General features: G+C 52.1%; 5 protein-coding genes across 23 annotated transcripts; 2 read left to right on the top strand and 3 right to left on the bottom strand.

Annotated features, from left to right (window-relative positions):
- The first annotated feature begins 55,851 nt into the window (after nt 1–55,851).
- MGLL (monoglyceride lipase) lies at nt 55,852–185,772 on the top strand. 3 transcript variants are annotated; one of them, XM_032649615.1, is made up of 8 exons: nt 55,852–55,918; nt 82,757–82,901; nt 117,531–117,637; nt 159,345–159,481; nt 160,683–160,793; nt 168,946–169,035; nt 180,882–181,097; nt 183,090–185,772. In XM_032649615.1, exons 2-8 carry the CDS (start codon nt 82,777–82,779, stop codon nt 183,213–183,215), a joined length of 912 nt encoding a protein of 303 aa, XP_032505506.1. In that variant the 5' UTR covers nt 55,852–55,918; nt 82,757–82,776; the 3' UTR covers nt 183,216–185,772. The 3 variants fall into 3 exon arrangements, with proteins under 3 accessions (XP_032505506.1, XP_032505507.1, XP_032505505.1); XM_032649616.1 differs by lacking the exon at nt 55,852–55,918 and adding an exon at nt 81,404–81,604; XM_032649614.1 differs by lacking the exon at nt 55,852–55,918 and adding an exon at nt 82,140–82,295.
- Nucleotides 185,773–192,239: 6,467 nt separating this feature from the next.
- ABTB1 (ankyrin repeat and BTB domain containing 1) lies at nt 192,240–198,706 on the bottom strand. Of its 13 annotated transcripts, none has more exons than XM_032648959.1 (13): nt 198,557–198,706; nt 197,251–197,313; nt 197,106–197,161; nt 196,089–196,233; nt 195,802–195,961; nt 195,658–195,703; nt 195,300–195,518; nt 195,088–195,206; nt 194,725–194,820; nt 194,456–194,623; nt 193,502–193,702; nt 193,215–193,436; nt 192,240–192,582 (listed from the first exon to the last, which is right to left on the bottom strand). In XM_032648959.1, the coding sequence occupies exons 1-12, from the start codon at nt 198,610–198,612 to the stop codon at nt 193,230–193,232; spliced, it is 1,536 nt and encodes a 511-aa protein (XP_032504850.1). In that variant the 5' UTR covers nt 198,613–198,706; the 3' UTR covers nt 192,240–192,582; nt 193,215–193,229. The 13 variants fall into 13 exon arrangements, with proteins under 13 accessions (XP_032504850.1, XP_032504854.1, XP_032504856.1 ...); XM_032648963.1 differs by adding an exon at nt 196,501–196,513 and having other exon boundaries at nt 192,240–193,436; nt 197,251–197,370; nt 198,557–198,687; XM_032648965.1 differs by adding an exon at nt 196,501–196,513 and having other exon boundaries at nt 192,240–193,436; nt 197,286–197,370; nt 198,557–198,687.
- Nucleotides 198,707–198,867: 161 nt separating this feature from the next.
- Nucleotides 198,868–231,090, bottom strand: PODXL2 (podocalyxin like 2). 2 transcript variants are annotated; one of them, XM_032648956.1, is made up of 8 exons: nt 230,941–231,090; nt 225,099–225,374; nt 208,527–209,248; nt 207,814–207,888; nt 203,044–203,200; nt 202,679–202,740; nt 199,871–200,050; nt 198,868–199,232 (listed from the first exon to the last, which is right to left on the bottom strand). In XM_032648956.1, exons 1-8 carry the CDS (start codon nt 231,038–231,040, stop codon nt 199,020–199,022), a joined length of 1,785 nt encoding a protein of 594 aa, XP_032504847.1. In that variant the 5' UTR covers nt 231,041–231,090; the 3' UTR covers nt 198,868–199,019. The 2 variants fall into 2 exon arrangements, with proteins under 2 accessions (XP_032504847.1, XP_032504848.1); XM_032648957.1 differs by having other exon boundaries at nt 198,875–199,232; nt 199,874–200,050; nt 230,941–231,081.
- Nucleotides 231,091–240,239: 9,149 nt separating this feature from the next.
- MCM2 (minichromosome maintenance complex component 2) lies at nt 240,240–258,230 on the bottom strand. Of its 3 annotated transcripts, none has more exons than XM_032648477.1 (16): nt 258,101–258,230; nt 257,246–257,478; nt 254,075–254,250; nt 253,736–253,999; nt 252,527–252,746; nt 252,176–252,383; nt 250,475–250,609; nt 249,810–250,001; nt 245,433–245,526; nt 244,414–244,664; nt 244,176–244,302; nt 243,560–243,672; nt 242,561–242,806; nt 241,608–241,790; nt 241,340–241,495; nt 240,240–241,090 (listed from the first exon to the last, which is right to left on the bottom strand). In XM_032648477.1, the coding sequence occupies exons 1-16, from the start codon at nt 258,104–258,106 to the stop codon at nt 240,980–240,982; spliced, it is 2,715 nt and encodes a 904-aa protein (XP_032504368.1). In that variant the 5' UTR covers nt 258,107–258,230; the 3' UTR covers nt 240,240–240,979. The 3 variants fall into 3 exon arrangements, with proteins under 3 accessions (XP_032504368.1, XP_032504367.1, XP_032504369.1); XM_032648476.1 differs by having other exon boundaries at nt 258,083–258,139; XM_032648478.1 differs by lacking the exon at nt 245,433–245,526 and having other exon boundaries at nt 249,806–250,001.
- A 3,171-nt stretch (nt 258,231–261,401) lies between these two features.
- Nucleotides 261,402–271,725, top strand: TPRA1 (transmembrane protein adipocyte associated 1). 2 transcript variants are annotated; one of them, XM_032648479.1, is made up of 12 exons: nt 261,402–261,605; nt 261,959–262,191; nt 266,604–266,733; nt 266,896–267,028; nt 268,190–268,276; nt 268,364–268,436; nt 268,546–268,625; nt 269,068–269,178; nt 269,281–269,341; nt 269,486–269,588; nt 269,687–269,767; nt 271,063–271,725. In XM_032648479.1, the coding sequence occupies exons 1-12, from the start codon at nt 261,523–261,525 to the stop codon at nt 271,304–271,306; spliced, it is 1,419 nt and encodes a 472-aa protein (XP_032504370.1). In that variant the 5' UTR covers nt 261,402–261,522; the 3' UTR covers nt 271,307–271,725. The 2 variants fall into 2 exon arrangements, with proteins under 2 accessions (XP_032504370.1, XP_032504372.1); XM_032648481.1 differs by lacking the exons at nt 261,402–261,605; nt 261,959–262,191 and adding an exon at nt 264,309–265,992.
- Nucleotides 271,726–281,912: the final 10,187 nt, after the last annotated feature.

Here is a 281,912-nt window from a genome sequence, read left to right as displayed (position 1 = left end):
GGCTCTAGGCGTGTGGGCTTCAGTAGTTGTGGCACGTGGGCTCAGTAGTTGCTCCGCGGCTTGTGGAATCTTCCCAGACCGGAGTTCAAACCCGTGTCCCCTGCATTGGCAGGCGGATTCTTAACCACTGCGCCACCAGGGAAGTCCCTGCTTTCCATTTTATAGATTCTCTGTGATAAACCTTCAATCCCAATCTGCTGCCAGCTACAGCAGGTGCCCAGAATATTCCTGGAAACTTTTTGATGCCTTCTTGGAGCAGAACTTTTTACTGGTGGTTTTAACTTCAGCTGGAGATTGGGAATACATTACACACACACACACACACACACACACACACACACACACACACACACTCTCAATCGCAGGCTGAAGTATATATATATTTTTTGTTTTCTGTTTGTTTTGTTTGTTTGTTGTGAGTTGCATAGTTGCTTTGAATTTTGAATTGTCATTGACATTCCTCCATTAGGGCATATTGTCCAGAGGATTTTCTGCCTTGTTAAAATGCAATGCAAGCCAGCAGCTATTCTGGGGTTTCTAATTTCTCATGTTGAATTAGGCCTTCAATAGAATATGTTCCTATGTTTAGAAGCCATTGTCCTGTTGTTGTTGTCGTTATATAATCTTTGTATTTTGAGACATGTTGGAGGCTTTTTGTTGAATGTCACCTTCCTCCAAATAATGGCCATGTTGTAATTCCTGTGTCTTAGGAAGGGCTCAGAATGAAAGGAGTAGGGGCATTGGATAGGGTGTCAGCCTGAATGGGACTGACTATAACTGCCTGATGCGAAAGAGGAGGGGGCTGGGACCTGTGCTGAGGGCACCAACTCAGCTGTAGGGTAGGCCCAGAGGGAAGTGGGCAGCAATGTAGTTTTTAGCCATGATCCTTGAGCCAAGGGAAGCACTCAGGATGACCTCCATATTTAACCTGGTTTCTTGCTGGGGGGTGATGTGCAAACCACAGTACAGTAAAATTTAGTCCAGTGAAGAGCATCAGTTTCCTGGGCAGAGGAAACAGCAGAGATTGGGGCTGCTAAGACGGCTGCAATTCGTGTGTTGGTACCAGATGGGAGAGAGCAGCTGAGAAGGAATCCCTTAATGTTGTCGAACAGTGGTCCCCAACATTTTTGGCACCAGGGACTGGTTTTGTGGAAGACAATTTTTCTACAGACTGGGGACGGGTGGGGGGACAGTTCAGGTGGTAACGCGAGCAATGGTGAGCAGCAGATGAAGCTTCGCTCGCTAGCCTGCCACTCACCTCCTGCTGTGCGGCTGGCTTCCTAACCAGGCTGAGACCTGGGGGGTGGGGACCCCTGCTGTGGGAGGTTCCCCTTCAGGTGCTTGGCTAAATCCTCAACTGAGCAAAATCTAGGTCAAGATGCCACGGGGCTTAGTAGGGAAGAGCTCCCAGGGAACAGAGAGTTGAACAGAGATTTCAGAGGTCACATAGCACTGAAGAATTTCAGCCAACCAAGCCAGAGACCTTGGTGAACCTCCCTTGTGGGCATTCAGTTAAAACCCAGAAAGGCCTACTCACATATCCTGAATATCCTCATTACAAGTAAGAGTCATGCCACAGGAATAAGGGCTGTGCCCTGTGACTGAGAGAAAACTGACTGGAGATCAAGCCTCAACAAAATTGAGGTGATCCAACAGTGTCTTTGAACACAACTCAGCACCCTATAGAGGAAGATCACAAAATCCAGAGTGTCTAGTAGGATTCACAGAATGCCCAGCATTCAGTTAAAAAAAAAATCACTTTTATATGTGAAAAAGGATGAAAATGGATTCATAATCAAGAAGGAGAAAAAGTAGTCAAAAGAAGCAGACTTACTAATAAGCCAAATGTTGGAAGTAGCAGACAAGAGCTTTACAATACTGTTATATGTGAAAGAATTTATTGGAAAAAATTGACAAAATGGATGAACAGATGAAAAATTTTAGCAGAGAAATGGAAACTGTAAAAAAGAACCAAATTCTAGAACTGAAAAATATCTGAAATGAAGAACTCATTAGAAGTGTTTAAGAGCAGACTAGACACAACAGATGAAAGGGTAAGTAAACACAAAAACAGATTATAGAAATTACCCACGTGACGTACAGAAAGGCAAAAGAATAATATTTTTTTTTAAAAACAGAGGACTGAAGATCTATAGGACAATATCAAATTAATATATGTACATCTGAAGTTCTAGAAGGAGAAAAGAGAAACAGTAGAGCAGAGAAACATGAAGAAATAATGGCCAAATATTTCCTAAAATAGATGAAGGACATGAGCCCACAGATCCAAAGAGCCCAGTTCACTCTGAGAAAAGTCACAAAAACCAAGGCACATCTAAGCACACCATAGCCAAAGTAGTGAAAACCAAAAATGGAGAGAGAAATCTTAAAAGCAGGCAGAAAATTTAAGAAATTACATTGAGAAGAACCATAAAAAGACATTAACATAGGGGAACAATAAAAAGAATGATGGCTGACCACCAGAAATAATGGAGGACACATGACAAAGGAATGACATCTGAAAGGTGTTAAAAAAAAAAAAGTGTCAGTGTAGAATTCTAAACCCAGTAAAATGTCTTTCAAAAATGAATGTGAAATAAAGACATTTTCAAAAAATAAAAGCTAAAATACATTCTTGTTAGAAGGGCTGCACTCTAAGAACTACTAAAGGAAGTTCTTCAGGATGAAGAGAAAAGGGCCCAGTTAGAAGTCCATATATTCAAGAAGGAATGAGGACCACTAGAAATGTAAATGGGTAGGTAAATATAAAAGACTAGTTTAAAAAACACATTTGAAAATTACTGACCATTTAAAGCAAAATAGTAAGTATGTGGAGGGATATATATCGTATGTAGAAATAAAATATATCAATCTGAGGTAGAGTATGCTTAATTAAGGAGGCTTATTATAATCTGAAGAGTTAAAAGTCAATTCCAGTAGAGGAGGTAAAAAGGAATACTTAAAAAAAGCTTGAAGCCTGGAAAAGAGGAATAAAGGATCAGAAAGGGCAAATGGAAAATAAATAGCAAGATGGTAAACTTAAACTGAAGCATGAGTGACTTAAATGTAAATGGACTAAACCTACCACTGAAAAGTCAGAGATTGTTAGATTTGATAGGAAAAAAAAAGACTCTTTGTTTACAAAACACTTGTTAAATATAGACACAAATATAAATACAAATGTAGGGAGGTTAAAAGAATGGAGAAAGAAATTGTATCATTTAAAGAAAGCTGATTCAGCCCAATTGATTCAGCCATCAATATAGCTGATGTGACTTGTCAACTCTAACAATATAATTGGCAGTCGTTTCACCAGCAAAAGCAAGTTTACCTGGGAATAGCAGAGAAATTGCTATTCAGGATATGTGAAGTAGGGTGGACCGTAGGCTAATCCAGAGAACAAGGAAGGGGAGCTTGGTTTTATAGGGAAAAGGGGGAAGTTGGGAGGGGCTGGAATGACCAACAAGTCCATTGGAGGGGCTGGGATCTGGAGGCTTTCCATTGGCTGGGCCGCTGCAGTCTCCGATTGGCTGGGCTGCTGTTGGCCTGAGGGCCGGTTTCTTCCTGCTGGACAGTAGGTGGAGGACCCTTCCTGTGAGAGATGTAGGTGGAAGCCTCTTCCTGTTTGGGGTAATTGACGTGCATGGTGGGGCGTGAGATCGACCCCTACAGGCCTGACTCCAACTTTAGCTGAGTTTCTGTAATTAATTCCACTTTTCCCCCCTTTGGATCAAGATCTTTCCTCTAAAGCATTGCTGATCAAGAGTCAGGATCTCTGCACAGTAGTGGTTTGTCTCTCGATGCCAGGAAGGACCTTCCCTGATTGTCAGCTCCCTCCAGGGAAGGAAAGTACATAAATCAGAAACTTCACGAGGCCTCATTTGAGTAACAAGGAAAGGCAGTAAGGGGAACTCTCAGGTGTTTCTTATTAAAAGTCCATTTTTTTTTTTTTTTTTTTTTTTTTTGTTTTTTTTTAGTCATGGTTGTAAGCACTAGAAATGATCTCAGAGTGCTGAACTAGCGTCACCTCACTAGGCATGTCATTTTTACCAAAGTCTGACAGTAAGTGCAGAAGTTAACAGTAAGTGTACAAGGCAGAATTAAAAGCCTAACAAACCCAGTTTTCAAGGTGGTTCAAAACCAGGAGCCAAGACCTGAATGTAGCCAGCTGAATAATTCAAAAAAGAGTGGTTGTCAGGTGATATTTGCTGTAACCAATGTGCCTGCTCTTTAATTTGATGTAATTGGGTCTCTACTTCCCCAGAGGCATTTCTCCACCTGCAGCTATTGAAAAAATGCCTCCTTGCTTAGCAAGTAAGTAATCAAGGGCTATGCAGTTATACAAAACCACTGTGGCTGGTGAGTTAAGTGACTGTTGCTGAGCTGAAGCTGCAGTGGCTACAGAGTCAGCTAACACTCCTAGTATCGGGGGAGATTCCTGATCAGTTGTGCATTGGTGTTCACGCCAGTCTGTGGGAAGAAAGCTATCCCTATGGAGGCAAAACCAGAATCTCATATCCCTCCTGGAAGTTCTTGCTGAAGCGGTTATAGAGGCTTAATAGGATAGACCAATGAGAGGCTCTCTTTGGTGATGCAGGGAGAAGGGGACAGTGAATACAGCAGGGCACAGTCTGCTGTGTTCTCCAGCTATCAAGGCAATGAGTTGCCCAAGCATAAGGGCATGCCCAAACTTCCACATATGAAGGTGTAACTAGAGGGTGTACACTGGCCCTTGCACAAGTGATAGTATCTGTGGATACCTTTATTGGCACAGAGGCTTAGCATTACTTAGCCAGACATTAGGTTGTACACACTGAGAGGTTACCTAGACCTACAGGTATGTCAGCAAGTTTACAAATGACCTGATTTGTATTGTCAACTCCACAGAGCCTTTCATACAAATAGTCAAGATCTTGTTTTCCTATCTCACGGCAGGGTCAAATTGAAGCAAGGAATAAGTTTAGGTGGGCTTAGCACCCTGACTCTATTAAATGGACGTGTGGAACAATCTGGACAGACAACAGCATCTCGAGCCCCAGTGAAATTACTTATAGGGTGAACCAAAGGGCCATCGCTATCCTGGAGGGACTGAGGTTTCTGACGGTAAATCCAGCAATCAGAGAGGTTTTGCAAGGGATTGGGAAATGTGGATGGTGCCATTGTCCTTTCATGGAAGGGAAGGAGGACACAGGTGAAAGGCAATGTTGAAAGAAAGGTATTCAGATCTGGTCCGGACGTCTTCGGGAATCTGTCGGCTTCACGTGCCCTCTGGTTCAGGTCTAATGGGCTTTATCTTCAGGTTTCTGGATAGTGTGCAGGTCCAGTTGGGGTTCAGTGCCTTCTTTAGGTGCAACATGTGGATCCAGGAGTCCTCTCCCTGGTGTTCTGTGGCACAAAAGTTAGTCAGCAGGACCTGATGGGCTCCTTTCAGCGAGACTGGAGAGAGTCCTTTTGGATCCAGGTTGTAGGGCATAGTATTAGTTTTCATTTCCTAGGAGTGTACTGTGAAGAGTGTTCTACCAGGGCGTGGTTATTTTTAGTTAGTTATTTATTTTCACATCTTTATTTGAGTATAAGTGCTTTACAATGTTGTGTTAATTCCTGCTGTATAACAAAGTGAATCAGCTGTATGTATACATATATCCCTATATCCCCTCCCTCTTGCGTCTCCCTCCCACCCTCCTTATCCCACCCCTCCAGGTGGTCACAAAGCACCGAGCTGATCTCCCTGTGCTATGCGGCTGCTTCCCACTAGCTATCTGTTTTACATTTGGTAGTATATATATGTCAGTGCCACTCTCTCACTTCACCCCAGCTTCCCCTTTCCCCAACCCCACGCCCTCAAGTCTGTTCTCTACATCTCCGTCTTTATTCTTGCCCTGCCACTAGGTTCATCAGTACCGCTTTTTAAAATTCCATATATATGCGTTAGCATACGGTATTTGTTTTTCTCTTTCTGACTTACTTCAGAAGCCATGAGGCCTTTGCAACACAGAAGCATGTCTCCATTTCTCAGTTGTGGATAAAAAGAAGCAGGAGGCAAGTACATTGGGTGTCCTATGATATTTCAAAAGGTGAGAGTTTATGATTCTCAAGAGGGTAGAGCCAGGATTCAGAAGGAGTAGCAGCAGTGCTTTCAGCCAGGGCATCTGCAGACTTCACCAGTCTGGTCTTAGTGACGCCGTTCGTGCGTTCCACCAGCCCAGAGGATCGAGGATGATAAGCACAGTGAAAACACTGCACAGCCAGCCCGGCAACGCAGACCTGCTGCAAGGATTTGGTCCGTAAAGTGAGTTCCCTGGCCACTGTGAATTGCAAGAGGGGTTCCCTGGGTGGAAATGGTCTGCTCCACCAGGACTTGAGCCACAGCAGAGGCAGTGGCTTGTCCACAAGGGAAGCCTTCATTCCAGTGAGAAAACATACACACCATGACCAGAACATATTTATATCCACGAGATGAGGGAGGCTGGATAAAATCCAGTTGCCAAGGCTCCAAATGTCCAGGAGCGATACGAACAGGTTTCCGTGAATTGTATGTTGGACATGTAGGGCAAGCAAAATAAGTGCTTTTTGGAGCCTTTTCGACATTTCCCCACCAGTATTGATGCATAAAGATTATCATATAATTGGTGGACCAATGGTTCAGGGCACGTACAGTGGTCAATAATAGGAGTTAAAAGTCTCCGGTAGGACTGGGTTGTTATTTGGTCCGAACCAGAACTCACTCTCTCTCTCACACCTTCTCTCTCTCTCTCTCTCTCTCTCTCTCTCTCTCTCTCTCTCTCTCTCTCTCTCTCTCTCCCTCCCCCCTCCCCCTCCCTCCCTCCCTCCCTCCCTCCTTCTCTTTCTATATATATATATATATATATATATATATATACATATATATATATATATATATATAAAAGAAACCACTGACTATTGAATTCCTAATCTGGCAAATCGTTGGGCTTCTCGAGTTAGTTTTTCTAAGCTCTCGTTTGGGGAAACGCTCCTCTGGCCCAGGACAGAGGTTGGCTGCTGTTTGCTCCTTTAAGAGCAGTACTTTTTTGTTTGTTCTTTTCTCTGAACTGTCAGCAAGGTGGCTTCCCCTCGTCTCCAGGAAGTCAAGGTTAGGATGTCCTGGGATCTTACTAATGGCCAGAACAGCACCTAATAGTTCCTAAGCATAAGGACCATTTTTAATTTTGTCCCTGCTGGAGTGAGGAAACTGTGTTGCTTCCGTAGCGTCTCACAGTCATGGGCTACTCTGAAAGCACACCTGCCATCGGTATAAACGTTGCCAGTCTTGCCTCTGGCTAGTGTACAGGCTTGAGTAAGTGCGTATAATTCGGCCTGTTGGGCTGAAGTAGCCAAAGGCAAGGGTGTGGTTTCAGATACATCAAAAGGCATTGATAGTGAATATTCAGTGCAATATTTTCCTTAAATAAGAACCATGAGTAAACCATGAGATGCCAGCATTACTTTCGACTTTCTTGTAGGTCATGGGGGTGGGTGTCAGGAGGCGATCTGTCAGTGTTAAATGGTTGTGGGGTTTTTTGTCAGTAACAGAGGGGAGAAGAGTAGCCGGGTTGAGGTTATTAAAATGAGAGAGTGAGTTATACAAGGAGAGAATTTCATAAGAGGTAAGATGGCTAGCAGACAGATGTGTGTGGTGAGAATTTAGAGGGGCTTCCACTGCATGAGACATGAAAATGGCCACAGGAGATCCTACAGCTGTTTCCTTGGTGGCCTTAGCCAAAAGGGCAGTGAGGGGGATGGCCTTAAGGGAGGGAGGGTACCCTTGTGCTACAGGGTCTGCTTGTTGGGTGTAGTACCCTGTGGGCTGATGGTAAGCCCCTTGCTTTCCAGTGAGAACCCCAAGAGCATTCCCTTCTTTCTCATACACAAAAAGGGAAAAGAGAAGTTGATAATTGGGATGCCCCAGGGCAGAAGTGTTCATTAAACTTCCTTTAAGGCTTTAAAGGCTGTGTCATCCTGTTCTCCCCATAGAATCGAGTTGGGATGGTCATTTTTTAGTGAAACGCTAAACCCCACAGGGGTTTGGCCAAAAGAGAAAAATGCGGAATTCAATTCCAACAACAGCCAGCCCAAGAAAACATCATAACTGCCATTTAGTTTGGAGTTTGGGGAAGCTCAGCATGCCACAGAGCCTTCCTGATCTGGGTATAGCCCTTGTTCTGCTGTCAGGTGACCCAAATACTGAACCTGGCTTTCCGCAAACTGAAGTTTCTCCTTGGTGACGCTGTATTATTTTAGGGCTAAAGTCTTTTAGTAAATGGATGCTGCCTTCCTGTGAGGAGGCCTGGGAGAGGGAACAAAGAAGTAAGATATCCAAGTATTGCAACAACGTATCAATAGAACCTCTAGGAAACCTTTTATCTTCCACATCATCCTTCAGGACTTGGGAAAAGTCAGATGGGCTTTCAGTACAGTCCTGAGGTATCACTGTCCAGGTGAACTGTTTTCCCTCCTAAGTGAAAGCAAAGGGCACAGGCCAGCCTCCTCAGCTGGAACACAAAAGAAGGCGCTGCATAAATCAGTGACTCTAAAGAATTTGCTTCCAGCTGGGATGGGCACCAATAAAGTATGAGGGTTAGGGACAACCAGGTGCTGAGGGAGGACAGCGTTATTTATTGCTTGGAGGTTCTGGACAAATCTCCAGTCTCTGCCATTGGGTTTCTTTACAGGTAACATAGGGGTGTTACAGGGACTCGTGCAGGGGACAATAAAGGCTTGGGCCTTATAGTCCTCTTATCAGAGTAATGGCTCTGGAGGGCTGCTTATTTATAGGATAATCATAGTTAAATATGATTAATGTGGGGAAGAGGCTTTTTCAGGGTCTCTGGAATTTAGCAGGAGCTGCCCTGTGGATTCTGCCAATGTCAGCTGCAACCTTTGCCACAGGAAAGGTGACAGCCAGTCTAACAGGGGTGAGTGGCTGGTGTTCGAGTTCGTTTGACACCATCAGATACAGAACAGAGACCGCATGTTCTAGAGTCACTTAATTTGCCCAGTTGACAATTTTGGTTGTTGCCGTCACTGCTGCTATCAAACTCAATAATTGTCATCTCCTTTGGGGAGAAAGAAATACCAGCCTGGGATTTTCCAGGAAATCTCGACCCAACAACTGAACAGGGGGGACTAAGGAGAAAAGGGTATGTATCTCTCAAAGAGCCTAAACAAAAAGGAACAGGTGTAGAGGCAGGGACTTGCTGAGGTGAGACCCCTCTCTCTGAACTATTTAGCTCTGAGGCAGGGGCTGTTTAGTGGCAGAGGGGTGGGTCACAGAGAGTGTAGGACCCGTGCCTACAAGGACAGGTGAAGATTCATTCCTGACCTGGAGAGGGGCTTCCCCGAGGTGTTGTAGGTCATGGGGGTGAGCCCCTGTGGCTCCTTGGGGACCAGATCAGCTAGAGGGCTGAAGGTGCCTGGAGCACTTAGCTTATAACAGTCCTTCCGCAAATGTCCCGGTGTCTTGCAATAATGGCAGAGACCAAGAATGTTTTGCTTTTGGTGAAGTTGAAAACGGAGGGTTTTTATGACTCCTTTTTGTCGTTGCTGAATCATCTAAGGTGCAAGAGAGCTGATTTGCCAAATTGAACAGATCTGGGGTGGACACGGTCTCCCGTTCCATCCTGTTTTTTTCCACTAGGAGGAAAAACTCCCTGTTCATCCATTAACACAGAATTAAAGGCTACCCGAGTGGATTTAGCCTCTGTAGGGAGACTGGAGTCTTCTTTAAAGGTTTGAACCCTATTATGGTAGCCATGGACTGATTCAACACACTTCTGCACGCACGCCTGAATTTTGTCCCAGGCAGCAGGCTCAGAAAAGGCTGTGGTGACTGCTGGGTGGAGCTCTCTCTCTCAAGGTCTCCAGCGTCCCCCCAAGACTGTAGAGACTGGCTTCTCTGAATCCCTTTCGGGGAGTCCCCACTGAGCCACCTCGATCCAGAGCTGAGCCTGACTTTCACCCACAGGCATGTGCACCAACTGATACAAATCTGAAAACCCCAGGGAGCACGTCTGAACGACCATGCTGAATTCATCTTCAACTCGATGGGGGAGTTCGGCTGCTTTTGGAAAATCCTTAACAGGGGCTTGCGCTTTTGGCCGCCGTGTACGACTCGGCTCGGTCCAGTTCAAGATGCTGACAAGCTTCAGGGCTGGTGCTTGAAAGACAGAATCCTGGTGCTTGAAAGAAGCTTTTCGAGGAGATAAGGTGTATTGGAACAGGTGACGCCTGATACATACGGAATAGAGGTTTTTGCTTGCTTTGTCCCTTGCACTGTGGTAGCAGGGGTGAACTTTTGAGAAGGTGCCACTTATCAGAGGAGTGGGTTAGAGTTGGGGAGGGGAGGGTACAGAAGAGGGGGCAGAGCAGAGGGGAAGAGGGAGTTGGTGTCAGGGGTGGTGGTGGCTGCCTGGTGGAGTCTGGGACAAAGGGGTCGGGAAGACACGCAAGATGGTGCCCCAGACAAAGAAGATGGCGGAGGGGAACACGAGGAGCATGTGGATTCGAAACCCGTTTTACTCTTTTCCGGTTTTTTTAGTTGTTTTGGCCAGTTTAGAAACAGTATCTTGCAAAGAGGCAATTTTATGGTTTTGTTGGAAGCTTTCAGATACCAGTGAAAACAAATACATCATTCATTTTACTTAATTTTTGAGCCATGGTCCTCCAGTTTAATCCTAAGAAAAACAAGGTTGGGGAGATCAAAAGTCCCCCATAATGGCCGTTGTAACTCTGGATTACTTTTAGTTTGCTTGGCCTGCTTAGTTAAAAATGAGCCTGTGGGGAGTACATAGTTTTTAAGCATAAAACTGGCCAGATTCCCTGGAGGAGGGCTGCCCTCAGAGCATTTAGATGACTGGGATCCCATTTTTCTAAGTTCTCCTGAAAACCCAAGTTGCTAGAGTCCTAGCCTGTCTTCCAAAAGGAATCTAAAAACACAAAACAAATGATTGGATCCCAGTTAGCTCAATCCCCAAAAGAGGACCTCACTAAGGTGCACTTTGTTTTTTATTTTATTTATTAATTTTTTTGCTTATAATTGTCTTAGTTTTTAATTTAATTTTTTATTTTATATTGGGGTGTAGTTGATTTATAATGTTGTGTTAGTTTCAGGTGTACATCCAAGTGGATCAGTTATGCATATACCTGTATCCATTCTTTTTCAGATTATTTTCCCATATAGGTTATTACAGAGTATTGAGTAGAGTTCCCTGTGCTGTACAGCAGGTCCTTGTTGATTATCTGTTTTATATATAGTCGTGTGTGTATGTTCATCCCAACCTCCTAATTTATCCCTCCACCACCACCATTCCCCACCCCACTGGAACCTTAAGTTCATTCTTTAAGTTTGTGAGTCTGTTTCGGTTCCGTAAACAAGTTCATTTGTATCATTAAAAAAAAAATTATTTATTTTTGGCTGCGTTGGGTCTTCGTTGCTGTGCACGGGCTTTCTCTAGTCGCGGCGAGCGGGGGCTACTCTTTGTTGCGGTGCGCGGGCTTCTCATTGCAGTGGCTTCTCTTGTTGCAGAGCAGGGGCTCTAGGCATGCGGGCTTCAGTAGTTGTGGCGCGTGGGCAGAGTTCATTTCCTGGTGCCCATGCTCCTCTCTCATAGCAATAATGCTGTCAAATTCTCATCCTCACTTCCCTTTCTGAGGGATTTCTTTTTTTCTCTGGCTTGTGCTGTAACTCCCTACATGGCCCTGTCTTGCATTTGGTCACGTTTAAAGCCTAGCACTCCTTGAGTGTCTAATGTGGGCAAGTGCTTTTGATATGTCACCATGTTATCCTGATGAATCCTCAGCCCGCCCGTGATGTGAGCATCATCATTTTCCAAGTGAGCAAAGCGAGTGTCCGAGCAGTTTAGTGACACAGTGATGTTCACACGGGAGTGGCAGAGCTGAGGTGGAGATCAGGTCTGGCTGGCTATAAGCCTCTGTTCCTTCCACCACTTCATTCTGTGCTGTTGACTCCACACTGGTCCTCCATCTCTCCCACCTCCTCCAAATTGCAGAACACCTCTTAAGAGGGGCACTTCTACATGCAGCTGACCTCTTGTATTGACTGCTCATTTCCACTGGCTTCCATCAGAAAGGGTAAATTTATTTCCAAATTGTAGGAAACACTTACTTTAAGTGCTGTTTATGGTAACAATGCAGTGCGTAGTTGGAGTGTGACTTTGGAGTCTGAGATTGGAGTTTGACTCCTCCTCGCTCTTCCATAACTAGCTGTGTGACCTTGGGCAAGTCACTCAAGTTCTCTGAGAGTTAGTTGTTTCATCTGTAAAATGGACTCTCACAGTCCCTAACCATGCTGTATTACAGTCGTGTGTTTATTTGACTGTACCAGGCTGTGGGATTTTTGAAGGCTAAGGAATGTGCTATCTTTATCTTCGTTTCCTTAGCCTCTGGCAAAAGGCAGGGGCCTTGCTGTGTCCCGTTCACCCTTTCAACATGCACGGTGTTGCCTGGTGCGCTGGGGGTGCTCAGTCAGTGCTAGTGGAGTAGCTGCAAAGTCCAGGACACTGTCTTCAGTTTTGACTGAAGGGGAATTTGAATTGTTTGCATTATGTGGCCAGACTGGAAAGTCCCCTAACTGGTGAGGGGATCCAGGTGCCTGTCTACCACCCACATTGTTACTGCAGCTTTGTTCCCTGGGCCTTGTCCCCAGTCCATCAAATGTGGTGAGTTACTAAGGTTAAATGTTAGTGATGTCAACAGTTCTCTTGGGAATGTTGGAGCAAAACTTCTCTCTTTTCCTTCTGGACCAGCAGGAGGAAGGCCACGAGGCATGTGGGATCTTAGCTCCCCTACCAGGGATCGGACCCACACCCTGGGGAAGTCCCAGGCCATTTAGCATTGGGGAGCTTTTGGCAGTCGCCTTGGGATTGTGGAGGGAGTCTGCCTTAGGGTATAGTTAATACCACAGAAGACAGAGCAGAGAGATGGAAAGAGCTGTAGAGCAGATGAAGAAGTCCAAGAAACGGATACTTAACGGCCGGAGGAAAGCTTTAGATAACATTTTCTTTACAAATGATTTTAGTTTCAGTTTGATGAAATTCAATGATTTTTTACATTCACAGCAGTTCCACTCCTGAGACATTCTTGCCTCTGTGCGACAGGAACCTTGTATAAGAAAGTATATTGTGACGGTGTGTACAATAGCAAAAAACCAGGAGCGGCAGTGTCCATCAGCGGGAAAATGCATAGTAAATTGTGTTCTAGTCAGGATGGAGTATTACGTAGCAATGGAAATTAGGGGACCATTGCCAAATGCAGCAACAGGGATGCACCTTAGAATCATAACATTGAATTGAAAAGACGAGTCACAGTATGATAACTTTTACAAAGATAGGAAAATTGGATGACGTACCGTTTAGGGAGATATACATAAGTGATAAAACAATTTTTTTTTAAAAGCAAGGAAATGAATAGTGGATCTGGATAAGGTGGAGTAGTTAAACTTTTCCCTATTCCTCCTGCTAAGTACAGCTAAAAACCCTGGACATTATTTATAAAACAAAGATGAAAAGACTCTGAAAGGTGGAAAGGAAAAGGCAGACCATCAGGGATCTTGGGATCTGATGAATGACACAGCAGTGAGTTCTCTGGGTTTTCCTTTTGCCTCGTGTGCCCTGGAATGAATGGTTGCTGCAGAAGATCACAACCTGGAAACACCAATGAGAACAGACCCAAAATACCTTGATAAAATTCTCTTTAGCCAGAGAACCAGGAAAAGGATAGCTTAGCTAGACAGAAAACTTAAAAAAAAAAATTAATTTATTAATTTATTTTTGTCTGCATTGGGTCTTCATTGCTATATGCGGGCTTTCTCTAGTTGCAGCTAGAGGGGGCTACTTTTCGTTGCGGTGCGTGGGCTTCTCGTTGTGGTGGGGCTTCTCTTGTTGCGGGGCACAGGCTCTGGGCACACAGGCTTCAGTAGTTGTGGCACCTGGGCTCAGTAGTTGTGGCTTGCAGGCTCGGTAGTTGTGGCACATGGGCTTAGTTGCTCTGCGGCATGTGGGATCTTCCCGGACCAGGGCTCGAACCCAGGTCCCTTGAATTGGCAGGCGGATTCTTAAGCACTGCACCACCAGGGAAGTCCTAGACAGAAAACTTCTAGACAATAATCGTTCTACTCCTGCCAAACACCCCAGAGAAAACTGTGGCCCCAGTTCTTCCCCATAGCAAAGGCTAAATGAGGAGCCTGGACTTTCCCTCTCACCCAGTTGTTATGAGATGACCCCCTTCCCAACTGGCGGGTATCAGAGAAGGCCAGGCGGGAACCAGGACTTATACCCAATGGTAACAAGCCCCTCTCCCTGCAGCATTAACAGAGGCCACTTGAGAATCAGTAATAAGGTGTCCTTCTCTCCTTGGCCAGGCAGGTATCCATGGAGGTCTAGTCGAGAGCCTAAACTCCCAGCCCTGCTCAGCAGTGATGAGGTCTGTGCTGGAGGCTGAGTGGTGCACTTGCTGTGACAGGCAGCACCCTCCTTCCCTCACTGGCAGCAGGGGAGGCTTATTGCTAAAAGAGAAGTGTTAGATGAGATCCAGAGGCTCATAACATAACACACAAAATGTCCAGGGTATGATAAAAAATCACGAGTCATGCCAAGAGCCAGGAAAATGTCAACTCGAATGACAAAAGACAGTCAACAGACAGCAATACCAAAATAACACAAATGTTGGAATCATCTGAAGTGGATTTAAGGCAGCCATCATAAAAAATGTTGCAACAAGCAATTGAAAATGTGCTTGAAACAAGTGGGAACATAGAACGTCTCAGCAAAAAATACAAGGCAAAAAGAACCAAATGAAAAGTTTAGAACTGAAAAATACAGTGATAATAAAATCAGTGGATGGGCTAATTAAGGAATGGAGAAGACAAGAAGAAAGAAACTGAACTTGGAGCTAGAACAATAGAAATTGCTCAATCTGGAAAACAAAGAGAACGGACTGAAAAAAATGAACAGAGCTCTGGGACACCTGGAGGACAGTAATAAAAGGTCTAACAGTTGTGTCATTGAAGTTCCAGAAGGAGAGGAGAGAAATGTTGGGGCTGAAAACGTACTCAAAGAATAATGGCTCAAAATTTTGCAACTTTGGCAAAATACATAAACCTAAAGATTCAAGGAGCGGAGGAAACCCCAATCACAACAACCCAGAGGAATCCATGCCAAGATTGGTTTGTGTGTGTCTGAAATAAAACCCTGAAAACTAAAGACAAATTAAAAATCTTGAAAGCATTGAGAGAGAAATGACACCTTATCTATGTGGGAAAAACAATTAGAATGCAAGTGGATTTCTCATAAAAAACCATGAAGTTCAACAAAAACTATCAATACTGAATTCTATATCCAGCAAACATCTTTTAGGGAAATTAAGACATTTTCAGATAATGGAAAACATGTTGCCAGCTGAAAAAATAACCAGAGAAACTTCTTGAAACAGAAAGGAAATGATAAAAGAAGGAAATTTGGGATATCAGGGAAGAAGAAAAAACATAGTAAGGGTAAAAATAAGGGTAAATACCATAAATTTTCCTTCTCCTTTTTAGTTTTCTAAATTATGTTTGATGACTGAAGGAAAAATTAAAACCATGTTTGATGTGATTCTCAAAATATGTAGGGTATATAAAGTATATAAAACAGTCATAGGGCTTCCCTGGTGGCGCAGTGGTTGGGAGTCCGCCTGCCGATGCAGAGGACGTGGGTTCGTGCCCCGGTCTGGGAAGATCCCACATGCCACGGAGCGGCTGGGCCCGTGAGCCATGGCCGCTGGGCCTGCGCGTCGGGAGCCTGTGCTCCGCAACGGGAGAGGCCACGGCAGTGAGAGGCCCGCGTAACACAAAAAAAAAAAAAAAAAAAACAGTCATAAATGGGGGACAGTTGAGGGATATAAGTAAGCTTAGGTTTCTACACTTGAACAAGTGAAATGTCAACGCCATAGACTGTGATAACTTATGTATATAATATACAACTACTAAAAAATCAATGTAAAGTGATACACTTAAAAGAGTATTGATACACTTAAATGGAATTTTGAAAAATATCAGTAAGTCAGGAAAAAGAAAACAGAAATGAAAAAGAGAGGAAATCAACAGAAAACATTCCCCTCCCCCAAATTCCAGAGTTAGTCCATAGCGTATCAAAATTACATCAGATGGAAATAGTCTAAATATACAAATTAAAAGACAGAGATTGACACAGTAGATAAAAATGACCCAACTGTATACTGTGTGTAAGAAACTCATTTCAAATATAAAGATGTAGGTAGGTTAAAAGTATAAGGATGGAAAAACATACCATGCAAATATTAATCAAAAAAAAGCAGGAGTGGCTATACTAACATCAGATGAAGCAGACTTCAGAAGAAGAAGAAGAAGAACAACAACAAATTACCAGAGACGGAAGAGGACATTACATAATTCACCAAGAAGAAATAGCAGTCCTAAATGTGCGTACACCAGAAGGTGGAGTTGAAAAACACATGAGGTAAAAACAGTGATGGAACTGAAAATGGTGAGGCTGGTTCTTCTGTATGTGGGGGGTGGCTAAGGATACCCAAGGTTCCGAAGGACGTTTCATGCTAAAATCTCAGAGCCAGACCTGGGAGGCAACTCTAGTTCACATGTGAAAAGTCACCCCTGACCCTGGATTCCATGTGTACTAATTTGGGGGAAGCTTTGTTCTACAGTGATTAACATTTACGTGAGAAGACAAAATTTGTGCTGCTGTGATGAAAAGTCTCCCACAATCCCATGTTTTTTTCAGTCATTTTTTTCTGTGTAAACTCAGAACCCTATCTTTATTCCAATTGAATTCTATCTTCTTCTATTTGACTAGCCTACCAACCTCCTGAGGTCTTTCTTAGAATGTGTTTGGGTAAAATATAAATTATTTTTCATAGTTCAGTGTCATATGGAAATTTGATTATCATGCTATCAGTTTTCTTATCCATATGTTTTATTAATCTAATTAGGTATTTTTATGAGTGTCATAACTGAGAGTCGCGTCCAGACCTTTGAGGACCTCACTGTAGTTTGGAATCAGCTGCCAAAACCTTGTTCTGAATTCAGCCAGATGTAAATCATTCAAGTGATTGCCATTTAGTCTGTGTTTCTGTAATTTGTCCACAAATACATTGTAAGTAATCGATTACTTTAAATTATAATTTGTGAGTGTGATATATCTTCCTTAAATAACCTTTATATAATCTCATCTTAAATGTGTAAAAAAGGGACAGGAAAGATCCAACTTGATATCAGAAAGGAGGCCACCACCTTCCCTACTAATCAGCCCTCACCGTTGTCATAGAGATTATAGGGGACCTGACACTCAAGCTTGAATTTTCATCGGAAGTATTTTTTCCAGTCATTCAGAAACATTTATTTACTCATTATTATAAAAATAAAAATTCAAACTGTGCAGAAGGCTGAAAAGTAGAAAGCAAAGCCCCCTGAGTCCCCACCACTTCCATACCTGAAGGATAACAAGGAACGTGTAACAGTTTCTTCTGCATCCGTCCAAACCTTCCCTGCTGCCTGAGCGGCATCAGTGCAGGCAGTTCAGGTGAGCTCCTCCTTGAACCAGAAAGGCAGGGCATTGGCTCAGGTAGTTGGAAAGCCTGGAGGTGGGGCTTGTTTTGCGTGAGGCCTGATCTGGGAGCTCAAGACTCTCGTGATACCTGCTTTCTCTCCCTCCTCCTGCCCCAAAGCGGGTTCTCATCCCCTCTTGTTTGGCTGCTCCTGGGGGCCCATGGCTCTTTATTCACAGCCAGTAGGAAAGCGAGAGCACTTCTTTTGTTGCACATTTCCAGCAGAAGCCCTGAGATCGCTTGGAATGGACTGGCTAAGGTGGCAGTCCCCACACCATCTATATGAGTGGACTTGTGCTCTGCATGTACTCCGTCACTTGCGTTTTAATTTAATGTACCTTGCACATCTTTAGCCCGTGTAGCTTCCAGCAGCGAGCTCTGGAACATGAAGATACGAGGAGGAGATGTGTTAGGTTAGATGGAATGGGCCAGTGGGCAGTTTACCGGGCTGGGAGCTATGGCTTCTCATTTTGAGTTTGCTTATGAACTGGGCAGCCCTTTTGTATCTTGGTTTCCCCGCTGCAAAATGAAGGGGTTGCTGGACCCCATGATTCCAGCTCAAAGGTACCACAAACAAGCTCATTGTTAGTGAACACTAATAATGTCGCTTAGAGGAGATGAATTATTTGGGTCATGGGCTAGAGAGTTCATGTGTAATCATAAATCATAATAAATATGTCACACTAGACAGTGGGACTCATCTCTGAGTTATTTTACTAAAATACACAATTTCCGATGGTCCACGTGGCCTCTTGTTAAGAAAGGGATTCAGTAGCTTTCCGTTTCAAGGAGTGAGATGTTGTTAGAACAGCTCACTTGATAATTTGGCTCCTCTTGGGTTTCATTTCTTTCCCGAGCTAAGTGTTTCTCCTTCAGGAGGTCTGGACTCTTATCACAAAGTAGTTGGTTTATTTATAATTCAGGATTTAAAGCCATTGACCTGAGGCTCACACAGTCTAGTAGATGGTTCTGTTCCAACTTGTTGGGAAACAAAGCTCTTGCAATCCCTGAGGACCTTTCCTCTTTGGTCTCTCCTTCTCTCTCCATTTCAGGATCATAGGGCCTGATTGCAAAAGATCTGTGCAAAGGGCTCCTTCACCTGAGGAGGAAGAGAAGCAGTCTGATGGGTTCTAGGAGGAGAAGGGCAGTTCCAGACAGGTGATAAGGGGACACAAAGGAGGCAGGAGGAGGATGCGCCCGAGGGCACATTCCTCAAAGATCCTGGCCCACAGAGCTGGGAATTGGTTTTAAAGGAACTCGGTGCTCATTAAGGATGAATGAGGAGAAAACCAGGAAGCTGGGGATCAGCGCACAAGCAGCAAGTGGCCGAGATTGTTTAGCAGAGCTTTGATTTGTCACACGGGTCCACTTCATTACCGGTTCTGTAGGGCACTCCCTTAAATGTAAGTGTGGGTTAGTGGAAAGAGCATGGCCCTTGGAGCCAGAAGGCAATATAGGTTCTCATCCTGTTTTTGCAATTTGATAATTTTATTACCTTCTGCAGATAATTTAACCTAATTTAACTGAGGCTCAGAGAGGTTAAGCAAGTCACCTCAGGTCACACAGCCAGAGAGAAAACTGCAGAGGTGTGGCTGGGACTCTGGTTTGTTTCACCGTCGAGCCCGAGGTCTTCACGTAAGTGCTTGGCTACACCTGCCTGGGGAATTATATTACTATTCTATGTCTGTAATAGCACCATAATAACTGGAGCTTATTTGGTGACAACTCTAATAAATAGTTCTGGTCTCAAGTGTTTGTATTCACTTTCTGTTAATTTACTTGACACACTATATGTAAAACCACCAAGCCTGAATTTGTGTATACTTAGGGTGACATATCAAGAAGAAACTTCATTTAGTGCGTAAAGTTTTGAGTGTGTGTCTGTGTGTGTGTGTGTGTATGTATCAGTTATAATACACATAAATCAGTTAGACACACTTGGCTGTAGTTAACAGAATCCCTAATTTGGATTTGTTTAAACAAGAAAGAGATGGGAGAGTGTTTAAGTCACTGGTGGCCCAGGTTTACGGCCGAGTGGGTAAGCTGGAGCTGCAGCTGCAGCAGGGTTACCCGGAGGCTCCAGCTTCGTGTCTCTATTGGTCCCCAGCTGCCCCGTTTCATATGTTGGTTTCAGTCAACATCCAGAGGAGGAGAGAACGTCTCTTCTAGAATGTATTTCCCACAGGTCCACAGGAAATCTCTGCTTGTGCCCACGGGTCTGGCTCTGTCCCTGCACCCCAGTGGGGTGGGGTATGGGCAGGAGACTGAGCAGTCAAATGGCCCTTCCTGTCCCACTGCTGCAGCCAGGGAATGCCAGGCCCTGACTGGCTCCGGCACAGGGACCTCCTGGGGTCAGCAGCCCCTCTGGTACTCGGGCTGAGTCTGGAGGGGAGGCTTCTGAAAGAGGATCAGGTCTGCAAGGCGGGGCAGGGGGAGGGTGTGCTTGGAGCCCACTGTGTCCTCCCAGGAGAAGTTAGATGCCTGCATAGAGCACTTAGAGAGCCTTTCTGTTTCAAGCCACTTGGCAGTTGGACAGTGTGTCTTTTTTTTTTTAATTGTAACAAAAAATAAAAAATAACAAAACTTGAGGAGGTTTTCGAACCTGTTTCCAGTTGAGTCTCATCATTCCGTCATGTAATCTGTTCATTATACTGAGCCTGCACTCGAGTCGGCAGGACCCCTGCTTCTGTGGGGCACCAGCTTCCTTCATGGGCAGCTCCTCTGTCTGTCCCCTCGTTTGTGGGGGGCTCTGAGCCACAGTGGCTCCCACCCAGGGCCAGCTGCTGGGTACTAAGTTACTTACCCCTTACCGGCTCTGTGACTCTTGGCAAGTTACTTAAGCTCTCTGTTGCTTGTTTCTCTTGTGTGTGTGTATATATGTACACACACACAACTAAAAATAAGAACGTTCTTCATAAGGTTACCGTTGTGACTAAATGCGTTAATAAATGTGTTTGGAACAGTGAGTGACATCAGTAAGTGCTCAGGAAATGTGTGTGGTTTTTGTCACTATTATTATGTTATCATAATTAGTGAAGGGATTCTTTAGTCAATGAAACAAAGACCTCTGGTTTTAGCAGTGGCTGCGGAATTATATGTAGAGAGGGGTGACTGGACCAAGTGGCCCTGGTTCTGTCCCCCATAAAGTTCATCTTGTTGGGTGGGGATGTGTACCCCTCTCTCTCTGTTTTTACTGTGGAAGCATACATAACATAGAATTTACCCTTTTAAGCATTTTTAAGTATGCAGTTCAGTGGCATTAAGTACATTCATGATGTTGGGCAACCATCACCTCCATTATCTCCAGAAAAGTTTCATCTTCCCAAACTGCATCTCTCTCGCCCTCCCCCTCCCCCAGCGCTCATAGCCTCTGATCTAATTTCTGTCTTTATGAATTTGCCTATTCTGGGTACTCCGTGTCAGTGGAATCGTACAGAGTTGGTCCTTTTGCTTCTGGCTCATTTCACTGAGCACAGTGTCCTCGGGGTTCATCTGTGCTGTCGCAGGTGTCAGAGTTCTGTTCCATTTTAAGGCTGGGGTGGGTACACACATATTCATTGCACAGACTACATTTTGTTTCCATTCATCTGTTGATGCACACTTGTGTTGTTCCTCCATTTTGGCTGTTGTGAATAGTGCTGCAGTGAACATGGGGGAAGGTACCTGTCTCTTCGAGACGTAGTACTCCCCTTTTAAAGCCGAGGCCATGCATGATTTCTTGTAGCGTATCCAAAAGTAGGACGGAGTTTTCAGTAAGACCTTATTAAATATCAAGGGGAACAAAAGCGAAAACCATGAACCTACGAAAAGCGTCAAAAGTGTTCAGCTCATACAAGATCTTAGTTTGGAAACCTTGATGGGGACAGGGGCCCTGTGCTGTTCACTGCTTCCCTCCTGAGTCCCCAGGGGCTGGTACAACTAGACAGGCTCTTGCCATGGGTTCTTATTTCCCGCTCCTGGCTGCTGTCCCCAAGGAAGGCGCCACCCATGGCCCACGACTTGGCCCCTCATACACGTTGTGTTGCCTGTTGCTTGGCCAAGAAAGTGATCCTCCTTTATCTGCCTCTCAGGCCCTTCCCCTTGGTTGTCTTGTTTTGGGGACAGACTTTTCTCAGTCCCCGGGTGACAGGTAAAACTTCAATAAATGACCCATGGATTATCTCAGTCCTCAAGTAAGACCCAGTCTGAGGGATGCAAGTCCGACAGGTAATGATACCTATGCATGTGCTACCACAGCATGTCCACCCGAAGATGCTGTAAGCTCATCACAATGGTGGGTCCTTCGGCAAAAGGAAAAAAAAAGTCTGGTGACGACGTGAGCTCACTAGGATATTATCCTGGCTGTTCTCTGATGACGTTTCACGTGGTGTTCAGTTATCCGTGGCTGCGTGACACACAGTCCCAAAGCAGCAGTCTAAAAAGTAGCCACCATTTGTTTTGCCTGTGAGTCTGGGGCTTGACTGGGTCAGCTGGGCAGTCCTTGCTTGGGGTCTCTTGTGAGGTTATAGGTGGTTGGTGATGGGCCGGGTTATCTGGAAGCCTCACTTGTCACATGTCTGGCACCTGGAAGGTTGAACAGCTGGGGCTCCCCAGGCATCTGTGTCTGTCTGTCTCTCATCTTTCCCCAGGTCTCTGTCAGTGCAGCAGTCGCAGTGCAGCCAGACTTCTTATGTGGCCGCTGAGCCTCCGTCCACTGGTGGCTTGCAAATCTCTGTATTTCCTACTCAACTTCATCCCTTGGGGATGAAAGAAAACAGGTAGTACTGAGATAAATAGTGTGTGATCAAGACCATAGCATTTTACTGAAAAACAGTCTTGATAACCAGCTGCAGATTTCCGCCAGGTATCTGATTAGGGTGATCACATTATGTAGATAGGGCACACGCCATGGACTGCAGGGTAACTGGGAGGCAGCCCATGGAGCTGGACAGTACATATCCCGTGTAGCCTGACACTGAGGTCCTGTCTATAATAGGTCCAGATCACTCATTTAAGCAATTTTTGGGCCTTATAACCCTTCACTGATTGTCACTGTCCATACCATAAATTCCAGAGAATCAGAGAAAAACCTGGGATTCATCATCATTATAATCTAGGTGTGACCTGCCTTCCCAACCCTATGTCCCACTATTGAAATAAATAAATAAAGACCATAGGAGTTTAAAATGTATATAATGAGGAGGAGAAATTTCAACAAGGCACTCAGTGTGTAAGATGCAACCAGTTCTGACTGTCTCTCAGGTTTCTAATATCCATTGTATACTTTCTGAGGAAGGAGCCTAGGACTCCTGGCAGGGTAGAAGGAGGGCTCTGGGCCTCCTGAGTACTGGGAACTGGGGATGACCACAGTGAGAGGCAGGTGGGCAAGGCAGAGAGAACTGGGCTCCAGCAGCCTGAAGTTGACACCAGCTCCACCCTGTTTGCGGTGGGCTCCCAAGCAGCTTTCTCAAACCCCTCTCAGCCTCCTTGTCCTCTGAAAAGTGAGGATACTAGTGGCACCCTCATGACTTGCATGGAAACTAGATTAGGCATTTCACCAAAAGCACTGAGAAAGGTGTCTGTCACAGAATAATGCAAAAAAAAAAATGTTGACTAGTATTACCATTCACATAAAATCTTAGATTTTTTGCCATGAAGGATAGGATTTTTATTGACAAGATTTTGGCCTGATGTCCCCAACCCTCAGCAAAAACTTTGATGCACGTATACGTGAGTAGACATAAATAGAAGGAAGAATAAAAATGTTCAGATGGGCTTGACACAAAGACAGTCCTCCTTTAGCAATTCTGAAGCTATAAAAAGAATGAAAGCAGCACGTCCTCTCGACACATTTCCAGAATGACTTGGCTTGGGGATAAATTACAGTACAGGCAAGTTCTCAGTACCCTGGGAGCTCCTTTGCTCAGCCCTATGAAAGTTTCAGGGCTGAATGCATTTTTTGGCAGCAAGAAAATTTGTCAAGCAGGAGTGTGAAAATTGGAACTGCCAAGACTGAAACAAAAAGCAAACACATTTCATCATTTTGAGGAGGCATCAAGGTTGGGGTTTGCAGCTGTTGTCCTGAATGAGAGAAAATAGAAGGCCCTGGCTAGAAAAAATGGAATGTAATTATGTTATGATGAGCTGGGAGAAAGTGGCAAAGAAAAATTGTAATGCAGAGCATGATGGATGCTGTTCTGTCCGTCGGAACTGCTGGAATGTGCAGGACGGCAAAGCAGCATAATGACTTGCTTTCTTCCCTTCCAGTTTGGCAAGCAGACATGCAGTAGCGCACCACGTCTTCTGTTTTGGATTTTTTTCTTGGCGTAATTATGTCAGGTTTGTAGAATGGATTGAAAGTGAAGTGTATGTTCCACTTTGAGGCACAAAGCTGTAATTCTGTTGAGTAGAAATTTCCTTTTGCTTGTTTATATTTTGAAAATCACATCAGAGTCTTCTCTTAGGGTCATTTACATGTTGGCAAACTATCCATACATTTGAATACAGGGCTTCCAGGTAGTATGGATTTTATTTACATCATTGCTAATCACATTTTTAAAAAAATTTATTTATTTTATTTTTGGCTGTGTTGGGTCTTTGTTGCTGCGTGCGGGCTTTCTCCAATTGCGGCGAGCGGGGGCTACTCTTCGTTGTGGTGCACGGGCTTCTCATTACCGTGGCTTCTCTTGTTGTGGAGCACGGGCTCTGGGTGCGCAGGCTTCAGTAGTTATGGCGCACGGGCTTAGTTGATCTGCGACATGTGGGATCCTCCCTGACCACGGCTCGAACCCGTGTCCCCTGCATTGGCAAGCGGCTTCTTAACCACTGTGCCACTAGGGAGGTCCCGCTAATCACATTTTAAATCATGATTTATGTCACAGTCAGGAAGACTCAAATCATTAATCGACTCAATTTGCTGCTTGCTTCTTCTGCAGTCTAGAGGTTTGGTTTGGTGGGAAGTTAATTTCTTCACAGAGGTAGGAGGTATATTCTGTTTTACTGCAGTATTTTAATTTCATGTTTTCAGATTTAATAATTTTATAATTAAATAAGAAAAATAGTGATGATTCAGGCATCTTAATCAAATTATTCAAAGCATATTCTTTTATTTACTGGGAAATTAGTCATTTCTAATTTAACAGAATTACCATGGATATCTGGAGAATATATTTGCCATACCATATTGAAGAAAAACAAGCAATGTATCTGAAACATTTTGTTTAAGAGAGATAACAAATACATATTACACATGCAGGTGTATGTTTTAAAAAGTAACTTTGGAGTCCAGCACATGGGATGAGTTGGCAGCTGAAAAGCTGGGGATACAGAGACCAGTTAGGACGTAATTTCAATGGTCCAGGGAGGAGGTGAGGAGGACCTGACCCCAGGAAGTGGTGGTCAGCTGGAAGCAAGAGGACAGCTTTCATGGACAGATAGGAGAGACCTCTGAGTGATGAGCGTTGGAACAAGTGATGAGACATGAGGCTGGTCAGGATGTTTTACACAAAACATCAGTCAGACTAAAATCTTGTTTCCAATATCATTTTTCTTCACTACCAGTTACTACTGTGCTTAAAAATCAAATCACCGGGCTTCCCTGGTGGCGCAGTGGTTGAGAGTCCACCTGCCGACGTAGGGGACACGGGTTCGTGCCCCGGTCCGGGAAGATCCCACATGCCGCGGAGCGGCTGGGCCCGTGAGCCATGGCCGCTGAGCCTGCGCGTCCAGAGTCTGTGCTCCACAACGGGAGAGGCCACAACAGTGAGAGGCCCGTGTACCGCAAAAAATAAAATAAAATAAAATAAGATCACCATTATTATAGTACTTAAAGATCCTGAGTGTCCAGTGGCCCTTATCCATATAGTATTTACTGTGTACTTTCCCCACTCTGTCTTTTATCAGTTCATTTAGAACTCCATAATTTAAAAAAAATTACATAATCATAGTTCCATTGACTATTTGTATATAAGTCATTCACATTTTATATGGATATAAAATGCATTTGTATATAAAACGTTGCTAGGAGAAATTAAAGATCCAAATAAATGGAGAAGTTTGCCATGCTTATAGACTGGAAGACTTGATTTAGCTAAAATGGAAAATCTCCCCCAGTTGATCTATAGATTTAATCTGATTCTAATCAAAAGCCCAGAAGACCATTGGCAAAAATTGATAAATAAATTCTTAAGCTTTTACGAAGGGCGAAGAACATAGAGGAGCCAAAACAATCTCGAAAAAGTTCAGCAAAGCTGAAGGACTTACACAGGATGATTTCAGGGCTTACTATACAGCTAAAGAAATCAAAAGACAGCATCGTACTAGAGTAAGAAAGGACAAGTGGATCACGGGAATAGAACAGAGAACCCAGAAATAGACAAACACAGTCAGTTGACTTTTCAGCAAATGACACTGGAACCCAGTTTTTAAAAATGGACAAGAGACTTAAGCAGATACTTCAAAAAGAAGAATACAAATAGCCAATAAGCACATGAAGAGATGCTCACATCTTAGTCATCAGAGAAATGCAATTTGAAACCAAAATGCGGGCCCATTACATACCCAACAGAATGGCTAATGTTAAAAAGACAGACAGTATCAAGTGTTGGCAGGGATGAGGAACGACTCGAATGCTCCTATATTACTTGTGGGAGTATAAATGGTATGGCCACTTTGGAAGACTGGTGTTTTCCTATAAAGCATACACCTGCCCAGAAATTCCATTTTTAAAAAAATTTTATTTATTTTTATTTTTGGCTGTGTTGGGTCTTTGTTGCTGCATGCGGGCTAAGTGGTGAGCGGGGGCTACTCTTCGTTGTGGTACCCGGGCTTCTCGTTGGGTGGCTTCTCTTGCTGCAGAGCACAGGCTGTAGGCGCGCGGGCTTCAGTAGTTGTGGCACACGGGCTCAGTAGTTGTGGCTTGCGAGCTCTAGAGCGCAGGCTCAGTAGTTGTGGCGCACGGGCTTAGTTTCTCCACAGCATGTGGGATCTTCCTGGAGCAGGGCTTGAACCCGTGTCCCCTGCATGAGCAGGTAGATTCTTAACCACTGTGCCACCAGGGAAGCCCCAGAAATTCCACTTCTAAGTTTTACCTAAGTGAAACCAAAATATTTGTTCAGAAGAAGACACACAGAAAAAAAAGAAAAACTGGAAAGAAAAATGTCTATCAGTATGAGAGTAAACAATTTGCAACATATCCATACAATGGAATACTAATCGGTAATGAAAAGGAACCAACTACTGATGCATACAACAGCATAAAAAAAAAATCTCAAAGATATTACAGTGAGCAAAAGAAGCCAGACACAGAAGAGTCCACGCTGTATGATTCCTTTTAGAGGAAGTTCGAAAATAGGCAAAATAATCTGCAACACAATTCAGAGCGGTAGTTGCTTGGAGTGGGAGAGTTCAGTAGAAGTGGGAACAAGGGAGTTTTCTGGGGTGATAGAGGGGTTCTGTATCTTGATTATTGGTTACACGGGTGTAGGTATTTTTCGAAATGTATTGAATTGCATACCAAGATCTGTGCATTTCAATGTATGTAAATTTTACTTCAATTTAAAACTGCAAAAATCTCCAATGAATTGTAGTCTTATATTTATGTACGAATGGTCTTTAGAAGTCTTCTGATGTAGATTCCACATTAATGATTTAGGAGGCACTAATAATAATTCCACATAGCAAAACTAAGGAACCATGGATGGGACGAAAACTGTTCCAAGGAAAATTTGCAACTTTTGTTATTAAACATTTGTAACTGTACGTCAGTATCTTGAATGCCACCCCATCCTCCCGTTGGCTGGTAAGGATACATAAAAACCTGCTTTCCCCAGCCAGTATTTTCAGGGCTTAATAAGGGGAAGGAGTTACAATTCTCTCGATCAGTCCTGCCTTTAAGACTCTGCTTCCAGTGATTTTTGATCTGTGTTCTGGATTTTACTTCCTTTTTTCACACTGTTTCTTTCTTTTCTTGGGCACTCTCCATAAAACCAGCACAATATTTTCACTCTTGCAAGTACCACTGATTCAAGGTTGTGTGTCGAGCCTATTTGACTGAAATTTTGAAGCCTTAGGGTAGTTCAGTCTCACAACACAGCACATCAAATGATAAATATGCCCCATTGGATGTTTCGTTGGTCATTTTTTACATTTTATAACCGGTATCTGGCCATATAGCTGGGCTCTCTCCTTTCCACTTTTAATGTTCTCTTATCTCCTCCTTAGCTTGCTGCAATCCCCAGCTCCTCATTTTGGAGTTTTTCTTCTCATCAATCTACACTAGACTCTGAGGTCCAACTTTTGACATGTAAAATAGTCCAGTAAAGTGTTTTACTGAACTTCCCCCAGAGGGATTTTAAAGTACTGAATCTCCTCTCCTTCACCTACTCCCACAAAAAGAAATACAGAAAATTTTACGAACATCCTCCAGTGGGAAGAAAAGTGGACAGAGCAGTAACTAGGGAGTTGCAGATGGGAGAGAGGAAACCCTGAGAGTGGGAAAGCTTACGTTATCACCACCAGGCTACAGAGGAGGCCAGAGGGGCATCGTCTCAGAGTCTTTGCCACATTGGGAAGTGACTCAAAGCCCGCAGGAGTGAGGGAGGGTGTCCCAGTACAAGACCCCGAATGAACGCTCCGAAGAGAGAGCCAGTGTCCAGCACATTGGTGAGGGCTTCTAACAACTCCTGCTGGCTCAACACTGCCCCTGGCCACACCACATGCCCTCAAGTCACACAAAACTTAATATAAAATACCTCTTAAGAAGGATATCCAGGGCTTCCCTGGTGGCGCAGTGGTTGAGAGTCTGCCTGCCCATGCAGGGGACACGGGTTCGAGCCCTGGTCTTGGGGGGTCCCACATGCCGCGGAGCGACTGGCCCCGTGAGCCACGGCTACTGAGCCTGCGCGTCTGGAGCCCGTGCTCCGTAACGGCAGAGGCCGCGACATTGAGAGGCCCGTGCACCACGATGAGGAGTGGCCCCCACTTGCTGCAACTAGAGAAAGCCCATGCACAGAAACGAAGACCCAACACAGCCATAAATAAATAAATAAAAAAAAAAAATTAAAAAAAAAAAAAAAAGGATATCCAGGAGAAGTATCCACACAATAGTGGGGCAAATAGAAAATCTGGGCACATGGGTACCATCCTAAGAATGTGCAAAATGAAAGAAATGACATGCAGCTATGAAAATTCATAACCAAAATGCATAAAATACTGCATAGAAGTAACAAAGAATGCAGTCTGGAGGAAATCATAGTCTAAGAAACAGAAGAAAACTTCCAGGTGTGTTTCATGATATGGAAGATCTAAAAAAGGATATCAACTCCATAAAACGTAGCTCAGTGCTAAGGTAATAACAGAGATGAAAAGTAAGGAGATACGGAAAAATGAGATTCCAGCACTACTACAGATTGAATAAATAATTTGGAAGGAGTAAGACATCAGATTCCTACTATAGAACAAAGGGTTTGAGATAACACAGTAATTTCAGAGGAGAAATACAAAGAGACTAAAGCAATTAAGGTGACGATTTGAAGGAATGACAATGAACCAACACAAGGGTAACTGGAGTAAGTCAAAAACAGAACCCAGGACGTGGAACAGAGAGAATGTTCATGAATATAATAAAGGTAAACCCTGTAATGGAGAAACTGTTAAATCTTTTGCTCATAGGGGCACACAGTGTTTAGGGGGAAATTTATACAGAACAGTCAATAACTTAGACCTTGTTAAATTGTTGAACTTTAAGACTGAAGACATAATTCTTCAGGCATCCAGGTGGATAAACAAGTCATTTATCAGAGAGGAGGTCAGCAGCATTCATGACCAGTAAACATTGCGGGGCGGGGTGGGGGTGAAGTATTAGTAATGTTCTGAGGGAAGGAAGTGGGACCCAAGATAATTGTCACCAGCCAAAGAAAGGAAACAGGAAGTCACACGCAAACATGGAAGAATTCAAGAAATATTGCCTATGGCACTTCTTGTCATTTTTCTTTTTTACAATAAATAGAACTGATGATGAGATTAAAAAATGTTATAAAAAATTTATGTAGTAAAAAAAGGGTTAGTGTTAAATTCATATAAACACAGACTAAAACTAAGCAACTGGAGAAGTGTTTGTTCAACTAAATGTGTTATAACACTTGACAAAATAAAAATGAAAATATAAGTAACAAAATGCTAGTGGAGAAAGAAGTGTAAGAATACAGGTCTCCTATTTCATAGCAGGGAATCAACAGTTTTCATCCAAAATTGAGACATGTAGATACAAACATATAATAAATCCAACTTTCTAATTGTTTTACAACCTTAGAGAAATCTTTTAGGGACATCCTATGAAAAAAAAACCCTTTTTCTCCTGAAGTTCAGCAATTTTTTGAATTTCACACAAGTTTTCATCCTTCTGTTAAGGTCAAATATTCAACAGAACCCTTCAATTTATATATAGCTTTAGACGTATGTCTGAAATGACATTCAGCCCATATTTAACACTTTTCTTTCCTGCTTCGTAGGATTTTGGGCGGTGTTTTTTTTTAACTTCCTTTTAAAATATTTTCTGTATTTCTTAAATTAATTAATTTTTGTTTTTAATTTAATGAAGACTAATAATTTTTCGAAAGAAATACGGAAATGGCAAGTGCAACTTAGAAAAGGCAATGGTGAAGAGAGGTGACTTGGCCTATCAAATATTGAAACATTATAAGTAGAGAAATTAAAGCAATATAGTACTGAAGGAAAAATAGGTAGTTATTTCGCTGGAACCGAATACAGTCCATAAACCGAGTCGTGTTTTTATGGGAATTTGGTGTTTACGAAAAATGATGTCTAATGAAAAACTCTCTATGTATTGATATGTGAAGATCTCCAGGGTCATATGACTAAGTGAAAAAAGAGCAGAACAGTATTATAGTGGTATGGGTTCAATTTTGTCCCCCCAAATTTGCATGTTGAAGTTCTAACCCCTAGTACCTCAGATTATGACCTTAGTTGGAGATAGGATCTTTAAAGAGGTAGCCAAGAGAAAATGAGGTCATTTATGGTGGGCCCTAATCCAGTATGACTGGCATCCTAGTAAATAGGGGACATTTGGACACAGCCATGCATACAGGGAGGATGGCCTGTGAACATGAAAATGGCCATCTACCAGCCAAGGAGAGCGCCCTGAGCAGATTCCCTCTGGGCCTCAGAAGGTACCAACTCTGCTGGTACCTTGATTTTGGACTTCCAGCCTCCAGAAACTGAGACGATAGATTCTGTTGTTTAAGCCACCCCGTTTGTAGTGCTTTGTTACAGCAGCCCTAGCAAACTACTAATACATGTACTATGCCATATTTTGTGTAAGCCAGGAAGGAAAATAAGTATATTTTTTCATATTTGCAGTTGCACAAGAAACGAATATAAATGATTACCTGTGGGGTGGGGAGGAATGAGGCTGAGGGACAAAGTGAGAGTGAGACTTCTCAATATACTCTCTTTATTTTCCTTTGATTTTTGAATTATGCAAGTGTAGTACAGATTTTTTTTTTTTTTTTTTTTTTTTTTGCGATACGCAGGCCTCTCACTGTTGCGGCCTCTCCCGCCGCGGAGCACAGGCTCCGGACGCGCAGGCTCAGTGGCCGTGGCTCAAGGGCCCAGCCGCTCTGCGGCATGTGGGATCCTCCCGGACCGGGGCACGAACCCGTGTCTCCTGCATCGGCAGGCGAACTCTCAACCACTGCGCCACCAGGGAAGCCCTCTAATGCTTTTTACAGCTCATAAATTTAAAAATATATTTTTTCCCATCATTACAAAGATCCTGGGGAGCAGGGCTGGCAGGTGCTCGTGCTCTTTAAACAGGTCCCAAGGATCTCACTGTTATAGCATCATGACTGTCTTTGCTCGTCAAGTCAAGGTTACACTCGTTTATTAAATTCATTTGAGAAGACAGGGAAATGTTATATATTTAAGTGAGATGTCAGAATCAATCAGCATTCAAGAAAAAAATTGACCTGTGTATTTCAGGAGAGGGACTGCATGGAGGAAACTGGTTTTCAACTAAGGAAGGGCTGGAGGTGTGTTAAGGGGTGAGCTGTTGGTGCCCAGAGAGCAGGGGGTAAATGGAGCTGCTGCCCCCCCATCAGTCCAGCTTGCAGTCACTATGGAGTCTGGGGGTATGTGGGTCCATGAACGCATCCCACTGGAAAAACCCAGCTGGAATCCTGCTGTCTGGGACGTCTGCTTCCATCCCCTATAGTATAAGGGAGAATAAAGGATAAAGCTGAAAGACCAATAAGGACGGACTCCCCTGAAGGAACTAAGTTCCCCGCAGAATTGATAACAAGACATCCCTGAGTGGATTGCTTTGTGGGTTCAATGAATAGCCTGGGAGCCAGACTGCTGGGTTCAGACTTTGCCTCTTGGAAGTGCAGGGTTTTCTGTGCCTGAGGGTCCCACTGGAGCAGCAGTAAGAGTAGCACCTCCAGGGGTGGTTGTAAGGGGACATGAGTTAATGCAGGCTCACCCTTCGGAGCAAAGGCTGGAATGCCAACCCTTCGGTGCTTTGTCAATGACAGGGCATTCAGAGAGGCCATGCATTTTAAAGACTTTCTTTTCTCATTTGGTGGAACTTGCTTTCACGGAAGGATATTTCCATACCCTTTAGTGAAGTAGGTTGTGTTTTCAAACTCCATAAACTCTTAGGGTGCTTCTCTCTGCACAGAGAGTCACGTGATGTGGAATGTATATGATGGGATCATGCCGTAGACCTTGGGCTTTCGCCCAAGTAATTGTTTTCCCCCAAACATTTTTTTCTTACAAAAACTTTTAAAATACTAGAAATGTTTCAAATTTTAAAATTTATTTTTATTTATACCTTTCTCTCAAGAAATGTAAAATACTGTGGATTAAGAAAAAAATAGAGACAAGTGGTGAAGGGTTTATGACAGCTGAGTGTATGGTGTAGAATGAACACTGAACTTGGAATAACATTGGATCTGAGTCTCAGCCTTGCCTTTTACTAGCTGTGTAGCTCCAAGTCACTTAACATAGTCTGGTTTTATCAGCTTTCACTAGGAAATGAGGGGGGGTTTGGACCAGGTGATTCCTACCCCTCTCTCAGCCCTGTTAGGTTGTGGTTCTGTGTTAAACTATTATATCAATATATTGAGATCTAATTGATTTAACTAAGAGTTAACAACCCCATACATATGTGTAATCAAGTTGCTCACTGATGAAATAAAGACCATTTGAGGGTGAGGAGTCTTGATTTGACTCTCAAACTCACTAACGGTACAGATGTTACCCCCAGTGTCTCCTGGGATATGGACCACATCATCTTCTGACCTAAGACCCTTAGATGCGGGGAACTGTCTGTGAACAGAGTTGGTTTCGTAATTAGTATGCTTCTCTTTAAGAAGGCAAAGTATAGCATATATTTTCAAATTTGAAATGGAAAAAAAAAGGTAAAAATGAATGATTTTCAATGTAGAATAACTCTTCATCTCCAAAAAGATCTCCCATATAGTTTTTTAAATTTCACAATCTCCTGGGCATTTTGGTAAAATGTTTGAAACGTGGTATGATTTACACCCAGCTTTTCAGGAGGGCTTAGAGGGCTCTGCTACTTTGAGAATAGAGTTCAAACCTCTTAGCAGCTGTAAAAGGTAAGATTGTGATCTGGCCTCTGTTCATCCACCCCTCCCCCACCTCCAAAACATCCCATTCTGACCATTAAGGCAACTCTAAGGACCATTTCTTAATGTCCTCTGCACCCCACTGCGTAGCACCTAGTAAACACTCAATGATGTTTGTTAACGGGTGTCTCAGTTATGCTTTGACCTGAAGTCAAAGATAAATAGATATTCCCGAGAGAGGAGAGTTCACAGAATGGAGGGCTTGGCTAGACTATAGCTATCACCAAGCTCTGCCAGGTAACTTTACCTGGAAGATTACTTCAGGGGGAGATGCTCCAGGCTGGGCATAGTGGTCCAGGGGGTGGGGGGAAGCAGGTCGGACTGGGGACAGGTGGGATTGCCCAAGTATTTAACACCTGGCCAAGAACCGGGACAGCAGGGACACGTGGGCAGGTTCCTGCAAACTCCTGCCCACACCTCTGTGGGTTTTATCTGTAGATTTTTCCTCAGCATTTTATTATGAGGATGTTTACAGAAAAGATGAATATTGCAGCCAACTCCCCTATACCTATCACATGGACTCTGGAACATTTACTGTATAGTTGCTTCTCACCCGTCTGTCCATCTATCCATGCGTCTAAACAAATCTAGCTTATAAGGATGCCTTTAAAAGTGGCTCACAGACGTCAGTACTTCATCCCTAAACACTTTTTTCTTTGGAGGAAACATTTCTTAAAATTAATTTTTATTGGAGTAGAGTTGCTTTACAATGTTGTGTTAGTTTCTGCTGTACAGCAAAGTGAATCAGCTATACGTATACATATGTCCCCTTTTTTTGGATTTTCTTCCCATTTAGGTCACCACAGAGCATTGAGTAGAGTTCCCTGTTCTGTACAGTAGGTTCTCATTAGTTATCTATTTTATACATACTATCGATAGTGTATGTATGTCAATCCCAATCTCCCAATTCATCCCACCCCCCTCCTTTCCCCCTTGGTATCCATACGTTTGTTCTCTACGCCTGTATTTACTTAGAATGAAAAGTCCCAATTTCAAGCTTATGACTTGTCATTTCTGACAAATATGCAGACCTGTGTAACCCAGATCCTTATCAAAATACCATCACCCAGAAGGTCAAAGGGAACAACCTTTCAGTTATAAAATAAATAAGTCCTGGGGATGGAAGGTACAGAATGGTGACAATTGTTAATAATTCTGTGCTGTATATTTGAAAGTTTTGTTAAGAGAGTAGGTCTTAAAGTTTTCATCACAAGCAAAAAAATTCTGTAATTGTAGGATGACAAATAGTAACTAGACTTATTGTGGCGATCATTTCACAATACGTACAGGTGCACGGAATCATTATGTTGTGCACCTGAAACTAAGATCATGTTTTATGTCAATTATACCTCCGTAAGAAAAAGATACCGTCACCCCAGAAATTCCTTCCCCCACCACACCGTCCAGTGGCAAGCACTGTTCCGATTTCTCCACCAAAGTGTCGTTTTGACTGTCTTAGAGCGTCTTGTAGATGGAATCGCAGCGCTTTTTAATCTCAGGCTTGTTTCCCTCACCATAATGCACGTGAGATTCACCCACGCTGTCGCATGTGTCAGGAGTCTGCTCCTTGTTATTGTCGGGGCAGTATTCCATTGCATGGTGGGGGGGCGGGTAGCCCAGGTGTGTATCCAGTCACCAGTTCAAAGACACATGGCTTGTTGCCAGTTTGGGGTGATTAAGAATAGAGCTGCTGTGAACATACTTGCACAAGTCTTTGTGTGGACATGTTTTCATTTCTCTTCAGCAAGGACTCGGGCATGAGATTTCCAGGTCGTAGGTGAAGTGTATGTTTTGTTCTCTACGAAACTGTCAGATATTTTTCCAGAGTAGTTGTACCATTTTACCCTCTGCCCTCTTCCCTGACTGGCATTGGGTGCTGGCAGTCTTTCAAATTTCAGCCATTCTGGTGGACAGGCCTGTAGGTTTTGGACCGTGACAGTGTCTGGAAGGTTCTAGAGGAGGAGACAGGGCAGCTGGGATGGAAGTGGGCCCTCAGAGGGCTCAGGGGAACAGCTGTCTCTTGACTGATGCAGAAGGACGGACTCTTCTGACAACCTCGGGGCGGCCATGCCGGTGGGTCTGCCCCAGCTACAGATCAGCTCTGTCTGGAGTTGAGGGACCCGGGGTGCCACGTTGAGACTTTCTTCTGACATGTGAGGAGATTGAAATAGATGATTTCCAAGGTTACTCTCTGCTTTTAACTTTCACAAATACAGCACAACCAGATGAAGTCAGAGGTTGTGGGGTGCAGACTTCCTGCTGAGCAGGGAGTCCTGGGGAGGGTGCACTCCCAGGTGCCTGGCCCAACCTTCACAGACACTGTGAGCACCCGGGATGGATCAGGTCTTCCTCTGACCTAATGTTGACTAAATACTACTGAATGTAAATCTTTGGTACCAGTATTTCTTATATCGTTGCAGTCGCAAACCTGAACTCCTAAAATTTTGCAAGGAGCAAAGACTAACAAGTATATCGTTGGACTTCGTGGGAGAAAGGACCTGATTTAAAATTTTTGCCAGGTAGCATGGAGTTGACTTACTATAAGACAACCTAAATATTAGGCAATCCTCTATTTTCCCAGCGAAAGGACAAAAATAGGAAGCTTCATTTTTGCTAATTTGAATATACAAACTTTCAGGCAGGGATATAGATTAAATAGTCAGTGGCCTGATTATATTATTTATTATTTCAGTTACACACACATTTAAAATTATATATTGTACAGTATATTAATTTCAAATGCTTCTATTTTTCTACTCTCTCATCTTATGAATATAATTTTTTCAAACTTTTCGCATGTCCCATTGACTTCAGCATCTTTGCTCTAAAGTTGCATATAAAGTCACCCAAAGCAGATTTCCAAAAACATGCCATCTTTCATAGGTGGTTTGAGTAGCTCCTCCTGAATCCACGCAGGGCTATGACTAGAAAACCTTCAAATGTTTTAGAAACTTATTTTGGGATTTTTTGGAGCATATATAAAAGAAAAGAGAATAAACAATTACTAGCTTCATGAGTTATTAATTAATGGTCTATTTGTTTTACCTGTACCTCCCCCATCTTGCAATAATTATTTTAATTTTATTTTATTTTTATCGAAATGTAGTTGATTTCCAATGTTGTGCCAATCTCTGCTGTACAGTAAAGTGACTCAGTTACACACAGATAGACATTCTTTTTTTTTAATCTTTATTGAAGTGTAATTGCTTTATACTATGTTAGTTTCTGTTGCACACAAAGTGAATCAGCCATACGCATACACATGTCCCCATATCTCCTCCCTCTTGCGTCTCCCTCCCACCCTCCCTATCCCACCCCTCTAGGTCATCGTAAAGCACCAAACTGATCTCCCTGTGCTATGCGGCTGCTTCCCACTAGCTATTTTACATTCAGTAGTGTATATATGTCGATGCTACTCTCACTTTGCCCCAGCTACCCCTTCCACCCTGTGTCCTCAAGTCCATTCTCTGTCTACATCTTTATCCCTACCCTGTAACTAGGTTCATCAGTACCACTTTTTTTTTTTTAGATTCCATATATATGCGTTAACATTGGTATTTGTTTTTTTCTTTCTGACTTACTTTACTCTGTATGACAGACTAGGTCCATCCACCTCACTACAAATAACTCAATTTTGTTTCTTTTTATGGCTGAGTAATATTCCATTATATATATATATATATATATATATATATATATATATATATATATATGCCACATCTTCTTTATCCATTCATCTGTTGATGAACATTTAGGTTGGTTCCATGTCCTGGCTATTGTAAATAGTGCTGCAGTGAACATTGTGGTACATGTATCTTTTTTCTTTTTTCAAAAAATTAATTAATTAATTAATTATTTTTGGCTGTGTTGGGTCTTTGTTGCTGCATGCAGACTTTCTCTAGTTGTGGCGAGTGGGGGGCTACTCTTCCTTGCCATGCAGAGACTTCTCATTGCAGTGGCTTCTCTTGTGGAGCACGGGCTCTAGGCATGTGGGCTTCAGTAGTTGCAGCACATGGGCTCAGTAGTTGTGGCTCGTGGGCTCTAGAGCACAGGCTTAGTAGTTGTGGCGCACAGGCTTAGTTGCTCCGTGGCATCCTCCAGGACCAGGGCTCAAACCCGTGTCCCCTGCATTGGCAGGCAGATTCTTAACCACTGCGCCACCAGGGAATTCCCATGTACATTTCTTCATTATAGTTTTCTCAGGGTATATGCCCAGTAGTAGGATTGCTGGATTATATGGTAGATCTATTTTTAGTTTTTTAAGGAACCTCCATACTGTTCTCCATAGTGGTTGTATCAATTTACATTCCCACCAACAGTGCAGGAGGGTTCCCTTTTCACCACACCCTTTCCAGCATTTATTGTTTCTAGATTTTTTGATAATGGCCATTCTAACCAGTGTGAGGTGATACCTCATTGTAGTTTTGATTTGCATTTCTCTAATAATTAGTGATGTTGAGCATCTTTTCATGTGCCTCTTGGCCATCTGTATGTCTTCCTTGGTGAAATGTCTATTTCTAGGACCTAGAAATGTCTAGGTCTTCTGCCTACTTTTTAATTGGATTGTTGGTTTTTTTGATATTGAGCTCCATGAGCTGTTTGTATATTTTGGAGATTAATCCTTTCTCTGTTGTTTCATTTGCAAATATTTTCTCCCATTCTGAGGGGTGTCTTTTTGTCTTGTTTATGGTTTCCTTTGCGTGCAAAAGGTTTTATGCTTCATTAGGTCCCATTTTTAGATTTGTATTTTTATTTCCGTTACTCTAGGAGGTGGGTCAAAAAAGATTTTGCTGTGGTGTATGTCAAAGTGTGTTTTTCCTATGTTTTCCTCTAAGAGTTTTATAGTGTCCTGTCTTACTTTTAGGTCTTTGACCCATTTTGAGTTTATTTTTGTGTATGGTGTAGGGTAGTGTTGTAATTTCATTCTTTTACATGTAGCTGTCCAGTTTTCCTAGCACCACTTATTGAAGAGGCTGTCTTTTCTCCATTGTATGTTTTTGCTTCCTTTGTCATAAATTAGGTGACCATATGTGTGTGCTTTTATCTCTGGGCATTCTATCCTGTACCATTGATCTGTATTTCTGTTTTTGTGCCAGTACTATACTGTCTTGATTACTGTAGCTTTGTGGTAGAGTTTGAAGTTGGGGAGCCTGATTCCTCCAACTCCATTTTTCTTTCTCAAGATTGCTTTGGCTATTTAGGGTCTTTTGTGTTTCCATACGAACTGTAAAATTTTTTGTTCTAATTCTGTGAAGAATGCCATTGGTAGTTTGATGGGGATTGCATTGAATCTGTAGAATGCTCTGGGTAGTATAGTCATTTTCACAAATGAAATGTGAAAATTTCTTTCATCAGTGTTTTATAGTTTTCTGAGTACAAGTCTTTCGCTTCCTTAGGCAGGTTTATCCCTAGGTATTTTATTCTTTTTGTTGAAATAGTAAATGGGATTGTTCCCTTAATTTCTCTTTCTGATCTTTTGTTGTTGGTGTATAGAAATGCCAGAGATTTCTATGCATTAATTTTGTGTCCTGCAACCTTACAAATTCATTGATTAGTTCTAGTAGTTTTCTGGTGGCATCTTTAGGATTTTCTATGTATAGTATCATGTCATCTTCAAACAGTGACAGTTTTACTTACTCTTTTCCAATTTGTATTCCTTTTATTTATTTTTCTTCTTTGATTGCCGTGGCTAGGACTTCCAAAACTATGTTGAATAATAGTGGTGAGAGTGGACATCCTTGTCCTGTTCCTGATCTTGGTGGAAATGCTTTCAGTTTTTCACCATTGAGAATGATGTTGGCTGTGGGTTTGTCATATATGACCTTTATTATGTTGAGGTAGGTTCCCTCTATGCCCACTTTCTGGAGAGTTTTTTTTTTTTTATCATAAATGGGTGTTGAATTTTGTCAAAAGCTTTTTCTGCATCTATTGAGATGATCATATGGTTTTTTCCCTTAATTTGTTAAAGTGGTGTATCACGTTGATTGATTTGCGTATACTGAAGAATCCTTGCATCCCTGGGATAAATCCCACTTGATCATGGTGTATGATCCTTTTAATGTGTTGGTGGATTCTGTTTGCTAGTATTCTGTTCAGGATTTTTGCATCTATGTTCATCAGTGATACTGGTCTGTAATTTTCTTTTTTTGTGATATCTTTTTCTGGTTTTGGTATCAGGGTGATGGTGGCTTTGTAGAATGAATTTGGGAGTGTTTCTCCCTCTGCAGTTTTTTGGAACAGTTTGAGAAGGATCAGTGTTAGCTCTTCTCTAAATGTTTGATAGAATTTGCCTGTGAAGCCATCTGGTCCTGGACTTCTGTTTGTTGGGAGAGTTTTAATTACAGTTTCAACTTCATTACTTGTGATACGTCAGTTTATATTTTCTAATTCTTCCTGGTTTAGTCTTGGAAGATTGTACCTTTCCAAGAATTTGTCCATTTCTTCATAGTTGTCCATTTTATTGGCATATAGTTGTTTGTAGTAGTCTCTTATAATCCTTTGTATTTCTGAGGTGTCAGTTGTGTTTTCTCCTTTTTCATTTCTAATTTTATTGATTTGTGTCCTTTCTCTTTTTTTCGTGATGAGTCTGGCTAGGGGTTTATCAACTTTGCCTGTCTTCTCAAAGAACCGGCTTTTAGTTTTATTGATCTTTGCTGTTGTTTTTCTTCGTTTCTATTTCATTTATCTCTGGTCTGATCTTTATGATTTCTTTCTACTGACTGCGTAACCTTTGTTCTTTCTCTAGCTGTTTTCAGTGTAGGGTTAGATTGTTTGAGATTTCTCTTGTTCTTGAGGTGAGTTGAGTTGCTATAAACTTCCCTCTTAGAACTGCTTTTGCTGCCTCCCATAGGTTTTGGGTCATCGTGTTTTTGTTGCTTGTTTCTATGTACTTTTTTATTTCTTCTTTGATTTCTTCAGTGATCTCTTGGTTATTTAGTAGTGCACTGTTCAGCTTCCATGTATTTGTGTTTTTCACAGTTTTTTCCCTGTAGTTTATTTTTAATCTCATAGTGTTGTGGTCGGAAAAGATGCTTGATATGATTTCAGTTTTCTTAAGTTTACTGAGGCTTGATTTGTGACCCAAGATGTGATCTATCCTGGAGAATGTTCCATGTGCACTTGAGAAGAAAGTGTATTCTGCCACTTTTGGGTGGAATGTTCTATAAATATCAGTTAAATCTATCTGGTCTGTTGTGTCATTTAAAGCTTGTGTTTCCTTATTTGTTTTCTGTTTGGATGGTCTGTCCATTGGTGTAAGTGGGGTGTTAAAAGTCCCCCACTATTATTGTGTTATTTTCGATTTCTCCTTTCACGGTTCTTAGCGTTTGCCTTATGTATTAAGGTGCTCCTATGTTGGGTGCGTAAACATTTATAACTTTTATATCTTCTTGGATTGATCCTTTGATCGTTATATAGTGTGCCTCCTTATCTCTTGTAACAGTCTTTATTTTATATTTTATCTGATAAGAGTATTGCTACTCCAGCTTTCTTTTGATTTCCATTTGCATGGAATATCTTTTTCCATCCCCTCACTTTCAGTCTGTATGTGTCCCTAGGTCTGAAGTGGGTCTCTTGTAGACAGCATCTATATGGGTCTTGTTTTTTTATCTGTTCAGCCAGTCTGTATCTTTTGGTTGAGGCATTTAATCCATTTACATTCAAGGTTATTATTGCTATGTATGTTCCTATTACCATTTTCTTAATTGTTTTGTGTTTGTTTTTGTGGGTCTTTTTCTTGTGTTTCCCACCTAGCGAAGTTTCTTTAACATTTGTTGTAAAGCTGGTTTGGTGGTGCTGAATTGTCTTAGCTTTTGCTTGTCTGTAAAGCTTTTGACTTCTCCATCGAATCTGAATGAGACTTGCCGAGCAGAGTAATCTTGGTTGTAGGTTCTTCCCTTTCATCACTTTAAATATATTGTGCCTCTCCCTTCTGGCCTGCAGAGTTTCTGCTGAAAAATCAGCTGATAACCTTATGGGCATTCCTTTGAATGTTATTTTTTGTTTTTCTCTTGCTCCTTTTAATATTTTTTCTTTGCATTTAATTTTTGTTAGTTTGATTAATATGTGTCTTGGTGTTTTTTTCCTAAGGTTTATCCTGTATGGGACTCTCTGTGCTTCCTGGAATTGGGTGACTATTTCCTTTCCCATGTTAGGGAAGTTTTTGACTATAATCTCTTCAAATATTTTCGTAGACCCTTTCTTCTTCTCTTCTTCTGGGACTCCTATAATTCGAATGTTGGTGTGTTTAATGTTGTCCCAGAGGTCTCTGAGATGTCTTTGATTCTTCTCATTCTTTTTTCTTTACTCTGCTCCTCAACCATTATTTCCACCGTTTTGTCTTCCAGCTCACTTATTCGTTCTTCTGCCTCAGTTATTCTGTTACTGATTTCTTCTAGTGTATTTTTCATTTCAGGTATTGTGTTGTTCATCGCTGTTTGTTCATTCTTCAGTTCTGCTAAATCTTTGTTAAATGTTTATTGTATTTTCTCAGTCCGTGACTCCATTCTATTTCTGAGATTCTGGATCATCTTTACTATCATTACTCTGAACTCTTTTTCAGGTAGATTGCCTATTTCCTCTTCATTTATTTGGTCTTGTAGGTTTTTAACTTCCTCCTTCGTCTGTGATGTATTTTTTTGCTGTCTCATTTCTTTTTTTTTTTATATGAGTGGGATTGTGTTCCTGTCTTACTGGTTGTTTGCCTTGAGGCTTCCAACACTAGAGCTTGTAGGCTGCTGGGTAGAGCTGGGTCTTGGTGCAGAGATGAGGACCTCTGTGAGACCTCACTCTGATGAAGGGGTCTGTGGTTCTCTGTTACTCCAGTGGTTTGGAGTTGGAGCTCCCACCGCAGGAGCTTTGGCCCGACCCCTGGCTCATGAACCAAGATCCCGCAAGCCGCGTGGGGTGGCAATAAGTAAGCAAGTAAATAAATACATAGAGAACAATAACAAAGTAAAGAATAAAATTAGACTAGGAAACTAACAGATTCAATGTTAGATATAAAAATAAAAATATAGATGAATCAACTAACCGAAGGTACAATAGTACCACAATAGTAAAAAAGAGGAGAAGCGAAAAGGAAAAAGAATAAAAGGGTGGGGGGGGGAAGGCCTTGGCTGTGGAGGCGGGGCCTAAGCAAGGGCGAGGTTTGGGTGGTGGGCGGGGCCGATGCTCAGGACCCACAGGGCTGGAAGAGGCCCTGGGGGCTGTGGGGGGTGGGGCTTAGGCTCAAGGAACAGAAGGGGCCCAGGCGTGCCCCCCACCCCTCGTCCCAGAGGGCGGGGGACCTCACCTGGGAGCCCAGCAGGCTTCCTGGGCTTGAGTGGTTGGGGCAAATGCCTTCCTCTCCTGCTCCTCCAGTCCTGGAGGGCCCCTTCCTCCTGCCTCTCCTGTTCTCCCCGTGGCCTCCTTCCTGTGCCCCCCGGACTAATGTGGCTGGGGGGAGGGGAGCCTTGGAGGGCAGGGGACCAGCCTGGGAGCTCAGCAGGCTCCCCGGGCCCGAGTGGTGGGGAGAACACCCTCCACTCCTCTCCCACTCCTCCCAGATGGCTCTTCCCGCCTGCCTCTCCATATCTCCCCGGCCTCAGCGGCGCTGATCCTGTCTGGCTTCCACTTCTCCTCCCCCCTCAGTTTCCCCACATCCTACTGGTTCACGTGGGGGTTCCTCCCATCTCCTTGGGCATCATGGTTTCCCAGCAGTGCCAGCAGCCGCCCTAGTGGTGGGGAGGTGCTAACTCAGCATCTTTCCACACTGCCATCTTGACTCTGCCTCTCTACATTCTTTTTTAATATTCTTTTTCATTATGGTTTATCCCAGGAGACTGGATATAGTTCCCTGGGCTATACAGTAGAACCTTGTTGTTTATGCATTCTAACGGTAATAGTTTGCATCTACCAACCCCAAACTCCCAGTCCTTCCCTTCCCCGCCCCCTCCCCCTTGGCAACTACCAGTCTGTTCTCTATGGCTGTGATTCTGTTTCTCTTTCATAGATAGGTTCATTTGTGGCATATTTTAGATTCCACATATAAGTGATATAATATGATATTTGTCTTTCTCTTTCCGACTTCACTTAGTATGATAACCTCTAGTTGCATCCATGTTGCAAATGGCATCATTTCATTCTCTTTTATGGCTGAGTAGTATTCCAGGGTATCTATGTACCACGTCTTCTTTATCCATTCATCTGTTGAGGGACATTTAGGTTGTTTCCATGTCTTGGCTATTGTGAGCAGTGCTGCTGTGAACATAGGGGTGCGTGTATCTTTCTGAATTAGAGCTTCATTTGGGTATATGCCCAGGAGTGGGATTGCTCGATTATATGGTAGTTCTATTTTTAGTGTTCTGAGGAACCTCCATACTGTTCTCCATAGTGGCTGCACCAACTTACATTCCCACCAACAGTGTCATTGTAGCATTTGTCATTTGTAGACTTTGTAATGATGGCCATTCTGACTGGTGTGAGATGGTGCAGTAATTACGTTAAAGCACATCCCAAGCATCAGTCACTTAATCCAGCAGCATCGTCAGCTGTCCACGGTCACACCCCCTCAGTGACTCGTACGTGCTTCTCACAGTTGCTTTATGTGGATCAGGATCCATAGAACCCCACGTTGCGTTTGGTCATTAGGTCTCTTAAATCTCTTAATTTATGGATTCTCCGTCTGCCTTTTTCATCTTTTTCTTGCAGTTTATTTAGTGAGGAAATCAGGTCTCTTGTCCCGTAGAGTTTCCCACATCATGTACTGACTCCACCATATTCTTCCATCACCTTCATGTCTGGTCAGCAGGTGTTTCAACCAAGAGGACTCAGATGGTCAGCCTGATCCGTCACGTTCACTGCTAGTGGGTGGCCTTCTGGGTTTAGGAGCAGCGATGATCTTTGCCCAGATTCATCATATGACAAGGAGGTAAAATGGCACAGTTCTGACTCTGTCCTCCCTTCTTTATTATTTGCTGGATTTCTTTCCAAAAGAAGATTTTTCTCTCATTGACTATATGATTATTCTGGGGCAGGGTTCCTTAGATGTGTGATTGTTTTCTTTATATTTACCAGTTTTCAGAATAATAATTAGTTTCTCCAAACATCCTGCAAAGATGACAAAGGAGATTTTTAATTTTACTTTCGTTTTGAACCCATGGGCGATGAGCTCCAGTCCATTGCAGTTATTCTTTCTGATGGTCAAATTGCCTCATTTTTGGCTAGTTTGAGCCTCTCCAAGTTGGCTCCTGAGTCCTTTTGACATGACCCTAGGAAGGACAGATGTTACAGGCTTATCTTTTCTATTTCCTGCCCCGTATCTGGAATTAGCTGTTTTCCGTGGAGCCTTGGTACTCTCTCAGCAGGAAATGGCATTTAGAAGCTACAGCCTGGGTGCTAGGGGTGCTTGTGATTACTGGGTCCATCACTGTTTCTAGACATTGCTGGGAAATGCTTTATTCTTTTAAGAGTGTGCTGAGGGTATAATGGTATTTTTCATTCAAATGAAGACTTACGGAGTTTTTCCTTAAATTGTTAGATTTTATATATTTTTAACAACAACGACAAAAAGCTTGGCTCCTAGTGATACTTGTTGCCTACTTCTTATTTACTGTGTGTGTGTGTTTCAGAATTACACTTCCAGTACTGTTATTAACTATATATGATTATTGAAAACGCTTGTAAGATTTCTTTGCACTTCTTTGGTCCCTAGAGCACCTCCCACTGGAGGGGTGCAAATCACTGTTTCTAAGTCAAATCTGGAAACCCTCTGTAAGTCTGACTTCCTTTCCTGTTCCTTCTGACTCGTTCTGTCCCTACTTCACAGGTAACCTATTAGCTTTTGGGTTATCCCCCTCATTTAAAAAAAAATATATATAGCATAAGCACACACATATATTCCCCCTTTCTTAGGCAAATGTATCCGATCTGCTGTACGTAACATTCCGTCCCGTATTCTTTTCACTTATATAGTCTCCTGGAGATCGTGCTATTGCACAAGACCGAGGTACTCCTCATTCTTACATATAGGTGCACAGCACTCCACTGCGTGGATCTGCCTTACTTTGTTCACCTAGTCCCGATCGATGGGCATTTGTTTGTTTACATGCTTTTGTGTTACACATACAGCTGCGAAGAGCAGCCTTGTGATATGCCTCATGGAATGCACTGTGTCTTCACTGAAGGCTCCTGGAAGCGACATTGGTCACAAGAGATGGTTTTCCTGGGTATCACCAGATCCCCCCCAGGGGGTGGTACCATTTTGCACTCCCACCTGCAGTGTGTGAGGATTCCAGTTTCCCCACAGCCTCACCCGCAGAGGACATTGGTTCCCAGTGTGGTTTGAATTTGAGCTTCCTGTAGCCAGGCTGAGGTTTCAGAACCTTTTTATCGGTGGCTTTTCAGAGCACATTGGATCCAGACAGGATGTTTTATTTGCTCCCTCAGGGGTGCATCTTGTCCTAATGTGATGGTTCAGGTGGGGCTGCTGCCCTCCAGTCTGCAGGTAATACTTTATTTTTTTATTAATTTATTTCTATTTTATCTTATTTTTTATTGACGTATAGTTGATTTACAGTGTTTCAGGTATACAGCAAAGTGATTCAGTCATATATATATATATATGTATATATATAGTTCCCTGTGCTATACAGTAGGACCTTATTGTTTACCTATTTTATATATAGTAGTGTGTATCTGTTAATTCCAAGCTCCTAATTTATCCCTCCCCCCACTTCCCTTTTTGGTAGCCATAAGTTTGTTTTCTGTGAGTCTATTTCTGTTTTGTAAATAAATTCATTTGTATCATTTTTTAAGATTCTACGTGAAGTGATGTACGTATGATATTTGTCTTTCTCTGTCTGACTTCACTTAGTATGACAATCTCTAGGTCCATCCATGTTGCTGCAAATGGCATTGTTTCTTTCTTTTTTTTTTGCATTACGCGGGCCCCCTCACTGTCGTGGCCTCTCCTGTTGCGGAGCGCAGGCTCTCGGACGCGCAGGCTCAGCGGCCGTGGCTCACGGGCCCGGCCGCTCCGCGGCATGTGGGATCCTCCCGGACCGGGGCACGAACCCGTGTCCCCTGCATTGGCAGGCGGACTCTCAACCACTGCGCCACCAGGGAAGCTTTGTTTCATTCTTTTTTAGGTAATACTTTAATATTTCGGATCCTAGAAAGTCATAAAAAAAATTATGGTTGTGTTCCTGCTGCCTTTTTGGGAATGAGCTGGAATGTTTTTGGTTTTCTTCCCATCTCATCATGAACAAATCCTCCACATGCTTTAAGGCACAGCTCAATTGTCACTCCCTCCGTCCCAACTGCATTAATCTCCCCTCACAGGGCATTTGAACTTGACCTTTTAGGGCACTTATCATTCTCCAGGTGTGCCTCCTTTTTTGGATGCGTTTTGTGTCTCATTGGTTGTGAGTCCCTGTAAGTCCCTACCCTGGCATCCTCGAATCTCCCACAGCACCTGGTGGGGAGCAGGGGCTCCACGCTAGCTGTCCAGGGACTGAAGTGTCACAGATACGCATGTCTGGGGAAGGGCCTGTCCAGGAAGGGGTGGTAAGAGCTGCATTTCACGTGCATGTGTGTTCCCCTGAGCTGTGTGAATATGCACTCATAAAGCATATCATCAACCTGCAGAGGAAGCCACCTGCTAGAATATCACACATGGGGTGTTGAAAGAGTAGGTGGTGTTAGGAATATGGGAATCAGAAATCTGGTGTGTATGGAAAATAGCAGCTCACCAGCACATGCCAGCTATGGACCAGGGGCGGGGGGCCTCTTCAGTATTCCTGGGAGCTCTGGTCTGGGCAGGACTTGCCCCACCTGTGATTGTAAAATGGTGTGATCTCACCTTCCCACCTGGGCATCCTGTTTGCTTTTCTTGAGAACCACATTCACCAAGAACATCTCTGAGTTTTTCTGTTTCCCAAGCAGCCTTCTCTGCTGGAAAGAAACTTGGCAACCCACTGACGTGAATCCTGCAGTGTACTTGGCACTTATATTTAGTTTTTTAAAAAAGAGTGCTGATTTTTTTCAATTATAAAAATGATACATGCTTATAATAGAAAATTGGGAAGTATTAAAAAACTAGAAAGGAGGAAATAATTATCTGTGATTTCACTGCCTGGAACACCCACTGTTAGCATCTTAGTGGGTTTCCTTTCCAGTCGTTTTCCATGAATATTTATGTAGCTGGATTCATTTTCTGGGTACACTCTTTTATATTGCACTTTTAAACTTAAGTTGCAACACGAGTATTTGTCTTCTGTAGATAACAGTTTTAGCTGTTTACTACCTAGGTCTTTACTTAAAGTCTTCATAAACATCCGTACAATTAAACGTATGTGTATTTTTCTGTTAACCATAGCCATAGCTCGTGGTAAGAGAACGATCAGAGGTGACAGGAATGTGTATATTTGGAGAGAGAAAGCTCCTTAGTTATCATCACCACCATTGGTTGAGTTTCTCGGTGCCCGTGCTAACATTTGTTGATTTATACGCACACACAATTTTAGGATTTTTCTTGCTGAATCAGAACACTGTGAAGTAATCAGAGGACGGTGAGGATGCAGCATAAAGTGCCCAGCCTCAGCCCCTTCCCCAGAGGCGATAACAGTTAGGACTTGCTGTTCCTGCAGCTCTTCCCCTGCCTGTCCTGTGCGTGTGCTTGCGCTACAGGGCAGAGCCGAGTCCAGGTGACAGGGGCGGTGTGACTCTCAAAGCCCTGTGACCTTCCCTGTCTGGTGTTACCCACGACTGTGTTACTTCGCTGGGCACAGGGGCTTTGCAGATGTGATTAAGGTTGCTAATCAGTGGACCTTAAAATAAGGAAGTTCTCCTGGATCATCTGGGTGGGTCCTTAAAAGCAGAAGAGGGAGCTAGAGAGGTTGGAAGCGCACGAGACCTTGTGGGTGGGGGGGCCACGTGGCAGGAATGGGGCCCTCGGTCCTACGAGCGCCAGGACCTGGAAGCTGCCAGCACCGGCTGAGCTGGGGCAGCTCCTTCCCCTGAGACTCCAGTTAAGAGGAGCCTGCCAGCACCTTGATTTCGGGCATGGGAGCCACGAGCAGAGAATCCAGCCACGCTGTGCCATGTTCTGACCTACAGAGCTGAGGGTTAATAAATGGTGCTGAGTCACCACATTTGTGACCGTTTGTGACGCAGCATAGAGAATGAATCCGTTGTAGATTTTACTGTCTGGCTCTTTGCAGAAGAGGTTTGCTGACCCTTACTAGACAGTCCCGTTTCTCTTTCTCATCCACACTTCCCTTCGCCTTTACCTCTTCTGGACGATTATTCTGGCTTGTGCGTACGGGCCCCTGAATGACATTCTCCTATTGCTTCTTCTGGCTTTTTCAGTTCTCCTCCACATCTACTGGTCCCCACTCAGACTCGCTTCCCAGCCCTGCTTCCCACTCTGGGCCACCCTCACCCTCCTATGGTTGCTTTACCTTGGTTTCGGTTAAACAGATGATCGATATTCACATTTTCATGGCTATGGAAATACTGTTTGCAGCTGTGAAACTGCCCAAAGTGGTAATGTATGATTAACTTTGCTTTTCCTGCACAACTTTTGTTTTCCTTGGAGTAAATAGTTGTCTTTTATTTTCATATGCTTGGTTTTCCCTGAACTTATTGTTAATTCTGTCCCAGACTGTTTACCCATTATGTGTATTTTCTCACAGTAAGGTCACATGCATCAGATATGCTCTCAGTCCATCTTCCCGAGGGAGCGTCTCTGGACTCTTCTAAACCGCTTGAGTCTGGACGGCCCACAGCTGTCCTGCACTGTGTCTTCAGTACCATTTTGATACCCTTTCCTTCCTCCCTGTATCTACTCTTTCCTGTAACCCCAGTGCCTTCTCTTTCTTAGCTGAGTCATTTGTCTGAGAACATCCTCCAGGAGTTTCTCGAGGGAGGTTGTGTGGGACGTAAGTGTTTTGAGAATTTACTCTGGAAAATGTCTTTATTTTCCTCTCCCACGTGATTGATAGTTTGGCGGAGGAGAGAAAGCTTCCAGGCAGGAAGTGATTTCGTGCAGAATGGAGAGGGGTGCCGAACTGCCAGCTGTGTTCCAGGGCTGCTCTTTAGAAGTCCAGTGCTGGGGTGGGGGGCACACTCATGCCCCCGACCCAAAGGTCCACAGCCGTAACCCTGGAGCCTGTGGACATGGTGCTTCACATGACAGAAGGGACTCTGCAGGTGTGACTGCATTAGGGGGTGTTGAACGAGGGGAGCTATCCTCACAGGTCAAATGGAATCACAAGGGTCCTTACCAGAGGGGGTAGGCGGGTCAGAATCAAAGGAGGAGATGTGAGAGTGGAAGCAGAGTTGAGGGTGGTTGGCAAGGGAAAGGAGGATAGAGAGGCTTGAAAATGCTATGATGCTGGCTTTGAAGATAGAGGGGCCACAAGCCAAAGAGCACAGGTGACCCCTAGAAGCCAGAAAAGGCAGAGAATCGGATTCTCCCTCAGAGTCTCCAGAAAGAGACAGCTGACCCTACATCCTGCCTTCAGCCCAGTAAGATCCATGTGGGATTTCTGATCCCCATTTAGTATCAGATACTAAATGTGTGTTGTTATTAGCCATTAAATTTGTGGTTATTGTTTATAGTAGCAATGGGAAACTAATACAATGCCAGCTTATCCAACCGATTTTTTTTTTTTAATATTTACTTATTTGGCTGCATCGGGTCTTAGTTGCAGCATGTGGGATCTAGTTCCCTGACCTGGGATCGAACCAGGGGCCCCTGGCTTTGGAAAGAGCGCAGAGTCTTAGTCACTGGACCACCAGGGAAGTCCCTATCCAGCTGATTTTTGAAAAAATTAAGTAATTTATTTTTGGCTGTGTTGGATCTTCGTTGCTGCACGCAGTCTCTCTAGTTGCAGCGAGCGGGGGCTACTCTCTGTTGCTGTGCACCCGCTTCTCATTGCAGTGGCTTCTCTTGTTGCGGAACACAGGCTCTAGGCACGTGGGCTTCAGTAGTTGGGGCACGCAGGCTTCAGTAGTTGTGGCACGTGGGCTCAGTAGTTGTGGCTTGTGGGCTCTAGAGTGCAGGCTCAGTAGTTGCGGCGCATGGGCTTAGTTGCTCCGCGGCATGTGGGATCTTCCTGGACCAGGGCTCGAACCCATGTCGCCTGCATTGGCAGGCGGATTCTTAACCACTGAGCCACCAGGAAAACCTTCTATCTGATTCTCGATCTTTCCTTCTCCGTCTTCTGCTGGAAGCTCCTGCGTCTTTTCTGTCTCCAGCGTCCTGAGGTTTCAGGACCATGTGCCTCATTGGGCACTTGGTGGGTCTTTGCAGTGTGGCATCTCATCCTCTGGGGAGGTTTTTAGACCCTTCCTGCATCTGTCCCCACCCACCCTCTATTTGATTCTCTTTTTTCTGAAACTGCGGTTCTTTGAATCCTGAGCTTCACAGGCCAGTCCTTAAATTTTCTCAACTTTTCTCCTTTATTTTCCAACTTTGGTCTTGTTGTCTACTTTCTGAACTTACTTTCATCTTCTAAACCTTCTACTGAGCTTCCCATTTTGGCAATCATGATTTTAATTACCAAAATTCTTTTTTGTTCTCTGAATGTTAATTTTTATTACATCCTGTCTGTTTCATGTTTGCGATATCTTGTTTTATCTTTTTGAGGATAGTAATGATTTTTTTTTAAAGCTTTCTTCTCTTGCAAAAATCCCTGTTTTCTCCAAATTGCTGTTCTTTTTTTCCATCTTGGTCCACCTCCATCTGCATTTCGGCCCATCTTTCAGGTTAGGGCCTTTCCTCTGATGTCTGATGACCTTTGCAGGTCTCCTCATATTCGGGCATGGGACACTAAATGCCGACTGGAAACCGAGGGCCTGAGTGGGGCCTGACAACTTTGAGCTTCGCGGCAGGGTGGTGTGGCCGGGTCGTTTAGTTGGGATGTCCCAGTGTCACTCATCAGATTCCATCTAGAAAGGTCCTCCAGTCTCCTGCCTCAAGGGCTAGATTTCTGGAGACTGAGTCGGGGAGAGGGCTGGGGATTTCACCATCCAAAATACACATATCTTTTTGTTTTTTTGGTATCACAACACTCAGTTGTCCCTTGTGTCCCCCAGTCCAGAGACTCACTTTTATGTCCCCCCAAATAAATTTCTTGTCTTCTGCTAGGCTGGGGGAGGGGCAGTCACCAGTGATGCAGCGTGGGGAGGGGCCTGAGTGCCACCTGCCTCTCATCACCCCGCCTGCCACAGGGGCCTAGCGCCCCAGCCCGGGCACTCCGGGGCTCTGTAGCCTGAATCTGGCTGCGCTCCTGCTCCCGCCCCGCCCCTCCTGCTTCCTCTGATCACAGGCGATGGCTTTAAAGCAACGCTGTGTTCACCTAAAAGGGAGTTCAGAGCAAAAGAGATGTCTGGGCTCAAGCTGCTACCTGTACCGGGCACGCCCTGCAAGAGAGTACTTTGTTAAACATCTCTCCTCTCATACAACAAAATTCTTTTCGGTAATCATCATGAAGTCATAATAATGAAGAAGAAGACTGTCTGGAGGAGAAATGCTGCAGGCTGAGCATCTTTTATTGAACTTTGTACGTATAATCATGTCAGTGCATACAAACACACACGTGCACACGCATGTCCAAAAAGGAAGAGGCAACATGAAAATTTTAATTACATTAATTTTCAAGAGGGGAATTTATACTGTATTCATACTCAATTTCACTGTTTTAACTTTTCACCAGAAGTAGAAACTCCAAGTCATCAGTAAAAGAGGAAGAACTGAAGTAACTCATGTTCCCTTTCTTACTCAGTGAAATGACTGTGCTATCATTTTTTGTGTTGAATCTCCTGTTTAAAAGCAGGAAGATGAGGTGTCCATACCATTGATATGTGGAGATAGGAGCCCAAAGGGAGCGAAAATGATTGCAAACTTACAATGAACATGTGTGGCTGGGTCCTCCCCGTTGGGGGCCAGCTGTGTGAGTGGGGGTTCTCCAAATTCACTGGGCAAACTGCTCCCCCACACTGCCCTGAGGACATATGTCACATTCTGGAAGTTTCTTAAACGAATGAATGAATGAATGATTTGGTCTCACCAGGTCTTAGTTGCGGCTCGTGGGATCTTTAGTTGCGGCATGTGGGATCTTTTAGTTGCAGCATGCGGACTCTTAGTTGTGGCATCAGACTCCTTAGTGCAGCATGTGAACCCTAGTTGCGGCATGCAGACTCTTAGTTGCGCCACGTGGGCTTCTTAGCTGCGGCGCACAGGCAGGATCTAGGTCCCTGAGCAGGGATTGAACCTGGGCCTCCTGCACTGGGAGCATGGAGTCTTACCTACTGGACCACCAGGGAAGCCCCACCCCTTAAATTATTTTTAATGTAAAATTTGTTGCCTACCCTCCTGCGCTCCAGGAGCTGCTAGGAGCTTTTTCACATGTGTTCTCCTGATTCTTAGTTGAGTCCTCTTCTGTGTCCTCTTGGCGACATTCCTTGCTGCAGAGCCAGGCAATTCCCTGTCAGCTGAGCCGGAGTTAATCACTGAAATGGAAAGTCCTCCTCTAATGAAATTGAGTTTCGGGTTACTCCACCATCCAGCTGCACGAGAGTAAACCACTTCTACACACTCACAGGAAAATGGAGGGAGGAGATTTCAGATCCCCCCAGAGGCCTTTGCGTTCCTTGGTTCTACCAATTGCCCCAGCAGCCAGAATTCCCAACTCCTGACGAGCCTCTTGTCCTCAGCTTAATCTGTCAGCGGCTGCCTTGATGCTTTTTGATCTCATGTGTGGAAATTCACGTTTGTGTGAATATATTTTACAAGACAATCAGCCCCTTTCCTGCCTCAGCTTGTGACATTATCTTACGTGTTGTTATCAGTGGCAAACCTGATGAGGTCCCAGAGGGAGGGGTGAAGCTGACGGCCATCTTGTCCATCCAGGTTCAGCCACTGTGCACCGACAGTGCTGGGCCCACTGTGAGCCAGGGACCCCTGTGTTATGGACTGAATGTTTGTGTCTCCCCAGATCCATATGTTGAAACCTAACCCTCACACTGACAGTACTAGGAGGTGGGGCCTTTGGGAGGTGATGAGCTGATAAGGGTGGAGCTCCGTGGGTGGGATTAGTGCCTTGATAAGAGACCACAGAGGGCTAGCTCATGCTCTTGCCACCGGTGAGGACCCAAGAGGTCAGCCGTGTGCATCCCAGAAAAGGGCCCTCCCCAGGACCCGACCGTGCCAGCATCCTGACCTCAGACTTCCAGCCTCCAGACCTGTGAGCGATAAATTTCTGTTGCTTATAAACCACCCAGCCTGTTGTGCTTTGTTGTTATAGCTTGAATGGACTAAGACATCTTGCTCTTTTTCCTTTTTTTTAAAAAATGTAAATATTTTAGTATTTTTTACATTGTCACTGGTAGAAGCAGTAGGTCAGTAGAATCAGAATTTCTCTTGAACACATTGCCCCAGTTTAACCGTATTTTTTAAAATACATTTTATTTATTTGTTTATTTATGTCTGTGTTGGGTCTTCGTTGCTGCGTGCGGGCTTTCTCTAGTTGCGACGAGCGGGGGCTACTCTTCGTTGCCGTGCGCAGGCTTCTCACTGTGGTGGCTTCTCTTGTTGTGGAGCATGGGCTCTAGGCATGCAGGCTCAGTAGTTGTGGCACATGGGCTCAGTAGTTGTGGCTCACAGTCTCTAGAGCGCAGGCTCAGTAGTTGTGGTGCACGGGCTTAGTTGTTCTGCGGCATGTGGGATCTTCCTGGACCAGGGCTCGAACCCGTGTCCTCTGCATTGGTAGGCAGATTCTTAACCACTGTGCTACCAGGGAAGTCCCTAACCCTCTTTTATGTAATTCAAGTTCTTTCCCTTCATAGCATCTTATCTTTCTTCTCCAACTTTTATTTGAAAAATCTGAAACTCCACCTCCAAATTTAAAGGAGTAATACAGTGAAAAATTATACACTGTATCCCAACTCACTGGTTGTTAACATTTTGCCACATTTTATTTTACAGTCTCTTTCTTCACGTATACTTACATACACACATTCACATTTAAAAAATCATTTGAGGGCTTCCCTGGTGGCGCAGTGCTTGAGAGTTCGCCTGCCGATGCAGGGGACATGGGTTTTGTGCCCCGGTCCGGGAAGATCCCACATGCCGTGGAGCGGCTGGGCCCGTGAGCCCTGGCCGCTGAGCCTGTGCTCCGCAGCAGGATAGGCCACAACAGCGAGAGGCCCGCGTACCACAAAAAAAAAAATCATTTGAAAGTAAATTTCAGTTATCATGATACTGCACCTCTAAATAAATCAGCATGTATTTCCTGAGAGAAAGGGCAATAAGCCTACTTAACCATCACAAGATTCTCTGTCAACGAATTTAACATTGACACACACTATTATTTAATGTATAGTTTATATTCAATTTTTTCCCAGTTGTTACAACAATGTCCTTTACAGGTTTTTCCTGATGGAAGATTTCCAAGGTTTGTGTCATTAGTTACACTTCTTCACCTCCTTTAAGCAAGAATAGTTCCCTCTCCTTTGTGTGCACATGTGCCATGTGTGTGTTCCATGACACTGATATTTTGAGTCCAGGTCAGTTGTTTTCTAAAATGTCCCTTGATCTGAGTTTGTCTGCGTTTCTTCGTTATTAAATTCAGATCACGCGTTTTTAGAAGGAGCATCATAGAGGTGATGATTCTCTGTCCCCAGTGCAGTTGCAGTAGGTGGACGTGATGTCACTTTGTCCCCTTATTACACCTGTTAGGATTGATCACCTGGCTAACGCATCATTAGAAACATGCCATGTCTCTTTACAAGAAACTAGGTTTTTAAATCCTTTCTTGGGGTGTAGTTTCTATCCAAGCGCTCTGCACATAGTAACTGACAGCCGATGTCCTGAGTTTCGAAGGAAAGCAAGACGTTTTTTTGAGCTTCCTCTATGGGTCAATTCTAGTACCTCATTTAATTTGGCCAAGGAGAGTCATTATTATCCCCATTTTACAGGTGATGTAGTTGAAGCCAAGAAAGGTGAGTAATTTGTCCCCAGTAGCACACTAAGTGATACACTGGGATTCCAACCCAAAACGGTGAAATTTGACATCAGCCTCATTGCCCACCGCCCCCCCCCCCCCCCCCCCCCCCAACGCTCTGTTCTTGTCTCCTTAGCCTGGGGACACGAGCTCATGAATTGCTAGTATAAACTTGGGCACTGGATACATGCCAGAGGTTCGAAAGGGTCCTTTGAAACAGTGTCCGAATTTGTGCTTACAAAGCACGTGAGTGGGTCAGCACTCATTCATTACTCGCTGGCATTGAATAACTGCTCACATCCTGAAAATTCTAGTTTTGAGGAATCGAAAAAATCACTGTCGAGCCAGCATGTCAGAATAAGTGAAGCAGAAAATGCAAGGCTGTTGCATCAGTTTCTCCCCCAAAGCATTGCAGAGATCTCTGGTACAGCGAGGAAAAGCAGCTGACGGCCCCTGGCAGGCTCCATCCTCCCCTTCCTGTTCCTGGAAACAGGACCTCCCATGTTTAACTTGGCCCCCGGTTGCCCATACAGCCGCCCAGAGCAAGAACTACATTTCCCAGGCTTCCTCGCAGCTAGGTTTTCCCTGTGAGCCGTATGTGCAATATCCAGGTGTTCCCAGAGAGGGAATTCGTTTGTCCTCCTCTTCCCCCTTCCAGCCAGAATGTAGAATGTGAGTATATAAAGTGGTAGGGGTGAATTTAGGATGTGCTGTGAATATCGAAGTGGTAGGGTGGATAGGGAGTGCCCCGGAGGGTGTGCTGTCACTTCAGCCGTGGAGAGGATAGAGTGCAGGAGTCGAAGGGGCGGGTACAGGGTGCAGGGGCTGAGCCTTGTTGGACCTGGCATGTGGAAGGAGCCTGGGTCTCTGACACAGAGAAGACTTTCTGTCAGCCCTGGACCTCTCATGCTCATATTATTATATGAGAGAGAAATTTTGTTTGTTTGATTGATTTTATTCAGTTTTTCATTTAGAAAGTTTTAGATGTACAGGAAATTTGGGAAGATAGTTCAAAGAGTTCCCATATACTCCGCGTCCTGTTTGCCCTCTTGCTAACATCTCACGTTCGAATAGTGCGTTTGTTACGATGAATGAATGCTGAGACACTTCTATTAACTAAAGTGCATACTTTATTCAGGTTGTCTTAGTCTTTCCCCAGTGTCCTTTTTCTGTCCCAGAGCCACGTCCACGACACCACACTACATTTCAATCAAGTCTCCTTAAGTTCCTTGTGGCTGTGACAGTTTCTCAGACTTGCTTTTTAAAACATTTTTATTCTTAAAGCCATTTTTATCTGGGGACATATTTTTGAAGACAGGCTGAACCATGTCCAAACTAACACTGAGGCCGCCATCAACTTCATCTCACCCCACTTTCCATCCTCCTTTCGCACTGCTGGTCTCTAAGGATGCGCAAACTTACCCATACATGCTTCTGCTTATGCGTTTTGTACATGGTCTTCCTCGGCTTTCATCTGCCTGGTAAACTCCTACTCACCCTACGGTACTCCACTCAGACATCCTCTCCTCCAGAAGCCTGCTTGGACCCCCATCTCTCGCCAGCCAGGAGTCATTATATCCCTTCCTTGAGCCCATAGTAAAGTGTCCAAACCTCTGTTATACTTACCTCGTGGCACCATAATTATTTTCTCACATGAGGATCTCTAGAACTAGACTGGTTTTCTGGAAGTCAGGGACCATATTTTATTCATTTTTTGTATCCCTAAAAACAAATTTGTAAGAGGCACATAAAGATCTTTGGTGAATGATGAATGAGCTCAGATGATTTAATTACATGTATGCCCACAAATCCTAACCTTAAAAGTGTTTCCTTTTTTAAAAAATTTAACTTATTTTTTTATACAGCAGGTCTTATTAGTTATCTGTTTTATACATATTAGTGTATACATGTCAATCCAATCTCCCAATTTCATCCCACCACCACCACTACCACCTTTCCCACCCACCGCTTTCCCCTCTTGGTGTCCATACATTTTCTCTACATCTGTGTCTCTCTTTCTGCCCTGAAAACTGGTTCATCTGTACCATTTTTGTAGGTTCCACATACATACGTTAATATACGATATTTGTTTTTCTCTTTCTGACTTACTTCACTCTGTATGACAGTCTGTGTGTCCATCCATGTCTCTACAAGTGACCCAATCTCATTCCTTTTTATGGCTGAGTAATAGTCCATTGTATATATGTACCACACCTCCCTAATCCATTTGTCTGTCGATGGACATTTAGGTTGCTTCCGTGACCTGGCTATTGTAAATAGTGCTGCAGTGAACATCGGGGTGCATGTGTCTTTTTGAATTATGGTTTTCTCTGGGTGTATGCCCAGTAGTGGAATTGCTGGGTCATATGGTAATTCTATTTGTAGTTTTTTAAGGAACCTCCATATGGTTCTCCATGGTGGCTGTATAAATTTATATTCCCACCAACAGTGCAAGAGGGTTTCCCTTTTCTCCACACCCCTCTCCAGCATTTGTTGTGTGTAGATTTTCTGATGATAGCCCATTCTAACAGGTGAGAGGTGATACCTCAGTGTAGTTTTGATTTGCATTTCTCTAATGATTAGTGATGTTGAGCAGCTTTGCATGTGCCTCTTGCCCATCTCTATGTCTTCTTTGGAGAAATGTCTATTTAGGTCTTCTGCCCATTTTTTTTGGATTGGGTTGTTTGTTTTTTTAATATTGAGCTGGGCTTCTCTGGTGGTGCAGTGGTTAAGAATCCGCCTGCCAATGCAGGGGCCATGGTTTAAGCCCTGGTCCAGGAAGATCCCACATGTCATGGAGCCACTAAGCCCGTGTGCCACAAGTACTGAGCCTGTGATCTAGAGCCTGCAAGCCACAGCTACTGAGCCCATGTTGCTACAACTGCTGAAGCCCACGCACCTAGAGCCCTGCTCCGCAACAATAGAAGCCACCGCAGTGAGAAGCCCGCGCACTGCAACGAAGAAGAGCCCCCGCACGCCACAACTAGAGAAAGCCCCCGCACAGAAACAAAGACCCAGTGCAGCCAAAAATAAATAAATTAATTAAAAATACATTGAGCTATATGAGCTGTTTTTATATTTTGGAGATTAATCCTTTGTCCATTGATTCGTTTTGCAAATATTTTCTCCCCATTCTGAGGGTTATCTTTTTGTCTTGTTTATAGTTTCCTTTGCTGTGCAAAAGCTTTTACGTTTCATTAGGTCCCATTTGTTTATTTTTGTTTTCATTTCCATTACTCTAGGAGGTGGGTCAAAAAAGATCTTGCTGTGATTTATGTCAAAGAGTGTTCAACTTACGTTTTCTTCTAAGAGTTTTATAGTGTCCTGTCTTACTTTTAGGGCTTTTAATCCATTTTGAGTTTATTTTTGTGTATGGTGTTAGGGAGTGTTCTAATTTCTTTCTTTTACACATAGCTGTCCAGTTTTCCCAGCACCACTTATTGAAGAGACTATCTTTTCTTCTCTGTATATCCTTGCTCCTTTGTCATAGATTAGTCGACCCTAGGTGCGTGGGTTTATCTCTGGGCTTTCTATCCTGTTCCATTGATCTATCTTTCTGTTTTTGTGCCAGTACCATACTGTCTTGATTACTGTAGCTTTGTAGTATAGTCTGAAGTCAGGGAGCCTGATTCCTCCAGCTCCATTTTTTTCTTCTCAAGATTGATTGGGCTATTCAGGGTCTTTTGTGTTTCCATACAAATTGTGAAATTTTTTGTTCTAGTTCTGTGAAAAATGCCAGTGGTAGTTTGATAGGGATTGCATTGAATCTGTAGATTGCTTTGGGTAGTAGAGTCATTTTCACAATGTTGATTCTTCCAATCCAAGAACATGGTATATCTCTCCATCTATTTGTATCACCTTTAATTTCTTTCATCAGTGTCTTATAATTTTCTGCATACAGGTCTTCTGTCTCTTTAGGTAGGTTTACTCCTAGATATTTTATTCTTTTTGTTGCAGTGGTAAATGGGAGTGTTTTCTTGATTTCACTTTCAGATTTTTCATCATTAGTGTATAGGAATGCTAGAGATTTCTGTGCATTAATTTTGTATCCTGCAACTTTACCAAATTCATTGATTAGCTCTAGTAGTTTTCTGGTAGCATCTTTAGGATTCTCTATGTATAGTATCATGTCATCTGACAACAGTGACTTGTTTACTTCGTCTTTTCCGATTTGGATTCCTTTTATTTCCTTTTCTTCTCTGACTGCTGTGGCTAAAACTTCCAAAACTATATTGAATAAGAGTGGTGAGAGTGGGCAACCTTGTCTTGTTCCTGATCTTAGTGGAAATGCTTTCAGTTTTTCACCATTGAGGATGATGTTGGCTGTGGGTTTGTCATATATGGCCTTTATTATGTTGAGGAAAGTTCCCTCTGTGCCTACTTTCTGCAGGGTTTTTATCATAAATGGGTATTGAATTTTGTCGAAAGCTTTCTCTGCATCTATTGAGATGATCATATGGTTTTTCTCATTCAATTTGTTAATATGATGTATCACGTTGATTGATTTGCATTTATTGAAGAATCCTTGCATTCCTGGAATAAACCCCACTTGATCATGGTGTATGATCCTTTTAATGTGCTGTTGGATTCTGTTTGCTAGTATTTTGTTGAGGATTTTTGCATCTATGTTCATCAGTGATATTGGCCTGTAGTTTTCTTTCTTTGTGACATCCTTGTGTGGTTTTGGTATCAAGGTGATGGTGGCCTCGTAGAATGAGTTTGGGAGTGTTCCTCCCCCTGCTATATTTTGGAAGAGTTTGAGAAGGATAGGTGTTAGCTCTTTTTCTAAATGTTTGAGAGAATTCGCCTGTGAAGCCATCTGGTCCTGGGCTTTTGTTTGTTGGAAGATTTTTAATCACAGTTTCAATTTCAGTGCTTGTGATTGGTCTGTTCACATTTTCTACTTCTTCCTGATTCAGTCTTGGCAGGTTGTGCATTTCTAAGAATTTGTCCATTTCTTCCAGGTTGTCCATTTTATTGGCATAGAGTTGCTTGTAGTAGTCTCTTAGGATGCTTTGTGTTTCTGCAGTGGTCCGTTGTAACTTCTCCTTTTTCATTTCTAATTTTATTTTTATCTATTTATTTTTAAAATAAATTTATATTATTTTCATTTTTGGCTGCGTTGGGTCTTTGTTGCTGTGTGCGGGCTTTCTGTAGTTGTGGTGAGCGGGGGCTACTCTTCGTTGCAGTGCGTGGGCTTCTCATCACGGTGGCTTCTCTTGTTGCGGAGCACAGACTCTAGGTGCGCAGGCTTCAGTTGTTGTGGCAGGCAGGCCTCAGTAGTTGTGGCTCACAGACCCTACAGTGCCTGCCTCAGTAGTTGCAGTGCATGGGCTTAGTTGCTCCATGGCATGTGGGATCTTCCCAGACCAGGGCTTGAACCTGTGTCCCCTGCATTGGCAGGCGGATTCTTAACCTCTGCACCACCAGAGAAACCTCTCTAATTTTATTGATTTGAGTCCTCTCCCTCTTTTTATTGATGAGACTGGCTAAAGGTTTATCAATTATGTTTATCTTCTCAAAGAACCAACTTTTAGTTTTATTGATCTTTGCTGTTGTTTTCTTTGTTTCTGTTCCATTTATTTCTGCTCTGATCTTTATGATTTCTTTCCTTCTACTAACTTTGGGTTTTGTTTGTTCTTCTTTCTCTAGTTCCTTTAGGTATACAGTTAGATTGCTTATTTGAGATTTTTCTTGTTTCTTGAGGTAGGATTGTATTGCTGTAAACTTCTGTCTTAGAAATGCTTTTGCTGCATCCCACAGATTTTGGATTGTCGTGTTTTCGTTGTCATTTGTCTTTAGGTATTTTTTGAATCCCACTTTGATTTCTTCAGTGATAAGCTGGTTATTTAGTAACATATTGTTTAGTTTCTATGTGTGTTTTTTACGTTTCTTTCCCTGTAATTTATTTCTAATTTCATAGTGTTGTGGTCGGCAAAGATGCTTGATATGATTTCAGTTTTCTTAAATTTACCAAGGCTTGATTTGTAGCCCAAGATGTGATCTATCCTGGATAATGTTCCATGTGCACTTGAGAAGAAAGTGTAATCTGCTGATTTCGGATGGAATGTCCTATAAATATCAATTAAATCTTTCTGGTCTGTTGTGTCATTTAAAGCTTGTGTTTCCTTATAAATTTTCTGTCTGGATGATCTGTCCATTGGTGTAAGTAAGGTGTTAAAGTGCCCCACTATTAGTGTGTTACTATCGATTTCCTTTTTTTTTTTAAATTGTATTTATTTTGGCTGCGTTTTTTTGGATCTTTGTTGCTGCGTGCAGGCTTTCTCTAGTTGAGGCTCACGGGGGCTACTCTTCCTTTGGGTGTGCAGCCTTCTCATTTCATTGGCTTCTCTCGTTGCAGAGCACAGGCTCTAGGTGCGTGAGCGTCAGTAGTTGTGGCACACAGGCCCAGTTGCTCCGCGGCATGTGGGATCTTCCCAGACCAGGGATCGAACCCATGTCCCATGCATTCGAAGGAGGATTCTTAACCACTGTGCCACAAGGGAAGTCCGTCGATTTCCTCTTTTATAGCTGTTAGCAGTTGCCTTATGTATTGAGGTGCTCCTATGTTGGGTGCATATATATTTATAATTGTTATATCTTCTTGGATTGATCCCTTGATGATTATGTAGTGTCCTTCCTTGTCTCTTGTAACAGTCTTTATTTTAAAGTCTATTTTATCTGATGTGAGTATTGCTACTCCAGCTTTCTTTTGATTCCCATTTGCATGGAGTATCTTTTTCCATCCCCTCACTTTCAGTCTGTATGTGTCTCTCGGTCTGAAGCTGGTGTCTTGTAGACAGCGTATATATGGGTCTTGTTTTTGTACCCGTTCAGCGAGCCTGTGTCTTTTGGTTGGAGCATTTAATCCATTCACATTTAAGGTAATTATTGATAAGTATGTTCCTGTTACCATTTTCTTAATTGTTTTGGGTTTGTTTTTGTAGGCCCTTTTCTCCTCTTGTGTTTCCCACCTAGAGAAGTTCCTTTAGCAGTTGTTGTAGAGGTGGTTTGGTGGTGCTTAATTCACTTAGCTTTTGCTTGTCTGTAAAGCTTTTGATTTCTCCAGTGAATCTAAATGAGATCCTTGCCAGGTAGAGTACTCTTGGTTGTAGGTTCTTCCTTTTCATCACTTGAAATATATCGTGCCACTCCCTTCTGGCTTGTAGAGTTTCTGCTGAGAAATCAGCTGTTAACCTTATGGGAGTTCCCTCGTATGTTATTTGTCATTTCCTCCTTGTTGCTTTTAATAATTTTTCTTTGTGTTTAATTTTTGTCAGTTTGATTACTGTGTGTCTTGGTGTGTTTCTCCTTGGGTTTATCCTGCCTGGGACTTTCTGCACTTCCTGGTCTTGGGTGGCTCTTTCCTTTCCCATGTTAGGGAAGTTTTCAACTATAATCTCTTCAAATATTTTCTAGGGTTCTTTCTCTGTCTCTTCTCCTTCGGGGACCCCTATAATGCGAATGTTGGTGCGTTTAATGTTGCCCCAGAGGTTTCTTAGGCTGTCTTCATTTCTTTTCATTCTTTTTTCTTTAGTCTGTTCTGCAGCGGTGAATTTCACTCTTCTGTCTTCCAGGTCACTTATCCATTCTTCTGCCTCACTTATTCTGCTATTGATTCCTTCTAGTATAGTTTTCATTTCAGTTTTTGTATTGTTCATCTCTGTTTGTTTGTTCTTTAATGCTTCTAGGTCTTTGTTCAACATTTCTTGCATCTTCTCGATCTCTGCCTCCATTCTTTTTCTGAGGTCCTGGATCATCTTTGCTATCATTATTCTGAATTCTTCTTCTGGAAGGTTGCCTATCTCCACTTCATTTAGTTGTTTTTCTGGGGTTTTATCTCATTCCTTCATCTGGTACAGAGTCCTCTGCCTTTTCATCTTGTCTGTCTTTCTGTGAATGTGGTTTTCGTGCCACAGGCTGCAGGATTGTAGTTCTTCTTGCTTCTGCTGTCTGCCCTCTGGTGGATGAGGCTATCTAAGAGGCTTGTTCAAGCTTCCTGATGGGAGGGAGTGGTGGTGGGTAGAGCTGGCTGTTGCTCTGGTGGGCAGAGCTCAGTAAAACTTTAATCCACTTGTCTGCTGGTGGGTGGGGCTGGGTTCCCTCCCAGTTGGTTGTTTGGCCTGAGGCGACCCAACACTGGAGCCTACCTGGGCTCTTTGGTGGGTCTAATGGCGGACCCTGGGAGGGCTCCCGCCAAGGAGTACTTCACAGAATTTCTGCTGCCAGTGTCTTTGTCCCTGCAGTGAGCCATAGCTGCCCCCTGCCTCTGCAGGAGACCCTCCAACACTAGCAGGTAGGTCTGGTTCAGTCTCCCCTGGGGTCACTGCTCCTTCCCCTGGGTCCCGATGCGCACACTACTTCGTGTGTGCCCTCCAAGAGTGGAGTCTCTGTTTCCCCCGGTCCTGTCAGAGTCCTGCAATCAAACCCCAGCCTTCAAAGTCTGATTCTCTGGGAATTCCTCCTCCCATTGCCTGATCCCTAGCTTGGGAAGCCTGACGTGGGGCTCAGAACCTTCACTCCAGTGGGTGGACTTCTGTGATATAAGTGTTCTCTAGTTTGTGAGTCACCCACCCAGCAGTTATGGGATTTTATTTTATTGTGATTGTGCCCCTCCTACCATCTCATTGTGGCTTCTCCTTTGTCTTTGGATGTGGGTCTCTTTTTTGGTGAGTTCCAGCGTCTTCCTGTCGATGATTGTTCAGCAGTTAGTTGATTCTGGTGCTCTCGCAAGAGGGAGTGAGCGCATGTCCTTCTACTCCACCATCTTGAACCAGTCTCCTCAGTGTTTCCTTTTATAGTAAGACACCACTTGTGAATAGCACACCCATCCCTCCTGCAGAAATTCATTGAGCATCAGTGTAGTAGTACATAATTCATAAGCCAGGGACTGATTACATATTGCCCAAAAGCCTGCATTACAGTTTGCCAGGTCTCCTTTGCTGAGCCACCCTGCACGTGGGCTCCCTGCCCTGGTGCTGCGGTGACTGCAGAATGTTAAATCAATGCCCTTGTTCGTTGTTTCTGGCTCCTTTCAGCTCAGAGCCAGCGATCTGGGCGGTAGTGCTAGCAGTTTCCAGAAGGCGCTGGGGCATGCTCAGAGCATTTTCCTGCCCTGGAGCGCTGCAGAGTTCAGGGCTTTTCAGGCAAGCGAGTTCTATTCCAGTGGGTGTCATGTTTTGCTTTTCTTTCATTCTGTGCCAAATATCATAGCAACACTAACAACTCTGCAGGTGCGTTTTGTACTACTTTTGTACTAATGCTAATACTGGTATTAAAATGACTTTTTCTTCTCTAGAAATGTAATTTTTAGCATTTTCTAGGTTTCGACATGCAATGTATGTGACAAGTCTTGGAGCTGTCCCACATTAATGGCACTCAGCTGGGACTAAATGCTCCTTTACACAGTGGCTTCTGTGTTCTCAAATCTAGCCTGGGTTTTATTTCTGCAGAGATTTATCTTAGATATCCTTAACTTGTAAAAGTCCTAGAATTATACTCAAACAGTTCCACTGCCCAACTTTATCCACCAAGCTGTGGATTTTAAAATTGAATTGAGAACATGGATTCCATTCTCTGAGCGTGCAGTAATAAAGCACATAGAATACATATGTATGTATGTGCTTGTGTGCTCATTTTCTGTCTCCTTCAGACAGAATATAAGCTCCAGTAAGAGACCTTGTCTGTTTTATTCTGGCTGTGTCCCCGGCACTGGCATATAGGAAGTGCTCAGTAATTCTGCAGAGTGACTGAGTGGGCGGCATCTCTCCGCAGGTAGATGTCTTTGCTGCTTCAGCAGCTGCTCCGAGTCGGGGGCGCCTGCCTGGGGCCGGGACGCAGAGGCTGGTTCTCAGTGCTTGCCCCTCCTGTCCTCACTGCTGACCCCTCCTTTCCTGCTCAGGCATCTGGCACCTTTCTGACCCCCTGGCCTTCGCTGTCTCGGCTGCTACCCCACACTGCTCCCTCTGACGAGATTGTTTGTTTGTTTTTCTTTCCCTTTCTTCCACCTGTCCTTTCAGGGTAATTAGATTACTTTATCCATAAAACGGGCTCTTCAAAATGCAGTAACTATTTTGGAAAAGAATTAAGGTTATTTCCAAACACACTTTAAGATCTAACCAAGAAGGGAGCAAATCAGGACAGGGGCTTAGTTAAGCAGACAAGGAAGGGTGTTGGCATCCTATGTAATGATGTCGTCAGGGGGCAAGGAATTGCGAGAGAGTGAGGACAGAGGGAGAGAATGCAGTGGACACAGGGTCCCGCTAACAAGTGACTGAAGCCTGAACTGTGCACCAGGTGCTCTCCTAGACGCCGGGACAAGACAAAGTCCGTATTCTCACAGGATGTTCATCCTAGATCACTGCTGTCCAGAGGAAACAGGACGAAAATCACAAATGCAAGCCACATGTGGAAGTTAAACTTGTCTAGTAGGCACATTGACAGAGTAAAAAGACGTAAATGAAATTGATTTCAGTATTAAATTGTGGGTAACCCAATATATTGAGTTAATCCAAAATTTATTGTTTCAACATGTAATCAATATAAAAATCACTGGTGAGATCCTTTACCTTCTGTCTTTTTGCTAAGTCTTCAAAATCCAGTGTGTGTTTTACACTTGTAGCACTCCTCAGTTCAGACCCGCCGAACCCCAAGTGTTGCTAGAGGTTACCGTGCTGGACGGTGGTGTCCTAGACAGTAAACAAGTAAAGACAGAAAGATATACGAAGTATTAATGCATTTATAAGTACTATAATTTTAGTATTGAGTGCTGTGACCTATTATGAAGTACTCAGAATAGTGAGGGTGTTGTGAAGGGAACAGAAGGAAGGAGGTCGGGCGATAGAGGATCAGGGGCTACTTGGTTGGGAGAGGGCAGGGGGGCCTGTCTGGAGCTGACACCCGAGCAGAACCTGAGAGAGTGAGGGACAGTCCTGCTAATAAGGTTGGACAGCACAGGGCTTCCGGGGTGGAGGACCCACAGGAACAAAGGCCCTGAGTCAGGACCAGTGGGCGCGTTCGAAGTGGCGGGTGTGGAGGGGGCAACAGAAGGGTTAGATTGGGGGGGTGGTGCTCAGAGCTGTCGGGGTAGGGCCGGACCCGTGGAACCTTGCAGGCCAGGCAAGGAGCTTGTTTCTGGAGGATGTGAATCCGTGCTCCTGTTTCCTAGGTGCTCCCAGCTCTTCCATGTCAAAGGATGCTGTCTTAGGCCTTAACCCTTAAATGCAGCCGTGTGTGTGCCTTCTGTCAGTTTCCCTGAGGGTTTCTTTGTACAGCAACTGCCATGAATCCTCTGTGATTGGACATGGGGACACCTTGTCTGGGGTTTGAGAGCGTCACATGCCAACGCACCTGCTTAAAGGCATTTTCTCCCTGCAGGTGTCACAAGTCACCGTCATGCCCGCTGAATGTATCTATTCCACACATATCACGATCATGCTTTAAAAGGGTTATAAATGTGCCTCAGCCTTTCTCTAGGATCAGATGTTTGGAGAGGTTTTCCTCTTCCTTAACAGAGGAAGGCAGCTCTTGTCTGTGCTGCTGACCAGCTCAAGTCCCGGCACTCTGAACACACACTGGTGTTTGCAGCGCTGCCTAAGGGCAGAGCCTCCCCTCTGCCACCACCACGCCCCCTGCCCCTGCCCCCGGCTGTGCATCTGCGGCTCTGAGGCTGCAGCGCGCATCCCTGCAAGGCTGACTTTCTGCTGCAGCCCCTTCCGCTCTCCCTGTGGACCCCTCAGTATTTACAGATGTGTTCTCCCTTTCCCAGCCCCTTCCCTTGCAGCGCCCTTCCGCACCAGCCCCAGAAGCTCTGAGCTTGCCTGCTGGCCTCTGGGGTTGGGAGGCCGGGGTGCTGTTGTCACTTCCTCTGCTGAGCAGGTTCTGACCCGTGCTCAGGAGGCCGCCAAGTCATGCTTGTCACTCTCGGGAAGTGATTTAAGATCTTAACTGGACTACGCGCTCCCCCATCTGGGTTCCTGTTACAACAGGTGGGGGTGCTGCTGGCGATGTGAAAACAACTTCTTTTGACCTCAAAAAAGAAACTCTAAGTGTTACCACCCCTGTAATAGCTTTGCCTGACCGGTGGCTCCCTTCCGACCCAGGCTGCCCGGTGCCTGATCTGACCCAGCGGTGCTCCTTCACCGCTGCGCCGGGTAGGGGCTGCAGTGACGCCGCCGACTCTTCTGGGTTAATCTCTAAATCAGCTCAGGAGAGTTTTAACTTAGAGAGAGAACCACACGTTGTTTTCAGCATTTTTGAACTTGATCCTCGTGGTCGCTTCAGGTGCAAGGGTGTCTGGGAAATGTCTGGTGGTTGCCGTGAGCTGGCAGTCTTTGCACAAATGTGGGTATAAAACGTCCTGTGCATCACAGCTGCACAGTGGGTGAGCCAGGTGGTCTGAAAACTGAAACAAGTGTATTGGCTCGGCCAAAAGGTTCGTCGATTAGTGAATACGGTGTTCAATACAGTTCTTGGTGAAAATGAAAAATCTTTTATTTTTACTTAAAACCGAACGAATTTTTTTTTTTTTCTTCGGTACGCGGGCCTCTCACTGTTGTGGCCTCTCCCATTGCGGAGCACAGGCTCCGGACGCACAGGCTCAGCGGCCATGGCCCACGGGCCCAGCCGCTCAGCGGCATGTGGGATCTTCCCGGACCGGGGCACGAACCCGCGTCCCCTGCATCGGCAGGCGGACTCTCAACCACTGCGCCACCAGGGAAGCCCCCGAACGAATTTTTTTTTGCCAACCCAATACTTGTTTTCAGAGGGACACTCTGCCTTTTCAGTTACTTTGCCAAAGCGTTGAAATCCCAGCATCTGAGAGTCAGGAGGGACATGAGAGTCCTGGCTTTCTGGTGGTTTCTTTTTTTTACATCTAGATCTCTGACCCCTTTGTAATTTGTTCTTATGTATGGTGTGAGCTGCAGATCTGGTATCTTCTTTCAAACAACTAATCAGTTTCTTTGTTAAAAAGTCCTTTTTTGCCCCAATGACTTGAGACGCCACCTTTATCAAATGCCAAATTCCTACATGTGCCTGGCTCTATTTTTGGACTTTCTGTTCTTTTCCACGGATCCTTCAGTCATTTGTGCGCCGATACCACACTGTCTGAAAAGCTTGCTTCAGCGTCTGGTCAGGCGTTCTTGCCTGTCAGGCGTTCTTGCCTATCAGGCATTAAATTTGATTCTTGCATTTTTAAGGTTAAGAGCTTTCGTATCAGTTGTCTAACTTCACAAAGAAGCTTGTTGCTATTTTTGTTGGGATTGTTTAAACTTCATAAATTAATTTAAGGAAAACTTAATTTTACGATGATGCCATTCTAAGAACAAGGAATGTCTTTTCATTTGTTCACATCTATTTTCCGTGTCTTTCGAAGGTGTTTAATGTAGGTTTTGCATGTTTCTTATTAAGTTTATTCCTAAATATCTTATCTTCTTTGTTGTTATTATAAAAGGGATTTTATCTTCCTAATGTCCTCGGAGATATATATTTAAGGCTGTTGATTTCTGTGTGCTAATTTTATCTTTTGTGCATTTGCTTTATCGCAGGCTAGTGGTTATAATAAAATTAGTTCTATTCCACATTATTGGTTCATAATTAGAAATACATGAACAAAACAGATACCATCTCCCCAAGTCTTCTATGGCTAAACAATTAAACTGTCTATGTGCTAATTTTAGAGCCTGTCTTACAGTTTTTTGTTTTGTTTTGTTAAAAAAAATCAGCATTTTTCAACCTAAGAGCCACCTAAGGAACATTTTCAAGTAGAGATGCTGAGGCTCCCTCCCCTGTCCGAGGTTGCAGAGAATGTCAGGAAACGAGGGGAGTTCAGGTGGCACTCTGCTCCCTTGGTCAGAACCCACTGATTAAGACCCGGAATGTGAGGAGCTCAGATCCACGAGTCAGAGAGAGTGGGGCTGGGCTGAGTAATGGGTTCACCCGCTGCGTGAGTGATTGCATTTCCCCAGGAGAAGGAGGGAAGAACTACCTCTCAGCAGTGGGAATCGGGGCATCCACATGCAAGATGCAGAGACAGTTTGCATGAAAAGGGCAGCAGGCCCAGAGGCTGGGCAGAACTGAGCAGCAGCCGGGAGGCCAGGGCTCCCGAGGGTCAGAGGAGTGGGTACCTCGGAGTGAGCCCCAAAGGGGACGATGACAGTGACTGTAGACCCCCATGGTTACTTATTTATTTACAGGTTTGTGTTTGAACTTCAGGTGCAGAGGACTGGGCCGAGAGTACCCCTCATTTCATGCTACTTACCATGCCTGGTTTTTCTTCTTGCACTTTATTTACATTTTTCTTCTTTACTTATTATTCTATTGTTTGCTCTTTATTATTTTTATTACTTCTTTCTCTCATTTATCACTTTCTGTATCTCTGCATCCCTCTCCCGATTCTCCTTCCAAGCAAATACAACTTTTCTATTCTGAATATGTAGCTCATGATTGCAAACTATGTTTGGGGTGCCTGTGTTTTTAAGTACATATAAATGGAAGTGGGTTATAGATTTCTGTTTTTCACTTTGTTTACTAAGTGCTCTGCAGGTGCTTCTGTTACTTTGGGTGTGTCTGGCCATTGCTTTGAATTCTGCATAACCTTCTGTGATTGGTCCACTGCCCCAGCAACAGCGCTCAGGGAGCATGGATGGCTGCCCACAAAGGGTTGTGCTGCCCCCTCTGGAGCTGTGTGAGAATGGGACTGGGAGGTGCCGGCCGGGGGTGCGAGGCTGTCCACTCCCACCAGCCGGGTGCAGCTCTCCTGCAGCCCCTTCCTGAGCCCAGCCTTCTCTCGTTGCCAGGCTGACACAGGCTTGTACAGAGTGATGTGTCGATGTTATTTAGTTGTGCATTTCTCTGATTACTGATGATTTTGAGCATCTCTTTGATACACTTGTTAGCTTTTTGGTATTCTGTTTCTGTAAATCCCCTGTTTATACTCTCTGCCCACTTTTTTCCCTCTTAGGCCAGTTGACTTTTTCTTGTTGATTTTCAAGAGTTCCTTGTGCCTTTTATAAATTAATCCCTAATTTGTCTTTGGTAAATATCTCCACCTTGTCCTTGTCTTCCCCTGTTTGTCCTTGGTGTCCTTTGTCGAACGGAAATCCTTAATTTTGATGTAATCAGATTCTTTTTTTTTTTTGTCTTATGGTTTGTATTTTTAAAATTTGCTTTAAGATGCTTTCCCTACACCTAGGGTAACAAAGACATTCTCTGGTATTTTCTTTTAAAGTCTGTCTCTCACTGTTGGGTCTATAACTCGTGTGGTATTAGGTAGAAATTCAGCTTTATTTTCCAGTACTATTTACTAAACCCTCTGCCACCTCTAGTTCTTGCTCTATTGTGGAGAGAAATTGGTGATTCAACTACATTCATATCAGGGTTGAAAATATAATTAATTGTACTCAGTGTCCCTTAATTGAAGCCACTCATTCTGCTCTTTTGGTTCTTCTTAATGAATCCCTTTGTTTTAAAAGCTTCAAGCCCTTTTAGATGTTGAGAGGTTAACAGCTGGATCCTGGTAGACTAGGGTTGCCAGATTCAGCAATTAAAAATACAGGACGCAAAACAGTTCCATTTGAATTTCAGATACACAATGAGTAAAAACAGGAATTCTACTAAAAATTTAAAAATATTACGTGGGGGACTTCCCTGGTGGTGCAGTGGTTAAGAATCCGCCTGCCAACGCAGGGGACACGGGTTGGAGCCCTGGTCTGGGAGATCCCATTTTCCGCGGAGCAACTGGGCCCGTGCGCCACCACTCCTGAGGCTGCTCGTCTGTGAAATGGGGCTAATTGAAGAGCTCCCCCTTCCTAAGGTTGTGGTGAGCGTTACATAGGCCTGTAGACACAGAATATCAACCCGGAGCCTAAGCGGTGGGTGTCATCAGGCCTTACCATCCCTATTCGTGACTTAATTTCCATCCCCTGGGGGATGAGGTCCTGGGGACTCAGGAGAAACACAAGGTTATTTGCATGGTGTCTCCACAGAGTCTCCTGCAGGTGAAGAGGCTAGTCTTCTAGGCTCTGCATTTTATTCTATTTTATTTTATTGGCCGAACCACACAACTTGCGGGATCTTAGTTCCCTGACCAGGGATTGAACCCACGCCCTCGGCAGTGAAAGTGCGGAGTCCTAACCACTGGACCGCCAGGGAATTCCCTAGGATCTGCATTTTAGTCCTTCAAAAAAATAAGTGAATAAAATTCAACTAAATGCAGAGTTGGCTATCTCCATTTGCCATTAGACAATCTTATTAAGGGACAGGAATCCTAGGAATATGTCTGTATCTGTGTTTTGGAGATTGTTTGGTGCCACAGACTAAATGTTTGTGTCCCCCACACCACCACCACGCCCAAATTTGTATGTTGCAATCTATCTCCCAACGTGATGGTATTAGAAGCTGGGGCCAGGGACTTCCCTGGCCGTCCAGTGGTTAGGGCTCTGTGCTTCTACTGCAGGGCCCATGTGCCACAACTACTGAAGCCTGCACGCCTAGAGCCCATGCTCCACAGCAAGAGAAGCCACCTCAGTGAGAAGCCCGCACACCGCAACGAAGAGTAGCCCCCCGCTCGCCGCAACTAGAGAAAGCCTGCGCTCAGCAACAAAGACCCAATGCAGCCATAAATAAATAAATAAATAGGGAAAAAAAACAGGTCTTTGATTGCAAGCAACAGAAATCAAATCTGGCTGACTTAAGCCAAAAGGGCCTTTATTGGAGCCCTGTTGGATCCACTCACAGGATGCACCAGAGCCTGGAAGCTTGGAAACCACAGATCAGGGCCCACGACATGCAACAGGCATCCTGCAGCAGGAACTAACTCCTCCCCACCCCCCAGCTACCATGCCCAGAAAGCATAGGTGTGAGTGAGCTCTGCCTGTACCTTCCATCCCATGTCACTCTGTGCAAGGGTCTGGGAGCCTCCAGTGGCCTTCCTTGGGCCCTGGGCCAAACCGTCTGGAGGGAGGCACACATTTTGATTGACAGTGGCCCCAAGAATTTACACAGTGGTGGAGAATTCCTTAAAAGGAAATATAACTGTTGTTGGAAAAGAGAAAGTGTTGCTTGGTGGTCAAAAAACAAATTAGAGAAAACAGATGTCCACAGAGACCTCTTGTGGACTTGAAGGAAATGAGCGGGGGAAGGTCTGACACTGCCTGTGGCAGCATGTGGGTGAGGGACCCCAAGCATCATAATCCCTGGTTTCCAATTGCTTTTTATACCGGAAACACTAAGAATCCACTGGGAATGAAAGCAGGTGATGTAAATTGTACCCAAGATGCAAAAGGAGCAGCCTGGGCCCTGTTCTGTACTTGACCGCCAACTTGCTGTGCAACCTTGGGCAAGTCACCTCACCCCTCTGGTTTCAGTTGTTTCATCTACAGAATGGTGGCTTTAGAATGGATGATGTCTAGGACAGCTTTCAGTTGTAAAATCCTTCCTCAAGCTCACCAGTTTTGCTTGACGTACAGGGAAGTGTACATTTAACATTGTATACGGTCACACGATTTCCTAAGACACAGGTTCTCAGGCGTGTGGTATTTACAAAGGCAATTTGGAGAGGGAGTGTTGATGCTGTGTTACAAATAATAATAATAATAAAAGAATATAGCTCACACGTAAAGCATTTACTGTATGCCCAGCATTGTTCTCAGCATTTTAATGTGTCAGTTCATTTAGTCCTCACAGCCATTCTGTGAAGCAAGTAATATTACCACATTCCTTTTACTGATGAGGACACTGAGGCACAGAGAGGCTAAGTAACTTGCTCAAAGGCACAGAGCCTGAAAGTCCAAGAGCTGATTAAGACCCCAGGGTCTATGCCCATAACAAGCCTCTCTGACCAAAATCAGCCAGATGAAAACAGACGAGAAAATATGCTGTTGTTTAGAGATGCTGTGCACCGTGCCTCCCCGCAGACTGCCTTGAGTGTCTGGAAATGTCCATACCTGTGCACCGTGCCTCCCCCCAAATTGCCTCGAGTGTCTGGAAATGTCCATACATCTGCAGCGCTGTCTGCAGTTACTCAGCCGTCACTGGACTTTCCCTGCCTGAACGTAACCACGACCTCATTTGCCTTCAGAGGCCAACCTTCAGCACTAGGGGAGTGGCATCTATTTCCAGTGAAGTTGAAAAGACATTTTTAAAATAAAAATAGATGTGTGTTACCCACCACTGTTACTTGCTAGCGGAGTCCGTTTTACTTGTACTTAGAATGACCCTGACGGAATATTTTTCGGTGTGTATAACCTTAACTGCTCCATTAACCAGATTAGTCAGTGGAAGCATTTCTCCTTTACTGCTGAGTGCAAATCTCATTACAGTGATTGGGCCCGGTTACTAATTGCTGACATTGTGGACTTGCCAAACGCATTTAAAGGGGGTGGCATGTGGATGGGAACCTGCGTTTTCATCTTTGTGGATCTGATTGGACTTAATGGCCTTTCCCAGTAGGCCTGGCCCTGGTGCTTAAATATATAGCAAAAATAGCCCTCCTCAGATGACTTTCTGAGAATGACCTTGGAGACCCTCTGTGCCGACCGTTATTCTGACCCACAGGAGGCTGAAGCCTAGCAGCAAGGTCTCGGGCTGGCGTGGGAGGAGCCTGAACCAGGACGCGCTGTCGGCAGGTAGAGGCCGAGCGCCTCCACCCCGGGGCTCCTCCCTGGGCGTCCCTGACTCACTCACGGCCACACCACTGACGTTGTAGCTTCGCCGTGTCTGTGGACCACATGCTCTGTATTTACTTCACTGTCTTTCTTTACATTAACTGGTGTTAAACTTCATTTATTTTAAAGGTTTCTTTAAATAGAAAATGAACTCTTGCCACAAATTTAAGGTAACCCTACAAATAAATGAATGAAGACAAAGCCAAGTGGTTAACTTCTAGGGACGCGTGGTTGCCTTTATCAGAAAGGGAGATGAGTGAGCCTTTACGGATGCATAAAAACCTAACGAAGAGTTTTCCTCAGAAAGATGCAGGCACTGAAGGGGATTTTCCCATGATGCAGCTGAGTGGCACTCAACCCCTGCCTGTGAGCACCTGCATCCATCCTCCCCAGAAACCTCGGCCCACATGGCAGTCTGTAGGAGAGGAAAGGACATGGGGTGCGGACAGATGGGGTTCAGGGGCTGCTTCTGCCTCCCAACATGTGGGCCGTGGCCAAGGAAAGGCAGTGCAGTTTCTTCAGCTGTCAAATTCCCCCTTTTAATTGAACCCCCTGTTTTGATTCCAGTGGATGTAACTGCTGTGGGAACCACACTAAAAGGATTAGAATTCCACTGTTTTGTCTTTCCTGCAGAACTCTCAGTGGTCAGGGAAAGCCAGGGATGTGCCTTGAGCGCCGTGCCGCCCTGCCGGTGTAGCCACCCTCAGTGTCCTCGGCAAGAGTCCGTGGAGGCGGAGTCACCTCAGGAGTTTCTCTGCACCCACACGCGTCTTAGGACTTCCACGTGCATTTAACACCCAGCAGCCCTTTCTCAACCATGGCCGTTAGTGGCCCCAAGTCTCCTATGCAGGAAGAATTGATGAAGAAGGAGCTTAAGACTTTATGGGAAAAGTAAAGAAGGGGGGCCAAGGCAGAAACGATGTTAGGGAATTTTAAACACACTTCAATAAGGCAGAACAACAGAATCAATATACTCTGTCATAGTAGCCCTAGGATTTTTTTTTTTTTAAATGACCTTTTTAGCTACAGCTTTGGGTACATCCTATTAACCTGTTCGTTGTCATCTGTAAATTCTTTTTTGTAGATAGTGTATACACTACAGTGTTCCCTTTTCCTTCCTCCATCCAAATTTTCAGTGATTTTTAAAAAACGTTTACACTTGGAACTGTTGAATCCCACCTCCCAGGTCCCGCAGTGATGCCGGAGAAAGAAACCTGTGAGTGTGGAAGAAGGCACATGTAATGGGGGACCTGCTATGTCACGAGTCACCCCAGGACTTAGGGCTTCAAACAGCCACCATCTATTCAGCTTATGATTCTGGGGGCTGGACTCAGCCAGTGGCGGTGGATGTTGGTCCCGGCCAGGCTCCCTCAGGCACTGTGGGCAGCAGCAGGTGAGCAGGGCACAGCTGCTTCTGGACAGGCTGCTTGTGAGCTGCGGAGCCTCTGTTTTCTCCACGTGTTCATTCTCCCTGCGCCTTGATAGTGGCTCTATCGAGCTGTCCAGGCGGGTTGACACAGCAGAGGGAAGGGAGAGGAAGCATGGCAGGTCTCTTGCAGTGGCTTGGAACAGGCTTAGAATGAGCACAGCATCATTTCCACCACATTCTATTGGCCAGAGCAAGTCGTGGAGCCAGTCCAGATTCAAGGCAGGGGATCTGGACTCCATCTCTCCATGGGAAGAGCTGCACAGTCACAAATGCAGATGGCGTAGGGAGTGAGTGGCCCTTCACAGGGGCTGTTGATGCAACAAACCTCGACACCTGCTGAGCAGCAGTTTCACGGGCCCTGTCCTCACCGCCCACGCCCAGCAGCTGGTTCTGCCTCTTTAAGGAGCCACTAGAAATTCAGTTACTCTCACTGGCGTTTGGTGCCCTTGCATCTTAGCTCCTCCCTTCTTCCTCATAGATGTTTCCGGCATTTCCCACTCTCCTCAGACCTCAGAGTGGGTCTGGAAGGTCACTCGAGCACCTGCAGGGAGGTTACCCCTGGGGACAGGAGTGGGAAGGAGACTCACCATTCACTGATTACTTTTTGGTTCTCGCTGGCATTTTTCACACATGCACATATATTACCTTAACTTAGAAATCGTGAGGTTTTATTGTACCGGGCGCTGTGCTAAGTACTTGACCTGCGCTGTTCTATTCAGCCCTGTGAACTAGAAAGTAATCGTAATTATCCTCACTTTGTGGAGGCATAAAGAGGGTAAACCACCCGCCCAAGATCATGTCGCTGAAGTCAGCACAGCTGGGCTCTGCATCCAGGCTGTCTGGCCCCCGTCCGGCCCCCAAACCCATCGACTTCACCACTGTGCTCTTCTGCCCCTTCTTCACAGAAAATATCCTGAGACGGTTGTCTCCACTCGCTGCCTCACTCCCTTTCACTCACTTCATAATGCAGTTCGGGCTGTCTTCTGCCCTGATGAACCATGAACTGGGTTATCTCCAAGGTCACATGTGACCTCCCTGTCATCAAATCTATTGTGCACACCTCAGTCCTCTTGATTGATTTCTGGACAGTAGTATTAGACTCTGTTGGTCCTTTTTTCTTACCATATGCTGTACCTTTGGATTCTGAGATCACACCCTCCAGATCATCTTCCTCTGTCTCCATCACCTTTGCAAACTCCCCTCCCCCTCCCCTCCCCTCCCCCTCCCCCCTTTTCCTTCCCCTTCCCCTCCCCCTCCTCCACATTTCTTGGACAAGTTACTCCATTCTCATGACCTCAATTACCAATTATTTCCAAATGCCTGAGTCTCATTCTGCACCTGCCCATCAGGCCTCTCCTTGGATGTCTCAGAGAACTCAAAATGTCTAGAATTACATGTCACCCCACCATCAACACCTACTCCCCCTCCTTTATGTTCCAACCCAGTAAAATAGACCAGAAACCTTAGGATTGGAGTTTTGGGAGGTGGGCATGGCAGAGGGGCTGGCAGATGGGCACATACATGCACCACCTGAAATAAAAACCCCAAGAGATGGGTTCAAAGGCAGAATGGAGGTGACAGAGGAAAGAATTAGTGAACTGGAGGATAGGACACTAGAAATTACCCACTCTGGACAACAGAGAGGAAACAGACTGGAAAAAAGTGAGCAGACCCTCAGGGACCTATGGAAATATAATGAAAGATCTAACATTTGTATCATCAGAGTCCCAAAGAGAGAGGAGAAAAGATGGTGGGGCTGAAAAAGGAACAGAAGAAATAATGGCTGAAAATGTCCTAGATTTGGCAAGAGACATAAAGCTATGAATCCAAGAAGGTGAACAAACCTCAGATGGTATATACTCTAAGAAATCCATGCCAAGACACATCATCATCAAACTTCTGAGAACTGAAGTCAAAGAAAAATCTTGAAAGCAGCAAGAGAGAAATGACATGGTGCCTGTAAGAGAAAAACAATTTGAATGACAGTGGATATCTGTTCAGATTCCATGAGGCCATAAGAGAGTGGCAAGACCTGTTTCAAGTCCTGAAAGAAAAGAACTATTAACCAGAATCCTATATCCAGCAAACATATCCTTCAGGAATGAAGGGGAAATCAAGACATTCTCAAATGAAGGAAAATAAAGAGAATTTTTTTCCAGCAGACCTACCCTCAAAAAATGGCTCAAGTAAGTTCTCCAAACAGAAAGAAAATGATAAATTGATCCTTGGAATACCAGGAAGGAAAAAAAGAACATGGTGAGCAAAAATACATGGAAATAAAATAGGTTTTACTTTTCCTCTCGAGTTTTCTAAATTATATCTGATGGTCAAAGCAAAACTTATAACACAGTCTGATCTGTTTCTCAGAGTACATAGAGGAACTATTTGACAAATGTAGTATAAATGGGGGAGAGTGAAGGGACATAAGGAGATGTTAGGTTTTTGTAGTTCACTAGAACTGGTAAAATGATATCAGTGAACATGATATATGTGTACATATATGTATATATATGTAATATACATGCAATATATGCTCTCTCTCTATATTTGCAGTACTAGAGCAACCACTGAAAGTCTATACAAAGAAATACACTCAAACACAGTACAGATAAATAAAAATGTATAGAATTATAAAACGACCCTGTTCCAGTAACCCACAGGAAGGCAAGAAAAATAAAACAGAAAAAGGAAAAAGAGAAATAACAGAAAACAAATAAAATGGTGGACTTAAGCCCTAACTTAACAATCGTTACAGTAAATGTTCTAAATATACCAATTAAAAGACAGAGGTTGGCAGAATTAATTTTTTTTAAATGAACCAACTATATGTTGCCTACAAGAAACGCCAAATATGATGATAGTCTATATGGAAAATCCCAAGAAGCTGCAAAAACGAACAACAGCAACAGACACCCTCCTACTAAGTGAGTTCAGCAAGGTCAGAGGATACAAGATGAACCTACAAAAATCAGTTGTCTTTCCACGCACTGGAAGTGAACACATGGAAACCGAGGTTAAAATTACATGACAGTTACAATTATTTGAAAAAAGAAAGATGTAAATGTGACAAAAGATGTATAAAACGTGTATACTAAAAACTATACGACACCGAGGGAACTCAAAGAAGACCTGAGTAAATGGAGTGACATACCAAGAAGAATCGACATAGTAACAATGTCATCAGCATAATTGATGTGCATGTTTAACACAATTCCTATCAAAATCCTACCAAGACTCTTTATAGATATAGACAAGCTTATTCTAAAATTTATATTGAAAGGTGAAGGAACTAGAAGAGCTAAAAAATGTATAAAATAAGCATAAAGTGGGAGGAACCAGTTTATCCAATTTTAAGATTTCTTAGATTGCTACAATAATGAAGACAGTGAGGTCCTGATGAAGAAATAGACACATAGATCAAAACAGAATGGAGAATCCAGAAACAGATCTAACAAGTTGGGCAGAGTGATTTTTGACAAAGTTGTGAAACAGTTCAGTGGGGGGCAGGGGAAGCCTTTTCAGCAAACTGGAGCAATTGGACATCAACAGACAAAAAACACAAAAAACAAAACTGATCTAAGTCTCACACCTTATACAACAGTTAACTTAGACTAGATCAGAGGCTGAAATGTAAAACATAAAGAGAAAAACATAGGAGAAAATCTTCAGATGTAGTACGAGGTAAAGAGTTTTTAGACTTGACACCAAAAGCAAACTCTGTAAGGTGAAAAATTGATAAATTGTATCATAAAAATTAAAAACTTCTGCTTTGCAAAAGACCACATTAACAAGATGAAAAGACAAGCTACAAATGGGAAAAATATGCAAATCATATCCAACAAATGATTAATATCTAAAATATAGAACTCTCAGGACTCAACAGTAAAAACTAAAACAAATAGAAACTAAAAAAAAATCCAATTAGAAAATGGTCAAAAGCCATGAAGAGGCATCCAGTAAATTAGATATACAGATGGCAAATAAGTACATAAATGATACTCAACATGAGCCATTAGACAAATGAAAATTAAAATCGCAGTGAGATACCACTGTATATCTAACAGAATGGCAAAACAAAAACAAAGAAACAGTGAACGGTAAATGCGGACAAGGTTGATGAGAAACTGGATCTCTCATACATTTCTGGTGGGAATATGAAATGGGACAACCACTCTGAAATACGTTTTGGCAATCTCTTAAGAAACTGAACATGCAGTTTCCATAGGGCCCAGCAATTGTACTCCAGGGCATTTATCCCAGAGACGTGCAAAACCTGCAGATGAATGTTTACAGAAGTTTTATTCGTAGTAGCCAGACACTGGAAACAATCCAGACGTCCTTCACCTGGTGAACTGGTTAAACCATGTGGCACGTCCATACCATGGGATGCTACATGACAACCTGGAAATGCTGAAAGAAGAAAGCGAATCCTAAAAGGCTACATACTGTGCGATTCAATTTATAAAACTTCTTAAATTAGAAAAGTTTAGAGATGGAGAACGTCTTAGTGGCTACCAGGGCGCGTGGGGAGAGTGCGGATGGGAGAGCAGAGGGTGTGACTAAGAGGGCAACATGAGGGATCTTTGTGCAGTTGGAAGGTTATGTCAACATCCATATCCCAGTTGTGACATGGCCCTGTAGTTTTGCAAGATGTTATCTCTGGATTAAAGGGTACACAGTATCTCTCTGTATTATTTCTGAATTGAATCTACGTTTATATAATTGAATAATCGAGCCTACAATTTTCTCAAAATAAAAAGTTTAATTAAAAAAAAAAGCCAGATACGGAACAGCACAATCCCACTCTCTTAACTCCCAGTGTGGGTGCTGACCAACCCCCGTGCTCTCGTTTACGTTGGTAACCAAACTAGGAGCGACTCTTCAAGCTCTTAACCATCACTTCCACTGGGGTTCTGCTGAAGACTGTCCCCCAAACTTTCACAGTGTGTATTCAAAATCATGAGATGCTGGAGCTGGGAAAATGTGAAACAACTGCATACAGGGGACTCGGTGGGCTTTGGGTCCCCCACAGTGTCCATCGGACCCCAGTGGCCACTCCTTGAATAAATTCTAATCCAGGTGCTTGCAGTGTGACAGCCTCCACCTCCGGGCTCTCTGCTCTGAGATGGCTGCTCCAGACTTGGCGTGCCTGGGTCCTGTCACTTAGCCACCCCTCTCCGCAGCCCTTACACCCAAGCGGCTTCTCAACGGCTTCTCTCGTTGTATTTCTTAATTTGGAGCACAGGCCTTCAGCAGCCTGGGTCCCCCCCCTCAAGACGTGTGACCCTGAGATGGGAGTTTCTGGAGGACAGTGGTTCTTTTCAACACTGCTATGGTGTAAAGTTGTTTGTGAAAGAAGGAAGGACGCAAAGGCCTTCCGAGGTCAGTGTGAGCAGGGGCACCTGTCACTCAGGGACAGAGATACTGTCAGTCGTGGGTTGCAGGTGAGGAGACGAAGCCTCACAGGCAAATTGGAGCTGCTAATGTGGAGCCCAGGTGGTCTAGACTCCCTGTGCCCCAGCTACACTGCCAGCTGCACTGGAAGCTGTTCAGAATTCCCGTTCCCAGGGGTTTTGTTAGGAGCCCAGGGAGGGTTTCTGGGGCAAGGCCTGCCCTTGTCTGCCTCTCCCCTACCTCTTGGGGATTGTGCACATCCTCCCCCAAACCCCCAGCTTTTTGTGTGTGTGTCTGTGTGGTGTGTGTGTGTGTGATGTGTGTGTCTCTCTGTCTGCATGGGGTGTCTGTGTCTGAGTGCCTCTCTTTTCCTTTTTATGTGTTATGTGGGTTTGTGTGTCTCTGTGGATCGCGTGTGTCTGTCTTTGTGTATTGAGTGTGTGTCCGTGCAGTTTGTTGTTTGCATGCGTGGTGCCCACGTGTGTGTATCTGTGGGGAGGTCTGTGTGCATGTGTGTCCCTGCATGTGTCTCTGTGCGGGTGGCTGTGCGCGCGTGGGTGTGGCGTGTCCTCCCGCTCGGAGGCTCCCGAGAGCCGACCCCGTTCGGGGAGTGACAGTCCCCGGCGCGGCCACCCCGGGGCGCGGCCGGCGGGGAGGAGCGCGTGGCGGGTCCGCCAGCCGCACACGTGGGCCCGGCGCCGCCTCTCGCGTTCCCACCCCCTCCGGCCGCCCCCGCCGAGAGCCGGGATAAGTGGCGGCGCGGACGCCGCGCCCTGTCTCTGCGGAGCCGGCAGCGCGCAGCTCTCCGGCCCTGGCCCGCCACAGACGAGGACCGCGCTCGGGGACGCGACAGCGGCGCTCGTGGCCCCGGTAACTGCCTCCCGTACCCGCCCCCGGCTGCCGCGCCGTCCCCGGGTGGGGCAGCCCCGGGTCCCCGCGTTCCCGCGTCCGGGCTCGGCGTGGGCTCCCGCGCCCCTGCGCGCGTGTGCGCGCGTGTCTGTGTGTGCATTGGTGCGCGCGCGCCCCGCTCCCCAGCAGCAGCCCCGAACCAACTTGGACCCGTCAACTCCGTGTCCCCGTGCCCGTCCGCGAGCAGAGCAGCTGGCAGCACCTCCAGAGACAGCGCGGGGCTGTGCTGCCTGCGCTGGTGGAGACAGGAGGGGAACAAAGTTTGTCGGGAGCCCGGGTGACTTTCCTCGGGGACCCGCATGTGTGCGTGTGCGGGGGGCCTGGGAGCGCGGAGCTGGTTCCCTGGCTTCCCGGGCAGTGGGCGCCGGGCTCCCGGCCCCCCTTCACGCCGCCTCAGTGGTTTGTTTAGGAAAAGTGATGGTGAACTAGTAGTGGAGGTTCGCAGGCGCCCGCTGCCCGCCCCGCGGAGGGAGGGCGGCCCCGGAGGGCTGAGAGGGCGCCGCACCCTTCAAGCCCAGGCGGCATATGTGAGCCAGGGCTCGAGGTGGGAACCTGTGACCGCCGAGATGAGGGAACAGCCCGTGTTTGCCTGGCTCTAACTGTCAAGGCTGTGTGGTTGTGGACCGCAAAAGCCAGGACGTGATGGAAACAGGTTTGTCACGGCATCCTTGGAATTTCAGACAGGAGGAGTTAATCGCAATATCATCCACCTCATTATCGTGCCCCTTTGAAACTTCCTGGGGGATTTTAAGATAGATGGGTCTTTTGCAGCTGGGTCTTTATACCCATAGAGCTGACTATGATTTCCACTTGATTACAGCTAAAGTAGTCTTTAAGATGAAGTTTCCTGAAATGATTTAAAATAAACACAGATGGGAAGGGGGAAAAAGCTGTAATGAGGCACTTAAAAAAATAAAGTGAGCATTTTTCTTAACGAATGGGATTTTTCAGTCTTAAGGAATATATATGTATTTTTAAAATCTTTGAAATGGAGGTTTTTTGTTTTTAACCTGCTTTAAAAAATTGTTACTGACTCTGAACAAGGTTTCCCTCCTGATCTCTATGTGTTTTGCCATATCCCTGACTTTGGAATGTGTCCTCCTTCCTTCCCAGGACCTGAAGATCCTTTCAGAATGCCGGAGGAAAGTTCTCCCAGGCGGACCCCGCAGAGTGTTCCGTACCAGGACCTCCCTCACCTGGTCAACGCCGATGGACAGTACCTCTTCTGCCGGTACTGGAAACCCTCGGGCACACCCAGGTAAGTCTCCCCCAGGTGCTACCCGGATGTGCCCTGGGGGGGGGTTCATGTCCCCTCTCCCCCTTTGTGTGCAGCTCCCGTGCGGCCACTTTCTCCATGACCAACTTCACGTGCCATTTTAACATCAGGCACAGTGGGCTAACAGAACTGAGATTTATATATCTTTTTTTAAAATTAAGAAGCAGACGTTCTATTTTCATTATAACAACTAGGATACGGATTCTACCGTATGGCAGTTTTCAAAAATTCCACATGACTTTATTTTTTGTACTGGAGTTGATTTCCTGTTGTACAGGCATTCCTTTAAAATCCAACCCAGCAGTTACAGAAAACCACCTAATCAGATAAGATCAAAATAATGGATATATAGTAACTTTTGTTCTCGTTTCCTGTTTGAGTATGAGCTTCAGAAGGTGTCATACCTGTGTAACAGAGAGAAAGGGGTCTGGGTGTTTCCTTCTGATTTCTTGCCAGCTCAGTTACTTTGTACATTTTCCATCAAGGAGTTGTCTTGCTCTTAGAAGCAGGCGTTGGGACCTGCACACAGTAAGATAGCTGGTCTCCTGCTTCCCTCCTCTTGTACGAAACAGGGAAAACCCTGCTTGTTTGCGTTGTTCAGGGAAAGAAATTATTTGTGGTAACCAGTTGGCCTAGTGAAAAGTGAACATTTTCTGTTCCATGGACATGTTACCTGTTTCACAGGCCTGTTGTCTCCTAGGGGACATGTATGGTGTGCTGTGGCTTATAGGATTATGTCTCCCTTTGTGTTTCAGTCATCACCCAACCCTAGTACAGATACAAAATTCCTCCTACATTTTCAACAAGGTGTGTATAATCCAGGTAGCTGCACATTAAAAAACAAAAACAAAAGCAGAGATATGGACTTTAAAGACCTGGTTTAAAATCATAGCTTCAGGGCAGCTATATAAACCGGCTATTGTAATGGGCAGTTAAGAGTTCCTACAGGGCTTCCCTGGTGGCGCAGTGGTTGAGAGTCCGCCTGCCGATGCAGGGGACACGGGTTCGTGCCCCGGTCCCACATGTGGGAAGATCCCACATGCCGCGGAGCGGCTGGGCCTGTGAGCCATGGCCGCTGAGCCTGCGCGTCCGGAGCCTGTGCTCCGTGACAGGAGAGGCCACAACAGTGAGAGGCCCGCGTACCGCAAAACAAACAAACAAACAAAAAAAGAGTTCTTACAGGTCTGGCCATGTCCTTCTTAAAGATTTCCTCTACAGGAGAGAGTATGTGTGTATGTGCATGTGTGTCAGACGGGGAGGTGGGGTTGTCAGGCATTATCATTAATTCTCCATTCTGACTTAATTGGCAGTACAAGTGCACACTCTTGGTTTAATTTCTAACAACTTCGCGGTATGTGGTGCATTATTTGGTCCATATACAAAAAGAGGACAAAGAATTGGGAGCTAAGTTTGTGATGTTTGAGTCTCAGACGTTGGGGGCTTTCCTGGTTAAGTGGGGAGGTTGTCCTCGCTGGAGGTTGATGGAAGGGAGACCCTGCGGTCCTCAAATGGGCGGGGCGGTGCTGAGTGGGTGGGCCAAGGCAGAATGGCTGCCCTTCCCTGGGCTGTGAGTGGTTTTCACAGTCTCCACCCTGAGTCGCACTGTGGGGAGCTCTGTGCTCCCTCGCTTTTGCTCTAGTTAGAGATGGCAAACGCCACTCCCAGTTGTTTAAACCGAGTGTCTCTTGGGGTTAGTGTTTACCTTGCAGCGGACGCTGATGGGAATAAGAACGGGGGCCGATGGTTGAGGCAGCTTGGGCCCTGGGCTTTGGAAGAGAGGCTGCCCGCCTACCTGCTCGGCCTCCACCCCCTGAGATGATGCAGGTCGATAAACTCCCTCTGGGATTGGCCCCCCTCTTTCAGGGGGTCCTTAAAACATTTCACCACCAGCCCTGACCAGTTGGAAAGTCCTGGAGGCCCCGGCGGTGACAGATGCCGCATCCTGGCGTCCTGGGGGAGGGGTCAGGGCAGGCCGAGTGGTGAGGACGCAGCGGGGGGCCTCAGGGCAGAGGTCTGTGCCGGCTGGTGAGGGAGCGTGTCCCTATCAGAGAAGCTGAGCCCAGCTGCTCTGGCAGATAGCAGTGTGGCAGCCCAGCCCTCTTGCTGCTCTGGGACAGCTCTGCTGCTTCGTGTCAGCACGGCTGCCTCTAGGAGCGGGAGGGGACCACTGGCCTCCGCCTTTCCCCTCCAGGGAGTGTCCTCCATGGTCTTTCCCCCAGTTAGCTCAGAGTCTTGTCTGCTCTAATCGGCGGGGAAAACACCAGCAAATGTCCCTTTTCTCTGCTCCTTTTAAAAAATCTTTCCCGCAGAGGCCCTTGGGACCTCAGAAGCCACTGTCTTACAGACTGTGTCCAACAGAGGGGTCGGTGCCTGTCTCTCTTAGTTGGCACTGGGATGGGTTGGATTCCTGGTCAACAAGTTGGGCCTGTTCAGAACACCTGCCAGAACATTCAGCCCCCGGAGGATTTGCTGGGTTCCCAGACCAGCTCTGCAGGCGGCTCAGAGCGACCCAGGGTCATGGCATCAGCCACACTGGGAAGTCGGCTTAACCTGCTGATGGAAACATTGTGTCTCTACAAATGCTGGCCTCCTCACCCTGGGCCCTGGGGTCGCTGTTCCCATGTGTGCGTCCAAACTCAGTGTTGTTTTTAACAGAGCTGGCCAGAGACGCGGTCTTTAATCACTATGAACCAGAGGCTTAAAGCCTACGCTTGGTTCCGCCAAGGCAGATTCGTGCTCATCTGGTAGTATTTACTGTAGCAACAAACATCGTGCTTAAGGTGTAGCAGAATTATCTCATATGAATCAGTATCGTGTGTTCTGGAGTCCGGACTAGTCTCTTAGACGTGATCTCGTTTTATCTTCACGTCAACCTGTGGGGCAGATGTTATCATTGTTTTCCCTCTTTTAAAGCTGGTCCAACTGCATTTTGTCCACATTCCTCTGGTTCCAAGTCTCTTACTAAGGAAGACAGACTTTTGTCTAAGTACTGTCTTCCTGATAAATTCTTATATTTTTTGTTAGGCTAAAGGTCACTTCTTATGGTAAAGAGGAATAGAATAATTAATCCTCCCTAATTGTTTCTTCATAATATATTAAAAGTGGGAAATAGATTAAGATATGATCCATTCTGAAACAAAACCTTCTGATGCCCTGGGGACTGGCTGCCTTATCGAGACTCGGTACTTTGGAATTGTAAAATACTGGTTCTTCAGCAAGTTTCCACTGATGGTGTTTTCAGGGTAGTGGAGACTAGCCCAGGTGAGGCTTGAGTTGCTCTGTGGGCTCTCGTGCCCTTGGGTAGTATTTCACACCTTTGGATTCAGTCCACCACCGGGCCCTCAGTCCACTTAAAGGGCAACTTTGAATTAACTTCTGAATGTTACTTAGCCATCCTGCCCCACAGGATGAATGACTGGGCAACATCATTGCGGGGTCTGAAACAATACTCAGTTTGGTGACTTGGCTGCAAAGAAGTCCTCCCTTGGTTCCGCTGGACCAGGAGGGCTAGAGAGCCCGCTGTAATTGTGTGATCACGCAGCTGCCACCTTCTGGGCGGTTACTTCCCGGCGTGGACCGGTCATGCCCAAGGCCGGTGTGAAATAGACACTTGTGGAATCAATGCCCCGATGCTCCTTTGAGCAGGGGCTCCCCTCGTGCTGAGTGTGCTCTGTCTCGGAGGAGCACCCCCCCCCCCCGCCCCGCCCAAAGCTGAGAAACTGACCAGGCTCTCCTGCAGCTTCTGTGGTGATGACAGCCAGTGTACCGAGGGAGCCGTTTCAAAGAGCACTGTCCCTCCATGGGCCGATGGCCTGATGCAGATGCCTGGGTCACTCCGCAGTGGAAGCTCCAGAGCCCCTGCCTTTGCGGGGACCTCCCAACCTGAGCCCCGGAGCCCCTTCTGCAGTCTGCCTGGCTTTGCCCGCTTCTCCTTTCTCGCCTCCACTCAGGAGCTGGCCTTCCTCCAGTGACCCCGTGGCCACTGGTTGCCGTGGACGCCTCCTCTCCCCTCCCCAGCTCCACGCGTCCAAGCTGCCCCCTCGCAGTCTCAGCCGGTGTGGTTGTCAGGACTTTCCTCTTGGTGACAGGGTGCTGGGAGTGGGGCCCATGGCAGGGGCTGGACTAAGGAGGGTGGCGTGGCGTCGTTTCGGGAACGTACCTGTGTTCTCAGAGCCATGGCTGTTGTCGGTGGATCTAGAATCAACAAGCCAAGGCCCCTTCTCCCCTCTTTATTCCCATTCCCCAGAACGGGGCTCAGCTGACATCCCCTACCCCTGCTCTACCCTTTACTGGGTCACTTTGCTCCCTTTCAGACACGAGGACTTCGCAGTCTGTGTCTGGAGTTTCGGGCGATGCCGTCTTAGGGCACTTCCTCCCACCTATGCACATTTACCTGGAGAAGAAGCCATTCCCTGAAGCTGGGATATATTTAAATGCTAGAGAATGTCCTCCCTTCCTGCCACCCCTCACAATGTCCTTCCATCAGTCACCAGCCACTTGGGTGTGGCATCTGTGACTCCAGGAGCTGGGCCCCTCCAGGCCAACCTGGTCCAGACCACAGAGAGGCAGAGTCTCCATCATCTGGTTGGACTTGATTTCCACTGCCCGCCCTCTGGAAATTCTGTTCCCTTTGATGAGGTTGGCGTCTGCCCGTCCTCCCCTCCGCCTTAGGCTTTCCAATCAGATTGTGTGTCAGTTACTTGGTGCCTTTCTCCCCGCTGCTCACGGTGTGGGTTCAGTGTCCTGGGCAGCATTCCCCGGGTTCTGTGTTTCTTGGAGTGTTTCTCCCTCTCTGTGGGCCCCTGCAGCCCTCATGACCCCACCCCCTCTGAACTCCTGCCACCTGTGTGGCTAGGCGTCACCGAATCACTTACCTTTAGTTGGTACATCCCCAGGGCCAAGCAAATCACGTCCTTTCACTGTCCCTAAAAGTAGCCACTTTGAACTCCATTCGCTTGGTCTCCTTGGGCGTGAGGGCCACCACGCATCTAGCTCCCAGCCCAGCCCCTTGGACCTTCCCCCAATTGTGAGGGTCTGGGATAGCTCTTGGGCTCCCCAGAGCCTCTGCAGGAAGGCAGGCCCTGAGGGCTCAGCTCCGTGAATATCCGCTCTTCGCGCTTACCCATAGCCACACTGCCACCCAAAAAGTCGGTTAGCAGACCCTGATTTATTGAAGCCTGCGTGTCCCAGACAGAGCTGGGCACCAGGGTGGGGAGAGAGGAGCAAAGGCCGCTGTGTTTCAGGAAGCGGTGGGTGTAGTTATTGTATGAGGGGCAGGTACCTGGAGACGGGACCACTGCTGGCCACACAACACCTTGGTGTAAGTTAGACAAAGGAGCACATCCAGGTAGACGTGGCCTCACAGGTGTGAGGTTTGGTGAGGAGAGAGTGGGCTGGGTTTCAGCTCCTACTCATCCTTCCAGCCAGCGCCCTTGAACGGTATTGCACCTGTGAGAAGGGCGTGCAGGACAGGGAACCACGTGAAGCTAGAAAGGTGGGCGGGTGGGGCCAGGCGCCCAGGGTCCTGAAGGCCAAGCTGCAGGCTTGAACTTGAGCCTCAAGGGGTGGGTGGGGAGCCACGGACAGGTGTTAGGCCAGGAAGTGGTGCCGTCAGGCATGTGACCTGGACAGCCAGCTGGGTGGAGGTGTTTGCCATCATCCAGGTGGCAGGTGAAGGGGGCTGAGTCAGGAGTGGTAGTGGCACCTCAAGTTGCAAGGGACTGACCGTGTGTGGTGGTGATGGTGGTGGTGGGGCGCTCCCAGGTGTCTCCCTGGGTGACGGCGCACAGGGAACACCTCTAGATTGCTCTGCTCTGAAGACGCGGGGCTGCCCTCTGCCTGTGACGACATGTGGCACTCCAGGCGCCGTGGGACACCTTGCTGGAACATCCTTGATAAGCCAGTAGGAGAAGTGGAGGAGAGGTATCGGGGCCGCAAAACGAACCATACTGCGAGCATCACCAGTAAGATACTAATGCGGGGGCGGGTGGTTTCCTGAAGGTAAGAAAGGAGTCCTTCCTGGCTTCCACCTTCTCCCCACGCTGAAGAATCAAAAACCGCCCTTGACTTATATGTGTTGGCTCATGAAATTTCTACATAGACACTGAGAAAATGGACCTTACTCTGAGTTTTATAGCAAGGACATTATTTTTAATGCGATCACTGCCTTCCAGTACGACTTCAGATTTCTCTTGCCTATTTTAAGAATTTCCAAAAGTTCCTTCCCCTTGTAAGGAGCCGCTGGTCCTCCTCCTGTTGCTTCTGCCATTCTTACAGCACAGCAAACTGCCTTAGTTTTAAATAGGGCATCTCTTCTGGGCTTTTCTTTTTTTTTTTTTTAAGATTCTTCAAACAGCAAAGATCTTTTGATGGTGAGAGGAAAGGCCGCAGCTCTTCTTGCAGCTGATTTTTCCAGCAGCTACATTAAGGGATGATTTTTTCCAGTTGCTTTGAGAATGTTCTGCAGATACAAGTCTGGCTTTGTTTGCAGTGGAGATGAAGAAGGAAATAGCAAAATAAGCTGCTTCCTGAACGAGAGCCATGTTCACCATTGTCTGTCTCTTGGCACCTTTTAGGTAGAGATGCTGATCCCAGGCACACTTTGTCCCCAGGGCCAGCCAAACATCGGTTATTGTGTCAATGGGGAAGCGGTCCTTAGTGGTGCGAATCTTTGCAGCTGAGATTACAGGATGACCCTTGTCCCATATTTAGGGTCAGCCAAGTCTCTTGTTGGAGGAGGTGCTTTCACTTCACACAGGCTTGTTCACTGGGGTGGGGGTGGGGAGGCAGTGGTGGCCATCGAGTGGGGCTGGGGGTGACGTTTTCTCTGTATCGAGGGCCTGGTCCACTCGCAGAGGGGTGGGTGCAGGGAAGAGGGCCGCCAGAGGAGCTTGCTCTGTGTCACGTTGTTGGGTCTCATGGCAGGCGTCCCTCCCCCACTTGCTGGCCATCAGTCTCTGCTCTGGCGTTTGGCAGGCTCTCTGGTATGCAGCGGTGGAAAGTTTCTCACCTTCCTCAGAAAGGTTCAAAGGAGCTCTTCTCGTTAACCTTCTGGAAGGAAAGGGGGAGGAGGGAGGAAGAGGAGGGGCAGAACAGGAGGAGGGTTTGGGCACTGCGTCCTCCCTGGGCGCTTCCCACGGCTGGTGGAGGGTTTAGTGGGTGGAGTTTGCGGGCCTGTTGGCATCATGATGTGCGAGTATAAGCCGTTTCCCGGAAAGGACGGTGGATCACAGGCTCGCCCGGACTGTCCAGGTCGGGGCGGCCCGTGGCCCCAGCACTCCGTGCAGCCTCATTGCGTGCCGGGGAGGTGGCTCAGGGGGTGCGCATGGCCACCCAGGGGCTGGCGGGGCCAGAGGGCAGTCCTGGAGTTCTTCCGCCCCACCCTGTCTCTCAGAAGCTGCTCCCACACCTTCCTCTTGTGGGTTTAAAGTACAGATCAGCCCTTCCCAGTAAGCGTTTAAACAAATGTCTGGCTTGGGGCCCGACTTAGAGAGGTCCTAATTGCCACCCTTCTCCCCGCCCCCTGCCCCCACCAAAGGAATCATTTCCCACGCCTCTGTCCTGGTGGCTTTGTTTTCAGTGGTGAAGAGTGTGTGGGCACCTGTGCGGTGCCCAGGGGGCTGAGGAGCGGGGGTAGACGGACCTCAGGAGGACGCAGGAGACTGACTTAGACCCAGAGGTGGGAGGAGAAGCCCGGAGGCCTCTAGGAACAAAAGAGAAGAAGCGGAGGAGATGGGGGCCCCCGAGTGGAGTGGGGGGAGGGTGGAAGAAAGAATGTCGAGAGAAGGAGCTGGAACGGCGGCTGGATTAGAGATGAAAGGCCCCCCGCTTAGGAAGCGCTGCCTTTGGACATTTTAGGAGCTCCGCTCTGTTCTTCCTGTTGAGTCACTCTTGTAGAGGTATGTGCACAGCTGGGTGGTGCAGCAGAGAATGGTGAAGACCGTGGAGCCAGGCCCCAGGACCAGCCTGAGTCCACACGGACGGCGTGGGGGCCGTCACTGGACCAGTGTGTTGGTCTTCTCACCTTTCCCCCAGGTGATTATACGGTTAGACATCAGTGGGTGGTCAGCGCCTGGCACCCGGTAATGAGATGTGTGTCCTCTTTGCCTCCACCGTCTGGCTGGTGAGCTCTGGGGACCGTTGGCTTGTCTGTTACTCACCACCCTTCCTTATTCCCCTCCACCCTCTCGTCCGGCATCAGTCACAGAGACCCAGAGGCAAAGCAGTAGCCTATTTTTTTTTTTTTTTTTTTTGCGGTATGCGGGCCTCTCACTGTTGTGGCCTGTCCCGCTGTGGAGCACAGGCTCCGGACGCGCAGGGTCAGCGGCCATGGCTCACGGGCGCAGCCGCTCCGTGGCATGTGGCATCTTCCCGGACCGGGGCACGAACCCGCGTCCCCGGCATCGGCAGGTGGACTCTCAACCACTGCGCCACCAGGGAAGCCCAAAGCAGTAACCTTTATTAACTCCACCTTGACCTCTCTCCCCATGTTGCAGGCTGTGTGCTTTCCCCAGACTCCAGGTTTTGACTTTTTTTTTTCCCTTAACAGTTAAAACTCAGTTCCATTTCAGTGAGATTTCAAACTCCACGATAAACTTCTGTAGATGCTTAGTTTACAAAGTCACGGGGAAGCCGTTGGTGGTGAAATTCTTTTTGAGATAACACATAGGTAGCAAATTAGATACTTTCTTTAATGTCACACGAGACCTCTGTGACAGTGTTTGTGGTGTCACTCTAGACTGGCTGGAGGACCAAATGAGTCTTAGGGAGGGAGGCTGGGGGCCAGTGCAGACAGACCCACCCGCTTCTCAGAGTCCCATCTCCAGTGGCCTCAGTCCTTGTCGTGTGTTTCTCCTTTGGTCCCGATTGTGGGCTGGGGTGTGTGGAGATGCTTGTGCTATGAGCTTGTGCTACAAGGGCTGTCCTGGCACCTGCCGTGTCTGCAGTGGCAGGGTGGTCGGTGCATCAGGGATCCTCTGGGTTGGCGCCCTGTGCTGGACTCAGCCGGGCAGTCCTTGTGCTAGTCTTGGCTGGGCTCTCCATGTGTCTCTGTGCAGGACTGGCAGCTGGCGGGGGGCTGCTGGTCTCAAGTGTCTGGCCCTGGCAGACTGTTGGCGGGAGCACATCTGTCCTTCCCCACATCCCCTGTCCTCCTTTCCCAGGCCGTTAGGGTGGCAGTGTTTCGTGAGCAGCAGCTGCTTTCCAGGTCTCTGCTTGTGTGGAGTTTGCAAATGTCAAAGTCAGTCGGCCCGGAGGCGGTGGGGACACATCCACGGAGCAAGGCGAGGGGAGGATGGTTTGTGGCCATTGTTGAATCTATAGCATTCAACAGTGGGAAAGGTTTTTGTGCTGAGATTTGGGAAACCAGGGTTGAAATTTTATTTCTGCCTCTGAGTGACTCTAGACAAGGTACCCTCAATTAGACCTTCCAGCAAGTTCCCAGAGGGTTTTGTATTTTATGTAACTCTGGTGTGTTTTGCATCTCATAGTGGTAGAACAACCTGTGAGCTTCTCCAGGGCAGAATTCATGCTTCCTTAGTGCGTGCCCCTTGTAGACTTCTGTGCCTGGCACAAACTAAGGGATCTAAACATGTTTGTTGAATGAATGAATGAACTTCCCATATTTAGAGTAAGATGATTGGGCTACATGAGTCTCAAAAATCCCTTCTGGCATGGTTTTTGAGGAAAAGAACCGAGCATTTCCATCAAGTGTAGGTCAGAGGGGCTAACTGTTTGTGCAGGAAATGCAGCACCTAAATCCAGAAGCACGAGTGAAGAAGTTAGTAACACCTAGGATGGGAACATTCCCTACAGGTGATCCCCTGGGATACTAGGTGGCTGGGTTTTAGCCAATTTAACTTTGAAGTAAAGGTCTGTGTGTGAAGACACACCTACAAGTGAGAACTGCAGGACGGCAGACAGTGTTTTCCGTGTTAGCACAGAAGTCAGCGTGGACGCCAGAATCTGGAGTGGTGTCAGCTTCCCCTTGATGTGGGGGATGATTCAGTGGGCGTTAACTGAGCTCCAGATGTAAACTCAGTGCTGTGGTAGACAGCGATGGGGGGTTCTCAAAGCGACATGGAGACTCAGGGTCTGCTTGACTGCAGACCTCCAATCCCATGAGTTTTTTCTGAACATCTTGTGTGTGCCGTGTCTCATTCTGGTTTGGAGATATGGAAATGAAACAGCCCCCATCTGCCTTTGAAGACATCTCCCCACATTTATCAGGGAGACAGTTCCAAGCACCGTGGGAGTTTGCTTGTGAGGGCATTGCGTTTGGAGGGAGGGGGTGGTTTCAGGGAAAAGTTGAGGTGACTTTAAGCCAGCCCTTGAATGTGATTGGAGAAACCACTTTCACACAGGCATGGAGGTATGTTCTGAAAACGAAGTCTTTGGAAACTATAGTCTACGGTACGTGGCAGAAGGAGAGTTTGGAATCACTGGTTCAGGAGCCTGAATTTGAATGGCCCTTGTATTAGTCTGCTAGGGCTGCCATAACAAAATACCACAGACCTGGTGGCTTAAACAACGGACATTTATTTTTCTCACAGTCCTGAAGGCTGAAGGTCCACGATCCAGGTGCTGGTTGGGTTGGTTTCTGGTGAGAGCTCTCTTCTGGCTTGTAGATGGCCACCTTCTCTCTGTTTCTTCACGTGATGTTTCCTCTGTGAGTCTTTCCTCTAACTGGGTAAACCTTCCAGGATTGAACTTGGATGAGGATCCTGACTTTTCACATATTTGCTTCTCTGTGATTCCATGGTAGATGCCCCAGCCTGTCTGAAGTTGCCTTTGCCTTGATGTCTTGTGTCTAAGACCACCTGGTTTCAGCAAACCCTACTGGCCGGCTGGCCTAAGGCAGGTTCAGACACAGGAGTGGGAGATACCAGGGACAAGTTCTGTCAGTACTGTGCAGACCCAGTAGTTGCCTTCTCTCTAGCCATTCCTCTTTCTTTCTTACTGATTTTTGTCCCCGGGGTGGGAGGGGCGGTGGTATGACTAATGATTGGGATATTTACACCTGATTAAAACCATTCTCACTTACCAGTGTTATTTGTAGCTAGAGGTGGCTGTAGGACCGGTGTATCTCCTTAAGACACTAGAAAAAGAACAGTAAATTAAACCTAAAGCAAGCAGAAGGAAGGAAATAATAAAGATGAGAGCAGAAATTAATGAAGTAGAGAATAGAGAAACAATAGAGAAAGTAAACGAATCCAAAAGTTGGCTGTTTGAAAAGCTCAACAAAACTGCCAGATCTCTAGATTGATCAAGAAGAAAAGGGAGAAGACTCAAATTACTAGAATCAGAAATGAAAGAGGAAACCTTAGTAGCAATCTTGCATAAATAAAAAGTTATAAAGGAATAGTACGAGCAGTTGTACACCAGGTACATTTAGGTAACTTAGATAAAGGGAACACGTTTCTAGAAAGATGCAGACTAGCAAAACCGACCTAAGAAGAAATGAAAAAAATCGGAATAGACTTGTAACAAGTAATGAGATCTAATTAATAAGCAAAACAACTACCCACAAAGAGAAGCCCAGGCCCAGATGGCTTCACTATTGAAATCTACTAAGTATGTAAAGAAGAATTAATACTAATTATTCACAGATTTTTCTTAGAAGAGGAAGCACTTCCCAACTCATTCTAAGTGGCCATTATTACCGGGATACCAAAAGCAAACAAAGACATGCAAGAAAAGAAAACTACAGGCTAATATTTCTTATAAACATTGATGCAGAAATCCTCAGTTAAATATTAACAAACTGAATCCAACAACAGAAAAAAGAATTATACAATATTACCAAGTGAGATTTATCCTCAGAATGCAAGGACGGTTTAATATCTGAAACTCAGTTACTACAATACACTATATTAGTAAAATTTAAAAAAACTCACATGATCATCTCAGTACATGCAGTAAGTGTTTGACAGAATCCAACACACTTTCATGATAAAAACATCCAACAAACTATGAATTGAGGGGACCTTCCTCAGCCTGATAAAGAACAATGAGAAAAGTCTCAAGCTAATACCATACTTAATGATAAATGACTGAATGCTTTTCTCCTAAGATAAGGAACAAGACAAGGATGTCCATCTTACCACTGCTATTCATCACTGTACTGAGGGTCTAGTTATGGCAGTGAGGCAAGAAAAAGAAAGAAAAGGGATCCAGATTGAAGAGGAAGAACTAGAACTATCTCTATTTGCAGATGACATGATCTTGTATGTAGTAAATTCTTAGGAATCCACTAAAAACTATTAGAACTAATAAATGAATTCAACAAGACTAGAAGATACAGGATGAATATATAAAAATCGATTGTAGGGCTTCCCTGGTGGCACAGTGGTTGAGAGTCTGCCTGCCGTTGCAGGGGACACGGGTTCGTGCCCTGGTCTGGGAAGATCAGGTCTGGGAAGATCCCACATGCCGCGGAGCGGCTGGGCCCGTGAGCCATGGCTGCTGTGCGTCCAGAGCCTGTGCTCCGCAACGGGAGAGGCCACAACAGTGAGAGGCCCATGTACCGCAAAAAAAAAAAAAAAATTAAAAAAAATCGATTGTATTTCTACATACATGCAGTGAACAATCTGAAAATGAAATTAAGACAATTTCATTTAAAAGAGCGTCAGAGAGAATAGAAGTGCTTAGAAGTAAATTTAACAAAAGAAATGCAAAACTTGTACTCTGAAAACTGCAAAACATCGCTGAGAGAAGTTAAAGAAAATCCAAATGAGTGTAAAGACATTCCATATTCATGGTTGGGAAGACTTAATATTGTTAACATGGCAGTACTCCCCAAATTGATCTACAGATTTAATATACTCCCTATGAGAATCCCAGATGGCTTCTCTCTGGAAATTGATCAGCTCTTTGTAAAATTCATGTGGAAACTCAAGGGGCCCAGAAAAGCCAAAACAATCTTGAAGAAGAAGAACAAAGTTGGAGGACTCACATTTTCTGATTTCAAAACTTACTATAAAACAACAATAATCAAACCAGTGTGCTATTGGCATAAGGATGGACAAGAATTGAGAGTCCAGGAAAACCCATATATCTATGATTAATTGATTTTTGACAAGTATGCCAAAAGAACTCAGTGGGAAAATGATAGTCTTCTCAACAAATGTTGCTGGGACACTTGGAATCTGCATGCAGAGGAAGGAAGTTGGACCTCTTCCTCACACAAAAGTAAACTCAAAAACCTAAATGCAAGGGCTACAACTGTAAAACTCGTAGAAGAAGACATAGGAGCAAATCTTCATGACCTTGGATTTGACAGTGGTTTCTTAGATGTGACACCAAAAGGACAAGTTACAAAAGAAAAAACTGGTATATTGGACTTGATCAGAATTTAAAAACTTTCGTGCTTCAAAGTAAACTGTCAAGAAAACGAAAAGTTCACAAAATGGGAGAAAATACTTGTAAATCATGTATGTGGTAAGTGAATTGTATCTAGAATGTAAAAAGAATGCTTGTAATTCAGTGATAGAAAGACAACCCAATCAAAAAAATGGGCAAAAGACCCGAGTAACATTTGCCCAAAGAAGATACACAAATGGCCAACGAGCATATAAAAAGATGCTCAGCATCAAGTGTCGTCAGGAAAATGCAAGTGAAAACCACAGTGAGGTACCACTTCCCATCCACCAGGGTGGCTGTAATAAAAAAGACAGAGAATGCCAAGTATCGGTGAGGATGTGGAGAAGTCTGGACCCTCACGCACTGCTGGAGGGGATTTTCAATGCTGCAGCCACTTTGGAAGATCGTCTGACAGTTACTCAAAAGTTACAGTGTTAGCGTATGACCCAGCAATTCCATTCCTAGGTAGATAGCAAAAACAATCCGGGTTTAACAGGTACACACTACTCTATATAAAATAGATAAATAAGGACCTACTGTACATCACAGGAAACTATAATGTTTTGTAATAACCTGTATTGGAAAATAACCTGAAAAAGAATATATATATATATATATATATATATATATATATATATATATATATATATTTGCATTTCCCTGATGACACTTGTACACAAATATTCATAGCAGCATTATTCATAATAGTCAAAATGTGGAAACAATCCAATGTCTGTAACTGATGAATGGATAAATAAAATGTGGCGTATCAATACAATGGAATATTATTTGGGCTTAAAAAATATTTTGGTGAACCTGAAACAATTATGCTCAGTGAAAGAAGCCAGTCACAAAAGGTGACATATTATATGACTCCATTTACATGAAGTGTCCAGCACAGGCAAATCTGTGGAGCCAGGAAGTAGATTAGTGGTTGCCAGGGGCTGGGGCAGAGATTGGGAAAGTTGCCGGCTGATAGCTAAGGTTACAAGGTTTCTTTTTGGGGTGATGAAAATGTTCTAAAACTGATTATGGTGATGGTTGTACTATTCTGTAAATATACTAAAAACCACTGAGTTGTACACTTTAAAAGAGCAAATTATATGATCTGTGAATTATATCTCATTAAAGCTGTTACCAAAAAATGCAGATACCTAAGGAAATGAGTTAGGGAATGTTATGCGAACATTTTTAACAATGTTTACCAAAAAAACTAACGACACAAAGTTGTTTAGGATATAATGGTACAGAGAAAAAGTATAAATTTAAGTATAAAACTGTGATCTCAACCATATTAAAAATATAATCATGGAAAAGAGGTTAGAAATTTGACTACAAAAATTGAATGCATGTCTTCAGGCCTTGCATCATCTTTGGAAAGGAAAGGAAACTAGTCTTCAGAAAGGCCCACCCCTGAGTCTGACACCTTGCTAAATACTTCTTTGGCTTCACCTCCCTGAATCTCACAACATGCCAGCGGGTTGGCATCGTTCTTGATATTTTATTGATGTGGAAACTGGTCCCAGAGAACCATGGGCTAATGAATGCAGAGCCAGGATTTGAACCCACATCTGTTTGCTTTAAAGGCACTGTTCTTCTCTCCAGCACCCAGCTCTGCCATATCAAACGCTTACAGAACTGCTCATAGAACCCAGCTGTGTGCACAGGCGCTGTTTATAATGCTCTTGGCAGTTGGTGAAGGTAGGGATGACAGCCCCACCTTATAGATGAGACTGATGCTTGGAAAGGCACAGTGGCTCTGATGAGGGACCCTGGTTCAGTGACAGGTCGTGGTGTGAGCCCATGGTCCGTGGTCCATCCACCTCCATTCGCGTTCAACTCTGCCGTCTGCTCTGATTAGGCCGTCCTGACTGTAGCTGCCTGTCAGGGCAGTGTATTTACAGAGTAGTACAACCGTCACCATAATCAGTTTTAGAACATTTCATAACAGGGCTCTGAGCTGTGTGCCCATAAGGTTGGGACCATTTCCCTTAAATTCATCACTGTGTGCTCGTCTTACCTCTCCTGCATTCTTAGTAAATTCCCGATTGTTTATTGCCATCCGTTTGGCATTTCACCACCCAGAAGAACTTGGAGCCATCTGCAGACTTGGAAAGTTCATGCTTTTCTCCTTCCAGGAAAAAAAAAAAGAATGTTACGTAAGATGGGACCGAGCACATTCTTATCGGAAGGTCGGGAGCCACTTCTCAGCCTGAAGAATCCCTGTTACCTCTGCCCGTTACTTCCTGTTTCATCCAGGTCCAAAATCACACTGCAGCTATCTTTGCAAACACGGTTCCTTGCAAAACCTCTAAGAATAAGTGTTGCCTCCATTCCCACACAGAACTGCCCTGTCTTCAGGGTCTCCTCTGGGTCTGAGGAGAGGTTCCTCCTTGAGAACTCATGGGCGTTCCTCTAGGCAGTCTGTGCTGGTCACATTGTCCTCCATCCTTCAAGCAGGGATAGGAGTCATCTCTGGGGGCAGAGGTCCCCAGGACCCTCGCCCACCTCCTCCTAGCGCCTCTCCAACTGTGGCCATTTCTCCCTCGTGGAACAGTCTCTTCCCGACTCGCTCATCTTGGGTCATTTAATTTTGTTGTCGTAAATAAAATTTGCTGTCTTCTTTTGTGAACATATTCATGATAAGACATTGAGAAATTAAGGAAGAGTGGAAAGCTAGGACGACTGACCACCCCAGGACAATCCTTGTTAACATTCGTGGACTCTGAGAAACTGGAAAGCACCATAAAGATGACCAGCCCCTTGGCTCTGCAGATGGGGAGCCGGAGGAGCTAGGACTGTTCAGTCACCTGCAGAGGCCTGGCGCCTGTGGCAGGAATCAGGGGTCTGAGCCGAGTGGGCTGCGGGCCCACCTCCAGGAAGCCGGAAGTCGGCAGGCAAGCAAGAAGGTGAGGGGCAGGTGACCAGTGAGCCCAGGGGATCACCTGACTCTGCTGGGGTGGCTTCGAGCTGAGGGGACCTTGACCTGGGTCTGGACATGAACCTGCTGTCCAGTGAGGAGGCGGCCCGGGGCTCTGTGTCCACCTGCCATCCAGCCCTCTGCTGCCCGAGGCTCGCCCTGGTGCTCGCCTCACTGGCAGTGGGGCTTTCTGCTTCCGCCTCCTCCAGGAGCGTTTGAAGGTTTGCCTAATAAATGTCCACCTCCTGTGTGGGTCATTTCTGTGTCCAGCCTCCTCCACCTCTGCTCTCGGTGAGTCTTCAAATGCCCGGTGGTGGGAGAGGGGCCTGGTGACCCCCTCCCTGTCAGATGAAGACCCTGCGTGTCCTCGTTGCCACAGGCCACCGGTGCTCTGGCGGCTGCAGCTGTCTGAATTGAGTTATCATTTCCTCATTGTTCTCTTTGACTCAACTTTCCTTTTCACTGGCAAGCTATTTTAAGAGGAAGGGTTATTCTAACTCGGGAAATGGAAACCAGTATCAGGGGCCATCAGTGGAAGGTGACCACAGGACAAAAGAAAACCCTGGCACTGAATCCTAGCTCTACCCCGGGCTTGCCCCCAGCCTGGGCCTGTGGCTTCTCTCTGTCCTGAGAACGGAGGCGGGTCGTGTTGGAGATCTCTTTCAGACAGACCGGCACCTCGCCCAGGGCTCCGTGCATTCAGGGTGGAATGGGAGGGATGAAGGAGTAGTAGCGTCGCCCTGTGCACGTTCCCGTTCCTTGATGCTGTGCCTCCAGCCCTCCCCGGTTCAGCCTGAGTGCTGCCCGCATGGGGGCCCCACAGGTTGGGAGCCCGAAGACAGGTGTGCCATCCCCCACCCCCGTGACGCGTTGCACCAACTGGGAAGCGTCGAGGCTTGCACCTTCCCTTCCAGAGACTGGTGGTCTGGCTTCTCCCGGTGCACACATGTCCACACCACACACCCGTGTTCACAAGTCCCCCGCGAGAGCCTGCCGCTCTCCTGTGGAACGTGACACTGCAGCAAGAGCGTCCCAGATGGCGTGGGGTGCCTGCATCACCGTTGCTGTGCACTGGCTGGCCCCTGGGAGGATGCAGGGGAGCAGCGGCAGGCCAGAGCAGCCCTGGGTGCGGCCCCTCCTCGTGGCCTGCAGGCGGCGGCTCACTGTTGGCAGGAAGAGCAAGCACAGGCCCTTTTCTGTGCAGCGAAAAGGAGCCCTGGGCTTGGAGACGGAGCTCAGAGCGCTTCCCCGCGGAGACCACGTCAGTCACACCAGCATCTGGCCCTGGGCTTCCCTGTTCTGAAATCTTGGGACAGCTGTGAAGCTCTTCATTAATGGACCATCCTAAAAGCCATGCCACGTGCCTTCCGCAGACCATTAGTGATTTCCCAGAAGGCCAGTTCTAGATTGATCTCTGCAGCGGCCCCCAAGGAGCCCTTTGGCACGAGAACCTTTTCAGAGCCGCAGGGCCACGGCCGCCAGAAGACGCCTCTGAAGAGATCACACATGTTAATGAAGGGTCTTAATCTCCTGCCCCCTTACAGTTCAGAACTGCTTTGCGATTGAAGATAAATCATTCCTGGAGGTTGCATCCCCCAAAGCGTAGGAAATTACTTTGAGGCAGGAGGAATAATAATTTCCATATCAGTTTCGAACTTGGTTTATGGAAGGCAGTTATCCGCCTCACTTCAGTGGAACCTTGAGCAGATGATAGGAGGAGGGGCTGACGTGGGAGGGGCTGAGGAATCTCCGACAGGGCATCCAGATGCCACTTGTGCTCACTGGATTTTGGGCGCTGGGGCTGTTAGCTGCTGAGTACCTCAGAGGGCCCCGTATTTGGTTGGTTCTGCATTTTATTGGCAGCAATAAGGCATGCGGCTGAGTTAGTGACACCCTCTCTGACCAAACTCTTTGTTGTCGCTGATGTTGCTTTCCCGTTTTATTGAGATGTGATTGACATATAGCACTGTATGAGCTTAAGGTGTGCGGCGTAATGATTTGACTTAATGGACTTAGAAATGATTATCACATTAGGCTGATAAACATTGCTCATCTCAGATAGATGGGAAAAAAAAGTGTTTTTTTTCCTCCTTGTGATGAGAACTCTTAGGGTCTGCTCTCTTAACAACTTTCCTGTACCATGTACAGCAGTGGTAACTGTGGTCACCATGCTGTACATCACATCCCAGGACTTACTTATCTTATAACTGGAAGTTTGTACTTTTTGACCTGCTTCTTCCAGTTCCCCCTCCTCCCACCCCCATCTTTGGTAACCACAAATCTGATCTCTTGTTCTGAGAGTTTCCTTATTTTGCTGTTGTTTCTGTTTCGGCTCCATGTATGAGTGAGAGCGTGTGCTATTTGTCTTTCTCTGACTTATTTCACTTAGCATAATGCCCTGAAGGTCCATCCATATTGTTGCACATGGTAGAATTTCCTCGATTTTTATGGCTGAATTATATTCCACCGTATATATTGGGTTGGCCAAGAAGTCCATTTGGGTTTTTCCATAACGTCTTGCGGTGAAACCCGAACGAACTTTTTGGCCAACCCAATATATGCCACATCTTCATCCATTCGTCTGTCGACGGATGCTTAGGTTGTTTCCATAACTTGGCGACAGTAAACAATGCTGCTATGAACATGGGGGTGCAGATATCTCTTGGACATAGTGTTTTCATTTCCTTTGGATATATTCTCAAGTGAAATTGCTGGATCATATGGTAGCTTTATTTTTAGTTTTTGAGGAGCCTCCATACTGTTTTCCACAGTGGCTGCACCAATCTACGTTCCCACCAGCAGTGTAGGAGGGCTCCCTTTTCTGCACACCCTCTCTAGCATTTGTTATTTGTAGGCTTTTTAATGGTGGCCATTCTGACCAGCGTGAGGTGGTAGCTCAGTGTGGTTCTGATTTGCATTTCCCTGATGACTAGTGACGTTGAGCATCTTTTCATGTGCCTGTTGGCCATCCATGCATCTTCTTTGGAAAATGTCTGACCGCAGTCTTGGACCTGGTGTGTCTAGGGTGTCTGGTGCTGCAGGAAGCAGTGCTGCACTCTGAGGGGTGGAGCACAGTGGCGCTTGGCCCCTAACCCTGACTGTTTTCTCCATGGCGCTTTAATGTGACCTGGCATACGTTTATTTGCTGATTATTCTATCTCCACCAGGGTAGGGACTTTATCTAATTCAGATGTGTCCTCAGAGCCTAAGCCAGAGCCTGGTCCAGAAACCCAGCGCTCAGTCAATCTCTGTTACTGAAGAAATGAGGGGCTGAGAGCCGGGCAGCCATTGGACTGTGCCCAGTGGTCCTGTTGCTCCTCCACCTGGTGTTACAGGTGGAGTCATCGCAGCCTTCCATCCCCTTTCATGGGTCTTTGTCTTCTCTAGGGAAAAATATGTCTATGTCTGTATCTGTCTACATATAGATGGATGGATGGATGGACCCTTTCATGGGGCTTCGTCTTCTCTAGGGAAAAATATGTCTGTGTCTATGTGCATATAGCTGGATGGATAAATAGATTTTTTTTTTTTAAGGAAATAGATGCTCTGGGAAACATGCTGGAGGAGCCTTGCAGCATTGGAACTTTGCAGTTCTTACCACTGTGCTTGTTAGGATCTTGCGTTAAAATGGATGTGAGGACGGTAATATCAATTGGGGCGGGAAGACAGTAGCTGACCCCATGGGACCCACATAAAACCTGCCTCCTCCAGCACAGGCTGACTGACAGGGGGCTGTTGGCAGGAGAACACTCCACTACGCTGACAGTAGCCAGCTTTGTGGTGTGTGTGCTGTGTCATCTGCACTGCCGGTCCTGTGTTACCCTCGTTTCACACGGGAGGAAGCAGAGAATTCAGCAACTTGCCCACCGTTGCAGTTAGGGAACAGCAGAGCCTGGGCGTGAACCCACATCAGCTTGCACCTGCATGTGTGAAGGGATCTCGTACACGAGGGTCTGCATTTGTTAAGGTTCAGCCTGAGTGTTGTGAAAAAGAAACATGGTGCTCATGTAAGATGGAGGTCTGTGTCTCTCTCCATCACCAGTCCAGGGGTCCACACGGCCACTCAGGGCACAAGTCCCTCCTGCCTTGTTGCCCCACCCTCCAAGGGTTTGGGGGCTTCCAAGAAGCCCAGTTCACTGTCTCTGCTGGTAGTGTAGCTGGGAGATGAGCTGTCGGCCACCAAACAGGGAAGAGTAAAGAGGCTGAGTCACGATTTCACTCATCCTTCACTCCCCTTCATTTGCCCGTCTCACCGTAAGAGAGGACTTGAGGCTGGTAGCTGGTCACATACAGTTGGCAAAATGCAGTCCGTACGCATAATCTCTTTCATCTTCTTGCCACCCCCCCAAAAGGGGCGGGTAGGTCCATGCTGGTGAGGGCTGGAGCCATGAGCTGGGGCTCTCGGGGATCCTGGTGGGATTGGCAGAGTACAGGTTCAAGGTCAGGTGGATCCAGATTCTACTTCTGACTCTTCTTTTTTTTTTTGAAAAAAAATTATTTATTTATTTATTTATTTATTTATGGCTCTGTTGGGTCTTCGTTTCTGTGCGTGGACTTTCTCTAGTTGCAGTGAGCGGGGGCCACTCTTCATTGGCCCGCGGTGCGCGGACATCTCACTGTCGTGGCTTCTCTTGTTGCGGAGCACAAGCTCCAGATGCGCAGGCTCAGTAGTTGTGGCTCACAGGCCTAGTTGGTCTGCGGCATGTGGGATCTTCCCAGATCAGGGCTCGAACCCGTGTCCCCTGCATCGGCAGGTGGACTCTCAACCACTGCACCACCAGGGAAGCCCAACTTCTGATGTTTCTGATTGCTAGTGCGTTAACTTCAGCTCTTTGAGTCTCCGTTTTCTCCTTTGCAAAATTGGCTACTTATGTCACAGGACTCCTGGGAAGAGTCTGCTGGGATGAAGGGTACGGCTTTGGGTAAGTGGACGGCCCCAGGCGTATTTCCTTCCCTCTGGCTGCTTCGGAGCCCCTGGTCCCTGACCGTTTGCCCCGCGTGTTTGATGACGTCCGAGGCAGCCCTGCCTGTCCCTTCCATCGTGGGGACTCTGCCAGCCCTTGTCCTGAGCCTTGTTACCTGTGGTCCTGTGACTCCTCCCACCGCCCGCTTGCTCTGCCCATGGTGTCTCTTGGCCACTCCCCAGCTGGGCCGCATTGTCCGTGGCCTCAGCTCCCTGCGGCTGCCCTGACCACCCATGTCCTCCCCAGACCCCTGTGGCTGGGACACCCTGGGAGGGCCCGGAGCAGAGCCTCTTAGGGCAGGCAGAGGTGCAGAGCCCGGACAGGGGCCTGGCAGAGGAGAGGGCCCAGTGAAGGCGCAGATGTCAGCACGCCAGAAAGCTGGGGTTTGTGTTGGCACAGATTGGAGTGGGAGGGCTGGGGGCAGGGTGTGGAGTTGGAGGCTGTTGTGATCCTCGATCTGGGGGAATGGGGGCCGGGGGTGGTAGCAGAAGGGGTGGAGAGAGTGCACATGAGAGGCGAGGCCCATCTCGGGGGGTCAGGCCCGGGGCTCCGTGTCCAGAGGCTGCAGGGGTGGCCGGCACGGCCGCAGAGGTAGGCCTGGGGCTCAAAGCAGAGGCCGAGCTGGAGGCCGGCTGCCTGTGACGCGCGCCCAGGATGCACCTTGAGCACCGGAGGCTCAGGGGGCCGGCGAGGAGTCCACACCTGTCTTTTCACCTAAATCGAACTTCCCACCTGAACCAAAGTACTCTCTGCTGGGATGAGCAAGTTTTCCTTCAAAGCTGATGGAATCCATCAACATAGTGAGCGGCTTGCTCTGTGCCGGGCGTGTTCTTTTGTTTGTTTGTTTTTTTAATAAATTTATTTATTTTTTGGCTGCATTGGGTCTTTGTTGCTGCTCACTGGCTTTCTCTAGTTGCGGCGAGCAGGGCCTACTCTCTGTTGTGGTGTGCGGGCTTCTCATGGTGGCTTCTCTTGCTGCGGAGCCTGGGCTCTAGGCACGCCGGCTTCAGTAGTTGTGGCACACAGGCTCAGTAGTCGTGGCTCGTGGGCTCTAGAGCGCAGGCTCAGCAGCTGTGGTGCACGGGCTTCGTTGCTCCGCGGCATGTGGGATCTTCCCGGACCAGGGCTCGATCCCACGTGTCCTGCATTGGCAGGTGGATTCTTAACCACTGCGCCACCAGGGAAGTCCCATTTTGTCTTGTTTTCAATTGTATGCTGTTTTCCTAAGCTGGCATATTTTAGGATATTAGTGGTATTCAGAATACGTAAAATCGTAGGTATGTAAGTAAGGAGTTAGAGACAATTATAATGGAAGGATGGTGTTAGATCTCAGTCTTTTTGCCCCAGGGTTCTGCTTTCAGAGGGCTTCCAGCTCAGAAAAAGGCTGTGTGCAGAGCAAGACTAGATCGAGTCTTGAAAGGTCAAGAGACATATCACGTAGGAGACATGGTAGTCCTGTGCATCCTCGAGACACCTGGCTTTGCCTGCAGACATTAAGGCTGTGGGCTGGCGAGGAACCTCAGCCTTGCTCTGCCAGGCCCAGGTCTTCTCGGGGACAGCCACACGGGGCGGAGGGCTGAGGGGAGCCAACCAGGAGAAGCTGGCAGAGACCCAGGAGTGTGTGTGCTGGAAGCAGAGTGGTGAGCAGTCTGGGGATAACGTCCTCTGCAGAGAGATGAGGACAGTGGGGCTGGGGGCCAGGCTGGTGCGGACCCCCCACGCCCGGTGACGGGGCGGCACTGCGTGCTGCTCCCTGCTGGCCCTGACTGCAGGCACGCCTGTCAGTCGCGGGAGCCCAAGGGCTCTGCAGAGTAGGTGAGCTATGCATTAGCAGGCTAGGTAAGCCCGGCATCCGGGTGGCCCGGGGGGGATGCGATAAGTGCCCAAAGAGTGATGTTAGCAGTGAGATAAATTATGGGTTAAAAAGGCATCAGACTGTCCATCGCCCTCTGCTTCAAGCTGGTTGATGCTGGATTTGCTTTTGCACATTTGTATGGAAACACACCTTTGGTGTGGCCTGTGATTTCCTAGTTGACTGACTTCAGGGCAGGCCAACTTTGGGATTTCATTATCCTCGCCCAGGGAAACCTTTGCCGAGTGGAGTCAGTGCTGGAAGAGTGGCTGCTCCAGGCGTCCTGTGACACCTCCCGGGGCACCATCGGCTTCCGTGTGTTGCTGTCTGGAGGGTTGTGTGACAGTGTTCCTTCGATGGCCCAGGAATCAAAGAGCTCTGGTCTCAAGCTAAATCGAGCCCCGTCACTGTCGTGATGCTGGGAGGCCAGACCCCGATTTTGGAACCCATGTGCAGTGGTTTCACGGTACTCATTCGTGAAGGTCGCGTTGAATGCAGAAGGACCAGCTGCAGGTCCACAGAATGCGAGAGCCTTGATGCTCCAAGTGGTGGTGACATCATCCTGGGGGAATTAGGAATTGAAGCTGTTCAGAACCAGCCTTTTCAAAACCAAGACCCAGTGTAGGAACACAGTATGAGTCCCGAGTGTGGAGCTGAAAAGGCTCAGAGGCTTCCTGGGTTCAGCAGAACAGGGAGCTGTGGTTGATTAGTGATGTCTGCTCTGGATGCAGGAGGGATGTTTATCGTCTGACCGTTTCCTGGGTGCTTCCCAGGTGCGGGCGCAGTGCCGGGGGGGCCTTCTCAGGTGTTCCGTCCGTTCACTCACAGCAGCTCTGGAAGTAGGTGGTGCCGCACTTCCTGCAGGAAACTTCATGGAAAGACGTTGAGGAATCAAAAGAGGGGTCCAAAATGGAACATAAGTGTGATTACAATTATAAACCACAATTACAGTTGTAATTATAAATTTATAATTAACTTACAAATAATGAAGAACAAAATTTAATGTCTGTGGAGAGGGAGAACCTGGAAGGAAATGTAATGTTCCTGACAGTATCACTGGGTGGTGGGATTATGGATGGACTTGATTTTTCTTTATGCTTGTCTGTATTTTTCCATTTTTCAAAATGACCCATATTCCTTTTTCAAACTTACATAAAGTATCTGTGTGTGGGTGTGGGTGTGTGTGTTTTTTCATGTTATACTTGTGGAGATTTGGTGGCCTTTGTCCCTTCATAAATTCACCAGGAACATTAATTACTCCTCCTCCTGTGAGTCTCGGTGGCTCCCTAGGGGTAGTTCCGCACCTTTTGCTTCAGCTGGACTAAAAGGTTTGGGCAGGACCCTCACAACTGCCCCTCATTTCTTGATACTGGGCACATCTTGACCTTTTTCAAAAAGGATGAGCAAAAGATGAAAATCACCAGAAATCCAGACTTTACAGCTCCACAGAAGGGCATCCTTCTGAGGACTCGAGGAAACGTATTATCAGATAGCTCTGCTACAAGAAATTTAGAAACTTTCCAATAACTTCCAACAGGATCCAGGAAGACTTGGCTATAAAACATTCTGTAAAATAAGAATGGGCACTTACGAAGAGGGAATAAACTGAAATCTGAAAAAGCTCCAGGAGATCCAGAGCTTTTCCAGCCTGGGGGCTGAGATTGTGCATACAGAGTGCAGAGCCCAGCACCTGGCACACAGGCACTCAAAATATGCCATTCTTATCATTTGTAAAATCAGATATGTTTATGTTATAACGCACACACACACATTACCTGTTTCTAATGTTTCAGTAACGTTGGCATATGGGGATTTAGGAGAAGTGGGGTTTTGAAACCACCCCGTTGTGCAGATCTGCCAAAGCAGGCCCTTCTTCCCATGGACATGTGTGGGTTGCAGTGAGAGCTGCTGAACCAGCCAAGGCCCCGGGCGGCTGTCGTCCTGCTGCATGCCTGCTTCCACTCGGCTGCTTTATTTCTTTGGTGGGAGCCACTCTTGTTAGCGTGTTGGAGCCGGGAAGACTTCTGGCTGGCTGGCAGCCATGGGGCGTGGAGGGCTCCTGCAGCCTTGGGTGGGCTGACAGTCCAGCACTGCTCCCGTGTCCAAATGGCTCGAGTCGTGACCTCCTGTTGGCTTTAGGTCCATTTTGGGCACAGGTGGGGCTGCTTATGTGTAGAATACCCAGAGTGGAAGACCAGGAGGTGACCTGCCTGGTAACCGAATGGCTGTGTGGAGCAGGAGCTGCAAGTGCAAGCACCCTGGTGTGTTCCCAGGTGGCCCGGCTCACGCAGCGCCGCCGTGGGCTGAACAGGGAGAGGAAGCCGAGCGCCACGTGCTGGGCAGGCACCTTGAGGGCGTCGTCATTTACACCTCTGCGAGGCAGGGATTGCTTTTCCCTTTTTACGGGTACCTACCCGAGTGACTTTCTCAGATGGTGGAGGTGGGGTGCGAACTCAGGGAGAGCTGATTTTTAAAGCTCACCCCTTTTTGGTGACTCTAGGTTTTCTCTGCGGCCTTCCTGTCAGGTCTTACAGAAGGACGTTTGTGGACCACAGCCAAGTTTTTCTGCAATGTTACTGGTCTGTGAGATAAAAATAAAGTGAACGGATTGATTTAGCACGAGTATCTTAAAGCCAGGTCCGTAGCTGTCGGTCTCCATAGAGAGAGATGTGTGGACTTGGCCCCCTGAGTGGCCCCAGGCACAATGCACTCGAAAAGACAGGGACCCTGGCCCCTCCTTCCCACGAGGACGGAACATCAGCAGATGGAGCCAGTTGCAGCGTGAACAATTTCCGTGAAAGTGAGGGAAAAACTCCTGGCCTCAGGGGTTCAGTGCTGGGGGGAGTGGGCCGCATGGTGTCCCGGGGGCGCAGCAAGCAGGGAGCTCATTCAGCAGGATGACTCGACCTCACTCAGCAGATAAGAATTTCTCCGCTTCTGTGTCTTGGGACAGCTAAGAGATGCAGAAGACACCTCCAGCCTAGAGACAGACATAACCAGCTGCCACTGTGTGGAGTAACCAGGGCGTGGACATTAGCTCTGGCTGGGCAGTGGTCACCGTGGAGGCTGCAGGGTGCTTTGAACCAGGAGGGCACACAGACCAGAGGGGAAGGGAGGCGGGCAGCTCCGTCTGCAGGGCATGTGGGTGCACAGGATGAGGTTTCAGCTCTCTAGATCTGGCCTTTCGGGCGACCTGGAAACAAGCTCGTGGTGAAGGGTACAGCTCAGAGTGCGGGGATGTGGGGAAGCTCGGTGGTCTCCGCTCGGCTTGTCTTCTGTTTCTGGGAGCGTCTTGGTATTGGGTGGGGGGCATGCGCGTCATCGAAAGGAAGCGGAAGAGGGCCTCACAGGGGCTCGCCGGCCATGCCTTACATGTGCACTCTGGGGACCCGGCCACGCTCTCCAGCGGGGAGGGCAGGAGCGGGCGGCCTGGAGGACCAGGGTCACATCAGAGCAGGAGGGAAGGGGGTGGGGAGTGGGGGCCCAGGCGGGAGGAGGAGTCACACGGGTAGCGGGCGGGCAGCCCAGGCGTGCACTCTGGAGGCTCTGGGAAGGCAGCACCACGGGTTACTCATGGCCTTCAGCCCCGCTTTGTGCTCGTAAGTCCAGTAAGTCAGGGAAAGCAAAGGGCCTGCTGCACTCATCTCAGGGTTATCAACTCAGAGCAAACCTTGTGTAGGTGTCCTGCAGTCTCCCACTACTGCCCAGGGCGAGGGCCTTTGGGACGCCACCTGACTGCACATCTGGACGTGGCCTTATCTTCCCCTTATCACGTGGTCCCACAGTGGCCCAGCGTGCAGGTTCAAAACTTACAGCTCTGTGACCCCAGGAGAGCTGCTTAGCCTCTCGGGGCCCCACTTCTCTCATCTGTAAAATGGGGAATCTAGTGGTGCCCACATCTGGGTTGTTGTGAGCCCTGAGTGAGCTAGCACCCAGCACACTTAGACCAGTATCTGGCCAAAGTAAATACCAGCTGTCAGCACTGGCTGTTACATAACGCCTGACTGCCCCCCGCGTCCTGCTGGGTTATTTTCCATAAATTCTCTCAATCATTCCTCACAAGGCCCGGGAGATAGGCATTATCGATCTGTTTTACAAACGAGAGGTCTATTTCTAGTTCCCTCTGTGAAGTCTTAGACCCCCTTCACTGGCTCTGTTCTGTCTCTGTCCCCACTGCACACTGTTCACGCCGTGGGAGCCCTGCCAGGGAGGAGGGACCAAGTCCGCCGGCAGCTGGGTTTGGACTCTGCAGAGCCCGGTGTGCTCCCGCTCTCGTTATGGGGAAGGGGTCCAAGCCAGCCTCACAGTCCCACCCGCAGGCCTGGTGACACATGCGCTGGGGTTTTTTGTTTGTTTGTTTTTTTAAGGCTGCGTTGGGTCCTCGTTGCTGCGCGCGGGCTTTCTCTGGTTGAGTTGCGGTGAGCGGGGGCTACTCTTCACTGCAGTGCACTGGTTTCTCACTGGGGTGGCTTCTCTTGTTGTGGAGCACGGGCTCTAGGCACACGGGCTTCAGTAGTTGTGGTGCACGGGCTCAGTTGCTCCGCGGCATGTGGGATCCTCCCGGACCGGGGCACGAACCCGTGTCCCCTGCATTGGCAGGCGGATTCTCAACCACTGTGCTACCAGGGAAGCCCCAGGGGAATTTTTTTACGTCATAAAACTTGGCAGTAACGAGCGTGGTGGATGTGGATGCTGCTGTGTCCATCTAGTTTTCTGAGCGGGACGCCTTGGAAATAAGCAAGTACAGCCCCTGAAGAGGCAGGAGGATCCCCTCGCGCCCCCTGCATTGGGGGACGTTATGAGGGTCAGTGGGGCTGGTGCCCACAAAGCCTGCCGCTTCCTGGGTCAGGTGACCCCACCTGAGCTGCTGCCTGCTGGTGCAAACATCTACTGTGTCCCTCCGACCAAAAATCTCCTCCAGGAAATCCTTGGGTTTGTTTTTTGTTTTTTCTTCCTAATAAAATAAAATAATAAAACGAGCAGAACATCTCTTCAGCTGGGCAGTCAGTTCTTCCTTTGATGAGTCAGCATGTCTGGGAAAAGGGTGAGCAGGAAGGAGGCTGACGTTTTCTCCTTCAGCCAGGCCAGGCTGAGTGTTTTACGTTGGTCCCCTTAGTTCTCCCGACGGCCGTGTGCCCACCCTGCAGGTGTGCAGACGGAGGTGGGAGCAGGTCTCAGCCGAGGCCGAAGTCCTGTAGGAGATAGGTGGGGATGAGTTCTTTGCATCCCAGCACCGGTCTCTGTCTTCGAAGCACATGAGGCTGCTGGCCCGTTTCCCACCCACCCTTCCAGGGGCTTCTGCACAGTGTGGGTCCATGAATGGGCTCGCTGTCCAGCGGGTGAGTGAGGCAGAGCCCATGACAGGGGCTGCAGAGCCCCTCAGCGTATTTTCACATACCTTCTCTCATCTCATCTCCAACCCCGTCGAGGAGGCGCCAGTGCCCCCGTTTCACAGGTGGGGAAACCGAGGCCCACAGAGGTGCAGGAGCCAGCTCACGGGGGCTGCAGCGTGAACCGGCCTCCAGGCTGCAAGTAGGACCCCCTGTGCCGTCGGAGAAACATCCTCACCGAGGACAGTGCCAGGCAGGACCCAGAGCCTTCCACACCTGTTTTCTTGTTTACCTTGCGATTCCTCTGTGGTCAGTGGTTTTAGGATTGTCCCCCTTTTACAGCTGAGAAAACTGAGCCCCAGAGAGGTCAGTCACTTAAACAATGAACAAGCAGAGGAATAAAGCGAATCAGTTATTTGATGGAGGGCGAGTTCCGCTTTGTCAAACCCAGGCACAGGTAAACGGGCCCTGGCTTGTAAATGCCGAGGAGCTCCACAGCGTGTTCATCTCAGGGGCGGCATGTGCTTTGCTGGGAGCTGCCCCACCGCCCAGGGCTGGATGCCAGGCAGGCCATCTGCTCCCGGGGCCGGGCCGACAGTCGCCCTCTCCCGGAATGGGAGCGACCGGCTCCCGACTGGCTGCAGCCGGCGAAGAAGTTCCAGAAAGAAGATCCTCGCCAGCGTCTTCTGGAGCCTCGTTCCTGCCGCTGCGGGTATTGCCTTGTCTGCATAAACGGCCTCACTGGTGTTCCGATGCCGTCCTTTGTCGGGGATGCAAACACGAGGGGAGGAAGGAGGGAGGGGATCGCCTTCCCTGGCACCTGCTGGGGGCCTGGCCACGCGGGTTCCTCGGCAGACGTCGTCCCCTGCCTCCCTGCTCTGTTGTCCACAGCAGCTCCGGGGGCTTCAGGAAGTCAGATCGGGTCACTGCCCTGCTCGGTCCCACCCTCTGCATGCAGAACCCCCGGCTCTTCGCAGCAGCGTCCACATGGGAGGCCTTCTCTCTGGGCCTGGGGCGGGCAGGACCCTGCAAAGGACAGCTCTCATTCCCACCACGCCTGTCTCTTTCTCGGCCTGCCTTCCCGGCCGCTCCCTCCAGGGCCGATCAGGCTCCCTGCAGCCCCCCTGTGTGTTCACAGTGCTTCTCACAGCACACACTGACGTGTGTGTTCTCTGCTGAGGCCTGTCTTTCCCACTGGACTGTCAGCTGTGTGAGGGCAGGGGCAGTGCTGTTCATCCGTCTCGTGTCCCTGGGGCCTGGCACGTGGTAAGCCTTGAGTCCGTATTTCTGGGTGATCTCAGTTAAAGGACTGCCGTTGCTGCCATCCTGTGAGTGGCTAGGGGCCTTGCCCGGGGTCACGAGCGGCAATGCCGGGAATCAAACCAAGTTGTCCTGGCTTCAGACGTTGCTCCCTGTTCACAGCCTTGAGTGAGGCTGGTGTTTATTTACTTGGCATGCTGGTTCCACAGTGCTGTTTCCCAGAGCTGAAATGTAATAACGGGGTCTCGTGAAACCCCAAAGGAGCAATGCCAGGTGACGGCCAGCATGCAGTGGTGAATGTGCTGGGGGCTTCCCTTTTCCCCAGAGACACAGCGTAAACACGCAGCTCGGGAAATGGCTGGATGTTCCCGTGGCAGCGAGGTGGGGACCTGGGAGGGGCTGGGGCCCGGCCTCAGGTTTAGATCGCAGGACGGGACAGTGAGCAGGGGCTCCACCTACAGCAGGCCTGGGGGTGGGGGAGGCAGGAAGGTCTGCCGGGTGAGGGGGCTGTCCTGACGGGTGGGTGGGGCGAGGCAGAGGGACACCCCGGGCATGAGGTCTGAGCCTGTGGGATGCGGTGGGCAGAGGGATCCAGGCTCCAGGGGTCTTGCAGCCTGTCAGCACATCCTTCCTAAGCTCCTGTGTGTGCCAGCATCTTCCTCAGCTGAGAACTTGGTCGTAAATGAGCTAAATGAGACCTCTGCTCTGGAGAGTACGTGCCGGTCAGGGGTCGGGGAGGCAAAGCAAAGCGTGGCCGTGGACCAGTACTTCAGACGGTGTCGCGTGCTGAAGGGACCCTTCACCTGAGGTGGTCAGAAAAGGCCTGAGACCCAAGCGACAGTCCAAGCACAGTCAGAAAAGAGGGGTCCCCAGAGAGGCCTCGGTTGGCGCAGGGGTTCCGTGCCGGCACCCACCTGCCTGGCTCTCGGGAGTCGACTGTGTACACCTCTCCCCAGCACCGTGTCCGGTGGTGTCACATTAATAACTTGAAATCCGCTGTGCTGAGAGCATTTACACCGTGGAAACTGGCAAACACTACAAATGAGGACCACTCCCTACGGTTATTAAACATTTAGCAGTGCACCCCGATCTGCTTATCTGAGCGCTAGGAAGAAGGGTAGCCCTCGGCCGAGGGGAGAAGGGAGATGAGGGCGTGACCACGGGGCCTGTAGCTTCTCTCTGACGCAGCGAGAAGTCTCATGTGACTGGATCTTCACTTTGCTAGACGCGTTCTACAAAATAAAGGCTCAGGTCCAGGGAGCAGGGAAGTGTGGGGAGCAGGAGGGCAGACTGGTGTTTCAGAATTGGGGTCCAGGTGAGAGCTGAAACTAGCAACTAAGGGGAACCCACTTAATGGCAGCAGGAGCTTAGGACCAGTCGAGGCCAGTACCGGAGGACGTGTCTGTGGAGAAGCCTGGCCTGGGTCTGGGGGAGGCGAGCGTGCAGGTGCTGCCCATCTGTGCGGGGTGTGTGGGTGGGTGGGTGGGTGGGTGGGGCAGAGGCCTCTGCTGCCCGCAGTGGATGGCCACGTCGGTCTGCTTGTTTCCAAAGGGGTGTCGGCAGGATGGCTTAGAAGCCTCTACAGCGATCCAGATAAGCCTGTGGTTTACCCAGCATGTCCCTCTGGGAGATAAGTGGCTCCAGAAATCTCCATGCCAGAAGGGCTGCTTTCTCGCCACTGGGGATCCCACGTGGCGTCTGAGCAGCATCGTTGGCCGCACTGCACGTGGTGAGAGGTGCTTCTCTGCCTCGGCTGCACAGCGGAACCTCTGGGACACTCTCCCACCCAGACCAGTTAACCAGAGCAGCTTCCGGGGGTGGGACACAGCCTTGGCACTTTGGAAAGCTCTGCAGGTGATTTCAGGTGTGGCCAAAGTTGAGAACCACTGGGGGAGAAGTTGTTCCTGTACAGTAAGAGCACCCGTTCTCCCACACGTTGTGTCCAGGCTGGGTTCTGTTAACGGACAGTTCCAGGCATGGTGGCAGTGATGCCGTGTGCCACCCCTGTGGATGCAAACTGAGACCCTGAAGTCCTCCTCCACCCAGTGGGTCCTGACCGCAGGGAGAGGCTGGCTGTCACGTGACCCGGCTTGTCTGTCCACGTTAGCCGTGGGCTGAATTAATCCAGCAGCTGCCGCGTTCCCCAAGGATATTAAAGTGCTTGAGCTGCCCCTTCTGGGAGCACAGCCCCTTGTGCCGATGGCAGGTGATGGCTCTTTAGAGGTTCCAGCCATGCTTCTGGGTAGCTGAGGGACATCCCGTCAGCCGACCCCGGAAGTGTCAGGTGGGCAGGTGTAATCTGCCCACATTGACATCTGATCAAGCAGAGGTGGCTGGACATTCCGTGGAGCAGTGAAGAGGGTGTGAGATTCTGTTGTATTTTAGGAAAAGGGCAGGGAGGACAGATGCAGAAGGAAACTGAGGTTAGTGCTGGGGCTTTGTGTGCCGCTCAGAGAATAAAATGCGGGGTGCAGAGGGGAGCTGCAGAGAGAACCCAGGAGTCTGCTCGCTCACCACATATGTGCCAGTGCCACTAGGCTGGGGCAGCTCTGGGATTCTGCCAGCAGCAAGGTGGACAAGGCTTCTGGCCTCTTGAGCTGACCTCGAAGTGGAGGAGAGAGCCAGGAACCAAGCGAGCAAGTGAATAACAAAGCAGTGGCAAACTGTGACGTGCAGTGTGGGCCCAGTGTAAACAAGGGCAAACTGTGAGGTGCAATGAGGGCCCAGTGTAAACAAGGACAAACTGTGAGGTGCAATGAGGGCCCAGTGTAAACAAGGACAAACTGTGAGGTGCAATGAGGGCCCAGTGCAAACAAGGACAAACTGTGACGTGCAATGAGGGCCCAGTGCAAACAAGGACAAACTGTGACGTGCAGTGAGGGCCCAGTGTAAACAAGGGCAAACTGTGAGGTGCAATGAGGGCCCAGTGCAAACAAGGACAAACTGTGAGGTGCAATGAGGGCCCAGTGCAAACAAGGGCAAACTGTGAGGTGCAGTGTGGGCCCAGTGCAAACAAGGGCAAACTGTGAGGTGTAGTGAGGGCCCAGTGCAAACAAGGGCAAACTGTGACGTACAATGAGGGCCCAGTGCAAACAAGGGCAAACTGTGATGTGTAGTGAGGGCCCAGTGCAGGTCAGAAAGGCCAGAGGCACAGAGGCCGCTCCAGGAGACGTCTTCCATGAGTCCCAGGCACGAGGAGCAGCCATGGGAGGTCTGGGGGAGGGTCCTCCGGGGAGACACGCCAAAGACCCTGAGGTGGGAAGAGCTGGTGCTGCTGAAGAATGGCCGGAAGCTCCTCGTGAGGACGGGCGGTGAGCGGGAAGGGGCTGAGGAGTGGTGAGACAGGAAGGGACAGGACGACCTGTACTCTGGGCCTGCTGGTTGCCCGCTGGAGACCTGAAAGCCGGGTGATGACATGCTCTGCTCTACATTTTACCCACTTGTTGTGTGACCTCTCTGGTTTTCACTCTCAGCTGTAAAGAAGGTAAAGGTAGGATGATTATGAGGGTTAGAAACCTGTATGTGGACTTAGCGGAGGAACTGTCACACGGTAAATGCTCGGTGAAAGGGCAGCTGCTGTCCTCCCCCTCCTGCCCCCTCTCCCTCCCCCTCCTCTTTATGGGCGTGGCTCACAGGAGTTCCTCCCTTGCCTGAAGGGGACTCTAGCCTCTCTGGGCCGCATGCTGAGTACTAGACTGGGCAGTTGTATATTCAAGAATCTGAGTGCCCTCCTGTAACCCTCCACTGCTGGGTCACTCTGGGGTGAGCCGCGGCGCGATGGGGGCTGCTCTCTGTGTCCGCAGGGGGGTTAACAACATGGAAGGCTTTCGGCGGCTGGGGGACTGGGCGCCCAGCCAGGCTCTGCTTCCAGGCCTGAGGCTTCCACTGCACAGATCTTGGGTGCGAGATACCGTGTTTATTTCAGAACGTCACAGCCTCTTTCTTCCTTCCTTCCTTCCTTCATTCATTCATTCAAACCGCATTTGCAGAGTGCCAGCTGTCGCTCAAAACCGTGCCAGCCACAAAGAGGCAGCGAGCGAGCGAGCGAGCGAGCGAGAGAGAGAGAGAGAGAGAGAGAGAGAGAGAGAGAGAGAGAGAGAGAAAGAGTAAGAGTGAGAGTCAGTGTGTCCTCAAGAAGGTTACAGCCAGCGGGGAGGGCAGCAAGCTGCTTGGCCCCTGCTGGACAGAGGGTTTGGAGCCCAGAGGAAGCTGTGGAATCTCCCTCAGAGGAGGGGCCCTGAGTGGGGCCTGGAAGGGAGGGAGGAGGGAGCCGGGTAGGCAAAGCGGGGAAGAGAAGAAAAGGTGCACACGGAGCACAAACTCCAGCAGCTGAGGGCAAGCACGTGCAAATGGAGTTATCCGCACGACAGTGGGAAGAACTGTCTGTCGGCATAAGTGACAGAAAACCCAGTGCCTGCACGGCACAGCCAGGAGCAGGGCTGGGAGCGTGCTGGCTTCAGGTCTGGCTGGATTCAGGGCCCAGACAACACCGTTAGGACTGGGTTCCCCCTACGTGCCTCTCCTCTCTTGGGTTGACCTGTCCTCTAGGGTCGGCTCCTCCTGGACCCATTCGCTTGGCTGGAGCCGCTTGAGCCAGTGACTGCGGCTGCGACCCTGGTGCCCGGATTGGCTCAGGTCTGTCCCCTTGGGTGGGGCCGATGGAGGACCCGCCGTAAGCCAGCACCTGCAGAAGTGAGCTCCCGGGACTCCCTCAGCCCCCGGCTGGAGACACTGTTGTGGTGCCTGTTCTATAGGAACCGGCTCCGATCTGGGTGACCCTGAAGCCCATGTTTTAACAGCGTGCCCTCTCACTTAGACCCGTGATTTAGTGTTTGACTCTCCGCTGATGTTGCGGGAGCCCTGCCCCGCCCTGGACACTGCCTCCATGGCCTGCGCCTTCCTAACAGCCGTCTCTCATCCCTGCAGGGCCCTGGTCTTTGTGTCCCACGGAGCGGGGGAGCACTGTGGCCGCTACGACGAGCTGGCTCGGATGCTGGTGGGGCTGGAGCTGCTGGTGTTCGCCCACGACCATGGTGAGTAGCCCGGGGCTGAGCCCCCGCTCCGGGGCGCCCCCTTCCAGTCCTCCCTCCTCCTCAGTTTTCCACTTCTGATTCATGCACTGAAACTGGGAAAAGACGTTCTCCACGGGATGTTTGTAAGTAAAAAATGTGCAGTTATGTAAACCAGAAATGTGTCTGACCAGCAGTTTCTGTTGAGTCTGGGATTGGATGCAGGCTGATTAGAAACCTCCACTGAAAAGCCCCAAAGTCGGGATGTGTTTGTGTAAGAACTTGCCTCAGGCCAAGTCACCCTCTCTCACGTTTATAAAGCGCTCTCTGCACAGAGCGGGCCCGGTTTCCCCCACAGGACTTCAGGCAATGCCACGTTCTCAGTGCAGGTGCCTTACACAGCCCAGTGCGGCCTCAGGTTGCTTCCAAAGCACTCAGACCAGGAGAACAGTAAGGGTCTCAAGGGCCGTGTGGTCACGAGAAAACCGCGAACACGGGCACATACAGATGCACTCACACATGTACACACACGTCCCCAGGCCGAGTCTCTGATTCTTCATCAGTAACAAAATCCATAGTAACCATCAGAATTTGTTGCCTAAATCAGTATGTAGTTCCTTAATCGTTTGGGTGACCTTCTCTGTGGCTGGGAAGGCTCCCAGTCGAGATCTTTCTTTGTCTAACAGTCTTAAGAATGAAGAGTTCCTTGTGACGGACCTGGTGATTTCTGCACTGCTTCAATGTAGAAATCTATCATCCTGGCCTAGATCCAGAAACGTTGCTTCCGTTTTATCTGATAGGGAAATAATTACGTGAAAAGAGGGGTAGGGGAGAAGTGACAGGCCTGGGAGTCCTTGTGACAGGAGGGAAAGCTTGCCTGGGGCGTTTTGTATATAAGGAACTGCAGTTTGGTCTACCAAGAGCCCTTTTCCAGCCAGATATGTGCAAGGGTCCTCATAACTGAGAATATTGACTAAATTTACTGTGGTCATAATGTTCTGTAGTGCTTTGCAAACAGTCCCGGTGATATTTGTGAGACTGTTTGAGAGAGAATATCCGAGGATTATCCTGATTTTCACTGTGGGACTGTCATTATTTACTTTGACACCTTCTACACTGTAAGGCCCATGATAGGAATGACCTTTTTCCTATCGCATTTGTCTCTGTTAACGTTTGTTGAAGTGAGCTGAACAACATGGGGGCATTCTGAAAGAAAAGAATGTTTGTACTATGCAAACACGAAACACCTCCAACGGAATTTTAAGTTACCTGCTTTTAACCTTGAGGTCAACTACCCTCTTATCAGCTGCCTTTGGCCAAATCTGTGGCGGGGGAGTAACTGTCGTGCCTTATTTATGCTGTCTGGCCGTAGAAGTTTGAAAAACAATTTGAAAAGCCTTCTTTTTTAGAGTAAAGAGAGAAGAAACAGTCTGCCTTTTGGTGTTTCCAAATTACCATCCAGATCTGAGGCCTGGCTCTCTGTGACATTCTGAATATAGCTCAAAGCTGCTTGTTTGCGTTCACCTGTTTTAAGTTCCTTGATTGATCAGTTTCTTCCAACGACTCATGGGAAATCTCTCTGGCAAGTGCCTGTAGGAGGTGTTTTATTCAAGAAACGAACCCAGTGTGACTTTGGTTGTCTGGAGATGAGTGTGGCTGTGGCTTCCTTAGTGGGAGAAAGCGGGTGCTGGGCTGCCTTTGTGGGGTCTTGTGCCGGCTGGGGAAGCAGACACTGGTGGTTACGCCTCTCGCAGAGGTGTGGAGGGGATTGAGCCCAGGCCTGCTGGTTCTGCAGCCCAGCCTCCCTTTATCACACCGCACATGACTTGGTGTTCACACAGGCATGAAGCCTACAGAGAGGTGCTTCATTCTTTCCCGCATAGCTTTTAAATTTAAATAAAACCTCTGTGGGGAAAATGTCAGGGCATTTATGGGGCCAATTGGAGGGATACAAAGATTAAAAACACAGAGCAAAAACACCTCTCAAGGCTCCAGGGCCTCGCCAGTGCCAGGCTGGCCTAAACCTCCCCGTTTCCAGTCCTGCTGTCGGTTGTCATCTGCACTCCTGTGCTTCCGGGGGGACCTGCCCCCCAGATGACAGAAGGGCCGCGACGCAGACACACCTGGGGCCAGGTGTCTACTGGACTGCAATTCCAGCCGTGGGCCTTAGATGCCTAACCATTCCGAGCCTTAGTTTTTCATCTACCAAACGGGCCAGACAGTGCAGTGATAGAATAAAATAAGGCATACAGGGGCCCAGGGGAGGGTGGTACCTCTTCCCCTTCACTCTGCCAGCTCCTAGACACCCTCCAGCCCCAACGGGGGGACACCGAGGCTGGGAGCCGTGGTGCCGGGTTCTTGGGTCCCCTGCCCGGCTGCAGAGGCTGCGGTGAAGATTGGCTGAAGGATAGATGGAAAGTGCTTCACAAAGTAAACAGATACCAAGGGCGGTTTCGTGGCGGTTTCTGTAACACAATTTGTAGAAACACGGGTTTCTACAAATCCTATGCTAACTTGATTTTAAGTTAAATCTTCTTGCTCAGCTGTGCTCCAGTAAGAAACCTGGAGACGCTGGGTTGGGTGGTCTGGCTGGCCGCCTGGTGTGCACAGCAAGGTGCTCAATTAGCATCCCGTTTACCTTTGTTTTCTTTTTCTTTTTTTTCTCGGTACGCGGGCCTCTCACTGTCGTGGCCTCTCCCGTTGCGGAGCACAGGCTCCGGACGCGCAGGCTCAGCGGCCATGGCTCACGGGCCCAGCCACTCCGCGGCATGTGGGATCTTCCCGGACCGGGGCACGAACCCGCGTCCCCTGCATCGGCAGGCGGACTCTCAACCACTGTGCCACCAGGGAAGCCCCTTTATTTTCTATTTGACCTTAGAATTTTACAGGATGGCCTCCTGGGCCTGCAGGGCTTTGCCAGAAATGAGAATTATATTCCTGCCCTTCACTGAGTGCCACCTGCATGCCAGGCTCTAACCAAGGCCCTTTTCGTGCATTATTTCCTATCCCTCATAACAGTTAGTCAGAGGTGAGGGTCTGAGGCTCTCCTTGTCCACCAGAGCACACGTACCGGTCGGGGGCTGTTTGACTGCATCAGACCCCTGACCTCGCTAGCTTAACAAACAAAGGTTTATTTTTCTCCCGTGACATGAGAAGGCCGAGGCGGCTTCGGGACACCGCTGTGCCATCCACGCCCAAGGCTCCCTCTGTAGCTTTGCTCAGCTGTTCTCATTGCATGGCTTTCATGCCCACGGGTACCGGCTCCAGCTCCCGGGCTCAGCAGGAGGCAGTACAGAGCTCCCCGTCGTGTTGCAGCTACACCGCAGGTTCCAGGACAGCATCACACGGCCAGGCCCCAGCTGCAAGGGAGGCGAGAGATCTAACTTGTTTGCTGCGTGTTTGCTGGTTCGGACAAAACAGGGCCTGGTTGCTAAGAAAGGCACCCAGGATGGACGCTAAAGCACCGTCTCCTCTGACAGCCGTGCTTCCAGGCGTGTTCTTTAAGAGAGCGTTTCTCATCCGTGTCTACTTTATATGTTTTCTGAGCTATGTTCAGCTCACCGTGTCCCCTTTCTGTGAGCTTTCAGAAGGTCTAGATGTGAAGGTTAGTATTAGGGTCATCAGTATGTAGCGGTGAAGGTTGCTAATCGTGCATTAACTGGGGTCAGGTCCTGTACAAGGAGCAGTGCACGGACACAGGCACTGGCATCCTGATGGCCGAGGGACCTGTCCCCCCAGCCCCCTTAAGCAGCCCCGTGAAGCGCTCAGCTTTGTCCTAGTAGTTTTACCCTGAGGGGTACCTCTTCCTTCGGTTGGAGGCAGCGGAAACTGACTTATGGTGTCGTGTGCTCGCTTCTCCCTCAGCCCCACAGCCTTCTCCCTGCTGTGCAGCCCAGGCCTGAGCAGAGTAGAGGCATCACCAGTGTTTGCTGGATGAACGAAGGAGTGTATGGCCCGGAATAGATCAGACCAGAGATGCTGTGAATATCAGCAAACACTCACGTGAAAGTGTCAGCGTCAGCAGGGTGGAGAGGACCCAGCAGAGGGACCAGGACTCGGTCTGGTGGCTAAGGCTGGGGCGGGGCTGCTGTCGACTGGAGCTGGGGCAGAGGAGCCTCGAGGCCTATAGCTCAGGTGCTCGAGGCAGGCTCAGCCACCCAGCGGCACACGGCTTCCCAAAGCCTGGCGGGTTGGCGAGGTTCTGGGTCTTGTCGGCTGAGTAGAGGAGCCTGAGGGGAGAAGAAAGGGTGTAGAGGAGGGGCCCATAGCTGAGAGCCATGGTCCTCTCCGGGGATGCCCCTGAAACACTGCGGTGGGGGCCTTGAAAAATACTGATGCTGGGGCCCCTCACTCCACAGAGACTCTGATCTCTCGGGACTTTGGTGTGGCCGTGGTGTCAAGACCTTTGAAATCCCCCAGGTGAGTCTAACGAGTAGCTGAGGTTGAGAACCGTTCCAGGCAGAGGAGGCCGTACGGTACTGGCAAAACTCAGATGCATGGGATCGCATGCTTACGTCCTGTTCAGATGGGACTCCCGGCCCGAGGGTTTAGCTAGATCCTGGAGTCTAGCCCCAGGAACGGAGGGGGAGCCAGCCCCTGGCCTGCGAAGCTCAGGGCTCTGTGGTGAGACCCTGTGGACGCTCGGGAAGGACGCTAAGCAGGGAGTAACCCCCGGCGAGATGGGATCCAGGGCAGGGCCAGCGAGGGAGGGGGCGGCAGGCAGAGTTGGGGGAGCTTCCGCGAGGTCTGAGCAGGTGGAGAACCAGGGGTGGGAGTTTCTGTGCTGTTCTAAATACAGCACTGAGGAAGCCCGGCCTCTCGTTCACGCCGTCCCTGGTCACCAGCTGCTCATGGTGACTCACTGGAAACCCCTTGGAGCAGTGGTATGAGCAGGGGAGAGGGGCCGGAGAGGCGGGCAGCCCCCAGTCCCACCTGCCGCTGGGGCAGGAGTGTTGGGAGGACTTGGGCGGCGGGATCCCTTCCGTCTCCAGCACAGCGGCTCCAGGCCCTTCCCACGAGCAGCCTCCTGACTCTGCACCGTGGTGCATTCAGAGTTACATTGGTGGGGCCCGAGTTGCCCTCTCTTTATTTACGGAGTATAAAAGAACCATTCCTAGCTGATTAACAGTGAGTTAATATCTGCAAATATTTGAGGGAAAGTGTTAAAGGCAGTTTGTATGTGTCTTATTTATTTTTTAACTTTTAAAAAACACTCAGACAGGGCTGGGGTGTATGTGAGAAGAGGAAGCTCTGGGGGAGTGTCTGTGGGCGGCAGTTAAGCCTGACTCTCTTTGGTGGGAGCCCTGCCCAGTCAGAAGAAGAGTATTCAGGAAATTCAGGGGAGAAGAAGCTACCTGTGTGTTTTCCACACAGGGAGAGTTTTGAGTCAAGGCCCCTTGCGGGATCTAGTCTATAATTGCTGTCAGTTACACTCATATGTTCTGTTTCCAGTGGTTGAAAACTGTGTACGTTTTCTTGCTGTAGTAAACATGAGAGTGAAGTGGATGCCTGGAGAGGGCACGGGACCCCACCCGCGGTGGGTGCAGGCGTCAGACGCAGAAGGCAGGCCCCGGCCGCCTCTGGGTCCCTTCCAGGCCTTCGTGGTCCCTCCTCCTTGCCCTTCTGTATTCACGTTACACATCCCCAGACCTGCCAGCTTGGATATCCGTCTCTGACATGGGATTGTTTGGGATTGACTCTTTCTTGCGTAAAGCAAAAACGTCCACGAGCCTCCGTTTGCTCATCTGTAAAATGAAGGTGGTGATGACGATGATACCAACAACAGTGAAGTTACCTGTGGCTGAGACAAAGTGGGAGAGATGGGGTTCACACCTGGGGGAGGCCAGGGTCCCGGGAAGGCTGGTGGAAACCCCGACGGCTGGGCCCACCCCCACATTTTCAGCTTCAATTGGGCAGGTTCCAAGAAGTGGGCCAGGGTCACCACAGGTGTTTCTTGGGTAGAATTTACTTTAAATAAGGTGCAGCGTCGGGAATTCCCTGGCGGTCCAGTGGTTAGGACTCCGCGCTTCCACTGCATGGTCGGGGAACTAAGATCCTGCATGCCATGTGGTGCGGCCAAAAAACAAAAAGTGCAGCGTCAGTGTCGTTAAACTTGGAAGTGGAATATCTGCAGTCAGCAGACTGGGCATCTCCTGCAGCAGATACAGCCCGGGGACCTCCCTTGTGCAGTCTGTGCTGGGCGTGGGCTGCAGAAATGACACAGACCCGGGTACCTACCTCCAGAGCCTCCCAGGGCAGGGAAGGCGGCAGGTACCCTGGGCCTCTGGTGGAAGTGTCCCTGGGGGTAAAGGGGGACGGGTCTTCCCTGGAGGGTGAGCATGGGGAGAGGCTTCAGAGTACACGACTCCGGTGACCTTGGACAGGGCACTAAGCCTCCCCGAGCCTCCGTTTCCCCACCTGTGACTGAGTCAGAGCATCTGCCTGGTGAGGAAACATGATGTGGTAGCTGCCGGGCGCGTATCAATATCAGTAGATATCGGCGCTGCCCCCCGCCCACCCCCAGACCCCTGCTCTCTGCGTCCCCAGACGCAGTCTTCAAGAAGAGGACCTCGTCCCTCTCCCCGCAGACTAGGGGCGTGCTTCCCATCTCCTCTGAAGCAAGGGGCTCACACCCCCCATTTTATTTAAGCCGAACTCCATGTCACCCTCGACGGGACCTCTATAGGGATGTCCCTGTCACCGAGCACCCTCTTTATCACCATCTGGGGGCTTCCGTTTATCATGTCCGTTCTTTACCCACGACTGATTCCATTTTTAAAGACATATAGGGGACGTCCCTGGCGGCCCAGCGGTTAAGGCTTCGCATTCCAGTGCCGCGAGTGCGGGTTCGATCCCTGTTCAGGGAGCTAAGATCCCACATGCCTCACGGCCAAAACACCAAAACAAGATAGAAGCAATATTGTAATAAATTCAATAAGGCCTTTAAAAATGGTCCACATCAAAAAAAATCTTAAAAAAACAATGAATAAAAATAAAGACATTTAGACAGTGATTGCTGGGGAAGGTGCCCTGATCTATTCACATGTGAAGCAGGTGACAAAAACACGCAGCCCTTTTGAGGGTTAGAGGCAAGTTTTGGTCTGAATCCTGCATCAGGCTCAGCGTGAGGGGCTTTGAGAGCCACATGGATGCTTCTGGAAGCCCAGTGCCGTCTTTTCTCGTCTCAGGGCAGGAAGTACCTGGTAACTTGCCACCCTGTTACCTTTCTAAAGGAATTTCCTCCAAGGGAGTGTTTGTTCACTCAAAACTACTCACCTGGCCCCGAGGTGGAAATATTTGAGGCTTTCTGGTAAGGAGAAAACAGTCTCCACTCTCCGTCTCTGGAGGAAGCAGTTTCTGGAGTGTTCAGGTGTGTCACGTGTTGGAGGAGAACAGTCGAATTACCTACACGTGGTGCTGTGCTAAAAAGGAAAAGTGGATAATTCTAGGGAAGGGAGTTCTTCTCAGCACCACGGATGCTCTGTCCACACGTCAGGAACTGAGAGAAGATGGACCTCATTTTAACGTATATGTAGGTTATATTTGAAAGTAGAGCAAAACATGTACCTTAGTATCTGGAAGACTTGAGTTCAAGTCAGTTCAACCACTTACTTGCTGTGTGACTCTGGACAAGTTACCCAGGCTCCCTGAACCTCAGTGTTCTCATCTACAGCAAGAGAAGGATCAAAGTCTCTACCTACCCCATAGGGTCAGTGAAGGGACCAAGTGAGGTAGTGCACGTAGAGTGCCTGGCCCCTTGTGGGGACTGGACACCTGACACCCACACAGGCCCCACCCCCTCCAAGTGCAGGTCACTAGGGTAAGGGAAACAGGGAAGAACGAGACAGCCAGGGCGGGGGGACGGTCCCTGCAGAAATGGCTCCAGGTGAGCTGAGACTTGAATGACAGCTGGGACTCCATCCAGGCAGAGGTGCAGAGGCACAGAGGCCCGGGCAGGACGCGGGCACGGGCTTCCCCGTCACGAGCTAGGCACCACGAGCCAGAGGCGTGTCCTCCTGCATTAAAGGTGAGCATCCCAAGCTTTGGGGAGGCAGAGGCCAGGTCACGTAGTAGGAAGGGCATGCGGGTTCCCTGCACCATCCAGGATGCGGACGGTTGAGAAGAGAAGCCATGATCGGGCTGGGTGACCAAAGCCTGGGGCTTGGGGACCATCAGCTGCTCGGGAGGAAGGGAACCTGCTGGTACCAGAGCCTCACAGACGGCCTGGACCAGGGTGCCGAGCAGGGCTTGGCTGCTTCAAACGGATCAGCTCCTGGGTCTCTACAACCACCGTTAGGCAGCTTGGTGCTGCCCATGTGGCCAAGGGATTTTGGAGGCCTGGGTAGCGTCAGCCACCTCCTAACGCACTGCTTTGTGTGGGCGCTGGACCAGCGTGTGCCCACGGCTGCAGCCTACCCGGCGGCCTGGCCACCTCCAGCACCAGCTGCGGGCCTGCCAGTGCCCACCCTCCCGCCGGGTGTCCCTGCCCCGGGTCCCCTCAGTGCTCCTGCAGCACCTTCCAGCAGAGGAAGGTTCTTCTCCACGGTGCCTTTTCGGCTGTCTGTCCACGCGTTGGCCTCTTAGCTCCTCCAGCTTTGGAGGCAGGACTTTTTCTCCTGGTCACTCCCTGAGGGGAGGTGTCATGACTGGGAAATAAGGAAGCTGAGTGGCCCCCTGAGGTCACTGCCTTCCTCTCTCCAGTCGGGGCCCATCCTTGGGGGGAGCGAGATGGGGAGAGACGGGGTCGGGGGAAGGAGGATGCTGGAGGAGACCCCACGGAGGGCAGGGTCATGGGCGCAGAGGTCAGAGCAGAGCAGGAAATGGACACCAGCCCGGGCCTGCACCGGGTCAGCAGCAGGACATGTCCGGGGCCCTTGTGCTTGGACAGCAGAGGTCCCCGCCTGGTTTGGGCGGGAAGGAGGGGGCCTCGTGGCCTTCAGTGTCCGGAGCCTCCCATTCCGGGCCGAGTCAGAGCTGTCCTTGACCCTTCAGAGCCTGCAGCTGTGGACGGGCTGCTGGCCAGGCGGCTCGGGAGGGTGGTGCCTTTAGCTGTCAATTTATGACACCCTTGGTCACGGGCGTCTTAAAAATGAGCTCTGGAGATGTGCCCTCTGGGCCTTTTCTTCCCAGGCAGCTGCTCCCTGGCTGCTGGGTTCATGTGCCGGCAGCCCTGGCGACCCCCGAGCACGCCAGCCCGTGCCCTGCATCGCGCTCCACGAGGCCAGCTCCTCCCCACCGCGTGCCAGACGCCTTCTAAATTGAAAGTCCGCACCCGCTTAGGTAACAATTACTTTGGATTATTTTTTCCCATCTGCAAACACTGAGTCTTTTCCTGAAGACGTTCAAGTCGGGTGGATCGGCACCTGTCCCCAGTGTTAGGGACCCGCAGGCTCTTCCAGCGCACGTGAGACCAGGGGCCGGGAGCGGCCAGGGTGAGTGGCAGGACCTGGGGTGATCGCCTGGGTTCAAACCACCAGGCAGGTGGTGTGGTCAGGGACGCGACCGCGGCCCCCCTTCCTTGTGAGGTGGGGATGCTGGCGGTGGTGCCTGGATGCAGAGCTCCCATGGTCACCACCCGGGAGGCCCGAGGGTGAGCAGGCCTGGCCCAGGGGAGCCCGGCAGGGGTGGCGCGGGCCCTACACGCGGACTCGTGACTGAAGCTGAAATGGTGATTGTAGCTGCCGTCCTCATTTGGTCCCTGACGAAGCCGCAGGCCGCAGCAAGCCTGCAGGGATGGCCCGTCTCCTCGATTCAGGCGGGGTGGGTGCGGGTTCAGGATCCCACCCTGAACAGCAGGCTGGGGCCGGGACCCAGGTCCCCCACACGTCTCCCCAGGCTTGGAAGCTGCCGCTGCCCTTCAGTACGTTAACATTAGAAATAACTGGCTGCAGATGGACCGGGAAGAGGAGCCACCGAAAGAAATTTTAGAACAGTGGGGCCAGAGTCGGCTTCATTGGGATGTGTCCCTGGGGAAGGCCACACTGACTGCCGCGTGGGGGGCTGCCTGGGGGAGGGGCCTCGTCTCTGTTCTGTGAGCTGGAGTCTTTTGGAAGTGGGAGCACAAGGCTCGGTCCCACCAAGGGCTAAAAATAACTGCTGAGATGCCGCCAAGGGCCAGGGCCTCTGGGAGAAGGGGAGCAGCCGGCGGGTTCCCTCCCCCCACCCCGGGAAAGGACCCCATGTGGCAGACGAGGTGCTTCACAAGTACCTGTTACCCACCTGCAGATAATAAATGCCCAGCTGCGCTTGCCCCTTTCCCGAGGGTGTCTGTAGCCTTTGCTTAATTTCGCTGCACACGTTGCTCCCAAGGTAACAAGAGAGATCTTCAGTCCATTTCCCAGGTGAGGCAATGAGCTGGGCGGGCCAGGACCAGAACCAGAACTCCTGCTCACAGCTCTGGGAAGCGCCCTCAGTGCCTTGATTTCTGTCCCATTAGCGGTAAGAGGAAGAAGTCAGAGACCACCGAGGAGCCCAGCGGGATACTCAGACCAGGGGCATCTCATGGACAGGCACCCTGGGGGCACCTCGCGTATTCAGCACCTGCCTGGACATCCGCAAAGGAAGCTCTGCCTGTGAAACCTGGGCGAGTCGGAGCCGGAGAGCTGGGCTCCCAGGGGCCAGGCCGGAGAAGTGAGTTTGCAGGACACGCTGGGACGGAGGCGCCCTGAGTGGCTGCACCCAGGCTCTGCCCCAGACGAGCTGTGTGCCGGGCCTCTCTGGGCCTCTGCCTCTGCAAAAATGAGACCAGCGAAACTTGCGGCGTGAGCTGGGCCTATGCAGGACATGCTCGGAACCGAGCGTGAAGTCGGGGTGCAGTCTCTGCCCGAGGCCACTGCACAGTGGCAGCTTCCCCAGGAGGACCGTGGGCTCCTGCCCTGCTTCTGGAAGCGGCTGGAGCTGGAGGAGCCCTGGAGAGACCCTCGTCCCTTAGCATCTCACGCCCACCCAGATCCAAGCCAGCCAGCCTGACACAGCAGTGTGGAGGAAGGGGGTTGCCTGGCGAGCCCCAGAAAGCAGGCAGACTGGTCATCACCTCCCGGGGGACGACCCCCACACTGCAGGCCCCTCTCAGCGTAGTCAGCCACCAGCACGCACCCAACTGTAAGCGCCAGGACAGCAGCCCAGGGACCCGCTTCCTGGGTCCTGCCCGGGGCCGCGTCCGTAACAGGGTCTCGGTGAGCATCTGTGGATATGAGGCAGTTGACTAAAAACGATCGTTTCTCTGGGTTTGCCCAAGTTCAGGCTCGTGAATGTGTGTGTGTGTGTGTGTGTGTGTGTGTATGAATTTGGACTAGAGGATGGGCCCTGTTTAAAGAAAATCAAATAACGCTTTCCCACTGGGGAACATCCGTCATCTCTGTGCTGGTATTTTTTTCCATGGATCACCCCTCATTTAACCCTTGCAGCAGTGTGGTGAGACAACCAACGTGCCCACGGAGGCAGCCAGCTGGCTCAGAGATGGAGAGTAACTTGCCCAAGGCAACACAGCCAATGCGGGGAGGTGGGAGAGGAGCAAAGCTGGATTCAAATCCCCACACTCTTTGCCTTGTTAAGACCTTGACTTTTGAAAAACTGCTTTGGAGTGAGGTGTCGCAGGCCCTTTCAGACCTGCGATGGCCGTGAGCAGCCTGGCTTGGAGTGCAGTCCCCAGGCAAGTGGCCCTGGGGTTTCTGCACCTCCCGACAGACAGAAGTGCCAGAGCAGCTCCAGGAACAGTTCGTGACGCGCAGTCTGTCGGGGGAGGGGTGCCAGCTCCCCACCGAGCCCTCCGCCAGGGCTCTGCTCGAAGATGCCCTGACCCCCACGGGTGGCACACAAGCTCAGCCAATGGACAGAGAGTGTTGGGCCGATTCCAGGAGTGGAAACGCAGTCCTTCTGCCCCCCCCCGCCCGATTCCTCAGAGACGGCGTCACCGCATTTCCCACACTGACGGCATCCTCTGAGCACCACGGGGGTGGGGCTCCCCGTTTTCAGGGTGAGCCCAGCCTGGACGAGCTTGGTGTGATGCTCCAGAGGGACGCGGCTCAGGACCTGGCCCCGTGTTTCTGGCTGTGTGGCTGGGACAGTCCAGTCTCTCTCTCAGAGCTACATTTTCCCCATCTGTGATGGGCCTGAGGCTTCCCCTAGAGACCATAAATCACTGCAACCAACACGAACTCCATGTGTAGTAAACGCATGATTCTTCCCCTCCTCTCCGCTCTGCTCTCGTTAGGAGCTTTGAGACCAACCTCCCTGCCACGCTTGCTTCCGTCCTTCAACACAGAAAACCAAGTTGGCTGGCAGGGGCCAGCTGTCTTCCCCAGAGTCGTGGAGAAGGGCTGGATCATTTTGGCACCATAATAGTAATTATTTCTTTCCTCGGCTGTTCTGCAGATGTCACCAGATCGGAAAACTTGCTTAGAGGGTTTATTCAGTGGAAACTTCCTCTTTTACCAAAAAAGGAGAGGAATCATCTGTGGTGCTTCATCTCAAGGCCCAGGGGCAGAGTCCAGGGTCCCTGGGGGGCGGAGGGAGGGCTGGGCTGATCTGGAGCAGCTCAACCCCTCCTTTTGTCCACAGACCCACCAACCAAGAGCCCCTGAGGTCATGCGGCTCCCGGGCTTGAAGCATCTCGGTAAAACGGCACCGTTTCTGTGAACTAAAGTTTCTCCAAGTGGGAGAAGCTGCCGTGAGATGTGAGGACGGGCCTGTGAGGAGATTTCTAAATGATGCAGGTGGACACAGACGTCCCTCTCGAGCTCGAGACCCAGGACGGGGATGAGCTGACCTCTACTGAACACGCTGTGTGCCGGGCACGACACTGAGGGCTCTCTCTCACATCTGTGTGGGGACAGGTCCGGACACAGTTGAGACGTTGGCTGGTCTGCCGGGACCCGCCTGACCCCGTGCGTTTCCCCTGCCGCTGTCACAGAATAGGGGACCATTTGAAGTAGCCGTAGGGAGCCTCCTAGACCATCCTCACCTGCGAGGACACCGTTCACAGTTTGAAGCTAGTGTGTTTATATACATTTTCAAGTTTCCCCTTTAGCGATAGCTTGTCATCGGCATGGTAAATTGACTGGTTTTCCCATAAAGTACGTCTGACTTTAAGGCCTTTTTAAAGAGTGATCGAGAAAAGAAAACTGTAAATGATGTCCCCACTCTCCGTGCTCCAACAGCAGAACTGCTGAGGGCACAGAGGGTGCTTTGTCTCCCAGTGCCAGGGACGGGGGGCGCCCAGGAGGAGGTGCTGTGGGTTGAACCTGCTGCGGGGCCGGGATCGTGGGTCAGTTTGCACAGAGAACTCGTGCCATTTCCTCCACACCCGAGAGCCTCACTCCTTCATCTGTTCATTTCTTCATTCACTTGTTCATTCTGTGATTTACTGATCACCTGCCAGGGCCAGGCCGGCTTCACACCTGTGAAGGAGACGGCGCAGTCCCTGCCCTTGTCAGACACTAAGCGGAAATGAATGACTTCAGAGTGTATAACTCAGAGATCGGTGTCAGAAGGAAGGCGAAACGGGGTGGGGTGGGCAGTGGAGCAGGAGGCTGGCCTCACTGAGCTGGTGACCGCTGAGCCAGGACCAGAGGAGGGGAGGGGGGCCGTGAGTATCCGGGCCACAGGGCACCTGCAGAGGCCAGGCAGCAGGAGAGCAGGCGCCGTGGGGGGAGGGGGAGGTGACACAGGTGACAAGGGCAGGCCACGTAGGGCCCAGTGGACCCTGGGCCCCTCATCTGTAAAATGGGGGTAAGAGACCTCACACACTGTGCTGCAGACTTGATGGCATCGCCGGCACCGACACGTGTGGGAGGAGCTCAGTGACCTTGAGCAAACACGCACCCCTTTCCTGCAGCACACACGCAGGCTGGCAGCCTTCATCCCAAGGCGCTGATGCACCTGGCTAAAGGCAGCTGAGTTGGGGTACCCTGAGCCGACTTCAGATGTCCCCCAGCTCACGACACCATCGCAGCTTCCTTCGTGTCCCCAGGGCTCTTCCGGGACTTTATCTTTTAGGAGTTCAGGGAGGAGTTTCTTTCTCTGGGGGAATCCATTCATCTGGGAATGGGGACACATCTCCTGCCAGACTCATGGCTGGGCCTCGAGCTATCTCACTGGTTTTGGGAAGTTGGAGGGTCCCAGAGCTAAGATGTAGAATCCTTGAGGACAGGAACTGTGTTGCTAATTTTACACGTATGTGTGTATTATGTACTGTATATTGTATATGTGTCTATGCACTGGGATATGCCTCATACAGGTTCTCAGAAACAGTAAGAAATCAATAGTGAATTCCCTGGTGTTCCAGTGGTTAGGACTCAGCGCTCTCACTGCCCAGGCCCTGGGTTCAACCCCTGGTCGGGGAACTAAGATCCTGCATGGTGCAGCCAGAAAAAAAGAAAAGAAATCAAGAAATACTTGTAGATCACAGCGTTTCTGACCGAATCAGTCAGCAATTGCCACAGTAATATTGTATAGCAAGGCCCCCCAGACTCGTGAGCACAAGACAGCAATAGCGTTGTTCTTCTTGTGTATCTGTAGGTCGGCTGACTTGGGCCGCGCCTGGCTGCGCTCAGATTGGGTCCGGTCCTCTCCACGAGCTCTCGTCCTCCTTGGGCCAGGGGTCTAGCCAAATCCTGCTCCTCCCAGGACCATGTCAGAAGCATGAGAGAATGGTGGGACCATGTAGTGCTTTTTAAAGCCTCAGCTCAGACTGGCCCCACCATCACCTCTGCCCATAGTCTACTGGCCAAGCCCAAGGTCGGGACATCCTACATTCCTCACCTGGCGTGAGGACCCGCAGTGACTTGGGGCAGAGAGCTCAGGTGGAGGAGGCTTCCCTAGAAAAGAGCTGAGGCTCATCCCAGTGTTGACCTGGGCCCAGGTTATCAAGGATGGAGCCCAAGCTGATTTTAAACAGTACGTAGGCAATCACTTCTTATTTTAAAAGATACATATTTATTGACCAGAGGGCAGACAGTAGAGGCAAGGAGAACTACAATCCTGCAGCCTGTGGAACAAAAACCACATTCACAGAAAGATAGACAAAATGAAAAGGCAGAGGGTGATGTACCAGATGAAGGAACAAGATAAAACCCCAGAAAAACAAATGAAGTGGAGATAGGCAACCTTCCAGAAAAAGAATTCAGAATAATGATAGTGAAGATGATCCAGGACCTCGGAAAGAAGAATGGAGGCAAAGATCAAGAAGATGCAAGAAATGTTTAACAAAGACCTAGAAGCACTAAAGAACAAACAAACAGTGATGAACAATACAATAACTGAAATGAAAAATATACTAGAAGGAATCAGTAGCAGAATAACTGAGGCAGACGAACGGATAAGTGACCAGAAAGACAGAATGGTGGAATTCACTGCTGCAGAACAGAATAAAGAAAAAAGAATGAAAAGAAATGAAGACAACCTAAGAGACCTCCGGGACAACATTAAACACAACAACATTCGCATTCTAGGGGTCCCAGAAGGAGAAGAGAGAGAGAAAGGACCCGAGAAAATATTTGAAGAGATTATAATCGAAAACTTCCCTCACATGGGAAAGGAAATAGCCACCCAAGTCCAGGAAGCGCAGAGAGTCCCATACAGGATAAACCCAAGGAGGAACACTCCGAGTCACATAGTAATCAAATTGGCAAAAAGTAAAGAAAGATTATTGAAAGCAGCAAGGGAAAAATGACAAATAACATACAAGGGAACTCCCATAAGGTTAACAGCTGATTTCTCAGCAGAAACGCTACAAGCCAGAAGGGAGTGGCATGACATGTTTAAAGTGATGAAAGGGAAGAACCTACAACCAAGATTACTCTACCCGGCCAGGATCTCATTCAGATTGGATGGAGAAATCAAAAGCTTCACAGACAAGCAAAAGCTAAGAGAATTCACCATCGCCAAACCAGCTCTCCAACAAATGCTAAAGGAACTTCTCTAAGTGGTAAACACAAGAGAAGAAAAGCACCTACAAAAACAAACCCAAAGCAATTTAAAAAATGGTAATAGGAACATACTTACAGATAATTACCTTAAACGTGAATGGATTAAGTGCTCCAAGCAAAAGACACAGGATCGGTGAGTGGATACAAAAACAAGACCCATATATATATATATACTGTCTACAAGAGACCCAGTTCAGACCTAGGGACACATACAGACTGAAAGTGAGGGGATGTAAAAAGATATTCCATGCAAATGGAAATCGGAAGAAAGCTGGAGTAGCAATACTCATATCAGACAAAATAGACATTCAAATAAAGAATGTTACAAGAGACAAGGAAGGACACTACGTAATGATCAAGGGATCAATCCAAGAAGATGTAACAATTATAAATATATATGCACTCAACATAGGAGCACCTCAATACCTAAGGCAACTGCTAACAGCTATAAAAGAGGAAATCGACAGTAACACAATAATAGTGGGGGACTTGAACACACCAATGGAGAGATCATCCAAACAAAATTAATAAGGAAACACAAGCTTTAAATGACACAACAGACCAGACAAATTTAATTGATATTTATAGGACATTCCATCTAAAAACAGCAGATTACACTTTCTTGTCAAGTGCACACAGAACATTCTCCAGGATAGATCACATCTTGGCTCACAAATCAAGCCTCAGTAAATTTAAGAAAATTGAAATCATATCAGGCATCTTTTCTGACCACAATGCTATGAGATTAGAAACCAATTACAGGGAAAGAAACATAAACACAAACACATGGAGGCTAAACGATATGTTACGAAATAACCAAGAGATCAGTGAAGAAATAAAAGAGGAAATCAAAATACCTAGAGACAAATGACAACAAAAACACGACGATCCAAAGCCTATGGGATGAAGCAAAAGCGGTTCTAAGAGGGATGTTTATAGCTATAGAATCCTACCTCAAGAAACAACAAACATCTCAAATAAACAATCTAACCTTACACCTAAAGGAATTAGAGAAAGAAGAACAAACAAAACCCAAAGTTAGTAGAGGGAAAGAAATCCTAAAGATTAGAGCAGAAATAAATGAAATAGAAACAAAGAAAACAATAGCAAAGATCAATAAAACTAAAAGCTGGTTCTTTGAGAAGATAAACAAAATTGATAAGCCATTAGCCAGACGTATCAAGAAAAAGAGGGAGAGGACTCAGATCATTAAGATTAGAAATGAAAAAGAAGTTACAACAGACACCACAGAAATACAAAGCATCCTAAGAGACTACTACAAGCAACTCTATGCCAAGAAAATGGACAACCTGGAAGAAATGGACAAATTCTTAGAAAGGGATAACCTTCCAAGACTGAACCAGGAAGAAATAGAAAATAGGAACAGACCAATCACAAGTAATGAAATTGAAACTGTAATTAAAAATCTTCCAACAAACAAAAGTCCAGGACCAGATAGCTTCACAGGTGCATTCTATCAAACATTTAGAGAAGAGCTAACACCCATCCTTCTCAACCTCTTCCGAAAAATTGCAGAGGAAGGAACACTCCCAAACTCATTCTGTGAGGCCACCATCATGCTGATACCAAAACCATAAAAAGATATTACAGAAAAAGAAAGCTACAGACCAATATGACTGATGAATATAGATGCAAAAATCCTCAACAAAATACTAGCATACAGAATCCAATAACACATTAAAAGGATCGTACACCATAATCAAGTGGGATTTATCTCAGGGATGCAAGGATTCTTCAGTATATGCAAATCAATGTGATACACCATATTAACAACTTGAAGAAGAAAAACCACATGATCATCTCAATAGATGCAGAGAAAGCTTTTGACAAAATTCAACACCCAGTTATGATAAAAACTCTCCAGAAAGTGGGCATAGAGGGAACCTACCTCAACATAATAAAGGTCATATATGACAAACCCACAGCAAACATCATTCTCAGTGGTGAAAAACTGAAAGCATTTCCTCTAAGATCAGGAACAAGACGAGGATTTCCACTCTCACCACTATTATTCAACATACTTTTGGAACTCCTAGCCACAGCAATCAGAGAAGAAAAAGAAATAAAAGGAGTACAAATTGGAAAAGAAGAAGTAAAACTGTCACTGTTTGCAGATGACATGATACTATACATAGAGAATCCTAAAGATGCCACCAGAAAACTACTAGATCTAATCAATGAATTTGGTAAAGTTGCAGGATATAAAATTAATGCACAGAAATCTCTTGCATTCCTATACACTAATGATGAAAAATCTGAAAGAGAAATTAAGAAAACACTCCCATTTACCATTGCAAAAAAAGAATAAAATACCTAGGAATAAACCTACCTAGGGAGACAAAAGACCTGTATGCAGAAAACTATAAGACACTGCTGGAAGAAATTAAAGATGATACCAACAGATGAAGAGATATACCATGTTCTTGGATTGGAAGAATCAGTATTGTGAAAATGACTATACTACCCAAAGCAATCTACAGATTCGGTGCAGTCCCTGTCAAATTACCAATGGCATTTTATACAGAACTAGAACAAAAAAATCTTAAAATTTATGTGGAGACACAAAAGACCCTGAATAGCCAAAGCAATCTTGAGGGAAAAAAACGGAGCTGGAGGAAGCAGACCCCCTGACTTCAGACTATACTACAAAGCTACAGTAATCAAGACAGTATGGTACTGGCACAAAAACAGAAATATAGATCAATGGAACAGGATAGAAAGCTGAGATAGAAACCCATGCATCTATGGTCAACTAATCTGTGACAAAGGAGGCAAGGATATACAATGGAGAAAAGACAGTCTCTTCAATAAGTGGTGCTGGGAGAACTGGAGACAGCTACAAGTAAAAGAATGAAATTAGAGCACTCCCTAACACCATACACAAAAACAAACTCAAAATGGATTAGAGACCTAAATGTAAGACTGGACACTATAAAACTCTTAGAGGAAAATGTAGGAAGAATGCTCTTTGACATAAATCACAGCAAGATCTTTTTTGATCCACCTCCTAGAGTAATGGAAATAAAAACAAACAAGGTGGGACCTAATGAAACATAAAAGCTTTTGCACAGCAAAGGAAACTACAAACAAGACGAAAAGACAACCCTCAGAATGGGAGAAAATACTTGCAAACAAATCAACAGACAAAGGATTAATCTCCAAAATATATAAACAGCTCGTGCAGCTCAGTATTAAAACAACAAGCAACCCAATCCAAAAATGGGCAGAAGACCTATATAGGCGTTTCTCCCAAGAAGACATACAGGTGGCCAAGAAGCACATTTAAAGCTGCTCAACATCACTAATTATTAGAGAAATGCAAATCAAAACTACACTGAGGTATCACCTCTCACCTGTTAGAATGGGCATCATCAGAAAATCTACAAACAACAAATGCTGGAGAGGGTGCGGAGAAAAGGGAACCCTCTTGCCTTGTTGTTGGGAATGTAAATTGATACAGCCAGTATGGAGAACAGTATGGAGGTTCCTTAAAAAACTGAAAATAGAATTACCATATGACCCAGCAATCCCACTACTGGGCATATACCCAGAGAAAACCATAATTCAAAAAGACACATGCACCCTAATGTTCATTGCAGCACTATTTACACTAGCCAGGTCATGGAAGTAACCTAAATGCCCACTGACAGATGAACGGATAAAGAAGATGTGGTAGTATATACAATGGAATATTACTGAGCCATGAAAAGGAACGAAATTGGGTCATTTATAGAGATGTGGATGGATCTAGAGACTGTCATACAGAGGGAAGTAAGTCAGAAAGAGAAAAACGAATATGGTATATTAACACATGAATGTGGAACCTAGAAAAATGGTACAGATGAACTGGTTTGCAGGGCAGAAGTTGAGCCACAGATGTAGAGAACAAACGTATGGACACCAAGGGGGGAAAGTGGCAGGGGGGTGGTGCTGGTGGTGGGATAAACTGGGAGATTGGGATTGACATGTATACACTAATATGTATAAAATAGATAACTAATAAGAACCTGCTGTATATTAAAAAAAGAAATCGTAAAATAAATATATATTAGTTAGGAATTAAGTTTGGTTGCTGGAATAAGATGGATCATAACAGTGGGTTAAACAAGAAAAAGTTAATTTCTCTCTAACTGGAAAGATGTCTGGAGATATTCCAGGCCTGTGTTTTAAGGTGTAGGTTTTATTATTACTCAGGTATGGTGAGATCAACAGATCAGGTACAGGAGACAACTGCCATTGAAAAGATAGTTGTAAGAAAAAAAAAAAGGTAATTGTTACAGTCCCAGAAGTGGGGGATGCCACCCCCATGCAGGGCCACATGAGGAAGGACCAAGGAGGGGCAGGGGGAGCAGGGAACTGAGGACAGGACGCTTTATTGTGGTTTCCCTGGAGAGGGGTGGTGAGGCAGGGTGAGCAGGCTGAGGACTGGCTGGTTTGAATAATTTCGGTGGGCTCTGGGGAGTGGGGGCCCGTCTCTAGTTGTCTGGTACAGACCCTGGGGTGATGAGGGCAGGAGGATATTGGCCTGAGTGTGAGAGCCAGATAGAGGAGAAGGGGGTGGGGTGAGTGGGCTCTGGATTGGTTAGTTTGCATACGAAAGGCACCCTGGAAGGCAGGTTGATATTCTGTGGGAGTTGGATAGCCCTAGGAGGGCTTCCCGCCCTGGTTTCCCCAGGGTCCATAAGGCCCCAGATGTCAAAATATTATAACAGAAGACACGTTTAATACACCCTGGGATGACAGCTCTATTGTGTTGTCAAGAAACCAGCTTTCTTCTATCTGTTCTGCCAGAGAGAAGAGCGTCCAGCCTCAAGTGTCCGTCTTGGTCCAGAACGGCAGCCAGAGTACCACCCATCACATCACATTTATATTTCAGACATTAGAAATGCTGCCTACCTTCCGTCTAGATAGTTTCATCCATCAGTCTCCTCATATGTCTTAATGACTAGAACTTAGTCATGTGGCCACACCTGATTACTAGGGAGGCTGGAAGCTAGAGTGCTCTAGCTGGGTTTCTTGCCAGTGTGAATAAAATCAGGGTTAGGTTACTAAGAAGGGAGAGAACGGCTACCAGGTAGGCAAACAGCAGTCTGTGCCAGTTACTCTCTGTTTATGGGAAGCGACTCTGGTTCTCCCTTAACAGTAGTGTTCGAAAGTGTCTGGTTAAGTGTGTTGGTATAAGATACGAGTCCCCGTGTAAAGAGATATACTGGGCAAATGTTAACACATTTGGTGCGTGGCCAGGACACAATTGTGATGGACGCTGGGTGACTGCCTCCTCTGCAAGAGGTTTGGGGCCACAGAAGGCTCGGTGCATTTGCCGGAGCCCGCAGTGGGTGCCCCTCGTTCTGGGTTCGGAACAACAGTGACACGTGTCCCACAGATCTGCCTGCATCCAGTTGTACTGAGTCACCGCCGGCTGGTGGCCGCCCTCCTGACCATGCGCCACGTCTGTATGCTCCCACCCATGTGCGCTCAGAAGCAGCTTTCTCTTGCAGCTGTCGTTAAAACGTCCTTTGATATATGCCTGACGTTCCGTGTCACTGCCGTGTGTGGGGAGGGGGCTGAGACATGGGAGGGCGGGCGGGGCGGGATAGCATCCTGTACTTTATGGAGCTGCACGCAGATATTTAAGCCTGTCACAGAGACCAGAGCACAGCTCATGTGAACCCAGTTTTAACTTTGGATTTTCCCCTGTTCCCGGGTCATGGTGGCTCACGGGAAGCGAAATTGAATTTAGGCTTTGTCTTCTGCTTTTCTTTCTGAGGTTGAGCAATGTTGGGGCAGCCCCGTGCAGATGGGGCTGTGTCCGCTGGGAGAGTGGCCGGGGTCTGATGGCCCTCCGGTAGCCAGCCCCTCCCAAAGGCTAAGGGCACCGGGAGGCACGCGTAGAAACAAAACACCCGATGCCTTGTCAGAGGTTGCGTCCCTCCTACGCAGTCCCCTCCCTTGGGCTCAGGGCGAATTTTGAAACAGAAAGCAGCATCGGGGGACGTTCCTGTCGAAAGGGTGCAGGATATGTGAACGTGAGTGCACACATTGGAAAATACATCTCAGAAGATGCCTGCCCAGAAAACCCCTTTCTTTTCAACATTCCCCTCTCCCTCGCCGTGGTTGTGGTTGGTTTCTCAGCTGCTGAGTGGGAGAGGGTATGGGGAGCCCAGCTGGGCGCCCTGCAGGGAGAGGCTGGGTGCAGGCACGAGCCTCCGGCTTCCCGGGACCAGGCCTTGGGGAATTCGGGCACGCCTCCCTCTCCCAGGCACCGATCAGGACCCTGCCTCCCAGCCTGTAGGGTGAACCTGCTGGGACTAACAGACGAAGGTGGCCAGCTGTGGACCTGGGCGCTGTGGGTCTCCTCCTCCTGGGTCGGATGGGGGACCAGCAGCTGCACCCACCTAGTAGGGCTGCTTTGGGAAGTAGTCCAGGTGATGTACGCGGAGGCCCTGGGTGCACGTACAGTATTTCTAGGTTTCCCAGTAGCCTTCCCTCCCTCAGCAAGAGGTTTAAGAATTCTCATCTTATGGTTGAGGAAACTGGAGCAGAAGTGAAGTATTTCTTGCAATCTTGGAACATTTTGGTATGGAGCTTTTTATATATTTTTTTTGTTTCTTCTTTATTTTGCCTTTTATGGTCGTGAGGGTGACAGCAGGACTGATTCCCTAAAATGGAGAAATTTTCTCACTTAGTCTGGGTGCCTCCTCCTTTCACGGGCATCCCAGGAGCTCAGTGTGAACTGGGTGGGACTGTGGATGGTGAGCCTGGCGGGTCACAGAGTCAGAGGTTGCCACGCAGGCTCTCGCTGGCCGGTGCTGCGTTCGCAGAGGGAAGCACCAGCAGGAGAAGGAAGCTCAGAGAAACGGGGGAGGGGGGCAAGTGCGGCCCCCTCCCCACCCCAGCCGCTGAAATGGCCACCAACCAGAAGTGACCGAAACAGGACACTGGCGTGTGGGAGGCAGGGCCTGCAGACCCAGGAATCCAGCTGAGAAGTGCACAGCGGGGCAGAGCCCCAGAGGCTGTGACATGGCTGTGACGGGAGTGCCACCCAAGGAAAGACGGGGCTCGGCCGGTACCAGCTGGTTCAGACTGGTCCAGGCTGGCCCTCCCTGCACACCACGCCAGAGGCAGGGGTGGAAGTGGAGACCTATCTGTGAGGACCGGGTGCCTGCTGGGGGTGGCGAGACCTGCATGTCCCGAGGACCAGGGTCCTCGTCATCCTGTAGCACGTGGCCCTGTGTCATCAGCGGCTTCCGAGCTTCCTTTTTTTTTTGCAGAAGGAACTTTCCTCCCCATGGGCCACATGCTGCCCTTGTTACTGTCAGCACTTCCAGCGAGGAGAGAGGTGACAGTGTTTGCACAGGGCTCCCGAATGGCAGCGCCGAAACTCAGGCCCAAGAGTGCCTGATGCTGATTCAGTGAAAGTACAGAGACCCAGCTTAGCAGCTGATCCACACACGCCCGGAGAATCCATGGAACAGAGATCCATGCCAGCTTGGAAAACCTTGGGTCCGGGGCCGTTGTGCGTGGGCTCAGGCCTGACCCCTGAGGGCATTCCCGGGTCCTTCACCACCAGGGAGAGGGTGCGGAAGCGAATGTGCCTTCACTGGGCCAGGTGGCCCCCATCAGGCGGGGGCTCCATGCTGCTTCACTTTGTTCTGCCGCTTCTCTTCCTTCTGTCTTTTTTCTTTATCTTTTTGGGTTCCTTTTGCACTTCTGTGAATGTTGTCTCCCATTTTCGTACTGATTCCTTTCCTAGTCTTTCTCCTGTAAGAATCTGTTGTTTATTTTACCATGCAAAAGTAGAAAGTATTTTTAAAAAAATTTTTTTAAATGCAAGGCTGTTGACTCAGAAAAATCAATCAAAGGTACCAGAGCAAGTAAATGGGGCAGTTCTCTCCTCTCTTGGGTAAATATAGCAGCTTCAGCAGACATGCTTTTTTAGATTAAGGCAGGAAAGATTAAACTGTATTTGACAGTCCCGTGCTATGTGGGCTTGAGGCTGCAGGAGGGGAGGCAAGCGAGGGAGCCTGAGAGAGATGGGAGCGACACAAACCAGAAGCACAGGGCCAGGGAAGCTCTGCTGGCTTTTCCGGAATCGTCAGTTCAGTGGTCTGTGGCTTTTGGCGTCTCCACCCACTGCTTTTTTCTCTTTAAAATGCTTGCTTGACCAATGAGTCCACATTTCTTTCCACCCAGGGGGGCCCAGCGTGTATGCACAAACTGCTCTAGTTGAAAAGTCGGGAACAGCCCTCGTGCCCACCCAGAGGGGCGGCTAGTCCAGACCAGGGCACGCTCAGACCCCGCCTGCTGAGAGGAAAGAGAGGTACAATTTTGGCTGTGGAGAGGCCTCTAAGACATATTGTTAAGGAGAAAAATAGAGTGCCGTTTATGGAAAGAAAAAGAAGAGCCTAACACAGAATTATCCGGAGGCACAGACGTGAGTGTGACTGTAGAAAGAGGTCTCGCGAACACACACCCAAGTGATAGGGTTAGCAGATGGGAGGCTGTGTTCATGTGCTTTGTCATTTAAAGTAAATACCAGCTTAAAAATCAAAGATGCAAAGCTTGTTGACTCAGGTATTACTTATGGCTCTTCACCTGCCACAGTGCCTGGCCTGGCCAGGCCCCGGGGGGCTGGGAGACCCAGATGCCCATCACAGGAGAACGAGCCTCAGCGTGTAAAACAGCGTTCTCTGAGGGCAGGTTCAGACTGTGCCAAGGTTTTCTCACCCAGGATGGTGTGACAGTTGTCGTGAGAAGCCACCTGCCGTGTGTCTAGCTTGTGGTCCTGTGAGTCCATGCGGTGGCCTGGGCTGTAGAGGTGCCGGGCTGGTTAGCAGGGCTTCTGGAAGCTGCGAGACCTCTGGAGCCTGGGCCCAGATCTGGCCGACGTCAGCGGCGTCCACGCCGGGGTCAGGCCCGGCGGGGAGGAGCTGCGGGCCCACTGTAAAGGGTGCTGTGGGGGGAGGTGCAGCTGTGTTCCCGCCAGCCCAGCAGGGGACCGCGAGGAGCCCACAGGAGTGTTTCCGAGAAGGCAGAGATGGCAACATGTAATGAAAAGTGTTTGTTGGAGCTGTTTTTGATAGGTGCTTTTTTCTGTCTCGGCGGTGGTTAGGGAATTGTGTTGATGGCGCTGATCCAGGCCAGCAGCCACAACATCGCTCGTTAAAGGGCCCTTCAGACTGATTGTCGTTACCTCCTTATCCCCGGCCCAGCTCCCTAGGCTCCAAGCTCGCGACACCTAGCTGAGTCCCCGCCTGTCACTTTCACACCTGAATGCACTAACTCCAAGTACAGTCACTTCTCGAGAGCAGATAGGATTGTAGGCTGGTTGCAGAGCTGGCTGATTTTATTTTCAGGCTTTATGGTCCTGTGCTTATGTACAGGTATGATTTTTAACAAAATGATTAAAAAGCCTTAATTTTTTCCCCTGATGGCAAAATACCTGTTCATTGTAGAAATTTTGGGAAATACAAAAAAAAAAAAAAAAAAAGACAAAAAAACTAACCTTAATCTGATTACCCAGAGACAGTACCCCATTTTGTGGTAATATTCTTTCAGCTGTGTGCGTGCGTGTGTGTAAATGAGATCAGAGTGGACAGATGCCCCCTTACAGGTCACTGGGCTGGCCTCCACCTGCTGTCTGGGGCGTTCTCTGTCTCCTCTTTTTTTTTTTTTTTTTTTGTGGTACGCGGGCCTCTCACTGTTGTGGCCTCTCCCGTCGCGGAGCACAGGCTCCAGACGCGCAGGCTCAGCGGCCATGGCTCACGGGCCCAGCCGCTCCGCGGCATGTGGGATCTTCCCGGACCGGGGCACGAACCCGTGTCCCCTGCATCGGCAGGCGGATTCTTAACCGCTGCGCCACCAGGGAAGCCCTGTCTCCTTCATTTTTGCACTTCCCTCTGCTTTTTCTGAAATGGGAAAGTGGGAGCACAGCATCTTGAAGCTCGATGGTAGCAGATATGGAGGCCGTGACCTTAACTGCACAGATGGAGAGGCAAGGCCCAGAGAGGGCAAGTATCTTGCTCAAGGCCACCCAGCAGGCTGGGGACAGGATGGTGACTTGATTCCTGGCCCAGGGTCCCAGACCACCTGTGTGGCCTCCTTGTCCCTCGGAGGCTTCATCTCCAGCAAACCCCAAAGAAAGAAGGGGCCTGAGTTTCACCAGGAAGCTGTGACGGTCCCACTTGCTTGGGCTGGGCTGGACTTGGTACCCGGCGGTCCGTTCCCATGGGCCTGTCAGTTGACCTGGGGAGGCCCTCGCGTTTGTGACCCACGGCCTCTGGCTCTTGTTGCTCCTTGTATCCTTGAGGGTCTGCTGTGAGCCTGCAGATGCGGGGATGAGACGAGGTGTCCTTGCCCCAGGAACACTGTCTCTGGGGGGTGTGGTTCTCCAGGTAGAGCGTGGTCACCCTGCCATGTGCTGACACTGGAGCCGGGGACCCCAGAGGACAGTGAGAAATCAGGGGGTCTCCTGGCGGGGACAGGATGAGACAGGAGAGCTGAGCTCCACGAGGGGGGAGGGGAGTGTTCCAGAAGGAGCCCCGGAGCATGTGCAAGGCTGGACGTGCGTGGTGCCTTTGGAGGACAGAGGGCAGAGGCCTGGGACGCAACCTGGGTACTGACCCTTCCTCTGAGCCCCAGGCCATCAAAGGGCAGGAGCTGGAGAGGTGCCCAAGGAGCTCCCCGTTTCTGCTGAGTAGGAGGGGCAGGACCTTCTCGCACCCCGTGGTCCACTCGCTCGCAGGGGCGTCCCTGTCAGGGTCTAGAACAGGGCCCATCAGATTAGCAGACCACCTTCCTGGGAAAAATGAGGAGGGAGGGGAGGGCGGGGGCGGGAGCATGTCCCCGCTGGGCCCGAAGACCGGGAGCGTTTTGCAGACAGTGCTGGGCCAGAGGAGGCCGGGTGCTGCAGAGCGTGGGGGTCGGGGAGAGTGTGAGTCAGTGAGTCGGCGGGCAGGCTCCCCGGGAGGGGTGAGCGAGGGGCAGGGGCAGCCAAAGGAGGACCCTGAGGTTCTACCACCAGGGCAGGTGAGGGACACAGCACGAGAGGCCTGGGCTGGAGGGGAGCTGCGGGGAAACATGGCAGTGGGACCTGGGAGCCCAGTGAGACGGGAAATTGCCCGGGCTGGACCAGGGAGGGGAAGGGGTGGCTGCCGTCTGCACAGGGTGTGAGCAGCTTGGAGAGACTCGGGGCACATAGAACATCAGACGCTGGGAGGAAGTGGCCACGGGTATTTAGTTTTGGTTTTTCCCTGAAGGAGAATGAAGAAGACTTGCCTGTTGCAGCTGGACTCTGCTCCGTGTTGGCCACCCCCCGAGCCCCCTGGCTGTCTCCCGACCTTCTGGCTCCACCACTCTCCCTCTTGCATTCCCCCTGATTTGTGCCCGTCTGGGCCACCTCTGTCCCAGGCTCCTGGCTACTGAGTGTCCTGTTCTGGTTTTTTTAAATAAATGTATTCATTTTATTTATTTATTATTTTTGGCTGCACTGGGTCTTCGTTGCTGCTGCGTGTGGGCTTTCTCTAGTTGCGGCGAGCAGGGGCTGCTCTTTGTTGCAATGCGCGGGCTTCTCATTGTGGTGGCTTCTCTTGTTGTGGAGCACGGGCTCTAGGCATGCGGGCTCAGCAGTGAAGGCACGGGGGCTCAGTAGTTGTGGCTCGTGGGCTCTAGAGCGCAGGCTCAGTAGTTGTGGCGCACAGGCTTAGTTGCTCTGCAGCATGTGGGATCTTCCCGGACCAGGGCTTGAACCCGTGTCCCCTTCATTGGCTGGCGGATTCTTAACCACTGTGCCACCAGGGTAGCCCTCCTGTTCTGTTTAAACTCTGCTCTTTGCGTTTGCTGCAGAAAAGTCAAAGCCACTTTGTTAGCAGGGTAGGTGAAAGCAGGAGATTTCACAGCCAGTCTCGTAGGAGGTGGTGCCCTGTGCAGCCACCCCTTCCATGCTCCACAGCCGGTCCCTACGACAGGCGCCAAGGGGGCCGCTCTGGGTGAGGCTCAGGCCTCCTCGGCCTGAGTGGGGGCCACATCGTAGAGGGGGGCAGACCCCGTGCTGGGACTCAAGTGTCCCCGGACAGGCTTTCCCGTTCCTGGAGTTGCCACCGCAAGGACGAAAGGCAGAGCATGGAAGAAGAGGAGCAGCGTTTGCTGGGTGATGTTCGCTGCTTTCATCTGCGTTCTCGTTTAATCCTCCAGCACCTGCCGGCTAGAGTCAGGGCAGTTTTAACTGATGGGAGAAACAGGACCACAACAGGGAAGCGGTTGCCCGAGCTCACAGCCGAAACGCAGCAGGATTTGAACCCACACCTGCTTCCAAAGCTGTGTTCTTTCTTCTTCCAGAAACTCTGCCAGTCGAGGGGTTTACGGGGTCGAGGAAAACATGAGAGTCAGAACGTGGTCTATTTAATCTGTCTTCTAACAAAAATAAAGCTGACCTTAAGGACACGGAGAAGGTAGTTTAAGAAGGAAGTATCTGTAAAAGCCGGGTCAGGTCGGGCACTTGCCTGGTCGGGCATGGTGTCGCCCATCCCTTGGACATTATATTAAATTTTTTTTAACATTAAACCTTTTCCTGAACTTTCAAGCTCTTGGGATTGCTGATCTTGTGGAGCTCTGTCCTTTGCCTCGAGCGTTGTTTGGAATTTGCCGAGCATCCTGTTATTGTGTCACAGACTTCTATTCCTTGATCTCATCGCATCCTGGAGTTGCTTTTGAGGATGCCTCTCCCTGCCCCACAGCTGTTGCCTGTTTATAAGCCACGGGCACTTTCTGTATGTGTTCGGCTTTCATCGAGAGATCTGGGTGAAAGGTCTGGTAGTTCTGGGTGATTCTGCGTCACCCAGAGTCTCCCAGAGCCGCCCAGAGCCCTGCCTGCTCAAGAGACAGGAAAGGAACGTGATGTGTGGGAAGGGGTGGCTGATCGCACGGGGGAACCGGCCTCGCCCAGTCATCCTGCAACTTGATACAAAAGGAAGATCATCTCGCTAGACACCACGAGCCATAGTTATGACACTTCTGGTCATGCTTCCTCTTATTTATGCAGTGGAGAGTAGGGTGTTTTCAAATAAACCCTCTAAATATGAAATCCTGAGAATGCATTCTTTCTGAAACGCTGCACCGTTAACAGCCTTTTAGCTGGTTATATTATAAAGCATGTTGTAACAGCTCAAAAAAAAAAATATCTGAGCCGAAATGTGTTTCCGTAGCCCATATGCTGAATTCTGGCATCTTTATACCTTTTTCAAGCTGTTGTCAATTAGTAGAGGAATTAATTTCTCTCTTTGTGTCCTTCGTACAGTCGAGCTTGTGCACGGATGCCGCAGGGAACTCCCTTTTTTCCTGCCATCGAGGGGAGCTCGTGCAGCAGGAGTTCAGGAGATGAAAGCGTGTTGGTCCAGGTGTCCATGATGGTAGCCTGGACCATCAGCAAACAGAAAACGAGGAAATGGCTTTTGTTGAGGGAAACAAACTGTTTTCCAGGCCAGCAAGCTGTGATCTTGGACTTTCTGCCATATGCACGTTTTTTTAGAGAGAGACAGACAGAAGCAGAACCTCCCGGATCACACGGTATTCCCCGAGAGGCAGCGCGAAGGTCCTGTCCAGCCTGCACCAAATCGCCTGTGAGCCCTTCGCCCTCCGAGTGTCCTTTTGTCCCACACTCTCTGCTCTTGGAGCCTCACAAGGGCGTTTTTAGCATTGGCGGACTGTGTCGGCTGATGACTGAACATGATTTTTGGTGGCCTTTTAGCTGAAGGATGCAGCTCCTCTACTTTTAACTTGTCTTCGGTCTCGTGTCCTTACACTTCAGTATAGAATGCTGTTGCTCATGGGACTCCTGCAACATGAAATCCCACGATTGGGGACTGTCACAGGAGCGCGGAAAGCAAGCCAGACCTTCGTTAGAAACGGGCTTTGAAACCCCGATGGCTAAATCTTAAGTAGCGTGATCACGTTGCGGCCGAAGGTGGGGAGGATCTATGGGGATTCTGGCATCCTCGTTCCAAAAGAGCTTTGAGGGGAACTCAGTGGAAGCAGAAACTACAGAACAGTCTCAGGGAAACCTGCTGGACCTGGAATGTGTGCGCTTTCTGTCGCATCTCTTCTGGGGGCACCTGGTGTGGCCCAAGTAGTCACACAGCTGCTCCTGGCAGTGGGGGCTTCCACCTGGCTCAGCCCAGAGCCCTGGTTATCTTACGAACCATTCTTTGGGTCACTATGTGTTCTGTGGCTCTCTCCCTACCACAGGTAGAGAAATGAACTGCCTTTAAAAGAGGAGAGAAAAACATTTGACTACAAGTTCTTCAGACCCAAACAGTAGCTTTCCGTAGGGTTTTTACCTGGAAGCAAAGTACCGTGATGGGAAGAAAGTGGGTTTGCTACCTCCTCTAATAAACAAAGAGCTGTAACTCCCGGTGTGGACAAGGACATGAGGAAATTCAAATTTCTGTGCTTGGCTGGGGACAACGGAAATTCTCAAGTTGGAATGCATTTTTGGTTCTATAAATGGGGACTCCCCAAAATATTCATATCTTTTGATCTAGAAATCCCATCTTGGCAAGTTTATCCTGACAGTTGTATAAATACCTGTGAAAAGATGTTCATCTCAGTGTTATTTAGAATAGCAAACATGGCTCGCAACCTCAGTGCTCCACCATTGAAAGTAAAGTGAGTTTTGATTTTTATCCCCCTGATGGGACATCATGCAGTCAGTATAAATCCCAAGTATACATTTTGTGTGAAAGTGGGGGAAATATTACAGTCTTATGTGTTAAGTTGAAAATCAGCCCCCTGCCCCCAGAGCCTAGCCAAGACCGGACACCCAACAGGTAATTAGGAAGCGTGTGTTCCAGTTGAAGTGGTCGGCTTTTACCTTCTTCCTGCAGCAGCCCCTACAGAGGACTCTTGTCAACTGCAGGACTGACCTCCCCAACCGCCTCCTGACGTGTACCGCCTGGATGGGAGATGAGGGTGTTGACTGAACGAGGAGTCCAGTTGTACTCCCGGCTGCTCTGGCTGGAAAGCACTCCTGGCCACCTCCACCAGGACCCTCTGCCCCACTGGGAGGCCCATGGGTGCCCCAGCGTGAGCCTCTCATCCGGCGGAGGACGCGGTGGCTTCGTCTTGTCTGCGAGAACTCAGGCTGGCTGGGAAGAGCCAGGAGGCCATGCCAGCCGGCCCTGACCCTGCCGGGGTAGCACCCGGGCCACAGGCAGGACAGGGAATAGACAGTATGGTTTTATGGGTTGCTAAAAACATCAGTGGTGACAATGGAGGCACCCCTCACAATCTGAGTTCTTTTTCTCCCAGTGATGTGTGCTGGAGGGTGTCCCAGGTCAGCTGGTCCCGTTCACTTTGGCCGCTACGGAAATGAGACCAGACTTTCATTGTGTTTACTCCTGCTTGGCGAGGGCAGGACTGGTTTGTTGCTTTAGGGAAAAAAAATTTATTTATTTGTTTGTTTGTTTGGGTGCGCCGGGTCTTAGCTGTGGCGTGCGGGATCTTCAGTTGCTGCATGCGGGCTCTTAGTTGCGGCAGGCCTGTGGGCTCTAGTTCCCTGAGCAGGGATCGAACCCGGACCCCCTGACCACCAGGGAAGTCCCCGTTGCTTTTTTGCGGTTAATTTTTCATTTCCACAGCTAATATTTGCCGTCCACTTTGTGCCCAGCCCTGACCTGTGCACTTCACACAGGTGGTCTCGGTTCACGTTTCCCACAGTCCAGGGAGCAGGGGTGAGGAGACAGGGGCCCAGAGGAGCTGAAACCGTGCAGGAGGCTGCACCCTGCTGGGCCGGGTTAGGTCCAAGGACGTCTGACCCCAGAGCCGTCCCGTGACCCGTACTCGGGCTGCCCGACGCTTTCCTGGCTCCCCCAGAAAGCGGCCGTGAACGTGTGTTACTTCTGTAATCAGAGGAGGGGTGCAGGGTTTTATTATTTAAGTAACATTTTAAATACAGGCCAACGGATCCAGGTGTTTTTCCTCATTCCACATGGCACCTCCGCAATAGAAATTGTTTTCAGCGCTGCCTAACGGAACGTTCCGTGATGGGGCTGGTGAGGCTGAGGACCTGCGTTTTGACGGTTTGCACTTTAGTGAATTTAAATTTGCCCCACGTGGCCGTGGCTGCCGCCCCTCCAGAGTCGCTGCCCCATGGCGTCTGGGGACCGGGCGCCCTCGTCTGGGGCCCCACCGCCACCCTCCTGCCTGCTCCCCCCGGGACCGAGCTCTACCCTCCGCAGGGAGCCTCGCCTCGCACCCAGGTGGCCCATCTCTAACCCTTTCAAGGGCAGGCCCGGGGTGGGGGGTGGTCGGGGCCAGCAGGACGCCCACGGTCCAGCCGATGGCCTTGGCACAAGGCCTCCTGCTGCCTTGTCTGTTGCTCTGACAACACCAGAGGGTGGAGGATGCCTGAGGCCGGACTCCAGGCCCCCAGCCTCCACCCCACGCGGTGATCCCACGGGACCCCCATGGCTCCTTAAGAAGCAGAGACTTGGGGTATACTTGCCCCTGCGTCTGCTTGAGGAATCAACAGGAAAGGTCCAGATTCCCGGACCTGCCAGCACGCCGACCTCATCCTCATCTCCTAATTTCATAGCCTCCTGTGCAGTAGCGATGCTGATGCATGATTAACGCCGGGTTTGAGGATCGAGGGTGCTTTCACTGTGTCCTGGGGGTAGTTGGTGTGTCCTGGAGTTGAAAACGGCAGGGAACACTGCCCAGAGAACGCAGGGCTGCTCTGGGTCCCCGCCTGCGTCCTCACCTGACCAGCAATGCAGTGAGCCGTTACTCAGTGCTTGCTGTGTGCTGCACTCAGGGCTGACCACCGTGCCTCACTCTCCCTGACTCCCCACGCACCGTGTGGAGTGGGGTCCACGAGCGCCCCTTTGTGCAGGCGGGGAGGCTGAGCCGGCCGAGGTGAAGTCACCTGCCCAAGCTCACAGGGAGGTGAGGTGGAGCTGACTCCTGACCTCCACGCTCAGCTCTGTCCTCGATATCCCGTCCTTCCCTGGTTCTCCTGGTCCTTAAATGGGGTGGTGACTCTTCCTCGAGATTTGCGCTGTTGTCATCAAACAGGAGGAGCCACGGGTCCAGGGGCTGGCACGGGGCGGGAGCTAATATGTGCTCCTCTTCTCGCCTTTGTAACATCTTATCTGAATTTGAACTTGCAGTAGTGTTGGTTCAGTACCCAGGTGTGTAAGGGCCTGTCCCCTGCCGGGCCCTGCCGGGGCCTCAGTGTGCAGAGCTGGCCCTTTGTCAGGGGCGGAGGGGGCCGTTTCTCCTGCCCGCTCGCTCTGTGGTCGCTTCCATTGACTCTCTCTGGTTGAGAAACGCTGACCACCTTCTGTCTTTTCTGAAAGCTCTGGGGTCCTGACTTCAGCTGGTTTTAGTTGCTGGCATCTCCAAGGCTTTCAGAAAGTTCTGCTTCCTAAGTATTAACAATACAGCGTCTCCCATCCTGGAGAAAGGGATCTGTGCTTCTTTCTAAAGCAGTTCACTTCACCATGGGTGATCTCCTTTGCTTTTTAAAAGTAGCATTTGTTGCAGTTTCAACAGAGGTTAAACTTGGGTTGCCCAGTTCTCATGTTTTTCTGTGGGTTACAGAAGCTCCAAACAACTGTCAGGCGCCACATGGGAGCTTCTGTCATCTGGTGGGGACTGAACAGACCTACCTTAATGTTTTGAGGAGAAAAGTTCTGTTAGATGTTAAATTTATTTTTAGTTAGAAGGAAACCAAGGCGAAAGCAAGCCATGATTATGCAGAGGAGAAATACAGGTTAGACATGCAGAAGAACCTCTGATGGGGAAGAGCCCTAAACACCACGACAACTTACGTACGGGTTTTCTCCTCTGAGACTGTGTGGCGATGGAAGGGAGCGTTTGGTGAAGACCCACTACTTGCCGGGTGTGCTGCTCTGGTTCATTTATTCCAGCAGCTTTATGATGAGGTCAGGAGATGTCTCCTAGTTTTACAGATGGGCAAGTGACTAGCGGTAACTACCATCTTAAAATTTGTGTTTCATTCCCTTGCTTTTTTATTCTGTGCTTTAATCACATAGGTTTGGCTCTCTAAAAATATAGTTTGCTTTTGCTTGTTTTTTCGTTTTCTTTTTTGATTTTTTTTTAGCTTTCTATAAAATGGCTAAACTTGAATACCTTACTTTCTTTTTTTCACTTTGTATTTTGTTTCTAAGTTTCCTACATGTAGCTTTCATTTATTCATTTTTTCACTACTGTAGAATAATCCCTTTAGCTACAATGTGTCCATTCTCCAGCTGTGACAACAGGCTGTAGCGAAGGATGTTACCCCGTCTCCTATGGTGCCTGCACAGGAATTTCTCTTGGGTGTATGAATGCCTGGGGGTGGAATGGCTGGGTTGTAAAGTATGGAATTCCAACCTTGCGAGATGCCAGATAGGCTTCCAAAGTGGTTGTACCGGCTTCTGTCTGTGTAACATATACGGGCTAGTGGCGCCCTTTAAGTTTGGACACGGGAGCTCAATCAGGTCTCCTCCCGGCCCCTCACAGTGCTCTGTTACACCGGAGCTCGTCCAAGTGGCTTTATTCTCCCTCTGGGTCTGTGTGGCTGTGATTCCCACACGTGGCTCCTGCCCATCCAGTCCTGTGGTGCTTGAGGCCAGAGGCGCCACAGTGACCGTCTGTCTCGCTGGCCTGAACCGCACGTCCCACAGGAGTCCCCCTCCTCCTTCGTGCTGGCCTGTGCGCCGGCCAGGAATGCAGGGCCAGCCCCCCGCGGGATGGAAGGAAGTCCGTCCTCTTACTGGTCAGATTTTCCCAGGGAGACAAAGCCATGTCCCTAGAGCCTGGGTCAGGGAAATGCTGTCTGCTTGGAGCCTCCAAAGGAGCAGAGGCGAGAAATGAGAAATCTTTGTTTGTGCAGAACCCCCCAGTGGGGAGCGTGTGGTCCGCACTTAGGGCCCTGCTGTGGACCCCTCACCAGACAGGGCGTGTGGCCATGCTTTTGCTGTGAAAATGGCAAAATTGGGAGCCTGGTACCCCAGCGTCTGGAGGAAACCATCTCATCGTTTAGACTTGCGGGCCTGGTGTGAATGCCTGCCTGTGTTTTCAGTCACACGCACCCATCTCTTCTGATTAAAACAGGAAGAACGTTTGAGGCAGATTTAGGGGTAGAATAGAAGAGCACAGAGGCAGCGTGCTGAGTCACCACCGTGTAGGGGGCGGGCTCTGGAGTCAGACTTCCCTGGGTCACATCCAGCTGTGCCGCGAGTCTCCTTGTTGGCAAGGCAAGTGGCTGTAAAAGCACCAGATTTGGGGTCTGAAATCAGTGCTTGAGCCCTTGCTCGGCCTGTAACTCACCGGGAGCATGAGCTCCATCCAGTCTGTCCGAGGGTCAGTTTTGTCTGCTAGAAAATGGGGGAAAGAATCTCTAATTCATGGGGTTGTGAGGATCACGTGAAATAACCCTGGGAACAGGGCTGTGCAAATTACAACCTGCTGCGTAAATATGGGGTGTTGTCATTACTGGTTTTTTAATGCTTTGTCTCTCTTTCCTTACTCAAGGCTACATTTCACCAGATTTCTCTTCTCTAAGAAAATGAGTACTGAGTGGAAGTGGTTCCCTAAGAAAAGGGAAGTCAGATGCTCATTTCTTCCTATTCCAGCTTTAACGGGATCATCAGCTTTCTGGATACTTCCTCACGATCTCTTTAGCACACGGTGGTGCCGTGGAAAGTTATTTTCAGGTAGAAATATTTTGTATGAGACAAAGAGACGGGGATTATTTCATCACTCAACAAAGAATTATTAACTACTTAACTGTGCACGGAATACGACGCTAGAGTGTTTTAAGGGTCCTTGGGATTGGTTTTAATCAGATGTGGTGAGACACACAGACACGGAAATGGCTGTCATGAGGGACAATTTATTATATTCACAATTCCCTAGAAAGGAGGCAGGGCACCCCATACAGGGCCACTCAGGGAAGCACCAGGGCTGGTCAGGAGGCAGAGGGAGTGGGGGGAATGTAGATGGGAGCCGTTACTGCATTTTCTACGAGAAGGAATGGTGAGGCAGGCTGAGCAGGCTGAGGATTGGTTGGTTTGAATAATTTCAGTGGGCTCGCGGGCTCAGGGGCTGCCCTGGTTGTCCGGTACCTGGCCCTGGGTGACAAGGACAGCAGGCGAGTAGCCCAGAAAGTGAGAGGTGTGATGCAGGCTCTGGGAGGGTTGGTTTGCATGTGAAAGGCCAGCTCACAGGCCAGTTCTTTCCTGTCTCTAGAAATTCGCTAACCCTGGGAGCAGTGGTCCCTCCAGGGCCAGCTTTAACCAGGTGGTAAAGCATCAAAATACAGAAACTAAAAAACACAGTACATAGCAGAATCAGGGCAAACAAAACAAAAATATGCTGGATTAAGGCCTGTGGCGCAGGGTTCTTTCTTTTAAAAAATATGAGGAAAAGGATTTTCATTGCAAATGCAGAACTGTTGCTCAGTGTACGTGGCGGGAAAGGAAATGTATCCATCAGTGTGGCCAGGGTGATGGAGATGAATCTCTGGTGAGTGGCCATTATGGAAATCCTGGCTACAGTTCATTTCAGCAGGTGTATAGCAGGCACCTGCCCCCCATGCCAGGCCATTGCGAGGAGCCCTGAGGCATGTGCAGAAGAACAGAATGGGATCCTCGATCCCGAGGTCAGCCCTCGATCCCGGGTGTGGGGCACATGCGGGCCCAGCCTCCTCCCCGAGCCCGTGGCAGACGTCACCAGTCTCCCACAGCGCAGTGCAGTGGGGGCCACCAGCCACCCATCAGAGCTGCTTGTCAGCCGGGCTCTAGGGCCCCTCGGTCCATGGGGGAGGAGTGGTGCTGGAGGAGAGAAGCGGGGAGAGCTCCGGTCAGCTCACCTGTGATAGAGGCAAGACCTGGTTGAGGGGGAAGGGGAAACTTGCACCTGTGTGGAGGGAATTGACTCCGTGGAAGGGTTAGGAGTGGCGATGGGCCTTGAAGGGTTTGCTCCTGGCTTGGTGTAGGGCTGAGGGCCCCGCAGCAGGGGGCTGCTGTATGAGAGGTGCAGCGGAAAAGCGTGGATGTGCTTTGAGGGACAGCGGGTGGGGAGGTGTGAGTGTGGTTCCGATTGTGCTTTCTAGTGAGGGAGCAGGACCAGTAGGAGCCTTTACCAGAGGCCCCGAAAACTGGGCTGGCACACGCGGACCGAGCTCTGAAACAGTGGAGACTCTGACCCCTGCAGGATCAGAGCAGCTTCCAGAGGGGTGCAGAGGGGGTTAGGGCAGCGGGGGGCTGGGTGGGAAGCTGTCGCCAGGGAAAAGGCGATGAGTGTCTCACCCCCTGCTAGTGGCGTAGGCATGCAAAGGAGCAGGCCGATCCAGGAGGCCGAGGACCTAGAAGTCTGGAAGGGTTTGGGGACCAGCTCGACATAGGGTAGAATGAAGGTCAAAGATAGCAGGCCTGTTTTGAGCCTGAATGATTCAGAAGGTGAATGGAACCTGGGAGCAGAGCCGCTTTGGAGGCTGTTTAAGGATCAACAGGACAGTCGGGGGATTCTTCTGACCAGGGGTTCACGAGGCAGATCTGCAGCTCTGGGAGGAACTTGCCAGAGCGGGGAGAGCGGGCGCGGGTGGGCGCGGGCGGGGCGCACAGCGTGCGTCGCGGAGAGAGGCAGCCACGGGACAGTGGAGAGGAGCGCGGGAGGGCCTGCGGGGCGGCCGGGGCGGGTAGCACGGCAGCGCCCTCGTCATGGGGGCTGACTTGTGAGCAGGCAGGCCAGCAGAACCGAGCAGCCCTCCAAAAACAGGCCAGGCTCCAGTCTGGGGAACCTTCACATGGGATCGGGGGGGGTGGGGCGCCACAGTTCAGTGAGGTGATGAGGGACTTCTTCATAAATTCCACTAGAACAATTAAGAACCATTTAGGAACTTGGTAGAGGTGGTTGAACAGCGCTGTGAATATACAAGATGCCGTCGAATTGGCACACTTTACAATGGTTAACGTTGCGTTATGTGAACTTCACCTCGATTTTAAGAAGAAAACAACTGTCAGGAAAGAGATCGTGTCTCATACCAGGTACCACGATAAGCTGCAGGTGGATCAAAGGTTAACATGTAGAAAATGAAACCAAATCTGGAGATGATGGTGGCAATGGTTGCACAAAAGTGTGAATGTACTTGATGCCACTGAGCTGTGCACCTAAGAATGGTTAATGTAGGACTTCCTGGTTGTCCAGTGGTTAAGACTCAGCGCTTCCACTGCAGGGGGCATGGGTTTGATCCCTGGTCGGGGAACTAAGATCCCACATGCCGTGCGGCATGGCCAAAAAAAAAAAAAAGGTTAATGTAAATTTTATGTATATGTTTTCCCCCCGCCCACAAGAAATGAAACCATAAAGGGACTCATAGAAAAAATGCTGAGTTCCTTTATACCCCTGGAGTAGAGAAGGCTTTTATAACTAAGAATCGAAACTCAGAAGCCATAAAAAGAAAAGATTGATAATTTTTTAAGGGTTTTTTTTTTAAAGCAACTAGTGCTCAAGCTGTTTGTTTTTTTTTTTAATGAATTTATTTTTTATTTATTTATTTTTGGCTGCGTTGGGTCTTTGTTGCTGCGTGCGGGCTTTCTCTAGTTGCGGCGAGCGGGGGCTACTCTTCATTGTGGTGCACGGGCTTCTCATTGCGGTAGCTTCTCTTGTTGCGGAGCACGGGCTCTAGGCACGCGGGCTTCAGTAGTTGTGGCTCTCGGGCTCTAGAGCACAGGCTCAGTAGTTGTGACGCATGGGCTTAGTTGTTCCACGGCATGTGGGATCCTCTGGGACCAGGGATCAAACCCATGTCCCCTGCATTGGCAGGCGGATTCTTAACCAATGCAGCACAAGGGAAGTCCCAAGATTGATAAGTTTTTCAAATAAAAATCTTCTGTAGCTTAAACACAACATCAAGTCAAAGAACAAATGACTAGCTCATGTACAGAGAGCTCTTAAATATCAAGAAATGCAAAACCCTGCAAGCAAAGACAGAAATTCTCAGTTTACCAGAAAAAAAATACAAGTGACTCTTGAAATGTAAGGAGATAGATGTTCGACCTATACTTTCTCCTCTGTCTTAAGGGCAAGAATACAAACACTGAACGACCTGCTTTGTTGGGAGGCTGATAGATTCAACTCAGCACATCCCACGTGGACGGCAAGTGGGCGACTTCTACTGAAATGGCACCTGCATGCACCTTTCAACCAAACAACCTTGCCACCTAGACATACACCCTGAAGGCACACCTTCACAAAGACGGAATAAAACATTCCCAGTGATTTGTTACAGTCCGATGTTTAATAAACGAGAGGTTGGATGTCACACAAATGGGTTTTGATGAGAGATGGCCAGAATAATCTGTACTCCACCCACACAGAGGAGCGCTGCACAGCCCTAAGACAGAGGAAGAGCTCTTGGCCTGTTTGTGATACAAAATAACCTCCAGAATACGTTAAAAGGGGAAAAAACTGGCGCAGAATAGGGTGGGCCTGTAGCATGCTACCTTCTATGTAAAAATAAATAAATAAATAAATAATTATTTTTGCAAAAACAATTGCTTTGAAAGAAAAAACAGAGGATAGTCAAAATGATGAGCCATGGGGCGCGAGAGGGGAGTGGTAGAGGAGGCAGGAGCAGCAGCAAGATGTCCCTGGATGAATCTTTTTTTTTTATTTTTCTAACTTTTGAGCCAGGTAAATGTTTACATATTCACAAAAGAAAGTGAAAAGCAAAACAGCAAAATCTATAGTTGTGAACAGATTTATTTTGAAACTAATGAATGTAATCGTATATCAAATTAGTAACATAAGCACACAGAGAAAATAATGCTCACGTATTTGTAATAACTCGAACTTTAAACATAATACTCTGGGGCTTTCCTGGTGGCGCAGTGGTTAAGAATCCGCCTGCCAGTGCAGGGTTTGAGCCCTGGTCGGGGAAGATCCCACATGCCGCGGAGCAGCTAAGCCCGTGCGCCACAACTACTGAGCCTGCGCTCTGGAGCCCGTGAGCCACAACTGCTGAAGCCCACATGCCTAGAGCCCGTGCTCCGCAACGAGAGAAGCCACCGCCATGAGAAGCCTGTGCACCACAACGAAGAGTAGCCCCTGCTCGCCGCAACTAGAGAAAGCCCACGCACAGCAACGAAGATCCAATGCAGCCAAAAATAAATAAATAAATAAATAAATTTATCTTTTAAATGGCAGTATTAAACATAATACTCTGGCCATTTCATTACTGAGCTGTTTTCCAAGGACGGGAGGTGGGGTAGGGGGAGTATTGTTTAGTGGGTGTATCAGTCAGCTTGGGCTGCCATAACAAAGTACCCCAGGCTGAGTGACGTAAACGATAGCAACTTATTTTCTGAAAGTTCTGGAGGCCGGAAGTCCAAGATGAAGGTGTCGACAGGGCTGGTTCCTCCTGAGGCCTCTCCCCAGGGCTTGCAGACGGGCGTCCCTCTGTGTTTGTCTGTGTCCTAATCTCCTTCTCTTACAAGGACACCAGTCAGATTGGGTTAGGGGCAAGCCCAGCGACCTCATTTTAACTTAATCACCTCTTTAAAGACCTGTCTCCAAATACAGTCATGTTCTGAGCTGTGGGGATTAGGACTTCAGCACGTGAAGGGAGTGGGGAAGGGGGATGCAGTTCAGCCTGCGCCAGGAGCATGAGGTTTTAGTCTGAGGAAGGTGGGAAGGTTCTGGGGGTGCGTATGGTGGCGACGGTTGTGCAGCAACGTGAACGTGCTCGATACTGCTGAGCTTGTACTGGAAGATGGCGAAGATGCTGTGTTATCACAATAAAAAAAATAAAAATGAGTTTAAGGGGACTGAGGGTGCCGCTGAGAGAGTGACAGAAGGCTGTGTGCGATGGGCACTCGTGGGGGACGGACAGTAGGAAACAGGAGTTCGGGGTCTGACCACACAGAGGGTTTCCGAGTGTGAGGTCTGGGTGGCCAGCCGTTCCAGCCGCTGTGAGCACCCCCTCCACTCTCCGTCCGTGAAGCGGACGGCGTGGTCACTGCAGCTCTGGGCAGGTCCGCTTGCTGTGCTTCCGTGTGCTCTGGGAGCTCCTCCTTGTTGGCAATTTTCAAACCCTCACATTGCGTGGTTTCTATGGCGACTGACGTCCCTCCGAGAGGGGAGCGTGGAGGGACCCTCAGAAAGAACGCAGGGAAGTGAACAGCACGGATATGGGACAGGCAGTACAATCCAGGAGGGAGGGAGCATGACCTAGTTTTACGGCTGCTTCGCTGAGAAGGTTCTGGCAGGTGCACTTGACTGTCAAGTCTGTCGTACTGTCTTCACCAAGAGCTGTAAAGGGAGGCGACAGGATGCAGCACTTTACCTGGTGAAAAGCTAACGCTTGGAAACACAACTGTGAGGCTCAAGGACTTGGGAAAGCCCAGGGAATTCCAAGCCTCATCCGTCTTGTTTCTGGCCACTTGGGGAGAAACGAGGCCTAGTGAGACTCCACGTGCCTGTCCTTTCTTTTTTCCTGGGATACGGCCACAAGGAAGGCATCCTGGCTGTGTGGACAGGCTTTGTGATGTTCACATCCTGGCTCATGACTTCTGGCTGTGTGATCTTCAGCACGTTCCTTAACCTCTCTGTGCTTCAACTTCCTAGTCTGTAAAATGGGGAGAAGAGTTCTCACGGTCAAGAGTTCTTGGAAGGGCTTGGTGGGTCCTCCCTAAAGAGTGGCTCATAATTCCGTGAGGAGACCCCTGGGCTTGGCAGGAGTCAGCCTCTGGTAACTGGTTCTGTTTCCTCTTCTCTCCCAGTCGGCCACGGGCAGAGCGAGGGGGAGAGGATGGTGGTGTCTGACTTCCAGGTTTTCATCAGGGACGTGTTGCAGCACGTGGACGTTGTGCAGAAGGACCACCCGGGGCTTCCCATCTTCCTCCTGGGCCACTCCATGGTGAGTAGACCACGGAAGAGCCCTCTAAGTCAAGCCGGGCCCCAGCCCCAGCCCTGCAGTGGGTGGAGGGTGAGGGTCCCGGGATGCAGGGGGCCGCCCTGCCTCTGGCCCCATCGCGCGCTGCCTGGGCAGCACGGCCCCCTCTGGGAGTTCCCAGACAATTTATGCTCAGGAAACAAGGGCCAGCATCTTGGAGGCAGCCCCAGAGAAGCTCACCTCCGCCTGTTCCTTCCTCAGGGCCCAAGGCGCCAGGAAGGTGCCACTTCATGGTGGGGCCCCAAGGGCACTTCTCCCTGCACGGCCGCATCTCAGGGCAGGAGGGCCCCTCAGTCAGCCTGTGGAGATACACAGGTCCTATGCGTCCTGCCCGTTTCAGAGTCACACAGTACACATGGGAATTAGGACGGGGTTCCAGAGGAAAAGTCCTTAAAGGTCATTCCAAATCCCATTCACCTTTTAAATACATTAAACCCCCTAAGGATCAGCCAACTCTAATGTATAAATCAGGGCTTCTCAAACTGGCAGCATCCAGGCCGGATCTGCCTCTAGACCCTCTGCCCCAGTGGCTGGCAAAGAACGTTTTGAGCTGCTTGGTTTTGAAATCTGGGTGACTTTTCCCTCCCTTCCAGCCTGGTCACTGTCGGGCTCTGTTCCTGCGCGTCTGTTACCTGCCTGGCCCTCGTAAGCGTGTGTGGTGTCAGCCCTTGGTTCAGGTCACCTTCAGCTTCAGCAAATAGCCAAGGCCACATGCCTTCAGCACCACCCACGCTCACTAACTATTTTTCTTGGAACCTAAATTTCTGGGACCTTTACTGAACCAGGAAAACAAGAAAAGTGTAGCAGTCTCTTATCAGATTTTTTCAGATCTCCTGTTAAGGCTGAGGGAATGGGTGAGTTGCGAGTCTGCCAGCTTTGGGCTTGAAATGAAATAGACACATGTTATTGTTTAACTTGCAGCCCACAAGCAGGAGCCTTATTTAGATCTCCCTGAAATGTTTGCTGTTGGAAAACCCGGAGAAGAAAACATGTGAAAGCAAGTAATTGCAGGTCTAGTTTATCCAACATTTGAGGGTGTCCATTCCAAGGTACCGTCCTTGGGGCTCTGGGCCGGGACTGCAGCCCAGCAGGAGACCCGCGATGGGGCGGTTAAGAGCCCATGCTGGCGACACCCACACCCACATGCTGCCCGTTCTCATTGCAGGGAGGTGCCATCACCATCCTCACGGCCGCAGAGAGGCCCGGCCACTTCTCCGGGATGGTTCTGATCTCCCCGCTGGTTCTTGCCAATCCCGAGTCTGCCACGACTTTCAAGGTAAAGGGACTTCCGGTTCCATGAGACTCCTGCAGCTTTCCTGGCCCCGGGGCGTCCGTTCACAGCTAGAGTCTGGGGGAAAGGGCTTCTCCCACGGTTGTGATAAGGTTTGGACAAGTAGCAAGCATTGTTGTCCCTGGAATCCTGTAGTTTCTCAAGTCAGGTACTTTTTTTCCCAAAGGCAAAAGAAAAATGACTTCCTGCTTGTGCATGTTTCTCTGGTGAACGTTAGAAGGAGGAAAGGTTACGTGGGTTAGGAATCCAGCGAAGGGGCCTCTGTTAAGAAGCCATGTGCTGGGCTGGAGCTCATTTCCGGGGACCGTTGGCCAGCATCGGCCACGGCATGCGGACAGCGGAGCTGCAGGCAGTTACTAACGGGACAGCGCCGGCGCCTTGGCTGTAGTGCTCTCCATCCCTGAGCACTTTCACCTCTGACCTGTCGGATCCTCCATTCTGTTTTTCTGGCTGTAATGTTCCACGCGGCGCAACCCAGTGGTTCCCGCGTTGAGCTGGGCCTCCTCCCCCTGAGGAAGGAGATGGGACTCGTGGCCTCGGCAGGGCTGCCGGGTTGTTGACACATTATGGACCTGAGGTTTCAGAGACGGGTAACCCGGTGAGGGTGGGGAATCCCAGCCCCGAGTCTCCCCGAGCAACGGTCAGTCTGTCCTGGTCGCTGGGGGGCACTGCTGCCCCCGAGCCAGGTCTCAGGACGCTCAAAGGAGCACGAGGGGTGAGCGAGGCAGTGAGCGGGTCAGGATCATTCAGTGGTCCTGGTCCGAGTAGAGTAAGCAAGACCAGGATCGCAAAAAGAGGGGGTCCCCACGGCGCGCTGCATGCTTTGATTCGTGATTCGTTCTGCCCGTTGAGTGCCGGGCGCGTGCTGGGCTCACACGTGAATCATCTCCCTCGGCTCCCGCCCTCACCCCAGGAGAGGTCGAGGCCTGCGTTTTACGGTCGGGACGACTGAGGCTTGGAAGGGACGAGCGACTCTCCAGCTCCACACCCCAGTGTGGTGGATTGGGATCTGGGGCTGTCCTCTCCTCTCTCCGTCAAGGGTGTTTCCCCAGAGAAGAAAGTGGATGTTTTTCCTTTGGGAACAGTCCAGGACCATGGGGATTTTTGGATGAAGTGCACCAGGGGGTCAGGGCAGCTGGGCCCCAAAGTGGAGCCCACAAGCTTTCCCCCGAGTCACTGGCAAAGGGGGAACTTCTGGGCAAGGCCACCAGCGTGACCTTCCGAGCCTGCCGCTAATAGATCACCTTGTCAAATCGGGAGCCAGCTGTCCCCGGGGGGGATGCAAGTCTCCTCTCATTAACCGAGACAAATGAGATTGCCCGTTGCCCCCAGACCAGAGGACACATCCTCCCCGTGAAATCTGTTGCTGCTCCAGGCTTCGGCAGTTCTGACTGACATTCTGTGATTCGTCTGCCACCCCCGGACCACGGGGTTACCCTCCACGTCTCGCCTGACAGCCTTCTGAAGGAGTCTCACGGAATCTTTGTTTAAAATGTAATTGACGCGTTCTTAAAATAATGTATCTATACGGTTCAAAATGTGAGAGAGGGAGAGGGCACGAGTAGAGTCTCCTCACGGTTGCAGGCGGGCAGCCATTTAGCAGAGCTTGTGCATCTCTGCGATGCGCACACCACCGTGGGTCCCTGTGTTTCACACACGTGGGAACGCGCTCTCTGTGCTTCCTGTTTTGTTCTTTTGGTGGCCTGTTTGTTTTTGAGGGTGGGGTTTAGTTTGGTCATTTTTCTTTGTGATACCTCTTGGCGCATAGGACTAGGAAAGGCCTCGCTGCAGGCCCTGGGTCAGGTGAGGCGCCCTATGGGGATGGCCCTGGGTCAGGTGAGGCCCCCCTGGACAGATGGCCCTGGGTCAGGTGAGGCCTCCTGCAGGATGGCCCTGGGTCAGGTGAGGCCCCCCTGGACAGATGGCCCTGGGTCAGGTGAGGCGCCCTATGGGGATGGCCCTGGGTCAGGTGAGGCCCCCCTGGACAGATGGCCCTGGGTCAGGTGAGGCCTCCTGCAGGATGGCCCTGGGTCAGGTGAGGCACCCTGCAGGGATGGCCCTGGGTCAGGTGAGGCGCCCTATGGGGATGGCCCTGGGTCAGGTGAGGCCCCCCTGGACAGATGGCCCTGGGTCAGGTGAGGCCTCCTGCAGGATGGCCCTGGGTCAGGTGAGGCACCCTGCAGGGATGGCCCTGGGTCAGGTGAGGCGCCCTATGGGGATGGCCCTGGGTCAGGTGAGGCACCCTGCAGGGATGGCCCTGGGTCAGGTGAGGCGCCCTATGGGGATGGCCCTGGGTCAGGTGAGGCCCCCCTGGACAGATGGCCCTGGGTCAGGTGAGGCGCCCTATGGGGATGGCCCTGGGTCAGGTGAGGCCCCCCTGGACAGATGGCCCTGGGTCAGGTGAGGCCTCCTGCAGGATGGCCCTGGGTCAGGTGAGGCACCCTGCAGGGATGGCCCTGGGTCAGGTGAGGCGCCCTATGGGGATGGCCCTGGGTCAGGTGAGGCGCCCTGCAGGGATGGCCCTGGGTCAGGTGAGGCGCCCTATGGGGATGGCCCTGGGTCAGGTGAGGCCCCCCTGGACAGATGGCCCTGGGTCAGGTGAGGCCTCCTGCAGGATGGCCCTGGGTCAGGTGAGGCACCTTGCAGGGATGGCCCTGGGTCAGGTGAGGCGCCCTATGGGGCTGGCCCTGGGTCAGGTGAGGCCCCCCTGCAGCGATGGCCCTGGGTCAGGTGAGGCAGGCGCCCTATGGGGATGGCCCTGGGTCAGGTAAGGCCCCACTGACTGGCCTTTGGGTCTTCCCAGTGGTTCACTCTTACGGACCCCAAAGACAGACAGCCTCCTGGAGACCACCCTGGCTGAGGGGGAGGAGGGGACCCTTCCCTGGGTGGAGTCACACTGTCACGGCACAGAGCACAGGGCAGTGTCCTGTTCTGTGACTCTTCTCCCAGAGCGAGGCTGCTTGACAGGTCAGAGGTTTGTTTCATGGCAGCCAGTACCTGATGGGGAGGTTTTGAAAATCATTATAGCCAGCCAGTGTGAGATACCCAAGGCTTGGAGCACAGACGGGCTTGTGGAAGATGACAGCTCCCCGCTCCAAACGTGAGAATGCCAGACCACCCCCCCACCCCAGATCCCGCACATCTGGTTCTTACTCCATTTTCAACAAGCTGGGGTATATTTAGCCTGGAGAACAGACAAGGAGGACAGAGTCTCCTGGTCCCAAATGCTGTCTGTGTTCAGATCGTGGTGGAAGCAGGAGAAATTTAGAAACAAAAGCCCTGTGCATGAGAACAAGTCTCAGTGGTCAATGGGAGGTTTCCTGGGGATTGTCTCACGCCCCCGGGCATGCTCTGGGGAAGGCAGCACTGCAGCCAGCCCTGGGCACACAGGGGAACGCTTGGGAACAGGTGTCACACCCTGAGCTTGCCAGGCCTTGTCCCGGGGCGACACGCAGGAGGGGCTGCAGGTTAACCCAGTCCTTTCTCTGGGGAAAAACCCGACATCCCCCTGGATTTCTGCCCGGGGTCAGGGCGGGGACTCAGGCTGCCCAGAGGGTAATCCTCTAAATGACCTTCTCTGCCTGTTGCCTGGAGGTTGTCCCCTGGGGTCAGGTCCGAGATGCAGGAGCCATCCCAGTGCTTCCGGATGCTTCTCCACCACCACCCCCACCCCCGTCCCGCCCGCCAACCAGGGCACCTGGCCAGGTGGGGCTTGAGTGGCCGCTGTATACCCAGCACTCATGCCAGACACGTACCATCTTATTTCCCCTCCGTCACCAGCCCGTTCCCGTTTACAGACGAGGAAACGAGGCTGATTGTCTCGCTGAAGGTCAGCGTGAGCTCTGGCTCAGGCGGCAGGCGTGGCAGGGTGTTCCCTTCCCCCCAGACTGCCCTGGATCAACTCTAGCCCACTTCCCCTCTGAATGTCACTCTTCTGCTTCCGGAGTCCGGAAGGCCCTGGAGCAGGGGGTGGAGAAGGGACACGGAAGGGGTCTGGGGAGTGGCCACTCATTCAAACTTCAGGTAAAATTAGACTCAGGAGTCAGGGCTTAGCTAGGTCATAAACTGGCCCCTGAATCTGGCAACAGTGATGCACCAGGCGTGTTGTTACCTCTAAGGCGTGCGGGCTTCCTGTCGTCTGCCGGGAGGTGCACTCTGCCCCACCCCAGAAACTCTGGGCTGTGCCCCGGCCATGCGCCCCTGCGCCCACGGAGGCCTGCACTTCTGGCCTCCTGTGCGTGGGTCAGCCTGTTGAGCTGCTGTATAAAAGTGAGCGTAATTACTTCCCTCGTGTCAAGTCTTTCAGTGGCAGAAGCTTAAAAATGATCTGCGGGAGCCCTTAAAACCTTTTGGATCAATAGAGACATTTGTGCAAGTCACTAGCACTTAAAGCGATGGGGCTGCAGTTAACCCAGGGGCGCCCCAAGGGCAGGCCAAGGACACGTGACCGTCCGCTCGCTTGCTTGTCAGGGGTGGACCTCACTTCCCGGAGAGTCATCCTCTTTTGTCACTGAGGTAGTTTGGGGCTCCAGCTGTCACCTGGTTCCGCAGGTCACCTCCTTCCTGGGGTCCCCACTCTGAATGACATCAGCGTTTGCTCAGTCGACCAAGGAGTGTTGGTGGAGCTTCTCCTTGGGGCCGGAAACCAGAGGGCGGTTAGGGACGAGCTCTGGAGGAATTAGGTGTCACGCAGCCTCTTAGCAGCCCATCAAACTTCGTTTCATTTTCTCCATTTTAGAAATGGAGACACTGAGGATCGTAGACCTTCTCCGGGATTCAGAACCACAGTTCGAATCCCACTTTGCCCAGCTCTGAGTCTCCAGGACCGATTCCCCCACTTCATTACCTTCCCTTTCCAGGGCTGGGGTCCAGTGACTGTGTGTAAGTCGTCATGGATCTCGGCCCCCAAATTGTCCTCAGGCGATATGCCCTGGGGCCCCCGTTGAGTCGGGGTCACTGGGACCTGTGTGGTGGCACAGACCTGACTTAGCCTGTTGGAGTCACGATGAGGGTGGGGTCTCTCCTCCAGGGGGCCCGGCAGGGGTCTCCCCTCTCCTGAGCTGGATCTGGGGCTCTCTCCAACGCCCCTGCAGGGTTGTCCGAAGAGTTCAGAACGTTTGCTCAGAATGGCATCAAGATCCACAGTGTCTTGCATCCCACTCCCTTTTTGGGTAAGCCACTGCCCCTCACTCTTCTTCCCGTGGACACAGGTGCGGGGCTCTCGCGGGGAGATGATGGCAGGAAGCAGCAGCAACCTGGACAAGTTGCTCTTTCGGGCGTGGGGTCTGCTGGGCTCCCTCCGATCCCCCTGCCTCCTCACCACGTGACCTCAGCCCCCCTCCTGAACCTCATCTTCCTTGATCCACCACTCCCGCTACTCCGTTTCCTAACGGAGAAGCTAATGAAATAGACCAACCCTAAAAGAGCAGCAGGGAAAGTGAGTGTGTCGAGCAACCGTTCAGAGCATCCTTCCCCGCGTGCCGCCTCTTTTCCTTCTCTGGTGTTTGCGGGGAAAAGGCTAAGAAACACCTGATTGTTTTAGCTGTGACATTATTGCCATCAAAGGTTTGTCTCTACCCAGTTGAGTCTTGTTGGAAATGTGGCCAGAATTTACTCTGCTGGTTTAGAAGAAGAGCTGAGGGTCAGGGTGGTGCAAAGATGTCTCACTGTGACTCCTTTGAAAGAGAGGCTTACACATTAGGTGTGTCCGTGTCCCTGGTCCTGCGCTGTGGGGGTCGGGGACACTGCACCACCTGGGCCACAGCTCAGAGCAGGTCAGGCAGAACCTCGTAGGGTGGTGCTTCTCTGACTCAGGCTACCTGCCCCTCCACCTTCAGGGCACACACGAACGCCGGGGGTCCCGTGAAAATGCAGAGCCTGATGCCTGGCAGCTGCCGGTGCTGCTGGTCTGAGGACCACACGTAGAGCAGGGGTCATGGAACATCAGGAAGGGACAGGGCCTGACGGGGGCCACGCCCGCTGCCAGTACACCAGCGGGGTTCAAAACCAAGCGCCGTCTTCTGTGGAGACCAGGGGCTCAGGGCCATAGGCTGTCGGAGCTGCAGCAGGAGAGGCCCCGCCGGAACTCGGCGATTGTACCGGGACAGGAAGGTGAGGGGGCAGCCGAACTGCTGTGCATTATCTGGTGCCTCCAGGGACCGGACCCTTGCACTGTTCCTTTCGTAAAGCAAATGCTTGTCCAGAAACGGCTCTCTTCCTCTTTGTTTCCCGTGAGGCTCTTGAAGCTTCCCATGGCTGTGCAGAGTTCCTGTTAGTGATGCAGAGAAGACTACATGCTCAGGGACGGAGGCCAGGGCAGGTTTCCCTGTGGCCCTCTCCTAGAGGCAGCATCTCCCCTGGCTGCCTCGTGCCCACACCCACCCCGGGAAACTAGAATGAGGACGGCATGAGTCTCAGCCCGCCTGGCCTGATCCTCGTGGAGCCTGAGCTGTCAGTGTCTCTTCCTGGGGTAGAGGCCTTGGCACTTTGGGGTGTGAATGTTTGGGTTGAGAGGTGCCCATGGTGGGAGCAGAGACCACAAGGGTGAAGGTGAGTCTGACCCTCCATGAACAGCTGGCAGCGTGCCCATGTCCACGCAGAAACGGTGCCCGGCTTGGACAGTGGAGTGGACCCTGTACAGTCTCTGCCTTCACGCCTGCCACGGGGCAGGTGCCCAGGCGGTGTGTCCCTGGGCCTTTTCCTGCTGTCGGCTATCTGATCGGGGAGTGGGTAGGAAGCTACTTGCCGAGAAAGAGCCGTGTCCTTGAGGAGTCCGTGCTGGACGAGGCAGGCAGACGGGCCAAAGTGGGCAGCAGGGTCTGGTTGCATCACACACGGCCTCCCCAGACTCCTGGGCCTGGCAGGGTCACACGTGGAGTCAGCTGAGAGGCTCCGTGTCCTTCAGGAGGCCGTGGCAGGGCATCAAGGACAGCGGAAAGTCTAGGATCAGTTTTACAAGCTTTGGGATCCACGTCGTTTTCCCTAATAACGTTGCCCTTGGGCCACTGTTGCTGGAAGGGAGAGGGCAGCTGCATCCCAGGCCCCTGCCCACTTCCAGCTGGCCGTGTGCAGTGGCACTGAGCCTCTGTGTAACAGACAGTGTCCTTGTCTGTTACACGAGGGTAAACCCTCACCTCACAGCATTTGCGTCAAGATTAAAAGACTGGGCGCCTGGGACCGTGCCCAGCACACCCAGGGGTTGTCACTGAGTGGATGTGTGTGCCCTCCCGGGATGCAGGGTGCCAAGAGGCAGCACCTGTCAGCTCTGTGACACACGCCCTCCGCGCAGACCGAGGAGTCACTGCTCGCCACCTTCCGTGCAATTCTAATTTCAGCGTTTCTCAGCTCGCTTTTGAAATAGCATCTCTCATCCCCGGGTGTCTGCACAGCCCAGAAACGGGAACAGCCCCCCTCTGCAGGCAGACGTGTGAGATCCAGGTTCACGCTTTTCCTGGGTAAACACCAGATCCAGCAGGAGGGGGTGGGAAGGCCTGGACCTGAGCCAGGACCATATTCAAGGAGCACGCGTTGAGCACCTCCCGTGTACCGGTGCCTTTGCTCACAGTGGTCCCGTGGGGAGCTAAGGGGACAGGCTCAATGATGTGCAGCTCCATCCACACACCTGGGGCCACACGACCAGCAGTCAGATCGGTGTCTCCCTCGGCGCCGTGTCTAATCAGCCCAGTGACTGTTTGTGCCCCAAGACAGTCAGCAGGCGCTTCCGGATCAGAGCGTGTCCTGCCTCATCTCGGGTGACCGGGTGCGTCTGCTCCTGCCGTGTTTCTTAAGGTCCTCTGAGAGGTGCTTGTGCGCAAGCACTCGGCTAGGAGGTCCTGCACATCATTCAAGATCATGACCCGTGAGGGATCTAGGGAGGGTAACTGCACAGAATCAGGGTCAGCAAAAAACACATGTGGTGTCCCGCTGTCACCACACGGCCTCCCCTCGCCCGGCTCACCCACAGTGGCCCAGAGCCAGACCAGTGAGGCCGTCTGGTCGGAGAGAGGAGGGTCCTTGGGTGCCCAGCCCGGGACCAGGCCTGGCTGAGGTCCAGTCTGGGTGTCCCTCTCCTGAGCTGGCCCCGAGGGCAGCCGGGTGGGGGTCCCACTGCGCTCACCCTGGCTTCCCTCCCACCTAGGTCCTGGCTGTGAAAGTCCTCAACCTTGTCCTGCCGAACGTGTCCCTGGGCCGGATCGACAGCAGCACACTCTCACGGAATAAGACAGAGGTGAGTCTTTCTGGAGACCTGGGGCAGCCGGGGCTGGTGGGGTGGGAAGGCGCCAGCCCCGGGGGGGAAATGCAGGTTTTAGCTCTGCCTCGGCCGTTTACCACCGTTCAGCCGAGGCTCTGTGCGAGGTGACGGGGACTTGAAGACGTGTGAGATGCTGTCTGGCTTCAGGATTGGGTGGGAAGGAGTGGGTGGCGGTGCTGCCTGAGCTGTACCCACGTGTGCAGAGGAGCTGACCAGATGAAACTCTGTGTGTATCAGCCAGGTCTCTTTTGGTTGTAAGTGACAGAAACCCAACTCAAAGTGATTTGAGCAAAAAGAGGGATTTATTGGTGAGTGTAACTAAAGGCTTCAGGCATGGCTGGGTCCAGGGGCGCAGGGTCTTGTTCACCATCTCTCTTCCCACCTCTCATATCCCCTGGTTTGGCCTCATTCCCAACCAAATTCTCCCCAAGTGGAGGCAAAGCTGACCACCAGCAGCTTTACATGAGCAACTGCGGTGGAAAGGCAGCACCTCTTCCTAACAGAAGTCTCAGGGCTGGTTCTTACTGGCTGACAGTCTGGGTTATTGGTCCAGGAAAGCAGACGGCATCAGTCCTACCCAACCTCATGGCCTGAGAGCAGAGAAGGGCAGTTCTGTTGGGGGGCGGGGTGGATAGGATCGAGGATGGAAGAATGGATTCAGGCCAGGCCACATGTCCACTGGGTTGGGAGCTGGAGGGGGATCAGAGGAAGGGGGTTCGTGGCAGAGGGAACAGCACGGGTGAAGATCTCGGCATGAAGAGCCTATTTGCAGAACAGCCGGTAGTTTGCTCCGGCCACAGTGTAGAGGTGAGTGGCAAGGGGTAAACTGAGGGCAGGTCAGCAGGCACCGCTGTGCCAGGGGTGGGCTACTGCCCTCAAGCAGAGCTCGCGGCCCTCTGTAGAAGCAAGACCAGCCCAGGAGGTGTAGCGTGCAGGGGGAGGCGGCCTCAGGGGAGCTACGCTGGGGGGTGTGCGGTGTCACCGTCACCCCCTCTGGGACCAGACCCCAGGGTTCGGCGTGAACGACGGCGCACCTTGACGCCAGGTCCGTGCAGAGACCGGGGTTGGTCTGTGAAGGCGCTGCTCAGCGAACCAAGCCCCTCCCCTCACCCCCTGCCTGTGACGGGGCCCTTACGCTCCGTGCCGGGCTTGTGTCATGTGCTCACCCATGCACAGCTCCCGTATCGCGGGGGAGCGGGCTGAGGCTCGCCCACATGCAGGCACGTGCCTGGGGTCACCCGCTGATGGGACTAGCCTCAGAGCTTAGTCAGTGGGTCCCCAGCCCGCTCTGTCTGGGGGGCAACAACCCAGGGGACAGGCGGCCCCCTGGGCGCCTGGAAGGGATGGTCCTCGGGGTTGAGCACATCACTGTGCTGCTCTCCTGCCTCAGCTCCCGCTTGTGTCAGGAGTTTGAGACCAGGGAGTTGCTGGCTGCCCACGGGCCCTGCAAAGTGGAGCGGGTGCCCGGCCCCCCAGTGGCCTCCCCCGCTTCCTTGGGGCTTGAGCGGTCGGACGCTGGCTTCGTTCTAAAATATGGCCTCCTGGCCCTTTGAGCCGCTCAGAGAGCAGGCAACTAAACGGGGATCGTGCCTAACGTGTAGGAAGGGACATTCCCGACCAGGGGTCAAAACCCAGGCCTCCGAGGGCCGGCTGTTTGTGAATCTGGCTTGTGTGGGCCCTGTGCGGGGAGCCTGAGGTGGGCCAGTCCGCCCAGTCGTCCACATTCCATTTGAATTTTAATTTAATCTATTTTTTTAAATATTTATTTATTTGGCTGTGCCGGGTCTTAGTTGCGGCACGCAGGATCTTTAGTTGCGGCATCCAGGATCTAGTTCCCTGACCGGGGATCGAACCCGTGCCCCCCGCCCCCTGCATTGGGAGCGCAGAGTCTTAGCCACTGGACCGCCGGGGAAGTCCCCAATCTAATTTTAAAAGCAGTAACTCCCAAACCTATGTCCTGGGGCCAAATTTGACCCACCAGGGTCAAGAATATTTGAGTAAGGGAAGAAGATTTTCATTCCAAAAGGCAGATCTGTGTGGTGAGAAGGCAGTGTTAGGACCCAGAAAGACCGAAGCCAGTCATGACATGAGTGAGATCAATATTAACCCCATTTCCGAGGTGAGGAAACCGAAGCTCGGAGGTTACATAATTTGTCCGAGGTTACACAGCCAGTCAGGGGCAGAGCTGGGACCCGAAGCCTTTGATTCAAAGGTCTCCACTCGGACGCCTCCTCCCAGCTAGTACATACAAGCGTGAAGCTCTCTCTCCTGCTTTGTAATTACTGGTCCACACGGCCCGCGGCTGGAGACCATCGCTCTGTGTGCAGGATCGCTTGTGAGGGGAGTCGTGTGGGCAGGGCCTCCTCCACCTGCTGCGGCCAAATAATGGCTCTGGCTCAAACGTGCAATTTCCAGAAAAACCACTGATCTGTGTGGCAGCTGTGCTGGGACAGCAGTGGGCTGGGGGAGGGACCTCCCTTTGAGAGGACACATCGAGGTGCAAATCCCAATTGTTTATCTCACCACCTGAAACTACGCGGGCAAAAGGGAAGGAAAGAAAGGTAATGAGATGATTCCGAGCCCTCACTGTTTGAAAGTAGCAAATTTCAGAGCTTTTATCTCCATTTTGAAATAATGGAAATTTCACTGAAGGCCTTATGAAAACAGCAGAGTCTGGGCGAATACCCAGCATGCAGCCTCCCCTTGTGCGCTCATCCCCGCCCCCGTCCGTGGTGGCACACCGGCCTGTATCAGGTTTCTGATGGGTCGGGTAAGCGGGGTGATTCTTCAGAAGCACTCATGAATTTCCCTGCTGGGAAGACTCGGAGGGTGGACTCGGGCTGGAATAAATAGGAAGCAGGAGCTTCCAGTCCTTGGCATGGAGAATGAGCCCCTCTCCTGCCTTCTCTCTGAATCGCCCTTTCAACATTCTGCTGAGCGTTAAAAATAGCAATGCCGAGGGGGAAAATGTGTTCAGAAGAGGCACCTCCCAGATCCAACACCGGGTGTCTTAAGGCCCACTTTAGCCGAGACATTTCCCCTGGAGTCCTGCAGCTATAAAAGCCTCAGGAGGAAAAGAACCATTTGCTTCACAAGCTTACTGAAGTGGGACCTGGGGGAAGGGGCTGCAGGCTGGGATGCGGGGGGCCTGGTGGGCTCCCGGGGGCATTCGGAAGTCGGCTGTGTCTCTGGGGAAGCAGGACGTTTGTTTGGGGCTTGATGTGGCAGCCAGGACTGCCAGCATGACACCCTCACTTCACAGAAGCGAGCCCTCAGACGCACAGGCTACCGGCACATAGGAGTAAAGGCAGAAATGCCTGGCGTTGGCTCAGCACCACCCAGTGCACTGTGTCACGCCCCTCCGTCTCCCCAGCTCCGGGAAGTCAGTCTTAACATCAGTATTTGCATTTGTGGAAACTTAGGCCCAGAGAGGGCAAGTCACTTATCCAGGGACACACAGCTACTAAGTAAGGATTTCAGCCTAGGTCTCTCATGTCGGAGCCTTAGTTCTGAAGTGCTCCTGGAACTGAAATCCTGGGAACAGGCAAGTGGCTGCTCGGCCTTTGTCGTGTTTGTCTGCACAGTTAGAGTCCCCAGTCAGCACACTGGCGTACTGTACTGACATACTAATCATTCCACCCTCAACCGCGGGTTTTTCGGAATGTGATGAATCCCTCCCACTCTGAAAAGCCTTGAATATTCTAAATAGTTCTCCGGCCAAGGCCACCGGAGGGGGAGGTGTGAGGGGGAGATGCTGAGGAGCTCCTGACGCCCCCTGCACACCATCGATGACCCTCCGACCGCTCACAGACAGGTACCCTGCTTCCCTTCCAGGCCCCATCCCCTGGCCCTGTGTCCAGGTCTTCTGCTGGGAACGTCCACTGTTTATATATTGGGGCAGTTTGTCTTCTAGAACCGAGTCTCTGTTCTCTGTAACTATGCTGGGACGCCCTCCAAGCGTCTCCTGGCTGGTTTACATTCGTGCCTGCTGGCCATATGGTGAGTTCCGGGCACCCAGGGAGCTGAGAAGGGGCCAGCTCTGCTCCCTTTCATTTCTGTGGTGGGTTCCGCTCCAGACCCCCACCCAGTACTTGCAGTGTGCCTGCCTCAGGGGTCAGGCCACTGTTGCCCTGTTGCCTGCGTGTCTTCTGCCCACACGGCTGGGAGGCCACCTGCCCGTGGCCCTGGGAAGCTCCTGCCAGCTCTGGGAAGGTTCGGCCATGCCGAGGCGTTTGACTCATCGTAACCAAGGCTAAAGATAGGCTGAGCCTCCCATGCTGCCCCCAGGACACAGCCTCCCACGAGCCCCTCTGAGAGCCGGTTATTACTTTCCAGTATAACCTGCTTGCTTAGCTGATCTTATTCTGTGACTCGCCATCATTCATGGCTCGTATCGCCACAGAAGACTGGTCTATTTCGGGCAGCTGATAATTTACTGATGTCTTAAAAAAAAAAAAAAAGGAGCCATGGGAACATCTCTTGGCGTGGGCCTCCGTGTGGGGTGGTCGGCGAGGGAGCGTGTGAGCGGGCCTAGCTCGGGCTGGTGACCTGCATAGGGTACGTTGATCTACCCCTGCCTCCCAGCCTTCCTTCCCCCGGGACTCTGGCAGAAACGGCTCCGAGCTCGAGAGGGGCGGGTCCCTGAGGTCAGCAGCTGTAATGGCAGCAGAAAAGCCAGGACCTCTGTGGAGAGCCTGTCAGGGGCAGTTCCAGCTGCCAGCCAGGCCCCAGACAAAACGAGGCACCCCCTGCCCTGCCTCTCTCCCAGGTACCTTCACGGGTCCAGCAAGAAAGCAGCTGCAGGCCGGGCAGGGCTCACCTACCACAGTCTCAGAGGTACCACCGGTGACCTCGCAGCAGGCCGGGAGATGAGGGTTGGAGGCCCGTTTATGTGTGGATAGGATGCCACTGACTTGCCAAGGCTTGGGATACTGGCCAAGCCCGATATGAGCCCCAGACAGTGCAGTCTGACCACGGGGGTCTCCTGCCCCAAACCTGCCCAGGGGATGCGTGGCTTCTCCTGACAAGGGGATAAAAATGACATGAAAGCCGAGACTGTGGGGAGGAGAGGTTAACTTCCATAATTCAGATTGGAGCTTGCCCTCCAATTTTATTGTGGAAAATTTCAAATCTACAGAAAGGTCGACGTAGTAGTATAGCATACACCTGTGTACTCCTCCCCATAATTCACCAATTGGAAGTACTCTGCCGTACTTTCTTTATCTGTGCTTAAAGATGGAATATCAATATGGACGTATATTTTAAATATGTTGCGATTTATTGTGCTAAAATACACAGAGTATGAAATTTGCCATCTTAGCCAGTTTTCCGGGTACACTTCAGTGGGGTTAGACACATCCACGTTGTTCACCCGTCAGCACCGTCATCTTCAGAACTTTCTCATCTTCCCAAACTGAAGCTCCTCCCCACTGAGCACCAGCCCCTCCCCGCCGTGAAGCTGACTCCTCGAGGGGCCTCAGTGTTCGTCCTTTCATGACCAGCTTATGTCCCTGAGCATCGTGTCCTCAGGGTTCATCCGTGTGGTAGCAGGTGTCAGAATCTCCTTCCTTTTTAAGGCTGAACAATATTCCATGGTCTGTATAGACCACGTTTTGTTAATTCATTCATCCTCAGTGGACACTGGGTTGCTTCCGCTTCTCGGCTCTTGTGAATAACACTGCCGTGAACATGGGTGCGCGAGTATCTTTTCAAAACCCTGCTTTCGATTCTTTTGGGTTTATACTTAGAAGAGGGGTTGCCAGGTCGTTTTGATATGCATTTCCCTAATGATTAGTGATATTGAGCATCTTTTCACATGCTTTATTGGCCATTTGTATTGATATATCTTCTTTGGAGAAATGTCTATTCAAGTACTTTGTCCATTTTTTAATCAGGTTTGCTGTTGTTGAGTTGTAGGAGTTCTTTATATAGTCTGGATAATAACCCCTTATCCAGGTACATTGTTCGTAAATGTTTTCTCCCATTCTGTGATAGTGTTCTTTGATGAACAGAAGGTTTTCATTTTAAGGTAGTCCAGTTTATCTATTTTTTTCTTTTGTTGCCTGTGCTTTTGGTGTCATATTCAAGAAATTATTGCCAAATCCAATGCCATAAAGTAGATGCATTGTTTTGGCTGAAACTTTTTTTTTATGTTTGTTTGTTTGTTTATCGATTTTGGCTTCGCCGGGTCTTAGTGGCAGTACGCAGGATCTTCGTTGCGGCATGCAGGCTTCTTAGTTGTGGCATGTGAACTCTTAGTTGAGGCATGCATGCGGGATCTAGTTCCCCGACCGGGGATTGAACCCAGGCCCCCTGCATCGGGAGCGCGGAGTCTTACCCACTGGACCACCAGGGAAGTCCCCTGAAACTTTTGAAAGGAAATAAGTTGCAGACCCCGTGGTCGTACTTCAACACGTGCTGCCCAAGAGGAAGGACCCAGAATAAGGACGTTCATGCACAAGCCCTTCTGTCATCACACTTTGGGAAAGTAACAGTAATTCCCTGTCATCATCATTCCTTTCATTACCTCTCACCATCTGGTCCATGTTCTGATTTCCTCAGTTGTGACCAACTTTTGATTCCAAGACATGAGACCACGCGATCTTGCTGTTTTGTGACCAGCAGTTGTGAACATGGTCCTGCAAGACCCCAGTGATTCTTTCTTGTTTCTCTTATTATTTATTCTATCCCTGGGCCTGTGAAAAGGTGGCTGTGGCCCGTGTGATTGGGTGCAGAGCGTGGGTCTGCTTTTTCCCTTCCCTCGGTGACCACTCAGGACCTGTGTCTGGTCAGGGTCACACCGCAGGGACCACCACTCCTAAGGCACAAGCAAGGTGACCCTCTGCATCACTTCTGGTTCCAGTGCCCTGTGGTGGGTTTGTGCAAACCGCTTACACCCACCTGCCCAGGGCCTGACCTGCCGGCCCACCTCAGGGCTCGAAAAGCAGGTACGAGGGTGAACAGGAGTTCAAGCTTTAGTAGCAAAAAGCACTTCTCGGGAAAAGATGTTCGGTGATTCACACGCCCTTGATCCGTGGCAGTGTATACATGTAGGCTAATCCCTATTAGTCCTCTTTCTGTCCAAAGTGGAATTGCAGGTCCTTACTTCTGGCGGCTCTCCTCTGGTCTGGCTCAGGAATTTCAGTCCCCCAGGGCGGGGCGCCTGCTCCGGGGTTGGGGTCATAGCGGGAACTTGGGCCTCGGTAAACAGGGCTTGCTTCAGTCGGCCGTGCTGGGGAGACTCTGTGGAATCAGGCAGGACCCTTATGTCCCCTCCCCACCCTGCAGGCGGCACGTCAGGTCAACAGACACTGTGTCATTTGCTCTTCGGACCCAGGCCCCGTGTTCGGGGTCACATCGTGGGTCTGTTAACAGCGGACAAAGAGGCAGGGTGGTCGGGGGGAAGCTTGAGCTTTCCAACAAAAAGTCCGGAGGCAAGGCCTAGGAGAGGTTTTCTCTTGTCCAGCTCCCTCTGCAGCAGTCCTGCCGTTCAAGACCAAGGCGGGGGCGAAGACATGGCCTCTGCAAAGACCTGCCAGTTCATCTTCGGGTTCCCACAGGTTTCTGGCTCCAGAGAACTCTTGGGTAGAGTTGCCCTGCTCTCTCCAGTATGCTGGGGAAGGCTATCTGATTTCCCTGGGGTGAAAATGGGTGGATTAAGAGAGATGGAAACATCGGAGGAAGGAGATGGGAATCCCAGGTGGCCCTGAAGCAGGTGGAAGATGAGGTTTCCGTAGGCAGAGGGAGGGGATGGGCCGGAAGGAGGGTCAGGAAGACCAGCTACAGACATGTCTGTAGGTGCCTGGGAGGGAACGCAGGAGGTTGAGCCTGCTGGGCTGGGCCTCTCTGGGAAGTGTGAAATCACGTGGGCAGGACACTCACCTGTGCTCAGAGGGCCCCCCCACCCCACCCCGTGGCAGTCCGTGAGGGTGGCAGCACACTACAGTACTCACCAGGGACGTACCCGTTTCTCTCCTGGGGCGTGCTGGTTCCCTGCAACTCCACGCCCCCTGGCCGCTTGAGCCCACAGGACTCACCTTGACTTCCCCCTGTCTAAACACGTAGTGCAGCGTGGTGAGAGGTTGGGAATGCTGATGGTGGGGCCCGACTGCCTCGTTCTCATCCTGGCTCTGTCCCTTACTTGCTGTGTGACGTTGGGTGAGTCACCCAGCCTTTCTGAGCCTCAGTCTCCTCATGTGTAAAATGGATAATAATGACAGTCTCTGTGTAGGGGTCCTGCAGAGACTTGAGGAGCAAGTACATGTAAAGCACTCAGCACAGCACCTGGCACAGAGGTGAGGGCTCAGGGCTAGTTATTTCTAATACTGTTCCAACTAAAAATCTAATTTTGAGTCTATCCCAGAACAGCTTTTCAAAAAAGAGGTCAAGAGATCTGACTGGGTGGGGGTGGGGGGTGATTCCTGGAATTTGCTCAACCAGAAGTTTAAGATCGCTCCCACCTGTGGGTTGCTTCCTGTGCTTCAGGGCGAAGCTTTTTCAAAAGGCAGGCCCAGGCTTCCCTGGTGGCGCAGTGGTTCCCTGGGCCCGTGAGCCATGGCCGCTGGGCCTGCGTCCGGAGCCTGTGCTCTGCGCCGGGAGAGGCCACAACAGTGAGAGGCCCACGTACCGCAGGAAAAAAAAAAAAAAAAGGCAGGCGCCCCAGTTGGCTTGTTCCCAGCTGTCAAGTCAACCTTGCTGAGAGCCCTCAGACCCCCCCGACAGGGAAGGTGCCGGAAGAGGCTGGGGCTCGGAAAAGGACCCTTCCTCGATGGGCAACCCAGGCCGAGGAGTGTGGCGCCCCACCTCGCTGCCCCGCGCTGGGGTCGGGCAGCCGCACGGCATTAGCCTCGCTGTGGGCGCACATCCCATCCAGATGCCCGGCGTCCTCCGGGGCATGACCACCGTCACCCCCATTTCACAGATCAGCAAACTGCATCCCAGAGAGAAGAGCCTTGCCCACGTCACACAGCTGGGAAACGTCAGGGCTGGGTGGTCTTCCTCACAGGGTTTCCCCCCAAGAGAAAAGACGTCATGTCTCAGCCGGTGGACACACCCCCAGAGGTTGGTCACCTGGAGCAAAGATGCCCTGGCTTGGACCTGGGTCCACAGCCTCCAGCTGATGTCTTCGCGGCTGTGCTCCAGAAATGGGGGCTAGGGGGGCAAGAGAGATCGCCAGAGACCGAGTCCTTGTTGTGCTTTTCACTATACTTGTGCTTTGAGACCTCTGATTCACGTGCAGTTGTGAGAAATAACTCAGAGGAGCTGTGTGCCTTGCCCAGTTTGCCCCAGAGCTGACATCTTGCAAAACCACAGGGTTATGGCGACCAGGATACCCTCGGGGGTGAGTCAGGCTGTCCCCACAAAGACCCCATGTTGCCATTTTGTAGCCCCACGCCCTCAAGCCTGACCACCACTCGTCTGGTCTACATTTCTCTGATTTGTCCTTTTCTTTCTTTATTTTTTTTGTGGTACGCGGGCCTGTCACTGTTGTGGCCTCTCCCGTTGCGGAACACAGGCCCCGGACGCGCAGGCTCAGCGGCCATGGCTCACGGGCCTAGCCGCTCTGCGGCATGTGGGATCTTCCCGGACCAGGGTACGAACCCGTGTCCCCTGCGTCGGCAGGCGGACTCTCAACCACTGCACCACCAGGGAAGCCCTGTCCTTTTTTTAAAATATAAATTTATTTATTTATTTTTGGCTGTGTTGGGTCTTTGTTGCTGCGCGCGGGCTTTCTCTAGTTGTGGCAAGTGGGGGCTACTCTTTGTTGCGGTGTGCGGGCTTCTCATTGCAGTGGCTTCTCGTTGCGCAGTATGGGCTCTAGGCTCGCGGGCTTCAGTAGTTGTGGCACACAGGCTCAGTAGTTGTGGCTCGAGGGCTCTAGAGCGCAGGCTCAGTAGTTGTGGCGAGCGAGGTTGGTTGCTCCGCGGCACGTGGGATCCTCCCAGACCAGGGCTCGAACCCGTGTCCCCTGCACTGGCAGGCGGATTCTTAACCACTGCACCCCCAGGGAAGCCCCCGGTTTGTCCTTTTAAGAATGTCGTGGAGATGGAATCCCACAGTAAGTGATCTTCGGGCACCGACTGTTCGGTGTTTGGTTTTGAATGGCCTCAGGCTGCTGACAGGTGCTCCGGGCCTGGCTTGGGCTGGGAGGGAGAACGCTGTCCGTCTCCTGGACCCTCCCCCACTAGGAGAACTTTTGGTGGATTTAGGTCTTAAGCCCTCGGAAGGCAAAGGCCCTGGGGTTGGGCGGGGGTGGTTACCTTAGGGGAGGGTTTGGGCTTCTGAGCCTGTTTCCCTGAGAGGAGGCGGTCCCTGCCCTGCCTTCCCGCCCGCCCCTCTGCCCCCCCCCCCCCCCCCCCCCCCGCCGTGAGGTGGTGGCTGGCACAGGGGCCTGCCCTTTCCCTGACACAGCTGGCGGCTCCTCCCAGGTCTAGAATGGACCATTGTGTACACAGCGCCTACGTGCTCCAGTCGTGGGAAAAGAGCCAAGAGTGGGAAGCCACCTGGGCCGTCAGAGCAGTTAACCCGGAGCTGACTCCCTGCGGGGCTTCATGGCCGTCAGCAGGGCAGGCGCCAGGCCGCTCAGGAAGGAGGTGACCTCGTGGGCCCTGGCCCTGGGCGTTCGTTCACCGGGACACCTGGCAGCCAGGGCTCTCTGGCCCCGCCGCCTCTTCCCGAGCAGCCCTCCTTGCAGACCCTGAAGGAGCCCCTGCCGCTTCCGTGTTCTCAGCCCCCAGACTGGTGGCCCGGCCCCGCGGGAGGCCCGCTGTCTCTGCTGCAGTAAGGGGCTCATTCATCTCGTGTGGCTTTTCCCAAGTGGTCTGGCTCGCCTGCTCCGGAAGACTGAGGGTGGTGGGGGCACCTGGGACAGCCTGTCCCTCTGCAAGTGGATCTGGGACCCTGGATGAGGCCCTGCTGGGGAGTTGTCACAGGGAGACGCGGCCCCCGCCCGAGAGTCAGATGGAGACACAGTGGACACTCAAGCCTCCTTGCGGGCAGCTGACCCTCTGTTCCCTCACCCCTCCTGACACCACACAGCTCTTGAAAGGAGAGGTGAGGGAAGAGGTGTCACGGCCCCGACCTGGTCCAGAGGGTTCTGTGGGCATGTGTCCCGTCTCAGCTCACAGCAAGCAGGCCACTCACTGTCCCCTTGGGGCAAGAGGCGTGAAGCCAGAAAGTCAAGGACGGGGCCCGGGTAGCCCCGCAAAGGGCATGGTCAGATCCCCAGCCGCAGGCGAGGCCGGTGTCAGAGGAGGTCCCGGCCGGCTGACGGCTGCGGAGGGCAGGCCCGGCCGCTGCGCACGTCCGGCAGAGGGGCAGCCACGTCCACAGGCGCAGGGGGACAGCAGACCTGCCTCTCGGGCTGGCAGGCAGCCTGCTGGAGCCACGTCCTGCAGCCCGCGGGGGTGTCCTGCCCAAGCCTTTCCCTGGCCTCGTTCCCGCACACACAGCCCTGTGACCCGGCAGTCGTGGGTGCCCCTCACCCTCTTCAGCCAGGGGACACTGTGTCAGGACAGACAGACTTAGAGAAAACAGAATCCACTCAGACTGACACCAGACATCTTCTGAGCTGTTCCTGTGTGAACTCATCAGAGCGAACGTACGATGTCGCTCACCTGAAGAAAACCCACAGCTTGATACTGAGACCGTCCCAGGGCACAGGCGTGGGGGGGGGGGGTCACAGAGCAGGCTGGAAGCAGGGGCAGCGCGGCCAGACTGACGGGGGGTCCCCATCCCAGGCCCGCCACCGGGGTCGGCTCTTCAGAGCCAGAGCAGGAGGGACCGCGAGGACCTGACGGGCCCCTGTCTCTCTCCTCCCGCAGGTGGACATCTACAACACGGACCCCCTCATCTGCCGCGCAGGCCTGAAGGTGTGCTTCGGCACCCAGCTGCTCAACGCCGTGTCGAGGGTGGAGCGGGCGCTGCCCAAGCTGACCCTGCCCTTCCTGCTGCTGCAGGGCTCTGCCGACCGCCTGTGCGACAGCAGGGGCGCCTACCTGCTCATGGAGTCCGCCAAGAGCCAGGACAAGACGCTCAAGGTGAGCAGCTGCCCCACATCCCCTTGGTTTAGGGCTGGCCTGGCCCCCGGGGAGGCACGTCCGCAGCTGGCCTCCGGGCAGAAAAGGTCGTCCTCCTCAGAGAGCGTTAGGCGTGTCATGCACGGCAGGATGGAAAATGCTGTTCCAGGTGGAGTAGTTCCCAGGTGTCTGGCTGAACCGGGAAGACTGCTGGCTGGAGGGTGGGGAGAGCAGGCGCACCGGCTGTGGCCCTGCCACGTGGCAGCGGGGCCTGAAGGTGGCTCTGCGTGCTCGGCTGGGCAGACCGCCACCCGAGGGCACACGCGCGAACTGACGTGTCCCTGGACAGTGCCGCCCCAGCTTGGGCACGGCCGAGTGGACGCCCCGGTCGAGGGCCACCTCCCGCTAGGTTATAGGGAACGCGGCAGCTCCCCGCAGGTGCCACACCTGCTGCATGGGTGCCGGGACTGGCGCTCGGCTCTCTGCCCCGCGCCCGCTGCACCGCTTGCCCCAGCACGCTGTGCTACAAAGGCTCTCACGTGTCTGCACTGTCCAGCGCCCCTCCGTCGCGGCTAAGAGTGGCAGCCCCTGGCCCAATACCCCTGCCAGAGGGAGGCCCGGATGAACCGCAGGAGGAAGGAGGGGAAGGGAAGCCGCTCCCATCACGGCGGGAGATGGTCCCAGCCGCAAGTCCCACATTGGCACACCCGAGAGAGAGTTGAAATTCAGAAAAAGAATTGAAATCAGGGTCTCGAAGAGATATTTCCACCTCATGTTCACGGCGGCCAAGAGGTGGAGGCAGCCCCGGTGCCCACTGAGGGGAGGTGGTCCGTCCAGGCAAGGGGGTGTTTTCCAGCCTCGAAAAGGGGGAAGTTCTGACGCCCGTTGCCACACGGATGAGCCTGGAGGAGGCTGTGCTCAGCGAAATGAGCCGGTCACAGAAGGCCAAATAGTGCGTGATTCCACGCACATGACATATGCAAAGTAGTCAAAGCTCATAGAAATAGAAAGTAGAGGGACTCCCCTGGCGGTCCAATGGTTAGGGCTCCGCACTTTCACTGCTGGGGCCCTGGGCAGGGAACTAAGATCTCGCAAACCGAGTGGCGCAGCCAAAAAAAGAAAAAGGAAAGAAAGTAGGGTGGTGTTTCCAAGGGCTGGGAGGAGGGCGCTGTAACGAGGACAGGGTTCAGTTGTGGAGGATGAGAATATGGCACCGCGTGCAGAGATACTTAACACCACTGAGCCGTACACTCAGAAGTGGTTAAGATGGTAAATTTCATGTTATATGATGTGTGCTACAGTTCAAAGAAAAAAACAAACAAGCTTGGAGATAGCTGTTAGAAATCGCTGAAATGGCAAGTAGGCAGGTGGTTAGACACATGGAGAGCTCGGGGGGGTCTGGCTGGAGACACAGGTTCTGAGTCATCAGTGCACGGGTGGTTTTTACAGCCAGGGGCCTGGACGGGGCTCCTGGGGAGAGGCAGAAAGAGGCCCGACCCAGCCTCGGCCGCACCAGCCTGCAGCTCAGGAGGGTGGCGTGCGGCAGCCTTGACCCAGAGGCGGGAACAAGACCAGGAGGGTTGAGAGCTGTGGGAACCACGGAGGAAGGTGTTTCTAGAAGGTTCCCCTGGTCAGCTTTTGAATGATGCTGAGAAGCCAAGTCCTACGAGAGTGCAAGTGATCCCCGGCCACCGCTATGCGAGGGCCGTGGAGCTGGTGTCAGGACCACCGCCGTGGGCGGGTAGGAGTGAGGGTCAGCCGGGTCAGGCTGAGGTCCCACAGGGAGGAGAGGAGGCGCAGGTGGGGCAAGGCTGGAGGGGGAGTGGCGTGGAGAGGGGACAGTGGTTCAAGAAAGGATCTGAAGAACATGTTGGGACCTTTCCAGCTGTTTGCAGCACCACCTGCTGACCAGGCGTGGGTGCGTGGAGAGGGGGTCCTCTCCATCCGCTGCCCGGCCGCCTTGCCCACACGTCACTCACGGTAGCCGTGACTTCCTGTCTTTCCTAATTGCAGATTTACGAAGGTGCCTACCACATCCTCCACAAAGAGCTTCCTGAAGTGACCAACTCCGTCTTCCGTGAGATAAACACGTGGGTCTCTCAAAGGACAGCGGCGACAGGAACAGGGTCCCCGCCCTGAGTGCCCTGGCCAGCCGGGGAAGCAGGCAGAGGAAGGGCAGGAGCTGGCTTCTTAGATGTGGCTTGCCAACAAACAAACAAAAATCACAAATTGGAGGAATCCCTAGCACAATTTACTAAAAAAAAGGAAAAAGACAGTCTTGTCGCACATCAGGCCGTCCGCCACTGGATCTGCCTTAAGTGGTGGACACTTTATGCAAAAATAGGAGGTCACAGCACTTCCCAGAGAACGTGCTGGAAGGCCTTAGGCCGCAGAGCCCTGCCCCGCCTCTCCTGCTCCGCAGGGTCCCAGGACCCCCGCTGCAATAACTGGAGGGGTCCCCTCCCGCCACCCCGCGCCCCGCCCTCACTGCCTCGGCTGGGGCCCCCCTCTGGCCGCCGGATGCGGGGCGGCGTCCACTTCCCCGGCAGACTGGCGCCGCCGCGGCCCAGAACATGCCTGCACTTCCTCAGCACATGTCCCCCCGTGACCCGTGTCAGCTCCTTGTCCGCCAGGAGCCCGGGGTGGGCTGTGGGCAGGTGGGGCTTGGCCCAGAAGAGGCACCCTCGCCCCCTTCCCTCCGCGGGGCACGTCAGGGCAGCTGTTCGTCGCTGACTAGTGTTAACCTGGGGCTCAGAGGATGGTTGTGTTGAAGATGGAGTGGCTCGTGTGTATAGCGTCTGTTCTGAAGCAGAGCCGGGGGGGGGGTGGTGGGAACCAGGGGGCTTGAAGGCATGGATGCCCGACAGCCCTGTGCAGCCCCGGGGGGCGGGCCTAGGAGCCCCGTGCGGGACACGCCTGTCCCAGTTCCCGCTTGCCGGGCCACAGCCACCCTGGGAGCCTCGGTGCTGGCAGCACAGCTACCTCTGGTGGCCGGAGAAGCTCCCCACGCGGTGGCCCTGCCCACGGCTGCAGGCCTGAGGCCACAGCAGCCCCGCTGCCTTTCTCGGTGCCAAACCCACAGCCCCCCACCCCTTGGCCCTCAATTGCGCCAGAAGTAAACGGGGTCACCACCCACCCGGGGGGTACTTTGACTTTGAAATGGGACTCGCTGTCAGGTCTTGAGGCCCCACCTGCAGATGTGGCCGTGGTGGGGATGGAGCTGCCAGGGCGTGGAACCTTGGGGGAGGTGCGGTCCCGCCACCCCAAGGCTTCCCTGCCTGACGTGGAGGCTGGGGGCAGGACTCCCCACTCCCCTCCCCCTCCAGCGCTGGGAGCTGATGCCCCACGTGTGCCGTGTTCTTCCAGGTCTGCTTCTCGGTCCACCTCCAAGGGCCCCCGAGCTGCTCACCCCAGCGACCGTCAGCTGGCGGGGGCCTTGGTGCGTGTCCTGCTGCCCCTGCCCCTGCCCCTTGGGAGGGAGAGGCGCCCAGGCACCCAGCCCTGGGGGACGGCGCCTGGGTCCCAACAGAGAGCGGCTTCATCACCACGTCTTATTCCTCTGGCTTCTCTTTGGAGGAGAAAAACATGTAGAAAATGCAAAGAGAGATCAGCCCCACTTGCCCAGCTGGGCAGCCGTGAGAAAGTTCCTGCTCTCTGGGCTAAGGAACGGCAGAAACTCCACCCACAAACCCCAGACGCCCAGCCGTCCCGCCTGCAGGTCACAGCCCGCCCCCCACCTCGCAGAAGCATGCCATGGCAAGGCCATATCCCAGATTAAATGCCAGGCACGTGGTTTGCCCAGTAATCTTTGAATGCTTAATTTATTTACTTGAAAGCTCTTATGGAGGCTATTCCGTCACCTTTACGGATCTGGTTAAAGAATCGCCCATATTTAAAAGAAAAAAGTTATTTGAAACCAGGACTGTTTCCTCATCTGGGAGGGGACACAGGGTACGTCCACCTGCTGAGTCAGGGGTGCAGGTAGCAGCGCCTGGAGGCCCCCAGGGAGCACCCTCCCGTGCTTGCTGCACCAAGCAAGTCTTGAACTGGGGTCACCCTCCATGTTGGCGGCTCCGTGCCCATACCTGGAGCACCACCGCCGTGCCATCGCCGTGGTGCAGGGGAGCTGGGTTTGGAAAGGAAGTGAGGTCACACACGGCCTGGGCTCGAGGTGACAGGAGGACAGAGGCCACAGAGGGGCCCTGGACATGCAGCCTATCCAAACCATGCCTGGGAGAATGGACATATTACTCGGGACACTGGGCCCAAGCACGCCTGTGAACTCGGTACCGCCCTGTAACTCAGAGGCCATGCTGGGCCACACGAAGTGGTTTCACGCCTGAAAAAATCTCTAGGAAAAGATGCCACCTGCAGCCACTGGAGGTCCCAACCCCGCCAGGGCCCATTCCTTTGCTGGGATGGGGGGTGGTGACCCCAGCTTCCCCTTGGCTCTTGGGGGCCCTGGGGCTTGTGATGAGAGCTCTGGAAACTCCCTGCAGGGCCCCACCCTCCTGCTCTTTCCTTCACCAACTGCTGGCATCAGCCTGTTAGGATCATAAGCCATTTACTGGTTATGCCATTGCCGCCGCTCAGCCACCTTCCTACACGTAAGCTGTTAGTGGGGCCCCGTGTATTAGAACTATTAACGCACCAGCGTCTGCCACAGCTAACCCTAATAAACCACGTGTTTTCTGATGGTGTCGTCTGCCTGTGTGATCTGACTGCAACGTCCCTTGCGGAGAGACCAGCGGCCCTTTGCGAGGCTGCACTGGGGCTCTGGGCCGGTCCCCTGATACACCCCAGTATGCGGACCTGACCGTCCCTCTTGCGGAGCAGACTGCACGCCAGCTTTCTCGTACAGACGCGGCCACCGCTGCCACCAGGGGCCGGGCCGCCCCAGTTCTGGGCTCCACGGCTGACCCTCCTCCACAGTCCCACGTAACTTCTGACAATTTAGAAATAAGTTCTGATCTCCTCCCTCGTGGCTGCACCTCTGCCTCGCCCACCTGAGCGCAGGAGGCCCCAGCTCAGGTGGGTGCCTGCACCCCTCCCTCCGTCCCCCCTGCGCCTGACCCAGAAGCAGAGGCTGTCGGCTGCCTGTCTGTCCAGGCAGACCATCTCCCTCTGGCCCCACTGGCCCCAGGGCAGTCACTGTCCCCTCCTGCCGGTGGCCACAGCAGCCTCCTCCGGGTGCCCCATCTGCCGACTTGTGTCCCATTGGTCTTTTCCCACATAGCGACCAGAGCGGGTGTTCAACGAGTCAGGTGGTGGCCCTTCCCACTCCAACCCTCGTGGTCCCATTTCATGCAGAGGCGGCCACGGCCCTCCCAAGCCTGCAGGCCCTGGGCCCGTGGCCACACGCCAGCCTCTCTGTGGAGCCTTCCCGCCACCCTGTGTGGAGCTACCCACTCCCTGGCCCCCGCCACCCCTCCTGCAGCACAGCCACTGCCATCTGACTCGACCGCATTCTGTGGACCCTCGATAGCCCTGTCACCCCACCGGAGCTGAGCTGCGGGAGCTGGGTCCTCGCGTCAGACCTCTGTGTGGTTTCCCGGGGTCCCTGGTAAATATCTGTCCAGGGAGGAGGGGGTGGGGGACCAGTGCTCTCTCTGGGCCAGGCTGGAGCCTGGAACTGGGGTTACGGGCGCAGGGCCCACTTCTTGGTGGGCGCCTGTGCCCTCACCCAGGCCACACCTCCAAGGGCCCCCTTGGGTTTAATGTTCTGCTGTCGCTGGCTTGAAATCCTCAATCTTTCTGGGCATCGTTCTCCTCCCGAGTTCCTGGACCATCCTTAGGGTCACTGCTCAGGACTCTTCCTCGGGCAGGTCGCCCAGCTCCACGTCACTTAGTTCTTCTGGGCTTTATCTTTTCCTTCGTCTGGAACGTGTTCCTCTGCCCCCTCGGTTTGTCTGAGTTGCTATTTGTATTTTATGTCTGTTAGTGACGTTTCTCGACCTTGGAGAGGGGCCCTCTGTAGGAGGCGTCCTGTGTGTCCCAGCGGTGCTCTCGCCTCTCGTCACCCAAGCTGCATGCTCTGGGGGGCTGCGTGAGCCCTTCTGCGGCAGGGTGCTGACCGCGTGGGGCGTCTGGTGGGCCTGGTCGGCCCCTGGCCTGGCTGGTCGCCAGGCCTTGCCATGTGTGGATGCTGCTGGCTGCTGGTTAGTGGGGTCTGGTCACGAGGCGGAGGGTTGTGGAATCCTAGGGGACCCCAGGCTAGTGCTGGCTCCCTGGTGGGCAGAGTCGGGGTCCAGGAGACCCTGGGATGCTGCCCACCCACTGGCGGGTGAGGCCAGGTCCTGGGGTTAGTGCCGGTCTACTGGCAGGCGGAGCCGGGCCCAGGGGTCCCCGAGCTGGTGTTGGATGGCCGGTGGGGGAGCGGTTCCTGACACAGTTGGGTCTGGGGTCCAGGGTGTCCTGAAGCTTGCGGTGACCTGCCGGTGGGCAGGGCTGGGGCCCAGCTGGTCCCAGGGCGGATCTGGCCTGCTCTGGGCAGGCTGGGTCCACAAGCTGCAGGACTGTGGTTTTCTTTTTAATTTAATTTTTATTTTATATTGGAGTATAGTTGATTTATAATGTTGTGTTAGTTTCAGTCAGGTGTACAGCTAAGTGATTCAGTTATATATATACACTGTTTCTCAGATTCTTTTCCCACATAGGTTATTACAGAATATTGAGTAGAGTTCCCTGTGCTGTACAGTAGGCCCTTGTTTATTGCCTATTATATATAGTAGTGTGTATATGTTAATCCCAAACTCTTCATTTATCTCTCCTCTGCCCCCACGTTTCCCCTTTGGTAACCGTAAGTTTGTTTTCTAAGTCTGTGTGTCTGTTTTGTAAGTAAGTTCATTTGTATCTTTTTTTTCTTTTTTTCTTTTAGATTTCACACACAAGTGATATCAGATGGTATTTGTCTTTCTCTGTCTGATTTACTCAGTATGGTAATCTCTGGGTCCATCCATGTTGCTGCAGATGGCATTATTTCATTCTTTTTTATGGCTGAGCAATATTCCGTCGTGTATCTGTACCACGCCTTCTTTATCCTTTCCTCTGTCGATGGACATTCAGGTTGTCTCCATGTCCTGCCTATTGTAAACAGTGCTGCAGTGAACACTGGGGTGCGTGTATCCTTTCAAATTATGGTTTTCTCCGGATATGTGCCCAAGAGTGGGATTGCTGGGTCATATGGTAATTCTATTTTTAGTTTTGTAAGGAGCCTCCATACCGTTCTCCATAGTGGCTGTATCAATTTACATTCCCACCAACAGTGTAGGAGGGTTCCCTTTTCTCCACACCCTCTCCAGCATTTGTTGTTCCTACTTTTTGATGATGGCCATTCTGACGGGTGTGAGGTGATATCTCATTGTAGTTCTGATTTGCATTTCTCTAATAATTAGCGATGTTGAGCATCTTTTCATGTGCCTCTTGGCCTTCTGTATGTCTTCTTTGGAGAAATATCTGTCTAGATCATTTGCCCATTTTTTGATGGGGTTGTTTGGTTTTTTGATATTGAACTGCATGAGCTGATATGTTTTGGAGATTAATCCCTTGTCGGTTGCTTTGTTTGCCAGTATTTCCTCACGTTCTGTGGGTTGTCTTTTTTCTTTATGGTTTCCTTTGCTGTGCAAAAGCTTTTAAGTTTATTTAGGTCCCCTTTGTTTACTTCTGTTTTTATTTCTATTACTCTAGGAGGTGGATTGCAAGAGATCTTGCTGCGATTTACGTCATAGAGTGTTCTGCCTATGTTTTCCTGTGAGAGTTCCATAGTATCCAGCCTTACATTTAGGTCTTTAATCCATTTTGAGTTTATTTTGTGTATGGTGTTAGAGGATGTTCTAAAGTAAGTCCCCTACATAGGAATGAGTTCTGTTCCGAGAGCGCATTCGTAAGTCGTTTGTTTATAAGTCCAACAAAGTTAGCCTAGGTACCCAGCTAACACAGTGGGCTATGTACTGTACTGGAATAGGTTTATAATGCTTTTCACACAAATAATACATAAACACAAAAAATAAAACATTTCCTTTTTTTTTGTTTTGCGGTACGCGGGTCTCTCACTGTTGTGGCCTCTCCCGTTGCGGAGCACAGGCTCCGGACGCGCAGGCTCAGCGGCCATGGCTCACGGGCCCAGCCGCTCCGCGGCATGTGGGATCTTCCCGGACCGGGGCACGAACCCGCGTCCCCTGCATCGGCAGGCGGACTCCCAACCGCTGCGCCACCAGGGAAGCCCTGGACATTTTTAATCTTGCAGCACCTGGAAAAGCACAGTAGTGCAACAGCTGGGATACTGGCATCAAGGGAACAGGCAAGAAGAGTTACTGACTGAGGAGGGAGAGGCGGTGGGAGACGGTAGAGCTGAAGGATCGTCAGCAATAGGAGACGGAGGGCGAGCTGCCATTTCACTCACGCCTGACGTTAGTGGAACACATATTTCGTTCGCAACTTGAGGGTTTGTATGTAGGGGACTTACAGTAATTTCATTGTTTTACATATAGTCGTCCAGTTTTAGGGCTGTGGTTTTCTTGGTCTGGTGTCTGCCCCCTGCTGGGCAAGGCTGGTCTAGCGGCCTGAGCAGACTCCCTGGAGGGTAGGGCAGGTGCCTGCCCACTGGTGGGTGGAGCTGCGCCGTCTGGTGGGCAGGGCCGTGTCCCAGGGGGCTGTGAGCCCAGCAGGTCCCAAGGCAGCCTGTCAGCTGACGGGTGGGGCTCTGTCCCCCAGGGGGCTGTTTGGCCCAAGGCTCCCAGCACTGGGCCTGCAGGCTGTTGGGTGGTGCTTGGTCTTGGCGCTCACAGGCCAAGATGTCAGCCCAGCAGCACAGCAGCTGTGTTCACGGGCCGAATGTCCCCCAGTGTATCTGCCACCGGCGTCTGTGTCCCCAGGGTGAGCCTCAGCCGCCCCCCACCTCTGCAGGAGACCCTCCAAGAACAGCAGGTAGGTCTGGCCCAGGCTCCCATCAAATTACTGCTTCTGCCCTGGGTCCTGGTGCGTGTGAGGTTTTGTGCGGCCCTTCAGGAGTGGGGTCTCTGCTCCCTCGTCCAGTCAAGGCCCGCTGTCTTCACAGCCAGGTGCTCTGGGGGCTCCCGGTGCCGGACCCCCGGGCTGGGGAGCCTGACGTGGGGCTCAGAGCTCTCACTCCTCGGGGGGAACCTCTGCAGGGTCATTATTCTCCAGTATGTGGGTCGCCCACCTGGGGGTCAGGGACTCCTACTGTCCCGTCGTCGTTCCTTCCTCACGTCTTTAGCTGTGGAAGATACTTTCCGGTGGGGTTTGGTCTTTTCCGTGGATGGTTCTGCAGGTGGTTGTGATGTTGGTGTGCTCGTGAGAGGAGGTGAGCTGCTTTCCTGAGACGACTTGTGATGAAGTTTTCAATCAGTTTGGGATAGGTCCCACGGGGTGGCCAGAGCTGGCCGTCCCCTGTGCAGAGGCCCCCTGGGTGGCATGTAGACCTGAAGGACGGCCCCCTCCCGAGGCCTGCACTCCTTCTACAGCCCAAGCCTCAAGGGGTTGACTGTGGGCAGTGTCCTCTCTGGGCTGTTCCTGCCTCCTGGGAGCACCCATGGAGCACAGACTCCTGCTGAGGGCCATCACGTGGCAGGTGCCCCAGGGTCTTGGGGCCGCCCCCAGATCCAGGACGGGGTGACACAGCTTGCCTCATCTTGGTGGGGCAGGAAGAGGGACCATGGAGCGCCAGGCTGGCCCAGCGGGGGAGAGCACGAGGTGAGCATGAGAGGGGCGTGTCCGAGGGGCTCGGGGTAGATGGGAAGGGAGCACAGGTTGGTCCCAGGACTGGGATTCAGGGACCGAGATCTCCAGCAGCAGCAGCAGCACCCCGCCCGGGATGGCGTGTGGGGGGAGCCTGCGGTGGGGGTGCAGTGCCGGGACCAGCCACCCGCCCTGACCGGAGGGTGTCTGGAGCCGGGGGTAGAGGACACAGCCGTGGCCAGGTGGAGGCTGGGTGGGAGCATTCACTGCCCTGAGTGTGTGGCTTCCAGCCCGTGGACCAAGGTGGCTGCTCCTGCCACAGCATCCTCATCCCAGCCCACTGGGAGAGAGGAAAGGAGAGGGGCAGGGTGAGCTTTGCAAGGACAAAACCAGAGACCTCATCTGCCGTTTCTGCTCACATCTAGGACCTGGTGGCGTGGCCACGGCTCAAGGCAGGGAAGCTGGGAAATGAGCCAGGTGCCCACAGCAAAGCAAGGGCACAGAGCTCAGAGAGACAGCAGGCTGTGCCCAGGAACCAGGCATGCACCCCAGGCTTTCCAGGAGGGGAGACCTGGGCTCAGTATCCACCTGGAAGATGCCAACAGGGCAGGTGAGAGTGAGCTGGAGGTGAGGCAGGGCCCCAAGTGGGGCCGAGCTGGCAGGAGGCGGCTACCGTGGAGGCTGGGTGACAACTACCTCGAGGGCCGAGGGAGTACACGAGCGTCCATCTCCATGACTCCACGGGTAAGAAGGGGCTACACCGTGTGCCCAGAAGTGCTCGTGTTCCGTCTTCCGGGAAAGGTGAGTTCATGTCGAGGTTCAGTGGGCCGCTGGTGCCTCCTCAGGACCCCGTCTCTCACTCCAGGTTTGGTGGCTGGTAGTACTGCCCCCACTTAGACGGATAAGGATGCGGGGGCTCTGACGCGCTCTAGCCCAGGTCCCCGGCCCGCGTGCAAGACAGCCGCTGCCTCCCCGAGGCGCAGGTGGTGACCACCCAGGTGCAGGGTGCGGATGGGACCCCGAGCACTAAGCCACTGGCAGGGGGGGGTGGGGGGCTGGAGTGCCTGAGGGCAGCTTCCTGGCTCCAGGGCCCCTCCCTTCAGAAGTCCCTGCCTGAGGCTGTGCTTCAGACTTTTACCAAAGTGAGAATTTTATGCTAGTAGAGTGCTCCAGGAATTAAGGCTGCCCCGCGCCCTGGCAAGAGCACTCCTCACTTTGTGACGGCATCCTCACCCCTCCTCACTCGGCCACATTGAGGCGGACACTGAAAGCTATGTAGGAGTTTTGCAGGTAGAGGAGTGAACATATGCGCCTTTTTTTTTTTTTTTTTTTGCAGGTAGGAAGATTATTATAGGGTGGGTTAAAAAAAGGTATATCTATCTTTGGGTAAGGGCCAGGACTAGGGCGAGGCAAGTGAGGCACTCCCCTCAGGCACACAAGGGTGCACCAAAAATCGGAGTCATTAAAAATAAGCAAGCAATATTTTAATGTAATACTTTACTTTTAAATCAAAATTAATGATAAACTAAATACTGACATTTCAAAACAGGATTCCTGGTTGTCTGTCTTTTGCTCCAGTCCCCCAGGACTCGGCAGAGCACGGTCTGTCGGCTTGTGGCCCCTGCCCCGCCCTTACACTCCACTTTATGCACAAGCCGTTTTTCTCTTCTGTTGTTTTTGCTTACTCTGTTAACAGTTGATCTGTTTTTCCCCATGGGATCTTGTGATGGAATAGAATGCATATATTTCCCAGTAAAATGTTTGGAAATTCTTGATTCAACAGTGTTCACTTCAAAGCAGGCCCTGGGCTGAGGGAAAAACAGTGGCTTCCATCCTCAGCACCCCCTGGACCGATACGCACCACAGCCAGTGGCTGAGGCAGGTGGAGGCAGCCAGGCTGGGTCCGCTTAGCTGGGGCCCTGCGCCCCAAGATGCAGGCTGGGCTGAGGCCCCACGGGGAGCCGTATGAGCAGCAGCTGCTCAGTAAGCGAGCTCAGAAGCCCCGCCTTAGCTCACCTGAGGGCAAACAAACACCTCGCCCCGCGAAACCTCCCAGGGCCAAGGGGAAACCCTGTCCCCAAGGGGAGTCTGGTCATCAGAGGGGCTGCCTACTCAGACCCACAGATGCGGGGCCCTGACCCAAGCTCCCCCGACCCTGTCCCTGGTACACAGGCTCCCACAGTGAATTCAAGCTTTATTGTCCACCTCCGCCCAGGAAAACATGCCAGGAGGGGCCAGGAGCAGGTGGGACAGGGGACGGAGGCCCTAAGAAACGGCCTGCCACGTTTCCCTGAGTGGTGCCCAGCCCCAGGGCCTTGGGGCTGGTTTGTGCTGCGGGAGAGGCCTCATCCCAAGGTACCCCTCCCCGGGGTCCCCAGGCACAAAGAGGAGGGGAGCCCCGCCGAGCGCCTGCCGGCGCGGTGACGCCCCAAGCTCACAGACCACGTGGCACAGCCCTCAGCAGTCCAGGCCGATGGACGCCAGCAGGTCCTCCAGCGCCCGCAGCTGCCGCCCTGCCTGCTCCATGGCGCTGCACGTCTGCGCGGCGCTGCCCAAGTGGAAGCGAATGTCGTCCACCAGCGGGATGGAGTCCGTCTCCTGCCGGGCCGTCACGGCCGCGGCCTCCTCCTTCACCGCCTCCACGAAGTCCTCCCGCTCCAGCAGCTGCGGACAGGCCGGCTCAGGGCACGCCCGCCGCCCACCCTCAGCCACCCCGGGCCCACGCTCACCTTCTCGATGACCTTGGCCATGAACTTCGTGCACTGGTCCTCCAGGCGCGCCAGGCCAAACAGCTTGGCCACGCGCCACACGCCCACCACGCTGTCCTCGTCCAGCAGCTGGGCCAGGCCACGGCCACACAGCTGCTTCAGGCCTGGCAACAGGTACATGTCGGCCACACTCAGCACGTCGTAGGCCAACTCGGGAGGCAGCTGCGAAAAGAACGGAGGTGAGGAAGGGCACCCGAGACTTAAGAATGGGGTCCACGGGCCGAGCCAGGGGCTCACGTTGCAGGCCAGCTCTGTCCCGAGCCCTGCAGCCAGAGCCCGTATTCCCCACCTGCCGTGGCAGGCACGGCCTCCAGAGGACGAGGGAAGCTGGGTGCAACTTTCACCCAGTCCAGGTGGGGGCACCTGCTTGGCCGTCACCCCGTTCTCCGGGAGCAGCTGTGACAGGGACCCTACAGCCCACTGACCCCTCCTGGGAGGAAGTGTGCTAACCCTGCCCTGGGCACTCACCACAGAGAAACAAGAAACAAACCCCCTTCCTCAGTCACCATATTACTACAGTGACCAGCGCGCACGCAAGCAGCGCACACCTGCCGCCGCCTCACTTGGGGCAGCTGCCTCGGGGCAGCCAAAGGGCCCTGTGGTGACCCCAACGCATCCCCACTGTTGCAGGAATTCAGGGTGACTGTCCCCGCCCACCCCCTGGCTGTAAAACTTGGGGACCTCAGATGGCTACACTGTGTCTCCAAGTGCCAGGTGCTCATACCATGAGTCTTGTCACTCATTCCTGCCCTGGAACCAGGACCCCTCCACCTGATAGAGAAGTTCACACAGGACCCACACTCCAGCCTCATGGAGAACAGGCCTCTCAGAGCCAGTCCGGACCTGGGCGCTTCCTCTAAGCCCTGCGGTGACATGGCCTGTGTAGCTCCCCCAACCCCTGCCCAGCACGCACACCTCGGTGTGGTCACTGTAGATGTAGTACAGCACGTGGGTGAAGACGGCAGGCGAGATGTCATGCAGGGTGATGGCCAGGAGGCCGCCTGACGCCTCCAGCTCCTCGTTCTCTCGGAAGTGGTCATCCAGCAGGGCCCGGAAGTAATCGCTGCGGCCACAGAAGAAGGCCTGTGGGAGGCTGGGCTCAGGGTGGGCCAAGACTTGTGCCTGGAGGAGCTGGCCCAGGGCTTAAGGTAGGGGTGGGGGTCCGGAGAGAAAAAACTTAGTACCTTGTGACAGAGGAAGCTGTAACCGTCCACTCGGAAGCAGACATCAGGACAGCTGCTGAAGCCGTCGCAAGGGAAGGGCAGCTCGCCAAGATCACCCTGGTGGGGGACAGCCGAGCAGGTGCCATCAGAGCAGGCAGGAGATGGGAGAGCAGCCGGCCCCGGCCAAGAGCCCGTTCTGGCTCATCCTGGCTCATCCTGGAGGACGACTGCTGCCCCGTGTGTTGACTTAGATACAAGACAACTAAAGCAAGCAGGCCAGCTCAGAAAAGGGAAGCAACTGGGCTCTAGGTTTAAACCGCATCCCCATCCCCATCCCCAGGCACGCCCCCTACCCACAAGCCCAGCCCAGGCAGGTGCGCTTACCCGGAGCTCGGGGGGCAGGGCACGGTCAGCCAGCAGGGCCAGGTCCTCCCGCAACCGGGGGTCTGCCTGGGGGGGCTCAATGGTCAGCACTTTCACACACGGGCCTGGCTTGGAAGCCACTGTGGAGGGGAGAACGCAGCTTCAGGGAGCCGGGCGGCCCGCCAGCTGCTGCCTGAGGCCCCGGGCCCCAAGGCCTGGACACACACACTCACACTTGGCCTCCAGGTCGCCGAGCAGGTCCCACAGCTGGCACTGCTTGGCCAGACGCTCACAGTCGCCGACATGCTCCACACCGACGTCCAGGCAGCCTGGGTATGGGTGCAGGGCTGGGGGGAGGCTCAGAGCCCGAGGGGGCCCTCGGCTGCCCCGCGGCCGTGCCTCGGCCCACCACCCAAGTTCTACAGGACCCGGGACAGACGAGAAGGGCTCCTCTGTGGGTGGGAAAAGCCAGCCCAGGAGGCAGCTGGAACCACCCTGCACCCCAGGGGATGAGCCCCAGGAGAGAAAAAGTGGCGCCAAAGCCACGTCTGGGTGTGCTGCAGCCCCTCCCTGCCCAGACCCAGGGCTCACCTGTGTACAGGTACTGCAGAAGAGCCCCAAAGGCCACGGGGTTGATCTGTAGGCAGAGACCGCAGGGAGACAAGGTCAGCGACAGCCGCTCAACACGAATTCCCTGCTCACCCTCTGCCCTCCCTATCCCCGGGAGGGACGCACCAGAGGGTGCCTGAGGACCACGACACTCTTGCCCTTCCATTTGGTGTCGAGCATGTGTGCAAAGTAGGTGCTGCGAGCACCCAGGATGCAGCGATGTGCCCGGAAGGACTTGCCGTGCACTAAGAAGGCCACGTCGCTGTGGATGCCCTGCTCCAGGAGGCTGGGGGCAGAGGAGGGGGTGCTGAGCAGTGCCGCCCCCCAAGTCTCCCCACTGCCGCCCCTCAGCCCCACACCGGCCGCGCCCACCGCGGAGCCCCTGTGCAGGGCTGTCTCACGCTCAGTCTCACCGCAGCAGGCAGCTGTAGTAGTAGTCCCGCCGCCGGTAGGAGGCCGTCACCTGCTTGTAGTCACGCAGGGCCCGGCGGATGGCCTCACTCTGGGCCCCGTAGAGACAGCGCTCCCCATCGAAGGTGTTGGCCTCGCAGCGGGCTCCTGGGGACGGCAGGGCTGCCCAGTCTGCAGGGCCATGGGGCTGCCCGCCACAGCTGGGGAGGGGCCTGGGGGAGAGGCGCGTCTCCCCCTCCCCCTCCCACCTACAGGGCCCGAGTCGCCCTGGGCCTGCTCGTGCCCCAGCATCCTCCCCACCGGGGCCCAGGCACACACCACACGCCACACAAAACAGACGGCTTGGAGGCCGGCCCTAATCTGTGCACTGGCGGTCTGGCGACACACCCTAGGCAGAAGAGTCCCCGTCCTCACCTAACTGAGGTTCCTGGGGCAGAGAGACATACACAGGTTAGCAAATGACGTCAGGTGCTCTGAAAAAAAAGCTAAGCAAGACGAAGGGTGACAGTGGTGGCAGCTGTCACAGGAGAGGCTGTGGAAGGTCACTGTGGCAGAGGCAAGGTGCAGAGACCTGAAATGAGTGAGAGCCATGCCAAGACCTGTGAAAGGCCTGCTGAGCAAAGGGAACAACAAGTGCAAAGGCCCTGAGGGGCACGTGGGGAGGCAGCAGAGGGCTGGCTGGGGCAGGAGGGGGAGCAACGCCCGTCACAGAGCAGCTCAGGGCAGGCCAGGTTCTCTAGCTCATGGGAAACACAGTGGGGAAGCCACTCAGTCCAGGAAGCGGGTCACACTGGCCGTGGGGCATACCCACTGTGGCAAGGACAACAACACACGGTAGAGGACAGGAGGGGCAGCCGCAGGGAGACGCTGACCCGGGGCTGCGGAGCTGAGAGGAGAACTGGCTCTGAGGGCAGAGCTAAGGGCACTTGCTGACGGGGTGCGGGACTGAGAGGGGATGCCAGGGCCCCTGGGCACAGCCCGCGTCCACCGCCCCACCCAGCCCTGCCCTGCGCACTCACCATTGGCTAGCAGGTAGAGCACCAGCTCTTCGTGTCCACAGAGGCAGGCATAGTACCTGAGAGGGAGATGGGCGGGGCAGGGGCGCTGTCAGGCCTGCAGGCCCCGCCCACCCTACCCACCCCCCTGCCCCCCGCCGGCACTCACAAGGGGGTGCTGTCCCACTTGTCCCGCACATTCACCTCCACGTCTCGCTGCTCCAGCAGGTACCTGGGCGGGGGAGGTCAGAGCCTGGGTCAGGATGGGTTTGGGGTCTGGAAAGGAGACCTGCGGAAGGGGAAGGAGGAAAAGCCTCCCCAGGTGAGGGCAGAGACCAGAGCAGGACAGGCATTTAAGGCAAAGGAACCACGAAAGAGTGTGGATGTGGGAGCCCCTGGGCGTCAGAGGCCCCAGAGCTGAAGAGGCTGAGCATCTGGGCTGAAGGCTTGAGGGAGGGAGAGAGGGAGGGAGAGAGGGAGGGAGAGGGAGGGAGAGAGGGAGGGAGAGAGAGGGAGGGAGGGAGGGAGAGAGGGAGGGAGAGGGAGGGAGGGAGAGAGGGAGGGAGGGAGAGAGGGAGGGAGGGAGGGAGGGAGAGAGAGAGAGAGAGAGAGAAGGGGGTGGGGCCCTGCCTCCACCCGAACCCTCGGGCTGCATGGGGTAGCAGGTTAGCCTTCCCAGGGCAGAGGGACTGGAGGTGGACAGGACGACCAGGAGACTTGCAGGCGTCCTGGCAGCGTGGAAACGAAAAATGGACAGATTATATAGAAGGCGGAAGTCAGGAAACAAGGCAGCAAAGGAGACGGGTGAGGGGAGACCACCAAGAATAGTGATGGACAGGAACCCACTTCGAGGAGACGCCCAGGTTGGATCTCAGACTGCACCACACTTTGGGGGCTACCAACTAACTCCCAGGTGTCACCCGACCCTGGGGAGGAGCCCGGAGAAGCTGCGGGGCTCAGGAAGTCCCCGACTGGCCCGGGGAGGGCGCTAGGGGAGGTCGGGACCAGGGATGGGAGAAGGAAAACAGGTGAGCAGCGCATCAGCAGCCCCTCCCCTCCCCGTGCGGCCCGCGGAGACGGCGATTGCAGCACCCGGGCTGCGTCAACCGCAATTAGGAGTTCCTGAACTTCTGAGAACCAGAGACTGGTTCCGGGCCACAGGCGTTCCCAGCGCGGGCTCCGCAGCTCATCAGAGGAGCCACGTAGGGGCGTCCCAGGCCTGCCCCCAGGGTCTGACCTCCGGGCCCTTCCCTTCTCTTTGCCCCTCTCCGCCTCCCGGGCGTCCGCATGGCAGTCCTCCCCTCCGGGACTCCCGGAAAGAGTCACGCCAGCACCCGACCCCCGCGGCCCCGCTCAGAGAGCTGCCTGGACCGGGGCGGTCCTGCTTCGGCGCCCGGGCCGCCCCCGTCCCCCACCCCGGCCAGGCGCTCCGCGGGCGGCCCACTCACACCCTCCTCGGGGCCACGGCTCCTCACCGCACTCGGCCCACGTCCCCCTTCCTGCAGCTGGAGAACAGATCGCAGGTGTCCATGGCGCGGACGTCCCCGACCCCGGCCCGGCGACCCCAGGGCAGCAGCGAAGCCCCGCCGGATATAAACACGCCGCGCCGCCCCGCGCCGCGCCCCGCCCGCTCCGCCCCGCCAGCTCCGCAGCGGCGCCTGGCGCCCGGAGGACCGACCCGGGATGCGCCCGCCCCGCCCCTCCCCTTAGTTCATCGCCCCCGCTTATCACACACGTTCTCCCCCCACTCCGCCCCCAAGCGCAAAAAACAGTCGCGCAGGCGGAGGCGCGGGGCCCGGCGTGCTCTCCGGGCGGCTTTAATGGGGTCCCGGGGCAGCCCCTCGGGGCGTCGGGTGGGGACGGGGATGGGGCCGAGGTGCGTCGTGAGTCGGGGGAAAGCAGGGACCCCGCGCCGAGGGCCGGGCGGGGCACAGCCCCTCACAGGTGCGTGTCCTCCTCGAATACGTCCGAGTCCTCGGGGTCGCGCTTGCCCCCCATGAGCGCGCTCCAGCCCCCCGGGCCGTTGACGGCGCCGCCGCCGTTCAGGCTGGGCTGCTTCTCCTGCATCTCCGACTGGCTGTCGCTGGCCACGTCCAGCGTGGGGTTGTCGTGGCAGCCGTTCTCCACGAAGCGCAGCTCCTCGCCGTGCGACTGCGGCGGGAGGGGCCGCTGGGAGAGCACGCCGGGCCCCCGCCGCCCCCGCTTCATCCCTTCACCGGTCCTCAGGCCGGCGGCGAAACCGCACGCAGGGAACCCCAGCGGACCCTGATGGACGCAGGCCCCTTCGGCTCTGGGTCCTTTCTTAAAATGACTACTGACCCTGCGCACGGAACAGACCCACGGCCTCCCTGACACCATCTGATCCCTCCCACCACCACCCACCCCTTCTAAAGGGACTCATGGGAAACAGGAGCTTTGTGCCCTGGCCCCTCCTTTGGGGGGAGCTGCCAGGCTGCTGGAGCCTCCCTCCTCTTGACCCCAAGACCCCAAGCCAGGGCCTGTCTGGTGAGGCATCCACAGGAGCCCAGGCCTGCGAGGCCGCCCGCCCCCCCAGCAGCGGCCCTGCGGGTGCAGCCAACGTCCCACTCCCTGCACCTCCGGCACCTAATGCGAGGCTGGCGCCCTGCAGAGGGCGACCGGGGGCCAGGCCCTGCACTAGCGCCCCACCCGCAGTCACCCCACGGCAGATGGGGACACTGAGCCTCAGATGTCTGAGCTTGCTGGGCACCCCCCTCACCGGCACCCCCGCGGCCCAGCCCCCTGCCCCACTGGGCTCCACGCTCGCTCACCACGTGTTTCAGCTTGGGCAGCCGGCGCTGCCAGCAGTTATAGAGCAGGCCGAGCACGATGATGATGACGCAAATGGCGCCGATGGCCACCAGCACCACAAAGAGCGTCCCGTAGTCGCCGCGTACCTGGCTGGCCCGGGCCTGGCAGCTGCTGGTGGTGGAGTAGTTCTGGATGCCAATCTGGGGGCGGGAGGGGCCCGGTTCCTTAGCCGAGATCCTAGGGTGCCAGGGCTCCCCACAGGGCCCTTGGGGTCGGAGCTCAGGGACGGGGAACAGGCTTGGAACAAGCTCCCTCAGAGGCCTGGCTGGACCTGTGCTTGGCGAGGACCCTGCCCGATCCCCAGCCCACGCTGCCTGAGGGCGCCTCCATCCCCAGACTCCTCACAAGCCCGAAGTGGCTCTGACCCTGCTACAGGCGACGTTTGGCCCTAAACCCACCTGGTGGTGGCCCTAACCCCCCACTGAGGTTGGCCCCATGCCGGCAGTCACAATCCACACTGTCCCCACCAGCTTGAAAAAGGACACGAGCAGCTGTGAAGCTCTCTCCTCACATTCTCCACCACACACCGCAAAGAATCGCAAACACAGCTTCTACCTTGGGGGGCAGGGGTGTCCCGGTATCATTATGGCCATTGTGGGCCAGAGAGAGTGCACGTCCTCGGCCACCCCCAGTCTCCCAGCTTCCTCCCTCTTCCCACTGGAGTGGTCACCAATGTCATTTAGCTGCCCAGCACCCCCCGACACTGTGGGTTGTCTTGAGTGGGTGGCCTTCTCTGGCCGAGTGTCTGCTCTGTCCCCACCGAGTCAGGCAGACACTCTCCACAATCAGCATCTCGGGTGGAGGAAAGCAGGAACGGCGAGGTGCCATCATCAGATGACAGGCGCCAGTGTGAGGGTGCCGTCCACTGGCTCCGGCGCAGAGACCTGGGAGTCCCCCTTTCTAAAGCCAGGTATTAGCTCTTCTTCCTGTGAACCACCTGTATATTTCCAGCACTTTCTCTATTCACTTTTTAAGTTATCAAGGCTCAGTTCTCCTGCTAGATTCACCACCAATGCACGTGCTAAATCTGCCCACTAATATACGTCCAAAGACCCAGCATGCTTTTCGGCCGAATCAGTCTGAATGAAACGTCTGGTAAAGCCAGAATACCCAGGGGAGGGGAGAAGCAGAAGGGTCCGTAAAAAAGGTTAAACCCAACTTTCCACAGCCCCCCAGTGTTCATGAACCCCAAGTCTCACAACTGGACCGGCCCCCCATGGCTACCCAGGTGGTGTAGATACAGCATCACGGTGAAAGGCCCAGGCTCTTGAATCTCTCGGGCCTGGTCCAAAGCCTGGCTCAGCCACACACTAGCTGTGCCATTTTGGGCAAGTCACCTCCCTGCTCTGGGTGTCAGCTCCCGTCTTAAATGGGGCACCTACGGTACTCAACAGGGGGCCTTATTTACTGCTTACAACCCCAGGGTGGTGCTCAGGGCCGGGTGAGAGAACCCAGTCTGGCACTCAGCACACTTATCAAAAAGCCGCAAACCACCACGGAGGCCACCCCCAGCCTGGCGTGGACTAGATAAGGAGGTGGGGCCCACCGGCACGGGTGTCTCAGCTCTGTCAACCAACACTGGAGGGCTCTCGAGGGACTTCCCTGGTGGTCCAGGGGCTAAGACTCCACACTCGCAATGCAGGGGGCCTGGGTTCGATCACTGGTTACGATACTAGATCCCACATGCCACAACTAAGAGTTCACATGCCACAACTAAAGATCCCTCATGCCGCAACTAAGACCCGACACGGCCAAATAAATAAATATATAAAAAACAAACTCAAAACACTGCAAGGGGCTTCCCTGGTGGCGCAGTGGTTAAGAATCCGCCTGCCAATGCAGGGGACACGGGTTCGAGCCCTGGTCCGGGAAGATGCCATGGAGCAACTAAGCCGCGGAGCAACTACGCCCATGTGCCACAATTACTGAGTCTGCACTCTAGAGCCCGCAAGCCACAACCACTGAGCCCGCGTGTCACAACTACTGAAGCACGCGCACCTAGAGCCCGTGCTCTGCAACGAGAGAAGCCACGACAATGAGAAGCCGCCGCATCACAACAGAGAAGCCCGCGCGCAGCAACGGAGACCCAACGCGGCCAGAAACAGACAGACAGACAGACAGATAATAACAAACAACAAATACTGCAGAGCTCCTGAGAACTACGGGGACTGATAAGGCCCCTGGATTCCAGTGAGTGGACGGGGCCTGGAGGACACGGGCTGTCCTCCAGAAGGGAGGTGAGGAGCTGCACTTCCTCCTCTGGGGAAGGTGGATCTGGAGTGGAGGTCAGCCAGCCTGTCTCCTCAGCCCAGGTCCCTGGGGCCGGCCAGGTGGGCGGTGGCCTGCCTGGGTCGCCCCGGGGCCCCCGAGCTGGCCCAGCGCGCGACTCTCAGTGGGGAGTGCCCGGTGACACTTTCTTTTTCTCCCCACCCACCAGGCTTCTGCACGATTTCCTGGCCAGACGTGGCGCTTCTCCGCCGTCCACCAAAGAACTCCGCTTACCCTCCAAGATCCCCTCGGGGGGCCCCTCCCTCTGCATCCTCTCCTGACCACCTCCCTCCATGGCTTGGGGCTGCGCCTGCTGTCGCATGTCACACGCACCGCAGCTGGTAGCTCCGTGCTCCTCGGGAGCTGGGCCTCGGAGACCGGAGACAGGAGCTGTCCAGAGCTGCTTCAGGCCGCACCCCGCCACGCAGGCCCTCATGCCTCAGGGAAGGCAGCCCCGCCCCAGAGTTTTAGGGGTGCAGGGAGCACGGCCGCACTCTTACCTCCACCAGGCTCCTGCGGATGTCGCCCAGCATGGAGAGGACGTCTTGAGTGGGCACCACCCCTAGGGAAACGCACCATCAGCACACCCTGGCCGCAGAGGGGCTCGGGCTCCTGACCCTCGGACCCCGTCTGAGCCTCCGAGCCTCACTCCCCAGCCTGGAGCCCACACAGACCAGGACCCATACCTGCTGCCCACCCGCTGGCCCCTCCCCCACCACACAGAGTACATGGGCCTGCGCCTCCCTCCCGACCAGGGTGCACTCATCCTCCTTCTCTCCAGAACCCAGGCCTGTGGGCGTCACTGAACCCTGAACCAGGGAGTCCAGCTGGGACTCAGCTTGCCCCCCCCGCAGCCCCCACTCACCTTGCTCGCCCACCAAGGTCATCAGCAGGTGCCGCTCCTTCTCGCTGGGCTTGCTCAGGGAGATGTGCCAGTCCCCGTGGCGGCTGCGGCCGTGGCGGGGCAGCGCCCCCTCCACCAGGGCCAGGAGCTGCAGCCCCCGGTGCCGCCGGAACACCTCCTACAAGGGCGGAGAGAAAGCCCCGCGTTCTGTGAGGGGTGATGCCCCCCGACCCCAGCCTCTATGCCTGGGCCCCTCTGACCCGGGAAAGGCCAGCGGGCTGCCCAGAGGGGCTGCTCAGGGACCTCTGGGGACCGCGGAGGAGGCTGTGAGCCTGGCCTCGGGGGACAGTGGGCACAGCAAGACCTGAGTCCACTTGGTCCCTGCAGGCGTCCAGGTGCCCCCTCCTGCCTTGGCCTCTTGCACTCACGCGGGGCCTGAGTGTCCAGACGTGTCATGTGACGGACGAGTATGTCGGGGGGGAGGACAAGAGAGTGCGCGTCAATACGGCCACCGAGGCGGGAGGCATCCTCCCCAAACTCCCCTCCGCCTGTCACTGGAGAGACAGGGCTCAAAGCTGGGGAGTCAAGAAAGAGTCTGCTGTAGAGAACGAAGGTGTGGACACCGAGGCGGGAAAGCTGGGGGTGGGGATGAACTGGGAGATTGGGGTTGACATATATACACTAATATGTATAAAATAGATTCTAAAAACAAGACGCCTGCGTCCTCGCAGGGTGCAGCGGTGCCCAGGACAATTAGCAGAGATGGCCATAATGGTAGACCCCTGGCCGCAGGGAGGGGCAGGAGAAGGGGAAAGGAGACTTCTTTCCCGTCTGACGCTCTTGTGCTGCTGAGATTTCCTTCAGCTTGTACACAGGTAATCCACACAACTTAAAAACAAAAGCAAGAGGCTGGCACTGAACAGGAACTCGGCATGGGGCAGGAGGCCTTGCCTCTGGCTCCCAGCCTGTCACTGTCCCTTCCTGGCCCGTCTGGGAAGAGGCCCTCCTCTGGCCGGGTCCCCCGACCCCTGGCCCCCAGCAGCCCCTCCCTCCTGTACGTGGGCTCCTGTCTCCAATGCTCCCAGCCGCGGGGCCGCGAGCCAGGTGTCTCTGCCCATGAGACACAGGCGTCTCTCCAGGCCAGCCTTGTGGGCCCTCCTTTCTGCTGGGGCCCAAGCTAAGGAGCGTGGCTGTCACGCTACTAACGTGATGAAGGGCCTTGTTGCCATGGCAAGTGCCCAGTGCAGGCTCTCACGAGCGTTAGGCTCAGCAGCCTAGGAGAAGCCTGCTCAGTTCCACACCTGGGAGAAGGCTGGTACCTGGAGATGGCCCGAGCGAGCAGCTCGGGAAGCCCCAGCTCCTGAAATGGCCGCTACCGTCCGTGTGTGCGTGCAGGGGAGGGGCAGCCGTGCCTGAGCCCTCCTTGGGGCGGCGCCTCCCCGTGTGTGTGTGGGCTGCAGCCCTGTGCTCCACCACCTGCGCACACCCCCCATTTTCAGGGTCCAGACATTTGCCTGGCTTAAGCCCTAGACCCACAAAGTCAGTTCTGGGAGGGTCTGATGACTAGGTATCTCATACATTTATTCTGTAGATGGAAAGCGAGTGTTCGTGGCTTTGGAATCAAATATGGATTCAAATCTTGGTTCTGCCATTTATCAGCTCTGTGACCTTTAGCGACACACTGTACCTCTCTGAGCCTCAGTTTCCCCATCTGAAAATGTGGGCATCGGTCCTAAATCCGTGGGCTTACTGTGAGGATTGAAAGGACTTATTCAGTCATAGGTGCTGGGACGACTGGATATCTCAGCAGAAAAGAAAAAACATACCTGGACTCATAGGTCACACCATACACCAAAGTCAATTCCAGATGCATTTCAGATCTAAAGCTTTTAGAAACAAGCATGGCCTTGGAGTAGGCAAACATTTCTAAACTGGACCCGACGAAACCACTAACCACGAACGAAAAAACTGATAAGTTGGCGTATTTTATGATGACGTTTAAAAAAATTAAGAACTTCCATTTATCAGAGGGTACTATTAAGAGGGTGAAAAGGCACCCCACAGGGTAGGAGAAAACATTTACAATATGTATACGAGACAGAGGTTTCATATCCAGGACATATGAATAATTTACAGACATCAATAAATAAAAAGTCAGATAACCCAGTCGATAAATAAAAAGCCCTATAACCCAGTTGATAAATAAGAAGTCAGATAACCCCGTCGATAAATGAGCAAAAGATCCGATGAGGCACTTGACCAAGAGGCTAAAACACACATGAAAAGTTGTTCAACTCTGCTGATCATCAGGGAAATGCAACGTAAAACCACCAAGTGATGCCACCACGCTACCCACCTCGCAAAACGGCTAAAATGAAAAACAACACCGGTGGCCGGCAGACACGGCAGCCCCAGAGCACCCAGGCGCTGCCGCAGAGTCACCGGCACAGTCACCGTGGAAAGTCGCTGGACAGTATCCAGGGAAGGTGAACGGACGCATACACGCTGACCCCACGGCGCCACCCGCTGGAACGTGCCCAAGATGTCACAAAAAGACAAATACTGTGCGATCCCACTAATATGAGGGGCCCAGAGCACTCAGGTTCATAGAGACAGAAAGTAGAAGGGTGGTTGAGAGAGGGGTGAAATGGAGTTGTTTAATGGGGACAGAATTTCAGTTTTTGCAAGATGAAAAAGTTCTGGAGATCTGTTTCACAATAACGTAAATGTACTTAACACAACCGTACACTTAAAAATGATTAGAATGATAAATTTTGTTAGATTTTTTTATAATTAAAAAATCCACCATAAAAAATAATATTGACTAATTAGGTGGATGTCAAGTATTAAATGAGAATAACAAACCAGACAAAAACAGGGAAAGCAGAATGAAAGCATTTAAGCTTCTATGTGTTCTTTGGGAAGAGAACAGAGACATTAACTTTAGACTTCATTGTTCAAGTATGTGCACCCCAAACTCCAGAGTCTCAAGTCCCCATAAAAGCCATGAGAGCTCCCTGAAGAATGTTGATTCCGTGTCCGGGGAAGGGAACATTCAAGAACAGCCTGGAACACCCTCGTGCACAGAAAGCAGGGAAACTAGCAAACACTAAAGGTTGGTCAAAAGGACTCAGAAGCCAACTCTGAGTTGAGGCTTTCACTGGCCAAAGATGGGGCTGTAGGCAACGCAGGCTGCCTGCCACTCAGTTCCACAAGGATCAAGTCTTAAGCCATTGCAGTCGCTGACCTCCACTCTGAGAGGGATGCAGGACGAAGCATTCTGTGTCTGGATATATGGGCCCCCAGAGAGTTAAAACGTATACTAAGGAAGAATGGCATTGACCCCAGATTCCTGCATTGTCCCACACACAGAAAAGCACTCAAACCATTAACTGAGACATCTGGTCCTCAAGGCCAGCAGTGACCTTTCCCTGAGGTCTCCGCTGCATGCATCCCCTTCACCGAAGTTCATATGTATCCTGGCTCGTCCACCCGAGAGGCTGTCTCCCAGGCCACCGTCCTCAGTCAGACACTGAATGAACTCGACTCGCAGCCCTTACGTCGTGCTTTATTTCCAGTTAACAGAGTGAGGTGAGCATCAGTAAGACTAATAACTGCACTGCCCTGGATTAAAACACACCAATGATGTTACAACCTGTCACTTTATAAAGATGCTGGGAAAAAGAGAACACCTCGTTGGTCACTTGTGGATTAAACGTGTGCATGTACTTTCACTTTTCTACCAAACACACTAAGCAAGAATGAAGGTTTTTTTCTTTTAAGGTCTAAAACCACAAAGACAAAACCACAACAAAACAGCAGAGGAGACAAGAGCCACAGCATGTGATCACCGGAGGCGGATGGGTGAGTCAGAGTTTCCCAGTTCAGCAAGCCCGAGAGAGCCAGACGCTGAGCCAGGCGGGGAGAGCTGGGGAGCACCCAGACTTCTCGCCCAACTTGCCAAACGCTCTGGATAAGCGGCACTGGCTCCCTCTGGGAGAGAGAATGGAAACGGCACCAGCACAGGACCACACTGAGAGTGTGTTTAAGAAGCAATGGACCCCTAGTTCCCCCTGACACCGCACAGCTGACAAACATCCCTTCTCCCTGCAGAAGACGGGAAGCTTGTTCTTTAATGATGGTAAAATAGAGGGTCTCTGACCTTGAGGACACCAGACCCAGCTGTGGGAGGGGCTCACACTGCGAATGGGTGCGGTGAATGAACTCACCCATCAGGCACATGCGTCCTAACACAGCAACACAGCCCTCTCCCAAGCTGCTCCCAGAGCCCTGGCGGCCAGCCCCATACCCTCCCCGAAGGACAGAAGTTCCTTTTTCCAAGAATCTAATCACCCAAGAGGAAGGCCCTAAAGACACTCACATCAGAAATTTTCAAATGAAATGGCCCGGCCAGACCACCCTCCCGAGAAGCTACAGTGAAGCCCACCCCCAGGCTCAAAGCTTCCGAACAGCTTTTGCTGGCCCTCCTTAAACAGCACCAGACAAATGCCGCCAGACATCTGAGGAGAGGATGCTGGAAAATTGAGAACAAAACTAACAAATGGGGAAAGCGTCCCGTACAGGGAGAAAACAACTCTTCAGAAAGCAATTTCAATATCCTCATCGAGAGACGACATCACACACAGAATCAAAAACGGAGGGGGGCAGGCACAAAGAGCCCTGGGGATTTAAAAACCCGAGAGCCCTCTTTTCTCAGACGTTGGTGGGAGCTGGCTCCCCCCAGGGGGTCAGGCCACCCACCCCGGCCCGGCCTGCCACACCAGCACTCACACAGTCCACGTCCTCCGCCATGTTCAGGATGATGTAGTTCTTTCCGGCCAGGTTGCTCCAGTCTTTGCAGATCACCTGTGCAAAGAAATAAGAAGGGCATCTGGAGGGAGGGTGGACGGAACCCAGTGAGAAGCTAGGAAGGCGAGGCCAGGCATGGGTGTGACAGCTGGGTGAGAGCAGACAGCCTCCGCAAGGTGACATGCCCAGGACCCGGCCAAGGTTCACCAACCCGATGTCTGGAGGGAGTGGAGGCGGAAGCCGTGTCACAGGGGCCCGGCTGCAGGGGCCAGCCTGGAGGCTTTCGAAGGCAAACTCGTGTAACGTTCTGAAGGGCAAACAGTAGCATGCCTGGGGGCCAGACGCACAGCTGACCACCTGGGACCCTCCTTTCCTTTTGGTGTCGGGGCGGGCGGGTGAGGAGGAAAGCAGGGGCAACTGCACAGTGGTGGGGGGCGTGGAGGTGGGGCTGGCCAGAGCGCTGTCAGCACCCACCCTCGGCGGCTGTGACGAGCAGAGGGCACCTGAACCCATGGCTACTGGGCGGGGGTGCCGAGCCTGTGCCCCTCAGTGTGAAGAGGATGCCCGCTGCTGGGCCACGAGCTGTGCCCCCCAAAGTTCTGCCCGGGATCCACCCGCTGTCCCGGGGCCCGGCAGACCTCTCCCCATGCCGCGAGCTGGGCATGGCCGGGCAGCCCGCGAGCACCCTCCCTTACCTGCGTGGAGTCCCAGGGTGTCCTAGACGGAGCGGCGGCGGGCTGCCCTTCCTGGGGCAGCTGGCTGAGGGTTTCTCGTCCCACGGCAGCAGAGGAAGGTGTCAGCTCCGTGTCTCCAGGAGCCAGTGAGAAAGAGGCTGAGGCTCCAGGGTGCGTGGGGTCTTCGTCGGAGGCCTCAGCCCCGCCGGGAGCTTCTGTCTGAGGGAACGAGGCCGGGGACGGTCCCTCCCCCGGCCGGCCGGCCAAGCCAGCTGTTTCCGCAGTGGCCTCCTCACTGGGCTCCCGAGGGGCCTCCAACTCTAGCCTGTGCCCTGCGGCTGGCAACACCGTGCCCCCTGCCCCCCAGTCGGCCACATCCTGACCGCCCAGGGTCACTGGACTTGGGGCGACTGTGGGCGGGGAAAGGCTCGGCTCCATGCTGCTCCCCACCTCCACACCCGAGGAGGCCTGGTCCCCAGACTCTTCGTGCCGGTGTTCGGGGGCCCCCGGGGTCTGGCTGCTGACGGTGGGAGGAAAGCCGTGGACCTGCCTTCGGGGTTCTTCTTGGGATCTGGTCACAGGCAGCAGCTGCTCCGCCTCTTCCTCCTCTCCAGGGACCACACGCCAGGGTGGCTCCACCAGGCTCATCTTGGGCAGGGGAGACGGGAGGCTCGCCCCCTCTTGACTCTGGCCCGTATCCTCTATGGGACCAGCCTTCTCAGTCAGGTCTGGAAAACCGTAATCTACAGACAGAGATGGAGAACTCATTCACGAGCTTCATCATTCGTCAATTTGCTGAGTACGTGCTGAACGGATGATAAAAAGAACCGTGAGACCCTCAGGGGAACGGGGGGGAGGTTGGACAGTTGATCGTGTGGGAAATAGGAGTGGATTGGTGGGGACAGGCTGGGGGGACAAGGGCCAGGCTGGTCCTCACTTCCTTCATGGGAATAAAATGACACAATTCTGCCACTTAAGTCCCATGAACACGGGAAGGTGCGAAGCCTACACGCTCCCCAGAAGTGGCCCCGCTAACATCTGGCGCACAGGGTCCCTGCGGTGCCTTGTCTGGGCTCTCCCCGGGAGACCCCATCACGACCCTTCACCCCTTTTCTAATGGGCTGGAGTGGGCGTCTTCCAGGTGAAATCCCCCAATGAAGTCTGAGAGCCCTGTGATCACAGATGACCACCACTGTCCCTAGCCAGTGCTCTCATTCTGTAAATCAGGTCCCGACTGGGAAATGCAAGATGCTGGGAGAGCAGAGAGGGGCACTGGCTGAGCCCACCCAGCGTCTGGAGCCTTCCAGCACTCACGGGGCCACTGCCGGCGGGTGGAAGGGGAGGTTCCTCTCCCTGCCATCCCTGGAATGACACTGTGAAGCAGAATACGGAGGCCTCCTGGAGACCAGGACATCTGGCTTCTCAGCGCACCCCAGGCCCCGTCAGGGTAATGACACGTGAAAAGCATGGGCCAGTTTTGTTGGAAATTCATTCAAATGTCAGAATCTGTATCTAGGTAACAACTGTTATTGGCTGCCATTTTGTTTCACAATAATAAATATCAAAGACAGTTCTGAGATACTGCGTAGAACTGCGGGGCTGGGGAAGCCTCAGGTGCTGACTGAGCTGCCCATTCTCCTCCTCCCAAATTTGTCAAATGACAAATTGTTTTTTTTCACTGTCAAAATGAAAGTCTAAAAAATGTAGATAAATTTCTGGGAACATGGAAAGCAGATGAGATCATAAGATCAGATAACCCCTCAGCCAAAATTAACAAAGAAAAAGTCAGCAGTGGAGGAGGGGGACTCTCTTTCCACCAGAATTAAGGAGAGAGACTAGTGTGGGGTTAGCAAGGACACAGAACAGAAAACTCAGGGAACACAAGATAATTTTTAAAATTCTAATGAGTATTCTCAGAAAGACCTAAAAATACTGCATCCCTAAAATAAGAACAGGCTAATAAGAAAATGAAGTAATCTTCAAAAAAGTAAAGTTCTTGGAGACTGAAACTCGATTGTTTAAATGTGAAAATTCGATAGAACAGCTAGAAGAAAAATCAAGGAAAAGTCATCAGAGCAAAAGCAAAAGGAAAGAAAAGCTAAAAGATATAGGTGATCAATGTACGAAGTCTAGCAACTAGCCAATATGATTTTCAAAAAGATAGAAATAAAATGGAGTAATAGCCAGACAAAGTTCCCAGGCCTCACAACATGAATCTTCATGTTGGAAAGGTAATAAACAAAGTGAATCATAAAAGACTCACACCTAGCCTCATTCTCACAACAGTCCAACTCTCAGAGGGCTACCTATAAAGGAACAAGAAACAGATTATCAAATCATCATCAAGTTTCTAATTAATAACACTAGATTGCAGGAGGGAAAAATGTGTTCAAAATTCTGAGGGAAGCTTATTTTGAACTGGGAGTTTTATACCCAACTGAACTATCATTCAAATGTGATTACAAAATAAAGACACTGTCATGTACGTAAGGATTTAAAGGTTTTCTTATCCACAGATTCTGAAAGAATGAATTCAGGAAGTTCTCCAAGAAATCCAAAAAGACATGGGAAATCAAGAAATATAAGAGAAATGTCATGAAAATCAATCTCAGGACAGAAGCTGGGAAGCAGGGCTAGAGAGCAATTATTCAAATTAGAACAAGGATCCAGAGGGCTCTAAGAATTATTACTTTTCATAAGAAAAAGTATGATTTTTAGAAGCTGAATGATCACTGAACTCCCACTATAACATTTAACTGAATAATTAAAACAGTCCACCCCCCCCCCCCTTTGTTAATTACACTCTTCAGGGCAGCAGAGACTTAGTAATTTAAGATCTTCCCCTCCTCCACCCCTGCACACATTCTGAAGGGAAGCTGACCTGTTCCCCACACAGGGCAGCTGGGGTGAGGCCTGCTGGTGGGACAGTGACCACAGAACTGCTGAAGAAACCCACGACAGCCCCTAAAACTGAGCAATCTAGTACCACCTGTACAAACATGGAAGAACAGTCAAGACTCACAAGACACCTGAGGAAAGCCAGGCTCAGGAAAACGCACGAGGGTGAGAAAGCAAAGCAACTGGCCTCTGAGAGAAGGGCTAATCTTGTCAACAAAGAAGCGCTTTGAAGAGCTGATCATTAACCTCTTCAGAGATTCGAGAGACAACTACACCATAGAACAAGGAGAACAAAAATGTTTTACTTCAAGAGAAGTAAGAACTTTGTAACAGACCTGTTTAAAACTGAAATGCAAAATAAAAACAGGACTGAAATGGGCTGGCTGACCGCCTGGCGGGAACCTATGTAACAGAACGTCAGATGGGTGTCTGGGCAATAAAACATATAAAAAGCCCTTACAATCGTGCAATTTCATTCTTAGAGGATTAATCTGACAGCAACGCACAAGAATTAGATGAAGGAGGGGATGGAAGAAGGCAGAGAAGAGTTAGGGGCTTGTCGCAGTGCATCAGGAGAGATAAATGGAGTGACAATAGTGGAAGTGACGAGACAGGAATGGATGCAAGAGCTGGCCCTGGGGCAGAGGCAGCTGGCTAACGGGAGGAGGTGAGCACTGTGGGAAGAGCCATTCCATTAACAGAAACAGTGAAATCCAGAGGAAAAGGGCACTGGACACCCTCAAGAAGCGGTGGAAACAACCAGCAGCTCAGAGAGAGCCTGGGCCATGGCAGAATGGCGAGCCACTGACCCACAGAGTCCCACGGGGGCGGGACAGTCCCCAAGGGGCGAGCTGACCAGACAACCCCTCTGCTCACCCTGACGCTGACCCGTGCCAAACACGGGGGTCACAGTGGTCACGCTGTTGGTGACATGATCTGGGAGCCAGAAGGCTTGCCACCACCTTGCTTGTCTGAGCAACGGCAAACTCCTCAGCTACCCTGGGCTTCAGTTTTTCCCGAGACAAATGAGGATGCCCATACCTAGGATTTCTAAGGCTCTTTCTATTATGGATATTCTAAGCTTCGGAGACACTTTTGACACATGTGCCTTATAAAAATAACACTGAAGGCAACCACTCGTCTACTGTCCTAAACAGCATAAAATAGGAATCACTAGGTTACAAGCTCCTCTGGACAAGCAGGGGGACCTTCTTCACCTGTGTCCCCAGCACCTAACACAGAGCCTGGCGGAGTGGACAGGAGAGCAAGGCCTGCTCGCTGAGCCCGTCTCCCACCTTCCACGTCCCGCACCCAGGGTGTCCCCACAGGGAGAGAACAGGGCCTCCAGTCACGATGCAGAGTCTCCTTTACGATCTGTGTCAGCTCCTCTCCCCTCTCCCTAAATGTGACCACTTCCAAACCATCAGCCCTGGACTCACCATTTCTGCACTCCTTTCTCAGTGAGTTCACTGTTTCTGAAGACTTTATCTATTGCCTCAACACTAAAGTCTCCCAAATTGACATCTCCCAGCAAGCCTCCACCCTTTTCCAGCCTCTCGTCTCTGGTGACTGAACAAATCACTAACTGATGCTCACTGGTGCTTGGAATCAGCAGCATTTTCTTTTTCTACTTTTTCTTACCACCTCACAGCATCCAAAATTATTCCTTTCCCTTTTACTGTGTGATTTCAGTTTCACTGCTTACCAACTGTATGGCCTCGGTCACGGAACCTAACGTCCACGTGCCACCTCTTCCTTACCTGTAAAACAATGAAGAGTACGCAGCACACAGGGCTGTGGTCTGGATTCAGTGAGGTGAAGCTGGGCACCAGCAACGGGACAAACACCCCGTTAATTTAAGCTCTTCCTCCACCTCCTCCTCCTCCACTACCAGTATTAAAGGAACGTTCGCATTGTTAAATCGCAAGAGAAAACAGCAGCATTCTGGAAGTGCGCTCCACAAAGGAGGAGCACAGTAAGCACCTGAGTGGGAAGCCAGGATCCAGGAGAGAGGCAGGAAACAGCCAATCACCTATTGACAAGCCTGCATATGATCCGAATATGGGAAATGCCCCTTACACCAGAAATGAGCACTAAGGGGACGCCCACCGGGGGCACAGACTACAGAAGTGTGACAGGAGGTGACACACAGGCAGCTGGGGGACAGACCACGGTGGGATGGAAACGGTGGTCCCAGGGGAGTGGATCCGAATGTGAATGTAGACTAACAAGCAAAGAAACTGAGCCTTGTCCGAGAGTAACCGCGCGCTGATGAACTGAGAAAGAAAAACCGTGTATGACATTCCTTCCAAAAATGCAGAACCTGAATCTAATTATGAGGAAACACTAGACAAAACAAAACTGAGAAGTCTTCTACAAAATAACTGGCCTGTCTCCTTAAAAAAGCAAACATCACAATCCTGAAAGATGGACTGGAGTGTTCCAGAATAAAACAGACAGAAGACACATGAGAACTAAATGCAGGACATGATCCTGGACTGAAGAGCGAAGTGGAAACAGTAACTTTTTTTTTTTTTTTTTTTGCTACTAAGGACATTGCTGGGAAAACTGGCAAAGTCTGAATAAAGTTTGTAGTTATATAACAGTATTGTATCGATGTCAATTTCCTGATTTTGATCATGGTACTGTGGTTTGGTAACAGAATGTCTTCGTTAAGAAATACACACTGAAGTACTTAAGGGTCAAGGGGAATTTGCCTGCAACTTACTGTCAAGTGATTTAGGAAAAACTCTCATATATACATCCATATATACATACACAGAATAACAAAGCAAATGTGACAAAATGTAAATAATGGGGGATCTAAGTGAAGGGTATATGGGAATTATTCTTGGAAGTTTTCTGCAAACACAAAGTTACCCACCAGAAAACAGAGAAGGCAGGGGACAGGGCAGGCTGTGTGGACTAACAGTTTCTGACCTCCAGGAGAAAGGAATACAGGAGCACAAGGCAGGTGAACAATCCCAGTGGGGAAGAAGCGGAGCGTTCGTCCCACTCAGGTGTCTAAGGGAGGAAGACCAAGATTCCAGAGGGTAGCGACCTTGGAGGAATGAGGAAGCCTCAGCACTCATCTTGCAAGGACCAGGAGTAAAATGACAATGGAGGAAAAGGAGAGGGATGGAGATGGGCAGAGTGAAGAGGTGGGAGAAGGGGACTACTGGGAGGAGGGAGGAGGGGACTGGAGCGGGTAGGAGGGGACTAGAGGGGGGGAGAGGAGGGGACTGGAGGGAGGGAGGGAGGAGAGGAATGGAGGGACAGGGAGGAGGGGACTGGTGAGAGGGGGAGGAGGGGACTGGAGGGAGGGTGAGAGGATTGGAGGGAGGGGGAGGAGGGGACTGGAGGGAGGGGGGAGGACTAGAGGGAGGTCGTGGAGAAAATGCACCAGAAATTGCAGGACGAAGGGAGGGAATGGGTCTCCTCCCCAGGCGAGGTGGCCCCTGCCAGCGCTCCCGTCTCCAGGAGCAGCATCAAGCATGGCCTGATGCCCCAAATCCTGGACACCAGACCAGACACTTGTCCACTGACAGCCCCGTGGACATGGAGAGTGGTGCTCCATCCTGCTAGTAGCCCAGGCTTTGCCCTCCTTTTCCACCTGCTTCAGGCGTTGGAGTAGGGTTCCACAAACCCCAATAGCCTGTCAGGGACAAACACACCACATATCTGGACACAGGTGTGAGCAAGCAGAGATGCCCAGGAGACACGTTCGAGACAGCCTGAAAGCAAGTCAAAGCCTGTCCCTGTGCCCCAGACGGCGGTCACAGCGGGGGCAATGGAGAGACAGTAAAGGTCCCTCACAGAGCAGGTCCCCCAGGCGGAGGCTCCAGCTTGGCCTCAAAGGGTGGAGGGTCAAGGAGTGGCCACGCTGCCCGGGGCTCAGCCAGCCAGGTGCCCTCACTATCCCTGAGATGCCAGAGGCCCACCTGGGACCTCGTCCAATGCACCCGCCCCATCAGCTCCCCTGCCTGAAACACTGGCCGACAGTGCGGGGAGCAGCAGCACCCCCAAGTGGCTCCGCTGGAAACGACATCTTCCCCAGAGCCCTGGGGGACATCAGGCCTGCGCATCCCAGAGTGGGGCCCTGTGACATCAGCAGGCCCACAGACCTGCTTTCACAGATGCAGAGCAAAGCTCAGAGAAGGGATGACACTTGCTCTGCGTGGTGAGGCCCAGACCTGTTGCAGCTGTGAAGCTGCCAACCTCAGGTTCTCGTGTGGTCGAAGCCAGTCTCTCAAGACCCGTTCCCGGTCAGCCAGGCAGCGCCAGAGCTAGCTTCAGCTGACGCAGCAGCAGCGTCCCCTTGGTCCCGATCCTCTGAAGCCGGGCTTCGGTCGCCAGCCTGGGTGACATTTAAGAGCCAGGGCCAAGCTTCAGAGTTCTGCAAGGGGGGCTGGAATTCTGGGTGACCGGCCCGGGGGCTCCGCACAGCCCCCACTCTGGAACGTGAGGCTAAAATGAATGACCTAAGGGATGCACAACCCTGGGCCCACCGAGGCACTCTTTCCTCCCCTGAAAGTCACCTGCAGGTTCTGCATCCCAGAGCTCAGCACACAGCCAGGCACACGGGTGTGTGCTGAGGTGTAGTTGTGGCGGGACCCCGAGGAGTCAGGGTCCTGACAGCAGAAGGACCTGGGAGGTTCCCTGATGGGCCTTGGCCCTTGGCCGAGGCATGGCGGCATTGCTATGTTACTTTAATGGTAACTCAATAGAGCGAATTTCTTATTTATCTTTATTACAACACAAATAAAACTGTACAGGCTGTAAATGGCAGAATTATGTATGCATAAGGGCAAATTATTCGCAAGGGAATTTTTAGACAACGTCTAGAAAAATGGGCTGCAATCTTCTTCAAGAACATGTCTTGGCCTCCTTAGGGAGACATTTCTGTGTCATTGGCTTTTTTTCTCCCCGATTTCCTTAAACCCAACTGGGATGGTTCGCTTACAACTTAAGCCCATTTATGTTTTATCTGCTGAATGAGGAGAACCTGGGAAGCATCTTCCTCAGGGGGAAAAAACCCTACATATTCTCTTAGTTGCCCCAGTTTAGCCTTCTTTTCCTGGGGCTACATAACCGTAATTACTCCTTATTCTCAACCCTTCCCCTTGTCATTTATCTCCTCTTGTGAAAATTCTGGATTCACCAGTTTTAAGGGTGGTCATGAAATCAAGAGTAGGCATGCAGTAAATGTTTGGTGAAGGGACTGTTAAACACTAACCTGAGGCTAACAGATCAGAGGGTAAAGGAAGATCTCTTAACTCACCCAGTGTCGGCACGTAAGCTGCGTCTAGGCCTTTTTGTTTTTCTCTTAATCTCACTACAGTGCTGGCTTTTGTTCCCTAAATAGATCATGTCGCATTTTTTTCCTGCTAATGTTTCACCCAAGTTTTGTAGGTCTTTTTCCCTTTTTATCAAGGTTGCACCGGACGTTATTTCTGCCTTCCAGGGTGGCCATCCTCTCATGTGACCTTCGGCCTCAGCTGAAACGGTAATGAACTGATTCCTCTCTTTCAGACAAGGAATTAAAACAGGCATCAGGGCCACTGGCCTTGAAAGATCACTTTAAACATCCCTTTAGGTTAATGTCAAATCACTGAAAACTGTCCCCTGAGTGCAACACGCAAGCCAGTTATTCAACTGAGTGTTAATATTTACAAAAACATTCACAAAATTCACAATAGATTTGTATAAAACAGAGGTGCAAGGGAAGCTTCCAGTAAATTAAACATGACTTTTTTTTTTTTTTTTTTTTTTAATTTATTTATTCATTTATTTATTTTTGGCTGTGTTGGGTCTTCGTTTCTGTGCGAGGGCTTTCTCTAGTGTGGCAAGCGGGGGCCACTCTTCATCGCGGTGCGCGGGCCTCTCACTGTCGCGGCCTCTCTTGCTGCGGAGCACAGGCTCCAGACGCGCAGAGCTCAGTATTTGTAGCTCACGGGCCCAGCTGCTCCGTGGCACGTGGGATCTTCCCAGACCAGGGCTTGAACCCGTGTCCCCTGCATTGGTAGGCAGACTCTCAACCACTGCGCCACCAGGGAAGCCCTAAGCATGACTTTTTAATGGTCAACCTCAGTAGTCATCAAAGAAATGTAAATTAAACCAGATGATAAACCTTTTGGACTACCAACCTGACAACATAGGAGTGCACTTAAAGACCATACTCGGTACCGGGTGAGCGCGGGAACAGGCACTCCACCTGCTGCGGATGGGAACAGAAATCGGGCCACAGTCTGGAGGGGAAAGCACGAACAAAAAGCTGTGAAGACAAACACCCTGATCCTATCACTTGTCTTCCAGAAACGCACGCTAAGACAACAATTAAGGAAGCTCATGACGATTCAGTGTCAAGGATTCTCATCAGGGCACGGCTCATGGGACATCCTGCTTTCCCATGGCAGGGGCAGCCCGTCCACACTTGGGATGCCAATTTGGCCTCAAAGCTGAGGCTGGAGAACTGTGTTTGCTGCCTGGGAAAGACGTGCGTAAGTGAAACCGCCAGATCTGTACCCTCGAATTCCATTTTTCATAAAAGCATATCTTATCTGTTTCTATATGGGTAGAGAGCCCAGTAAGAGACACACCAGAATGTCACTGTGCCGAACTCTGGGTTGATAATGGAGTTATGAATTTTTTTTTAACTTGTTGCGTGTTTCTGATTTTCACACAATGATACTTACTACTAGTGCAAATCAAAACTATGGGGCTTTTTTCGTTTCCTTTCTTTTTTTGGTGTCCAGGTGAAGTGCTACTGCCAGGAAACATGCCTGAAGTGTGGGCAGTGACCCGGAAGGTCAAATCATTGCATAACAGATATGACCCAACAAGACCGCTGTACTGAAACCATTTCCACACCCCAGCAGACAGCTGCTTTGATGATCTGGTTTCCACAAATTCACTCCAGATGAACAGTAACTGAAGTACCGTGAGGGAGGAGCTCACACAGAGAAGGAGCGGGTCCTGAAGCAGACACCTCAGAGCTGAGAGCCACTCTGCCACCAATCACCCACACAACCTCAAACCACCCATGAGCCTCCCTAAGCCAGTCGCCTCCGCCATGAGACAGAGATACTCAGGCTGCTTTTACGGCTGCATCAGGTCACCCTGAGGGAAAAAAAAAAGAACTGTATGTGACGATGACTGAGGAAACATAAGCACTTAGGAATGTCCCTACTCAAGGCCATCATTTCATCCCCCTTTCTGTTAATGGCACCTTGATTCTCCTCTGGGGAGCCCTCCTCCCCTCTTCTTGGTCCCAAAGTGTGGGGCCGTGGGGACTCGGGACCCCGATTAGACCAGACCAACGAGCCTCCACCTGAGTCTTCCCCAGAAGTGCTGGGGCTGCTAAGTGACAGGAGGATGGCAGCAGAGTGATGGAGGGCCTCGCTCAGCTACCACAGAGAACGACCACCTAAGAGTGAACCGACGAGGGGACGCAAAGCACGATGCACTGAGGCAGCTTCTGATGCCGTTTCAACACCTGGACCCCACCTGCCTGGGCCGGAAACAACCGATCCCTTACAAGCCGATACACACCCCTCTCTCACACAGGTCTGTGGGCCTGTTTGAGTTGCGGTTGAAGGACGTGCCAATCCCAGAGAGTTATCTCTTGTCCTGTAGCACACTAGGTAGCTTGCTCACTGGGAAGAAGCTGCACGCAGAGAATGTTACTAAGGAGACTGGAAAGTGAAAGGGGTGAGGCGGCAGCAGGGCAGTTTGGGATGGAGAGATAACCTGGGAAACTACTCCAGTCACTCACAGTTCTCCATGAATTAAAGGATCAGGCTTCAGGCTGGCTTGATTACCTGGGAGAGTGGTGATTTACGTTCCATTTCTTTTCCCTACTTTGTAGAGACCACTCTTCCCACCCAAAATGTCAGAGAATCATAATATTTTAAAGCTGGAAAAGACTTCAATCTATCACTCCCATGGTCTCACTTTCAGATGAGGAGACTGAAGGCAAGATTAGAAAAGGGACCCATACCCCAATAAAGATGTTAAAAACAAAAAACAAAAAACAAAAATAAACTGAGTCTTCCCAAAAAAAAAAAAAAAAAAAAAAAAAGAAAAGGGACCCACACAAGGTCACGGCCCTCATCACTGGCCAGGCAGCTGGTCTGCCGTCGGGCCCCCAAGGATCGCTGCTACAGGAGGAAAAGGTGCCAGCTCCAGTTCTTCCAGGCCCAACGAACTAGAAGGAGACGCAGAACAGAGCTCCAGTGACAATCAGAGGCACCGGTTCCTCTCTGACACACACCACCCATGTGCTCTCAGGGCAAGACCTGCTCGGGAGACCCTGACCCCAGACTCGGCTCTGCCGCACACAAGCCGTGTGACCTCGGGCAAAGCTAACAAGCTTTCTTGGGCTCAGTTTCCCCACGTGTGAAGCAAAGACAGTAAGCGCTGCCTTGCTGACCCCACAGAGCGGCTGTGAAGTTCGGTGAGCTAAGCAAAGAGAAAACGCCATGAGAAAATGGTGGTAAGTCCTACACAAAACCTAAGACGTTACTGCTGGTCTCTAGTAAAACTGCTGAGCTGAGAGGCAACACGACAGGAAGAGCCAAGGCTCTGGAGTCTGACGACTCGGCTTTGAACTCTGGTTCTTACGCTCATGGAGCTGTTACCCAAACTCCGTAAGCCTCAGTTTGTCCACTGGTCCAGTGGGAGTAACAATACAGACTTAACTGTTTCTCTGAAGATTAAAGGAGGGAACACTCTACAACACCTGACTTGGCGCCTGGCACAACTCGGCATTCAATTCCCGGGTCGGATGCCCTCGTTATTAAAGAACTTGCCCTGAGGCTGGACCGTCTGCAGCACGGCCCCCAGCCCTCACAGCCACTGCTGCACGGAGCGACCCCCGTCCCCAGGGGCCTGCTAGGTTGGCACTGAACTCTGGGCAGACTCCCCACCCTGGCAGGCCCTTAGCAGGCCTCTCTCTTGGTCCCCCCGACCTGAGCAGCAAACGCCACGAGTGATGCCCTCCCTCCTCCCAGAGACCCCTGGCGGGAAGCCTCTGACTTCCCAGGTTGGGAGCAGAGGGCGGGGGGGGGGGGGGGGGGGGAGCAGCACACACGATCCCTTCCCGTACAAATCAGCCCCAGAGCCCGAACGCTTTGCCTCTGTCGCGTCCTCAGAGCACAGCATCGTGCGCTGTGAGAAGACGGAGGCAGGAACGAGCAGACTGACCTCAGGGCCATCGCCAGCACAAGGACGTCCCCACTGGCGGATGAATTAGGAAACAGTGTGCCTTCCATCCAGCCCAGGGCCTGGTGAGAGGTACACAGACTGGACTTCAGCCCCTGGGCCAGGGCACCACCAGCCCAGCCACCTGCAGTGGCCCCGTCACCTGGGGGAGCTGGAAGAGCCTCTCAGAGGCCGCATCTCTCCAGATAAGTGCTGAAGCAGGACACAGCCCAGCAGGCAGTCGGGGTGGAGAGGAACACGCTGAGCAGGTGGGACTGGGTATAAGGGCATCGCGGGCTCGGGGGATGGGCCCGAGCCACTGTCAGTAAGAAGACACTGATTCTCAATGCAGCCCCATCGCGCACCAGCACCAGCGGTGACCTTGGGCGAAGCACTTAGCGTCCCTGTGCATCAGTCCTACGTCTGCCATGCGGGGCGGACAACAGGCTAATGAGACGATGCAGTCGCAGGAGGGGAGGAGATGGGGCCGGGCATAAGGCTGGGCCAGACTGTCAAGGGCGTTTTCTGCAGCGCCAAGACGTTTGGCCTTTATTCCCTGGCCCCCTTTCTGCACACATCTCCTCGGGGTGTTGGAGAAGACTGAGCTGAGGAAAGGGCAGGACGGTGGGCAAACAGAGCAGCAGGAAAGGAGCAAGGACGAAGCCCTCCCCGCCCCCCACCCCCAGGGCATGCACGTCCCCAACTATCAGGCGTGAACAGCAGTCACAGGAAACACACCGGCGTGGAGCTGGCATGAGGACCTGGCCACACTCAGTGAGCCCCAGAGAAGCCACTGGGAGAAGAGAAACGACATGAGAGAAAAAGAAGGGGGGATGCACGGGGGTGGGGCAGTGGGCAGACGAAACAGAGCCCATCCAGGCCCAGGGGCATCCCACTGGGATCCGAGGACAGGTGGCACACAGCTGCTCCCTCCAGACCGAGGCTCTCGAACGATGACGGCTACTCTCACACTAAAATCCCAAGAGTCTGGACAAAAGGGAAGACCCCAGTACACAGCACTGTCTAGCGCCAGGGGAAAGTGCACTTCTTTTCAACGAGGAGAGGACAGATTTATCAAGGAACGCTGCTGTAGCTACAGGCCTGCTGCATGGGGACATGAGCTCGATCCTCACCCTACACCACAACGCAAACAGATGACAGCTGGCCGCAAGTTACAAGTAAAATTTAAGCTGAAAAAGAATACAAGAAATAAACGAGCGTCTATCTCACGGAGGGACAGGCTTTTCTAAACATGAAAAACACATGAAAACATTCCAAAAGAAAGACTGTCCGAGCTTATAAAAATCCTCACTTATGTATGTCAAATGTTACTATAATAAAAATAAAATTACTAAACTGGAAAAAAATTTTCTGTTTTTGTCAAAAGGTTGTATCCTTTTTATAAGAAGATTTGTAGTGATAAAAAATTAAAGCCTCAATAGAAGAAAAAGGAAAAGTAATAATACTAGCTAATATTTCCAGAGTACTTAACGATGCGCTAAGCACTTTAAACGTACTATTGCATTTAAACCTCAGGACACCGTGATACTATTCCCTACAAGACAAAACTGAGGCTTAGGTTGTTACCTGCCAAAAATCACATAGCTACTGAATGGCAGTGCTGGAACTTTGGAATCTGCCCGACTCCAAAGCCTGCTCTTAATTGCCCTTGCTTCAAATAAACAAAAAAGATAAATGGTCACAATGAATATAATATACTCAGTGTGTACGGGTTTCACTTACACATGCTTCAGTTAAAATTTACTAGTAATCAAAGGCCATTATAATTCTGCCTATCAAATTGACAAAAATCTCCAAGTGACAAAATTCAGTGATGGGAAGGGGTCAAAATCTGGCATTCATTTCCCTCTCTGACGGGTACGCAAACTGGAGCAACCTTTCTGGAGGTCACCTGGGAAATACGGAACAAGAGCCTGTGCAAAGATTCTCATCCTCTGTGTCAGATACACCCCACTCCCAGGCGCCCTCCCCACCCTTCTCCACCCCGTCCTCTGCCCGGGGACCGACCCAGTGAATCACACGAACCGGGACACATCCCTGCTTCCTGCCTGGACTCCTCCACAGAGGCAAGGGAAGGAGAGCAACGGGGACTCTGGCAGGAGACGGGAGGAGCCAGAGGCCGGGCATCTATCTTCCGCTTTCTTCCCCGTCGCCTCACTGCGCGTGTCAGGACCACTGCTCCCCACCCCTCTGTCCTCGCAGGCTCCTGTCATGTGTCCCTTTCTTTGTCCCTGGGGTGTGGGGCGCTGAGCGCCCCTCTGCTGGCAGCCCTGAACTCCTCTGGGTTTGCCATCCCCTGGTAAGTCCACTGGTCTATAAAAAAACCTCCTTGGTCTCTTCTGGCCCCAGGCACTTCGGGATCCACAGGGCCCTGGTGCAAACATGGCCAAGCCCAAGAACCACACCACGCACAACCAGGCCCAAAAATGCCACAGAAACGGCATCAAGAAACCCCAATCACAACGATACGAATCTCTTAAGGGGGTGGGGACCCCAAGCTCCTGAGGAACACACACGTTGCCAAGAAGCACAACAAGAAGGGCCAGTAGAAGATGCAGGCCAGCACGCCAAGGCCGTGAGTGTGCAGCTGAGGATACCAAGGCTCTCGTAAAGCCCATGGAGGTCAAGCCCAGGATCCCAAAGGGCCGCGCCCACAAGCTCAGTCAACCTGCCTACACTGCTCACCCCAAGCTCGGGAAATGTGCTCGTGCCCAATCGCCAAGGGTCTCAGGCTCTGCTGGCCAAAGTCCCAGGCCAAGGCTACAGTGGCAGGTGCAGCTGCGGCTCCAGTGCCGGCTCCCAAGGGTGCCCAGGCCCCCACAAAGGCTACAGAGTGGAGGCCTTTATCTGCCAACGTGAGGACAGAAGGACTGTGTGACCGGTGGGCTGCTGTCTGCACGGGGCTGGTGTCCTCCTGTGCTATTTGTACAAATAAACCTGAGGAGGATCTGTCAAAAAACAAACAGAAAAACAAACCACAGCCTCCTTGGATTACCTTACTTTGATTGTGTCTTCTGTTTCTGGGTGGGACGCTCATTGATACATCTTTAGACCTAGCAATCTTACTCTAGAAATTTATCCTAAGGAACAATCAGAAAAGTGCAAAAATATATAGGGATATTTGTAGCATCATTAAGACTGGAAACAAACTAAATATTCAATAACAGGGAACCATTTCATACTGAGGGTCATGATCTACATGAAGAAACACTACGCAGTCATTGAAAACCAAGTTATAAAAGATAGTTAATGATGTGAAAATAAATTTCAGAAATATTTTAAATGGAAAAAATGATTCCAATCTGCATGTAAGAGAGACTGGAGGGATGTACCCCAAGCCGCTAGCACTAATTACCTTTTAGCTCTGACGCCACGGGCGGATTTTCTTCCTTGTGTTGTTTTTGTATTTGTCATATTTTCTACAGTTTTCATGCATTATTTTTGTAATTACAGAACATAACTCCAAAATACTATATATATATATATATTTTTTTTTTTTTTTTTTTTTTTTTTTTTTTGTGGTCCGCGGGCCTCTCACTGTCGTGGCCTCTCCCATTGCGGAGCACAGGCTCCGGACGCGCAGGCTCAGCAGCCATGGCTCACGGGCCCAGCCGCTCCGCGGCATGTGGGATCTTCCCGGACCGGGGCACGAACCCGTGTCCCCCGCATCGGCAGGCGGACTCTCAACCACTGCACCACCAGGGAAGCTCCCAAATACTATATATTTAAAAAAGGAAAATCAGTGCTAAATCCTGGAACACCCCAACCCCACGCATGTGCACACACAGTCTGACAGTCCAGTGCTTAAAAACCGGCTCCTGCCGGCCAAGAACGTTCGCACAGCTGCTGTAGCTGGAAGCACGGCGAGCACGCCCTGTTGCACCTGCCATCAGCCCACAGCTGCGTGCGCTGCCAGCTCCAGGCCTCGGGCTCGGTCTGTGAGCCAGACCCCAGCTCTGGTGCAGGGCCGAGGGAAGGGCACCTAGAATGCCTTGTGGGGCTCTAAGACCCAAGGAGGGACACGGGATCTGCTGACCTCCAGGAACCTTAAACAGAGACAATACAGCACAGAAGAGGGAAAAGACAAACAAAACCCGAGACCTTGGACAGACCTCGGCTTGAATCAGGACTGATCATCTCGACAGCTGTATGACCTCAGGTGTGCTTGCTTTCACCTCTCTCAGCCTCTGCTTTCTCATGTTGAAGACAGAGATAACATTCTTTATCTCACAGCCTATAAGCAGTACACTGAATTACAGGACCACAGAAGTAAATGTTACAAAAGTAAAAACGGCCTCCTGGGCCAATAAGACCCTCAGAGCCCAGAGACCTGGCTTTGAGGGGCAGGTGGACAGCAGAGGGTGAACGCGGGCCGGGAGGGAGAGGGGATGATCTGGCGGAGGAAGGGGCTGTTTGGCACTGCGCCAGGCCCCCTGGCGGCTGAGCAGCCCACATCTTAGGGGAGAGTGCTACCTGCAGTGGGTCCCAGGTCCAGACTAGAGTCGTTCAGCTCCTCCTCCTCCCAGAAGTACTGCGGCGGCTGCAGGACGCGGGACTCTTCGCTCTCTTCGCTGGCGAAGCCAGAGCCAGGGGCTCCCAGGCCAGTCCCCAGTCCCATGGCCTCACTGGGCTCCTCTGAGTCCAGCGGCTCCAGGCCAGTGGGCAGCAGGAGGTCCAGCAGGGAGGTGGAGGTGAGGCCCTCTGGGCCAGGCTCCTCGGACCCGGCTGCACACGTAGCCAGGGATGCTCCTGCACAGACATGAAAGCCGGTGGTTAAGAAGGAAGAGCGGCACAGGGTTGAGACCCATCTCCAACAGCCAAGAGCCCAGGGGTGAGGGTGGGGCTTCAGGGACACTCCTGACGCCAGGGGGCTGCGAGGGGATTCTGAGATGCTGTACTCATCTCTAAAAGGCCAAACTGCTTAGCCTTCCTTCCCTGGAGCAGGGGCAAAGGCGAGACGGGGAGATGGGCGGGAGAGAGGGAGGAAACATTTGCCGAGTACCCACTCTCCACCATGCTGTGCGGGCGCAGGGCAGCGGAGAAGGGGCCCTGCTTCCCTGGACCTTGTGGGCACACTGTTCCACAGGCTCCTATCCTAGGCTGAACATTTTCCAAAACTGCATTAAGAATGTGATCTGTGTTTCAGCAACACACAGTCTTCAAGACCATGTGAGAGACTTCCTGGTGGTGCGATGGTTAAGACTCCACGTTCCCAAAGCAGGGGGCCTGGGTTCAATCCCTAGCCAGGGAACTAGATCCCACATGCATGCCACAACTAAGAGTTTGCATGCCACAACTAAGGAGCCCATGTGCTGCAACTAAGGAGCAGGTGAGCCACAACTAAGGAGCCTATGAGCTGCAACTAAGGAGCCTGCCTGCCTCAACTAAGACCCAGCACAACCAAATAAATAAATATTTTTTAAAAAAACCAAAAACCATGTGAGGTCACAGGTCAAACTCATCCAGAGCTGGTAATGATAGGACTGTTTGGAATCTTGGACCCCTCTCTCCTAATTTACAAAACAAACAAACAAAAAACAATAAAATAAAGGGCATCTTTTTTTCCTTCTCTCTCACTCCCATTCAATAAGAACAGGAAACAGCCCTCTTTGCTGGTTTCACAATGTCATTACTAATTAAACAAATATCACTAACTTGCTGTAAGTCTTCCGGAAAGCTGGGCCTCAGTCTCCTCATCCAAAAAATGAGGAAAGTGGGTGAAATGACCTCCAAATTTTCTTTTCCAAAACGAACATTCAGTGATGTAGGAAAGAGGGAATTTCAGGACTTATTTCCTACTCTGCGCCTATAGCACACTATGACGTGGCCGAACAGCAGTTCATAGAAATTTTTAGTGATGTTTAATAATAAAAATAAACAATAACACTACTGGTGCCACGTGCTAAATGCTTTCTAAGCGTTATCTGAATTTTAATCCTTATAAGCACCTTATGAAGTAGTAAACCCTATGCTTTTTGTGTGCCAGCACAATGAGTGGCTGCTAAGGAAGACAAGGGCTTTTCAGACTCAGAAATGAGTTCTATCAAAAACAGAGAACAGGGCTTCCCTGGTGGCGCAGTGGTTGAGAGTCCGCCTGCCGATGCAGGGGACGCGGGTTCGTGCCCCGGTCCGGGAAGATCCCACATGCCGCGGAGCGGCTGGGCCCATGAGCCATGGCTGCTGAGCCTGCGCGCAAAAAAAAAAAAAAAAAACCCAAAAACAGAGAACGTGTCTGGGGGGGGACGGAGCCTTCATATGCTACGCACCAGCTGGACAACACAGGACCACGAATAAAACATCTCGCAAGGAAAGCAGTCCGGGGTACAGGGAAAGGGGCGTAACAAAATAACAAGCGTGCTGAAGAGGATTAAACAGATCTTGAGATCAGACACAGCAAGGGCGCGTGGCACAGGAAAGCACCCTGGCTTCCTGGCTGAAGGACTCCAGGAGAACGTCTGCCTCACCAGCACCCTGGTCTCCTCATCTGTAGAGCAAGACAAGAATTCCGCAAGCCCACAAAGGCCACCCAGTGGTCAGCTCCGTGCAGGGTATAAACTGCACTGCAAAAAGCACACTGCAGTCTACAATCATAAGTATCGTGAAGGATAGAGAACCTGGACATTCTCGGCCAGGAAGAGAATGTTTAAGAACGACAATGATATCTTCAAATGCATTAAAACAAAAGGCTGATGTGAATAATAAAGATCAGTTATTCTATGTGACCTGAAGGAAAAAACTAAGACTAATGGGAAGAAACATAGACGGCATGAGAGTCTCAAATAGCCTTTAACAAGAAGCTGGTGACGCGTCAGGTCACCTGCACCAACCCGCCTAACTCCTACTCCTGCTTCCACACTCAGCTCAGAGCAGCCGCCCGGCCCCCATGGTCTCAGCTAGGCACCCACCACTACCATCGCCTCTGGACACATCACAGCACCTTCCTCACTGAACTGTCACAGACCACCTTACAGCCTCCCTCACTCAGCAGCGAGCACCGAGTCCAGCGTCCTGTGTCAGCTTCACCTTTGTTCTGCCGGGAACTCAACAGTCTCTGAAATGTCACAGGAGCTCAAGACATGTTTGCGAGCGAATAAATCAACACCCTTTTCTTTTACAGATGAGATAACTGAGGCCTCACGACACTAAGGTCAAACAAGCAGCCCGCAGGAGCACTGTAGTTAGCTGGTTTCTCCTCACAGAAAGGTCCTGCAGGTGCTCCGTAAAGAGAGGCCAGAAAACTACTCTTTATGTGCCCTTCCTCCAAAGGATATGTAAGGCGGAGAGCACCCAGGATGGCACGGATGCCTCACAGGACTTAAGGAGCAGGGAAACGGGCCAGACCTGAAGACTGAAGACACCCTCTCCTCCCAGCACTCTGCTCAGGGGCCCCACGAGAAACCCAAACCATAGGGTGGCTCCTCTCCTGAAAGACCTCAAGTTGGTAGAGTGGCCCCCTATATTTCACAAAGAAGCCCCTTTATTTCTATTTCTGCACAGACCCTATGCTTGGAAATAGTTCGTCGATCGACGGTACTCAGGTTAAGAGCTACTTTCTAATTTTTAAATAGTCAGAATCATATAATATTACCAATCAGATATGCTGCTAATTAGGACCTGCTTTGGTTTCAGGCAGGCGGCAGTATTGTACTGGAGCTAACATCTGCATTAGACTTTCACTGCTCAGAGGAATGCGGTCCCCCGAGTTCCCATTCTGTGCCACGTACTGTACCAGGCCCTCTCTGGAGACACAGAAATGAACACAAGACAGCCTCTGCCCTCAAGGAAATAACCACTGTTTGGAAAACATAATGCAAGTTTTATATAAAATACCAGCTGATACAACAGGTCCACTTTCAGACTTGGTATCCTCAGGGTTGGGGGAACCAAATTCTACAAGACAGGAATCTGGAAAAACTCACGCAGTCCAGGAAAAAAAAGGCAATTGATGAGAAATAATTAAATGACAAAAACTGTACAGGTTCCCAGGGCACCAGAGCAGCCGTCTTTGAGACGGCCAAGAGGTGAAGCTCATTATCTACCTACTGGGAAAGACATTACTTCAGCCGTTTTAGAAAAGCACAACTGACTTTAAGAATTCTTGGAAGTTCACCCTCCACAAAACCGCTGGAGGATCAAACACACGTTGCCTCAAAACCCGACAGGTGTCTCTGCAAGCTGAACCGAGGTGTGATGGGAGAGGAGTCGCAGCCACGTGGGCCTCGGTCCTGCTGGCCAGACCAGCCCGGACCGCAAGGAACCTGCATGTGCGCTCTCAGGGGAAGTCTGACCAGCAGTCCTGTTGATTTCCCGCCTCTGGGGATAAAATACTTTTTAGTCGGTGAAGCTCTCTGCGCAGAGCACTGTGGTGCAATGAATTCGCTGGGTCTATTCCCGACCATTTGCATTAGGTGGGGTCCCCATTCTCTCAACCTCTCTCCTCCACCTGTCACAGTCTGTCCTTGTCTATCTTTCCCAACAGTCTGATAGGAATTAAAGGAGGTTCTGATAATGGTGCTGAAAAGCTGTGTGTGAAAAAGAGGAATCTGGTTTTTCATTCTTTCTGCAATAAACATTTCCATTTTCTTGAAGTTCCTTTTCCCTCTGATGACTATTTTTCTTTTATATAGACCTTGATATTTTCAAAAGCTTTCGCAGTGGGTAATTCTTTAGGTAATTACGAGAGATTACTTATTTTCAAGCTTGCCCACCGAAACAGCAGCTGAGACCTAACCATTCCGTGTATAATTGCTTTTGCATTGAACAACTGATTTGCCTTGAGACCCCCACCTGATTTTAACTTTCAGAATTACACTCCTTGTGATTTTTTTTTTCCTCTAGCACCTATAATTTTCTGCTACTTCCATCACTCCCAGTGGAAAGGAGAGAAAAGGAAGGCACGTGAAAAGGATTTGGAAATCAGCCTCAAAGAACTGAAAATCAGACCCGAACGAACTCAGAACCAGGTGAAGGAAGCAGGCCTCTATCTCAAGGGGGTGGGGAAAACAAGGCCTCTCAACAATCCCCATGTTTTATCTCCCCTGCAATCTGCTCTTGATCCCAACACCCTTCTCTGATTTCCACCATCAGCCCACCCCACCCTTCCCCTCATCAGCAGCTCTGAAGTCCAGGGATCCCTAAGCCCTCGGCAGACACCCCTTTGGGAGCTGCCCGGCAGCATCTGTCACGTGGCCCACACCCTGGAGTGGCAGCTGTAACAGAAATGGTCCAGCACCACCACCCTACCACACACACTTGCTTGCACGTCTGTGTGTCCTTGCAGGGTGCCCACACTACGGTGTGCAAGGGAGACACGCTGCTGGACACATGCCACCCAAGCACAGGGGTGATCACAGGCACATGGAGAGCGCGCCCCAGGGGCGGAGGCGGGAGAGGGGGTGGACGGAGCCAAGCTGCCCACAGTGATCTGTGGCTAGCCAGGAAGAGGCACCGTAACAGCTGGGCATGGTCCTGACTCACTTCGCTGGCCAGTTCTGGGGTGGCTGCCACACAGAGAAAGAATGGACAAGCAGTACTTATTTGGTGAGCCTCACCTTCTTCCATAGAGGACTTAAGGTATGCAAGGACAGAGGTGGGGCAGCGACCGAGACAAACACGGATGCCATTTCTCACGCACACCACCTGTGTCCTTACTCATCCTGGACTGATGGTGCAGAAGGCGGCCCCTCGCTGAGCTGGGCGCGGGGACGCGCTCAGGGGCAGTGGCCCTTCCCCGGGATTTTGCACCACGGCCCAGGGCAGTGGCCGCTCTGCTGTCACCATCAAGCAGAGACCCACCCCCCCGCCGGCTGGGACCCAAACACACACACACACACACACACACACACGTGTGCACCACGGGCCCCAGGGCTGACTGCACGGGGAGCGCCGCGGGCCGAGTCCGCAGGACGGGAGCCAATGCAGGCACCCGGGGGGCGGGCGGGACCGGACGCGCGGGCACACCCCCCCAACGATACCCCCGCCCCGGAGGGCTCGCCGCGCTGCCAGGACACGTCCTCGTGCGACCCGCCCCGCACACGCCGCGCCGTGGCCTGTCCCCCCGCGCCCCTCCCCCCGCGCCTTCACACCTGCCGTCACCTCCGCGCACGTGCCGGCACCGCGCTCGCCCCCCGCGGCCGTCACCACAGTGCGGGGCCCCGCGGCCCTCTGTCACCCGGACACGCACCGCGGGCCCCCGCCCCTCGCCGTCGGCAGCGCCCGGACCGCGGGCGGCCGCCCCGCCCCGCCGCCAGCCGAGACCGCCTAGCCCTTTGTTGGCGCGGTGCTGCCCAGCGCGCGCCCGCCGCCCCCCGCTCACCTCCGGCCAGCAGCAGCAGCAGCGGCAGCGGCAGCAGTGGAAGTGGCAGCGGCAGCAGCAGCAGCGGAGTCTGCCCCGGGGCCCTCAGCAGCCTGCCCATGGTGCCGCGTCGCCGCTCCGCAGCCGCCTGGGCTCCTCAGGGCCGCGCGGGCGGCGGCGGCGGCGCGCGCACGCCCATTGGTCTGCGCGGCCGTCGCTCGCGCCGCCCCTCCGCCCTCCACCGGCCAATCAGCGCCGCGGAGGCCGGGGGCGGGGCCGCGGCCGCGCCGCCAGCGCCTCGCGCCTCGCACCTCAGACCTCGCGCCTCTCAGGCCCACGTCCACCTGGAGCCCGGATCGTGGAGGAGGGGCGTGGCCCCGGCGCTGAAGGCCGCCCTCGCGAGATTACGCGCGGACCCGGCGCGGAAGCGGTCGCCCACCTGTGCGCCCCGGGCCCCATCGCAGCGCGGGTCCTCAACTTACATGAGGGGTTAGTCCCTAGGCCGCGCCGGTGGACGCAGGGCTCATTAACTACAGCCAGAAACGCATGCCTTTCTAAATAACTCTAGGGTTGCGGGGTAAATCACAAGATAAATGTTACTTTGTTTATAAATTAATGACATTGAGAACGTTGCGTATCAAAATCCGTGGGGTGCAGCCAACAGTTCACAGAGGAGGGTTTATAGCCACAAACACATTTATTAGAAGACAGGCAGTAAAAGTAAGCGAAGTAAGTATTCAACTTAAGAGGCTTTAACACACACCTACACAGAGGAATCATTAAGTTTCTATCGTTGAAATAACAAAAACCCAGTAGAACTGACTGCTAAAAGCCTGAGAAAGATGAATAGCACACACAAATCTTTAGCATCCAGAAAAGGACATAAGTGAATACCATTAGGAATGAAAAAGGGAATAAAACTACAAACAAGACGATTTTAAAATTATAAGCAAAACTTGACGCATATCAATACAAAATTTAAAGTCTAACTGAAATGGATACTTTTAAGGAAAACACAAATTACTGATTCAAGCAGTAGAAAAGCTAAACCACCAACAACGGGGAAAGATAAAAAGATAATTTAAAAATTCTCCTCTTAAAAAAGACATATCGCTCCTTTGGAGTGAATGCATTCTGTCAAACCTTCAAGAAACAAACTCCTCCCGAACAAAGTTAGAAAGCCTCCCAATTGACTTTCTGAAGTTGGAATAACACAAATAGAAAAAAAAACCCTAAGCCAATCTTACTAAACACAGATGCAAGATTGGTTGAGTGTTAGAACCCTAACCTAAACAGACGTTTCTCCAAAGAAGACACACAGAGGGCCAACAAACACATGAAAAGATGCTCAACATCACTAATCATCAGAGAAATGCAAATCAAAACCACAGTGAGGTATCACCTCACATGGGTCAGAATGGCCATCGTCAAAAAACCTACAAACAATAAATGCTGGAGAGGGTGTGGAGAGAAGGGAACCCTCGTGCATTGTTGCTGGGAATGTACATTGATACAGCCACTATGGAGAACATAAGATTCCTTACAAAACTAAAAACAGAATTACCATATGACCCTGCAATCCCACTACTGGGCATATACCCTGAGAAAACCATAATTCAAAAAGACACATGCACCCCAGTGTTCACTGCAGCACCATTTACGATAGCCAGGACATGGTAGCAACCTAAATGCCCATCGACAGACGAATGGATAAAGAGGATGTGGTACATATATACAATGGAATATTACTCAGCCATAAAAAGAAATGAAATTGGGTCATTGGTAGAGACATGGATGGACACAGAGACTACCATACAGAGTGGAGTAAGTCAGAAAAAGAAAAACAAATACGGTATATTAACGTATATATGTGGAATCTGAAAAAATTGGTATAGACCATCTTATATACAAGCAGAAATGGAGAGAGACGTAGAGAAGAAACATGGATACTAAGGGGGAAAGTGCGGTGTGGGAATGGGGGGTGGTGGGATGAATTGGGATATTGGAATTGACATATATACATATACACTACTGATAGTATGTATAAAATAGATAAGTAATGAGAACCTACTGTACAGAACAGGGAATTCTACTCAATGCTCTGTGGTGACCTAAATGAGAAGGAAATCCGAAAAAGAGGGGATATATGTATGCGTATAGCTGATTCACTTTTCTGTACAGTATAAACTAACACAATATTGTAAAGCAACTATACGCCAATAAAAAAAAAAAAAAAGAAAAAGCTACTCACTCATTTCTCAGCATTAAGAGGATCAGTTTTTTTTAAAATCTCAGGAGGGAAATCCCTGGAGTTGCATTGGTTAGGACTCCACACTTCCACTGCACAGGGCACGGGTTCGATCCCTGGTCAGGGAACTAGATCCCACATGCCTGGCAGCAAGGCCAATAAATAAATAATCTCTGGAGATGCCCCCCCCCCCCACCATTGGCATGCAATGAAACAGCCTCTACTCCTGATAAAAGGGACAAACAAAAACTTTAGAAGCAAACAAGAAATAGAAGGGAAGGAAAACTTCCTTAATTCAGTAAAGAGTCTCCTAAAAACGTACAGCAATCATCACACTTAGTGAAGAAACATTAGAAGCGTCCCTATTTAAGTGAGGAACAAGAAAAGGACTATCATTACCACCACAAATACTGAATATTCTGTAACAAACAATGCAATAGGCTTGAAAGAGGAATAAAATGAGATAAAAATTCGGGAGAAAATTTGGTAAAACTAATTATTTGCAAGCATACCTAGAAAATTCAAGACCATCAACTGACAGACTAATTGAAAACTAGTAGGATTTGAGGAACATTTCTGGATATAAAATAACATATAGAAATCAATAACTTTTTAATACATCATCAATAACCAATTAGAAAATATAGTAGGAAAAAAGATCTCATCCACAACCACTATTGAAAGCCAAGAATAAACCAAATAGAGGTATAAGGTCTAAATGAAGAAAACGCTAAAGCTTCACATAACACCAGAACAAAGGGGGAAATGTATCTTGTCCCTGAATGGGAAGATTCAATGTTGTAAAGATGTCACTTCTTCCCCAGAGTAATCAACAAATGCAATGGAATGCCAACAAAAACCCCCAGTAGAATGTTTTGTGGAATTTGACAAGCTGATTTAAAAATTCACCCCGAGGGCTTCCCTGGTGGCACAGTGGTTAAGAATCGGCCTGCCGACGCAGAACACGTGGATGCGAGCCCTGGTCCAGGAAGATCCCACGTGCCGCAGGGCAACTAAGCCCGTGTGCCACAACTACTGAGCCCTCATGCCACAACTACCGAAGCCCGCGTGCCTAGAGCCCATGCTCCGCAGCAAGAGAAGCCACTGCAATGAGAAGCCTGCGCACCGCAACGAAGACCCTACACAGCCAAATATAAATATAAATAAATAAATTTATTTAAAAAAATTCATCTTGAAGAGAAAATACTCAAGAGTAATAGAAATTTTGAACAAAACACATACAGAAATTAAAATATTGTGGTACTGAATCTGGAATAAATGCATGAACAATGAAATGAAAGAGAGGTCAGAAACAGACCACTGTACACATGAAAATGCTTTACAGAGGAAGCTTTTCAACATGGCGGAGAACAGATATTCATTCAACAGTGTTATGTCAGTTAATCTGAAAATATAACATTAGATCCATATTTCACATCATACATCATACCCATTAGACTGAAGTACTAAATCTAATCATTTAAAAAGTTGCTTTAAATATTGGGAAGTAATATAGGTCATTTATTAACCGAACACAAAAGGCATAAGGGAAATGAGATATACGACCATATAAAAATGAACACCAAACATTAAAAGAAAAATTAATACCAATTCTTCCAAAAATCAGAAGTGCAGGGAACACTTCCAAACTCATTCTATGAGGCCAGTATTACCCAGGTACCAAAACCAGACATAGACGTTACATGGAAAAAAATCGCAGACCAATACCTCTTCTGAACATAGATACAAAAACACTCTACAAAGTATTAGCAAACCAAATCCAGCAACATATAAAAAGAGTCTTATACCATGGCCAGTGAGATTTACCTCAGGAATGCAAGGTTAACATTTAACATCTGAAAACCAATTCACCCTATCAATAGAATAAAGGCCAAACCCCACATGATCAGCTCAATAGGTGGAAAAAAAGCATTTGACACAATTCAACACCCTTCCATGACAAAAACACTCTAGAAACTAGGAATAGAAGGGATTCTTCCTCAACCTGAAAAAGGGCATGTTACCCCACTGCTAACATCATGCTTAATGGTGAAAGACAAACCTTTCCCCCAAGACCAGGAACACGACAAGGCGGTCTAGTCTTGCCACTTCCATTCCATGTTGTACCGAGGTTCCAGCCAGACAAGTAGGCAAGAAAATGAAATAAAAGGCATCCAAGGGTGGAAAGGAAGAAGTAAAACTACCCTCATTCACAGATGACATCATCTTGTACACAGACGATCCTAGGTTTTCATCCACTAAAAACACTATTGGAACTAATAAATGAGCTCAGCAAGGTAGCAGGATATAAGATCAATATACGAAAATCAAATGTATTTCTATACACTGTGTGGTAAGCGGGATCACGGCTCCCCAGAGATGTCCCTAATCTCCAGCACCTGTGAATACATGACCTCACGTGGAAAAGGGGACTTTGCAGATGTGATTAAGTTAAGGATATGGGATGGGAGATGATCCTGGATTATCTAGGTGGGCCCAGGGTAATCACGAGGGTTCTTACAATGGAAAGAGGGAAGAAGGAGAGTCAGAGTCAAGGAAAAACAGGACAACAAAAGACGAGCTCAGAGTGACGCAATTTCTGGCCAAGGAACGCAGGGATCCTCTAGAAGCAGGAAACGGCAAGTAAAGGAATTTTCACTCAGAACCCTGCTGACACCTTGATTTTACCTCAGTGAGACCTATTTCAGACTCCTGACCTCCCAAACCGTAAGATAATAAACTTGCGTTGTTTTACGCCACTGAATTTATAGTAATTTGCTATAGCAGAAATAGGAAACATACAAACTGCAATAGAGTGAGAAAATTCCACTTACAACTTAGAAATAAATCTAATAAACACGAAACTACAAACACTGCTGAAAGACGTTAAAGAAAACCTGTGTAAGTGGATGGACATTCCATTTCATGCATGAGAAGGAATGAAATTGCTAAAATCGTAATCCCCAAGTTGATCTACAGACTCAATGCATCCTCATCAGAATTCCTCGTGGCTTCTTTGCAGAAATTGATAAGCTGATTTCAAAATTCATATGTGAATTCAAAGGGTCCAGAATGACTGAAACAATCTCAGAAAGAAAAACAAAGTTGGCACCAGCACAAAGATAAGCATATCCTTGGAATAAAATTGAGAGTTCAGAAATAAACCCTCACAGTTATGGTCATATGATTGCCAAGGCAACCAATGGAGAAAGAATAGTCTCTTCAACAAATGGTGCTGGGACAGCTGTACATCCCCGTGTAGAAAGTTACACCCCCTATGTCACACCACATGCAAAATTTACTCCAAACGGATCAAAGACTTAAATGTAAGAGATAAAACTATAAAACTACTTGAAGAAAATATAGGGGTGTATCTTCATGACCTTGGATTATGCAATCATTTTTGAAATGATACCAAAAGCATAAGCCATAAAAGATATATAAATAGGAGCTCAGGGGCACAGTGGTTAAGAATCCGCCTGCCAATGCAGGGGACACAGCTTCGAGCCCTGGTCCGGGAAGATCCCACATGCCGTGGAGCAACTAAGCCCGTGCGCCACGACTACTGAGCCTGTGCTCTAGAGCCCATGGGCCACAACTACTAAGCCTGCGTGCCACAACTACTGAAGCCTGTGCGCCTAGAGCCCGTGCTCCACAACGAAGAGTAGTGGTGCAGCTGCTCTGGAAAACAGTGCGGTGGTTCCTCCACAGCGAAACACAGGGCTGCCATATGACCCAGCAATTCCACTCCTGGGGACACACCCAAGAGGAGAGAACACACGTCCACACAGAAAGCTGTTACAGCCATGTTCACAGCGGCATCATTCACAACAGTCAAGTGCTCATCAACTGATGAGTGTATAAGTGAAATGTGACATATCCCTGAAATGGAATGTTACTCAGTAATAAAAAATGACGCACTGACATATGCTTCAATAGGGATGAACCTCAGAAACATTATGCTAAGAAGCCCGTTGCAAAACACCGTATAGCGTATGATTCCATGTGTATGAAACGTCCAGAACAGGCAAATCTACACAGACAGAAAGTACATTTTGTGGTTTTCTAGGGCTGCGGTAGGGGTGGGAGAAAAGGAAGGGGAGTGAACGTTAACGGCTATGGGTTTGGTGGGGAGATAATAAAAATGTCCCAAAACTGATTTTGATGATGTGCTAAAACCACTGAGCCGTACATTTTAAATCATGTTATTTAACCATAACTCAATAAACCTGTTACTTAAAATAACACAAGTCCACAAGCATACATTTTATAGTCTTTATAACGCACATACAGCAGTATGTAGTAACTGTATACTTAAAAGTTTTTACCTGTATATCACACCTCCTGGTATCTTATTTTTTCAGTCGCAGTTATCTTTCAGATTAATCCATTAATAAACTTATTGTATGAATAAAAACTTTTAATTGTTCAATCCTAAAATATACCAAAGGAAAACCTTCCCTCGATCCCGTACACTTTGCCAGCTGCCCCATCTCACCGCTCCCCTTCAGAAGGAGACTTCTCAAGTTTCTACGCGTACAATTTCCGCTTCCTTACCCACTCCCACTCCCTTTATTCTACTCACGCTGCACTGACACTGTTGGTCAAGGTCACTGTCAACCTCCGTGTTACCACAGATACCGGATTTCAACTTAAGAGGCACATTTACAACTATTTCCAACAACTCTAAACTGGGACGTTTTACGGTTTGACGGCATCCAGCCTTTCTAAATGTTAGCATTTTTGCCTTAGTAGCATATTAAAATAATGGTGATTCTTGTAACAGGTGGCATCTGACATTGGATGAAACACGGCACAGGGGACAGATCTGTCGTCTCACCTGACCCTGAAGCTGTCTGGGCCCCAGTTGACCTCAACCTTCTTGAAAAGTTTCCCTTTCCTGGCTTCAAGAACAATCCCTCCTCTAGTTTCCCCCAGCACCTGCCCGTTCCTAAGTGTCCTTTGCTGGTTCACACGACGGGCACTCAAGCTTCCAGCGGCGATCGCTTGTCTCTGCTCTCTGCAGGGTGATTACACCCAGCCCCACGGGGACACCTGTTGGACCACTACAGCTCGTGCTCAAACCTGCACTCAGCAGCCCAGACTCAAACCTGCCCGCGAAGTTCCTGTTTCCCCTGGGACGTCAAACGCATTTCCAGCCAACTCGTCTACATGAAGCTCCCGGTTTTCCCCTGACCTCAGCCTATCTTTCAGGCCAGAAGCCTGGTCATCACCCATGGCTGCTTCTTTTCTCCCAGTACTTCTTATTCATGAGATGCAAAATACACCTAAAATAGGTCCACTGTCCCCGTCCCCTGGTCCAGACCACCGCCATCTCTAGGCTACACCCCAGGCTCCCATTCAGCCCCTCCATTACTCTCTCTCTCCACTCACTTCCCTGTGGCCGGATAGGACCTCCCTGTAAAACACGGGGGACCAGCTTCGTCTCCTGCTTACAAGCCTCAGGGCCATGTACTGCAGTCAGACTCAGAGCCTTACTGGACCTGTGTGATACTGTGATAGAGTAAGAAATATAACATGGTCTTCATCCCAGCTCCTGGCCAGACTCTAAAAATACCTTTGTAATTTCCTAAGTGATAAGAGACACTGATAGAAGCATCTTTCGTAGTAAGATCTGGGTTTTATCCCTCGCTCCAGAAACAGCTCTGGAGTAATTCAGGTGAAAAGAATGTCTTCGTTATTCTTAACAAGACCCTTTTGACCACTCCTAAGTTTGTTAAGGAGGTGAGTTTTGGAAAGCCCCTAAGGAGAGGGCCTAGTTGCCAGGGGACCAACCAGGTGATCAGAGGGTTGGAACTTGCCCCAGGCCCTGACCTCCTGGGAGGGGAGAGGGGCTAGAGAAGGAGCTAATCTAATCACCCATGCTGATGATCCGACCAGCACGCACGCCATAATGAAGCCTCCACAAAAATCTGAACTGAAGGGGTTCAGAGGACTTCCAGGCTGGTGACAAGGACACATCCACATTGGGCTGGCGATGCACCCTGCTCTCCATGGGGACCGAAGCTCCTGTGCCCGGGACTCTCCGTCTGGTTGTTCATCCACATCCTGTAATATAGCCTTTGTAATAAATCGGTTAATGGAAAGAAACTCGCCCTGGGTCTAGGAAGCCGTTACAGCGAGTTACCAAACCCGAGACGGGGCGTGGGAGTCTCTTATTTGCAGCCCAGCTGGACAGAGGCGCAGGTGAGCTGTGGCTGGCGTCTGAGCCAAACCTGTGGGGTCTGCTTGGACTCCTGTAGTTGGCGTTGGAGCTGACGCCCAGTCTGCGACCACAGACAACCGGACAATGGGTTGGCGTGAAAATGCACACGTGAGGTGTTGCATAGGCGCAGAAAAAGCTTTCCTTTCAGCCTGCAAGCCCAGCCTGCCTGCTCTGCTTCAGCCGTACCCACTCCCGCTTGTGAGGAGCCCCTTTTAGAGGGTCACCTCCCCCCTAACGCAGGCCCACAGCACCGATCCTTCCGCCCGGCTCTTCCTTACCTGCTGACTGGAGTCCATCTGCCCCATCCCGGCAGAGACCACGTCTGACGTGCTCTTCAGGCCTGGCAGCCGCACGGCAGGCTCTCCAGGATTTGGGGGAGGAGGTGAGTGAGGCATCAGACATACCGTGTCATCAGACGTCCGCAGGGCTTTCACCCGAGTCCTCACCTTGAAAGGTTCCAGAAGGCAAAACCTGCACAAGAGGGACGATCCAACGCGAGGAGACACTTCCGCTCCGTCTCGGGTAAGAAGCAGGAAGACCCAGAGGCGTGCAGCGCCCCGGGGGAGCTGTCAGAGCACGGCTGTGCTAGGGCTAGCAGGGCTGCTCCCTCCACAGCCTGGTCACCTCCAGCCCCTCTGGGTGTACAGGTCTGTCCCGAGGTCCCCTGATTTCACGGAGACCACAGAGGCAGCAACCGAATTCCCCAGCAGGACCGGACGCACAAACAAAGCCGCTCTCCTAGCCCGATCCTCGCCTGCAGGAAACCAGAGGCGAAAGGTGGAAGGGCCTTCAGGGCAAGTCCAGGAGAGCCTGGGTTACAGTATGAAAACGGAATTCAGACCAGTGTTCAGGTTTACTCCACTTTATTAAAAACTACAACGACAGAACAAGAACTCAGTGTACAAATGAGAGAAAATGAGGAAAGGGCCAGGTAGGAGAACAGATCACACAGCAATGGTGAGGGGGTGGCCCGGCTCCGACGACCCTCACCATCTGACCCCGAACCCACTCCTCCCACTGGCGTGAGGCCAAGGCTGCAGGGCCGTCAGAGGACGCGAGGCTGTGCCGACAGCTTAGGGTCCCATCTGTGCAGGACCCACACGCTGCCCCTACTCACGGGAGCCTAGAGAAGGCTGCAGGACACAATTCAGAAAAACGCTGCAAATACTGAGAACTTGCTCTTCAACCACAGGCAGCAAAAGCAACAGGACACGGAACTCATGCCAAGAGGCCAGCAGTTCTGGTGACACCCTTCCGTGCTCAGCACCCTAGAACAGCCCCCAGGGGCCCGAACACAATCGACTTCAATCCCCAGAAGGTCAGGTGAACCTCCTGCAAGTGGTGGGCGGTTGTCAGAGGGCTGAAAACGCAGCTCTGGGAAGTCAAGTGCCCCGAGATGAGAGCAGAGGGAGTGAGTCAAGGAAATCAAACACCTCGGACGTGGGGTGGATGGAGCCCCACGGCACCGCTGCGAGCCCGGCCCCACGACTCGGAGCCCCGCGCAGTTTGGCTTTGGGTCCCGGCAGCAGGGTGAAGTCAGCGCCAGGTCTGCCCTCCCGCCAGGACCACGGGGCTGCCGCGGACGCTCAGAACTGCTGAAGGATCATCTTGCGCTTCAGGTCGTGGGTGAACCTGTGCATCCTGAAGAGCTCGCTGTCGTAAAAGGCAGACAGGCTGTGGATGTGGATCTGACGAGCCTGGAAGAGGGGACGACCGGTGAGCCGTGCGGACGCGCGGGCAGGTCCCGAGCCCGAGGCCCAGCGGGGGAGGCAGGCAGGCGGCGCCTCTGTCCCCGGCACAGGGAAGAGCGAACCGCTCTGAGGCCGAGGGAGGGTCTGCAGCTGGACACGGGGCTTGAAACTTCAGCCCGGACAACGGCCGTGAACTCGGACAAGCCGCGTGGTTGCCCCGGCCCGGGCAGACCCCGCCCCTGGCCATGCCCATACCTTGTCCACCAGGTCCTTCTCGGGCACCTCGATCGTGTCCTGCTGGGCCCCGAAGCGGTTGCGCTGATACGTCACCTGCTCGGCCACCAGCTGCTTCAGGATGAAGAGCAGCAGCTCGTTGTTGTCCCGGCGGAACGACAGGTAGCGGGCAAAAGTCTACGGCGAGAGCGGAGGTGACCCTCCTGCCAGGCCCCGCCCCCCCCCCCCGGCCAGCTGCTCCTGGCGGCAGGGGCAGGCCGGACTCCCGCGGCCCAGGCCCCGCCCCCACCTTCCGCATGCTGCGCATGACGCTGAACTTCTGCGTGTCCACGAAGCTCTCGAGCATCACGCGGATGGCCATGTTGACGTCATCCTCCATCACGTAGTCCCGCAGGTGGATGCGCGCGTGGGCCTCAGCCATGCGGATCATGGATTCGATGTGACGCACCGTGATGGGGATGCTGCCCGTGGCCTGGAGGGAGGGCCGCGTCAGGTCTCCCCGCGGGACAGCCAGCACGTAGCGGAGGGGCAGAGCTGGTGCCGCCGGGAGGCCCAGCTGACCCCCCTGCAGGGTGGCGCCCACCGGAGCCAGGCGCGCCCAAGCTTCCCCTGGTTCCCAAAGCGCGAAGGCTCACGGCTGCCACCGCCAGCCCAGCACATGTGCTCCTGGCAGCTCCCGGGCGCCCGGAGTCTACACGCCTGTGGGCGGCTGTATTTGTTACTGTCAGGTACCAGGGCCCGCCTGACGCAGTGCAGCACAGGGAGAAAACAAAGCTGTGTTTCTGTGAAGCCCAAGCTAATGCTCTGAAAAGACCTGACTAAGTGAAAAGGTGGTGTTAGGAGGGAGGGAAAGGGAGGGAGCAGTGGCTGTCATGCTTAGGTAGGTGAGAGGGAGCAACCTGCAAGAACTCTGCAGTCCACCTGCTTGCAAGCTGCCTTTAAATTCTCTCCCCACCACGAGTGAACGAAAACTAGCTCAGGCGTGTGCTCATTCGGGTGAGATGTTTGCAAAGTCACTGGAACTAAATCAACGGCCCAAGAACAAAGACCTCAGCTGTACCCTGAGACAGACAAATGCACGTACGTTTAAGTTCCATCTAAACGAAACAGTTAAGGTGAGTAAGTATCGTGTCTTTAAGGCCGTCCTGCTGCTCCAGTGCTCCTGGACCCGCTGAGCACACAGACAAGGCTCTGCCGTGCGTCCCCCTCTGCCCCACCCCACCTGCCCCACCTGGCCCTCACCATGGATTCCTTCCTCAGGTCACTGTACATCTTGGCCACCTTGTCCTGGTCCATCTGGTTGAGCTTCGGGTGGACCTTCTCCTTGGCGTAGATGATGTACTTCTTCAGGACCTCCTGCGGCAGGGGCTCCACGCCATATGTGTTGGGCATGGGGGGCTCCGGGGCGCCCCCCAGGCCCCCATCCTCCTTGTTGCTGGGGTGATGTCTGATGTGGCTGCCGACCACGAAACGGGCCAGCATCTCATCCTGAGACAAGATGGAGAGGACAAGAGCGGGCTGAGCCTGGCGCCTGGCTTGGAGTAGGTCAGCTCACTGAAGACGCTCTGTAACGACACGTGTCCCCCCACCTGCTATGGGCCGGGAGCTCCCGGGGCGCACCCCCCCCCACTGAGGGCAGAGGACACAGACAGAGTTCACACTATAGGAAGAAGAGAAGCACGTGGTGGGATGGAGGCCGGAGGACAGCCTCCAGCTGAGGCCACCAGAGCCCCAGTCACGACACCTGGGAGAAGAGAACAGAGCACGAGTGAAGCCCAAGAAGGTGAGGGGGTGTGGATGAGGAAGGGGCAGGGGGAGAGACCTCTCGGGGATGGTGGACTCCCTGCCAGAGAGATGGGATGGGAGGCCGAGAGCAGGTCTGTAAGGAGAGGCAGGTCCGCCGTGCCCCCAAAGACGGCTGGCCTCTGACAGGAGAAGCCGGGGGCCCAGCACCAAGGCTGCAGTGCATCGGCCCAGAGGAGGGAAGCTGGGACGAGGTTCATAGCAGCGAGAAGTGAGGAGACTCGGGAGCTGGTGGCAGAGCGTGGGCGATGCTGGGTGGGTGGGTGGGTAGCCGGGGAGGGGTTGGCGAAGGAGAGAAATCAAGGAACTCTGGACTGAGAGCAAGTGGAAAACACACGGTCCACATGGCAGCCCTTCCCTGAGCCTGGCGAGCCACAGCCCTGGGCCGACGCCAGGTCCCCAAACTCACTGCGCACACCCAGGGCGTGGGCTGCATACCTGGACTGGGTCCACTGTGTCCCTCACCACACACAGGACGTCGAAGCGGGAAATGATGGGCTCCGTGAGGTCCACATTTTCCGAAAAGGTGAGCGAGGGGTCATAGCGGCCACCTGCATCACAAAGGCAGGTCCCCATCAGGGCTCCCGCTCCCCGGGGCCCCTCTTCTCCTTGACTGTACAAGGTTCTTTCCAACCCGTGTGGCTTCAGTGACGAGAGGGGAATCAGTGGTGGAGGGATGCAGGGCCTGCTCCAGGCACCCCGGACAAGCCTGCGTGAGGCTCTCCCCACGCTGCCCCAATCAGCCTGAGGCCGCTCAGCCGCCTCCCGCGAGGAAAACCCGGGGACAAGATGGCAGGGGCGCCTGGGCTCTCTAACCACTTGCTGGCTGAGACCAAGGGCCAGCCCCACCCTATTAAGTGCTAGGTGCTCCTCCTGTCTCCTGAGAACACGGCTCAGCGAAAGCCCGGGGGTCTCCCGTCCCCCCACCCCACCCCCAGCAGGAAACGCAGGGGAGGGGCACTTGCTGCTGCTCGGTTCCTTCCTCAGACTCAGCGGCGCGGGTCCCGGAGCAGGGCCCCCGGGTCTGCCCCCCCCGGCCGTCGCAGCCACACACCTATGGGGTTGGCGGCAGCAATGACGGTGCAGCGGGCCTGCAGGGAGGTGACGATGCCGGCCTTGGAGATGGAGATGCTCTGCTGCTCCATGGCCTCGTGGATGCTGGTCCTGTCCTGGTCGTTCATCTGCATGGCGGGCAAACGCGGGATTCTTGCCCGACCACGGTCTCACACAAGGCCCCCGCGCTCCCCACCGCGGGCTCAGCCCACACGTCAGCTCTGGGCCCAGGGACCCACCTTGTCAAATTCATCGATGAGACACACTCCTCGGTCCGCCAGGACCAGGGCCCCAGCCTCCAAGGCCCACTCCCTGCTGACGGGGTGCCGCTGGACGTACGCCGTGAGGCCCACGGCCGAGGCCCCCTGGCCGGTGGTGAAGATGGCTCTGCTGGACACTTTCTCAATGTACTTGAGGAACTGAGACTTGGCCGTGCCGGGATCTCCACAAAGGAGCACGTTGATATCACCTCGCACCTTGTGCTTGCCGCCTGGGGGCAGGAACGGGGCAGGGGGGGCTCAGGACAGAGCTGGATCGTCCCCGACTTCCCAGCCTGCTTACTGCAAACAACAAAGCAATGTTCTTTCTAGAAAGGGATGTAATGCCCAGGACCAGCCACCCCACTCTGAGCACAGAACCCAGAACCATGGTGCACAAGGAGGTGCCTATGAAGACGCTGTTTGTAATGTACACACTGGAGGCCGTGCACGTGCTCTCCAGCCAGGGCAGCTGAATGCGGCACGATGTGGACCGGCACACGGTGACTTCAGAGCGTGAGCTCGTTCTCTGTGTGCCCACAGGAAACGATGCCAAAGCCGTGCTGACGGGGCAGCTGGGTACGTCACGGACAGTCCCTCACACACAGACAGGGAGCACTACACTGGCTAGTAGAAACATGCCACAGTCACGGAGTGCCATGTTTTCCGTATCAGCACACGTGTCATCTATCTGAACAGCCACACAAAGTTCTGCCCATGTCCCCCGGACACCACCCAGGTGACCTGCAGGGAGGGACCATGATGAGACAGGGAGGTCAACGGGGGCCCCTCTGAGACCTGTAATGACTCCAGAAAAGGATGTAACACAAACACACGTTCAGGTATTACTTCTACAGTTAAATCCGTGCACAGCGGCGTGGCTGTGGGCTGTGCTCTCCCTGGGATGATGAGCCACCCATGGGCGTATCCTTCTCCCGGGACACCGGGAACTGCTCCCACCAAGCCCCCTGCAGAGAAGGTAGCCCCCCTGCCCCGCTCACCAGGGTTTTTGGGCTCCCCTCCAAACAGAGCCAGTGCCAGGCCTCGCTTGATGTCTTCGTGCCCGTAGATGGAAGGAGCAATGCTGGCAAAGATCTGGGGGTGGGGGGCGGGGCGATGGGAACGGTCAACATGTGCTCCGGCCTGGAGCGCCCATGCACAGCTGCAACTCCCCCGACCCCGCATTGAGACCCACCCCCAACTCCGGGCCTTGTACTTGGTTGGCTCTTCCCGAGTCACCGAACCTGAAAGCTGACCAGAACCCCGGCCTGACCCCCTTCACTTCGTCCTTTTGCAGGACTGCCCCAAGGTCGCACGCAGAACAGGAGCAGGAGGCGAGACCCAGGCCCGCGTGGGCGGGGGTGGGCTCCAACAGCATTGACGCAGAAGACCCCACCCACGATCGGTGGCCTGCCTGAGCCTGTGTCCTCGAATGGAAAGGAGATGACACTGCCCAGGTCACGGGGGCTGTGAGCACTACAGGAGGCGTCTACACAAGCCCGGCTCCCGCAGGACTGCAGGTACCGAGCTCAGAACACGGGGCGGCCGGGAGGTGGGTCCACCGGGAGGTGAGACATTCACCTGGAAAGCCGTCGAGACATTTCGCCAATTGCTCTGTGTGTGTGTGTGTGTGTGTGTGTGTGTGTGCGCGCGCGCGCACGCGTGTGTGAGAGGAAGAGGGATTCCCCGGTGGCACAGAGGTTAAGAATCCACCTGCTAATGCAGGGGACACGGGTTCGATCCCTGGTCTGGGAAGATCCCACATGCTGCGGAGCAATTAAGCCCGTGCGCCACAACTACTGAGCCCGTGTGCCTAGAGTCTGTGCTCCAGAACAAGAGAAGCCACCGCAGTGAGAAGCCCGCGCACCACAACGAAGAGAAGCCCCCACTCGCGGCAACTAGAGAAAGCCCGCGTGCAGCAACGAAGACCCAATGCAGCCAAAAATTTTAAAAATAAATAAATTTAAAAAAAGATGAGAGACAGTCAACGAATCAGTGTAGACCTTACTTGGACACTGACCACAAGAAACTTTTCAAAAACAAAAAGACCACCAGGGAACTGTAGACCCAAGTGAACATCAACCCTAGGAACTGCTGGTATCTTCAAGTGTGACAATGGTAGTAGTAGGGTCAGTTTAGTAAAAAAAGAGCCTTGAGAGACACATTGATGTAGGCGCAGGTGCAAGGGTGGGTCTGAATTTGTGTCAGAATAACGGGGCGGGGGGGCTTCCCTGGTGGCGCAGTGGTTGGGAGTCCGCCTGCCGATGCGGGGGACGCGGGTTCGTGCCCCGGTCCGGGAGGATCCCGCGTGCCGCGGGGCAGCTGGGCCCGTGGGCCATGGCTGCTGGGCCTGCGCGTCTGGAGCCTGTGCTCCGCGGCGGGAGAGGCCACGGCAGTGAGAGGCCCACGTACCGCAAAAAAACAAAACAAAACAAAACACAAAAACAGGGAAGGGGGCTGCACAGAGGAGCCCAGACCAGCCATGACCTCGGGGATAGGAGAAGTTGGCAAAGGGCACACAACGTTGCCACACCGTGCCACGCTCGCGTCTCACAACTTCTGTGGTGACTTTTAATACGTGGGCCAGGGTCCCCTGAAACTCACGATAACCTTGATCTGGGTCCCCTGGAACCCGACACTCAGAGGCACCTCCCACACGTGGGAACCGCATGGGTGGGCAGAGGGCGGCCCCTGGAAGCAGGGGTGGAGGCCGGACGGCCTGGCGGGACCCTGGCTCTGCCACTTGTTAGCCGTGTGACGTGGGCGTCTTACGTAAACCAGGCCCCCACCGCCCCACGGCTCAGGTTACTCATCAATAACAAGACACAGACAACCCTCTGCAAATCGCTCAGTGACCAGCGGATACTCGGCGCTCCGTACACGTTAACGATCCCCTTACTGAGTCCCCACCTCTGTTGGGAGAGACCTCACGCCAGGACTGCCCAGCCTGGGCGTCTCCACCCAGACCGTTTCTCGGTGCTGTTTGGGCACCAGGCACCTCGCAGGATGAGGTAATGTCTCCCTCTGGGACCAAGGGCAGCAGCCCGCTTCCTGCCTGCTGTGCTCGCAGGCTCCCTGTGCCGTCCCTGCCGGCCTGAAGGGCACGGGAGCGGCCACACCACTGCCACACTGTTCGGTGCACCCGTGCTGACCCAGCTACCTTAAGTGACAGGGCAACTTAGCGCCTGGTAAGAGGGGTGAACCCCAACCCAGACCTGCCAGGGCGTGACACCCACTTCCCAAGGGTTATTCCATTTACCACCACGACCTCCACATCACACAGGAGGAAACAGGCCACCTGCTGCTGAGGACGCCCAGGACCCGACCCCAGGCTCCCAACACTCCTAAGTCTTAGGTGCGCCGCCCACCGCCCTCAGACAGCCCAGCACCCACCTGCACGACCACAGTGAGCACAGGAATCGTCGAGCGCAGGCCCCAAAGCCGTGCTCGTCCTCCCGCTGGCCCGTCCAGCGCCCCAGCTGCAACAACCTGTAACCGTGACCGCCAGCTGCGGACACCCCACGCCTGCTCGCTTACCTGCTTAACCTTTAGAACAACTCTGCGAGTGGGTGCGACCCCCGTCTCCGCTCACAGCCGGGGCAGCGCATCTGATCACACGGAGCACGAGGCCAAACCTCAACCCTAAGTCTGGCTCCAGGCTGCGTGCGTCTCCTGTCACTTCTCCAAACTCTGTGTCAGGCACAACACACATCTCTCGAATGCTTCACCCCACCAGCACCCACGGGATCCAACGCCCACGGCGGCAAGCTGGGTGGAAGCCGGGCTGATGCAGCCGGACTGACGCAGAGCCCGCAGCAGTGGGCAGCCGGCAGACCGGAGGGAACCCATCTGAGGGCGGCGGCCACCCAGCACACCACGTGCTCCTAAAGACACAGACCACCCGACTTGGAATATCGAAACCTGGGCGCCCACGTTTTTATGTGAAATCTCCCTATTCCTAAGGAATAATAACTCATTCAAACATTTGGAAAAACAAAAAAACAGAACCACGTACCAGTCGGAAAAAACCCGTCGGCAGGCTGGACGGGGCCCACCAGCCACCAGCCGGCAAACCTCCGGCTCCAACCGTTCCAATGAGCCTGACCATTTCTGGATCTTCCCTGTCACCCGTCAACTCGTCTCTGAAGTGGCAGAGGGCGCAGAGGGAAGTCACGGCAGGCAGAGGGCAGGCGGGCGCTAGGGAAGTGTTCTAGAAGCACACGGATCCCCCGCACCTGCACACGTCAGGTGTGTGTGTAGACAAGCTGACACATGCCTGGGACTCAGAGTCCCCCGCCCTCAGAAACCGGCCCAAATGCTCCGTCGAGATTCTGAAAACATGCCCGTCACGCTAGCACTGGTTTCCCTCGGCGGGGGCGGGGCAGGGGAGGGGGGTTGCCAGGGCTGTAGTAAAGGACAAGCCCCATGAGGGTGACAACCGGGTCTCACTTCCCACCGAGAAGCCTGAACAACGCGGCCCTGGAGGGTCCCTCAGGACCCAGCACATTGGTGGAACTGCAGTGCCTGTCCTCCTGGGGCTAGGGACACCCGCCTTCCCCGTGTGCCCCCAATCTTGGCAGACTAATACAGGTGGCCGACGGGGGTGCAAGGACCTGAGCTGTGCGGCAGTAGAGCAGCCAGGGAGAGAGTTGGGCGGTCCTGCACCAACAAGAGAACAGGAAGTGGGGAGGCGAGGGGAGAGGGATGCCAAGGGGGCTGGGGGAGGGCCACGAGCCTGAGGGGCCACCCGGCGACCCAGGAGCCCGAGGGCCGTGCGGCAGAACTTTCATCAACAGGAACTTAGCGTCCTGCGGCTGAGACTGGAACAACCCGGGTTTGATCTGCGCGGGTCCACTTACACGTGGACTTTCAACAGAGTCGGGGTGGGCGCCCCTCACCCCTGCACTGTCCAGGGGTCGCCTGTATTTGTAAATTCTGCAACGAAAACCCCCGTCCCCCCAACCTCAGCAAAAAGCCTACAGTTAAAGGGAAAAGCAAACCCCCGTGCTAGGGTAGCGCTATTCCTGGAGAAACGACTGGGGACAGGGATCTGATGCCACGGGACACCCCACCAGACAAGCTTTTCCTACTGCCGCCCCGGTTTCCCTTCCAGTCCAAGCCCGGCACAACCTGAGGAGCCCTGACCTCACCCGTGTCCTCGCGGGCAGGACACAGGCTCAGGGGGGCTGCCGGATGTTCTTCCCCTGGAGCACAGCCCCCGCCAAGGCAAGTGGACTGAGCGGACACAGGGAACCAAACGAAGGGACCAGCTTCCAAGACCCGGACACCAAGACGGAGGCTGCAGGGTGGGCCAGACGGCGAGCCCCGGGTATCCTGACTCTGCGGCCGCCCCGCCCGCCCGCCCGCCTTCCACCTGCCTTCTCCCCAATCTGCTGGTCCTTGGAGAGGCTGATGATCTTCTTCACGTCCTCGTCAGTCAGCTCTCCCACGGCCACCTTATTGTCCTTCTTGGCCACGTGGTTGGCTAGGATGACAGTGGCGAAGACGGGAAAGCCGTTGGCGGTGTTGAGAGCCCCATCGTAGTTGTTGTGGTAGATGCCGGTCAGCTCCTGGGGGGTAGCGAGCGGTCAGGAGGGCCACCCCTGGGCCAGAAGCACGGGCCGGGCCCGCCTCCTCACTGGCTTCACCCGACCCCTCCTCCGGGTCCCTGGGTCACCGACAGGAGAGCAGTAACTCAGCAGAACCACAGCACGCTGCTCCCAAGCCCAGCACCCAGCTGGCCGTCCACCGCCAGGAAAAGCTCAGTGCTACAGACGGGAGAGCTGACCCTGACCCACCCCCCGGCTACCGCCACCCGTCCCCCGCCAGGAGCAGCTCAGGGCTAGAGACGGGAGAGCAGCTCAGGGCTAGAGACGGGAGAGCAGCTCAGGGCTAGAGACGGGAGAGCAGCTCAGGGCTAGAGACGGGAGAGCAGCTCAGGGCTACAGACGGGAGAGCTGACCCTGACCCACCCCCCGGGCTACCGCCACCCGTCCCCCGCCACAGCGCTCACACCAACTTCCTCGGCCCCCCGGCCACTCACTATCTCGTCTCCCGGCTTGCAGCTGTCCACCAGGTCCGCGAGGAGGATGGCATCCTTGGAGCGGGGCAGCCGGCCGGCCGCCACTTTGCCAGGACTCTCCTGAATTCGGATGCGCTGGTAGTTCTGGTAGATGGTCTGCGTGGGACAAACAGATGGTCAAAGGGACCCGTCCCTAGCCGGCGAAGCCTGGGCTGTTGTCCAAGCACCGATTCTTTGTCACCTGAACTGGACCGGTGCCCTGGGGCAAGGAGAGCAGCGTTATTATTCCCACCACTGACTAGAATACGCAGAACCAACGATGGCAGGGGGGCGAGCCACTGTGACCAGCGCCACGGTGCACGGTCCCCGCTCCTGCCACCCCGCCCCCCCGCCCCGGGATGCCTCCCTCCTGCCAGAAGCCAGAGCCCTGTGACAGGCCCTACAGCTGAGCGCAGTGCGCGTGGACACTGGAGCCAGGCTCCGCTGTGGCCTAAGCTGTGTGGCCCTGGCGAGGCCTCCCCCTCTCCGTGCCTGCCCCGCAGAAGAGGGGTCGAACGCTGCAGCCACAGCCACACAGGGAGAAGGAAGTCACGTCACACGTGAAAAGCACTGAAACCAACGCCCACGAAACAAGTTACACCAAGTGTGGGCTTACTGTCGAGGTCACAGGGCAGCACTGTGCATGCAACCTAACATCCATCATCTCACCGACTGTCTAGAAAAGAGCCACAGGAAAAGGTGGTTTTAAGCACACGCTCTGCATGAAAATGCTTCCGTTCTAATCCTCTGGGCCACTTCCTGGCCGGGTGACCTCAGCCGGTTACTTCAGAGGTCAAATAGGGCCAACAACAGCACCCGCCTCACGAGGTGTGAAGACCACATAACGCACCCCCCACCGCTGGGCACCTAGCAAGTGCTCCACAGACTCCGGCGTAATTACTATTCCACCACCAGTTACTGTCCCAGGTGCCCTGCAAGCAGAGCCTGCAACTCTGCTCTCGTTCAAGTAGCTTCTCAAGAAACGTGTGTGAAGGGGGAACCTGTAAAGGGGAGGGGGGACTCTGGGCAAAGGCACGGGCTCAGCTGGAGCCCAGCCCTGCAGCTGTCGCTCCCCGAGGCAAGGCGCACTTGAACTTTGAAACGGGGCAGCCTTTGCCTGCGGGCTGCCAGGCTTTTCCTGGCAAGGCGGCTCCAGCTAGGGCGCTTCTCAGAATCATAGAGCAGTGAGGCGTCAGCCCATCACTCGTGGTAGCAAAGCAGTAGAGGGGGGTCTGGGCTCTACCGCAGCGATCGTGATGACCCCGCCACACTTTACACTGGGAGTGGCTCACGTTCAAAGGTGGGTGTTACGTGCCTGCAGTCTTAAGGCCCAGAGCCTTCCAGCAGGGCCTCCTGAAGATGGTACAGCAGTGTCGCCGACAGTTACAAATCAGGGGTCCCCAGGGCAAGGCCAGAGAGGCAGGTACCAGGGAGTCTGGACCGGAAAGCAGGTGCCCTGCTGAGGGGCAGCCAGGGGAGACGTGGGCCCAGTTTCACCAGATCTTCCCGCTCGAGAAGAAAAAGCCATAAACGTTGATGCTCTAAATGTCTGGTTTGTACATACTGGCTTGAATTCTTGAGAACACCACGTGGGCTGACCACACGGGCCTGCCTGCCCCAGCGCAGGGCCAACACGCACTTGCAGCTTGGCTCCCGCGGCTACGGTGCCAGCCTCGCGCTCACCTCCTCCATGTTGACCTCGAAGGGGCCGGCTGACTGGCACTCGGGGCACGAGCCCGGCTTCACCTCCTGGTTCTGGGACTGGCAGAAAGGCCCCAGCACGAAGCCACACTTGTTGCAGTTGTACTTGACCATGCTGAGCTGAGGCAGGACGCCCGTGCAGCTGGTCACCACCCCGCTGGTGCGGATCAGCTGGTTCAGGTGCAGCTGCCTGTGGAGGCGAGGCGCCGTCAGAGACCGCAGGGCGGGGGCCGGACCCTCGCCCATCAGTGAGGCCAGGACCCACGGGGTGGGCTGTCTCTGGCCGCGGCCACCCGCCACCCCCCACGGGTGCCCGAGCCCCCGCCAGCTCACCTGAGCGAGCGCAGCTCCTCCACCAGGGGCAGGTGGGAGATGCGCACGTGGACGCGGCTGGCGATGCGGTCATACTTGGGGTACATGGCCAGCACCACCTCCAGGGCAGCCTCGCTGAAGATCTGCAGCAGCTCAGCCGGCGCCTCGGGCAGGAAGTAGGCCAGGACGTGCTCCCTGGCGGCCAGGTCCTCGTAGTTCACCACCAGGCTCTCGCGGTTCTCTGAGGTGGGTGGGGCGGGAAGAGAGGATGAGCGCGGAGCAGGCTGGGGCAGGCCCACCTCGCTGCGAGAAGGGGAGGCCAGCCCGCTGAGCGCTTGACTCGGCGCTGGCGGCGCAGCCTCGCCCCCAAGTCCGCTCAGCGTTAGCGACGGGACCCAGAGAAGTGACCGATGCTAGGTCTCAAGCTCTGGACCTATGAAACGGGACCTCAGTGCCTGTGGGGGATACAGTGGAGTAACACGTGGGGTGCCTGCCGCAAACTCAGAGTGCCTACAAGGCTAGGAGGAAACCTGCGAAGAAACGTGTCGGAAGTGAGACAAAAGGGAGGGGAGGGGCCGGCGGGGGACCAGGAGCCACAGGCCTCCTCACATGCTGCTTTGTTCAGAAATGTGCTGCTACACTCTGATCAAAGCAGTAATCCAGATTTTCACATAAAGTCTGCTCAACTGTAAGCCCATCAAAAACGACTTCTGGGGCTTCCCTGGTGGCGCAGCGGTTAAGAATCCGCCTGCCAATGCAGGGGACTCAGGTTCGAGCCCTGGTCCGGGAAGATCCCACATGCCGCGGAGCAGCTAAGCCCATGAGCCACAACTACGGAGCCCGCACGCCACAACTACTGAAGCCCGCGCACCTAGAGCCCGTGCTCCACAAAAAGAGAAGCCACCACAATGAGAAGCCCTCAGACTGCAAGGAAGAGTAACCCCTGCTCGCCACGACTAGAGAAAGCCTGCGCGCGACAACAAAGACACGGCACAACCAAAAAAAAAAAAAAATTAATTAATTTTAAATAAAACAAAAAAACGACCGCTGTGGTCCAGACGTATGTAGCCCCTGGACAGAGCGCTGGACCCACGATACTTTGTCTGAAAGACGGGCACCCCGGGCTCAGGCCCCGGCCCCGGCGCCCCACGTGCCCCGCACATCCGTCTGTCAAACCCGCCGCCACAAGGCCAGGGCGGGCGGCCTCCCACGGGCACGGGGCAGGCGCACCTTTGCACATGTCGCTGATGCGCTCCTTGAAGACGTTGTGGCCGCGGCCGTCCACGTGGGTGCGCAGGAAGTTCTTGAAGCGGTGGTGGATCTCCAGCCGCGGGCCGGCCATGCTCACCCACTCGCGCACCGAGTGGCCCTTCAGGTCCTCCAGGTTTTCGATGCTCTCGATCATCTCGTCGGCCTCGCCACCGTCCTCCGTGGCCCGCTCCACCTGCCGCCGCTTCCGGCTGCGGCGCTCCTCCTCCTCCTCCTCGTCGCTGTCTGGGGGCCGGGGGCACGTTCAGGGCCGGCTCCCCGCACCGCCTCCCGCCTCCCCCGGGCTCCCCGAGAACGCACCGTACAGGAGCCCGCGGCGCATGCGGCCCAGGCCCCGGCCGGCCTCCCGGTCTCGCTGCCGCATGACCCGCTCGGCCGCCTCCCTCTGGCTGGCAGTCAGCTCGTCCACGTCCTCGTCGTCCGGGGCCAGCCCCTCGGGCTCGTAGACATCTATCTCCGGGATGGGGCGGTAGTCCCTGCGAGGCCCCCAGATGCAGCCTGTTAGCACCCAGACCCCAAAACAAAACCCCACCAGGAACCGGGCTCCCGAGGGCTCCGGAGCCCCGGCCAGGGCACCTGGAGAGGCTCCGAAAGGCTCCCCCACGGATCCCACACCGAAAAGGACACAGTGTTCAAAAGGACGGACCTCCTGACGCCTGCTGTGACACGGGCAAACTCTGAGGACACTGTGCTCAGTGAGACAAGCCAGTCACAGGACAGAAATCCTGCGTGATTGGGTTTGGGGAAGAAAGTCCTGGAGAGGGTGGTGACGGTCGTACGACAACGTGAGTGCCGTGATGCCACTGAACTTACACTCAGAGATGGCCGAGACGGGAATCTTGTGTCATGTGCGTTTTCCCACAGTAAAAAAGGGGCGCTGTGAGCACCAGCAGCAAAGAGGAATCGGAGGACCCACAAAACCTTCAGCTGAAAGGGCCTTCAGAGAGCCAAGGCAGCTCCCCACGGGCAGGAACCCTCCTGCACTCTTGTTTCTGGCAGCCCCGCCTCTAACCCCGGACCCCAGGAGGCCCACACACATCAGCCCAACCAGCCTCTCCCGAACACATCTGTGGCTCAGTCCTTCCAGCCACAGCGAGACCTTCCATGTGACCGCCTGTCAGATATCTGAAGGACTGATGCCTCAACAAGGACCCCCACCAGGGCAAACACAGCTCCCCTCCCCGCGATTTGGGGAAGCACACATCACCCTCCATCAGAAAGATGAAGAAACCGAGGACAGGGGGAGGGGGTGATGGGATTTCTGCCAAAGGTCACTCAACAGAGCTGGGTGTCAAGGTGGCTAGCTGCTTCCAATACCACACTGGCCCCACGACAGTCCTCTTGAATTCTCCCTTTCTCAGAGGACGTGGTAATTTGGGGAACTTCTTTTTTTTTTTTGGCCATAGACTCTGTCAAAGAACACTCTCAGATAATCCCACACTACTGACACCAGAAACAGAACCCAGAACCAGGTATGCTTCTGGATCGATCACTTCCAAATTCTTAAGCGTTCTCAAGGAAAAGGTACCTGTCTAACTCGTTAAGAATTTCAAGTCATGGGCTTCCCTGGTGGCGCAGTGCTTAAGAATCTGCCTGCCAATGCAGGGGACACGGGTTCGAGCCCTGGTCTGGGAAGATCCCACATGCCACGGAGCAACTAAGCCCGTGCACCACAACTACTGAGCCTGCACCCTAGAGCCCGCGAGCCACAACTACTGAGCCCACCAACCTAGAGCCCGTGCTCCGCAACAAGAGAAGCCACCACAATGAGAAGCCCGCGCACCGCAACGAAGAATAGCCCCTGCTCGCCGCAACTAGAGAAAGCCTGCACGCAGCACCAAAGACCCAACACAGCCAAAAATAAATAAGTAAAAATAAATTAAAAAAAAAAAAAAGAATTTCAAGTCATGTGAGATGCCCTCAGTGAAATTCTAATTGGTCAATTTAAAAGAATTTGATAAATTAGACTTCAGCAAAGTTTTAAAACAGTACACATCAAAACCCACCATTTAAAAAAAATTAAAAAGACAAGCCGTAGACTGAGAAGAGGATATTTGCAAATCACTTGTCTGCTAAATGCCCTATATCCAGAGTAAGTTTTTAAAAACTTACGACTCAATGATAAAAAGTCAAGGACACAAACTATTGATAAAAAACGGGCAAAGAATCTGAAGACAAATTTTCCAAAGATACTCAAATGGCCGACAAGCACGCAAAGCGCTGCTCAACATCACTAGTCATCAGAGAAATGCAAATCAAAACCACAGTGAGACACCGCCTCACCCCCAGTAGGGTGCCTGCTGTCAAAACCCAGAAGATAACAGGTGCTGGTGAGAATGTGGAGAACTCGAACGCCGTACGCCACTTGTGGGAATGTAAAATGGTGCAGCTGCTTTGGAGAAGTCTGGCAGTTCCTCAAAAAATTAACAGTTATCACGTGACCCAACGATTCCATTCCAAGAGAACGTAAAAATACATTCACATAAGAAACTCCTAGCGGCACTATTTCTAATTGCTAAAAAGTGTAAAGCACCCAAAATGTCTACCAACTGATGAATGGGTAAACAAAACGCAGTCTGTCCGTACAATGGAGTACGACTCAGCCACGAAAAGGAATGACGTGCTGACGTGGGGAAGCTGCTCAGGGCTGATCTGTCCAGACTCCTCATCCATCCAGACTCTGGCTGGCCTGTGCTGCACACCCAGGCTCATCACCTGGAGTGATGGAGCTTAAAGCGAAGATCCAAACGGTCCAGAGTGCCCTGGATGCTCCCAAAGGGCTCTCCCTGTGGACTGTGGGGCGGCCTGAACAGTACTCTCATACACACCAAGTCTGAAGCCCCCACGTCAGAGTAAAGAGAGCCCCAAAGCAGAATCTCCACGAGGTTCCCGGGCATTCAGATAATTCTAGTGCTAATGTATAGGCCAAATCCTGGTTGTTAACACAGGGTGAGACACCAGTGGAATCTAACCTTGCTCACTCACAGAGCTTTACTCCACCATCTCAGCGACAAGCCTCCGTAACCTTTACTACGTTTGTACATTTATCGATAACGGTGAACACAAGGTCTGCTACAGATTAAGCACAATAACTGTGGGCTGAATTAAATCTAAATCTTGATTAATCACCCCCACACACACAGAGTTTCTCTGAAGTTGCAGAGAAACTCTTGGCTACCTGCTTCCTGTCTTTCCCGGTTGGGGTCCCTGACATGGCCCCGGATTAGAGATGCCCTGCGTCCCCTGGGGTGTACATCTCATGGAGCTGGGGCTTACCAAGGCCTTTGGGTCTACTCTAAGGTAGACAAAGCAAGTTACACGGACATATGCTGTGGCTCCATGAACCTGTCTCCCGCCAGACCCTGGACCAAGATGTGCTCAAAGCAAGCAGGCTCCGATATATCTGCTTCCCCGGGACACACAACAGCCCCCCAGCAGAGCTTGCTGAGAGCAGGGTCTTGAGCGCCGAACCTCTCCATGCCATCTCCGAAAAGCTCCTCTCCATCCTCCTCCTCCTCCTCCAGGGGTCCCTCTGTGCCGAGCAGTCCCTCCGACTCATCCTCAAAGGGAGGAAGGTCGCGGCCGGGGCTGGAAGTCAGGGCATCCGTGCGCCGGGAGCTCCGCCCAGGGCTGGAGGTCAGAGGATCGTTGCCTCTCCGCCTCGGGGCCGGGCTGGACGCCACCGTGAAGGACTCGGATGATTCCTGCAAGAGGACATGGATTGGAGCGGGTGAGGGCCCACTCAGCTTCCTGTACGGTGGCGCCCCCACCCATAGGGTCTCCCTCTCCACGGCTGACCCTGTCCTCCCACGCTGCAAACCCCTCCCAGCCTGCACACTTTGCACCTGCTGTTCCCTCTGCCTGGCACGCTCCCTGAGCCCAAGGCTTCTCCACGCCCGGGGCCGGCTCATGCCTCACACACACCGTGACTCACCCGACCCCCTTTTCTCCGGGACAACCCACTGAGGCTACCTGGTTAGCTGGTTTGCCTTTTTACCGCCTACTCCTCCCCCCAGCACGCGTTCCCGCCCTTCTGGGCCCCCGGGGCACCAGGAGCTGCCAGGGGAGACGGGACACGAGAGCGGCCACAACCTAAGGGGTCGGGGACCCAGGTTGGTGGAGGGGCAGTCAGCTGACGAGGCTGCGGACGAAAGCAGCACGATAAGGAGGGCCCGAGCGCGCGGATCGGGCCGGGGGCCCGGGCTGCCGGGGTGGGACCCGCCGGCCTCGCAGACCCGCCCGACCGGAGCACGGGAATCGGCTCCGCGCCCGGCCCCCCACCGCCCGCGCCCCGCACGGCAGACGCACAGACTCCGCCGCGCTCACCGCCATCGCTGCTCAGTGCTCTTCTCCGCTCCGCCAGCAACAGCCAGTTTTCGCGCGAAAAGCGGCCCACGTGACCGCCCGTGCCCGGGAAGCGTCCGAGGGAGCACGACGTCATGACGTTGGCGTCCATTTTCGTCACGCCGGCGCTCGGGGGCGGGCCCGAGAGTGCGGCCCCGCCCACGCTGCCCGAGACCCCGCCTAGCCCGCGCTCTGTGCTGCGGGGCCAGACGAGGTGTACGACCTGGTGCTGTGGCCGGCTGGGGGCCTTGTTTTCTGACGTCTTCTTACTGTGTGATGTCAACTCCTCCAAAAGCTCAGGCTGCGTCCTTCAAGCGCCGAAAGGCGGGGGATGGTAGGAGGCCAGCTGTGACGTTCTAGTGGGGGTTACCCCCCCCCCCCCCCCCCCCCCCCCGCGAGGGAGCCGAGATGCAAGGGTGTTCCAGGTAGCAAGAGCCTCGTGCGGAGAGATGTGGAGAGCAGGGCACGGTGGGCATCTGCAAGCACTTTCCTAGTTCCAGTTAAACCGCTTGTGATGTTCAGGAAGGGACAAAAATTGAGGCTGGAGAGCCCAGGTCACGAAAGATCACCAAGTCTTTCTACTGAGCTGGCCTGAGGGCAGTGGAGAGCTACGTGGGTTTTAGGAGAATCCCTCAGGCTGCCAGGGGTGGACGTAGACTGAGGCAGGTTGGAAGCAGTCACAGTTGGTTCCAAATCTGCGGATTCAACCAACAGGGTGGTTAGAAAAAAAGTTTTTTAATTCCAGAAAGTTCCAAAAATCAAAGTTGATTTTGCTGTAGGCCAGCTAACTATTTACACGGCATTTACACCTATTTGCATAGCATTTACATTGTACTAGGTACTGTAAGTAATCTAGAAATGACAAAGTATACAGGAGGATGTACCTAAGTTATGCGCAAATATTGCACCATTTTATATGAGACTTTAGCATCCTTGAATTTTGGTATCTGCAGGTAGCCTGAAACCAATCTCCCAAGGATACAGAGGGACGAGTGTGCTGCGATTCTTCGTCCAGGTACAGGCAGCCTGGGCTAGGGCAGGCGAGCAGGGCAGGGCTGGATCTCAGCCCTGTTGCCCTGGCACTTTTGTGTGGTGAACAAGCATCTCGGGATGGGGCCCCGGGTAGGGGCGGGAGCGATGACGACGAGGGGAAATATCCAAGACGTATTCAGGAGATGGAGTCTCTCGGTCCTGGGGACCCGGGACAGCAAAAGGGAGGCACCCAGGATGGCAGCAGGATTCTGGCTTGGGTGGGTGACAGCGCCACCTCTGAGATGGGGGCGCGGGAGGAAGACAGGGAAGGAATCCAGCAGCTTAAAACAGCTGCCATGTCGTCTCAGTGTCCGTGGGCCCGGGCCTGGGCCTGGGCCTGGGCCTGGACCTGGGGAGGGCTTGCTGGATGCCTCTGCCTCGTGGTCCGGCTGCTGAGCCAAGCACTTGTGTCTATTATTTAGGGAGCCCCGTTCTGCAGCAGCATCTCCTCCTGTCAGCCATGCCTCGGGAGGAACACCACCCTGAGCCTGGTGCAGGTGAGGGATGGAACCTGAGAGTCAGATCTTTATCTACTGAACTACCATCCAGGGAAGCTCGCTGCTGCCATGCTCTGTCTGGCGAGCAGGGGACACTGCAGTGAGTCAGCACTCCTCTGTCCTAGAGGGAGGGGAGGTAGATACCCTCATTACTCCACAAATGAAATCCCACGAAACCTATGCGTGGGGCCCAAAACTCAGAGTACAAAATGCAGAATTGTGCATGGTGGTAGCAAGAGCAAACTCCCGCCTCCTCCAGTGTCTGTACTGTCTCAAAAAAACAAAGATGGAGGGAGGGGGCTCATTGGGCTTAGTCACCGATTCTCCATTTCTCCTCCTTCCTGGCACAGGGTGGAAGGGAAGTTTCCTGCCCCTGGAGGTCAGAAGTGGCCTATGACTTGTTTTGCCGATTAAAGGTGTGCAGGGGGAATGCATGTAACTTCCTGGCAGAAACTCTTGGAGCTGTCCACTCAGGAAGACAGGCGCCTCATGGAGCTCAGCCTCTCTTGGCTGATACAGAAACTGCATGCTGACCAAGGTCCAGATAAACTGGGTCCCAGATGGTCACAAGGCAGCGGCTTCCTCACCTTCCCCTTGTTCGGAACAGGAGCAAGGCCAAGACTGGGGCCCGGTCTCATTCCAGCCCAGCTGTAAAACAAGTGTGGTGTCACGGGGTGTGTATCTTGGGGCTACTGTGATCAGTGGGTGCCTACGGCAAGCACCAGGCCCTGAGTCCGCCTCCGCACGTTCAGGGAATGTGATAAGCGTGGCTCTGTGCTCACGACACTGACATTCTAGTCTGGGGAGGCTGATGCTGAACTAGGAAGTGACTAAGTGAATACGAACCCGTTAGTGCTGCTGTGTAAGCAGATGGGGCAGGTGGTTCCCGAGAAAGAGAACCAGGAATGGCTTTCTTGACATAAGAGAAGCCATTTTTGGCTTGGTTGGGATGGAAGCCTGGCCACAGTGCTTACCCTTAAACAGGTCTCAGTAATGAATGATCTTAAAGGAGCAAAAGAATGCAGAAACAAACTGTTATCAGGTGAGAGAAGTAACAATGCTAGACAACGTATCAGTTCTAAAGATTCCCTGTTCTGATTCAATGGCAAAAATTAGCCTGAAGAGCTCAACCATCAGATCGACTGGACCCTAAGGGAGGATGATGGTGACCACCTCTGAACCTCATGACCTCAATTAACTAAAACTTAGACTGCCCAAGCCCCTTGATGAATACGCATGTACCCTTAGCTTAAAACATCCCCAATTTTGTTGCTTGGGGAAGCACGAATTTGGGAAAAGTCCCCTATGTTGTCCTTACTTACTGCAAGTGATCAGTTCTTCCTTCTCCTGCTCTTTGCCTTGGTTGTGTCTTTCCGCTCGACGTCCACCAACAGACGAACCCAGTTTTGGTAACACTGGGAATGAAATAAAGGGGCTTTGTGTGACAGAGACTGGACAGCTACTTTGGCTAGGGGGTCAAGCAGGAGAGGGGGGTCATGTGACAGGAGCCAGGCCGGGGTGGGGGTGGGGGGACAGGTGCAGACCCACAAGCAGGAACAAGCTTGGTATAGCCAAAAAACAGAAACAGAGACCAGTGTGGCTTGAGCACCCAGTGAGGAACAGGTGGGAGGGATATGTTGGGAGGGATAAGGACTCAGAAGCAGGAGGGGCCTGACATGGTGGAACCCGGGAGAGGGGAAAGAGGAGTGAACACAGCAGGGACGTAGGAGGTTAATCCGGGAAGGCTTCCCGGAGGAGGCTGCCTGTAGTTAGAGGTGAGAGGAGGCGGATCAAACCCCAGTTCTGGGCTTTGTCACTTCCTGGTCCTGCCGCTTCGGTCAAGCACTTAACGTCTCAGCCTCAGGTTCTCCTGAAATGCGACTGATTACAGCTGTTCTGAAGAGCTGCCGTGTGGCGGAGGGTGCGCAGCACTGCGTCGACCGCGGCCGCGAAGACAGGTGCGCGGGGGACGCGCCGGTCCGGGCGGGGCTTGTCCCCCGGGACCAGAGGTCTTCAGGCAGGCGGCGGAGGCTCCTCCCCGAACGCTCGGCTGCCGCCTGCGGGAGAAAGGTCGCGGGCGAGGGAGCGGGGGGGCGCGCAGGTCGCGGACAGCTGAAGACAAGGCCCCTTGCGGCCGAGAGGGCCGCGCGCTGTCTCTTTAAGAGGTTGGCGGGCCGCCCCGCCCCCTGGGGATCTGATTGGCTCCTCTCGCTACGTGCGCCCTCTTTTCTGCGTAACCCCATTCCTATAGGCCGCTGCGGACTGGGGGCGGGCCTGCGTGCCGCAAGTAGGGACAGTGGCTGTTTTGCAGTTTCGGCGGAACGAAAAGGACGCGCCAGCCTTCCGGGTCACTGCTGTCGGAAGGGCCGCGCGGTGTCGGGCCCGACGGCGTCTCCCTACCCGCCCGCCCGCCCGCCCACCCAGTCTGCGGGAGCCAGCCGCCCGCGCCTCTTGTGCGACGTTCCCCAGCCCGAGCGCCGGAGGCCGAGTCCCGCGGCCTTGCGGGGTCCGCGGCCGGCGGCGGATGGGCGGCCGGGGCCTCAGGTAAGGAGGAGACCCCTCTCCTGCCCCAGCTGCGGGAACTGATCCCGGCGGCCCCCGTCCCGCCTGCCGCTCCTGCCGCCGGGAGCAACCCTCCCGCCCAGAGGCAGGCAGGGGGCGCAGAGCGCCGGCGTCCTGGGTCCCCGGGGAGGCCGGGCTTGCGGACCCTGCGATCCAGGTAGTGCGGGAAGACGTCCCTGCGAGTGGCCGAGTCCCACTTCCGGCTCCCCGGGCCCGAGAGGGCGGGGGTCCACTGGATAGGGAGCGAGGAGTGACCTGCCCTCACGGTGCAGTAGGGACGGGGCCGAGGGCCTCCCAGACGGTCCTCCCACTCCCCAGAAGGGCTGGGCCGCACTCTGCTGGACATTCATCTGTCCATTCACAACGTTTGTTGTCCTGAGTGGCTGGGTCATGAGATGCGTGGGCTGGACAACCCACAAACACACAGCGAGGGCCGCTTCAGACAAACAGAGGTAGTCAGGGAGGGCTTCTCAGAGGAGGTGGCCCGAATGGTGAGCCGTAGCTGGGAAGGAGTACACACCGGGGCCCTGAGGTAGGAACAGCACAGCAGCTTGGAGAACAGGCTGAAAGACGGGCTGCAGAGTGGAAGGGAATCGTCAGGGCAGTTGGCAGGGGTGAGGCCAGGTTGGACCTTGAAGGCCCAGGGCTGTCATTCCTCCTGGGGGCTCCTGGCAGGGTCCACCTCCCCCCTCCCCAAGTCTGAAGGATTAGGGGGTTGGCTCTGTCCTGTGGAGTCTTCCTCACCCTGTTTCGGTTCCAGGGTTTTAAGGCTCATCAACCAGCTCCGGTCGGAAGCCCTGAGGGGCGTTTAAGCAGCAGCCTCTCTGCTCAGGGTTTTGTTTGCCCCACGGTTTCCCATCCAGTAGCTCTGGGTGGTCAGACCCACTGCACAGATGAGAGATGGGAAAGCGGAGGCCCACAGAGGGGAAGGTCCTTCTGGTCCAGGGTCTCACAGCAGGTCCAGCTCGCAGGACCCTAGCCAGTTGGCATCCTGCCCACAGAGGGAGGGAGGGAGGGAGGGAAGGAGGTGGGTGGGAAGAGGCCACTGGAATGTTAATGAGGTCAGGAGAGTCCTTCCCAGGTGGAAGAAACGCCCCAGACAGTGCCCCAGAGCACTTGGCATCCCAGGAACTTGCCCTCTGAGAATTCCCTTCCCCGTCCCTCTGGTCTGGCTTCACCCCTCACTCCCCTGCCCTCAGCCAGCCTTCCCACCATCCCCTCTTTCCTAAGCACCCCTTACTTTGCCACTGCTCGGGCTTCTGCCAGCAAGGCCAGGAGCTCACCTGTGGTGGGGAGAGGGGAATACAGGCCACAGGCTGACCTGTCTCAGCCTCTTTCCCCTTCGTGTGATGGGATGTTAGCAGTCCCCTCTCTTGGAGGCTGGTGTGGTGGCTCAGCAGGTGACCCCGTGGAAAGCCTCAACTGCATGCGGGCAGGGAAGGGTACATTGTCTTTTCTATCGTGGCTTCAGTGATTTTGTGAGCTCTGACACATAGTGGCAGTTCTGGTGTGGCTCAAGTGTGGTCTGGGGCCAACAGAGCAGCAGTGCCAGCTGGGAGGGTGTTAGAGATGCAGACTCTTAGCCCCCAGACCTGCCTGACCCGAATCTGCTTCTTACCAACACTCCACTCTGGATCAAACCCGGCTGCAGGTGGAGACGCCAAGGCCCCAGGAGGGGCCCCTGGCAAGTTGCCGGTTGGGGGCCTGCGCTGCCCGGCTCCGGGCTCTGTGCAGGGGGTGACACAGGTACCTCCCTGCAGGGTGGCAGGGCTCCGTGAGCCTTCTCTGCAGCTATTACAGAGCTAGCAGGGCTTGGTAGAGGGGGCTTAGCTGACGCGCTCCTTCCTCACCTCAGACTCCATAGCAAGTGGCGCTTGGACCCGTGAACCAGATCCTTCCCTGCTGCACGACCCCCAGCCCCTCCTCCGGGAAGAAAAGCAGGAGTTACCTTTCTGTGTGTGACCTTTTGTAGACGTTCACTTCTCTGGTCTCGCTTGATCCTTACAGCAGCCTTGTTGCGGTGGGGGGGGGGGGGGTGTTATTGTCCTGTGACACCCAGAGAGGGGAAAGACTCCCCCAAGGTCACGAAGAAAGAACCCGGCAGAGCCAGAAGCATAACCAAGGTCTACCCAACTCGGAGTCAAACCGGCCTACGCAGGAAAGGGAGTTTGTTGGATTCTGTAACTGAAAAGTCCGACCTGGGGTGCGGGTATCTACCTTCAGGTGTGGCTGGATCCAGGGGCTCCTGCAAGGCGCCATCTCCAGGATCTATTTCCATCAGTCTTTCACCGCTGTGTTGGCTTTCTTTCCACGTGGGACTCCAATGTGCACATTCCCTGGAGTTGTGGAGGAGTGGAGTCAGCAGTACCTAAACCCTGTGGTTGGGGACTGGGGTGCTGAGGTGCCCCCATGGGAAAATGGGGTGCTGGACAGGCAAGGCCAAGAGAAGCCCTCTGACCGCCCCCCCTCCCCACTCTATCGGCCCTCCTGCTTCTGTCCCCATTCATCCCCACGGGCTTCTCTGCCGTGTGGGGTCCCTGCAGGACGTCAGGCAGCCCTGGACCCCCACCCTGTGTCACATGGGCACCCTGCGCCCTGCTCAGGTGACCCACGCTGCGCCACACCACCCCCACTCCGAAACCTCTGGCTTACAGCAGCCGAGGCTCAGCTCCTGGCGCTGGCAAGGGGCCCCTGCCCTGAACGCAGGGCATCAAGGAGGGTCCTGCAACGGCGGGGCACCTCGTTAGCGAGGCAGAGGGGCAGTGTCACGGGGCCACTGGGCTGGGCACCCCGAGGCTCGGGCCAGAGCCCCGGCCTCAGCCTGCCCTGCCGTCTTCCCTCACCCCAACGTGCGTCTGTCTGCGGGTCTTGCTGGCCAACCCTCCCAAAGGGGTCCCAGATCCCTCCACTCCACCCCCGCTGCCCCTGCCCGTTCGGCCACTGTCCTCGCCGGCCTGGCCGGGCACTCCTCAGTCTCCCTTCCCCTCCACGGCAGCCTCTCCACATGGGAGCGGGGCTGCGTCGCCCGCCTTCCTACACCCTCCTGTTGCATTTAAAGTGAGCTCACCATGCCGGTGGTCCCGGCTGACCTGGCCCCTACCCTTTCTGCTCTCTCTTCCAGCCTGCTCTTTGCCCTTTGAACAGGCCAAGACTGTGTTTTCTTCTTAGCACTTATCTCTAGGAGAGGTTTGCTTTTTAAGTATGGTATTCGTGCTGGCTGTCGGCCTCCTCTCCGAGAATGAGGGCCCCAAGAGGGCAGGTGCGTCCTGGCACCCGGACCTGCCGGCTCATAGCAGGTGCTCGACCACGTCAGCACCAGTGGAAGGGTGCAGAGCGCAGGAACAGGGAGGAAACCAGCTTCTTTCCTTGGACCTACCGTGGCAGGCACACGTTGTCCCCTGCAGTACCTCCCGTCCTTGGTGTATCCTCAGGCTGCCAGTGGGGACGCCATCCCAGAGCCGCTGGGTGGCCTGTGGGAGAGAAGGATGGGGATTCTGAGCCCTACGTCTCGGCCCTCCCGCTTCGGAATCTCCCCACTTTCGGCAGAGCAGCGCTCGTTCCACAGCTTGGCCCGCGGGGTGCTGCCCTGCAGGCCTGCTGTCCAGGGACGTGAGCACAGCACGAGCGTGGGATCCTGTTGCTTCGCTGCAAACCCTGCAGGAGGTGTCCTGGGCTGCTCCCTGCTGAACGGGAGACCTGCGCTCTCAGCATAAACGATTCATCTTTTCCATTTTTTTAAATCTACTGACACGTAACCCATACGGAAAATCGCTTGGATCACAGGTGCGTGGCTCCATGAACCGCGACACTGGAGCACGCCAGCGTGCCTGCCACCGGGTCGTGTCTCCAGGGCTGGCCCCACGCCCTCGACCCTCCACAGGGCACCCCTCCTGGTGCCCGTGTAGGGGCAGGCCGCGTGCCCACAGCTGGCCGGGCTCTGCTCAGTGCCCGGCTGCCAGGCCCTCCGTGTCACCACAGGGCAGGAGTCACTCTCATTTCTGGCCGGCGTTCCACCGGTCATGCGGACGCCCCGTTGACGTGTCAGTTCTGCTGATGGGGGCACTTGGGCTGCTCCCGCCTGGGGCTGTCGCGAATGGCCCAGAAATGGGGGCGCCGGGTCAGGAGCCCAGTCTGTTCAGTCATCGTTTTAAAGGCTGGCATCTGTCACGTCCTGCTGCCGCCCGGGCCCATGTGCTCCCTGCGATGTGCTGCTGCCGCCGTCCAGTCCCCGACACAGAGGCGACAGCGAGGAATGGCCCCTGTCCGGGGCTGGGTTGCGACCCGGGCGGGAGGGAGCGCCACACCTGCCCCCCACCTGCTGGCCCCCACCACCCGCCAGAGGCCCAGGGCTGCACAGCCCCTGCGCTGCTCACGTGGTAGCTGTCACCCCCCAGGGCCGGCGGCTGGCGGGATGGACACCCCGGAGGAGGAGATCTGGGCCAGCGGGGCCCTGCCCCCGGCGCCCAACATCAGCGTGCCGCACCGCTGTCTGCTGCTGCTCTACGAGGACATCGGCACCTCTAGGTGAGGCCGGCACAGTCCTGCCGGGCTGCGTGACGGGGGGTTTCCGGGGTCGGGTGTGTGTGTGTGTGTGTGTGTGTGTGAGAGAGAGAGAGAGAGAGAGAGCGCGCCGGGTGGGCTGCAGACAAACCCAGCAGTGAGCCGCCTTCTGCACCCCCCTGCTAGGGTCCGGTACTGGGACCTCTTGCTGCTCGTCCCCAACGTGCTGTTCTTCATCTTCCTGCTCTGGAAGCTTCCGTTTGCCCGGGCCAAGATTCGAGTCACCTCCAGCCCCATTTTTATCACCTTCTATATCCTGGTGAGTTCATTCCAGTTGGTGACAGAAAACCCAACTCCAACTGGCTTAAGCTGTCTTTGTAATGAAAAACCAGCTTCAGGTATGGCTGGATCCAGGGCATTAACTGATGTCATCAGGACTGTCTCTCTCTCTGCATCTCTGCTGTCCTCTGGCCTTATCGCAGATGAGTTCTCCCCATAAGGTATCAGAGGTAGCCAAGAGCCGCTCTGAGCTAACCTCCCTGCCATCTCCAGTAGAAGGGTACCTCTTTCCTGATGCTGCAGTGTTGATCTGCAATTCCCTCTGAGTGGCCCACCTTGGAACCCCTGTTCATCCCTGATCCAGACTCTGTGACTAGCAGGGAAAGGGACACTTTGGAGCTGGGATGGTGGGGTCAGCTCAGCCAGACTGTATGGACTGAGGAGGGGTGATGGTCCCAGGAAGAAAATCGGGGAATGGATGCTGGGCTGGGGAAAAAGCCCACTGCATTCTGAACCCCAGCTGTGCTGAGTGACCGTGGGCCAACAACTTGGCCTCTCTGGACCTCAGTGCCCTCCTACACGACGTGACGTGGATCTGCTTTAGTTTGCGGTGCTCCCGTGAGCACCCAGTGGGACTGCGCAGAGCTCCAGCCCCGTGGGGGCCCGGCACACAGTGGGCGCGTGGCCCTGAGTGGTGTCACCCTCCCTGAGATGGGACATGGTTTTCAAGGCACAAAGGAGAGAGTGTACAAATCTGGGCTCTTCTGTTCACATGTGTCAGAAAACTGAACTTAAGCTCACAGAAGCCCGGGGTGGGTGGGGGCGGGGTAGTAGTGACTGAGAAACTGACAGTCCCAGCTGGATCCCAGGGTGCTGTCTCCCTGTATTTCGTAGATGAGGTGCAGCACAGACAGGTCCCAGAGGCAGCGAGCGGCAGGTCTGGGATTAGAACCCGGCAGGCTGGCTGCACCACGTCACCCTAACAAGCCTTCCCAGGCTGTCAGCGTAGCCAGGAAGCCAAGGCCCAGAGGGGAGGCCAGGCCTCCCTGCATCCCACCCAGGCGGCCCGTTTAGTGTGGAGTCCTTCCATTCTTGAGGAATTGAGGGCTCCTGCAGACGTGGGGTGTGGGGTGCAGGCCCTGCGATTCCTGGAGCTCTTGTCCCCCGACGCCAACCCCCCAACCCCTCTCTCGCTCACCAGGTGTTCGTGGTGGCGCTGGTGGGCATCGCCCGGGCCGTGGTGTCCATGACGGTCAGCGCCTCAGACGCTGCGACTGTCGCTGATAAGGTGGGGCTGGGCCTGCTGGCAGGGCTGCTGGGCGCTGGGAGGGGGCAGCCGGCCCCCAGGCTGACGCTCTGCCCGCTCTGTGTCCAGATCCTGTGGGAGATTACCCGCTTCTTCCTGCTGGCCATCGAGCTGAGCGTGGTCATCCTGGGCCTCGCCTTTGGTGCGTCTGCTGCTGCGGCCAGGGCTCCCCCGCCCCTCCCTGGCCGGGGCCGACCCCACCGTGGTTCCCTAGGCTGGCTCCCGCTGCCTGACCAGCACGTTTCTTCCAGGTCACCTGGAGAGCAAGTCGAGCATCAAGCGGGTGCTGGCCATCACCACGGTGCTGGCCCTGGCCTACTCTGTCACCCAGGTGAGGTGGGGGAGGGCAGCCCCGCGGGTCACCGGGGCTGGGCATCCACTGCCTTCGGGCCCTGAGTCAGAGTTGAGTGTGCAGTGGCTCAAACTTCAAATGCAGCTAAGGAATCACCCGGGCTGCTGGTTAACAAGGCAGGCTCTGGGCCTCTCCAATTCCGATCCAGTAGGTTGAACTTACCGTTTCAACAAGCAGTCCAGGTAGGGAGAGTGCAGGTCTGTAGATCCCCGTGCGTCCAGAGACCCCTTTCTTACTTGGGGGCTGCCCCTCCCCGGGCCTGTTCTGAGGGCTGGAGCTGGGGGGCAGGGCGTAGCCAGAGAGCTGGCTAGAGCAGGGGACGGAGCGCCAGGCAGAGCGGGGCTTGGTGTGGTGGGGAGCCCAGGGACGGGGCGTTCCAGGTCCAGGAGCCCCTGAGACCCTCCCCTGCCCGCCGCTGCAGGGCACGCTGGAGATCCTGTACCCGGATGCCCACCTCTCGGCTGAGGACTTCAACATCTACGGGCACGGGGGCCGCCAGTTCTGGCTCGTCAGCTCCTGCTTCTTCTTCCTGGTGAGCTGGGGGGGGTGGCCGGAGCCTCGGGCACGGCCTGCTAGCGGGCTCAGCACTGGTCAGGAGCTCCCTGCGTCCCGGTCAGCGCCAGTGTCTCCGCAGGTCTACTCTCTGGTGGTCGTGCTCCCCAAGACCCCGCTGAAGGAGCGCATCTCCCTGCCCTGTGAGCGCCTGGGGACGGGGCTGGGCGCGGGGTGGGCTGTTGGCCTTGCGGTGGCCTGGAGCGGACAGCTCTGGGTGGGTGGGAAGCAGGGAGCCGGTCCGGTCCCGACACCTGGGCAGGACCTCATGCGCGCCCACCCTGCAGCACGGAGGAGCTTCTACGTGTACGCGGGCATCTTGGCGCTGCTCAACCTGCTGCAGGGGCTGGGGAGCGCGCTGCTGTGCGCAGACGTCATCGAGGGGCTCTGGTAAGCGGCCGGGGCGCGGTGGGGGGGGGGGGCGGCCGGGAGGGGGCGGGGGCCGGCCGGGTCGCTCCGCCGCAACCCTAACCTGCCCGTCCCCCCAGCTGCGTGGACGCCACCACCTTCCTCTACTTCAGCTTCTTCGCGCCCCTCATCTACGTGGCCTTCCTGCGGGGCTTCTTCGGGTGAGTCCTTCAGCGGGGGCTGCAGGGAGGGGGACTGGGGGGCGGGGTTCCAGGTCGCGCTCTGGGCTTGTTCGCCCCCAGCTTCCAGGCTGCGGGCGCCCCCGCGTGGCCGCCGTCGGGATCACGCCTTCTGCCTCTTGGGCACGCGCAGCCGCCACTGCAGCATCCCAGCCTCTGGGCTCGGGGCTGGGGGGCAGCTCAGGCTGGGACCGGAGCTTGAGGAGGCGGACAGGGTACATGTGTGTACATGCACGTGCGTGCAGATATACGTGCACACTCGGGCGCGCACACATATGCATGCGCCCCTATAGATATAAACATACACACGTGTATACAGGTGTATACATGTGTAACGTGCGCGTGTATGCGTTTATATGCACATGTACACACACGCATGCATATAGCACACCCATACAGGCACGCACAGGTTCACATAGACATATATAAATACAGACATGACACATTATGCACACCACACACAAAGACGTGCACTTTTCCCGCGGGAGGCAGGCCGTGCCTGCTGATCTGCACCGTGTTTTCATTTAAGGAGAGATCAGCTTGCTCCTCAGCACCTGCTGTAGCCGCAAAACCCCTGAGCTCGCGGAGCTTGTGTTCCATCTGGGGGAACCGGAGTGGGGAGCAGTGCTGGGGCGAGTCCCGTGTGTCTGTGAATGTGGGGTGGGGTGCACTTTCGTGACTCAGACGTGGTGGAAGCAGGCGTTCTGCCCCCAGCTCCCCCTTCCCTGCCTGCCAGGTCTGAGGGTGGGCTGCAGGGGTGCCTCAGCTCTGGAGCAAGAAGGACTGGACTGGATCCTCCCAGCCCTGATTTGCATGACCTCACACGTGATTTATCTCCCTGGCCTCAGGCTCCTTTTTGTAAATGGGGAGTGAGGCTTTCTCCCTGGACAGTTACCCAGAGGACTGAAGACAGGCGGGCACCTGGTGGGCAGTAGTTAGTGCTGCGGGGCAGGGGTCTGGGCCCGCGTCTGCCCCGCACCGTGGGCAGGTGCTGTTTTAAGGCCCATCATTTCCCCGGGTCCAAATCCTTCCACCCGTTTTACGGTGAGAAAGCAGGCGCTCGCCAGGCTCCCATGCCAGCAGCAGGAGGGCCGCTTTTAATACCGGTGTCCCAGCGGACTCCAACATCAAAGCAAGGAAGGGGACCTCGCGGGGTGGGTGTTAGGGGGCCGTCAGCACGTTTCTTGCCATGTCTGATGCTTCATTGCCCAGCCCCAGCGAGGAAGGCCTTTCCTGACCCACGGTGGGGCTCCCCTGCCTCTCTCCTCCCCCCCCAGCTCGGAGCCCAAGATCCTCTTCTCCTACAAATGCCAAGTGGACGAGACCGAGGAACCAGACGTGCACCTGCCCCAGCCCTATGCGGTGGCCCGGCGGGAGGGCCTCGAGGCGGCGGTGGCCGCCAGCACGCAGTTCGACTCGGCCGGGGGGGTGGCCTACCTGGACGATGTGGCCTCCATGCCTTGCCACATGGGCAGCGTCAACAGCACGGACAGTGAGCGCTGGAAGGCCATCAACACCTAGCCTGGCTGCCCCGGGAGGGCGGGAGGGCCTGGGGGCCCGTGGAGGGCCGGCTGGGGAATGCAGAGCCCCCGGCAGAGGAGAACAGGGGGTCAGGCCCGTGCGTGGGCAGCGGCCCCGTGCAGGCCCTGTCCCGCCCTCTGTCCCCCACTTGCCTGCGGCCAGCTCTGCTTCAGCTGGGGGCCGCCTCCCCCTCCACCTGCCCTCGCCTTGCTCGGCGACTCGGCCCCGACTCTGACGTCTCAGGGCCAGGCCTGGCTAGGCTGGCTGAGGGCAGCTCCCTGCAGCCTGGGCCCCCAGGACTGCTCTGATCCCCCTTAGCCTCCGCCCGCCCCCCCCCCCCCAAAGCCCACTCTGGCGGATGGGCTGAAGTGTGTATATTTTCTTGATCTGTTTTCTAATAAAAAGGAAAAGGAGCAGAAGGCGTTGACGCGAAGGCTGTGCGGGGATACCGGGGCCAGGGTGCCCCTCTGCACTGGGAGCCCGGCGTACCTGCTGTGAGGCCCCGTCGGAGCAGAGGGGACGGCCGTGGAAAGAACTATGGTTCCTGTGCGCTGTCCTGTCTGCCCCTCACGCTCTGTTATCCCGGGCAGCATTCCCCTCCTGCAGCTTCCGTTTCCGCATCTGTGACATAGGGATAAGAAGGCCTGTCTCGCAGGGATGTTCGTAAGGGTTAGCGGAGAGCAGGTGTGGCTAGCTGGCACGTCGTGGTGGAGCGACGGTGACCCACAGGCGTTATTTTTAGGGACCGGAATAGTGCTCGGCACGTAGTAGGCCCTCGGAAGGTAGGATGCGGGGACTGATGTTCATAATCATGGATGTGATGAGCTGAAAGTGGGGACAGGTCCGAATAAAGCTCGGGGCCCTGGGGGGCTGAGGGCCAGGCCGCGCTCCCCCTCCACTGCCCACCTTCTTTCTCAGGAGGGCACCGAGGACACCAGCTCCAACACACTCATGACTGGGGGGCCAGCGGCCAGGCTCCCCGGATCCAGGGCTGTCAGCAGGCGTGGGCACAGCCAGCGAGCTGGACTCCGGGGCCCGCGGGGCTGCCAGGGCGCTCTTGCAGGCTCCTCGCCGTGCCCGGCCCGGCTGCCACCCCACAGCTCTCACAGGAGCCTGTTAGGTGGGGAGGGCAGCCAGCGGGGCATTCCGAGCCGGGCAGGTGTGGGGGGGCCAGACAGGGAGGAGCTGGTCCTCAGATCCAGAGCTGGGTTCGCCATCGGCAGCGTTGACGGGCTGCGTCTAAGACGGCACGGCGGCAGCCTGCGTTGGCTCCGTGTGGTGACTCGGTAGAGGGGGCAGCACAGGAGGCCTGGAGCCCGTTGCAGGGCAGCTGGTGGACCGTGGAGGCTGGGGGGAACCTCCGCTGCTCTGACCCCATCTCCCTGCCCCCCTCCCCAGAAGCACCGCAAGGCCGGGGTCTTCCTAACCTTCCAGGAGCACCTGTGTTCACACGCATGTATGCACGTTACCCCTAGTTTGGGAGCGTGAACGTCTAGCTCGTTTCCCACGCTAACACCTGGTCTTGGGCTCATTCCACGTCAGGTGGGAGAGCTGCGAACGTTCTGGATACGTGGCAATTGATTTACCCAGTCCCCTTGGGAGGGACCTTGGTTCCTAATATGTTTTGCAACAACAAACAATGCAGCAACCCAAATCCTTACAAATAACTCACACAGGTGGGATTGCTGGAGCACAGCCTTCACTCGTCAGTTAATTAGTCTCGCCGTCTTCCGGCGAGAGTAATTGTCGTCCTCCAGTACGTGTTCTCCTTTCCTTCCGCTGTCACAGGACACCTGACTTGTAGCTGGATACACAGCTGCCTGGAACAAAGACTACATTTTCCAGCCTTCCTTGCAGGGCCTGGCCAGTGGGATGTCAGTGTGTGTGCAGCTTCCTTGAAGAGAAAGGATAGGCTTTTCTTTCTTGCAAACTGGGATGTGGTTGCAATGGCTGGAGCTGTAGCAGCCATCTTGAATCATCGGGGGATCTTGGAATGGGAGCCTCTCATGGCAGAGCGTCAAGGTAGAAGCAGACGAGGTCCCCGACACTAGTGCACCCCTAGACTTCCTCCTTTGGATGACCTGTTGGATGTGAGAGAGAAGTAAACCTCTGTCTTTCTTAAACCACTCTGGATTTTTCTCTCACTCATAATCGAACCTAATCTGAACCGACACACGCTTCAAAGAGGCTGTACCAGTTTTGACCCCCATGAGCACAGCCTCACCAGTGCCGTGTGCTGTTCAAATTCTCGGTTGTTCCACAAGTCCGTGCTCATGTCTGTTCTGCTGGAACCGCACCCCGTGTGCTGCGTCTGGGTGGGAACAGACCTCATGCCGACGCGTGGCCAGGATGTGGGGCGCTCTGGATGACGAGTCCACCACGTTGGCTCCACGTTCCAGTCTTACGGCCTCCTGCTGTTCACAGCCTGTGGACCCTGACATCATGCCTCTCTGACCCTCGGTTTCCTCATCAGTGGCACAGGGCTGCGGGTGACCGGTGCCCATGTGATATTCATTTTCCCTCCCTCAGTAACTGCGTCGGGATGTTTGGAGGGTCAGTGAAGCACCAGATGGAAGGTGACATTCCTGCCCCCTTACATTCACTCAGGTGACTAGGTCCTGGGCATTGGGATGTCAGCAGGAGTATGAGACTTTCTATAGCACAGGCTGCTTAAGGGAGCTGACTGAGCTCGGAGATGTGCTCCTTTGTCCTCCTGCCTCCTCCTTCCTGCTTCCTGGAATTCAGATGTGACGACTGACTCCAGCAGCCAGCCTGGATGATGAGGTGACTTTGGGAAGCTAGTCAACAAGGATGGTCAAACAGAAAGACAAAACAAGCCCTGTCCCTAATGACGATGGCACTGCCGTACCAGCACAGCGCCACTACACGATAGAACAGAATTCTCACACACGAAAGACTACCTTGTTTACGGCAATCCCGATCCTAAGGGAAACACGTGAAAATCCGAAAGTGTCCCCCAAGGCGTCACGTGAGGGAGGGAGGATATTTCCAGATACCAATTTGTGTCTTTTCCTTCCTGAGCCCACCCTTCTCCCTCCCCATCAGAGGGAGTTTGGGCCTGGGCTTACTTGTTGAGGGAGCCTGCGGCTGGTGGACGACCTCTGACTTTGTTTCCAGATGCCTTGGGCTACAGAGGCAGCAGGGGCTTGTGGGAAGACACAGGTGGGATTCCCTCTGGAGTGAGGTCCTTCCATCCCCGAGCACTGGGGACCAGGCACGGGTGAGGCCAGGCTGCAGATAAGATGGCTCCCCTGTGGGTTTAGGACACAGAGCGCTCAGCTGCTGCAGAGGGTCCCCCAGCCCGGGTGTGGCTCTGAAACCTGCAGGTCCTGTGGCCAGGAGCCCTGGAGGACCCTCGGTGTATTTGTCTGCTCTGCTGCTATAATGGACTCCATGGACGCGGGGAGGGGCTTGAACCACAGACGTCTTGCTTACCGTTCTAGAGGCTGGACCTCCAAGATCGAGGGTTGGCTTTTCCCAAGGCCTCTGTCCTGGGCGTGCTGGCCGTGTCCTCTGTGTGTGCACATCCCTGGGGTCCCTGTGCCCACAAGGACACAGTCAGATTGGATTACGGCCCACCCTGATGGCTCCATTTACATTTAACGACTCCTTAAACGCCCCCGTTGCCACATACGGTCACATCCCGAGGTCCTGTGTTCCGGACCCCACACTGACACAATGCCCCCTTTACAGACGGAGCAGCAGAGGGACAGAGGTCACACGGCCTCCAGAGGCGGACGCCATCTGACCCCAGGCCTCCAACCCTGTGCCTGCTGCCCAGACTCACAGACGCACCTCCCTCAGGAGACGGGCTCCGAGCCTTGCTGCTGGGGCCATCAGACCAAGGCGAGGAGGCTGTGTAGCCACGCCAGGCCAGTCTGGGGGGCGGTGCAGAGGACCCCCAGCGGGCTGCCTGGGGTTAAAGGGAGCCCCTGGTGTTTGTGGCCGCGCGCCGCCCCAGCGGCTCCTGGCGCAGCTCCGCCGTTCCCCACCTGTGACCCCAGCAGGCCCCTCGCGGGCGGACCCCCCAGCGGAGCGTGCTGCCGTGCCTCCTTGGCCTCCGTGCAGCCCCCAGGCCCACCCTGTGCAGGGCCTGGCACCGAGCAGCTCCCTTCCAGGCAGGACCTCCCGGGGTGCCGGAGCCGCCTGCGGGGAGCGGCCGCGTCATCGGCCCCGGGAGCAGGGGCTGCGCCGGGCGCCCGAGCGTGGCCAGCGTTTTATTTCTCATGTTGTTTGCAGGGGGCGACTCAGCTGAGTCATTCAGCAAATCAAGGCCCAATCACCACCCACTGTGAAGAGCATTTAAAGCTGGGCTGCAGCCGAGATCTCGTTAGGCACTCGAGGCCCCGGACGCAGAATCAGTTCCACTCTGCTGGGGTTGCGTCGGGAAGGTTGGAGAGCGGCCCTGAAGACACGGTCCTCCCGGGGCCGGGCCTGCCCGGGACGGGGGCCGAGGGCTGCCCCGAGTTGGTCTGCCTGGCGTGGGTGGTAGCACCCCCCCCTGGAGTCATCCAACAGCCCCGGTGAGGGTGGCCTTCCGGAACATTCCTGCTCTTCCCCTTAAGATCTGACTCCAAACTCTGGCTCTCCTCATCCTCATAAACGCAGGGGGCCCAGGGGCGGGAAGAGGTCGGGGAGGGGAGCCAGGGCTGCCACTGTCCCCTGTGCCTGAGGGAGGAGCTTCCCACAGGCTGCGCTGAATAACCACCGTGTGCCCTGGTGGCCGCCGTGCCGCAAGGGCGGCCGAACGTGGCAGGGTTTCCTTTTCTTTTCCGAGCTGGTACGTGCCGCCCCCAATAGATCAGTGAGAAAGAAAGAAAAGGGGTGTCAGGGAGGCAGCTGGCGGGCTCCGCCACGTACCCCGGGACACGAAGACCATCGGTGGCTGGTGGCGCACCGCCAGCTCGTCTGTTTGCCCTTTCCCCACAGTCCCTGGATGGTGTTTTGAAAACAGCTTTATGAATTGAGCATCACGGATACAGCGAAAGCCCCCGTGTAGCCTCCCTCCTGACTCTGCCCCGACCCCCAGGTAACCACTTTCCCGCCAGCTTGAACTGGCGTGTTTATCCCCGCGGCACACGTATGTGTGTCCGCAAACGTGCTTTGAGTCAATCAACCGGCTTCATTCTGAGCTCTTCTTCCCGACTTGATTTTTTTCACTCAGTTTTGTGTGGGGGACTTCTCCTACGTGGACACTTCCTACAGCGCTCCGTTGTGTAAACAGAACATCGTCTACTTGTCAATTCTGTCTTTCAGGTTGTTTCCAAACCGTGAACGCGAGCGGCCACCCGATGCACATCCCACCTCTGACTGGTTCCCACGTGCCCTCGAGGGGCTCTCGGGCGGATCCAGAGGACGGAGCTGCTGGGGTTACGGGCGTCCGCGTCTGCAGCTCCAAACTTCTCCCGGTGGTCAATGGTGGCGATCAGGGCACAGGCCAGGGGCTCTCACACTGGGGTCCTCACCCCTCAGGGCTTCTGAGACCCTTCTAGGGGTCCCTGAGGTCAAAGCCATCTTCGGAGTAGTGTGAGATGTTCCAGCCTTTCTCACCCTCTCACGAGTGCACCGTAGAATTTTCCAGACCAGCGTGTGGTAATGTCACACATGGCTCTTCTGCAGGTAATGATGGCCAAAGGCACGTGTGCTTTGGTTGTTATTGAAATTAAACTTTGAGTATATAATTTCGAATATGTAAATGTTGGTAGACAAAACTCCAAGCCACAAAAGCTCTTCGAGGCCCTCGATATTTTGAGTGTAAAGAAGTCCTGAGACCAAACAGGATGTGGGACAGACCCACGGCCTGGACCCCAGGGCGGGGCCCGACGGGGCTGTGGCAGCTGCGTGGCCCCTCCCCACTTCCTGGGGCGCCGGTGGCACAGTGATGGCACACGGGGCTGCCGGAGATGTGCTGACCGGCCCTGCTCGTGGGCCCCCAGAGGACGTTCGTGCGCCTGGAATTCTCGGCACTTCTCAGAACAGCCGCAGCCTGACCCCTCGGCCGCTGGGGGTCGCTGAAGGCGTGTCACAGACCTGACCTCTCTGATCCCGTCCCGCCGGGCACACTGAGCATCTGAGCAGGGAATCCTTTTCGAAGCTTGGGGAGGGGCGGGAGGTGCTGAGGCAGGACGTCAGGGAGCCCGGTGCAGGTCAGACTCTGCTCCCAAGAGCGACCTTTACCCGCCGAGTCCCAGGTGCACACGCACGGAAAAGGAACAAAGAACTTCTTTCCCTGGACCATCTGAGAGCCATGGGCGACACGATGCCCAGCACCACGGACGCTTTTTTGTGTATTTCCCTCAAACAGACACTCCTCCTGCGTGACCACTAGGCCAGCACTCGTGTCAGGAAAGCACACGGATACGACAGCACCGTCCAAGCCTCAGACTCCACACACGCTTTGCTGATGTCCCCGTCATGTCCTTTATGGCAAAAGAATCTAGTGCAGGACCCCAGGCTGCCAGGTTGCTGCCGCTGTGAGGAACCTCTTCTCCTCATCCATTCATCCATTTGTTATTTATTTATATTTCTTTATTATTCAGAGGAGACCCTAGGTATAAAGCAGGACTTTTCCCCAGAAAACTGGGAGGTGGGCTCACCTGTGACACGCCCCTCCCCAACGCCAGCTGGCGCCCTGCTAAGCGGAGCACGCTGCCGCCGCTGCAAAGGGCATCCCTGCCCCCCAGCTCCAGAAGCCAGGCCTTTAAGGGCCTCCTGACACCGCCCGCCCCTCACCTCCACAACCGTCCTGTCACCAGGTCCCGTGCATTCTACTTCCAGCTGTGGCGTCGTCCACGCTACCACCGCACCCCTCCCATGCCCTCTGCAGGCTGAAGCCAGAGGCTCTTTAAAAATGCAGCTCCGATTCTGTCCCTCTGTGCCCTTCCCCGTCTCCAGCTCCCAGAGGCCCCGCCCTCCTCACCTGCCTTACCTGGAGCCTGCCTCCCTGGCTGGGCTCCAGCACCCTGGTCTGTGGGCCCCTGTGACTCTGAGCTTCCCAGCGCCAACCTGCCAGACACGGACGGAAGGAGATTGCTCGTGGCTGTGAATTTTTATGGTTACTGAGTCATCTTGTTTTACAGCCATTGAGTTAAATTCATCAGGAATTGTACGGGCTATTATTTTGGCTCTAGCTGTGATCTCTAATTCAGCTTGGCGACGTGGCCTGGGAACTTCCCACCCGACACTAGAATCAGCGGCCTCCACGCGCTCGCCCTTCTTGCTGCCCCTCCCGCCGGGGCTCACGCGCCAACAACATCAACAACCCAAAGGTCTGGTCCGGGAAACAAAGTCTCAGTCGGGCGCTGTATTTAGCCCTCTCAGGCATGACACCTGATATACTGGTGTAAAAGACCCAGCTCGGGCTTCCCTGATGGCACTCTTGCGTGGGAAGCAGCCGCACGGCACAGGGAGATCAGCTCGGAGCTTTGTGACCGCCTGGAGGGGTGAGGTAGGGAGGGTGGGAGGGAGGGAGACGCAAGGGGGAAGAGATATGGGAACATGTGTATATGTATAACTGATTCACTTTGTTATAAAGCAGAAACTAACACACCATCGTAAGGCAATTATACTCCAATAAAGATGTAAAAAAAAAAAAAAGAATCCTCCTGCCAGTGCAGGGGACACGGGTTCGAGCCCTGGTCCGGGAAGATCCCACATGCTGCAGAGCAACTAAGCCCGTGCGCCATGACTACTGAGCCTGCGCTCTAGAGCCCGCGAGCCACAACTACTGAGCCCGCATGCCTAGAGCCCGTGCTCCGCAACAAGAGAAGCCACCGCCATGAGAAGCCCGCGCACCTCAGTGAAGAGCAGCCCCCGCTCGCCGCAACTAGAGACAGCCCGCACGCAGCAACGAAGACCCAACGCAGCAAAAGATAAATAAATAAATTTTAAAAAAGACCCAGCTCAGGATTCACTTACACATTCGCAAACGTTTTATTTGGGATTTTAGTGCCCATTCAGTACTGTCATCTTTCTGTATTTATTTATTCAGGCTGCACTCAGGTGTCTGCAGAAGAGCCATGTGTGTAGCTCCTGCCCCGCGCGCCAGGCTGCCGGGAGGTCCTGCACCTCCAGTGGCCCCCTTAATCCTTGAGACACTGAATTCCCCAGGGGCTATTACTGTCCCTATTTTACAGACGATAAAACTGAGGCTCAGAGGTTTGGTGACCTGGCCAAGCTCCTACCACTGGAAAGTGGTGGAGCTGTGGTTCTAACCCAGGCAGTGGGGCTCAGGCCTGTGCTTTCCACCACTGTATCGTGCTGCCTCCCCTTCATGCACTGCCTTTGTAGGGCTGAATCTATTTGTGATGGTATGTGGTTACTGCGGTTTCTGTTGGGGGCCCTGACACAAGGCCCTGTCCTTGGTAAGTGGTCAGTATGTATTGGTTGAATGAATGAATGAACGAAATGATCCCTTAAGTGATCAAAATATCCTCATCCTAAGTTCCCTCTCGTGGAATGAAGGGATATGAGCAGAGCACTGATAGACGATGGATGCTCAGAGGGCAGAGATGGCTCATCCTGGGCCAACCTTGCCAGTGGGAGCCAGGGAAGGCTGCCCTGAGGAGGTGACATTGGGTAAGTTTTGCAGGATGAGTAGGAGTTCACTGGAGCACAGACATCCAGCCTGAGAGCACCTGGGGCTGGGAGCATCGCCTGGGGTGGAGGTTCGGGCTCAGCTTCAAAGAACCTCCCTTCATTGCAGGTGCCTCTGTCTCCACACGGAGGCCGGCCCGAGAGCACACGGCAAACCAGAACGAAGGGACAGATGGAGATTCCGGACGACTTCTTTCAAGGCTCATGCCACATGGGCCCGAGGTCCTGGACTTGCATGACATGGGCTTCTCCCCGTGTCGTTAAGGCCAGTCTGGCTGGGTGTCTGACCCTGGTTACCGGAAGGATCCGGGGCAGAGGAGAGCTGGCCCAGCTCAGGGGCCAGGGTGAGGTCTGCAGCCCCCCTCCAGCGCTGAGTCCGGAGGGAAGGGCAGCTGCAGGGGCGGAGACACTGGTGCATTCTCCCAGCTCTCGGGCAGAGGCGGCGGCTCCGAGCGGTTCTGAGACAGGGTGGAGGGTAAGCACACACGCCCAGTGTGCAAAGCCACTGCAGCTGCAGGCATGAGCCTGCGGGCACCGGCCCAGAGACACACAACGGAAACACACACACACTTCAGAAATGTGCAGCTCTCCCCACAAAAAGGACACGCCCCTTGAGCTAGAAATTCCACTTCTGGGAAGCTGCCCGAAGGACAGAATGAAGGGTGTGGGCCGAGACTCAGCTTCAGGGAGTTTCCCTGCAGCGCAGCTCAGAAGCTGGCAGCACTCTGGATTCCAACGTGGCAGGAGAGCACGACGACGGCGGCGCTCAGCCCTCGGACCAAATGCAGGCGGTTCCCTTCCTCGGGAAGAGCAGCCTTGTTCACCGTCACGTGAAGAAAAGGCCGCAGCTTGAGAACAGTCTAAATGCTCTGAGCCCACGTGTGTAAAGCAAGTGAGGACCAGTAAGGAAGCAGGGCTGTGGGGCTTTCTGTCCCCGCAGGAAGCGAGTGATGCTTTGTGGGTGAGAAAAACAAACCCAAACTGGAAGATGAACATGGAGTCTGCACACACCTACCCTCCCGTGTGCAACCGTGAGCTGTGAATAAAGACTGAGGTCACAACGTTGCCTTAATGGCAGGCGGCTGGGGCAGCCGTGGTGTCCAGCGGGGACGCTGCTGCCACTGTGACCAGGGAGGGCCCCCAGGTACACCGGGTGAGGAACAGACTCCACGATACAGTAAATGGGAAAAAAAGCAGAACAGTGTTTATGGTGCGTGATCACTTTGTATAAACCAGTTTTCGTGCACGCGGGAACATAAACCATCTCTGGGAGGACCTGCAGGACACACAGCGGCCCACGTCTGGGGCGGGGACAGGTGTCCGGGATCAGGGTGGAAAAGCGAGGCTCGTGGAAGCTGCAAACCCGTCCACACCTTGAATCAAAACGTTATTTGCACGTGCTCCCTGTTCGAAAGCCTGACGGAAACATTAAGGAAAAAGGAAGCACCCACGTCTTGGGTTAGCACACAGCAGGGGCGTCCGAACACGTTAGCACAGGCACCTGTTCATCGCGATGCCCAAGCAGCGCCCGCCGGGCCCACACGTGCTCTCCGTGCCAGGCTCAGCTCGGGTGGGGCCGGGCGGGCGGGCGGGCAGCAGGCCGCAGTGGCCACCCAGGGCTCTGCCTCTCCAGCTCCCTCCGGCTGAGCTGCCAATTTTCTGCTAGGCTGGCCCGGCGGCTGCAGAGCCGCTTCTGTTAACCAACTGCACCGAAGAGCAGAGCAATTAGGCAATTACACTGTTTTAAATGGAATTCAGAGCCCTGATGTCTCTCTGGGAGGGTGGCCTCGTGGCCTCACCTCTGCCCTGCGTGGTGGGCAGGGGAGCAGGGGGTGAAAGGGCAGGGCTGGCGACAGACCCCAGAGACAGACCCTCAGACCCGCGGCCCCTCCCGGCTCGTCCCCGCACACGGGAGCCAGTAGGTCCTGCACTCAGCCACGCACTCATGTATTGAATGAACACCCAGCACGTGCCAGGCACCGTCCCAGGC

Source organism: Phocoena sinus, chromosome 11, assembly GCF_008692025.1.
Source record: "Phocoena sinus isolate mPhoSin1 chromosome 11, mPhoSin1.pri, whole genome shotgun sequence".
In the NCBI taxonomy this organism is placed as follows: domain Eukaryota; kingdom Metazoa; phylum Chordata; class Mammalia; order Artiodactyla; family Phocoenidae; genus Phocoena; species Phocoena sinus.
The sequence above is the reverse complement of the archived record's forward strand: the minus strand, read 5'-3'. Positions and strand labels throughout refer to the sequence as shown.

Excerpts from the sequence above, each read along its gene's own strand:
- TPRA1 (XM_032648479.1), top strand. The coding sequence starts at position 261,523 with ATGCGACTGATTACAGCTGTTCTGAAGAGCTGCCGTGTGGCGGAGGGT. Across the intron at positions 267,029-268,189 it reads TTATCACCTTCTATATCCTG|GTGTTCGTGGTGGCGCTGGT; the intron begins GTGAGTTCATTC and ends CTCGCTCACCAG. Across the intron at positions 268,277-268,363 it reads CTGCGACTGTCGCTGATAAG|ATCCTGTGGGAGATTACCCG; the intron begins GTGGGGCTGGGC and ends CTCTGTGTCCAG.
- ABTB1 (XM_032648958.1), bottom strand. The coding sequence starts at position 198,612 with ATGGACACCTGCGATCTGTTCTCCAGCTGCAGGAAGGGGGACGTGGGC. Across the intron at positions 195,962-196,088 it reads TACTACAGCTGCCTGCTGCG|CCTCCTGGAGCAGGGCATCC; the intron begins GTGAGACTGAGC and ends CTCTGCCCCCAG. Across the intron at positions 195,519-195,657 it reads TCTGCAGTACCTGTACACAG|AGGAGCCCTTCTCGTCTGTC; the intron begins GTGAGCCCTGGG and ends TCCCACCCACAG.
- PODXL2 (XM_032648956.1), bottom strand. The coding sequence starts at position 231,040 with ATGGGCAGGCTGCTGAGGGCCCCGGGGCAGACTCCGCTGCTGCTGCTG. Across the intron at positions 209,249-225,098 it reads GGACCTGGGACCCACTGCAG|ATTACGGTTTTCCAGACCTG; the intron begins GTAGCACTCTCC and ends CTCTGTCTGTAG. Across the intron at positions 202,741-203,043 it reads GACCTTGGTGGGCGAGCAAG|GGGTGGTGCCCACTCAAGAC; the intron begins GTGAGTGGGGGC and ends GCGTTTCCCTAG.
- MGLL (XM_032649614.1), top strand. Across the intron at positions 82,902-117,530 it reads AAACCCTCGGGCACACCCAG|GGCCCTGGTCTTTGTGTCCC; the intron begins GTAAGTCTCCCC and ends TCATCCCTGCAG. Across the intron at positions 160,794-168,945 it reads AGTCTGCCACGACTTTCAAG|GTCCTGGCTGTGAAAGTCCT; the intron begins GTAAAGGGACTT and ends CCTCCCACCTAG.
- MCM2 (XM_032648476.1), bottom strand. The coding sequence starts at position 258,106 with ATGGCGGTGAGCGCGGCGGAGTCT. Across the intron at positions 257,479-258,082 it reads CGGTGAGCGCGGCGGAGTCT|GAATCATCCGAGTCCTTCAC; the intron begins GTGCGTCTGCCG and ends GTCCTCTTGCAG. Across the intron at positions 250,610-252,175 it reads TCGAGGTCAACATGGAGGAG|ACCATCTACCAGAACTACCA; the intron begins GTGAGCGCGAGG and ends TGTCCCACGCAG.